At 40.4% G+C, this 288,358-nt stretch overlaps 1 protein-coding gene and 2 long non-coding RNA genes across 5 annotated transcripts; all 3 read left to right on the plus strand.

Annotated features, from left to right (window-relative positions):
• The first annotated feature begins 12,201 nt into the window (after positions 1-12,201).
• Positions 12,202-20,347, plus strand: LOC124502635 (uncharacterized). Of its 3 annotated transcripts, none has more exons than XR_006959956.1 (3): positions 12,202-13,719; positions 18,030-18,219; positions 19,399-20,347. It is a non-coding gene; the product is annotated as an uncharacterized LOC124502635 (long non-coding RNA). The 3 variants fall into 3 exon arrangements; XR_006959957.1 differs by lacking the exon at positions 12,202-13,719 and adding an exon at positions 14,209-14,234; XR_006959955.1 differs by lacking the exon at positions 12,202-13,719 and having other exon boundaries at positions 17,834-18,219.
• A 34,050-nt stretch (positions 20,348-54,397) lies between these two features.
• MSRB3 (methionine sulfoxide reductase B3) lies at positions 54,398-192,395 on the plus strand. The gene is made up of 6 exons (XM_047064855.1): positions 54,398-54,473; positions 72,314-72,422; positions 74,051-74,128; positions 106,271-106,299; positions 183,995-184,092; positions 192,228-192,395. The coding sequence occupies exons 1-6, from the start codon at positions 54,398-54,400 to the stop codon at positions 192,393-192,395; spliced, it is 558 nt and encodes a 185-aa protein (XP_046920811.1).
• Positions 192,396-277,293: 84,898 nt separating this feature from the next.
• On the plus strand, positions 277,294-284,189 carry LOC124501132 (uncharacterized). The gene is made up of 3 exons (XR_006959714.1): positions 277,294-277,405; positions 283,495-283,719; positions 284,118-284,189. It is a non-coding gene; the product is annotated as an uncharacterized LOC124501132 (long non-coding RNA).
• The last annotated feature ends 4,169 nt before the right edge of the window (positions 284,190-288,358 follow it).

A 288,358-nucleotide genomic window follows, 5' to 3' on the forward strand; every position in this document is an offset into this window, starting at 1 on the left:
ATATTTTGAAGCATAGCATCATTTTAAGATCTAGAATATTAACTTGGAAGCACATCTCTGCCTTTGCCTGATGCGTCTCTCTCCTTTCCGACACCCAGATAACCATTATTCTGAATTGTGTGTTAATAATTCTTTATTTTTCATTATAATTTTGCCACATATGTATGAATCTCTAAATACTATATTGTTTGTTACTGCTTTTGACCTCTCTATGAATAGAATCAAATGCATACTTACTTCACTGACTTTTTGTTCAACATCGTCATTGAGATTCATCTGTACAGATGCACGTAGCTCTCATTAATTGTTGTGGCTGTGTAGTATTCTGTTGTGAAATATGCCACAATTTATTCAAGTATCTCTGAGATTGTTTTCAGTTTTTTACTATTATAATTAAGGTAGCTGTGAACATTCATGCTTGAACATATTTCCTGCTGCACACATTCAAGTTTCTCTAGGTCAGTAATGCTCAAAAGGTGTAGTTCTCAAGTTAGCAGCATTGAATGGGAACTTGTTATTCCAAGCAAATTATTGGGCCCCACCTAGACTTGTTGAATCAGAAACTTTGGAGTTGGGGCCTAGTAATCTGTGTTTTCACAAATCCTTCAGGTGATCCTGATGGCACATTCAAGGTTGACAATCCTGGGTATAAAGGAGCCCTTTGTGAGGTTAATTTGCATTTCCTGATTAAGATTTTTCGCTTACATATTCTTGAAATAACTTTCTTTCTTTTTTACTGTGACATTTGAGAAATTCTGATGAGGAAATGGTTTATGCCTGGTCCCCCCCCACCCTTTGCTCATTTGTTTTGTTTCTTAAGTTCCGCATATGAATGAAATCATACGGGATTTGTCTTTCTCTAACTTATTTCACTTAGCATTATGCTTAGACTAATACTCTCTAGCTCCATCCATGTCATGGCAAGTGGAAAGATTTCATATTTTAAATGTTTGGTAGAATTCACCATTGATATCATTAGGCCTGGCCCTCATAGGTAGTTTTTTGATTACTAAGTCAATGTTTTCACTTAATATAGGTCTATTAGAAATTTCTCTTTCTTCTTAGGTTTTAGTGGCTTATGTCTTAGGAATTTTTACATTTCATCTATTCAATTTCTTGGTGTATATAGAGTTGTTCATAGCATTCCCTTATAATCTTTATTTCTGTAATGTTAGTAGTAATGCCCCCTCTTTACTGATTTTAATCATTTGAGTCTTTTCTCCTTTTTTCTTGGTCAGTCTAACTACAAGTTTGACGTGTTGATATTTTCAAAGAATCAACTTTTGGTTTTGTTGATGTTGTCTATTATTTTTCCATTCTCCATGTCTTTCCACCCTAGTCTTTTATTTCTTTCCTTCTGCTTGCTTTGGGTTTATTTTGCTCTTCTTTTTCCAGTGTAGTTTTGGTTATTGATTTGAAATCTTTTCTTTCTTTTTTTTTTAGCATGGGCATTTACAGCTGTCAATTTTCTTTTAAGTACTGTGTTAGCTGCATCTCATAAGTTTTGGTATATTGGGTGTTCATTTTGATTCATCTCAAAGTATTCTAATTTCCTTTTGGTTTCTTTTCGGACCCATTGGTTATTTAGAAGCTTATTTCACTTACACATATTTGTGAATTCCTCGTATTTCTTTCGGTTACTGATTCTAATCTCATTCCATGTGATTGGATAACATATTCTGTTTGATTTCAGTCCCTTTAAACTTTTTAAAGCTTATTTTATGACCTAGCATTTGGCCTATCCTGAGGAATGTTCTGTGTGAACTTGTGAAGAATGTATATCCTGCTGTTAAAAACTAGGTGACCAGACATCAACAGATATTCTTTGGGCCATAACTGCCTCCCATACTTGATCAAATCTTTGATTTTCTGCTTTTGTTTTGTTATGGGCCTCGAAGAATTTCCCTTACACTATTGCCAGATCAGTAATTGACTTAAAGGGATGTTTTTCATGTTTAATCCAGTATAAAAGATGTTTTATTCATTTATCTAAAAAAATTTTTTTTAATGTTTATTTATTTTTGAGAGAGACCGGCAGAGTGCGAGCAGGGGAGGGGCAGAGAGAGAGAGGGAGACACAGAATCCAAGCCAGGCTCCAGGCTCCGAGCCGTCAGCATAGAGCCCATCGTGGGGTTGGGACTCAAGAACTGCGAGATCATGACCTAGCGGAAGTTAGACGCTTAACCAACTGAGCCACCCAGGTGCCTCTAAAAGATATTTTATAATGAGAGGTTTATTCAGTCTGTCGTTCCATTCTATTGCTGGAAATAAGTTCTTACCTTATCCCTTCCTTATTGCCCCTGTCCTTGAAAATCACTTGTGTTCTTTAAAGAAAAGTAATCTCACTCTTGTGATTGGTGCCTTGGTTCAATAGAGATATTCTTTTTTCGATGGTGATTTAATAGATAGGTAAACTGATATCACCTGTGAATAAATTCAACAAGAAATATATAAGACCTATGTGAGGAAAACTTTCCTAAAAGAGATCAAGGAAAACAAATAAATGGAGATATGTATCATTCTTCCTTGATAGAAATGCTGAAAATAGCAAATACACTATCTAATTCTAACTAAATTAGTAAAGAGGTTTAATGAATTCCAATAAAGATTCCAATAGATTTAAATTAATTTCTAGGGCTTTTAAATGAATTTCTATGATATCAGCTAAAAGGATAAACAAAAAAGAGTAAGTTTTTAAAGTTAAAATATGATTGAAAAGCAGAGACTGGCCCTATCAGATATGAAAGCAAATTAAATCTGTGTTAACACTGTTACACAAATATAGGAGTAGACAATTAATACCTTGAAACAGATAATTATCGAGTATAACTGGTACCAGAAGGTCACTTACATTAAATCCACTTAAATCAGGGATCAAATTTTTATAATAACTAGTTTTACTAAAACTAACTTGAAATATTTTGCTAAAAATATAAAAATAAACTTGTTTTCTATATAAGGAAGTTAACTTCTAAATATTTTAACTTTTAGAAATAACTTTTGGCATTTTTCTTGACAAAATTATTTGAAACATGAAATGCTAATTTTCATTTCATGTTTGATTTCTCCTCCTTAATTGAATCGTTTTTCAAAAATATCCTAGACTTCATTTTTTTTTTTAAATTTTTTTTTTTTCAACGTTTATTTATTTTTGGGACAGAGAGAGACAGAGCATGAATGGGGGAGGGGCAGAGAGAGAGGGAGACACAGAATCGGAAACAGGCTCCAGGCTCTGAGCCATCAGCCCAGAGCCCGACGCGGGGCTCGAACTCACGGACCGCGAGATCGTGACCTGGCTGAAGTCGGACGCTTAACCGACTGCGCCACCCAGGCGCCCCTAGACTTCATTTTTGTAAGGGTTTCTTTTAATCAGACCATTCCTTTATACACTTCTTGTGTCGTTGCCCTTTTGGCCTTGGCTTCTGCCCTTTGATTGCAAGCTGCACTGACACATTCTTAGCTCTGCTCATGATTTGAACAGTTCTCCATCATCTTTATCAACTTCATGAAATCTGACATATTTTGTGAGATTTGCTAGCTCACTTTGTAATGAATTTTCATTGCACTTGCATTGTATTTTTGAATGACAGTCTGGAAGACACTGGCAAACACAGGCATTAACATAGATGATACTGTAAAGCAGAGAAAGATATGAAAAGAGGCCCTTACTTTTAAGAAAGAGTATTTTATGTTATGACTCAACATCAATAACAGATTGCATGGTCAATGAATACTTGAGTTATGAGGACACTTTGGTATATAAGAATTCAGTGTATGATAATGTTTTCACTCATATGTGGAACTTGAGAAACTTAACAGAAGACCATGGGGGGAAGGGAAGGGGAAAAAAATAGTTACAAATGGAGAGGGAAGGGGGCAAACCATAAGAGACTCTTAAATACAGAGAACAAACTGAGGGTTGATGGAGGAGTGAGAGAGGGGAAATGGGTGATGGGCACTGAGGGGGGCACTTGTTGGGACAAGCACTGGGTGTTGTATGTAAGTGATGAACCATGGGAATTCCAAAAACCAAGAGCACACTTTACACACTGTTAGCCAATTTGACAATAAATTATATATATTTTTAAAAAAGCATTGTATGATAAAGGTGACTATTTTTTTTTTCATTAAAAAGTTTTTTTAAGGTGATTTTAAAAATCAGGAAAAGTAGATCCTTCAATAAAATTAAGAGACTAAGAACCTTAATGTAACTAATGCCAGGGCCTTTGAGTCCTGCAAGTTTCATATGCCCCAATAACACAAAAAGTATTGTGTTGTCTTCTTCACGTATAATATCCTCTCCTTGCCATGGCAAGATCCAGAACAAAAGGGCAGGAGGATAGTTTCCTGATGCTTATTTTGTTCAGGGCTTTCTTTTTTACTTATTTTTATTTTTTTAACGTTTATTTATTTTTGAGACAGAGACAGAGCATGAACGGGGGAGGGGCAGAGAGAGGGAGACACAGAATCTGAAACAGGCTCCAGGCTCTGAGCCATCAGCCCAGAGCCCTACCCGTGGCTCGAACTCACGGACCGCGAGATCGTGACCTGAGTTAAAGTCGGACGCTTAACCGACTGAGCCACCCAGGCGCCCCAGGGCTTTCTTTTTTATTTGACAGTCATAGTTGGGCTTCTCTACATCACTACCAGCATCTATTTTACAGAAGCCTAGCAACATGTCAGCAGAGAAGGAAATCTTATCAGAGGAACCTGATAAGTAGCCGAGCCCTTCCGTAACAAACCTTCTCAAGTGTTATGCCACAGGTTACGGATGTGCTAACGTGCCCTTCGAGTGGTGGAGCTCAAGGCCTCCTTAACTCTGGCAGCTGTTATGTAGCCTCTCCCATTTAACTGTGCACTGTACAATGCTTTTCCTTTTCTTTCTATGCCATGAAGTAAAAAAAAAAAAAAAAAAAAAAATTCTGGGGAGCACTGTTATAAGCAATTAGCTGTAAACAATGGGAACATGAATAGTATCATTATGCAAACAGAGTCATCTGGTTTAGGGAAGAAAATAGATTGTAGCAGAAAATGGATTGAGGGGGCAGATTAGACTTTTTCCTGAATCTGAATTCACCCTCGTTCTATTTTCACATTAGATCATATCATCAATTTACATTAGTAAGAGCCTTGTGCAGTTTTCACTTGTTCCTGGTCCTTTACACATACCTAGATAATTTCCAGGAGGAATAAAGAGTTGAGCAATAGTCATAAAAGAAAAGTTAGAGGAAAACATTTGATGTAGGGTTTAGCACAGAAACAAAGAAAGAAATCGGAAAGAAAAATGCTACATATGGTTATATTGAAACAAAAATGATCAGTACATCTAAAAATTCTAAGAAATTTAAAAACAAGCAAATGGGAAGACACAGCAGCATATATGATTTGCAGTAACATTCTTTTTTTTAATGTTTTTTTAAAATATGAAATGTATTGTCAAATTGGTTTCCATACCACACCCAGTGCTCATCCCAACAGGTGCCCTCCTCAATACCCATCACCCACCCCCCCCTCCCTCCCACCCCCCATCAGCCCTCAGTTTATTCTCAGTTTTTAAGAGTCTCTTATACTTTGGCTCTCTCCCTCTCTAACCTCTTTTTTTTTTTTCTTCCCCTCCCCCATAGACTTCTGTTAAGTTTCTCAGGATCCAAATAAGCGTGAAAACATGGTATCTGTCTTTCTCTGTATGGCTTATTTCACTTAGCATCACACTCTCCAGTTCCATCCACGTTGCTACAAAGGGCCATATTTCGTTCTTTCTCATTGCCACGTAGTACTCCATTGTGTATATAAACCACAATTTCTTTATCCATTCATCAGTTGATGGACATTTAGGCTCTTTCCATAATTTGGCTATTGTTGAGAGTGCTGCTATAAACATTGGGGTACAAGTGCCCCTGTGCATCAGTACTCCTGTATCCCTTGGGTAAATTCCTAGCAGTGCTATTGCAGGGTCATAGGGTAGGTATATTTTTAATTGTTTGAGGAACCTCCACACTGTTTTCCAGAGCGGCTGCACCAGTTTGCATTCCCACCAACAGTGCAATAGCATTCTACAAATAAAAATCATTCTAACATAAAAGACTAACATCCTGATAGAAAAATAGCCAAATGACATTTGGAGATGATCCACAAATGAGGAGCTGTAAATGAGCAACTAATGTGAAACATCCAGCCACAGAAATAAATACGAATTAATGAACAATTGAGAAAGTTTTTTATTACATAAGAAATTTGACAGACATTATTTAAGTTTAGGGGAAATAGGCCCCTTATATAAATGCTGGTAGTTATGTAAAGTGATGAGCATTTTTATAGGTCAACTTGGCAATACATTAAAAAATGTCTTAATCTTCATACCTTAGACCTTATGCTTTAATTTAGGAGTTTGGTCTGAAGAAATGATCAGAAATGACCTGAAGATACATGAAATGATATTCATCACAGCCTTATACTGTGAAAAATGAGAAGCAATTGAATTCTACAAAAATGAGAATAATGGATTATGGATTATAATGTGGAATCCTGGGTAATCACTAAAATAATGTCTTTGGAGAATACATACGGTATGGAAAATATTGTCTGTAGGCTGCTTAAATTGATGTACGTTATTTCAAATATACTATATTTCATCTAAGATACTATTATTTGGAAGAGGCATCATTTTCTCTGGCACTAAGAAAGAAAACAATAAAAATAACACCCAAGATATGAAATCTGATAGAAGACCCTGGCACAAAGGTAGGCCGAGTCAGAATAAATGAGAAGTAGACTTGTCTCTGGAAAGGGACAGCAAAGAAACGAGTTGGTTCCCATTCAGAGCGTGATTCTAATTCCTACCACCACCATGATCCAAAAAACTTCAAGCAGAGAGAAAATGTCATGCTCACAATTGGTAAGTTCCCCCAGGTAAGCAAACATCGGTCCTCTGGCCGAAACTGGACTTCATGCAGATAGCAATCTTTTCTTTTGTAACTTTGTCAGTGATTTTTTTCTTTAGACACTTTTGCTTCTAAAATGAGTTTCTATATCAGAATTGTTAGAAATGAAAAACTGTCTAGCGTGAAAGGCATATACTAAATATATGCAATTGGAGGGAGATACTCCAAAATTTAGCAGTGAAGCCCAATGTGTTGGATTACATACGTATTTTACAAAACTTCTCCATGAACATTTATATTTAAAATGTTTACCTTAATTAGGATTCACATAATTGTTTATAGTCTATTTTCTTAATTTGATCTCCCCTATTAGTATATTTTGAATCGTTACCAACCTTTGGCAACAAAGCTCAGGCATTTTAGACTTTCTGTAATTTCAGCACTTTGGAAAAGAGCTGTGTTTATTTTGGCTGCAGACCTGTGGGTTATTACTGTCAGCAGGTGTGTGAAAAGTCTTCCAAAACCCTGGATCCCTGCATTGAGGGATCAAAAAGAAAAGAAAAAAGGAGGGGTGCTCAACAGGCTCTGGAGTGAGACCCATGCTCCAATTTCAGCTTTGACCCTTCAGTTGTATGACCCTAAGCAAGTTATTTAAGGGGTCGTAAGACTCAGTTTCCTCATTGTTACAACAATGATAATTGTGTAATGGAGAGAATGAAACGAAAAATGTCAAAGGCCCATCATGTAATATCCCTGTTGGGATTCTAAATCAAGGTCTATGAGAGCAACTACTTGAAAATGTGATTTATTTTTAATGTCCCTTTGCTCTTCTTCAACGTAGTCACTCAAACAGTGATCATGCGTAAGAGAGACCTTTCAAAATTTATCATCTCTTCAGTGCTTCCCTTTTTAAATTACATATTCTCGGGGCGCCTGGGTGGCGCAGTCGGTTAAGCGTCCGACTTCAGCCAGGTCACGATCTCGCGGTGCGTGAGTTCGAGCCCCGCGTCAGGCTCTGGGCTGATGGCTCAGAGCCTGGAGCCTGTTTCTGATTCTGTGTCTCCCTCTCTCTCTGCCCCTCCCCCGTTCATGCTCTGTCTCTCTCTGTCCCAAAAATAAATAAACGTTGAAAAAAAAATTTAAAAAAAAATAAATTACATATTCTCTATTCCAGCAAATAGAAAAAGGTCGGGGGTGGGGGAGGGAGATACTCATGATGAGCATAGCCTTGATGCAGAAAACAGAAAGGGAAAATTTCTAGGCCGATTTCACTGAACAAAGATGCAAAATCCCCAAACCAAAATGGCCAGCAAACCAAATTCTGCAATACACAAGTAAGTATACACCATGACCAAGTTGGATCTATCCAGGAGGAATGCGGGGCTGGTCTGACATTAGAAAAATCCATATAATTTGTCACATTAACAGAATACATGAAATAAATATGATCGTCTCATATAGATGCAGTAAACCATCTAATAAAATTCTACATCCATATATCTTTTTGTAAAAAAGTAACTTTTAACAAACCAGAAGGGAACTTCCTAAATCTGATAAAAATTATGTACCAAAACCCTAAAATAAACATTAATTGTAAGTTCTCTAGTGTGTCCCTATTGGGTGCAGTTTGGAAACCTGTTTTGACTTCTTCCTTCATTTTTTTTTTAATGTTTATTTATTTTTGAGAGACAGAGACAGAGACAGAGTGCAGGTGGAGGAGGGGCAGAGAGAGAGAGGGAGACACAGAATCGGAAGCAGGCTCCAGGCTCCGAGCTGTCATCACAGAGCCCGACGCGGGGCTCGAACTCACAAGCTGTGAGATCGTGACCTGAGCTGAAGTTGGACGCTTAACCGACTGAGCCACCCAGGTACCCCTCTTCCTTCATTTCTAAATGACTCTTTTTTTTTAATTTCTTAAAAATATATATGTTTTAAAATGCTTATTTTTGCGTGAGGGAGAGAGCAGGAAAGGGACAGGGAGAGGGAGACAGAGGATCCAAAGCAGGTTCCATGCTGACAGCAGAGAGCCCAATGTGGGGCTGAAACTCACGAACCTTGAGACCATGACCCGAGCCAAAGTCGGTCACTCAACTGAACCACCCAGTGGTTCCTTCCATTTCTGAAACAAGCTTTTGATGTTCTTCACTATTAACTGTTTTTGTTCTTTTGAGACTACTGTATTCTCCCATTTTATTTTACTTTGAAATGGTATACCTTTTTAGTCTTCTCATCTCTCTGAAATGCATTTTATTGTTATTTTTTTCTAACTATTTTGTCCCCAAATTCTTCCTTTTTATACTCAAGTGTTTCTGCTTCAAAAAGGTAGAAAGTCTAAGTGTGAATTTATTTTTCTCAATATGAATAACATTGAGGTTCAGATCTCAGCTATGATAGTGTTCAAGAATTATCACTGGAACTAGGGTAGTAGTGTAGGTCATTAGAGTGGTGTCAGCTCCTGACTGGGATGTGTTTCACCAATGGAAGCCAGTAAATCTTGAAAATGATTGTCCACAATCAGTCCTGTGTTATTAGAATGTTCCTTACTGTGACTCCAGACATAAAGGCTGGTATAATCTTTTAACTATAGAAGTCTTAGAAATTAATTTTATGCAATACACGTCCGGTAATAATGAGGCTCTGTTGTATGGTGTACCTCCCTGGAAGGTACCAGGAGCAACAGAGAAGAGTGAAAAGCAGACAGTGAGCAGGAGACATTGTTTCTGTGGGCAGTATTGTGGGCTGAATCGTCTTCTCACATTGGAAGAGCTAGCCACGAGTGTTGTGTGTCCACCCCTTCTGTTATTCGTCATTGTAAATTTTACATGGTTTCACATTTAAATAAAACCTCAGTTTCAAAAAGTATTGTATGTCATATCTCAATAAAACTCAGTCTAGGGGCCCCTGGGTGGCTCAGTAGGTTAAGCCTCTGACTTCAGCCTCCGACTTCAGGTCATGATCTCACGGTCCGTGGGTTTGAGCCCTGCGTCGGGCCATGTGATGACAGCTCAGAGCCTGGAGCCTGCTTGGGATTCTGTGTCTCCCTCTCTCTCTGCCCCTCCCCCACTCATGCTCTGTCTCTCTCACTCTCAAAAATGAATACATGTTAAAAATTTTTTTTTATTTTTTATTTTTATTATTATTATTTTTTTAACATGTATTTATTTTTGAGACAGAGAGAGAGCATGAACAGGGGAGGGTCAGAGAAAGAGGGAGACACAGAATCTGAAACAGTCTCCAGGCTCTGAGCTGTCAGCACAGAGCCAGATGCGGGGCTCGAACTCACGGACTGCGAGATCATGACCTGAGCCCAAGTCGGCCGCTTAACCGACTGAGCCACCCAGGCGCCCCCCCAAAAAATTTATTTTTTATTTTTTATTTTTATTTATTTTTTAATTTTTATTTTTTAATGTTTATTTATTTTTGACAGAGAGAGAGAGCATGAGCAGGGGAAGGGCAGAGAGAGAGAAAGGTAGACACAGAATCCAAAGCAGGCTCCAAGCTCTGAGCTGTCAGCACAGAGCCTGACGCAGGGCTCGAACTCACAGACCGCGAGATCATGACCTGAGCCGAAGTTGGACGCTTAACCGACTGAGCCACCCAGGCGCCCCCCAAATTTTTTTTTAAATAAAAAGTAAAAAAAATAAAACTCAGTCTAATTATATACAAAGTTACCATTTTGATTTTCCACTATGCTTTAATAACATGGAAAAATCAAAATTGCTTTTCCTGGTTTTCCTCAAGGGCAGCTGAATGTACTTCAAATACTATTTAGTTATAAGACAACCTTATCATATTTGGAGATCGGTAGAATAAATATTGCCTCACGTAGCTGAAATGTTTAGAGAAGTATGCCATTTTCATTATGTTCAGAAAAAATATGTACTTATAATTTGGTATATCATATTCTAGTAATAGAGAGATGGGTACAGAAAATTCCTACTTACCTGGAGTAATTTTTAAAGATATGTCTTTTTTTTTTTTAATTTTTTTCAACGTTTTTTATTTATTTTTGGGACAGAGAGAGACAGAGCATGAACGGGGGAGGGGCAGAGAGAGAGGGAGACACAGAATCGGAAGCAGGCTCCAGGCTCTGAGCCATCAGCCCAGAGCCCGACGCGGGGCTCGAACTCCCGGACCGGGAGATCGTGACCTGGCTGAAGTCGGACGCTCAACCGACTGCGCCACCCAGGCGCCCCAGCATATATGTTTTGTAAAGGTCATGAAAGCTGTGTTGTATGTGCCCTCATGTATTTTCCTATAATCCTGTCTACCTCTGTTATGGGCATTATAGAAAGGAGAGGTTGAAACTTACCCTCCTCGGTTGGAAGGTAGAAATGAAAATTACTCTGGTTAAACCAGAATTTCTCAAAGAACATGTGGACCACCTGTCTTAGAATCATCTAGGGTACTATTAGAAATGCAGATTCCTGTATCCTTCACCAAACCTGCTGAATCACTGTATCTGGGAAAGATCCCAGGATAGTGACAGGCTCTCCAGGTAATTCTCACAAAAGTTTGTGAATCATTGCCAGATGGCTTCTGGACCTGAGTGAGCAACCTAGGGTAGGCAGCACCAAAACAATTCTTCCCATGAATGCTGATACAGGAAACAAATGACGAAGATTGAAGTGGGTGTGCCACTTCCCACGGAGTATGGGAACAGGAAATAATATGTTCTACCATCAGACCGAAGGGATTTGAGAGGCAAAGTTGGAAATAGTTCAGAGCTATTTCATTCATATTTATAACATAGGCTTACTGAAGGTGTAGATTTCTTGTTGTATTTTTCTTTATTGATGTGAAGTAACATGAAATTAGCTGAGCATCATTTGATTCATTTGGAACATGTTTTTATTGTTTTAATGCTTTGCTTTTACTTCGAACACTATAGTAAATGTCTTTTGGGGTTTCTTTTCACTAAGTATCTTGAGTTTTCAGAGCTTTAGATGCCAAAGAATTACTTATTTTTGTTAATCAAGCCAATTTTACTTGTAGTTCTAGTTATAATTATGTTACCACTGGGACCAGAATATCATGGTATTTAGAAAGAACTTCTTTTTCCCTTTTTTTTTCCTTTTATGCCACTGTGGAAAGCTAAGTTGATGATAGTTCTGTTTGATAGTTTCCATTGGTTTTTCCCATGAGAGTTAGACATGCATAAACCTCCCTTAACCACCTCTCTCCTTCCCCCTTCAACAATCCCCTATCCACCTAACCCCATCTGAAGGGTCAGTCAACAGTATTTATTTATGAAGCACTTACTACACTATGGGAAGTCGCAAAAGAAGACTTTCCTTTTCAATATTCTATTACTGTTGAGAATTCAGTAGTAGAATTCAAATCTCGCTCCACAGCTCTATTATCCCAAAGTTCGCAATACTCACTTCTGCTCCGAGGCAGCCTTCGCTAAGCCACAGGTCGGTCATCAAGGCTGACCTTAGTATTTCCTCCACCTGTCTTCTCCAGAATGCTCCCCAGCCGTATGCACTGTGGGCCTTCTGGTTTTACCATGGGCTGTTCTTGGGTACGCGTGATCATCAGTTCCGAATCCTAGTCTGCCCCTCTGTTTACAAAAGGAGTGGGTTGAAACCAGGCTGCTTTCTCCTTGTCGTTTTGACCTTTCAGCCTCCATGGGTGAGACACTAGCACCTGGTGAAGGAGATTTCAGACAGCATCATTAAGTAGGAGAGATACAGGTTAAAGCTCTGCAGCACTATTTTGGGTTTTCACTTGCATCTCCCAGGGGATAAGATCTCAAGGGTTGGGACCTTTTAGGCAGAGAAAGTCACCCTCCCGAATGCTCCTGCCTGCCTTGCTTTCAGTTCTGTATTACCACCTCAAAAAGCCTTCCTTCTCTGAATCTTTCAACTCCCCCTATTCCTCCACTAAAAGGGACGTCCTTGTCTGAGCATATGTGTGTACATGTGTATGCATACATGTAGGTGGAGGATGATAGACAAACTGACTGCGGGTCCTCCAATTCATGTTTCTTATTCAGTAATTCTCTCCAGGCAGCTGTGAGCTGGTGGTTTCTTTGCTGATTAACCCACACGTTAAGCAGGCGTGCACACACACGTTCATATAGATTGTACTGGATGGTATAAAACCCAAATATCGAGAATAGAATAAAGCCACAATATTAGTAAAGTTCATGCCCTGGCTGGTAAATAAATAGGTCTGTAAAGAACTATTTGACATCTTTATGGATCTCTTCAGGAGCCACAAAATCGCTGGACTAGCTCTTGATGACTTTCTCTCCCTTTCACAGTGGTCACATTGCACACATTTTATTTCAGAATCTGCCTCGGAAAAATATGAGGATGAAAAATATAGGTTTCCCAATTAAACTGAGTTTCAGATAAACTATAAATAATGCTCCATGAAATACTTAGGATATACTAAAAATTATCTGGTGTTTATTTAGAATTCAGACTTATCTGGGTATCCTGCATTTTTTTCTGGCAACTCTTTTCCTACCATAACACCTTGTTTATCTCTAGTCTTACTGCTAATATCTTAGACTAGGGACTCTACCTCCAATCTGGGTATCTGCACCTGCCTGGGTGGCCTTCCCAGCGCTACTCTTCTGATTTCCCCTCATAGCCTGCTACACACTAAATTTTTTAAAACTGCTGTTTTCATTATGTTTCTCTTCCACACAAGAAAGTATGATGCTTCTGTTGCTTTCCAAAGCGATTTTCACTGTGCAATTTTATACTAGATTTTGTGTGTGTCTGTTATGCATTTCCTTGGTGAACCTTTCTCTTTTAACAGAATCTCAAAGAGGTATCTTTGAGCTATGTGAAGAACTGTGGCTTATACGAAGAAACAAAAGTGGGTGAGTTTAGAAACATGCACCTTGCCTCAATGATGACTTTTCCTTTAGACATCAGTAGGTTGAAAGCCCCCTCATATCATTTAACTCCTGCCAACATCTTGCAGGATAGGCAGCAGGTCAGCCATTATTACTTTCATTTCAAAGACAAGGTCACTAAATCCCAGAGATGTGAATTGTAAAACAATTACATGGCATAGCCAGAGTTTGAATAGGAATCTGCCAACTGAAGTTGATTTCTCTGTCTACTTTTATGGACCACCAGTGTTGAAAAATATAAAATCAACTTTGATACAATATATTAAACAATATTTAAAAAAATTTTTTTAATGTTTATTTTTGAGAGAGAGAAAGACAGAGCACAAGTGGGGGAGGAGCAGATAGAGAGGGAGACACAGAATCCAAAGCAGGCTCCAGGCTCTGAGCTGTCAGCAGCACAGAGCCCAACGTGGGGCTCGAACCCAGGAACCGAGAGATCATGACCTGAAGTTGGATCCTTAACCGACTGAGCCACCCAGGTGCCCCATAAGCTTTGTATATATTTAAGCCTCAGAAAGGTTTCTCTCCCAACCCTGAAGAGATGTTCTCATTCCCTTCTGTCTGGTGGACCTTGTCATTTAGCTGTCAGTTACATATCACAACGATTGGATGTTTGGCCATTTGACCTATAGGGATGGCTTTTTAATGTGGTCACAATGGTGGAATATACCTGTGTTCCATTGCTACTATTCCTCAAATATTTAGAGATTATCAGGGTGTTTCAGAGCTCATTTATAAGTCACAAAATCATTAATATTTTATGTTTACTCACTTAAAAGCATAAAAAGGGAATAACTTAATTTGGTTATTCATCGATTCTGCTTGGTTCTAAATTTTGTCTTTTTCCACAAATGTGTTCTCAAAAAAATAAAAATAAAACTTCATTTGCCTCCCAGTCCTCCATACTTTTCCTATCTCTTTAGCCTCACCTTTTAAAAAAAAATAATTTTTTTTATTTTTTTCATCATTATAAGTGCACTCTTTATCTCCAGCCCCTTTTTCCCCCATCCCACTCCCACCACCCCACCACTCTGATAACCATCTGTAGTTAAGAGTCTATGATTTGTCTCCCCCCCTTGCTCATTTGTTTCTTAAATTCCAGTGAAATCATATGGCATTTGTCTTTCTTTGACTTATTTTACTCAGCATTATACTCTCTAGCTCTATCTGTGTTGTTGCAAATGGCAAGAATTTATTCTTTTTTTTTTTTATGGCTGAAATATGTCACTTCTTCTTTTCCTGTTTATCAATCAATGGACATTTGGGCTGCTTTTATAGCTTGCCTACTGTATAATGTGTAATGTATATTATTGTATAATAAACGTAAGAGTGCAAGTAACCCTTTGAATTAATGTTTCTGTGTTTTTTGAGTAAATACCCAGTAGAGCAATTCCTGGGTCGTAGGGTAGTTCTATTTTTAATTTTTTGAGGAATCTCCATACTGTTTTCTACAATGGCCGCACCAATTTACATAGTCACCAACAGTTTAAAAAGAAAATCTATGGACTTCTCATGGCTTGAATATCATTTCTATATCTGCAGCCCAGCCACCCTCTATACATATAACTTTCATATTTAATCACCCAGATGAACATTATCTTGTGTGTCTAAAAGCCATTTCACATTTAACATGTATCTTATGAAATGTCAATTCTGTAATGCTCAGGGGGGGGGAAAAAAGTTTAGAGACATTCTTTTCTTTCTTTCAAACCTTACATTTGGTATATTAGCAAATCTTGTGGGCCCCACATTTCAAATATATCTTCAGTTTGATCCCTTTTTGCTACGTCCACTGCTTCCCTACCCAATCACCATTATCTCTCACCTGGTCTCCCCTTTTGTCTCTGCACGCCTTGACAGAAGAGCCAAAGTTCTCTGTTAAAATGTAAATCAGACTATGTCACTCCGGTGTGTAAAGCCTATCAGAGCTTCCCATCTCACTACGAAGAAGCCAAAGTCCTTATTTATAAATGGTCCATAAGACCTTACCTGATTGCCTCTGGGGCCACAACCTTTGATGCTCTCACCACAGTCCCCTTTCACCCTCTTCTCCCCATGCCAGCCTCCGGGATGGTCCTCCTACAGGGCAGGGTGCTTTGGGTGTGGACTTTTTGCTTGCTGTTCCTCCTCTCTCACACACCAGCATGACTTACTTCTTTCTTGTACGTCTTTAATGTTACTTCCCCAACACTTTTAGCAACCTTCCCTGCCTTATTTCTCTTATTTGCAGTTACCACTTTAACATACTAAATATTTTAGGGGTGCCTGGGTGGTTCAGTCGATTGAGCGTCTGTCTGACTTCGGCTCAGGTCATGATCTCTTGGTCCATGAGCTCAAGCCCTGAGTCAGGCTCTGTGCTGACAGCTCAGGGCCTGGAGCCTGCTTCTGATTCTGTATGTGTCTCTCTCTCTGCCCCTCCCCCACTCATTCTCTCTCTCCCTCCCTCTGTCTCTCAAAACTAAACCAAAAAAAAATTTTTTTTTGAACATTAAAAAAAGATACTAAATACTTTGCCAGCTTATCTTATTTTCTACCCAGCTCACAGTAAGCATAAGTAAATATTTGAATAAATGAATGTGAAGATGATTTTCCTGTGTTGGAGATATTTTAAAAATTTCATCATGTATTTTGATGCAAATCTAAAAGTGGTTTTCACAAAACAGTTTGAATAATCATTCATCAGTGTGTGCAGCCTTCTAATATGATTACTTTGAGGAAGTAAAGACTGAAAAACATATTTGATAACATATTTACTATTAGCAAACGTGGATGTAAATATAAAAAGTATTGGAAGAAAACACACATTGAATGTATTATTAAATCTGAACTGACTTCCTTAAGAGGTGATTATGAATACAAATGTAGGACTCTAAGCTGTGCAGAGAAACTATGAGTCATTTCAGACACAGGAAATCATGTCAGATAAAGCTTAAAGGCAAAGAGTGACTCTGGTGATTGAAAGTTGGTAAGTGATGATAAAGGTTAATAATATTAGTATTATATTGATATTTATTAAGGACATAGGTACATAGGTAGCATGGGATTGTGCTAAGTGTCATGCATGGTGGTATCTTTATTTTTTCATTCTACAGAAAGAAAAAAGAATGTCAAAGCTTAGGCAAAGTTAAGTAGCTTGCCTACTGTCCCATGGGCTTTAATGGTGGAGGCCATGCATGAATTTAGATCTATCTGATCCCGAAGCTCAGGTCCCTGACTACTGAGTGGAGCTGTATCTGATTATGAGATTAAGTTCTAATGGCAGCTCGCAGAGTGAAATTTAGGCAGAGGTTAAACTACTGCAGAAAATCCTGTAAGGAGACCATTTTGGAGAGCAACATGCCATTTCCCAGAAAGCCCAGCACAGCCGGGATTTCCTCTACTACTGGATCAGATTGCAGCTGCTTTGGCTGAACATATGAAGGAGGTAGTTTGCAGTTAGGGGCAAGTTGTGCGTGGTTCGAAAAATACCTGTAAACACTGGATGCACACACTGTGGGGTTAGGTGCTCTCGACAGAAGAAGCACTAAGAGACTGAATGAAAGTAGAATCAAGTCTCCCATCAGAATTTTCCTGTGCAGTTTCAACTGTTCATTCTTGCTCCTTCCCCTTCGCTCTCTTTTCTTCTGTATGTGTATATGGTTGATGTAGCATATATCACTTTATGTGATGCGATCTTGCTAACAGTCAAGCAGCTTTGCTGGTCTAGAGAGGATTATTTAATGGTCTACAATATTGAAAATCTTGTCAAAATAGTTATTGTTGTAGCGCAGCCACCTATCCAAAGCTGGGAGAATCAGGTAGCGCATCCATCATGGGAATACATCAACTATCTCCAGAATTAACAAAAGGGATGGCTTCCACTGTGTAAAAGAAGATTTCAAGTGTCTCCGTGAGCCAGTCAGCATTGACTCTGTGTCCCTCACGTTGTTGAGAATAGTTCTCCTCGACCCCACTCCCACCCCAGCACACTGAGGCAAGGGGCACGCTTCTACCAATATAGAAGTGTTCTCGGCAGAGCTGAGTCACACCGTTCTACTTCCCAGATTAGGAAAGCAGAATCTGTGGAATTTGGATTGAGTGTAGTCTGGAAACCCTTCTCCTGGATCGTCTATGACATCCTCCTATGAGATGATTTCCTTACTCTCCAATCATCACTATTGGTTTGAAACAACGGCACTTGATAAATGTTCACTGAACTTAATAGGGTTTCTCCCCCTAAATGAGGGGCTTTTGAATCCTATCCAGTCCTAACCTGTCCATTCTCCTGTTTGCAGTTGTTGGCACCTACCCAAGATGTTCCTTGGGGTACGTGGCAGAGAAGCTGTCCCAAAGCTCTGTGTAGTGGCCGAGAGGATCTCACTGAAGAGCTGAGAACAGTACGTCAGAGAGACCACCGCTTGAAAGCCTGTCGTGCTTACAGCCTCCTTTCGAAAGAGGCCGCCCCGACCACAACCCCCTAAGCAGGTAGCAACGCAGTCTGTTTCTTCAGCATGGGTGACCATGTTGTCTAGCACGTGAGCCGTCCATCCTAGCCACAGATGGAGTAGGAGAGGACACCTAGCTCAGAGGTAGCCAGCCTATGGGCTGCTCAGTGGCTTCGAGATAGCCTCCAAGGAGAGCTTTCCCCTAAAAGCACAATGGTGACAGATTCTCTCCTCGGGGACATTTGATAGTAGACAGAGAACTGGCAGCAAGTGGGAACAGGATGGAAAGAGCTGCGGTTGTTTGTGCACCTTGAATTATGGCCGCATTCTGAAGGCATCTGACAAAGAGCTGACGCAGAGGTGTGCCGGGGCTGGCCCTTACAGGCCTGAGAGCTGGTGCTCGAATCTCTTCCCAGCTCTGCCGTGGGTCGGTGGGAACACTGGCACCACATAAACTGATTTTTGTTACAGCTGAGATCTCCCGCCTTCAGATCTGGTTGTTCAACATTTATTTACCAGCACATCGCTGGGCAGGGGGAGGGATGGGAGCAGGGGAAGCAGTCACCTCTTCTTGTGGGTCCTTTGTCTGAAAAGCAAACAATGCTTAAGGTAGTATGTTGCCGCGGTTGGTATTAAGATCATAATAAAAAAGACATTAGAGAAAACGTGGTGAAATACGTGATTTAAGTCTCAGTCGTCCAGGTACAAAGCTCATAGGAATGTGGTCAGAATGTGGTAGTACTTTTCTGGTTCCTGATGCCTATCAAAGGCACAGGCCCCCACCTCCCAGGCCCACAAAGGACGACCTGACAAGCCGGTTAAGCCTCAGGTCTTATTTCCACATGTATCCTTTACCCCTGTGACTTGAGGCAACTTGAGGGCACATGTTACTTCAAACCGCAAGAGCCCAATGAATATAGTTTTTGAGTGCCTTTTTTTTTCTTTTAAATGTAGGGAGAATAGGACAGATCAGTACAGTCAAAAGACTAGATATGACTTTGGAATGAGGCTTGATCCCCCCATACTACTTCACCCCTTCCTAGTAGCGTAATTTATCATCTATGCCTCAGTCTCCTTAGCTGTAAAATAGGGATGAAAAACAATAGGCTCAGAGATGTTTGTAGGGATTACATAAAGTACCATGTGTAAAACACCAGCAGAGCTCCCGGCACTTGTCATGCATTCAAGTAACCTTAGCTCTTTCTCCTCTCTTCAACAGACTTCTCGAAGCCTTTACAACAGCTGCTGCTTTTCTGTCAAGTCGGCAGAATCGACACAATTACTTCACTCTCCACTCACACTAATATGAACTAGGTTGTATGACAATGCATTCTTTATGAGTTTAGGTGTTTGTATATAAGGCCAACTAAACTATTTTACATATGGCTTAATTATTACAGTCCTTTTAAACAAGTTTTTCCTTACACTCAGCTCAGCACTCCTGTAAGTCAGTCCACAAATTACTGTTCTCATTTCCTTTTCTTTTTAAACAACTCCTTAGACTCTGGGCAAAGAACTATGTTAGGTGTTGTAAGGGAATTAAGAAAAACAGATGCTTATGTAATACACAGTTAAAGATACAAAGAAGAGGAAAGGGAGGGAATACTCGACAGTCTTCCTGAGTATCCTCTTCCCACTGCCCAGCTTCTGGGGAGCTAAACTGAATGATAATACCATGTGTCTTTTAAATCCCTCATTTACTGTCTTGCAGTTTATTTACCCCTAGCTTACTTAGATCATCTGCCCTTAGTCCCATTATCACTGCTAGTACATGAAGGCTGAAATCCGCCCATTTGCCAGGAGTAATTCATGGGAGGTTGTGCTTGTCAGTACCAGATGATTTAAGGGGAGCCCCTTGCAAATGGACTGGCTTTTGACATGTGGGCCTTAATTCTTTGCCAGAATTACATTTGTTTCGAAGTTTCTGATTTTCAAACAAAGCGTTTTAAAACAAGCAGTGTGATGTACAAATTACCATCCTTCAGTTCATATTAGAATAATCCACTCTAAATCTGTTGGACATTTACCCCGTAAGAATTTTGCATCAATAAATCATTTCTGTAGCATCTTAAAATGCGCATAAGTAATCATATAACATCCTGCATCTCCAGGGCCTGTCCCGTTAGTGTGAATAAAAAAAATAATAAATTATAGTAATCAAGACATAATTATGTTGTCTTAAAAAGCTAAGGGTCATTTGGACTTGATTACTGAAGGAGTTATCAGTGCCAAAGAAAAGTCAGGGAACTACTTACTGGCTTGGGCCTGTAATTAAACATCTGGGACTGACATTTCGGTCATCAGAAGTAGCACCTTTGGAATAAATTTCAACACTGCCTTTTAGAGGAGCTACAGCAAATACAGAACCAGTGTAAGGGCTGGAGAGAGGTTGGTGGAGGAAAGGCCGACTGGCCTCAACATCAGCATTTAGCTATTAGGAAAACTGATGTCACAGTAGCTTGCCTAAAGTCCATATATAGTATTCAAATACTAGTTTGGGAAGAGTCGCTTTGTAATTTTGTCTAAGAACCTCCACCCCCCCTCCCACCCCCACCCTGCGGAACACACACACCTGGTGTCCAGGGACCGCTCACCTGGAATGCGGGTGGGTGGTTTTAAGAATTACAACGCCTGTTTGTTGCGTGCTGGATGGCTCACCTGAATGCACAGTGCCGCTCCAGCCTCACCCTCCCACACTTAGAGAAGTATTTGCCACATCTTTTCATCCCCTCGTTACCCAAAGCTCTCAACTGGTTAGGGGCAACACAACAGTCTCCTCAAACCCCTTAAACGTCCTCCGGCGGGTCCCTGGCTCGCTGTGCGGTCTCCTCGTGGTGGTTTCTCTCTTTTCTGCCCCTTCAGGGGTCTCAGGTGGGACCTGGGTGGGGTGCTCGGCTCCGCTCTTGGGCCTCAACCCTGGAGAGGGATGCGCCCTGGCAGACAGATTCTACCTCCCGCTCGCACTCGGCGGCCGGCGGCCTCGCGGCGGCGGTGAAGGAGGAGGATTCGGAGGAGGAGGGAGTTGGCGGCCGCCGAGGCCGGGCAGCGGGCCCCGTCCGCGGCGGGCGCGCTCCGCGGTCCTCCCTCGCTCGTCTCCCATGCTCATATTTGGACTCGGCTGCCCGTGCCCAGGAATTTCCCGTCATGCCTCCCGCCGCCCCGTCCGTCGCCCGGAGCCTGGGAGGGAGGGAGGGAGGGAGCGAGGCTCGGACGGCGGCGGCGGCGGCGGCGGCGGCTCCCCGGCCCTTCCATGCGCCCACGGCGGACCCTCCCGCGCCCCCTCTCGCTCTGCCTCTGCCTCTGGCTGGCCGCGACTGCGGCGCGGGGAGCCGCGCAGTCAGGTAAGTTCGGGCTCCTTCGCCGCCTCACCTCCCCCTTCCCACCCCAGCCCTGCCGAGTTGAGGTGTGACCCCGACCCCTGATCCCCTCCGAGCGCCGGGCTGCGCCCCCTTCAGACTCCTGAGGGGACGCCCCCTTTCCTGAGCTCAGGAGGGGCGCGGAAGAGGAGCGCCCCTCGCGGGCGGTGTGTGTGTGTGTGTGTGTGGGGTTGGGGGGGGTGGATGGAAGGAGGTCAAGCTGGCTTCGCCCCCGCCTACGGGAGGCGTCTGGCCGCCTCGCTGACACCTTATCTCGTCCCCGGCGCGAACCTGAGCCCGAGGGAAGCGCTCGCCCGGCGCGGGCCCCCGGGGAGGGGCTTGGCGGGGCAGCCCGCAGGGGGCAGGGGAGGGGCGCCGCGCAGGGGGCCTCCCGGAGCCCCCGCAGCCCCCGCTCGGCGCAGGACCGCCCCGCCAAAGTGCCCGCTCGGATAACGGGCCGGGGCGCGTGGGAATGCGCCGGTCAGGCCCGCGCCTCCCGCCGGGCGTCCAGGAGGGGCGTGGGGCGCCGACGCGCCGGGAGGAAGCGCCGGGAGCGGCGGGAGGCGAGGAGGGGACACCGGGGGCGCACTGCCGCCCCCCCCCCCCGCCCGCCGCGTCGCCCGCGCCTCGGGCTCAGGCTCAGGCTCAGGCTCAGACTCCCGCGGGCCCCGCTGGTATCTAATAGGCCAAAACCGAACAAAACCCCGAGTATGCCAGGTACCAGTCTTGTTGTTTTTAAGGGGAAAAAAGCATCCGAATCTGTTTTGTAAGTTTTACAGTGGACTGTTTTAAAGTGAACGAAAGTGTGAACGGAAGGTACCATTCCTGCATTCCTTGGTTTAGGACTATAATTGTGGTAATTCTGAGGTCTTAACACGATAATTTTTGAAGATCGTTTTCTTCAAATATTAGTGAGGGTTCTTTCTTTTACGTAAGGTTATTTATGAAAAGTAATGATCAGAGATTACAAGTGTAGGTTTAGGTAAATGTGAAATTGCACGAACGTTGCTATTTGTGATGAGTATCTAACTTACTAATCATCAGAGCTTCTCAGTTCTTAATTTTTTTTTTCTGGAATGATAGAACAAAAATTTTAGTTCCTCAGTTGAGATTAGAAAATTTTAGTTTGCTTTTGGTTTTGCCACCAGTAGACTAAACTGTCAACATTAGATATGGCTTACAATTAGGACTTATAAATTAGTTGAAAGCCGACTCTATTAAGCATACATTATGTTCAGAACCCTCTGGTCTGTTTCTTCATATTTCCATTTGTAACACTGGTGGCAAAATAGATTTTAAAAGTTGGTCTCGTCTATAACAAAAATCTTCAGGATTCAGGTAACTTATAAAATTGCCAATTTAGATTAATGGGAGCTTTTTAAATGTTTAATTTTATTAAATGTGCAGTTTATAAATACTAATTTAAGCAATGATATCAATTGCATGATTGAAAACAGTACTGATTAGTACTGTTTTTTTTTTTTTTAAAGATCTTTTATGAATTCGTATTTTACGAGTACCTTTAATAGTACTTCTTGGGAAATACAACAGGTTCTAACAGCACTTTTTATTAGTGGTCTTCTAGAAAATACTGTGCTGCACGATAAAGAGTGGATTGTACTGCCAGGGAATATGGTTTTTTTTTTTTCTTTTTCCTTCAGTGATATGTTGACTTACCTAATACTTGTGGTAAAGCAGCCCTTGAAGACCCAAATCCACCGTACTGTGGCCCCTTTCCAGCAATTTTGAACACCAAATTTATATTTGGACCATTTAAACATTCATTCTTTTAATTTTGGTCCCTGCTGACATATAAGTCTAATTTCTGGTGACTTTTATTAGGGCCCTATGTGAACGTCTGGAATTTTTTTATATTAAAATAAGTAGCTCTCTGCCATGGAGAATTTTGTCACAGTGCCTAAACTGCCTGTCTGCCGAGGTTGCAAACATACAACATAATTTAGATTTTGAATCAACTCACGGTTTTTTGGCTTTTAAAGGTGCTTGTTCTAATATCTTAGCTAAAGTGTTAACCCATTAGGTCAGAAATCTTTACTGTTTTGCTAAACCCAAGTAACAAGAATATGCAAAGAAGATCCCAACAATAGTTTCATAGGTTTTCTCTATTTGAATATGTTTATCTCTTTTAAGTTACAAATGAAATTTTAACCATTAAAGAGGAACTTTAGGAAATAATGCTTTTTGGTTCTGTTATCTGGTTGCAATTCTTTGATTTTATCTCAGCCGTGTTACTTTTTTTTTTTTTTTTTCAACGTTTATTTATTTTTGGGACAGAGAGAGACAGAGCATGAACAGGGGAGGGGCAGAGAGAGAGGGAGACACAGAATCGGAAACAGGCTCCAGGCTCTAAGCCATCAGCCCAGAGCCCGACGCGGGGCTCGAACTCACGGACCGCGAGATCGTGACCTGGCTGAAGTCGGACGCTTAACCGACTGCGCCACCCAGGCTCCCCAGCCGTGTTACTTATTATAGCTGGGGATTCGGTTCAGATGTTTAGCTCTCTTCTCTGTAAAGTGATGAAGTTGGACATAGTCTCCGTGTCCCTTCTAACTCCAGGGTCCTGAAATATTGTTTTTGTTTATAAAATGCTGCAGTTACCCAGACTACATTGATTCAAACTTCTGATTGTCAACTCTTACTTGCTATGCATGTTAAACTGGTCTACCTGTAGTTCAGAAATGATTGGTATGGATCCAGGTTTGGGAGCCTGAATCTGCCTCTGGAACATCTTGATATCTGGCATATGCACACAGTTGCACACACCTTGACAGAGTTCCATGATAGTAAGCTTCTGTTACTTTCTCTTTCCCTCTCTAATAGCAGAAGGTGCTGGTTATGTCATGGCGTAAATGTCTCACTGCTCTTTGGGGACAGCTAAGCCCAGGCCCTAAGATGGTCTGGTATTCAGTTTTGGAATTTGTGTTTGGGTTAGGGATACCACTGTAGGGCGCCCAAACTTTTCTGTAGTTGGAGGCCTGTGACTAGTTCTTTGGAGGCATTCCAGATGAAATGCCCTACATTCCTACAAAATGCCCTATTGATCGTACTTGGACCTACCCATCTGGTTTACTCAGAATTAAATTGAGTTTGGATAGGAGGGCAATCAGATAGCTATTTCATTTACTACTTGTTAGTTAGCATCTGTGATTGCTGTACAAATTGCTCAAGGCTTTACTTTGAGTATTTCTATATTTTCTCCTTCCTGGGCACAGTGAGATTTTCTTTTAAAATGCTCAACGTGATTCCTGATCCTTGTTCACATATTTTCTCTATAGCATACCAAAGTCATGTTTGTGGCTTTTAAGGAAATGCAAATAAAGAGAAAAGAAATTATAGAAAAAGTAGGTCAGTAATAAATCAACCAACTGACTTTATAGAGGATTTGGTTATTGCCTCATTTAAGCTTCTGTTGCAAGTAACAGAAACAAACATGAACTAGTTTTAAGAAAACGAAAGAAAGAAATTTGATGGGAGCCAAATGCAGACAGACCTTATTAGGGACCAGGGACTGGAAAACCTGGAACTTTCCTGCTCTCTACTGTTTGCCTTTCTTTGCTTCACTGTTCTTTCTTTGCTGACCATTTTTTTTCCGCTTTCCTGTGTTCATGGTTGAATGTGACTGTTCAGCAGCCCCTGAGTATTTACGTGTCCCTTGGTTCCAAGCACAAGGAAAGACTGATACGTTGAGACTTGATCCTAAATTCCCGAGAGAAAGAACGCAATAGACATAGTGTGGGTCACATTGTTGACACAGATTTCCCCTAAGGTCTCTTTTAATTCTAGAATTCTTTGTAGTAGAGACTGCAGACATTTACGTGGTTTGATTTTGCATTTTTACATTTTGTATTATGGGGTTATTAGTCCTTAAAAGGTATAATTTTCTCTTGATTGCGCTGTGTGTGGAAAAGCCACCTTCACTGGGATCCTAGGATGTTAGAGCAGTTCATTCATACTGAGGCAGGAATGCTGAAGAGGAGCCTTTGGGGAGTAAATGGGGTGGGGGGAGGGGGGGTTAGCACTACATTCAGGAGTTACAGCGCAGCTCAGGATCCACCTGACTTGAAAATCCTTTTTAATGACAACTGATCCATCCTACAATCGTCTGCATATTTTTAGGAATTCACTGCATTAGAATGCTGAGCTCAAATAGCTCTTCAGGGTGAATTCATTGAAACTATGTAAGTAATAATTAGAGACTTTCAAAATAGTAATAGTTGAGGGAGTTCCTTAGTTATTTTCCTGTTTCTCACATGTCTAGCATTTTCCATCTCTACTTTCCTTTAGACTGCTTCTGCTGTCTGGAATATTTTTCTCTTGGAACCTGTCCTTAAGGCTCCATCTCATGGTCTTTTGTGAAGCTTTCTTCACCTCTTAGAATTGTCATTTCCTTGTGTTTTCAAGACATTTTGTACCCTGATTGGAGCATGATTTTACCATCTTGCATTATCAAATCCATACGTATTCATCTTCTTCACTAGACTATAAGTTCTATTAGACAAATGGATCATGTAGAAGAATTCGGATGGGCTGTTAGCATCCGTCATCCCAGGTATAATGACCCCAGCTTTTTCAAATGTTCTGAAGCTTGTATGGCATCCTGCTTGTCACTGCCTTCTTCTTCAGACATTGGAGTTCAGCCACTGCTCTTCTTTCTCAGTCCTTCTGTTTCTTAGATATTGTAGGCTTTTCCATGAACATTGTAATTTCCTGTGTGATAATCACATATATAGAATGATAGAGTGTTTTCCTGCAAACCGAGATAGATGGGGAAAGAGAATATAGCAAACTGATGTGGAAGGAATCAACTTGTGTTGAGCACCCAGTATTTACCAGGTCAGATAGAGAGGGTGGGTGTAGAAAATCATTGGAGACTATTTGAAGGGAAATAGTGTGAAGATAAAAGATTGAAGATTAGGTGTGGCCTAGAATGTGGAGGACTTTTTTTAAATTTTATTTTATTTTTATTAAAAAATTTTTTAAAAAATGTTTTATTTATTTTTGAGACAGAGAGACAGAGCATGAGCAGGGGAGGGGCAGAGAGAGAGCAAGACACAGAATCCAAAGCAGGCTCCAGGCTCTGAGCTGTCAGCACAGAGCCTGATGCAGAGCCTGACGCAGGGCTCGAACTCACAAACTGTGAGATCATGACCTGAGCCGAAGTCGGACACTTAACTGACTGAGCCACCCAGGCGCCCCAACGTGGAGGGCTTTTAATCCTAGGCCAGAAAATTTGGACTGGGTTAGTAAGCTATGAGATAGAAGTCTTTTGTGTCCTCAAAATATTATAATCAAAGTTGGAGTATAAGATATATTATCTAATAATCCAAAGGATGAACTGAGTCAGGAAAGAAACCTTTGGACTAATAAAGAAGGGTTATAAGATATATATTTTTTTAATGTTTACTTTTGAGAGTGCACAAGCAGGGGAGGGGCAGAGAGAGAGGGAGATATAGGATCTGAAGCAGGCTCTGTGCTGACAGCAGTGATCCCTATGTGGGGCTCGAACTGACGAATTGTGAAATCATGTTCTGAGCTGAAGTTGGATGCTCAACTGACTGAACCATCCAGGTGCCCTGAGTTTTTCTTAGAGACTGAAGAGCTAGGTTAGTGACTGTGGGATTGGAGAAGTGTTGCTGATATAGATTGGACAGAAATAAACAATTAATTGGAGATGGTGAAAGAGAGGGATGAATAAAAGATGATGGAAAGACGTTAGGCCTGGGTGATTGCAAGAATGTGAACTCAGGAGGTTTGTGGGTGAGGATAAAAAATGAGTTTTATTTTAGATCTATTGCATTTGAGGTGCTGGTAGAATATTAATGTGGAGACAAGTAGCTGAATCAGAAATGGAAGGTTCGGGTCTGGAGATCAAACGTATGCGACACCTGGGTGGCTCAGTTCTGTTAAGCATCTGACTCTTGGTTTTGGTTCAGGTCATGGATTTCATGGTTCATGTGCTTGAGCCCTGCATCCCACTCTGCGCTGGTGGTGGGGAGCCTGTTTGGGATTCTCTCTTTCTCCCTCTGTCTCTGCCCCTCCCCTGCTGCTTCTCGCTTTCTCTCTAAAATAAACAAACTTAAAAAAAAAAGAATGAAGCAGTACAGTTTAAAAAAAATCATGAGTAAGGAAGATTAAAAATAAAGGGGAGAAGAAAACAAAACATTTTTGTTGACTGGAATAAGAGGGAGGGGACAGGAAAAACATCATCAAGAAGATGCAGTTTCATCTGGCTTTGAAAGATGCCCAGTTAGTATGTGGCATTTTGTCCATGAACTTTCCTTATTTAGGGGACATCACATTTACGCACTCCACAAATAGTACATGGGAAGCCTTGAACAAAGGATACTGCACCCAGAAAGACCTTCCCAAACTGCAAAATTGTTGCTCCTTCTTCCCTTTTTAACCTCTCCAGTGGCTTATGGTAAGATAAGGAACTAACTCCTTAAATGTCTTCCTCATCACCAAGCCCTGATTTGTCTGTACTCTAAGCTTCCCACAAGTGGTTCATTTGGCCTTGAACACACATTTTACACTGTCTCCTCCTCATTCCTCCCTTTACCTTCCCCAAGAACGTGAAGCCAATGTGATTGCCACCAGATGAAGTACTCTTTGGCTTTTTTTGGGTTGTTGTTCTCTGTGGGCACTTTTTATTGCCATGGTCAAGTTCTTATCCATAAAATAACTGTTGACAATTTCCTAAACTATAATAAAATAAAAAAGTATAATAAATCACATTCCTACCTCTTTCTTACAGAATGCCATGTTTTTCTTACCTTTTCAAATGTCACCTGCATGATTCTTGAACACTTGAGTTGGCCACCTGGGCCACCATACCCCGATCTCTGACATTTCGCCATGGTAGCCTGGAGTGGCATTGTTGCCTGGCATTTGTAAGAATGGGTTACCCAGCTGAGTGCTGACTTGGAAACCACGAGACAATTTCTTGATATCTGACTTTCTGAAGGAAAGCAGAGGGGATTTACTTCATTGAGAGGACTTCAGTTGCACAAACTGTAGAGGTTTGTAAGATATGAAGATGACTGCAAGTGAAATAGAGTAATAATGCTGGTATAGGACATGTGTTCTCAGGGCCTGGCTTCCTGACCAACGGTATAACCTGATTCTGTTTCTAAAAATAGTACACTGTTCATTACATTTGTCTAAAATGACATATTTATGTTCAGTCTAGAGTATTAAGAACAATTTCTACTTTAATTTAAAAAAAGGAACCATCTCATATGGTAGTATTTGTGTTTTTATGGCTTTTGACTGAGAAAATGCCTACTAGCAAAAAGCCACTATTGAGGTTTTAAATGAGTTTTTTTTTAATATTAAAAAAAAGCATTCTCATGTTTGGAAAGTACACATGTGTAGGAATTATGGTATATAGAGTCTAGGGACAGCTTGATTTCTTGCTTTGTGGATACTCTCAGAGAGGTTCTGGACTCAGCTTTCAGTGACTCATTGTCACCTCACTTTAGAATGGGGCGGAGAATCTGACCATGGTTGAAATTTTGGAATGACAAGAACCCTTCTCAACATGCTCCTGCAACAGCAGTTGACTATTTTATGCCAGACAATGTACTTTATGCTAAGACTGGGCTGTGAAGCAGTCTCAGGGATTAGTATATGAATACGTTTTATAATTATATTTTCAGGTATATGAGCATCATTCTTAGGGCTGTCCTCCTGTTTTTAAGATGAAATTTAATAGGTGATTTGCATACAAATACATCCCTACAGCAGTCTCTGTTATGGCATAACTGTCTTCTGTTACAGTAAATTACATGATGAATCTTTATGGTTTTTTAGGTCAGTTTATTTTGTTTAAAGTGGAAAAAACCTGCAAACAAAACCAACCACTCCCTCAGTACATATGTTAAATTTAAGACAACACTGAAGATAAGCCTATGCTGCATGTTAGAGTCTTTAAAAAATATCAGGACAGCTTTTGTGTAAATCAGAGAGCCGTGACTTTTATTTATTTATTTATTTGCTGTTTATTTATTTATTTATTTATTTAATTTCTCTTAATTTATATCGAGTGTGATTGTTAGAGAATCTGGGCGTGGTTGGGGTTGGGAGAGATCTACAGTGACTATTACAGGTGGATATGTCATTTTAGATTAGTGTGTATAAGGAAAGAAAGGCAGAGCCATATCTCCCTGTACACAGTCCAGAAGATTAGATAGGACAGCAATTGAGGGACCGAAGGTCCCTGGGAGCCCTGGCCTCACAGTAACTGAGAAAGAAAAAGTGCAGACACTACCATCTTTCCTATCTATATGCCCTCTAGTTAGGTCACTGTAGAGAGCCAGGATGAGCATAGTTGAGGTGGGGATGTTTACCAACTTGCAGAGCCAGTTGAAAAACTGCAGACTCATTAATATATTTGCATCCTTGTGCATATGTTCATGTTGCAAAAGAATCAGTGTAGTGTGATAAAAAGAACATTGGATAACAAATTGGAAGACTGGGTTTTCCTAGTCCTTTTCTTGTCTAAGGCATGTAAGCTCTCTGTGCCTCAGTCTTCACATCTGCAAAATGAATTGGTTGGACTGAGTAATACCTAATATATAAGATTCTGTAGTGTATGGATTCTGTAGTGAATGTGTGGGTTGTCTAAAAGTCTGCAAGTATCTTTCATAATTTTTAATGGAAATGACATAATTAATTATATGTAATTATGTCTTTTCTTGTTATGTTTGGTTCAAGTTGTCTGTTTTGTGGAACTAAGTATAAATATTGTTCTGTGACTAAGATCTTCTGTTTGAACTTTGTAGCCTAATGTGCTCAGTAATCTGAGCCATAAGCAAAGTTATATAACCCTTTTAAAGATTTAGTATTTATTTAGAGGATAGGTTACAGTGAATTAGAAGCATCATATTAGCTCTCCCATTTGAAGTAATGGCAGTAAGCACTAGGAATTATATTGGTTGTCCTAAATGTATAGCTAAGAATTGCTTATTTAGGCTTGGTGATATATCTCAGATGAGAACAGTCTTCTTTTAATTAGGGTACACTGCTAGTAGAATTTGCTTTTGACCATTCTAGAAATATATTTAATTCTTTTTTTTAATGAAAAAAAAATTTTTAACATTTATTCATTTGAAAGAGAGAGAGAGAGAGAGAGAGAGAGAGCATGAGTGGGGGAGAGGAAGAGAGAGAGAGGGAGACACAGAATCCAAAGCAGACTTCAGGCTCCCAGCCATCAGCACAGAGTCCGACCTGGGGCTCAAACTCAGGAACCGTGAAATCATGACCTGAGCCCAAAGTCAGACGCTCAAGTGACTGAGCCACCTAGGCGCCCTGAAATATATTTAATTCTTAAACTAGTTAATTTGCTCTTATCATTAAAGAAGAAAATCTCCATTGAGCTTTAAGGAAGAAAAGCAATTTTACTAGTTAGGTAAAAAAAAAAAACAAAAACAAAAAACAAACTTCTCTTGCCTTTAAAACATATTAGTAAACGTTTGCCCTTTTTTATTATAAAATATTTCACATGCACAAAGAATATATCATATCTCTATATAAGACATACAGAGTAATTTTTAAAAATCTAGGTGTCCCCACTCCGCTTCAAAAGTGGAATGGTAAAAGCTGCCTGTGTGACCTTCATTCACAGCTTCCCTCTCTGCTCAGAGTACCCACAGTCCTGCATTCCATGATGATCACTTCACACAAATGATAACTAATACACTCTTGCTTCTTTTTTTATAGTTATACCATAGATGTATCTAAATCTACATATTTTATTATTTACTTTTGCATGTTTGGAGGCCTGTCAATGGTGTCATCTGCTGTGTAACTTCTGTGACTTGCTTTTTCCCCCCATCACATTATATTCGTGTTATCCATATTGGTGTCTGTAACTCATTTGTAAAGATGAACATTTCTTTTGTTATCCATATGTTTTTCTACTTTTTTTTTTAATTTTTTTTTAACATTTATTTATTTATTTATTTTTTTTTATTTAAAAAAAAATTTTTTTTTTCAACGTTTATTTATTTTTGGGACAGAGAGAGACAGAGCATGAACGGGGGAGGGGCAGAGAGAGAGGGAGACACAGAATCGGAAACAGGCTCCAGGCTCCGAGCCATCAGCCCAGAGCCCGACGCGGGGCTCGAACTCACGGACCGCGAGATCGTGACCTGGCTGAAGTCGGACGCTTAACCGACTGCGCCACCCAGGCGCCCCAACATTTATTTATTTTTGAGACAGAGAGAGACATAGCATGAATGGGGGAGGGGCAGAGAGAGAGGGAGACACAGAATCGGAAGCAGGCTCCAGGCTCTGAGCCATCAGCCCAGAGCCCGACGTGGGGCTCGAACCCACGGACCGCGGGATCGTGACCTGAGCCGAAGTCGGACGCTCAACCGACTGAGCCACCCAGGCGCCCCTGTTTTTCTACTTTTTATTTATTTCTGCTCCTTTCACACTTATCTGGTAGGGTGCTTCTATTTTCCTGTGAAGTCAGATTGTTGTATTTTCTCCCACTGCTTCTATGCTTCACCATCCATATATCCCAAATAATGATAATAATGATAGTGATAATGATAATGGCAAATACTCACATATAGATGTTACTAGTGTAATTACTATTTGTTCCAGACACTGGTCTAAGTGTTTGCCCTTTACATATATTAACTTATTTACTGTCCATGGCAACTTTATCAAGGAGGTAGCATGTTACCATGAGAGCTCATATTTGAGAGGAGGCCCGTAGGAGCGAGGAACTCAATAATTTGCATGACTATGATTCGAATCGTGGCAGTCTGGCTGCAGAGTTTATGTTCCTACTAATTATACTATTGTGACTCCTATGTAGTCTTTTTTTTTTTTTTTTTAGTTATATTTTTTCCCATTTAACTTTTTAAGGTATTCAACCATTTTTGTGACTCTCAAAAAAGAATGACCCTAGTGTGAGCTTCAAGCTGGTTCTCCTGCACAACACCAGTTTTTAATGTCATGCTATAGTTTAATTTCCTTCATGGTTTGACCATGACTTTTTAATGTAAGTTTTAAAGAATTCTCTGGGATTTATTATTGCTTTTTCCCCTAATTAAAAAGTATACCTTCTTCATTATTCTTCTAAAATCTTTCAGTCATTTCCTTTAGTATGTGGCTTGGAATTGGTTCCATTGATTTCCTGCACTAATTTGGACCATTTTCTTCATTTTTAGACAACGGCATCCTCTTTTAAAAAATATTTCTGTGACCTTAAATGAATCAGTTAATCTTCCTGAGCCTTGGACTTGCCAACTAAGTTGCATTTGTTAAGTGTAATTATTTCATTAATCAGACATATGTAATTGCTAATCAGAACCTCCTTTCAGTGTGAAGTAACCATGGGCGATCATGAAGGAAAATAATTAAGTAAAGAGAAGTCCTTGGTAGTGGTTGGAAATTACTGATTTTCCTCAACCCCTCAAATTGCAGAACAAAAAACTTCAGCATAGGGAGTGAAATCCCTTTGTACTGTAACTTTCTTGTATAACTTTAATTTTTTCCTAAATTGATTAATTTCCTAACTGATTTTTTTTCTCTTACATTGTGAGTTTATGAGGTCTTCAGGTTTTCCCAAGGTCTTGGATAATTTCCTAATATCCTTTATTTAAACATGCTCATATTTCTCTCATATAGCCAAACAAAAAGCCTACTCCACTTGCCATCATCCTCTGTGACCAAGTTGTTTTACAAGTTGTCTATGTTCTTGCTGTCTATCTCCTATCCATCCAAAAATATATATTAAATCTGTGTTATGTATCAGGAACTAACTTCTCTAATCTCTGGGGATGCAGCATGAGCTAGAGAGACTAGTTACTTTCATTCTCAGTTTGGAACCAGCATAGCCTGTTGTAGAAGGAGTGAGAAGACCATTCTGTGGTAGGAGCAGGAGGGAAGATGGTTATAGTTGAGGGCAAAGAGGATGGTGAGATCATATGCGGCTTTTGGACCATAATGAGGAGCTTAGATATTATTCTGTGTGATGGAAGCCATTAGTGGGTTTTAAGCAGGCAGTGACAAGATCTGATTTGCATTTTAAAATAATCAGTCTGGCAGCTGTGTGGAGAATGGATTGTAGGGATCAAATGGAAGCAGGTAAACCATTAAAGTCTACTGTACTTAATAATGGTGCTGGTGGCAAAACTCATGGATTGCCGATGGATTGGCTATAGGATCTAAGAAAATGAGAGGAACCTTCCATGCTATTCCACTGAGATTTCTTTGATTGGAGCCATTAATCACGTCCATATCACTAAACCTAGTGGACTCAATTTGGGTACCTGTCTTCTTGACTTCAGGGCATTTGATACATTGACTGTTTACTTCCAGAAATAGTCTTTTCTACTGATTTGTAGCACTGTTATTGTTATATATGTGATCCTAGGCAAATTAATTAAAGTATCTGTGCCTTAGTTTTCCTCACTTGTAGAATGGTGATAGTGTTGTTCCTACCACATAGATGGTTATAATCGTTGAATTAGATAATAAATGTTGATTACTTAGTGCAGTGCTTTCCACAGAGTTCATTCACAGTAAATGTTAGCTAGCAACATCCTTATCATTGTCCTAACCATCATTATCATTGTTTTTCTGGAACAACACTTTCCTTGACCCCTTCCTTCTTTGGCCAGTGCTTGTTCTTGGTCTTCTTTGCTAACTCTTTCTCCTCCACCTCACCTATAAATGTTGAAGTTCCTCAGGGCTCTGACATTTTCTCTTCTCATTTTACACCTTTTCTGAGGCAATCTAATTTACTCCATTGCTTTAGTTCCATTTGTATAAAATTAACTCCCCCTAAATCTAGCCATAAACCAGATCTATTTCCCAAGCCACAGTCCTGTATATCACTTGCTTCTATATTATCTCTGCTTGGCTGGCTGTGTCTTAAGCCCCTTTAATATGTTAAAAAAAAAAAAAAAAAAAGAATGAGAGAGAGAGAGAGACCCACAGAGAGAGGGAGAAAGAGAATCCCAAGTAGGCTCAGTGCTCATCAAGACATGCGTCTTGATCTGACAAACCATGAGATCATGATGTGAGCCGAAATCAAGAGTCAGATGCTTAACTGACTGAACCACCCTTCAGGCGCCCCTGAAGTTCCATATTCTTATAATGGCTTCCAGGATTTGTTTCCGCCTACTTTGTGAGCCTTATCGTCTCCCCCCTGTACTTCTCACCTACACCATCCAGACATGCTCTTCTTTCATAACTGCCAACAGACTACACTCATTCTTATCTGCCACTGCTCATCATTTTCTTTGTCTGGGACACTTGTTTCTTCATTCTTTTTTTTTTTTTTTTTCAACGTTTATTTATTTTTGGGACAGAGAGAGACAGAGCATGAACGGGGGAGGGGCAGAGAGAGAGGGAGACACAGAATCGGAAACAGGCTCCAGGCTCTGAGCCATCAGCCCAGAGCCCGACGCGGGGCTCGAACTCACGGACCGCGAGATCGTGACCTGGCTGAAGTCGGACGCTTAACCGACTGCGCCACCCAGGCGCCCCTGTTTCTTCATTCTTAATATGGGCAACACAGTTTTATCTTTTGTTCTTAATTTAAATGTTACTACCTTCAGGAAGGCTTTCTTATGCCCTCCCCTCCCTCCCCCGACAATTAGATTACTTCCCTCTGTGATAAAGGGTATTTATGCCCCCTTTGTTTCTCTGTGATCCTTACTGCACTTGCTAATAGTATCTTTCTCACAATATGTTAGCTTCACAGAGGTGGGGACCATGGCATATTGTTTCTCACTTTGTCCCCAGCATCTGTTTGTTAAATAGAGTAAAGGGTGAATGCAGTGTGGGCTTGTCCAGTTTGGGAAGTGAGAGGCCTTGTAGCTGAGTTTGATGTGTGCTTTTCCTAATCTTTCAGGGTGGTAAAGAGAAGAAGAGAACAGTTTAGGTTTACTGTAGTTTAATTTTCTGACTCCAGTGGCCACAGTGTAGAGCGAGGGGAAGGAGCATCAGAACTGGAGGTGACTGGAACAAGAAGTGGTGCCTTAGGGTTCGGTGTCTTTTCTCTTATTGAAGCGCCCAGAATTTCCAGGGCAGTGCCCCTAGTTCCCTACATTTGCCTGTCTTTTTCAGAAGTCAGCCATGGCAGTGTTTCCCAAATCCGTGGTATGCCAGGCATGCGCATTACCTCAGAACCCCTGCTTAGTGTGGCCTCCATGCCAGAAGTGCTTGCCAGAGTTAACTGTTGGCTCTACATATACTCTGTGCCAGTTATTAAGCTCTTTATACTTGTGACCTACCTGCTCTCTGGCCCTGGCGCCTATTTACAATCCTGGCAGGAATCTGCTGGATTCTCGTTCACTAACTTGCAGGAACAATGTTTGCACATGAGAGGAGTTGGGATTGGCTTCTTCTCCAGTACGTTTGCTCTGCACTTTGTTTAGCAGAAGTATTTCAGAGTGGGTTTATCCTATTTCACTTTCCAGTGCGGATGCACATCTTCCTCTCTGTTCTCTTTAAAAGATATTTACTTGTATTGCCGCCTTTGTGTGTGTGGTGTGCACGTGTATGCAAGTGTGCAGGCTCTCTTTATCTCTGCTTTTTAAAAATTCCCTCCCTGTCATTTCTTTGTTTTGTAACTCTATATGAGAATCATTTTTTAGTAGGTGCATTTAAATCCTTTATATTTTATGTTGTCATGGACATCTATGATGGCATTCCTTGTCCTGTTGTTTTATACTCTTTTTATGATCTTTTCCTCTTAGTTTTCAGTATTTTGCCATATAGTTTCTGTGTTTTATTTGCTTTTATATTTCATAGGGATTTGAAAGTTTGACATATTTTAACTTCTATGACCTTGAAAAAGTGTTTAGAAACATCATTGAGCCTAAACTAATTTAAATACTAAATTTGAAAAAAAAACAGGATACAATAAATAGCATTTGTCTCTTCTCTGCAGGAGAAGTCTGGGATTCTTTTATTTTTTCTGCTCTGCCTTTGTTAACGAAAGTGGGGCTATAGATCCACATGGTTATTGTAGAAGTGTTATTTTTATATGTTCTCTCTTTTAAGGAGAGAACATATTTCACTTAATTATATAACATCTACTGCCTTTAGTGATTACCATCATACCTTTTCTACCTCAATTTTACCATTCTTAAGGATATTATGATCATTGTATCATTTGGCTAGAGTTCATCCTTGAGGCCTTTTTTTCCCCTGCATGCAGAATATATGCATGCATGTTTCCTGAGCTCTCTTGTTATCTGAAGGAATTACAGAGTGTTATATAACATGTAAGCCCTTTATTTGCAAAACAACATTTAATTGATAAGAGGAATCCAACAAAGCACAATTAGGAGGCTTTGAAATGCTTATAGAATAACCCGAATGTAAATAATAGTGTAATTATGAAATATAAAAAGTTGCTAGCATCTGTTTGGAAGAAGAGCCTAAGAATAATAGAATTTACTGGCATTCAAGTGACAAATTAGTATCAGTCACAAGGTTAGTACTGGAAATTCAGTACCTCTAATTCTGAGTCGTGATGCAAAATTCATTATAAGTTCTAGAACAGTTTTATCTTTGTGAGTGACATTGACAGTTTTTAGGTGCATTGCAACAGTATTTTCTAACTCTTACTGAAATGTTGAAATTAGAGTTGACCAAAAGTTTACTTTGTCAGATTTCTGTTTTATTAGTACATTGGTCTCACTCACGCATAAAGTTAGTCACTCTGTGTGAACGACTGAAACAGTTGATTGCAAAACTTGAAATTTTTTTGTCAAAGATATGATTTTTTTTTTGGCAGTCACTGAAACATATTGCTGTAATAGAAAAACTAATCTCAAATTAATCTTAGTTGTCTGTTAGACAAGCACCTCATTCTTTTTTTTTTTTTTTTTTTTTTTTTTTTCCCTTTCGGCGCTTGCCTTCCTAACAACTACAGTAGCGCAACGAGGCGACATAAAATTTAGGAAGTGGAGCAAGAATTGGAGGCACCAGCTGAGCTGTGCTTCTTTTTTTTTTTTTTTTTTTTTTTTTTTTATGAAGTTTATTGACAAATTGGTTTCCATACAACACCCAGTGCTCATCCCAAAAGGTGCCCTCCTCAATACCCATCACCCACCCGCCCCTCCCTCCCACCCCCCATCAACCCTCAGTTTGTTCTCAGTTTTTAACAGTCTCTTATGCTTTGGCTCTCTCCCACTCTAACGTCTTTTTTTTTTTTCTCCCTTCCCCTCCCCCATGGGTTCCTGTTGAGTTTCTCAGGATCCACATAAGAGTGAAACCATATGGTATCTGTCTTTCTCTGTATGGCTTATTTCACTTAGCATCACACTCTCCAGTTCCATCCACGTTGCTACAAAAGGCCATATTTCATTTTTTCTCATTGCCACGTAGTATTCCATTGTGTATATAAACCACAATTTCTTTATCCATTCATCAGTTGATGGACATTTAGGCTCTTTCCATAATTTGGCTATTGTTGAGAGTGCTGCTATGAACATTGGGGTACAAGTGCCCCTATGCATCAGTACTCCTGTATCCCTTGGGTAGATTCCTAGCAGTGCTATTGCTGGGTCATAGGGTAGGTCTATTTTTAATTTTCTGAGGAACCTCCACACTGCTTTCCAGAGCGGCTGCACCAATTTGCATTCCCACCAACAGTGCAAGAGGGTTCCCGTTTCTCCACATCCTCTCCAGCATCTATAGTCTCCTGATTTGTTCATTTTGGCCACTCTGACTGGCGTGAGGTGATACCTGAGTGTGGTTTTGATTTGTATTTCCCTGATAAGGAGCGACGCTGAACATCTTTTCATGAAGCACCTCATTCTTAACCTGGTCCAAAACTAAGCTAATTAAACGCTGCCATATATGCACATATATGCACATGCACACACATCACACATACATACACACTCTTTCATGTTCTATTTCTGTTTCTACATGATAGCTCTTACTTTTTTTCTTTTCAGTAAGGGGAGCAAAATTCATTGAGCAGTCTGCTAATTGCTTTCAAAAATATTATCTCATTTAATCCTTCCAAAACCTAATGAAGTGTTATGATCTACATTATGTAAGTAAGGAAACTGAGGATTAGAGAAAGTAACTAATTTGCTCAAGATTTATCATGTGGGCTAAGTGATGGAGTCAGAATTTGAACCTAGCTCTGCCTCTTTCCTGTATACCACATTGACTAGATAGAGCATAGGACTCTAGTCTTACGGGAACTGGGATGTTATGCACAGAGATGAGGGAAGACAGAGGAAGTGACATTTGAGTTTGGTTCCATGAAAACATTTATTGAGCCTTTATTTTACAGTGGCAAATACCACTGACTATTCTCAAAGAGGTTGTAGGAGAGGCATATATATAAACCTGAAACTCTAACGTGCAGAAGTAGTTATAATAATAGAGGCACTGAAGTAAGAACTACTATGAAGAAGAGTTGATTCCTTTCTAATGGAAGGGATAGGGAGAGGAGTGTGTGGAACCACCATAAGGGAAGGTTTCCTGGAGGAAATGATGTCTAAACTGGTCTTGAAGGATAAAAATGAAGAGTTCATTCCTTTTATGAGTCTGTGGGTGGTGTGGCGAGGGTAGGATAAATAGTTGGCCACCATCAGAACAGAGTATTTATTTACCAAAAAATACTTATTGAATGCCTACTAGGGGTTAGGCTTTGTGTAAGGTACTAGAGTCAAAGTAAAGGACAAGAGAGTTCATGGAGCCTATCATGTACCAGGGAGTGTTGCGGGCAGAAGTTATACAAGCAGGAAAAGAAGTGAAGCTGATAGGTCTTGAATGCCTGGCCAGATTGGCTGAATTTTCCCTTGTAGGTGCTAGTGAGCTTGGAAGCACTTGAAGCGGGGCTATTGACATGGTCAGAACTAGTACACAACACTTTTGCAGCAGTAGGGAGGGTAGATGTGAGGGGACTCAGGTTAGAGGCAGGAAGACCATAAGGGGCCATTACTGCATTCTAGATGAAAGATGAGAAGAAAAGGATGTATTTGAGCAGTATCTTGGAAATAAATTTGACAGCACTTAGTGTCAATTAGATATGAATGGTTAAAATGAAAAAAAAATGAGGATGACTCTCAGATTTGGAGTTTAGTGACTGGGTGGATGGAAGTAGTTTTTAACAGGATCAGGAATACAGAAAGAATAACAAATTAGTACAGAAAGAAACAAATTGAGTTTACCAATAATAAGTTGGTAAAGAAACAAACGAATAGTTTGAGATGCATATGGAAAACCCAAATTCTTTTTTTTTTAATTTTTTTTCAATGTTTATTTATTTTTGAGACAGAGAGAGACAGAGCGTGAACAGGGGAGGGGCAGAGACAGAGGGAGACACAGAATCTGAAACAGGCTGCAGGCTCTGAGCAGTCAGCACAGAGCCCGACACAGGGCTCGAACTCACGGACCGTGAGATCATGACCTGAGCCGAAGTCCCGAAGTCGGACGCTTAACCGACCAAGCCACCCAGGCGCCCCCCAAATTCTTTTATTTTATTATTTTTTTTTTTAATATGAAGTTTATTGACAAATTGGTTTCCATACAACACCCAGTGCTCATCCCAAAAGGTGCCCTCCTCAATACCCATCACCCACCCGCCCCTCCCTCCCACCCCCCATCAACCCTCAGTTTGTTCTCAGTTTTTAACAGTCTCTTATGCTTTGGCTCTCTCCCACTCTAACGTCCTTTTTTTTTTTTTTTTTTTTTCCTTCCCCTCCCCCATGGGTTCCTGTTAAGTTTCTCAGGACCCCAAATTCTTTTAAAAACATGATTTGACCACCTAAAATTAGTAAAGAAAACTACTGTGGGACAAAGTAGAAAGACATTTTGTAAAATATTATATATCTTTCGCTCTATGATTTCATTCATGTCTTCTCCTCTCTCCTAAGTCCAACTTGGGATCAAAGGGTAGTTGATAGAGGCCGTGAAGCTTTATCTTTCAGTGTGATAGGAGTCCATTTTCATAAAACTTCTCCTTTATCTGCGCTATCAGATTCAAGCCACAACACATACCGTCATGAGAATTTCATTGTATAATTTTCTTACGTTCTGCAGCAGAACATAAACTTGGAGGGGAGGAATGCTAAAATTCTGGTACAAGAGCAAATATTTATTTGCAGTTTCCGGTGCTAAAACTTTCTATTTTCCTGGAATGGTGGCAGAGTTCTAACTTAAAATATTTGAGACATGATTTAAGGACACATATGTTTAGGGCTTATAGTCAACTCATTAAAAATACTCTTTTAGTGATAGATGTAGATACTGTAGTTTATAGTCCCAGGCGTAGGATTTAGTCAGCCTACATTAGCAACTCTTTCTTTAGGTGAAATGGTCCGTTAAGGCATTCCATCTTTTTTGCACGTATAAGCTTTATTTTTATGAAAAACCTGCGCATGGTTCTTGGTACATGGGAACCATCTCCAACTCCACCCCCGTCTCCATCTCTGTGTCATTCTTCTGGAGTAATGTTTTTAAATCGTTCTGGTAGTTCCCTAATTTTAGTCAATATAGTTATAGCACTGCTTCTTGATTCATCTGTTTTGTGTGATATCCAGTCATGAAAAAGAAGGATCTATCTGCTCTCTCTTCTCCAATCTGTCTACCGCTGTTGACTTTGAAATTCCCTTACTATTCACTTTTGTAACAATAAATATTTGTTCATCAGCTGTTGGTAGGCTACATGCCAAGCAGTTGTGACAAAGATTCCAAGGAGAGTGACTTACGTGAGCAAAAGTTTCTTTTTTCTCCCACAGTAGCCCAGGGTAGGTAATAGCCCACAGGTGGCTTGCCTTCCCATTCAAGTAGCTTCCATGGCACGGTCCAGGCATGCTGCTACAGTCGTTGCCATTTCCCAAAGAAGAGGACGGCTGAAGTAAGTGACTTTGTAAAGGAGGTGACGCGATCTTTCAAATTATTTTCCATCAGCCAAAACTTAATATCATGGTCTCAGCAAGGGAGGCTGAGAAAGGTAGCAGTATGTTCAGCTAAAATCGCAGAGGGTTCTGGGGCGCCTGGGTGGCTCAGTCGGTTAAGCGTCTGACTTCAGCTCAGGTCACGATCTCTCAGTTTGTGAGTTCGAGCCCTGCGTCGGGCTCTGGGCTGATGGCTCAGAGCCTGGAGCCTGCTTCCGATTCTGTGTCTCCCTCTCTCTCTGCCCCTCCCCCGTTCATGCTCTGTCTCTCTCTGTCCCAAAAATAAATAAACGTTAAAAAAAAAATTAAAAAAAATTGCAGAGGGTTCTGTTACTAACACAAAGAAGGAAGAGTGGATTCTAAGAGTCAATTAGCATTTTCTGGTCTAGTTAGTATCTCTTGGTGTTACTTTATGAAGTCCTGATACTCTTACCCCTTCCTCTACCTTTCTTTCTGGCCTTCTGTACATTTTGTCCACAATATAAATGTTCTTTTTGTTTTAAAACGTGATGTTACTAATGTTTGCCTTCTCTTCTGAAACTGCAGCCAAATCTCTGTGTGTAGCTGGTCTCTAAATGCTCATATTGTTACTTCCATACTTATTTACTTTCAGGTAAAAAAAATGAGCTGTTGCCATAGTTCCTTCTTCTTAGGTTCAGGGTCATAATCTCTGGGCCACTGGAAAGGATATAAGTCATGGCAAATGGACTGTTTTTTCTTTTTCTTTTTTCATACATTGATTAAAATCAGGGCACTGTATTTCTAAGGTCTGCATCTAGGCACTGACTTGTTTATTCCGTAAGAGAAGCAGCACCGAAGGAATATGGTTAGTGCTCAGGGAGCTTTCTTTCAGTCACTTCAGGAATTAGGTTCATTGTATTCAGGAATTTTATTGTGACCAGGAACTACTCAGTTAGTTTTGCAGCTGAGTGAAAACTTTTGTCTTGAAGGACTGAGACTGGTTTGTTATCTCCAGGTGATCCAAGGTGAAGTAGGTCTCTCCTTTAATATCTGAGTATGAGAGGAGAGCTGTGTTTTCTGACCAAGGTAAGAATCTCTTTGGGGTATTTAGGAATAGAAGGGCTGACTAATGAGAGAGATTCTGGGCTTTTCAAGGTGGTCTCGTTGTCTTTCGTATTGGACTTCTAATCATTCCAGACCCAGTTATTTTCCCAAACAAGGACACAATCTGGAGCACAAGAGTCCCTGCCCTTGAAGAATTTTTCATGTGGTAGAAGAGATTAATAGAGACCACAGTTCAAATTCTGGCTGCATCATTTACTGGCCTTATGACCTCAAGCAAATTATTCTCTGAACCAGAGATTCTGCTGGAATGTATAATCCTCAAATCCCAGTGGCTTAAAACACTGAAGGTTTATTTCGTGCTTGTATTGCACATTCATTGTCAGTGGGGGGACTCTAGGATCATCGTTAATGGAGCAGCCACTATCTAATTAATAGAAATTACTGGTCACTTTTGGAAGGGAAAGAAAGTTCTGGAGAGTCTCATAGCAACAATTAAGTGCTGTGTCTCAGAGGTGACATACATTATCATTTATGTTCACAACTTATTGCCCAGAACTAATGACATGGTCTCACTCAATCACAGGGGGTCAGGAAGTACATTCTTAATTTGCCTGGAAAACGGAGAGTCAGAAATGCTCGGCAAATAGCACCAATGACCAGAAGATCTAGGAATGCCTGCCTGAGGGTTGATAAGAGGATTAAATGATACATACCTACCTACAAAATGACCTAGTGCAGGTGCTCAAAAATGATTATCATTAATAGTAATATCAAGTAAGATGTATGGGTGCAAAATATTTGAATGATATTATAAAGTGTGACTAAAGATTCTTTCTTGTAAGCTATATAAGACTATATCACCATTTATATGAAATTGTCTTGTAAATTAGAACACAGTGCACAGATGCAAGCTGGTGCTATTATCTAATAGATATTAGAGATGCAGCATTAGAGCTTGATTCAGTGTTGGAGCTACATCTTCACATGGTTGAAGTCGTAAGAGTAGGTGAGATGTGCAAGAAAGAGATTAAATAGAAATACACAGGGCACTGAACAGGTAGCTTTGAAGCATAACCACAGTTTGGAAATCAGAAGGAAATACAACAAGAGATAGAGAAGTCATTTCTGGAAAGGGAGGAAGAAAATGATAGTGTGTAGTGTCATAGAAAAGTCAAGCGAAGGGTCGCCTGGGTTAAGCATCTGACTTCAGCTCAGGCCATGATCTCATGGTTGGTGAGGTTGAGCCCTGCATTGGGCTCTGCACTGACAGTGCAGAGCCTGCCTGGGAATCTCTCTCTCTCTCTCTCTCTCTCTCTCTCTCTGTCTGCTCCTGCCCTCACATTCTCTCTCAAAATTAATAAACTTAGAAAAATTAAAAAAAGAAAGAACAAGTGAAGAATGTTTCAATAAGGAAAATCAACTACATAAGATGTCACGAAGAGGCATTGACATTCAGTTCTGCAAATTCAATGGGGGGGGGTGGTATTATTCAATCAATAGAGAATGTTACTTAAGGAAGGACTAGTAGTCTTAATTGAGAGGTGTCTCTGTGCCAGGTGCTCCTCTACTAGCAGTCTTGCAAGGAAGCTTTTATAAATTCCGTGTTTACAGATAAGATTCTCAAAGCTCAGAACGAAACTTGCCAAATGAAACCTAACTCGTCAGTGAGAAAGTTTGAATTTGAACTCTAGTAACAGAAAAGCAAAAGGAAACTGTACTATGTAAACACAACAAAATGAAACAGTCATAGTGAAAAATTCTGAAGGCATTTTTTGTAGTAATCAAAAATGATTGATACGGGTTTTGCTTTCTCATTGGCACTTTTTAAATATTAAGAAATACTTTTTAGATGAAACATATATAATGTAGATGCTATGAGCTATGAAATCAGTGTACATTTTAGAATAAAAAGATTTATGTTTTATATTGGAGATAGAAGTCATAAAATGTTACTGTGAGAATGAATAAATCCCTGTATTTGACTAGATGCTTTTCAAAACAGGAATCCTGAAAAAAATAGCATTCAGTAAAGTTATAATTGACATCAGAAGATGGGCTTTTGTCCATATTTCTGTTTTAATTATACCATTGATGTACCCTAATGGACACAGTGTAACCTTTGCATTGCCAATATTAGGTACACTTCTTTATGTCCTTTTCTTACTTTTTCAATGTTTTTTTTTTTTTTTTTTTTTATTTTTGGGACAGAGAGAGACAGAGCATGAACAGGGGAGGGGCAGAGAGAGAGGGAGACACAGAATCGGAAACAGGCTTCAGGCTCCGAGCCATCAGCCCAGAGCCTGACGCGGGGCTCGAACTCACGGACCGTGAGATCGTGACCTGGCTGAAGTCGGACGCTTAACCGACTGCGCCACCCAGGCGCCCCAGTCCTTTTCTTACTTTTTATGTGAACTGAATAATAAAATGTAGATGCTGCAGAATATAGACAAGAGGGATTTTAGCTTAACGTTGTCTCCAGCTGGCCGTCTGACCTTTGATAAGTCTCTTTATCTCTGTTTTGCTGTTTACAGAATAAGAGATTTGGATCAGTTCATTGTTTCTCCCATTTTTTTTTCCCACTGAGATACACATGATGGCTGATACTTTGTGAGCAGCATAGTCACACAGTCATACGGCAGATTGTGATTATAGACTCGAGGAACAGATGGTCTAGGCCGCACATTCCTGGTTCGAGTTCTAACTCCACTCTTCTCTCTCCCACTCAAGAAAACATGTCAGAAAACTAGTAAAACCAGGGTGACGTTGTTAAAGAGATAACTCTAAATACATCCTAGTTTTCTTAAAAATCTTATTCTCAAACTTTGACATCTAAAGTTAATTTTGAGGCGCCTGGGTGGCTTAGTTGGGTTAATTCATGATCTCATCGTTCATGAGTTTGAGCCCCATGTCCGGCTCTCTGCTGACAGCTCAGATCCTGGAGCCTGCTTTGGATTCTGTGTCTCCCTCTCTCTCTGCTCCTTCCCCCACTCATGCTCTGTCTCACATTAAACTTTTAAGTAAGTAAATTTTTAACAAATTACTTGTGAAACACTTCATAACTCATATTTTACCCGTGGTGGGTGGTGAGTTCATGTTCAAAAACTGATGTGTTAGGTGTTCTCTAAGATTTTTTTCTAGTTCTAAACCTATGTAATGATACATTTCTGTTATTGTCAAGCATTTCCAAAAGGTCTAATTCTTTGGTTATTCTACTTGCAGGTTTTTATTGGTAGGCATTACATGGATTTATAGTACCATGTGTATGATATAGGTTCAGAAATGTTGAGTGAATTTATCAACAAGTTAATTTCCCTTTTGTAGCTATAACACTAATTCAGAATTTGTTTTCTTCTGCTTTATCAGTACACATGATTTTGTGAATTTCAAAGATTGGTGCTGAGAAAATTGGGTTGTAACATTCTGATTGTTACTTTCAGAAACCTGTCATGACTACCCTCTTCATTTTGATAAAACAGTTTAACATTTTGCATTTGTCCACAGACTATATGAAATAGGAAATGTACTAGTTACCTCTAGAAGTAGTGAGAAGTCTAAATAGACTACTGATATTATTTTCTAACCACTTGTTGTTTCTTAAACATCATGGGATAAATTATACATGTATTTCTCTGTTCATTGTTCATTTATTCCACAAATATTTATTGAAGATTCATTGTGCTATGTGCCAAGCAATATGCCAGACTAGCAGTTCTTGAAATGTGGGCTGAGGACCCTTAGAGTCTCTTAGACCCTTTCAAGGGATTCATGAAGTGAAAACTATTTTCCTACTAGTACCAAGATATTATTTCCTGTTTTCATTGTGCTGACGTTTGCACTGATGTTGGAAAAGCCAAAGCGGATAACACTGCTGGTATCTTAGTATGAATCAAGGTTTTGTGGCAACAAACTTTATTAGTAATCATTTTATGCTTTATTAACATACCCGTGCGAGGAAAAAGCCATTTTCACATAAGAATGTCCTTGATGAGGTAGTAAAATTTATATTAATTTTATTAAATCTTGACCTTGATTACATATCTTTGTAATATTCTGTGTGAAGTAATGGGAAGTACATTTTATAAAGTGTTTCTGCACACCAAAGAACAATGGTTGTCTCCGGGCAAAGCACTTGTGCAATTGTTTGGAACACCATTTTCCTTGACAGAATGACCAACACACAAATTGCTTATTTCGACTTGGGTTTGTCATGCATTTTCTTAGTGAATGAAGTGCTGCTGCCACTTTAAGGAAAACAGCCGACAGCATTGTTGGTAATGATAAATTTGAGCTTTCAAGGTAAAAAATAAAAGTTTGGAAAACTTGTGCCTGCCACCATGAGCTTGTTTGACAGCTTCTCAGTGTTTAAAGACTTTTCTGACGAAATCAGCAGTGATATTAATGAATATAATTTTGATATTGATAATGAAATGTGTCAACTTAGGAAAGATCTGCATCACCCAAATGAACATTGCATGATGTTACAAAATCATGCAAAGTTAGACGATCCATTCAAAATGCAAGATAGACCATTGAGTTTAATGTAATTGTATGAAAAGTTTATTGATAATAGTTTCAGATGATCATTTCGTTGAGTTTTGGTATAATATCAAAGAAGAATACCTATAATTCTCTGAAAAAGTTATTAAAATATTCTTCCCTTTCCAAGAACTTACCTGAGGCAAGATATTCATATATGCATAGTTTAACCAAAACAACATATCACAACAGATTGAACACAGGACACATGAAAATCCAGTTTTTTTTTTTTTGTTAAGCCAGATAGAAAAGATTTGCAAAAATAAAAAACTCATGTTTTGGATAATGCAGTTATTTTTCACTAAAAATGTCATTTAAAATATTTATTTTTTTAATTGAATACGCAAATATTTTTGAAATTACTCATTTTAATTTTCAATATGCTAAGTATTGATAGGTATGACCATATAAACAAAAGACATCCTGAGTCCTTGATAGTTTTTAGGAGTGTAAAGAGATCCTGAGATCAAAAATTAAAAAATTACTAACCCCAGAGATATTTAAGGGGGAAAAAAAAAGCTCTTTATGTAGCTTTTCTTTGGTTCTCAACACCCCTGGTTCTTTGCCACTCCCTCCTTTGAAGTTAGAAGCAATATTCCTTTCTCTATAATTCCATGTACTTTATTTCCACCTCTACTAAGGAAGGCATTTAGTGCATGTCTTATGTTTCCATCTAGGTTAGTATATTTGTTGGTAGCACAGACTATATCTTACATCTTTGCATATTCATCAGCTCTTAGCACATTGTTTTCCCCAGGAATGTATATAGATGAACTGAGTAACTTTTTAAAATTCCTTATCATATTTGTTTTTTAAATTCCACATATGAGTGAAGTCATGATATTTGTCTTTCTCTGACTGACTTATTTCACAGATGAACATAGGGGAAGGGAAGGAAAAATAAGATAAAAACAGGGAGGCAAACCATAAGAAACTCTTAGAGAACAAACTGAAGGCTGCTGGAGGGGTGTTGGGTGAGGGGATGGATTAAATGGGTGATGGGTACTAAGGAGGGCACTTGTTGGGGGGTGCCTGGGTGGCTCAGTCAGTTAAGCGTCTAGCTTCAGCTCAGGTCATGGTCTCCTGGTTCATAAATTTGAGCCCTGCATCGGGCTCTCTGCCAGTCAGCACAGAGCCTGCTTCAGATCCTCTCTTCCACTCTCTCTCTCTCTGCCCCTCCCCCACTCATTCTCTCTCTCTCTCTCTCTCTCTCTCTCTCTCTCTGTCAAGAATAAACAAACATTAAAAAAAAAAGGAGGGCACTTGTTGGGATGAGCACTGGGTATTATACGTAAGTGATCAATCACTAAATCCTACTCCTGAAACCATTATTACACTATATGTTAACTAACTTGGATTTAAAAATAATGGTAATAAATAATTAAATAAATTAAAAAAAATTCCTTATCTTCAAAGTGTTATGTCTAAATGGTTTGGAAGATTGACTTAGGATTCTGAATAGCCAGGGTTCTGGCTGTTTCCTGTAACAAATGCAAACAGATCTTTGCTTAACAAAAGGGATGTCCAGTTCTAGCTAATGGCCTATTGACTGCAAGAAGTAAATGACGTAATTGAACACTTCATTCAACAAACATTAGCTGAACATAAACTGTGCTAGGCACTGTGCTAATAAGAACAACAATATTTTTATAGAACTTTATGGTAGACATTTAGATTAGTGGTTCTCAACTGGTGGCCCATGATGTTTCTTCTTTTCATAATGGAACAAAGGCAGCAACAATGAAAAAATTTTCCTACAAAACTAACTATATTCTATTCAGAATATTTCTTTTTCTAGTCTTGGTGTTAACAGTCTTTCTTTTCTGATAGTATGGTGAGATTAGGGTTTGGGCTTTTGTTTTTATTTTATTTTTATTTGACAAAATTCAAATTTGTCTGCTCTTTGTTGACCCCAGCAGTTTTCGGGGGATATTTTACCAGCCTGTGGAAAACCACTGACGTAGACATTCTTTTGGTATTTATTGGAAAGAGATTTGACCTTTAGGTTTGACATTTTAAATCCACTAGGACAATCAGCTCATTTATTCTGGGACTAATTATCAACTTCGTGAGTTCTCTGGATTCCGTTTATACCATCTCTCTTTGGCAGTTTATTGTTCAACTGCAAGGAAAAAAGTAAAAGGAAATAAAAATAAACCCAAACCAAAAAACCAACAAACTAATTTTAGTCAAATTTTTGGATGGCAGAGTTCTGGGGGGAAAAAAAGATGGGGAAGAAGTAAAAATTTTTGACCAAAGTAGGGCATTTGAATTATCTTTGGCTCTCAAGTCAGATTGTGTTTTCAACTTCTCACCTCTTTGTAGGAACTGCTGATTCCTGTGAAAGAACCAACTGGTTTTAATTCAAATTCTCACCTTTAAGCACTGTTAGCAGTTGAGACAGCAGAGATAAATAGCAAGGTGGGAAATGATGATCCATGGAGTCAGTCATTCATGGAGTCATTCTGTCACTCAGTACATGAGTGGCTATTGGGTGCCGGATACTGGGATACCAAGATAAGAAAGATACCATCACTATGCTTAGGAACTCTATAATCCAGAAGAGGGAGACAGAGACATAAGCAATTAGTGCCCTGAAAATTGTTTTAGGGGATGTGATAGCGTATTGGCCCCTCAGTGGAGGCCAGATGGGAGAGGTCAGGAATGGTGACGAGGAGAGTAAGGATATGGAATGAAGAAAGACGTGAAGGTAAAAGTGGGAAACAGTGAACTTACTTGGGGGAAATTCTGAGTATCCCGGTGTGGCAGGAGCATGGGGCAGGGTGGGATGCAGAGGTATGGTAAAAGAAAAGTCTCAAGAGTTAGGTGACAGATAGATGTGGAACTTCAGATGCTTTGTTTACGAATTTGGACTTCACCCAAAAGATTTACCAGAATGTGTTTTGTGGGGTGGTGATAGGAAAGAAAGGGTTTTGTATGGTCAAAATGATTTGAGAGGCACCAGTTGAGACAGTTAAGCAGGTATTTACTGTGAAACCTCTTGGATTCTTTATATTGGATAGCATTTCCACAACTATTTGACTACAGACTTGTTTGGAAGGGTATCTCCTGTTTCTCAGAACATGGTTTGGGAAACCCTGAAATACGCATTGGGGAATCAACAAAAAGTTTTAATCAGAAAGTTATGGACTGTCATGTAATCTGATTCTATTCTTTTTTTTTTTTTTTTTTTTTTTCAACGTTTATTTATTTTTGGGACAGAGAGAGACAGAGCATGAACGGGGGAGGGGCAGAGAGAGAGGGAGACACAGAATCGGAAACAGGCTGCAGGCTCTGAGCCATCAGCCCAGAGCCCGACGCGGGGCTCGAACTCACGGACCGCGAGATCGTGACCTGGCTGAAGTCGGACGCTTAACCGACTGCGCCACCCAGGCGCCCCATCTGATTCTATTCTTAATGCATGGTGTGATACTGCGTTAGATGTTGTTCAACCAGTGTTTTTAAACACCAGATATTTTCAAAATGATGTGCTAGATATTCTGGGAAATTAGAAAGATGCATAGGGAGTGTGTCTGGCATTAAAAACACAACATGTTGATTACTTATAAATGTTATTCTGCTAGGCAATTATTTGAATCAGAGGCAATACCAAAGTGAGGAAGTTGAGAATAAACTTGGAGAATTAGATTTTTGCTCAGTGCTAATTTCTTCAGGGTGTTTAATGTCAATTCTTTCCCCAAAGATTGTCACTCCTCAGATGCATGTGCTTCTTTTGCCTCTTTTTGGACTAGGGTTGTTTCTGGCTAGGGCCCTCACCCAGGCAGCTCAGGGAGTGTAAAGGAAAGAAAGCTGCCAAAGGGAAACTTGTTTTTTTTCCGGGCGTGTGGGGAGGTGTAGCTATTGAGTTTCTTGGCCCTCAAAAGTACTATATTATCAACATATTGAAGCTTTGGTAGATTCAAGGGGAGTCAATTCTAGACATCTTTAGGAGATATCCTGAAGGTGTATCCAAGGGGTTTGGAGAAAAAATAATTAAAGTGAAAGAGAAAGGGAAGTTGCGCCTGGTGGACAGAAAGAGCAAATCTAGAAATCTGAGAACGTCTTGGACTTTTTTTCTTCCGTAAGTCCTTACTTGTTTCACTCAGTGTCAAGGGAGAGAATCTTCAAATAATGTTCTTGAATTAATTGAATCCTTATTGAATGTTTATTGTCAGTCACATTATCTAGTAGGGAAACATGGAATCAAGTATTTAGAGTGGGTTGGTACAGCCTCAGGCTTTCATTGTCAATTGTATTGTGTGGTTAAGAGCACTGGCCCTGGAACTAGATGGCCTGTGTTCAAATCTATTAAATCATTTCAGTCCAATTACTTAAGTGCCCTAGTCCTTAGTGGATGTAGGATTTTAGCCAAATTACTTAACCTGTCTATGCCTCTACATCTAACAATGGGAAAATGATCGTATGTATCTCTTAAGGCCACGAGGGTTAAAAGAGCCAGTAAATTGAAGTGCTTAGAGCAGTGCCTGCCACACGCCAAGGGTTTCATCAACGGTTAGCCTTAGGATATCTTGATCCTACCATTTTTGTTAGGGTAATAATTTACTGTGGAAATGCATCAAAGAGTAGTAAGTTTTTCTGGCCTAAAAAAGATACTGTCTTTGGAGAATGGCCTGCTATATCTAAGTAGGATTGGGTGTAAATGGGCTGTTAGAAATATCTAATTCATGTAATTTTAAAATACAGTGAATATTTGTGCATGTAAACAACAATAATAATAACAGCTAACATTTGCCAAGCATATACTCTGTGCCAGAAGTTGTTCCAAGTGCTTTTTATCAGTTCATTTATTTTAGAGTTGAAACTGAGGCACCGAGGGGGTGAGCAATTTGTCCCAGATAACACAGCTAGTTAGGAGCAGGGTCAGGTTCAAACCCAGGTCATCTGACCCCATAGCTCACGCATCCGCTGTGCTAGCCCATCTTTTGTGCAAATGTGTTCTGTATTTTAGATCACTTTGTCAAAATATTTAATTCCATTTACTGCAAATGTAAGTGGAAAACATTAATTAAAACATAAATCAGTTCAGCCTGAAGATAGTTCTTTTTCTGTCCTAGAGTTGCTCTTGGCATCACGTTAGAGCCATATTGACTGTGATTCTTGTGTTCTGTTGATGTAGAAGATTGAGTTGGATTTCACCAAGGCATCTGGATGCACGTGTCCGTTCTTTAGAACTGTTTTTCACCTTATATCTTAGCTACATATTTTCAGAGTAGTGTGTAAGTAATGTCACTTTACATGCAGTTTGCAAAATTAGCTGGTTTTTCTGCTATAATTAGGGTTAGAGCTTTAAAAATATAAGGGTTCTATCAAATCCTCACCTATGAGATGTGTGCTTCATAGGATTTTAAAACGGAGAGCATTGTGATGAATATGCTTTTTGCATTCTTCAGTGCAAAAATACTAGACTGCTCTAAAAGTTGATCATTTTAGTTGTTCTACTTTCTTGGTGCGAATGTAACACTTCAGGGGTTTGCTTTTAAAGAAAACTGGGCAAAACTAATTTGCCACTAGATGGAGCCCTGGCTCTTTGGGTAGAAAGAAATGCACCAGTCTGGACGTTAAATCACACAGTCATATCACGCTGGAGGGCCCCCCGGTATTTGAGGCCCCCAGCTTTTAATTGTAGAATGCATCTTTGTTCTTTGCCTGACCTGCAGAGTGACATCACTCCCTTTCTTCCTGTGTGCTGGCTTTGACACAAGCCAGATGGCCGAGGCCATCGGTAGGCGCGCAGGCCGCCTGGTACCACAGTTGATGAAACAGGATAGGAAGACGTTTTATGGTCAGCTGTGGGAGCACAATGAGGCAGCAGCTTCGCTAAGTAATTACATTCATCGTGCACACTTTATTCCTCTCGGAGAAGGTCACATGGAAAAAAAAATATGTTTTTATTTATAGCGTTGTGAGGTATAGACCTTTGATCTTTTATTAGTCAGTAGTCTGCTCCAAAGGAATGCTCTTTTCCCTGTTCTGCAGTCACTCGTGAAAATGACATGTTTATTTATGTTTAATGGTTCTTTTCGGCTGTGCATTGTGATACTTACCTTCCCTCTTCCTCCCTTTTGTCTCTAGTTCATAACACAAAAATGTTTTAGGTTTGTAGCGAGTTTAGTTTGAAGAAGTCAGAGTTCAGGTATGTTAATACAAGCAGATTTCTGTCAGATATACTCCAGAGTGATTTGGTAAAATACATTACTGTTTATTATGTGTTTGTTCTTCAAGGATGTCAGAAGAGACCAGGAACAGACTTTTATTCTGGGGGGATGAGGGCCAGGAAATGAATAAGACTTTCATTTTATGTCCATTTTTGGACATTTAGTGGTTAAGGTCACTTGTGATGCCAACTTAAAATAAAATATTAGAAGTTAGTATTAATCTAGTATTTTCCAGGCTTCGTTTGAAGTTTATCAGTGGCAGGATCGTACAAAACTTGAAGGAAAATACCAGCTGAACTTTTCTCTAAAGTTTAACACTTACACAGTTTTGAGATTCTTCCACATAGATTCATTTCCAAAACTTTATAAAATAGTTTTAGCCTTTTTAAGGCTAGGTTGTGAATATTACTCACAGAATTGGCCTAGAAATTATAAATGATAAGGTCCGATGGAAATTCCTATTTGCTATGCTTTGTTCAAACTTAACACGTTCTAAAGTGAAGTCTCCTGGTTGTCTGTAGGGTATTTGGCTCTCTATTTAAAAAAAAAAAGATTAAGAAAGAAACTGTAACAACAGGATTCTCTTCATCTTGCAATATTTTACAGTCTTCTTCAGGGAGGGAGATTTACAAATAATTGCTGGAAGGAGGCAACATGGTGTAAAGGAAAGAGCGTGGCTTTGCAGTGAGATAAAACAGGGTTTTCTGATACCTTTTCCACTGGTTATTTGCTATGTGCCCTTGGACCTTTGAGCCTCGATTTCCTCACATATGTACTGGGGGATAAAACCTACCTCCTAGGTTTATTGTAAGAATTAAATGATACAATGTGTGTATTAGGCCCCAGACGGTTCCTCTCACATGGTATGGACTTAGTAAATGCTGATTCGTTTTAAACTTGGTCTCTTTTCTGACCTCTTGCAAAGTGTGTTCACAGATTACACTTTTATATCTTGTATTTTTTTTTCATAAGATGTAAATAAGCCTGGGTTGCAAGTAAGCTCACCATTTGAAAAATAGGCATTTGAAATTTATTACCACTGTGTGTATGTGTTCAGTTCCAGATAAAACCGTAACCATCAATTGTGCAATGAATGTGGTTAATTAACATTTGTGATGTTTTAATTTGTTTTTGTTTTCTTTTTTTCTCCTACTCAGCTCTTGCCCCTGTTCTTTGCCTCTCGTTTTGTTGGTGAAGATATCACAGTGATGTCTGCATTCAACCTGCTGCATTTGGTGACAAAGAGCCAGCCAGTAGCCCTGCGAGCCTGTGGGCTTCCCTCAGGTTGCTGATTCTTGTCCTGTACCTAGTGAGGGCACTGGTCTGGGTGGGTGTTTCTGCTGCAGGAAATGATACACCAGAACGTTTTGCTAAATTCCGTTTTCTTTCACTTGGGCCCTAATTTGAAGACGGAAATTGGTTATAAATCACCACTCTACTTGGAGTAACACTCATTTCCACAATCCTTATAACTCTTGGAAACATTGTCCAGTTTCCTTGTTCAGTCTATAATTGTCACTAATATTTCATGATATCTTCTTGTTCTTTAATGCACACTACACATCTGAAAATCATAATGTTCATGAGAGGCTGGCAGTCTTCATAAGAAACTGCCCCACATCACCCAAATAGGATATTCATCTCTTGTTAAAGGATAATGAAAATGGTTTTCGTTTCACATGTGGCCATTACTTTGGGAACGGAAAAATGAAAATGAACAACCGTAGTATAATACAGTTACTTATTTATTATAGTCAAAAAGAAATGATGTTGTACTTAACAATGACCAAATAAACAGAACATATATAGCATGCACGTGTCAACTGGTTCTTAATTTAGAACCACTCACTATACTTTTAAAAAATGTGATTTTCAGCTTGTTACACAAGTGAGGCATGAAAGTCCAAAATTGCCTTATGTGCCTATAGCATGAACTTAATATTTTACTTTTATTATGAAAGTCAGAATGGTCAGATATTTTGTGTGAACATTATTATCAACATTATTTCTATTTTCTATTAATATACATATCTCTATTGCTATATTGTCTAGAGAATTTAATTCCAGCTCATTAAACATTCACTGAATATTAACTGTGAGTGCCGGGCATTGTGTGGGGCAGTGAGGATATAATGATACAGAAGATCAAGCTGATTTCTCTAATGAGCACAGGGTGGAAATGGTGCTGTGTGAAGACCATTGAACTGTGTGGTGATAGGGCTGAATGACGTTAGGGGAATTCAGAGAAGGGTGGTCCTCGTTCTTTGGTGGGGGGGAAAACATTTGGAAAGGAGGGAAGGTCTCTGAAGTTTAAAGGAGGGCTTCGTGGAGGATATAGTTTCTAAGCTAAATCTCAATCTATAAGCATCAGTTAGCCAGGTGGCCAATGAGTGGGAAGGACAGCTCTCCGGTATGGACTAGCGTGGGCAAGACACGAAGGCCCGAAGGAGCAAGGTACGTCCAGTGAGAGGCAGGTTATTTAATATGGCCAGCTCGGGTGGGGAGCGCAAGCGCGAGGCGAGGAAGGAAGGTAGCCAGATCATGAAATGTCTTAGGTGATGTTTTAAAGAATTTAAATCCTGGAGAAGCGGAAGAAGGTGAAATAACATGACTCGGTTTGCATTTTATAAGGATTATTGATTTAGTATGATGGAAAGTCCATGCTGGTTCCAGATGTTTCTGAGAAGGCTGGGATGGCAACCTGATTTGAAGGGTGGCTAAGGCCTTTGTTTTGAAGCTGTATTTGAGTAGTAAACGGCTGTTGTTTTTGTTGTTGTTGTTAAATAGATTTTATGTCTATTTGTGGTGACTTGAGAGGCTAATGAAGCTTCATGCATTGAGGGCCCCAATCACTCTGTCAGTACTTTTTCCTCCTGAGCCAGCCATGCCCCTGCATCGCCACCACAGAAAACACTGGGGGAGTTTGAGTTTGAGGCTGGAGGGGACTCAGAAAGTGCAGAAAGTGCTGAGAGCCTCAGGTTTGGAAAGAAGGGGGGAGGGACTCGAGAGAGATTCAGGTTGTAGAACTGACAGGGTTTACCTGCTGAATTGTATATGAGCTTGAGGGAGAACAGCAATTAACGTGGTCCCTGTGCCATGTGGAACTTTTTCCTAACTATGCATTATATATGAGAGTTATTTAGTTTATATATAACCAGGTTTCCCACTGAATAACACCCCAAAGTGTGAAAAGCACCAATATTGTTCTTGTAACATGAATTTTCTATACACAGAGGAGGCTGAGTATTTACAGAAACACCTCATTAGTTAATAAATAATTAATAATATATTCCTTGAGATATTAGAATCATGGAATTAAAGGATTTCATTAAAGGATTTTGATTCCTTTAATCATGGAATTAAAGGAATTGTTTAATTGAGATATAAGTGTCTTTAAAATTTGGTATCAAAATGATTCAACAATAAATTCGACAAAACTGATAATTCTTGAGCAGTAACCATTACTGCACAGGGCTTAAACACACAGATTCTGGAGACTGAGTTTGAAGGCTGGCCGTGCCGCTTAACTGGCTGTATATTAGGTCTTCCTCATTTGTAATATGAGAGCTAATAATAGCATTAGGTTGCTGTAGGGGATGAAGTAGATGAGGATGTGAAAAGTGCATAGGATAATGGCTGGAATTCAGTAAGCACAATATATAAATGTTAACTAAGTTCACTGTAGGTCTCTGTGTCTGTCTATCTATCTATCTATCTATCTATCTATCTTATCTATTATCTATCGATCTATCATGAATTTTCCTAGTATAATAGACTTTTAAGAACATTTAAATATGTCCTTTCATTTAACTATTTTCACTTTAATACGAACCACAAATGCACTTAATGTTTGAGAAATAACCATCTCAACCTGTTTTTATAGCTTTATTTTACTTAATGCATCCTGCTGAACCGGAATTCAAGTCCCGTATACATGTTCCTTTTATTCTAACTATCCAGGACTGATGGAAGCTCAGTCTCTTGCTTTTCTGGCCTGCAAATCCATTTTAATTCACTAGATGAATTGGCTAGAATAGTATTCCATAATTCCTTAGCCATTCAAGCACCACTTACTTTTTACAGTGTTAATGAAAGTCAGTCTTCCAGCATTTACATATTTTATGACTTGAATATTAGTAAAACTTGTTACCATCCACTTCTCTAACAGAATTCTACTGTTAGAAATATAGAAATGTTGAAGAAATAAAGTTCAATAGCAATAAAACCAACTATTTATATTTTGAAAAGAGAAGTTGAAGTGGGCATTCTGGTCCTTATTACTTTGTGTAAGTACGGAGGGAAGAGGCCAATACTGGAGATATGGGAAATTAAGGTGAAAGTCTGGAGTCTTGCTTTAATTTACTGTTCCCTGGTCAAAACCCATTACAACAAAATTCTCTGTAAATCAAAAAGATTTCTGCTCCCTTAGCCAGTACCCTACTAATTTCAGGTATTATTCAGTACAAAATAATTCCAGAACTAAAAAATAATTGGAACAGGCTCTTAAAATTGATTATAACTGGATTGACCTGTAGGAAGGCCACATCCCAGAAGAGTGATCTATCATTTTTCAGCTTTGACTTCTTTTACTTCTTATTTTTAAATAAAGCATAATTTTAATTTAGAGCTCATTAAGTGCATCTGAGTTATGGTTCATTCATGTTTGTAATTAAAGGTAATTTCTTTCTCTCAGAATTTTGTCTTAATTTCCTATAACAGTTTCATTTTGTATTAAAAGCGCACTGGGATAGGAGTCAGAAAACTCTAACCACAGCCCTGTCGTTAACTTGTGTGACCTTGAACATGACTGTAAACCTCTTCAGATCTCAGTCTCTTTATCTTTAAAACGAAGAATTCGAATTAGATCATCTATTCAGTTCTGAGATTCTGTGATTTTATTAACTGTTACTTGTTTTTATTTTTGGCTTTGGCTTAATCAAATCTGGAAACTAATTAATGGCTAGGAATTTATAGAAAAATCTGCCACGTTGTGGTGGGAGAACAGAAATCTTTTCCACATTTGAACATTAGAATTCCTTACCACTAAATCAAGACTGAAGCATTATCTGAGGAGGGATTAGGGAGCACAGTTTTATACATAGTTTCAGTGCTTGATAAAAATTAAGTCTAATTGTAGCTTAGACTAGATAGCATGGTAGCTTCCAGCCAAGTGAAAGTATTTGTCTAAATAGTACTAATTACGGTGATAAATCATACTTTTCTTTAACATCATACACATAATATGTGGTTGTTACTTGACTTCATTGGTGTATTTTACAGTCACCATGGATTGAAGAGCCACATGGCTCTTGGGCAGCTCGTAAAGATACCATATCATAATATTCTAATGTAGAAATTACAAGCCTTAGAGATATTTTGCAAATGGTGTTTGCAAGTCATAGAATATCATCTGTATAACTAGAACTCTCTAGAGCTTAGCACAATGCCTGGCACTTAATAAATATTTGTTAAGTGAATGGATAAACATTTGGAAAGTTTACATGTAGGTGAAGTGATAGCTAAAACAGAGAATACAAATTTACTTGAGCCTCTTTTGCATGGGAAGATTAAAAGTAAAGTTTATAGTTTGGTTGGCTTTTGAATATATTATGGAAAACAATTTCCTTTCTCTTTTCTCACTTTATTGCATTTTATCCAATGCAGTTGATACCTGAGATATAAAACACATTGTAGCTTAACAGAGAGCAAAAAAGGGGTAACACAGATTCAATATATATTATCCAGACTTGTTTTTATTTTTTTTTCTCTCAAACAGTTGGGGTTTTGGTGGTAGATAAAATTTTGAGGAAGGGAATAAGTACGTACTATGCTTATTATGAGAATTAGGAATTCCGGCTCTTTTGATCACTTTTCTCTGGAGCAAATTAATGTTGTTTGCTGTGCTTTAAAATTTCCATTTGTAAAGAGGAACTACAACAGATACGCACCAAAGCACCATCCACAAGTAAGAATAATTACTGTCCAAGTTTGAGCTGGCAATAGTTCATTAATGGCATCTAATATTATATTTACTTACCTTGAAAAAAAATAATTGAAATCATCAGTGTGCTGTTCATCTACTGCATAGGCTGGCCTTCTATTCCAGTTTTATTTTTTAACCTTTTATGGTTAAGAAAAGATGAACTATCTTCATGATTCTTTGATAAAAGTTATGACTCTTCTCTCCCAGAAAGTACTTATGTGCACCTGCACACAATTTTGTATGTAATTCAAAGGTTTTTGTTAGATATTCTGAAACTCGTAAGGGAAGGGCTCTTTGACCACAGGTTCAGAACCTGTGTTCTAAAAGATACACATGAAACCAACATAAAAAACTCTGATTAGAACACAGTATTCCTGATTTCTTTATTCATATCACCAGTGGAATTCTCAGCCACGTATTTGGATGAATGCCCTCCATTCTTCAGTTTCACCATTGTCTTACATGTTCATCTTACCTAACTTCTTTGATTACATTAAAATGCTTTGAGGGAGATTTCTTTTTAGAGAACATAGTGTTTAAAAAATAGACATACAAATTTCAACTCACACAATTCACAAAATAATTCGCAATTAATTGATTGAATGGTACCTACTTTTCCAGTAGATGGCGCTAGGTTTACATTCTTTCACAGCATGAACGCGTACTGCTCTCATTAGCACATAGGTGCATTGTGAAAACTTAAACAAAAGTATGTCAAGAATATTACGTTAAGAACATGTGGATTTACAAACCACAAATTTTTCTGCTTATATAATGTTCAAACAATATTTGTAGAGTGCAAAACCTTTTTCCATTTTCATTAGGATCCAAGTCCCTTATGCTTGGACATCTCATCGAAATTGTCTTTCATGTGTGGACTTTCTATAAACTGAAACAAGTTTTCATAAATTAACTTATCTTAAATCCAAATAGTGATTTAACAGTAATTTATAGTATTATATGCAACTAAATTTTCTTCAGCAGACCACCCAAGAATGAAAGAAAATTTCACATTTTGTTTTGCCGTGTTTCAAATTTTTATATAATTTTGAAAATGTTATTAGTTTAACATGTTGATTGTTATGCATGAATAGTTTTTTACATGAATTAAAATATTTTTGGAAACTAAGAAAAATTATATTTAAAATGTTGACTAATGAGTGCTCTGATGCAGCTTTTTTTTTTCTAAAAAAATGTTTTAGTAGCTCTATGACATAATAAAGTTTTAATGTTAATGTTGAAAACTTGCTGTATGACATCCAATTCCCCCATGAGTTTTAAAAGTTATTTGTGCACAAGGCTAAATTATAGAACAATACATCTGTATGAATAAGGTGTTGGGCATATGGTTTGTTAAATGTGGATTTTGTTAATTTGTTGGTAAATATGGAATAAATTCTTCATATGTACATTAGTAATTACCAAATATGTAGCAACATCTAGTAGCAACAGAGATGAAAATGGGGACAAACAAAAGAACAAATTTTAGTTTGAGAAACTCACTGGTCAGCTAATTAACAATGACTGGAAAGAATATAAAACATATGAGTTCTGAAAACAAATGATAATTCTACAGGGTTAGATTATCTAGACAATATGGACTTTGGGGGAATCTTATAAGTGAAGTTATTAGGTGTTTGTCCATCTAAACATGTTCACAGTAATGTTACCTATCAGATCATAGAAGGATTTATTGAGATAAGCCTGAGCCACCTTTTGCTGTCATTAAACATATGTTTAATGAAGGAATGAGGACTGCATGGCAGTTCCCGGAGACTCTCTAAAATTGAGGTTACATACTTGATGGACTGTCATCGTCGGTCTCTTCCAGTTTATAGCTTCATCCTAAACATTTTAATTAGGAATTAAATTTCCATGACTGTTTTTGCCAGATACAGTTTAATTTAAAGTGCTTTGAAATAAAAAGATTTCACTGAGATGCAGTGGCAAATTATTTCTAATTACTTTTTGTGCCTTTGCATTTAAAATCAAGCATTTATTTAAAAGATGAAAATTTCCATTTGTTTATTTTCAACTCCCTAATATTTTTCTCTTTTCTTTTTTTACATTTAGTATGTTTGCACTTGTGTTAGTCACTTAAAAATGCATGTTATAAAAAATATACCATGAAATGATGAAGATATCAGTTATTTAAGTGATTTGTAAGACCTATACATTTATAGAATTTAAATTTACTCAACTGTTAGGATAAGCATTTCCTTCAACAATAGATACATTTATTATATTTAGCCACATAATTACAAACAGAATGGAGTGTTAATTTAAATCATTAGAGTATTTGAAGAAACAGATTAGAAGCTTAGTCTGTACTTACGAGTTTATTTCTACCACCAATTTGCTTTCTGGCCCCATGAATCTGTTTTGTGTCCTTTATTCTTTTCTTCATCTGTAAACTAAGCATGATAGAACTTTCTTGTCAAACCTTTCACAATTAGATATAACCCTCAGGTGTTAACATTATTTCACATTTCCCAGAATTTATTCTGTGTGACTTTAAACCCTGGCTGTAAGGGGAATAAGCTGGAAAAATTAAAAAAGGAGGGGGGTGGGACGTCAAAAAAGTCTGGGAAAGGTGATCGGCCAAAGTCTATTTCTAATGTAGGAAATCCTTGGTTCCTGCCAAGTGATCCCTGGAAAGGCAGAAATTTTTTGTCTCTTTAGTTCACAACTGCATCTCAGCAAGTAGAATTGTGTCTGTCACATAATAAGTGTTCAATAAATATTTGTGGAATGAATGAATGGGTGTAAATAAGTAGTATCAGCTTATGTATCAAAATAATGGCACATTGTAAGTAATGTGATCTCTGTTTTTAAGGAATGTACATTCTGGTGAGAAAGATGGCCATTTAAGTCCCAGTTTTGTTATCTATAGGATGAAAGAAGTTATATAGTTGATGGTTTTATGATTCTATATAAATATTTCCTCCTTTGTTTTGCTCTGGTGGGAGGGAGTAAAAGAAGTGAGAAGCGCCGTGCCTCTCTCTTTCTGCACAGAATGGCAGACTGGCTTCTTGGAATAGGATCTGAAGCAATGACAGTTCTTCTGAAGGATATTGAAGGAATGTGTAGATGTAATTAGCAGGAAGTGGTGGGGGTGGGGGGATGGCGGCATGGGGGTGGGAATGGACTGTGAGCACATGGGTGAGTAAAAAATGGGCATGTTAAAGCACAACAAAGCATGAGTTCAAGAAAGAAATGTAATGAATGACTAAATTAAAGCAGGAACACTGCAGACCAGAGAGCCTGGCTCTCATTAACCAGGTGTGTGACCACGTCCAGTAACTTTGTTAGGCCTTGGTCTCCTCATGAGAACTTTGGACTAGGAGTTTATCACTTTCCGAATTGTAACCGGAGGAACACTGGTTCTACTAAAGCCATGTAAACTGATCTCATTGTCAAATTGAGAAACTGCATACTACCATATTGTATCAATTCCATTCTCACATTTTATCATCTCGATAATCAGGATGCAGTTTAAACCATTGTGTGAGAAAATATTGTGTCATTGGCAACTTTTTAACTTTTCTAGTGGAGCATAAAATAATGGTGTGTCAGAATACCACATACTTAATAATGCACATCAGCATTAAGAAAATCTCTGAGATCTTCATTAAAAAGCCCACGTAATGTTGATTTTTCCAGTCTGGTTGGACTGTGGAAACTTATTCTTGCCAATCCCCCCCTGCTCCCCACAAGAACAACCTGTTAGTGTTTTTTTTAGAGCCAGTGTTTTACAGATTACATTTTGGGGAATGCTGGATTAGGTAATCTCATAGTCTTAAATCCAGAGATTTAATGGAGTATTAGCCATAATAATAGATTCAAATGTAGAACTCGAGAGAGGTGATAAAGGATTCACAGTAGTAATAAAGGCAAAAATATTTTAATCCGTCATCATTTTTTTTTCACTGATTTTAAATATTATTGTAGGGTTTTTTTTCTTTTTTTCTTTTCCTTCCTTCCTTCTTTCTTTCTTTCTTTCTTTCTTTCTTTCTTTCTTTCTTTCTTTCTTTCTTCTTTCTTTCTTCTTTCTTTCTTAAGTAATTTCTCCACTCAATGTGGGGCTTGAATCTATAACCCAGAGATCAAGAGTCACATGCTCCACTGACTGAACCAGCCAGGTACCCCTATTTATTGCAGTTTTTTTTTTTTAAAGTTTACTTATTTATTTTTGAGAGAGACAGAGACAGAGCGAGCGAGCAAGGGAGGGGCAGAGAGAGGGAGAGAGAGAATCCTAAGCAGGCTCTGTGCTGTCAGCGCAGAGCCTGACGTGGGGCTGTATCTCACGAACTGCGAGATCATGACCTGAGGCGAGATCGAGAGTCAGACGCTTAACCGACTGAGCCACCCAGGCGCCCCTGTTGTAGTTTTTAAACTAACTTCCAAGAAACATAGCCAAAGGCATCAGTTAGAACACATCTTTTAGGAAGAAAATTTAAATATAATTAATTAAAATGGAGAGTTGTATAAATCTTTAAATACAACATATACTTACTTAGTACTTACTCTTTCCCAGGCACGTTGCTAGGTGCTAGGAGTACAAAGATAACCAACATATATATGTACACTGTCTTTCAAGGAGATTGTATAGTTCAGAAGAAGCCTTATGGCTTTCCTTTACATGTCCGGGTGACAAAGAAAAATGTGAGATTTTTTGACTTTTTTCTCCAGACACTTTCACATTTTTTTCTGGAACATACGGACTCAAATTCAGCTGACCATTGAGTGGCAATTGTAGACTTGTTTTCTGCCCATTGTTTTAGAATTAATTTAGATTTTAAATTTGATTTGAGCAGTAATGTAATTTTGGAAATTTACAAAGCTGAGCTCTTAGACAATATACATTTTATTTTCTTTCTAATGAAGTATTCTTAATGTTACATTTAAACAAAATTCTGCATGATCATCTAAGCGAGGGATCCTATCCTTCCTTCTTGTGGATGGTTACCCCTCATCTTCCCTGCAGTCTGTGCTCCCAAGGGGGTGAGGGAGAATGGGGGAGTGAGCTATTTTTTGCAAGTCTTTTTTGATTGCATGTGAAATGCAGAATGGAAATGAGCCTGTCTGTTTTTAATTTTTTTTTTCTTTCCCTGTATGGGCTATGATGTTCTAGTGAAGACCCATACTAGAAAAAAAAAAAAAAAAGAATTAAAAACAGGGAACTCCAACTTTGTCAGACATTTCACATGCAATCAGATAGACTTGAAGTTAAGTGACTTTCTCTTCCACTCTTGTCACTTGATGATGGCAGTTCCTTTAAAAATTCTCTTTCTACTCATATGTTTTGCAAGCAAGAAAATGCTTTTGGATCAAGACATGTTTTAAATATTTTCCTAAACTCTAGGCTTTTGGTCCACATTAATATAAAAATCATTGCTGTTGATATTTGCATTACATTTAATTGATAAAGTACTGTTTAATTCTTTTAGTACTTAAAGAATGTTGATACAATTATTACCACGCCTGAATTCAACAATTAAAAATTTGTAACACACAAGTAAAAGAAATGCAAAATGTGGTTTCTATCTTATGGAGTGATTCAGGTGAATGTTTCATCAGAATGCACGTAATGGTAAAACTCTCCACGTCTCCTCTCAAGAAAGTCACACATCTCCACATAGGAGAACTTACTATTAGAGGCTAGAGTTTTTAAACCATATTAATAGGCTTTGGAAGCTGTGGGAAATAAACTTACTCCCGTTGACTTCCAGTGAGAAAATGCTTGCACACGTTCCCCTTAATATTAAAACTGCCTTATTTCTTAGCTCCCCAATTTCTCCTCTTCCAAATCTAAATCTACAACTTTATCCTGGCTGTTTTTACTTTGGTAAGTTGGCCGATACCACTTACAAGAAAGACCGTCTGCATTCCTTTCGTCAGGGCAGGGTAGTTACCATCTTGACATGGGCACATTTGATCACCCTACATCTCAGCTTGTGTAGATGGAGGGTCTCTATCCTATTTGAATCTTCCCTGGCCCTCTGATCCTTAGATGCTGTTTCTACAAATTATGAGCTTTCCATATCTCATTACAACTGGACCTAGCCAATCTAGATGGGCAAAGTTTAAGAGTATTGATGTCTTCTTTGTCAATTCTCCATGCACAGAAGTTTGCACATACTTTTCAACGTATGACTATACATTGTGTTGATTGCTTTTCTTATCTTTCGTGCTGGAATGGGTGCTCTCCTCGACTTGTTCATGTTTTGACTTTCCAGCATCTTAGTTCTTGATTCACTGTAGATGTTTAGTAAGTGGTTGTAGAAAGTATGAATTAATACGAGGCTCAACATATTGTCAAAGAATTTATAGTCTGGGAAAATAAAGCAGAAATGCCTGAAGGCATTTGAGAATAATTGTAAAATGCTATCTTAGCCTATGTAAACAGCACCTCGCAGAGTAAATGCACTGGTACTAAGGGTATCCAGAGGAATGGAGTTATCAGAGTAGGGATTAATTTATTAAGGTAGGTAGACTTGGAAGGAAAACTTGCTTGAAAGTATATTCTCTGTTTATCTATTCAAACCTTTAGTATGGAAACCAGAAGACTAATTTTATCATTCAACTATGCTCCACTAAAACATATGGTCTTGTTTAATTCAAGAAGTTTAAAATGGCATATTGCTTTGGCATGCTTATAATGTCCATTGATGTTAATTAGAACTCTGCGCATGCATCAGTAGAATATAACTGAAACTGATGTGTAGAACTGTCTTATGTGAAGTAATAGAAAAGCAGTGAGAAGGCATGAAATGCGATAACGTCTATGACAAAGACATGATTTTTCTCACATATAGAAAAGAAAAAAATCTTTAACTTAAGAAGAAAGTATTGTCTTGCTTTCTGACTCCTAAGACCTGGAATTTTATTTTCTCTGTATTATATTTAGGACTTGGAGGATAGATAAAATTAAACTGAACCTAAGTGTAGAAACTAAGTATCTTTTTTAAAGATGGAAACCAAGTTGAGGTACAAATTTTATACTCTTTTTAGTTATGGATATTCCCTGACATCACCTACAAGAACACTCTGAAGGGGAGAGTGACTGGGGTGTTCCAGGAGGGTAAAAGCATCATTGTTTGGCCATAGGATTTTGCTGTCTGGGTCCATCAAAAATTTATCACTGAAAAACATCTGAGTATCCTCTTACACATGACTCCAGGTTGGAATGACAATCTGTAGTCTGAAAGGGATGACATTAATTACACAGAGCAAATTAGCAGAGGCTGCAGTCCGATGCTGGGTTCAAAGTTCAGCCAGACAGATACTCTCTGAGAGCTATTTTGAGGATAGTACTTTGCTAAAAGGGACATTCACTAACATTTTTCTCTTGGGAGTAAGAAGTGATGCCAGACAACGCCTGGCCTGATACGTCAATTGTAAATCTCCTGGTTTTAAAAACATTTACTTCGCATGTTTAAATTGTTGGTTTCTGCTCCATTCACATTCAGGTTTTACCATGTATGTTGTCTCTACCGCGAGAGCATTAATTTAGCATATCCATCTTTTGCATTGGGCCTGTCCTGCATGTATTCAGATGGCCCTTCCCTCTGATGTCTGTACAACCAACTTCCTCCCTTCCTTCAGAACTTTGCTCAAATATCATCTTCTCAGTGAGGCCAACTTTGACCACTCTACTTAAGGTTATAGCCCTTAACTTCTAGCATTCCCAGTCTTTGCTGTGCTCAGTTTAGCTTTTTTCCTTCCTGTGTACTTAACCACCTTCTAAGAGGCTATCCAGTTTACTCACTTGTTTTCATTGTGTTTTTCTTTATCTTCCCCTACCCCTGCTGCTTTCGTGGGAGCTCCATGAGAACAGGATCTTTATTTTGTTCACTGGTATATCCTAAGTATTTAGAATAATGCCAGCATATAGTAGGTGCTTAATAGTTACTGAAGGAATTATTGAATATATTTTACTTAGCACAGTACCTGGCACTGTGTTAACAGTCAACACTTTTGATGACTTTGAAAAAATAGTAAGAAAAAAAACGCTGGATCAGTGTCCCTGTAAGTAAGCTCTGCCGCCCTAGTTTCATGGAAGCCACAGTTGTAGCAAAAGTGTCATGACTGCATGTTAATCCTGGGAATGTTCTTCTTGTGTAGGTCCACTTGGAGAGAAAAACCAGAACTGGGTATGCTTCTGCTAGCATGGAAGCTTTTCTTCCCTGTGCTTGACATTTCCTTTATTGGTTATTGGAATGCAAAACAGACAAACAAATATGAAAAAGTGGTTCATGGAATACATTTTGCATTCTCTTCTAAAAATGGGCCAGATTTGGCTTTTATAAATGCCCACTTAATTTAGAAATTTCTAACACTATCATATCCGGATAGTTTTCAGCTTTCCAATATGACAGACTCATAACCAACAGAAAATTGAACGTTGTAATGAAAATCAGAGTATACTACTTTGAAATATAGTAGCAAGCTATTTTAACATGAATTTTACTGTTTAAACCCGGTAAGGTCAAAGCAAAACAAGATGCTCTTGTCATCTTTTATTTATTTATCATCTTGGGGAAATATTTAATAGTTTCATTTTTTTTTTTCTGATCCTAGAACCAAAATTAAAGTTATGGGATCTTTAGGTCTTGTTTTGTTTTGATTTTTCACACTGAACGTAAGATTTATGACTTAAAAGTGTTCTAAGACTTAGGTAACAGATCTGATTTACTTCTTAACAGGAAGTTAAAAAGCCTTTCAACGTTTTATAGACTTTGTGAGAATCCCATTTGAACCTTGTCACTGACCCTATGTTGAAGGAATGAACACAGGGAAAACAGACATTGGCTAGCAGACAAAGGTATTTTTCTGGATGTACTGAGGCAGTTATTACTTTTCTCCTTTATTATCTTGTTAGTGGTAGTTTTGGAGCTAAAAGTTATTGCATAATTTAAGAAGAAAGAAGAATGTTGTAGCATAATTTTTCCTCACAGAATATTGACTATGGGCTTTGCAGTCAGAGAGCCCTGGTTTGAGTTGATAATTTTATTTACTGTTTGTCCCTATTAAGTTATGTTACAACCTCTCTGAGCCTCAGTTTTCGTATCTGCAGAATGAGCATGATATCTATATTTTAGAATTATTGAGAAGATTAAATGTGGTTATGTAAAAATGCTTAGAAATGTGCCTGGCACATAGTAAATACTCAAATTTTAGTTTTCTTTTAATTCTTATTTTAATCATTCTTAAAGACAATTTGTGAGAAAAATACTGTTCTAAGGGAATTATTATAGAAAAAATAATTACGAATAAGATACTGCAGCACGCGGAAATACTTGACCTGGCTACCTTTCAGAATACATTTTTGACTTCAGAATTTACTGTATTCAGAACGATAATGTGATATTGCATTTACTCGGACAGTGTTTGCTAAGCGATAATTGCCGTGATCCTTACAGCAGGCCTGTGAGGGTGTCAGTACATGGCTAAGAGACCGACTTGCCTAAGGTCACATGAGTGGGAAGCAGGCAGAGCCAGAACATGAGTTCTGCTGAAAGTCTGTTTCTACTTAGAGCAAGAGCTTTCCATTGGAGCTTCAAGATAATACTGGCTCTGAGGCAGCAAGCCTCAATGGAACAAGCGTTAATATAAAAGAGAATTTGGGCGTCTTTCAGTAAATAAATACCCTTGAAGGGTGTTCAAGATGGATCTTTATCTATACCAAAGTTGCTCTGTAGGGAATGGTGTGGTGATTAGATACCAAAGTGGCAGTGTCACCCTCTCCAATATACTTTGTGTTGCAGTTATATATATACACACAGCCTCACTTGTGCCTTCAAAGTACTCTATTAAACATTTAAATAAAGGAAAAATCTTTCCGTAACATACTTCTAAGCCAATTTAGAGGTCATTGAACAGATGTCATATAATACTAATGTTAAATTACCCTGTGTAATAAGAAAATTACAGTTCCTAAGTGAAGATAGTAAAGGGAAACCATCCAATGAATTATTGTAGAATTTCAAAATGAAATAATTTCTTCAAAATTAACAGTGGCACCATATGACTTCAGGGAAGTGAGTCTGAGAGGGAGAAGGGAGATCAGAGACAAAAGAGAAGCCTTTCTGTGTTTATACATGTCAGTTTTCAGTTATGATGCTGGAAGAGCTAATGTAATGGTAGAGCTTTCAATTGTCCAGGAAGTGTATTATTAAACTATGTGGCAAGAAATTGATTAAAATCTGACTAACTGCTCACCGGGTTGTTTAATATAAAATCACAATAGCTGTTCTAGTCTACATATCCTTCTTTTTGCTATTAGGTACACTTTAAAAGCCTAATTATTTTGAGCACGTGGTATGACCAAAGAATGAAAACGTACAAAGTTTGACAACTTTAAATAAGCACTAGCATTTCTTAAAGAAAAAAAAAAAAAAACAACACCTCACTTACAGTTAGGAAACAATATTTATATTTAAGGTTGAAAAGCCAGGATATAGGAAAATTTTGCTAATTTGGAAGATGACCTTTAAGTGCACCAAAACCAAATAATTTGTAGGCTATGACATAGGGCACATTCCTACAAAATTTGTGTGAATGCTGCTTTAGTGGTTCTTGAAAGACAAACAAAGAAAGCTGGAATGAAATCTTTATCCCCCTCCCAAATCAGATGGGGTCTGACAAAAGAGTACAGCAGCACCCTTTCAGAGCTTGCCATTAAAACGAGGTCTCTGTAGCACAGTTAATGAGATGGTTCATAGTGGAAAACAATCTGTTTTTAAGAATGTTTAGATCAAAAGTAATTTCTAATCTATGAAATAAGGTCTCCTCAATACCCTTCATTCACGACTAAAGCTTTTATGTTTGTATTATTTACTTCAATCAGATGTTTTCAATTTTACCTTTTCTCTCTGTACAAATGCTTGACATGGTTCGTCAATACTGACCAACAATTTTATTCTTTCTTCAGAAAAGGGAGATTTTTTGAGAGAGGGAGAATGAAAAAGAGAGAAACATCTTTGCCTAAACGATTTGCAAGCATCTGTGCTTTAAGCTACTTTTTATGAACACTCCTTAGTAAATGACTCAAGGTAAAAAAGCAGAAAAGCATCCAATGTTAGGAAATTGCAATCCAATACCATGTAATTTAAACCTGCAGTTTGCTTCTCTTGTACTAAATGACATACAGATGGGTAGCTTAGTTCTCTCAACTTTGGGAACACAATTGGTCTTTTTGTATGAATGAACATATATTAACAAAAATATTTTGGACAGCATTGTTTAATTCTAGTTGTATAGATTTTAATTACCATGCCACTGGACGGAATACTTTTAAGCAGTAGATTTTGTCACGTTAGACATGCAGTTAGTCTAACAAAATCCACAAAGGTACAACCCTTCCAACTGATAAAGAAATACAAAAAAAAAAATAATAATTTTTAAGAAGTCTAGAGTGAACGGAGCAGAAACTCAGCTATCCCAGTCAACTGATACGTAACAAAGAGCAGCTCAGCACTCAGGCTCTGGAGAGGCTTGTTCTGACAGGACAAACACTTCTCATCTACCCCTTGGAAATAGTACAAGTGTAAGGAGTAGGTGTTTGGATAAAGCCTAGTATAATATGGGTTCCACTGAGATGAGAGACCAGCACACCATTAGTGATATGCCAGCTGTTCCTGTGGATCTTTCCAGGCCAGAGCAGGGCCAGCGTGCTCTGTGGAAGGTCAGGAGAGGCGCTGTTTGACAACCCACAGGCCTGCTCCAAGGTGCGACTTTCTCTTTGGCTCTCCTTAGCTCTCTTCCCGCCTCTGTATTTTCTCATAGAGAATCAACCACTCTATCTTGGTGGCCCTGATCCTGGAAGCTGATCTGCTTCTTCAATCTCACAATCAGGGTAACTGGTTAGTCAGTTTTGTCCTGGTTTAATTTCAGTGATCTCACATACTATGACATTGGGGGACTGACAAGTAAAAGAAGTAGAAAACGTTTCTATTCTAAATCAGAATTCCTTTTTATTTCACAGAAGTTGAGTTTAGTATTCAGGGAACGAAGCAAGCTTTCTTTCAGTAACTTCAAAACGTGATAAGAGATTTTTGCACATGGGGCCAACTGCAAGCCTTTTTCCCACTGTGATGGATGACAAAAGGAAAAAAAAAAAAAAGCAATTTGACTGCAGTGAGTAAGGGTTGCCCTGTCTCAGAGTTATATTTCTTTTCCAATTCATTTGTGTAGGTAAAATAAAATACTACGTATAAACAGGTGTTGTCTGAACATTTTACTGCAGTCTGTATAGGTTGAAATAAAAGATGCCATTGTTATTAAAATCACATTAAAATCATTTCACCATTCAAATATACTCAGTGAAGTCTTCCTAGATACACTTTGCAAACAGAAGATGTAGGTCTGTAAGTAAAATCACATTCACTTTTCTTCTTCTCTTTGTCTTTCCCCCCTCCCTATTTTTCTCACCTTTTCTTTGGAACTTATTGAATCTACATTAGTGTCAATGCCTTCTGGAGTCTATTAAAATTTTCTTGCTGCCTGCTTAACCTGGTAAGATACAATCTTTAAAAGACATTCATTTTTAAGGGCTCCACAGAACCTAGTGCAGTATCTGACAATCACAGAGAACAGCAATTCCTTGTCACGGGAAAAAATGCATCTTCAGGGTTAAAAAAAAAAATAGGATGGTATTTAAATCACCCAGAATGGAAATTAAATGACAGTTTCCAGCTATTCTACTGAGTTGCAAAGTTTTTGAATGGGGAGTTATTATTTAACCGAATATGCCCATCATCTTATATATATACAGTGTAAATGCTTATAAATGGAGTTATGCTTTTGGAATTTATTTGAAAAAAGAAGGTCATGGTTTCAGGAGACGTAAAGGATGTACTACCATCTTTGTGAATGTTCAGTGAGTCATTACCATCACATGCTGGTATCCTTGGCTCTAGCACCTTGTCAGTGCTCCCATGGAATCACCTGAACCTTGAGAAGGATTCTCTGTAAACGGAGAGAAATAGTCAGCTGCGTTGAAGTAAGTTTGGTGCGTGAGGGGCTGGTCTGGTGGTTGACCAGTGACTGCTAAAGCTGGGCTGTGGCGGCCAGCCAAAGCAAGCATTCGGGATCCAAGCTAAAAAGCCTCCTTCTCCCATGTCCTCTCTTTTTCCAGGGTCATGTAGGGATAAAAAGAACTGTAAGGTGGTCTTTTCCCAGCAGGAACTAAGGAAGCGGCTGACACCCCTGCAGTACCATGTCACTCAGGAGAAAGGGACCGAAAGGTAAGATGAGCTGCGAGAAAAGGTCATTACATTAAGAGCTAGTTTTCTTCACCCCGCCCCCACCCCCCGCTTTGAATCCTGTTCCTTGCCATTTAATTTAAAGAATGCTACACCTCTTTGCTAACATCTACAAATTGGTATCCTTGAAAAGGTTGAAAATGGTACTGTTTAGGTGAAGACTAAGTTTTATTTATTCTTTCCCCCATTCAATGAACACTCTATCTTATGTAAAGTCACAAGGCTTTTATTAAGGGCCTGTTTTTAGTTTACTACAAAATGTGTGGAAGTAATAGCGAGTTAGGTACATTTTTGGGGAAGACATCACAGTAAGCAAAACCACGAGGGACATGGCGCTATGCCAGGACGCTGAAATTTTGAAGGTGGCCATTGTAAGTATAGACGTTTTGGCTGCAAAAAGAAGGTAGCATAATTTAGTTCCTTTCTACCCCACTCCAATTTCTTTTTGAAGCACATGTGGAGAAAGTATTTATTGGCTCATTTGTGGTTGGAATGTCAAAAATTTTCAATAACTGCCCTCACATGGCTTTGGTCCTTGGAAATTCGCCCTAAGTCCTGAAAAAAGAGTCTGTTCACTTCCAAGACGTTTTTAGTGAATAAAGTCTCTCTCAGCTGATTCCAGCTCAAAGGTAACTTGCCAAGGTCCAACCATTTTGTTGTTTAATTTATACCATGGAGGCTGGCATAAGGCCGTGACTTACCTCTGATCCAAATTTATTAATGATGTAACTTCTTGTTTTCATTCATGAACTGAAAGAGCTCTTTACCACACATGGGGTCCTTGTTAATAGGCAACACTCTCTTCCTGTCACAGTATATACTGTTTACTGAGTTTGCCAAATGTTGAATCTCTGACAGAGTCTACCCTCACCACACAACGAGCCGACGGTGGGCTTCAGTCTCAGCCCAGGAGGACCTCTGCCCGTCCTGTTGTGTACATGACGAGCAAAATGATTGAATGCACACAAACAACTAGAGATTAGGTCATTCTTAAAAATTCTGTTTATAAAAAAATTGGACCTCATAAAGAGGGTGAAAGGATAATAAAAACAAGCTGCAGAGCACATAGACTTTTTGTTGGGCTAGCACAGCTGATTTGCATTAGTGGAATGACCTCCTAGCCTTTAAGATTGTTAACTTAGAAAAATATTCCCTTAAAGCTGCAATATTCCTTTTCAAACCAAAAAATAAGTCTCCTTCCACTTGAAGTCTTGGACCCTTCTGCATTTTGGGGTATACACTCTTGGACACTGTAGAGTAGGCAGAAATCTTGTGTAGTAATGTTTTGTTCTGCGAATCTGAACTACAAGCTGTTTTTTTTTTTTAATAGCAAAAATTTTTTCTAAGCATTACATAACTAGATGGCTTGAGTTGTTTTTTTTTTTTTATTTAACTTGCACTAGTTTGGAGTAGTTATATGCACATTTTATTATATAGATTTGAAGTATATTAGTAATGTTCAGATTTCCATATGTTTGGTCTGTTCTCATTTTAGGACAAAAAGCCCTTGAAAGATTTATTAGAGAAATCTATTTTAAGCAAATACATTCTATAAGAAATAATGCGAACTTTGTTTAATTGTTTTAATGCCCTGTGTATTTGTTTATCAGTGCCTTCGAAGGAGAATATACACATCACAAAGATCCTGGAATATATAAATGTGTCGTTTGTGGAACTCCATTGTTCAAGTAAGTATGTTAAAAACCTATGGATATGGACAGTTCACAGATGGTAACAAGCTAGTTATTGCTCATTCACATTAAAATCTTTATAGTACTGCTAAAAAAAAAAAGAATCTTCATACTACTAAATTCTCTTATTTCTATTATTTCTGTTTTCTCCCCACAAGAGTAATTACTGACTTTCATAATAAATTACCAGCTTGCTGGGCTGGCTGACTTTGCACTGTTTGGACCTTTAAAATTCACAGTGTTAACTTGTTCATCGCAATTAACCATGGTGCTTACAAGGGCTATGAAAGAGATTTTGGTGGGCATAGAAACACTTATATAGTTGTTGATTTTTCTGTTATCAAGTGATGGCCCTGAATTTATTGATTGGGCCGTGGTGAAAGTTCTTCGTGTGCATCCTTCAGATTGAGTGATAGCCACCTAGTTGATTACTCCTACTTCTGCGAGGAAGTGCAGTACCTGTATCAAAAGTAACATGGGACTTCCAACAGATAGTTGTACATATGTAAACAGATTATGTAATGTGATTTTGACAGTTTTTGCACTGATCCACAATCTTTATTTTAAAGATTCCCTGTAGTTTCCTATGAAACAAGCAGTGCATAGGCTTTTTCACCCAAATCGTTAATTCAGACAGTGTATTCTGGAGATTATGGATCTTACTCAAGAGAGGAAAATCTTCACCAAAATTTATTTATCTAGGTGTAGAAAATCCTAGAAGCCCTGTACTTCCCACCGGGATGCTGATTTAGGGGAATGAAAAGACAGAAAGCTTAATTGAGGGTAAATGCCATTTATTTAAAGCAAAATTACAAATTTCTTAGGGGAATTGAACAAACAAGAATCTGATACGTGTAGCATGTAAAACATACTTAATATCTCTCCATAAATGTTTCCCTTTTAAAGCACTTGCATTTACAGATTTTCCAGAAATAACAGGAAACAGTAGTTTCCTTGAAATTTTTTTAAAAAGTTTAAAACCTTTCTTAACTTGCATAAACCTTATTGCACATTAGTGTTGGTTGAGAATCTGTTCTGAATTCTTATGTATTTATTCTTCATGTTAAAAAAAACCAGCCCTTCAAATTGTCACCCATTTCCTCTCAGAAAACACACATCTTTATATTTCAACACCTTTAGCTTGTGTCATAATAGTTGATATAACACTTAAGATAGTTGCTGAGCCATGTTAAACTTGTTAATATCCCAAATGGTAAAAATTGGCCACATCCCCTTTGCCTTTTGTTTAAGATTCCCCATCTCTTTCCGTATCATGTGATTCGGTAGAGTAGTGGATCTAAGGAGAGCTTACTGTTTTAAATAAGAAACAGAACCACTATAAATGAAGGATTTAACCCATGTGAGATTTTGAGTCACAAATACTGAAAACCTTTATTTAAACATAGGTACTGGTGAGATTCAAGGAGTTTCACATTTGATGTGACATTATTATTATTATTATTATTATTATATATTATTATTATTATTATTATTATTATTATTTGATGTGACATTATTATTTCCTTTAGCATTCTTGTAGGGAAACCTTTAATTTTTCTAAGTTTCTAAGGAATATGGGTTAATATTTTTATTCTATTTCTCCCTCACCCTATTTTTAAATTGTATGCTTCCTCTTATCTTGTCAATTTAAGGTGGGGGGAATGCTTTAGCCTTTATTATAGAATGCATTCATTCATTGGTCTAGTGCTGCCGTCTTCATACTGGAGACAGCACGGTGTCCACCAACACTTTCCAGGGGCCACAGGGCACAGACAGTTTTGAGGGAATCAATTTTCTGGTCCTCAGCCTCTGTATGTATGCGTCCCTGAAACTCATGTGCATGAGAGAGTCTGTGGTCAGCTGCCTCTTTCTTCCTATCTCCTTCATCATAATCCCCTTCTCCTGCTTTACAGAAGATATCATACCTTTCACCCATCCCAAATCTTACTATGATTTATTGTCCTGGGATAGCATCTCTAAGGCATCAAGCAAAATGACAGTTTTGGTAAGACTGCTATCTGCTTATCTTTCTCTCCATCTGTTATCTGGTGTCTGTCTATTCATTTTCTACCTGTCTCCTTAAGTGAGATGGTTGCCCTGAGAATACGTATCCACATATTTCTTTAAATTTTAAAAATGAAACTCTTTTTTTTGATAGTTTGATTTGATTGATTGATACAACAGAGAGGACTACCTTTGCCAATGAAGTTATATGGTGGACTTTTTCACTTCCTAGATGATCTAAATATGTAGCTTTTTAAGGTTTTGACAAAAATGTATTTTAAGCATGTAATCTATTTACAGACACCAGAAAAGTCACTTATTTTTTCACTTATTGAAATTTTGATAAGAAATGTTAGCGGTTACTTTAAAATATATAAGGGAGTATATGTCAGTAAACCACACAGTAATTTGAACAGGAAAAGTATAATTTAAAGAATTACTCCAACAGAGGATTGGGGTAATGAGGGATTGGCTGGCAGGGAGTAAATAGAAATTCTAGAGAATACAGAACTCACAAATAGAAGAAGGAATCATGACCACTAGGGCTGAGATAGAGCCCAGGGAAAAGCTCCCCGTGTGCCCCGCTCCCCACTTTCCTCTCCCAGGGGCTGAGATCTGGGTCTTATTGGAGAGGGCATGGCTGTACCTAAAATAGAGAAATCACTGCAGTGCCATGACTGTGCGACTTTCTGGAAATCTGCCCTCTGAAGTGCTGGGGAAAGCTGTGTATAGGGAGGTATCTCACTGTAGATACTCCACTGCAAAAGTACCTGGGTTGGGGGTGGGGGGGCGCCACGGGAAGCTGCTGGCTGCCAGGTGCTGCTGATTCCTGGCCCTGAAGGCAGCACCTGGCACCAGAGAGGCTGCTTGTGCTGTAGGAGGCTGTCACCAGAAGAGTGGTGTGTGGGGCAGAGGCCGGGTGCTGGGAGAGCAGTCTGTCAGGGGCCGGCTGCGGCAGGAGCCATTCACTCTGCAGCAGCCTGGCTTTGGAGAAGCTACCTACACAGTAAGGGCCCAGAAGAAGAGAAGCGACGTGCCCTGCAAAAGCCAGATGCTAGAGAAGCCACATGCTCTGCAGGAGCCTGCTGAGCAAACATCCTGAAACTAGGAGGGGAACACACCTTGCTCTTCCGCGGTCTTTGTCCTGTGCCCTCTGCTGACAAAGTTTACTATCATGTTAGCTGACAAAGAAAAAAATGTTTAAAGGTCCCAGCTCCCTTTTAGCAGAGTAGGGAAGGCTAGAGGACAGAGAGGCAATAAATTGATAAAAAGCACAGAATGTATATATACAAATACATATTTTCCCAGATTATACACACACACACACATATATATCCCAATATATGTGTTTTCCCAAAATTCTTTTATTGAGTTTCATGACTAAGTTTGAAGGCCACTCACTAGTTTAGTGAATTAATGGCATCACTAACAGACAACTTGTTGAATCTCAAGTTGGTTTCATACTTTGGACACAAGGTGCGAGGAACCAAAGGGGTGTGTGAGTGAGAAAGTGTATGGGGTTTTTGTTTGATTGTTAGGGAGCAGGGAGTAAGGGAAGAAGATGGGGCAGAAGAGACCAAATAAAGTAACAACATGAGAAATAATAGTGTGAGGGAAACAGATAAAAAATAAGGTAAAATAAAGAAAGAAGTGCTGAATTTGAAAATGCCCAAGCATTAGCAATGTGAAAAGATTGTTTTCCCAGTTGCCATTTCTGTTATCAGTATTCATAGTGTATGTGCATGTGCATTCACATGCGTATAATTCTCTTCTTTCATTTGACTAATATCTGTATACATAATATTTCCTTACAAAAAAGGCCATTCAATTATTCTCCTTTCATTTTCAAACTTGTGCTCTACCCTGAGTATGCTCCCTTTCAACAATATACTGCTTTCTTACTGCTTACCAAGTACAAGAACCTTATTCACGGACTGCGTATAAACCAAATGTGTAATTTATTCCATGGTTCACATTTTCTTCACATACACAAACTCTACCAACCTAGTTTATTTCTCATGTAGTATTCCTGGGTTTCAGTTAGTAAATTAGCCGACAGAAGTAAGAATGTTCTCCCCTCTGGTTATTTGAACTTCTAAAATTTCATAAAATGAATTTATTGCACATCAGATAAACCAGAGAAGGCATTGGTGAAATAATGTAATTCAGAATGTATTTTTGACCACTTATATTTGCTTTGGCTGACACTTTGCCAGGTGTTGTGGAACAAATAAAATAAATTTATGAACTATTTTTTCCTTAAGGTACTTACAGTTTTGTTGGAGTGATAGGAAAAACAGAATGAACAATGATAAAATATGGAAAAATAATGCCACTGTCTATCTGGATGTGTCTGTTAGAAATGCGTTCATGTGTAATAGGAGGGTTATGTGACTGCATCAAAGTTGGACCAGTTGTGGCAGAGTTGATGAGACCACACTTTACCAGGCAGAGAAGGGTTTCGTTTTTTCCAGGTGGAGGATGCCTGATAGAGAATGCCATGGAGAAGAAGAATTGGAGATAGGGTCAAAAGTGGATTTTGCAAGGAAACAGGAGACTGGTCCAGTAGGAGTGGGGAGGTGAGTTATGTTGGGAGTAGTGGGAGATTTGGCTGGAGGGTTAGAAGGGACCAATTAAGAAGGCCCTGAGATACCAGAGAGGACGTTTAAATTCCTACTAAAACCCTTTAAGCCCTGGGATCTCTTCCTCTAGGAAGCCCAGACTCAGCCTTCCAGGGTGAACTTTGGTGTCCTTTATCTCTGCTCCCACGACACCTTGTGTCCACCTCCATCCATGTACTTCCCATGTTGTTTTGCAGTTACCTGTCTATATGCCTGTCTGCCCACTAGTAAGGGAACTCCCACAGCAAGGCCAGGCCTTACTCATACTTCTATCTCTAGCCCTTAGCATGTAATAATCACTAAGTATTTGTTTCTTGGTCAGATTCATGTCTAAACTTTGTTAGATGGGTTATGGAGAAATTTCAGATAAGTCAGTAGCGTGATGAAAATGGGAAGTAAGCCACAACAGGGTAGAAGATAGATTTCTGGGGGTGAAAAGAGAAGGCAATAAAGGTATGACAGCCTCAGTGGAAACTTTTTTCCTTGGTAGCTAATAAACCTCAGCATTATCCATGTATAATCAACTCCTAATAATTTTGTTTAAGACTTGGAAGAAACATATAGGATACTTTTTATTCTGTATGCATTAACTTATCAGGCCTCTCACTGAATAAACAGCTCATTTTATACAGGGTCATGAATAATAATAATAATAATAATAATAATAATAATAAATAATACAAGAACTAACATTTACATAGCACTTAATATGGCAGGCATGGTTATAAGTGCTTTATGTAAATTCAGCTTTTTAATCTTCATCACAACAGCACATTTTACAGTTGAAGAAACTGAGAGAGGATAAATGCTTTGAGAAGATCACATACCAGTATACAAATAGATTTAGAATAGTAACACTCAAACTTTTAGGCAAGAAGAAAGGTAAAGAATTAAAGGAAGATAAAGTTTTAATAATTTATTTTGGTCACTCTAGTCTCGTTATTTTCCTGAATAGAAATGAATGGAATGAATGGAACACACACACGTGCGTGTGCCCACCCACGCGCCCACCTCAGTTCCTTGAAAAATCTGCTCTTCGTTGTAGTAGTTGAATTGACAGTTGAAGACCATTCCAATCCAGGGAGGGCTGAACCAAAGGTAGATAGACCCATCATGGCAGGCCATCAGTAAGGACTCAGCTTCACACTGGTTGTTTTTAGGGAAGTCCCTTGGAATCCTGGCAGGAAGATGTAGTAATGTCCAGGAAGCCATCAGGCCTTTCAGCATCTGTGAGGTAGAACAGCAGCAGGGTTCATGGGCAGGATTCTAGTTATTGAAACTTGAAGGTCATTTTATTTTCACATTGACCGCCCCCATTACATTTTCTCAAGTAACTGTATTCCAGATTTTCACCACTTTTTTTGAATTCTCTCTATACATTTCTGAGAAGCTGAGGCCAACTGACATGAGCTATCTTTTCTTTTTTTTAATGTTATTTATTTATTTTGAGAGCACTAGCAGAGGTGGAGCGGGGCGGGGGGAGGGGGGGAGGCGGGGAAGGGCAGAGGGAGAGAGAGAATTTTATGAAACTGTGACATCATGACCTGAACCAAAGTCAAGAGTCGATGCTTAACCAACTGAGCCACCCGGGCTCCCTGACATGAGCTATCTTAAATGTCTTTTCCTTCTATCTTGAAAATTTTTTTAATGTTTATTTATTTTTGAGAGAGGGTGAGAGAGAGCAGGGGAGGGGCAGAAAGAGAGAGAGAGAGAGAGAGACAGAATCTGAAGCAGGCTCCAGGCTCTGAGCTGTCAGCATAGACCAGATGAGGGGCTTGAACTCATGAACTGTGAGATCACGACCTGAGCCGAAATCAGTCGCTTAACTGCTTGAGCCACCCAGGTGCCCCTTCACCAAAAATTCAGAACAGGCAAGGGCTAAAAGCAACTGGTGGCACCAACTGAATATTAGCCCAGATGTGTGACCTCAGCCTTATCACCTATGAAAAGGGGCAAAATAAAACCGAACAGGTGTAAGAACTGAATACAGGAAAAGGCGTATGGCCGATATTCAACAAATGTTAAAGTCAAGTGGCCTGACAAAGTTTCGGGAACATATCCTACTATCACAACAGCCTAAGAAGCTCCTTACAATGTGAGAAAGTACAGGCTTTCTGAGAGGGGGTCTGTCTGCTAACAGTAGATATTAGTGTGATGAGTCACTGCTTCAGCTGTGTTGCTACATTTCAAATGGAACTCTGCTGCCAAAGTATTCACACATGCTACATTTCACATGAGCCTCCTGTGCAATTTTATTCTAGGCTACTAGAAAATTTAAGCAGTTTTTCAACTCTTTAAGAACATAAGCCCTTTCACTGAAGAAATTCCAGTTCGGTGCCACACACAATTTACTCAGCTATGCTATTCCACGGATGCTATTCCACTTAGCATTAAAGGAGATTTTCCACATAAACTTTTCCCCTTCTGCTACAATATTGTGTCTGTGGGTGTGCCTGTGTGCATATGGGCACATGTGTGTGTTGTGGTTGTGAGTGGAGGAGATGTAAAAGGGAGGGGCATTTTCCATTCTTACTGTCTATTCAAATCCTATTCTCTCGACCCTTTAAAATGCTATCCGTATAGTATTTATTCATAAACCATTCCGGTCACTATGGAATCCTACCAGGAAGAGTAATAGGAACTTAACTTCTAGCTTTCTTTTTATGAACTCTAGCTAGAAATTGCTCATGATTCCAGCAAATGTTTTCTAACCTTTAACAAAGTTCATTTAACTTGAATTTAGAAGATTCGAATTGCCCTTCACCTCATTCTAAATCCTTAATCCAAGTAAACTTTCCAGTACAATGAAACCGCTCTGAAATGAACTAGATTTCTGAATAGTGGCTTAAACTGGAGTTATATCTACATAACTCATATATTATTTTGAAGAGAATGTAAAATTGACTTCTCTCATCCCATTGACCCTTCCTGTCTTGTCCCCACATACAGTGATTTACAGGACAAGTATCTGTAACAGAGGGAGTTAACTTTTCTATCTACATTTCATCTGAAAGCTTAGGGCAAGACCACAGCTAGATTGAAAGAAATGTACTTCCTGGAGCTACTGGCAAAGATAGGGAGCAAAAAAACATTGCTAATGCCTGACTCATTAAACCGCTGGGGGTGGGGGTGGGGGTGGGGGAAGAAAGAAAGACAAGACAAGAAAGAAAAGCGTAAGTAGCATAAAAGCATACATAAAACAAAGAACAACTCCATTTGAGAAACCAGAAAACTATAGCAAGTCATGATTCAGAGTTTAACAATATTGAAAGGTAATTATGACTGCATTTCCTGACACAAAAAGGATTTGGAGCAATGCCTACACATAAAATCCCTGGATAGCTGGAAGTGAGTTTGGGTGCGTGTGTGTGTATCTGTGTTTTGCAAGAAGAAAAGTGGGGGCAGAGCAATCTTGCCCTTTATTACTTACATCACAATCCCAGTTCTTTCATTCATTTTCCAAATATGGACAGAAATAGCTTAGATTCTTCTTAATGAATTAGAATGGATAGTTAGATTAAACTGGGAAAAACAGTAGGCAAAGTTTTAACTATGATTCATGTAAATTATCTTGTTTGCATGAATATGAACCAGAATATTAATGAGTAATTATTATGACAGTTCACAGATTTTGAAACTATGGAAGGACATCTTCTGAAAAATAATGTGCAAGTTTTAGCGAGTGATTCCAAGGCCATCCACAAAGCTGCCTCTTCCTGTGAAAGAATAATTCTTTCAAAACGTGGTCACTGATTCAAGGAGACTGCATAAATTTTCATTCAGATTCATGTCCTCAGTGTGTCTTCTATGTGGATAAGTAACCCATCACATTATCAAACACAAGTGCAGAAGCCATCCAGAGTACCAGGTGGAAGGTGGTGGAGGTTCCCGTGTGGACTTGCTGTATAACCATACGCAGGTTACTTAAGTGTTCCATCTCATTTTTCTCATCTTAAAATGGTGAAAATAGTATCAACCCTTTCTAACTCATGGCACTGCTGTAGCAAATGTAATAATTACATAAGCATGCTGTAAAAGATATAAAGATACAAGTATAAAAAGTAAGGTTTGTAAAAAAACTGTGCAGCTTTAAGCAAATTTGCATGGTAAAGTATAAACAGCAGGCAAATCTAAAGTTCTCAAAATTAAGTCAGTATAGTTTGCTTTTGATTCCAACATTACCACGTTTTATAATATCGTTGGACCTAGTGATCCATACCCAAAATAGTTTTAGTTCCTGCTGAATAATTAAAAACAAATTTAGGGGCGCCTGGGTGGCGCAGTCGGTTAAGCGTCCGACTTCAGCCAGGTCACGATCTCGCGGTCTGGGAGTTCGAGCCCCGCGTCAGGCTCTGGGCTGATGGCTCAGAGCCTGGAGCCTGTTTCCGATTCTGTGTCTCCCTCTCTCTCTGCCCCTCCCCCGTTCATGCTCTGTCTCTCTCTGTCCCAAAAATAAATAAACGTTAAAAAAACAAACAAACAAAAAAAAACAAATTTAGTATAGATTCTAAATTCCCCAAATAATGTGACTTACATGAGTAGCTGAGAGTTTAAATACATTAGTTAGCTGAAAGTCTCTCCTTAACAAATCTATAAACTTTTGAGAGAGTAGGTCATGATTTAGGATTTTTGTAATCCACATCTCCACCCAGTGCAGGGGCACAGGACTTTGCTTATCCTTGGTACTCAACTATTTGTGAGATAAATGGTTTAATTCCAGTTAAGTCGAGAATAATTATAGAATTAAATGATTCAAGTTGATACTGGAATGGGGGAAGTATAAATAGATACTTGGTGATAGACTCCCCTAATTGTTATCTCCTACCACACTTTCTAAAGTGTTTTCTGTAGATCACTCATAGAACTTTCTTTGGATGCTTATTTCAACAACAGAATTGCTTGCAGCTGCAAAGGCATATTTGTCCCAACTAAGGAAGAGATGGAAATGTCTATGGCTGGAACCTTATACCAGGAAACATTAAAAGAGCAAAAAGTGACAAAAAAAATAAGAGTCAGCTACCCAAAGCTGTATCAAAAGAGAAGTTCGTAGTCAAATATTTTTTATTATTAAATATAAGAAAGATTAAAAATAACTGAACTAAATAGTCAACTCAAAATGCTAGAGAAATAACAATAACAATAAAATAAACTAGGGTAAAGTGCCCACCTTTCCTTCCAGGGAATTGCCAGACATTCAGAAGGAGAGATACCAGCAGACCTGGGTGTTTCAACCTCGGCACTATTGACATTTGGACTGGATAATTCTTTGTTACAGGGGGCTGCCTTATACATTGTAGGATGTGTAACAGCATCCCTGACCTGTACTCACTAGATGCCAGTAGCACTAGTCTCATTCCCCAGCCCTCCCACCCCATCCCCACAAGCTGACAAAGAAAAATTTCTCCAGATAATATCAAATACCCTCGGGGCAGGGGCGGGGGGGTGGGGAGGTGCAAAATCACCTCCATTTGAGAACAACTGATCTTAACAACCAAAAGAACAGTCAGTCAAGCTCTGATTTGTAGTGTTTGCTGATTTCTGTGTGCAGATACTTCTACCATGGGCCATATTTCAAGCTACAAATGTGACCTCACTGAATGTGGAGTTGGAAAGAGATGCGTAGTAACACCATTCATTATATAATTTTTCTGTATACACCTACAACAGATGTAAAGAACACAGATAACAGTTAAATTTAGTAAAAAAAAAAAAATTAGAAATGGTGAGTTTGGGAGTATTACTTTTGCTTTTAATATAATTTATTTAATTGTTAATTTATATAACTTATTTTTAATAATGCCTATACTTAGCAACTGACTCTTACATTCCTAGAATTTTAGCAATATGCTCTCTCAAGCTTCAGCACACCAAATTATGGGTGCAAAGCAAGGGAAACCAAATATATCAAAACCTTCAGCCCAGCCTCAAGTCCATGATTAGATTAAGGTAATCTTCCCTTTCCCCTTCCCACTCTAGCTACCTATCAGAAGATAGGATGAACCATCTATAAAAGAAGGTGACATTATCCAGCATCCAGTGTTTCATACACAATGTCTGGCATTCATCAAAAATTACCAGGTATACCAAAGTGAAGGACTAAGGGAAATAAACTAACAAAAGAAACAGGTCTACAGATGGCCCAGATATCCAGATATTTAAGTCATCAGACACAGACTTTAAAATAACTCTGATGAACATATTTAAAAAAAAAAATAGATGACAAAATGAATTTCACTGGAGAACTAGAATCTATTTTAAAGTATAAAGTAGTTTTAGGGCTGAAAAATGCCATACATGAAATATAAATACAAGAGAAAAAAGCAGGATTAGTGAACAGAAAAACAGGTAAGTAGAAAATATTCAGACTGAAGCTAAGGGAGCTAAAAAAAAATGAAAAGTTATTGAGAAGCTAATACAAGAATTACAGTTTCAGGAATAACATATTACAGCCGTAGAAAGGGAAGAAACAGGTAATGGGAAAGAAGCAATATTTGAAGAGATAATAGCCAAGAATTTTCCCAAATGGAGGAAAAAAAAAACCACCTCAAGTCAAGATTTAAAAAGTGCTATAAATCTGAAACAGGGTGAATACAAAAAACAAAACAAAACAAAAAACCCACATTTGGGTACATCACAGCAAATCTGATGAAAATCAAAGGCAAGGAGAAGGTCTTAAAAGCACTCAGATAAATTAACTTGAAAAATAAAAACAATTAGACCTATTAAATAAAACCAAGGGGTTGATCTTCGAAAAGACCAATAAAGTTGACCATTTCTTTCAGGCCCAATCAAGAAAGAGAGGGAGAAAGAAAAGAACATAGGTCCCAAACACTAGGAATGAAAATTGGATAAAACCAAAGACATGGAAAAAAAAAATTAATGTAATATGCTATGTATTCCTATTCTAATTAATAATCTCAGCATAACTTTTTTTTAATTAGGTAAGATACAAAATTTCACTATAGGAGAGTTATAATACTTTAGTTGACCAGTAACCATAGAAAAAATTGCGAATTATCTCAAACCAGCTTAGTCTTTTACAGAAAAAGGTAAAAACATTACTCCTATGCAATTACAAACTGTGTCAATCGCAGAAAATAGATGAAAGCTTACCAACTTCTTTGACCAATGTAAAATGCCTCAAAAACCAAGACCTGACAAAGATATTCCAAGGAAAATATATAGACCAAATGGAATTATAAAAACAGGTATAAGGATTTTATTTTATTTACTAATTTTATTTTATTTTTTTAGAGAGAGAGTGTGTGTGAGCAGGGGAGAGGGACTGAGGGGGAGAGAGAATCTTAAGCAGGCTACACGCTCAGTGTGGAGCCCGATGTGAGGCTCAATCCCATGACCCTGGGATCATGACCTGAGCTGAAATCAAGAGTCAGATGCTCAACTGACTGAGCCACCTTGGGGGAGGAGGGACCTAGATGTAAGGATTTTAAATAAGATACCAGTAAAAGAAATGTAGCCGTGTGTTGAATGAGTAATACGCCATGGCAAGGTAAGATTTACTTCAGGAATGTATGGATAGTTCAATACTGGAACATCTTAGGAAAAACTATGATCATTGTAATTATGCCCAGAAGAGGTTTTATAAAAATTTAAAGTACATTCCTTAATTAAAAAAAAAACTCTTAGTGAAATAGGGATACGATTAAATATTGTGTTTCATCAAATCTAAGAAGCCATTGATTGAAGGAATTATTATTCAATTATTATTCAACACCAAGGAAAAAAACCTGCCATATAAATTGTGAAATGCTACTTACTGATCATAGACACATCTAGGTTTCAGAGATGTGAACATGCTAAATATAAAAAGTACCCAATCAAATCAATGAAGTACCACAAGTGGTATTGGGGTAACCAGCTAAATATTTAAAAAATAAATTTAGATCCTACCCTCAATATCTTACAACCCAGTATCTTACACCCCAATAAAATTCTAGGTTAAATAAAAATTTTAAATATTAACAATAAGACCATACAAGTCCTAGGGGAAAATATAAAGGTAAATTTGTATAACATTGGGGTGAGGTAAGCCTTTCTAAACAAGATTCCCAAGGCAGAAATAAAAAAAAATATATGTTTGGATTACCTAAATATTTTACATTTCTATAGCTCAAAAACACTTTAAAAAAACTGGCAAACAAGCCACCTGGGAGGAATATATGCGACTCATGTGAGAAATGGAAGATTAATATTCAAACCAATTGAGAAAGACAAGCATTGGGAGATGAGTAGAAGATGAAAAATCTTCCAGCTCTTAGAATACAAAAAAAATGAAGGGGTGCCTGAGTGGCTCAGTCGTTTGAGCGTCCAACTCTTGATTTTGGCTCAAGTCATTATCCCAGGGTTGTGGGATTGAGCCCCGCGTGAGGCTCCATGGAGCCTGCCTAGGATTCTCTCTCTCTGTCTCTCTGTCTCTCTGTCTCTCTCTCTTTCCCCCTCTGCCCCCTCCCCTGCTCACGCTGTCTCTTTCTCTCTCTCTCTAAGAAAAAAAAGAAAAACAGTAAAAAATGAAGTAAAAGGAGAGATAGTTTTTACTTGTAATATCATCAAATTCAGTGTCGGTCAAGGTCTGGGAAACTAGCACTTTACTGCTAGGTGGAGTGTGGGTTGGTAGTAAGTTTCTGGACAATAACTTAATGATTTATGTCAGAAGTCTTAGAATTCTGAATGCCATTAATCTAGCAAATACGCTGCTAGCAATTTATGCTAAACATCATGTTAATGCATTAAAATAAGGCTACAAGAATGTGTTTAATGACTCTTTATGAGAGCAAAAATTAATTTGAATATCTAGCTAAATGAACTCCCTAGTGAAAACGTATGTGACATTTCAAATAATATTGCAAAAGAATGCTTAATGATCTGGAAAGAAATTTAAAACAAATTTAAAAGTTTACAAAGTAATAATTACATGTGACTCCATACTTATAAAATACAAATATCTATAAATACATGAACATAAAACAGCTTAGAATAAGGTTATGTACCAAATGTCAGTAGTAGTTATTTCCAGGTCATTAGATTATAGGTAATTTTTTTTATCTGACCTTTTTATTTGTTTTAAAGATGAACATGTATTTTAGGGGGTGATAAGAAAAAAATATTAAATATTTTGTCTTTGTGTGTTACAAACATTGAACTATTTATTTATTTATTTACAGTTTATTTTTGAGAGAGAGAGAGAGAGAGTACAAGCAGGGGAGTGGCAGTGAGATGGGGGTACAGAGGACTCAAAGTGGGCTCTGTGCTGACAGCAGACAGCCCGATGCGGGGCTCAAATTCATGAACCGCAAGATCATCAGACATTTAACCAACTGAGCCACTCAGGGACCCCTGAACAATTTATTTTAAAAACTTACCTTAGAAATGTCATTCTTCTATCCCCAAATTTATCTTTCCCCAGTGATAATTGGAAAGAATGAAATAGAATGTAATTCCAAATTTATTTTCTAGAGCCCAAATTCATCTTGTCCATTTAATAATTTACTCATAACCCAAGTAGATACGTTACCCACTGCCTTCTCTTTTATCCCTAAATGACTGGTAATAACGATACGATTCCAGGAAAGGTGACCACTGGGATCTTAAACTTTGCTAAGACCTATTTGCAAACCTTCTCTTGGCCTACACTTCAAACATTATTTCAGGTTTTCTCCCTTCTCATGACTGTCTTCCATCTGCCTCTAGTCCTCACCTGCTCTTGTTTCCAGACACCTGGAGGTAACTGATGAAGGATGGGACACCAATTTTAGAAGAGGTATTCCAGACTTATTTTCATAAACTGTCATGTTTGAATTGGGATTAAAAAAAAAAAAAAAAGCAGCCATTGATTGAGAGCTTACTATGTACCAGGCATTATGCTAAGCACTCTAAAGAAAATTGTCTCCTTTATTCTTCTTAACTGAAACAGAAAATCAAAGCTCACAAAAGGTGTGCAGTTTATTCAAGGGAACACTGGCAGTAAGAGGTGCAACTAGGACACAAATGCAGGTCTGGCTCTTCCTAGAGGCAGCACTCCTTCGCTCCTATATTATGTCGTAATGCCTCCTTGTATTCTGGCTGATTATTCTTTTTGCTGAGTAATTCACCATCTGGTAGCTGTCACGCTCTGGTGTTAATTGGTGCTAATTTTCTAATGATAGCCGAGTGACTATGCTTGCATTTTAAAGTGGAGCAAGCTATGATTAAGGTGTAAGACATGTGAGGTTAAAGTCACAATTTTCCCCATTTAATGTGTGCGACCTTAAATAAGCGACTTAACCTCTATGAGCCTTAATTTCCTCATTTGCAAGATGAAGATAATACCTGTGTCATGAAAACTTTTGAGAGGATTAAGTAAACTGTTGAAATGTTTTGTAAGTGTAAAAAACACTACACATGTGCAGCATTGATACCAAAGCATTTTAAGGACTGGCATACATTGCAGCTTTCACAATGAAAGTTCATTAGAGAACAGGAAGCATGCCACGTATTTAGAACAGAGACCAGAAGGTCAGTTAGTAAGTAATGCTTTAAGCTTCTGGCAAGTTTGTCTGCTTGGCGATCACTGCCTAGTGGTTATTGCAGACTGGTGTTGATGACAGTGAGTAGTGATTTGCTGCAGGGGTGGGATAAGGAGGAGACTGATTTTGCTTGTCCAGCATAAACCCAGGAGACAATAGATCATCGATAGCCCTACTTCTCTCACAAGTTGGCCAGCCTGTTTCTGGAGTGCTGTGCTCTGTGGTTCAGTGTAAGACCCTCGCCTTAAAAGGCTCATAGGCCGAATGGACCACGTGCAGGGAAGAGTGACTGATGGTTAGGAATCTCAAAACTGTGTTACTTGAACAGATGATGGAAGGGAACTGAAAATGCTCAGCTCAAGGGGAGGAGAGAAGGCATGAAGCCTTTGTGGTCTGTAGTTTGTAAATCTAGCTGCCCATTAGAACCACAAATTCCAAGCCTGTCCCCCCTCCAAATTCTGATTTTTAGCAAGATTGTGGTGGAGCCTGGAGTCTGTTTGTTTTTTAAAGCTTTCCTCTAATTCTTATGCTTGGTTGCGTGAATCTAGATGAGACTTAAGAAGGATTTGCCTTAGGGTGATGTCAATAGCCATGAGAAGGGAGGGAACAGCACTACAGACAACAAACACTACAGACAGTAAGAGCTGCAAAGATTTCTCAACCGTCTGTTGAGCAAAAGCTGTTACTAAAGATTAATTTGCTGTTTTAAATGTGGCTTGGGGAAAAAGATGATTACTTCAGCTTTGGAAGTCTGATAGATTTCAGGTTGTAACCTAAAATTTCAGGTGTATCAATATTCCCCACAGCATGTTTCTAGTGAATATTTGTTCGATCAGAATACTACTCCTGCAAAAGACTAGCTCTGTGACATGTTGATATGTGTTCCATGAAAAATAAAGAGGGTTCTGTGTACTCTAAATACACAGGATTGCTCTCTGGGAAACAGAATTACAATGAATTGCATGGTTGCTTCATCATAAAAATCAAGGAGTGCACAATTCACTCATGTTCACTGTAGAGCTCCGGAAGTGGATTGTTCTATGTAGCATTTTCAAAAATGATTCAAAAAATGATTCAAAAAAGATTCTGACCTCAGAATCTTAACCTAGGGATATACTGTGCAGCTGATATTACCGCTGAGACACATTGAGAAATGCCACAGTAGACAAAGAAGATATTTAAATTTAGTATGTAGAGCAAAGTATATAGAAATCACACAAGGGATGAACCTAGGCTATGAAATGCTGAGACTCAGAAGACTAAGAACCAGTCATTGGGGTTGGCAATTGTGAGAGAACAATTTCTTTAGAAGTAGTAGTGAGAGCAAAGATTGTGAAGACTTTCATGGTTTCAAACCACAAACCAAAGTGGAGATGATGTAAAATATTTGAAATTGGGATGATCCCAGAAAACATAGTCATCATAGTCACATCATTATAGTTAAGGTAGGAATGGTAAGGCTAACCCCTTGTAACTGGAGGGAAAGCAAACTCAAGGGAAAATTTTATCTTATGTTTTTTGATAAACTGAAGAAAGGCATAAAGAAGGATATATTTAAGGTATTAGAAATGAGGGAAAGAGACTAAAGACTAGACAGAGTAAACTTTAAAACAGAAGATTAATTTTTCCCCTTTTAAGAAATAGGTAAAAGGAATTCTTTTTTATTTTTTTTAAATTTTTATTCATTTTTGAGAGAGAGAGAGAGAAAGAGACACGGAGTACGAGTGAGGGAGGAACAGAGAGAGAGGGAGACACAGAATCCAAAGCAGGCTCCAGGCTCCAGGCTCCGAGTTGTCAGCACAGAACCCGACTCGGGGCTCGATCTAACCCATGAACCGCGAGTTCACGACCTGAGCTGAAGTTGGACGCTTAACCAACTGAGCCACCCAGGTACCCCAAAAGGAATTCTTTTAGATTAGTGATTGTCCATCTCTGAGATAAGTGTTTAATACTCAATTTTTTGGGTTGTCTAGATTTTTTTTGCCTGTGTATGTTAAAGTATGCTTGCCGTAGAGCAGGAGTTCAACAAGTGGCGACTCTTGTTCGTGTCGCTGTCGCTTCTACTATTTGAACACTTTACTGCCTTACACCACCACCAGTGAGTAGACAAAGGAAAGGAGAGTCAAAGTCAAAGCAGATAACTGTATTTGTTACCTTACGTCATTACTGTATTTCATAATCATGAATTAGCTGGATGTAACCCACGAATTCTTCTGCCATTTATATTTTCTCTCTTATTATCTTGCAACGTGCTTGGAACAAGCTACACTTGTTCATTAGCGCCTTGACAGATTTTTCAGTGCTCATCCTACTTGAAGTTTTTCTGCCCTGAGGGAAGTTGGCTTTATGCTGCTGGAGATTTGCACGTTTTACTTCTATGTACTCACTTAAGTATATAGTGTTAATGGCCGTTGCATGACTCATAGTCTGCATAAGCATAAATTAACTCCAGTACCTCTGTGGTGTGCCCTCTTTGAGATTGCTCTGGAAGACCACCCAGAAGTGGAATTTACACAAACTGCAAAGGTCCATTCAATTTAAGAAACTGAGTGGCACTGACCAAATTACACCTGCATCCTCCAGTATGAACGAGCTACCCATTTGCTTCTGACTGAGGTTCAAATTGTTGATCTTAAACTATAAAGGGCTTTATGGGCTGAATTATGGCTACTTTAAACAAGACTTCTTCCTTCAAATCAAGTGCTTTGCACATAGTGAGCACTCCATAAATGCTTTTGACTATGACTTTGTGAAAGTTCACATCTTCTGGTGAACTTCTTTTCATGGTCTCCAGCTTTGAGGGAAGGTTTTTTGATATTGAATGTTTGTCTTTCATATTATTTTTACTTGGGAGTGTAATGGAGCGTAAATTTACTGACTACACAAGACACATCACCTTAGTGATAATCTTTTTAGCTAATTTGCCAGCCCAGTCTGAGTGATTCATGGAATCTAAGGATTTATCATTTCATTCGTGTGGGCAGGGACAATAGCTGTAAAAGAAAATGTTTTTAGTAAGTTCACCAAGAAAGTAGCAAATGTATTGTTGTTGTTGTTGTTGTTGTTATTTTGCCTGGGAACTGAGTCTTTTCTGACAGATTTTTCACTAGTTTGGTGCTTAGTTCATTATTTCCCACAAAGATAACTTTATAACAGGGATGTGTTAACAATTTCTGAATATGGAATTCATACAAAAGCCCTGGGAAATTTTTTACTTCCTTATTGGGCAAAAAGTTACTTTGGAAATTACTAATATAAACAAATTAAAATTTGTTTATATATAAACGAATATATATATAAAAAGAAGAAAAGTGGGATGCCTTGTTATTTTAAATAGAAATTTTCTTTGCTTTAAAGGAATGCCATCCAGGTCAGTGGTTCTTAGGATCATCTGGAGAACTGAAAAGTATAGATTTCCAAACTCTTTGATCTGTGTTTTGTAAAAGCTTGATATAATTCAGAAAATCCTATATCTTCCAGATTCATTTATTTGGGTAACATAATGGTTTAGTACTGATTTTTATTTCAAAGTTAGGTCAAGAAACATCTTCTATCATCTCTTTTCAAGGCAGTTATGTACTTTTCTATTAGAAAGTAGACTTTTTGTGTCTTTGGTTAAAAAAATATAAATATATATATTACATATATAGTAATGTGAGATCCTGTGAGGGACCATACAGCTTGAAACTTTATCGACCCTACCAAGTCACAAGAGTAAATCAGGAATTAGCAACAAATAGAAGTGGCAAATGATTCAGAAGCAGCCTATTCTCTTGCCCCCCCCCATATACTAAATAAAGGTACTATTCATTATTTACCTAGTTACTTGAACAAAAATTCCAAGAGTCATCCTTAATTCTTCTTTCCTTCACCCTCCCTAATCTACCAACACATTTTGCACTGTGCACTTTCAAAACACATTTGGATTCTGAGTCCTCACCATATTCACTGCTTTACCATTATCTTTATCATCTGTTACCTGAACTTCTGTGATGGTTTTTCTGCTGTGGCTTTCTTAATATATTTTATTTTTTTGAACAGTTTTGGATTTGCAGGAAAATTGAAGAGATTGTACAGAGAGATCCCATATACTCTCTTATGCAGTTTCTCCTGTTATTAATATCTTACATTTGTATATTTGTTATAAGTTATAAACTAATATTGATACATGTTTATTAACTAGAATCCATACTTTATTCAGATTTCCTTAGGTTATACCTAATGTCCTTTTTCTCTTCCAGAATCTTATCCAGGGAACCACCTTACATTTACTCGTCATGTCTCCTCAGATTTCTCTTGACTGTGACAGTTTCTCAGACTTTCCTTATTTTTGATAACTTTGAAAGTTTTGAAGAATATCGGTCAGGTATTTTGTAGGATGCCCCTCTGTTGGAAGTTGTCTGATGTTTTTCTCATGATTGGACTGTGGTTATGGGTTTTGGCGAGGAAGATCACAGAGATAAAGTGCCATTTCAATCACATCATATCAATGGTACATACTATCAACATGATATCACATTTAATATTGACTTGGTCACATGGCTGAGGCAGTATTTGTTAGGTTTCCCCACTGTGAAGTTACTCTGTTTTCCACTTTCTGTACTGTTTGGAAGGAAGTCACTATGCACAGCCCACACTTAAGGAGTGGAGAGTTATGTTCCTCATCTTGAGGGCAGAGTAGCTACATAAATTATCTGGAATTCTTCTGCCAAGAGAAATGTGTGCCTTTTCTCTCATTTATTTGATTAATCATTTATTTATACAATGTGGACACATGGATATTTAGTTTATACTTTGGCTTATAATTCAATACTACTTTATTTTATTGTTCATATTGTTCCAGCTTTGGCTCCTGTGTCTGTTTGACATATCTCCATCAATGTAGGGTTTTTATTTGTTTATTTTTGAGCCCTTCTTTGCTTTATAGCACTACTTGATAATCCAGGTTTATCTTGTGTATTTCCTACCCCAGTTCTAGAATCAGTCATTTCTCCAAGGAGCTTTGGCTCCTTTTATTAGAGAATGGTATTAAAAACCAAGATCTCGGGGTACCTGGGTGGCTTAGTCAGTTAACGCATCCAGCTCTTGACCTCACTTCAGGTTCTGATCTTGGGCTTGTGAATTCAAGCCCCATGTTGGGCTTCACACTGGGCGTGAAGCCTACTTAAAAGAACACCACCACCACCAAGATCAGGTGCCAGGTGGCCTCTCTGTTTCGGTTGTTGTTCCATTGTGGTACATTTCTCACATAGTAGAGTGAAAATTTACATAATTGTGATTAGACTATAATTCGTTCTTTAAAAACTCTGATGATTTATGCTTAAAAATCACAACTTCTGGCAGTGGCTTTTAAAGTTGAGATCTGGCCCCTGTTTACTTTTCTGATTTCCATCTGTTGCCGTTCTCTCACTCACTTCTTTCCAGATACACTGGCCTTTATTTGCCCCTTCTTCTTCTCTCCTTCCTCCTTTCTGCCCCCCTCCTGCTCCTATTCTTTTTTCTCCATGCTAATCTTGGGTTCTTGCATTTGCCTTTTCCTTGGGAATCTGTACCAAAATTCTGTTTTGCACCCACATTGGATGTGGGCTCTTTCTCATTCTTTGGTGGCAACTGAAATGTCATATCCTCCTACAGCATCTCTCTGACAGTTTATTTAGAACAGGTCGCCTCCCCACTCCCCCCATCCCCACCTCAGGAACTTTCTATCCCAGTACCCTCTAGAGTTTATGATGGAAGGCATTCTATTTCAGCCTCTATATGAAATAATCTTACTTATGTGGTTGTTTGCCATCTGACTCTCTTCACCAGAGTGTGAGCTCCTTGAGAGCAGGAACCTTGCCTGACTTAGTCTCTGCTATATCCCAAGGCCTAAAGCAGTACCTGTATATAGTCAGTGCTCAATTCATATGTGTAATGGATGAATGGGGAAAGGAATCGATGACTTTCTCACCCATTTTGCCCTTGAAAGTTTGCCTTAGGCTGAGTTTTAATGGCTTCAACTAGAAATGCAAAATTTTTAAGTGAAATAATGAATGTCATGAAAATTAGTTCCTATATTCAGTTTAATTATTAAACTGTTTAATCCTAAAATTCTCAAGGAAAACTTATCCCTATAGCATTTTCCTGTGCTTCAGCCATTACTCATTTTGTTCTAAAAAAGAACTGTATAGAGTAGCAGATATTATTATCTTTACTCTGCAAATGGAAACACAACTGATTTTTAAAGATCTAAATGACTTTTTTAGTGCTTTGTAGAAACAGAAGTACCCTTAAGACTGGCAGTTAGATCTTTTTGCCCTGGTCTCTTTATTCTTAATTTGTGCTTTTCTATTCCTAATTTTGTGTTGCTTCTTCTGTTTGTGTATAGCAATATCTAGGAAATGAAGGGCTTTGTAAACATATTCTTTAGACAACTAAAACATCTATTTTAATCTTAAAAGTATTAACTAATGATTTTAAAAAGAAAATGCTGTCTAAGTAATATACTTCTTTTTTATTATTTTTTTTATGTTTATTTATTTTTGAGAGAGAAAGAGAGAGAGTGTGAGCAGGGGAGGGGCAGAGAAAGAGGGAGACACAGAATCCAAAGCAGGCTCCAGGCTCTGAGCTGTCAGCACACAGCCCGAAGCGGGGCTCAAACCCACGAACCGCAAGATCATGACCTGAGCCATGAGGATAAGAAGGACACTTAACCAACTGAGCCACCCAAGAGCCCCTAAGGAATGTACTTCCGTATCTTACTACATAGCATACTTAAAAGATTGCTTTCATGACTTGTAGCCATCATTATTAATATTAGTTGTTACACCAGTGAGACCCTAATGAGGTACATACGGCCCTGCTTATCCCTTTAAAGAATTCTTACAGAGTTCTGGAAAATGTAGAGGATGATATTCTTTTATCTTTTCATCTCCCATTGACAGCTCCCATCGGCCGCTGAGGTGTTTAAAGTCTTTGCCTCTACACTCATCAAGTTTGGATTGCCCTTGTTTGAGTTTCTTTTGTTGTCTCTCTCTAAAATGTTAGGATCTGCCAATTATTGTGTCTAGCATTAACCTGCTAGCCACAACTTCTGTTGTTCTACTTCTGATTACAACCTAGAGTAGAAATGAAAATCTCCAGGGAAAATAAGAACACAAATATGATGTGTAAAACTGATGTCGGGCAATAAATTTCACCACCTCCCAAGTCTGCCTCATCCCCCAGAGAGCACGTGCCAAATCTGTACACAACACCAGTGTTAAAGAACCAGGCAAAACCATTGGAAACATTCTCCCGCCACGATATGACGGGACAAAGAGCCCATTGATCAGGGTCTTATGTCTGCCTACTGGTGGCCTCTGGTAATTTGCAGGAGCAGCTGCCCCGTGTTCAAAATGCAGGTAAAGCACTTTGGCCGAAAGCGGTTAAAAATAGTGAGGGAGAATAGAGAGATCAAAATGACATCGTACCTAAAATGGGTTAAAGTGTATAAGAGCGGTGGACACTGTTATTTACGACTAACTTCTGGGTTTTGGGCTTGTGCTGGAGGTTTGAGGTTGCTGAACATCTGGCTGAAGAAGAAACGGAGGGCGGTGGTCCGCTAGGGCCGCCATAACAAAGTACCGCAGCCTGGGTGGTGTAAGCAACAGGCGTGTATTGTCTCGTGGCTCGGCAGGCTGCAAGTCCCCGATCAAGGTGTCAGCAGTGGTGCTTTCTCCTGAGGCTTCCCCGCTTAGCTTGTGGGTGGCTGTCTTCCCTCTGATTCCCTTTCTCATGAGGACACCAGTCATATTGGATTAGGGTCCACTTGAATGACTTCATTTTAACTTAATTACCTCTTTAAAAACCCTATTTTCAAATACAGTCACAGCACCAGGGGTTAGAACTTCAACGTAAGAATTTGGGGAGGACAGGTCAGTTCATAATACGAAGAAGGTGTATTCTGTTCTCTTTACCACTGTTTTTCTTTAGCGTTTTGAATTTATTTTCAGTAGCTAAGGGTGTCTTTAGTTTGAAACCTTTATTCTCCCTAGAGATATAAATATACAGAAGAAACAATTGAATTATTTTCAGGGAAACATACGATTAAAGTGCTGTAAATGATACAGACCGGAAATGATCCTGGAATTTGAAGAAGGCAGTTACCAGTATGGTCTGGGGAGCAATTGTGGAACTTGGGAGCCAAAAATGGCCTTAAGAATTATCTGTTTTTTCAGTCTTCCTTGTCCATAGGCTTGAGGTCTATAGATGCAAATTTTTGTCACCTCACACTCACTTTTCCTCTGTGCTCTCCTTTCCCCATCTCCTTTTCTTTATTCTTGGGAACTACAGAAAACTTCAGACAGCTACCTCTCCATGGAATAGTTTGTGTGGAACAACACTGATTTCTTTCAGATGCCTCATTTTACTAATGAGGAAAATGGAGCTCACAAGTTAAATGACTTGTTCTACTTTCTGAACTAGATTCGTGGGTCTCTTGATTCGTCCTGCAATATGTTGTCGAGTACATTGTGTAACTATTTTAGTTAGAGAATGTTTCATTTGTCTTTTAAGGACAAATAAGATTTCTTCTCTATGTTGTGTAAACAAATCATTTATATTATTTTGCATTAGTCTTCCTTCCCTCTTAAATATTTCCAGTTTCTTCAGTTATTTTTTTTTTAAGTTTATTTATTTATTTTGAGAGAGACAGAGATAGTATGAGTTGGGGAGGGACAGGGAGAGAGGAGAGTGAGAGAATCCCAAACAGGCTCTGTACTGTCAGCATAGAGCCCGATGTGGGGCATGAACCCACGAAGCTGTGAGATCACGTCCTGAGCCGAAACCAAGAGTTGTACGCTTAACCGACTGAGCCACCCAGGTATCCCCATATCTGTCATTTAAAAAAAAAAAATAAGTGTGCAGTTAATGGACACCTTTTATTTGTACATTTTTCTCAGTTTTTAGTTGTGGTAGCTAACGTGGCTTTAAATGCTTAAATCTATTCTTTTCCTTTCTGTGTATTAAACACAAAAGTAGATAGATCGTAACCTAGTACTGCTTTGGCAACAATATCAGAATATGTTGGGTTAAAAGTAACAGAAATACCCAAGTAAAAGTGGCCTAACAATGACAGACTTGACTAACTCAACAAGGACTCTAGAAGAGAAAGGCTCTTCTGGAACTGGAATGATATCAAAGTTCTGTGTTGGCATTTCTGTGATTCTCTTGGCCTTCCTCTCGTGGTTACAAGATTGTTATAACAATCTTATTCTAGGTGTCATACCCTTACACAGTAACTTCAAAGGCAGGAAACAGAGACAGAGAGAGAGAGAGAGAGAGAGAGAGAGAGAGAGTAGGAAAAGGGCCTTCTCCCTAAATCCCTCCTGTCCTTCTCATGGGGAAAAACCTTTCCAAGAAGTGTCCCAGCTGTCCTCCCTATGCCTCTCACTGCTGAGAACCAGGTCACATGCCTATCCCGGAACCAGCCACTGACAAAGGAGAGTAGGATTGCCACAGTTGGCAGAGCCTAATTATGATTTATTCCTGGGGTGGACACATCTTTAGCAGTCTTCAAAAATTAAAATTCTCTTTTCAGGGAAAAGGAAGACTGGCCGTTAGATGGGTAACGAATAGTGTCTGCCACAATTATTGAACTCTTTTAATATGGTCAAATAACCACACCGATGAATGTAGAATGACAACTCTGATGAGTGCAAAGAAGGAGCAGTTGGTGCTGTGCAAGTATAAACTAAAGGAACTTAACGTAGTCTGGCCACTCTTCTTCAAAGAATTGATAATTAAGCTAACATGTGGAGTGAGTTTTAGACGTTAAGTAGGCATAGGGGTTAAGGGATACTAGAATGGGGGTGGGGGGGGAAGGAGGGGACGTTCCAAGCAGAGGAAGCATATTATGTTTCTGTAGCTGAAAGAAGGGGCACAGATATTCACCGCTATTATTACTGCCACTGGTTTCATGAAGGCCTCTGAATTACTTTTAATTGTTTTTTTTTTTTTTTTAGTGTTTATTTTTGAGAGAGAGAGACAGCACGAGCCGAAGACGGCAGAGAGAGAGAGAGAGAGGGAGACCCAGAATATGAAGCAGGCTCCAGGCTCTGAGCTGTCAGCCCAGAGCCCGACGCGGGGCTCGAACTCACAGACCGCGAGATCATGACCTGAGCCGAAGTCGGGCGCTCAACCGACTGAGCCACCCAGGCACCCCTGAATTACTTTTAGAGTAAGAAGAAATTCTTAGGCTTATAAGTAGGATCCTGAAGTGTTAGAATTTCTGAAAATGTTCTGTGCTTTAAGGGGACAACAGGGGGGCCTGGGTGGCTCAGTCAGTGAAGCATCTGACTCTTTATTTTGGCTCAGGTCCTGATCTCGTGGTTTGTGAGATCAAGCCCTATGTTGCTTAGGATTCTCTCTCCCTCTCTCTTCCCCTCCCCCACTCACTTGTGTGCTTTGTCTCTCTCTCAAAATAAATAAATAAACTTAAAAAAAATTTAAGGGGAGAACAGGATAGGTTATTTGACCTGGATTGTCTTAGAAAATCCTGGGTATGGAGTTGACATGTATAATGACCTTATAGACAAAAATCAGTCTGTTACACCTTCTTCTTCCTTCTAAAAATTCTCTGCAGCTAGAATCTTATATTGACATCAATTAAAAACAATAAGAACAGGGGCCCCTGTGTGGCTCAGTTGGTTAGGCATTTAACTTTTGATTTGGGCTCCGGTCATGATCCCATGGTTTGTCAGTTCAAGCCCTGTGTCCAGCTCCACGTCTCTCTCTCTCTCTCTCTCTCTCTCTCTCTCTCTCTCTCTGCTTCACCCCTGCTCGTGCTCTCTGTCTCTCTCAAAATAAATAAATAAACAAATAAACTGAAAAAGAAAACCAATAAGAACATCATCCTCATTTTTCTACATGTTACCTGAAATCTTTTGGCATACCGCCTGCATTAACTTCATGTAGCTCATGCTTACGTGGTTTCATTAAAAAAAAAAATTTAATAGCATGGGACATTAAGCAAAAAGCAGTTTTTCTGAGACTTTGTGCATTCCTCATAAGAGAAAATAAAGTTTTGAAAAATAAGGTAAAAGCTTTTGACTTCAATACACAGAACTTTCATGGACACTGGGTTAATTTCCTATAAATAGAGATTAGTAGTTTTATAAATTTGTTCAGGACTATAGAACTGTAACCAAAGACTAAAACTGCCCCCTTCTGAAAATCTATAGTTCTGTTATCGAAAGAATGCATATATCATATGTTTTAATTATTTAAAACGTAGTAATGATACTGAAATTCTCCTAGCAACTACAAATTCATGAGAGCTATTCAGGTTTAAAAATTTGGGAGTTTTAGTGTAAGCCTCTTCTGTGGTAATATTGTTACAAGTGCTCTAAAGTAATAGTGGCTTAAACATGTAACAGGATTGATACGGGCTACTAGTGTGTGTGTGTACTTTCAGTACAAGGAGTGGTGAAAGGCCGATGCTCTGGTGTCAGCTTCTGTCTCATGATCTAAGAATGGCTGCTTCAGCCCCTGGAATCACATCGACATTCCAGCCAGGGGGAAGAAGAGAGGGATGCAGTTCTATTGAGGGGCATAATCAGGTGCTCGACACATCAGTTCTGCCTGCATCCTTTTGGCAAGAACTTAGTCACAGGGTCACAACTAGCTACAAGAGAGGTGGGATATAGTGTGGGAAAATTGTTTTACCTAGGAAGCCCGTGTACCCATCTAAAACTTAGTCTATTTCTAAAATTAAGAAGTGGGGTGCCTGGGTGGGCTCAGTCGGTTAAGCGTCCAACTTCGGCTCAGGTCACGATCTCGCGGTCCGTGGGTTCGAGCCCCGCGTCGGGCTCTGTGCTGACCGCTCAGAGCCTGGAGCCTGTTTCGGATTCTGTGTCTCCCTCTCTCTCTGACCCTCCCCCGTTCATGCTCTGTCTCTCCCAGTCTCAAAAATAAATAAAACTTTTAAAAAAATTAAAAATAAAATTAAGAAGTGGAGAACGGATGCTGAAAGACGTTTTGGCAGTTGCCAAAGGGGCTGGTTGAGTGGCTTGAAGCTTAGATGCGAGTGTGTAATCAAGGGGAAAAATGGGTGTCTGTGGAGACAATTCTACTTACGCATCTTATATCCCGTATAACCTTACTTTTTGCATTTTCATATCCCTTCCGTATAAGCTTAGTGAATTACTGAAAAAAAGCACATCATACATGGCTTGGAATGAATGAATGAACATCCTTTCTTTGCTTTTCTTGTATAATCTGTATTATGTGTGAATCCTTTTTTTCCCCACATTTGCCATTTGTTTGTTGCGATCTATATTTTGCTTACTTCCTTAAAGAGGATTTAGAAGGAGAGATGATCATAGTCCACAGTACATACTTTGTGTCTTGAATGTGTACGTGTGTATTGATTCCATGTGTGTATAGAAAATCTGAGAAATCTGATTTAACTTATACTATAGGACCAATTTTCCTTAACCCTCAAACTGATAGTATTAACTCTATTATTATGTCTTAATTATTAACAGAGTAGTTGTGAGTTTTTTGAAGGTTCAGTACTATGTTTGAGAATTCTAAAAATACTCTTGTTTTTAAACTGATACCCAACATCATTAATTAGTTTGTGAAGATGTTTACTCTGCACTTTATGGGTATATTTTACGTATTGGCCAGCTATCTCTGGAGAAGATAAGATGGTCTGAGGGATAAAAGTTTTTTGATATGATTTTTCATGTCTCAAAAGATGCATTTTATAGAGGTTTGGGCCACTGTACCTTATTTTTAGCTTTCTTTTAGTTTACAGATTCATTTGTTCATGTATTAATTCCTACTAATTAATTAATTAATTAATTACAGATTCATTTGTTCATGTACTAATTCATGTAATTAATTCCTATTAATTAATTTCTTTAAAGTTTACTTGTTTATTTTGAGAGAGAGAGAGAAAAAGAGAGAGTGCAAGCAGGGGAGAGCTGGGGGGGGAGGTGGGGGTGGAGAGAGAGAGAGAGTCGTAAGCAGACTCCGTGCCATGCCTGCTCCTGCCATGGCACAGAGCCTGACGCAGGGCTTGAACGCACAAACCGTGAGATCATGACCCGAGCCGAAACCAAGAGTCGGACGCTGAACTGACTGAGCCACCCAGGCGCCCCCTACTGTAAAATTTTAAAAACTTTTAAATGTCACATGCTTCAGTAAGTGTTGGGAATATGCAGATGGATGAAACCCAGTCTGCATCTTGCTGAGGTTAGTGTCTGGGAGGCAAGGGGGGCAGGCAGGGTGCTGATGGGATGGAGGGGAGTCTATAGTTGAGTAAGAGTTTGTCAGTGATGAGCTGGCGGGAGGGCATTCTAGCCTGAGAGTAGTGGATGCAGGCTCATAATGTGGTAACGGTTCTTTATTTGGTGAGAGTGAAGGATACGGTGTGGATTAGAGATGGGGTGGAGGAGCCTGGACTGAGTACCTTTTTACATGACGATTTATTACCAGGCCTGGTCCTACCACTTGCAGGACCTGGGCAAGAGGACAAATGGTGATACAAGATAGCTAGTCATTTAAGAAGTTATAAATCAAGGCAATAAACTGTTAGAAAAGGATATACCAATCTATCTTGACAAAAGCAGTGAAAACTGTAAAACCATTGATACCAAATAACTGAGAACAGTGCAAATAAAGTTAATTTAGACTTCCACCAAAAGACTATTAATTCATTATTCATCCTGGGGAAATGCAGAGACAATGGCAAGTGGGCCAAGAGTGGGAGAAGAGGAGGGGACGTCTCCCTCAGCCTTCTCTTCCAAAGGCTGTGGAATCCATAAGAGAACACCTCCTTTGTTTTCTTCTTTTCTGGGGGGAGGAGCTCTTTCGTTTCTGCCAGCCTCTGTCCTATCATCGGCCCTTCCCCATCTCCACCGGCCCTGCGCCTGAGTTCCAAGGCTGTGTAGACCTTGCCGGTCTGGTCCAAGGGGCAACCTCTGACCCCTAGGTGCTCCAATCCTCCACTCTCACGGAAGGGTTTGAATTAAGAATTCTCTGAGCAGAAATAACATTTTGCCCTGTCCTCTTTGTGTCCCCTTCCTTCTGCCCTTGGGTCCAAGCTCCCTCCTTCAGGCAGCAGCTTTTGGCCACCCCTCGGGCTTGAGGTACATACACTAGTAGAACAACCTGACTTGAAGAAAGGGCCCATCTAGGGTGAGGAAGCTGGCTCAGGCAGGGCCCTTTGGGTGAAGAATGCCACAAACCCTGGTACTTGGAGCTTCGGATACAAGAGGGGACACCCTGCGTGGTGGGGAGGAGGGCACAGCCAGAGGAAGACCAGAGCAGAGCCTTTAGCTCACTTGTAAGGCTAGTGCTGCATAGCACGCACGTGTGCCATCACACACAGACACAAATGCACGTATATATACCCAAAAGTTGTGCAAAATTGCCCAGACTCTCAATATGTGGAGTGCATTTGTCTTCTTTTCTATTCCAGTTCAGGTTTAAAAAAATACTAGTTGTATTAAATTAATTTTATAATCCACTAATGGGTCAATTTGTGACCCAAGTTTGGAGAGGCCTGCTCTAGTTTTTGAGGTGGTGGTAATGTGATCAGATTCGTGTTTTGGAAACATCTGGCAGCTGATGGGGTGACGGATTGGATGGGTGGGTGGGATTTCTGGGTGTGAGATTCTGAGTCAGAGATAAGCCCAAAGGTGGTAAGAGTAAGAACAGAGAGAAGGGGAAGGTAGTGAAATCAACAGGTCTTAGTGACAATTTGATACAGGGGGTGCAGAAGAAAACTAGGACAATATCATGATGCCCAATTTCAGTGATAGGGAATATAGCAGAGAATTATATTTGAAGGAAAATACATTGAATTGAGCTTAGTACATAGGTCATTTGAGGTCCCAGTGCAACATTCAGGTAGTATTGCTTGTTAGTCGGAGAGAGGTTTAGTAAAGTAGGGATGGTAAGAGGGCTTTTGGTTTAGCAACGGGAAGCCACTGATAAACCTTAGCAAGGACAGATCGTGGTGGCTCAAACAGCGAATGTGTTGGGAGGTCAGGAGAAGAAAACATACACCATACGGTATAGTTTATCCTTTCCCATAGGCTTGATTGTGAGCATAGGAAGAAAGCAGATAACAAGAATAGGGCACCTACTTGAAGGAGGACATTTATTTAATTCCTGAGCACTCTTCTTCAGAAGGGAGGAGAAACCTGCGGGAAACCTGGATATTGAAGATACGAGAGGGGCGCCTGGGTGGCTCAGTCGGTTTTAAGCGTCAGACTCTGGATCTCGGCTCAGGTCACGATCTCACGGTTCGTGAGTTAGAGCCCTGCGTCCGGCTCTGTGCTGACAGAACAGAGCCTGCTTGGGATTCTCTCTCTTCCCCTCTCTCTGCCCCTCCCTTGCTGTTGCTCTCTCTGTGTCTCTCTCAAAATAAACCAATAAACTTAAAAAAAAAAGAGAGCAGAGAGGAGTCATTCATCCAGCCCGGTTCCAGGGCAGATAAGAGAATGCATTTTAGCACGTAAGTGGAGAAAAGCCCAGACAGAAGGAAGAACACCTCCTATCCAGGTGAGAAGGATGTGTGTTTGTTGGTGGAAGTTCCCCTCAACAGACAGTTGTTGGGTACAAGCAGCAGGTGCTGTGCAACCGCTGTGGCTGCAGAGATGAGGAAGGTGTAGTGGGGAAGACAGGCAAGGAAACCAGCAGGATGTGGAGCCAACGCCATGTCGAGCTGTGCTCAGGGATGCTGGGAACAAAGAAGAGAGCACGAGGCAAGCCTTTCCAGAAGAGGAGAGAGGACAAAAAGCAAAAGTGTTTGCACCTGGAAGAGCAGTCGGGGCCGTCTAAGTGAAGGAGTGGGATGAGGAGTGCGGTCAGGCTAGGGCTTGGGAGAGCGGGCCTGCATCGCGCTGCTGGTTGTCGGCAACCGTGGCCGTGACAACACTTTTTTGTTTTTACCATTATTGACTCTAAGTATCAGGTGAAACCTCATTTAGGAATACTTGAGAAAATGGGTTTTTATGACAAAGAAAGCTGCCTCTTGCTTATCCTCTCCCCCTCTCCCCTTTGATGACTTCTCTTGAAACTAATTTAGGTAAAGAAAGCCACCGCTTCCAAAAGTGCTTTGGTACCCTGGCATAATTTCAAAGAAATCTCCTTTCCCACTCAGTTAACTACATTTCCCCAGGAAAAAAAAAAAAAATCTTCTCTGTCAATGTAACATCCCTTAACAGGACTCCTGCTGGTGGGTTCTTGTATCTTGCTGTGGCAGCTGTGAACATATATACTATTGATTGTTAATGTGTGATATAAATCCGACTGGAGCATGCCCACTAATTGGTTTGAGAGCTAGATATAGACAATGCTGTCTTATAGTAGCTTGTGTAGATAGGCCTAGTCATAGGGTTAATTCTGCCTGACAGCACATCAGCAGCATCTTGAGAGTAATTACCCAACAGAAGTTTTCCCACAGCCGAACTGAGAGCTTCAAAGGCTTCTGAATTTACAACCAGTATTAGCCTATATCTGAAACATAATGTTCCCACAAGGGCTCAGATTTTTTTTCTCCCTCTTGTTAAATGTATGGGGTTACCAGGTTCATTTACCCAGCGAACAACTTAGTGAAAAATTACCTGGTGTTGAATAATTGGAAATCTTTAATAATAAGTAAAGAGGATAAATTTAAATTTGAGTTTTTTATTGCTTTATTATATTACGGAAACAAGTTAATCTACCTCTTTTTTTTTTTTTAACGCAATTTATGCTCCTTCTCTCAAAACAAGTTAAAAAGTTAGTATCTTTTTCATGCTTGCTATCTCTGCAGATATGTGCATGTTCAGGGGACGTAGGATAATGCATATGTTTAAAATAGTTAAAAGAGATATGTATTTACATTTTAAAAAGCTGTTTTCCTTGTTGGCCATTGAACTGAAATCTGTAACCACTACATCCCCTCCCATAAAGTACCAGTTGTTCTTTAATATGCAATTTTTGTATTGTAAAACATTTCTTTCTCTTTGCAGGTCAGAAAGCAAATTTGACTCCGGCTCAGGTATGTTTACATTAGTGATGTTATTCTGAGTATATTTTATTGACATTATTCTCTGAGGAGCAACTCATCAGATCAAGAGCCATTTTGATTTTAAACAGACGAGGCAGCCTCTTTTCAAAATATGAACCCCACCTCAAAGCAGGGCGATTGGCTGCCTGGAATCAGAACTTGAGATGTTCACTTTGGGATTCTCGATAGTTCTGCAATAAGCATTAAATGCTCTCTATCTGCAGAGTTGCATTTTAAGAGCAGAAGTGGGGGTTGTACATTCTTGCCGCTCAAAATACAATATTATTCTCTCAGTAGGCAAAGCATCCTGAATAATTTGAAGATTATGTGCAAGGGACTTGTCAAATGTGGATAATAAATACATTTAATCCAGCAAACTGTAAGGAGTTTTAGCCAGTAGAAATGGAAATTTCTTTATGATTTATTAGTTTTTTAAAAAATTTGTTTTGTTGTGGGAGTGGATAATGCAAAACTAAGGTCACCTTAAGCCATTACTTTTGTATCTATCAAGACAAAATTCACATTCTCACAAACAGTGGCATATCAGCCTCATTAGATGTTTTCTTTTCATTAAGCATGAATGTAGCCATATAATCCTTAGGTTTGACTGAGGCTTTATGTCATTTTCTGAGATTTATGTGCTCCAGAATTTCTAATGGTGTTTATAATTAAAGCACAAAAATTTCCTCTTATTCAGTACAAAGGCCTTATGCCCTTTAGTGAACTGTTAGTAGATAAATAAACGTTGATTATTTTTTATTTTTCCAGGAGAAAATAATTTTCAGAGAAACATAGAATTTATTGAATTTAAAAGTAACATTCTGACTCTGGTTTGAGTTCCATTATGTTTTAACTTAAAAACATTTTTTTGTTTATTATGCTCCCAAGGGAACTAAAGACTATATATTCTTTTTGGTAATGGTGTTAAGGAGCCAACATGCTTTTTCGTTAAAAGCTTCATCTTTCTTTTATTGTATTCCTTTATGAATGTCTCCAATTTGGTAAGCCTCTTTAATATGAAGTTGGTACATTTGAGTTAACAATTTCACCAGAAATCTTTCCATTCTGTGTGTTCTTGGGCTTCTGAATCACATCTGACATTAATAGCATAAAACCAACATTTCTCGTTTACAATATTGACTACATGGAGACTGAAGTCATGGTGGCCTTATATCAGTGACTTGACTTTATTGATTCATAGGAGGTGACTCAAAATAAGGTGAAAAGTCTTTGTCGTTTTTTATTTTTTTTTTTTTTAAATTTTTTTTTCAACGTTTATTTATTTTTGGGACAGAGAGAGACAGAGCATGAACGGGGGAGGGGCAGAGAGAGAGGGAGACACAGAATCGGAAACAGGCTCCAGGCTCTGAGCTATCAGCACAGAGCCCGACGCGGGGCTCGAACTCACGGACCGCGAGATCGTGACCTGGCTGAAGTCGGACGCTTAACCGACTGCGCCACCCAGGCGCCCCGTGTCGTTTTTTAAACAGTAAAATATTTAAGTATGATAAAAAATAAATGAATAGATTTGATAGAGAATGAATTTTTCATAGAAGTGGGATGTCTTTTTATCATTTGCCAGTAAGTCACCAAGTGTCATATTAAGGGCCTACTTTGTTATGATCCGATTTAATTCCCTAAACATCAATCAGAAACTGATTTTAGGGTATAGTATCTGGAACATAGTTCTCAAAAATGAAAAAGTCCACCAGGTTCATTTTGAAGGTAAAACCTGGAAATAGTGTACAAAATTGAAATATTAGGCAGCTATTGTCAAAGTCAGAAAATTTACGTTGAATTTTGAAATCCAAATTAAAATATGCCGCTAAAGTCCTGTAGTGATAGTTATAACATCTGTACAGGCATACATCTTTCACTCTAGTGACCAAAGATTTTGTTCATGATCCTTATTTTTTCTAAGTCCTAATTTTTTTAAGCAGGTTTATCACGGACCACATCTGCATGTCTTTGAAAAGTACAAAGTTCTGTACCCTGAAAAATCTTATGGGGAATACTGATGAAAAGTTTATTTATTCTTTTAATTTAGAATTTAGATATGTTATGGAAAGAATTCAGATGGTTTCAAATTAAGAAACAGGTAATTATGTTTTCTTATAAGCTCTTTTAGCTTAGTATCGAATGAGGGAATCATGGCAGAGGAAGCTGGACCTGTATTCTTTGGCACGCTCTATCATGCAAATTTTGGTCAGAAATAAGATAGCATATTGGAACAATTAAATGTATGACTTTAATAGGTTCACATTCTCTATTGTTCATCAAATACAGAAAGTGAACTTGCTCTGCTTAATGTTGTATACAGCTGTAAGAGTGTTCCTGACAGAGTAAGCTTTGTAAATGAAGGAGGATGCCAATCTTACCAAGGCAAAACAAAACAAAACAAAAACACTTAAAAAATAAACAGTATGGTCAGTGACTAGCCATAAAGGAAAGGATTTCAAAGTAAAATGTGACATGTATATGTATGTACCTATAGCTCCCCTCCCAAGTGAGGAACCCAATTCATGCAGGGCTTATGCACATTTGTAGTGTGTGTAACCAAGTTTCTGACTGTGGAGTGAGATTCATGAGGAAGGAAGGGAGGTTTTCACTGTCATCACATGGGGAAAAATGTCGGTTGTTGAATGATCAGCCTAGAGAGAGATTTAAATTTTTTCTCATCAAAATTATATCAATTTTTTTTTCTATAAAAGCATCTGCAAACAAACTTGTGGTTTTTAAAGTTTCAAAAAATTTTATAATGAAAAATTTCAACTCTCTATAAAATTAGAGAGTGTGGTATAGTGGACATCCACATAATCCATCATCTAGATTTTACTATTGTTAATAATTTGCCATATTTATTTCACTTTCCTTTCTTTGCTTGAAATATTTTAAAGTAAAATACGTCCATTTCATGTCATTTTTGAAGCCTGAAGGTTATGGATTGTCTTGATTTACTGAAAGAGATCAACTATTTTTTTGAGTTTTTTTTGTCTGTCTCAGAAATGTGGGTCACATACAGATTCTTCTGGAAAGGGTTGTGGCATTACCATGTCCACATCAGTTAAAGGATCCTCAAAAGTTCTATTTGTGGTGAAGGTTAAGAAAACCTTTAACCAGAAGGTAGCGGCACTGAATTAATTCTGATCTGAGAACCCCAGGAATGTTCTGTCCTGGAGATTAATTTGATTAACACTTTAGCTGCCCTCTAGCTGTGTCCTCTATGTACTGAGTTATATACTGATTAAAGTTTGTTTCTGTTGGTTTATAACTCAGTCACGTCAAGCTTTTGGCTTCGCCGATGGAGAGCAATCAGGCCACCTTCTTTCTCACGCGGTTTTAGGGTTTCCATTTTAATGCTGTTTCCTAGTTGATGCACTGCTGTTGCTTGCCTGCATTCGTGTGTAGCTGGTGATTTTATTAATAGAGTGAAACAGACTTCCTTTTATGTTCAGGAGTAGCAAGAAGCCGTGCTCTTCTCCCCACCTCCCAAGAAGGGAAGTTAGTTGATGTGGAGGAAGCAGAGCATTGAGTCTAATGCAGTGATTAAACATGAAAGCTATATATCAAATCTCAGGAGAAACATGCTTTGGAAAGAGGCAGGGAACTGTGGAGCATATTGCATGATAGGCTATGTAAACAGAGCCCTGGAGGTCAGTGTGTGGATGCAAACCAATTAAATAAAGAAATTACTGGCTTTGCTTTCTGTCATCTGGATGGGGAGGATCACAAGTTAACATGCACAGGGCTGAAGTGTAAACTTTGCTTGAATAAGCAAGGCACCTTTGGAAACTTCGTTAACTCTTTCAGTTCTCTACTAAATTGTTTTGTTTTTTTTTTAATTTCACCGAAAGAAGTTAAAAACAAAAACCGAATATATGCTGTCTTTGCCCTCCTGTACATACCCATTAGCAAAGGTGTGAGTGATGAGTAGAACTGAAGAGAAAGCAGAGGATGAACTGCTGGAAAGAGCAGAGTTGAGTGTATAGTCAGATTTCAGGAACATGCACATGTCTTTAAAAAAAAAAAACATTTGGAAAAGCAGAGCTCTTGGAGAATAACTGAAAAAAGATGTTTTTCTCTTCTCCTGAATCCTGAATATAAGGCAAACATATAGTTGGAATTTACTAGTCACTATGTTAACATCAGGATATTGTTATTTCTGTTCTGTTAAAATAGGATAGTTTTCTGACCAAGAAGAACCTGAAGCCCGTAAGTTAATAACTATACGTCAAGGACTGCCCGGAGTCTAAATCTGTGGTGTTAACCTTCTCAGGCCATGTTCGAATGAGAAAATGAAATACCAAGTTAAAATGATGGTTTCATGGTCCATAAACATTCAAAACAAAGATTTTTTTTTTCTTTTCTGTAGAGTCATGTTGGCTGAGAAAGTGAATAAGCTTATGTTTGGTGCTTGTTGATTCTGGGCTGCTTGGAATAGCTATACTAAAGATACGGGCTCGCAGAACACAGCAACTCGAAGGTATAAGATTTCATGAAAGCAAATTATGGAGGATTAAGAAACCTAATGAGCATGGTTTAGTGTGGAGAGTAGAGGAGGGAGCTCACTATTAAATAAAGCCCAAGAGTGTACAAGGTTAGGAGATCCTAAAAGACACGATAATAAAAGGCACAACGGAATATAATTATCCTGAAGGGGGGAAAAAAAAACCCAAGGAACAAAAAGCAGCTAGTGTCGCTTTTAAGATCTGTAGTTAAAAGGACTCTACGCCAGGGTAAGGAAATCAAAGAATATAATCAGTTAAAGCTTGAGGCAAAAACATAAGGGCAGTGAAAAATACAGTGGGCTGCTAATGGTGGTCACTAGGTTGAAGGGAAATGAGGAATCTGAATGGTGTAGAACTTAGGGTGTTGAAAGCTTGCGACAAACGAGACAGTCTGCCCTAACATAGTGAGGCTTTCTTAAGAAATATTAATAAAGGAAACATTTTCAGATCTTATCTATGTGACAGTATATTGGTAATACTTTTCAGTTGCTTCAAATCAATGTTGTCATTTTCAGTTTCTTATTTTTGAATGGCTTGTGACAAACGAAGAGCAAGGAAATACAATGTAAATATCGTTGGGCATCGTTCATTAATAGAAATAGGAAAAATATTGTCTATTCATCTGTTCATTCGTTCAGTCTACATTTATCATGCATGCTGTATGCCATACCCAGATGCTGAGGTTATGGCTGTGAACAGGGTGGATACAATTCATTTTCCAGAATCTTACAGCTAGTTGGGCCGTTTTACAGATTCACATGGATTTCTCTGCATATTTAGCTAAAAAGGGCTAATAAGGTTAAATTTAGATCCAGATGGTGAATTAAAGAACTCTTGATGTTTAAAGATAAGCTAATCTATTTTAGGTTTTGACATATTTATCTTTCTTTAATTTATTCAAACGGTATCACTTTGGTTTCTACTTTGACTTGTAAGAAACCAGCCTAATAATACGACTGGTTAGTGTGTAATTTTTCTATAGCTTTTAATAAGGAGTGACTTTTCACATTTGATTGTCATTAAAAGAGAGTAATTTACAAGAGAACAATGACAAATGTTTGGGAATACTGTTCTCTTCTTCACTTTTATTGAACTTTTGATGTGTTCTTTTACTGCATCCTAATCAGGGTTGGCCTGAAAAATCAGGCCATCTTCTTTAGAACGGTCTCACTGGATTGTGTAGAAGCAAGTAGAGGGCACCTAGCCTTTCATCGCCTTTTATAAAGTGATTTACACACCAGGAAGCAGCAAGGCATAGCAGCTAAGTGCAGAGGTTTTGCATCAGATAGATCTAAATGAAGGCTCTCCTTATGTCTAATAATTTTCTGTTGGCTTTCTTGGATTTCATGTATACCATTATGTTACATACTTAATTTTTTTCTTTTCTTCTAATTTAGAACTAGAGCATTTAAAGCTACAAATTTCCTTCATTAAAGCTTTAGCCGGGTCCCAGATATTTTTTATATTGTATTGTAAATAGTTGCAGTTTTGACTTTCTTTTGGACACAATGATTATTTAGGAAAGTGTTTTACCTTTCCATATGTACTATTTTCTACTTTTGTTTGTAATTTTCAGTTTCATTGCTTGGTGGTCAGAGAATGTAGCCTTACTATTTTTTAGTAAGTCTATTATCCGGTACTTATTAAAGTTGTAGTTTTGGCCTAATATATATTTAATTTTTATAACTCTTCTGTGGGTGATACAAAAAGTGTATTCTCTGAAATACAAAGGATTCCATGTATATTTATTAGATCAGTCTGAGTCGTGATATATATCATTATTTATTTGGTTTCTCTTTTATCTGACAAGGACTTTGAGAAGAGAGATACTCTGTCAAAAAATATATATATATATATATTTTTTAACCTGAAAAAAAAATATTTTAACCTGAATTCTACCTCTTTAGATATCACCATCCCTATGTTTTCAGCTGCAGGTACTATGTGTTTTCCGGCATTAGCCACCTTGCTTGGGTCATGTATTGTACTTGCCTTCCTATAGAGAACGTTTTTCCAAAGCAGTGCCCAAAGAAATGAAGGCTCCTCCAAAAAGGAAACTGATGCTATCCCAAATTCACATATGAAGCAAGAAGTTGTTATGCTACCTGTAAACACTGATGCTTTCCCCTTCCTTTTTGCCCTCAATGTCATCCCATAGCTTTGTAAGGAAAGTGGCTCCAAGCCTTTAGGTTTTAAGGTTCAGCCCAAACATTGCCCCCTCAATTAAATCTAGCCATCTTTTACACCTCCCCAGCAGTTAATCATTCCTTCCTGTGGGCAAACACTGGATCTTATACTTGGATTTATTACAGCCTTTATGCTCTGCTATACTTATTTGTGTGAATCTTTTCTTTCTCTCTAAGTCTGTGAGTGTTTTGAAGAAAGAACCGTGTCTTATTCACCTTTATAGCCTTGGTATCTGGTATGAATAATTAGTTCATAAACAAAAATTCCGTGAGGTTGGGAGTTCTGTTCTTCACTTGCAATAGAAATGCTTAACTAACTACCAAAGATTTACTCTCCCCTTTCAGAGTCACGGGGAAGTGGCTACTCAGTGAGAGATGGCAGTTTCCCATCCCTCTCCACCAATGTGGGGGCATGTGACTAATTCTCCGGTGGAGTATGTGTCATTTCTGGGTTAGGGGATTAAGTATCCAGTATACTCCACCTCTCTCTTCTGAAGTTATGTCAGAGGTACATGTTGAACATGATGGCATCACAGTATGGAAGGAGTCTGTATCCCTGAGTCATGCTTGGAAGAGATTCACTCAGGAGAGCCCTTCACCTCAGAGCATCTTCAGTGGCCTTTATGCAGAAGGAAATAAACTTTTATTGTAATAAGCCACTGAGATTTTGCCATTGTTTATTATGGCAGCTAAAGTTACAAACCCTGATTAGCCCAGTGCCTAGAATACTTCCTGGCAGATAGTTGGTGCTCATTGATTATTGTTGGATAAATGATAAAATTAATGGCTAGGGATTATATTGTCTAACCCAAAGATGATCCTTTAAATGAGGGATCATAGAAATATAGTATACTGTGTTCTGTATAATCACCAAGCCTATCACTTGTCAATTGTCACAATCATACAGTATTGTGACTTTAAGAAGTCACTTTAAAAAGCAGTGACTTAAAACAACAATAATATATTCTTGCTCATATGTCTGTGGACTGGTTGGGAGTTGGCTGACATAGGTTGGTCACAGGTTGGGTCCAGGTCTGCTCCACGGGTATTGTCATTGATGATAAAAGAGAAGAGGGCAGACTTCACTATGCAAGCACATTTTAAGCCTTTGTTTGCATCAGATCTGCCAACATCCCATTGGCCAAGCAAGTCACATGTCCAAGCTGAAAGCGAAGGAAGGGGAAAGAATTCTGCCCTTCCTCCTCACTAATCATGCAGATGTAAATATTCTCTCTTCCTTCTGGTGGGAAGAACTGCTGAGTCACATGGTAAAAGGTGTAGCGATGGGAAAGGGAAAAGAATAGGAGCCTATAATGGAATCTACTACTTTAGCACATCCTGTACTTGGATCAATTCTTTGGTAAAATGTTTATAGAGTTGGAAATATTATATTTCTAAATTGAATTCAATTCCTTCTTTATAATCACATTACAGTAACCTAACTTTGGATGTAGTATTAATAGTATATGATAATGAAAATATTTGTATAATGCTTTGCCATTTAAACGGTACTTTGATAAATCGTACCAAGTTTGAGACTCAAAAGTTGGCAAGATACACAGGGATATTTTTTTTTATCAGTGAAGGAGTTGAAATACAGAAAGGTTAAATGACTTGTTTAAGGCCACATGGCCAGTAAATGGCCAATCTGGGATTGGACTTCAGATCTCCAACTTGCAAGGACTGTGTCCTTTTTATTAGATCATGGGTTAGTTATTTTTTTGTTTGTTTGTTTTTTAAGTTTATTTATTTTGAGAGAGAGAGCATGCATGTGTGTGTGTGAGCAGGGGAGGGGCAGAGAGAGAGAGGGAGAGAGAGAATCCCCAGCAGGCTCCATGCTGTCAGTGCAGAGCCCAATGCAGGACTCCAGCTCATGAAATGTGAGATCATGACCTGATTTGAAATCAAGAGTTGGATGCTTAACCAGTTGAGCCACCCAGGTGCCCCGATTTAGCAACTGTTATACATTATAAAATGTATTTTTCTCAAATTAAACATAATATGATTATAAACATGCCTTGAAAATATAAAGTGTAATACAGATTTATATATGGTTTCAATGTGGCTTTTAGTAGGCCATTGAAAGGTTGCTGGCAGTTTCCCAAGAGGCCTCAAAAGATAACATTAATTGCCTTGGTGAATTTTCTGTGTTCTAGTATCTAGTCTTAAACTTCCAGGCCCAGAAATTTAGATGTTTTAGTATCTTTTAGGGATGGACTCATATTGACAAACCCACAATACTAATGGATTAAGCTAGAATGCCAATGTATTTGTGTATGATGATAAATACAATTTTCCCATGCCTCAGAATACTTACATGTGCATGATCAGCGTCTTCTTTCTCTTAGTGAGGCTATGTGACTCACAAAAATCACAGTAAGAGCTCACTTTATCAATTGACCGAACTAAATCACTACATATTGGGACTGAAATTTCCTTACCATAGCATATTAGCACCCTAAAGGCAGGCACCTACATGGGGAGTCAGATCATAACCAAAAAGTTGCTCTGTTGAGCACAAAATAAGAAAAAAAGGGAAATAAACAGATTGAAATATTTAGCTTTGGTGAGTTTAAGTTAACATGAATTATCTATCTCAAAATAGGGGTCGTCCTGGCCAGTGAGGCTTGATATAACTTAACATTCATTGACTTCACTTTCATCCATCCATCTACCCATCCATCCTTGTGAAAGACAGCTTTGCCTTTGGGCTTGGAAAACATACTATGAGTCCATTACCTGAGACTTTGTTTCTAAGTTCTTAGAGCAGGAGACCATGTGTGGAAACTTTAGAACTTAAAATTCATAGTTTAAATTTTTCTTAGCTATTGAAGCATGTATTAAAATTTTCATGGTTTAACATACCACGTCAGCATACTAAAATTAAGATGCAGAACAAGGTCAATATATAGATCAAGATATAGAACATTTCTATTACCTGGAATATTCCCTCATATTTTCCTTCAGTCAACTCCCACTTCTCAGAGGCAACCATTGTTCTGACTTTAATCACCATTGATGAGATTAGTCTGTTCTTGAACTTCATATACAATAAAATCATACAGTGTGTACTCTCTTGTGCGTGGAATCTTTTACTCCATATAATGTTTTTGAGATTTAATCATGTTATTTGTAAGTACCAGCAGTTAACTGCTGTGTAGTATTAAGTTGGGATGCATATTTTATTCTAAGTCAGGCTACCCTTCATGCAGTTAGGTTTACTGAGCTATCTCTGTTTCTGAAATTCTCAGGCCCAGAATACTGTTGTTAATGCACTGAGGCAGTATGTAGACATTTTTACTTTGACGCTTCATGATCAGTCAGTGTAATGAATTGTGCATGTAGAACACTTACTCTAAGACGTGGTGGAGGATATAGGAGTGTGACACAGTTTCTGCCCTCATGGAGCTTGTCATGTAATTGAAGAGATGAGATACATGCATACACATATACACAAAAATATCTGGAGGTGCAGTTTCCAGTAATGGAGTCCTACTGGAATTTAGAAGGGAAATTACTGTAGGCTACAGTGACTGATTAGGCGGGTTCCTTGTTGGAGGTACAATTTAGATCTTCAGAGGTCAAATTTGGATAGAGATAAAAGAGATGGTTTTTAAATAGAGAGCCACTTAAAGTCAGGCACAGAGGCAAAGTGCAAAAAGTATTTGAGGAACAGTAAGTAGAGGACTTTTGTTGGGAAGTAATGGTACAGTTGGGCGTCTGTTAGAGACCACAGGTTAAAGAATTTGGACTTCACTCTACAGATAATGGTAACAATCGCTAACACTGATTTTATGCTTACTATGTGACAGGCACTGTACCAAGTGCTATATGTTTACTAATTCATTGAATTTGTACAAATCATGCACTATTACTCCCATTTTATAAATTGAGTAGAGTAAGGCACAGAGAGCTTGGGTATTTTGCCCAAAGTTACATAGCTAGTACATGACAGAACTGAGATTTGATCCTAAGTAGCCTAATCACAGAACCCACAGTCTTAACCATTATGCAGTAAAACCCCTAGAATATGGGTTGACGTGATTAAAAAATATTTATGAATTTTTACTGATATGCCTTCTTATTCATACACATGACCGTTCTTACTCATACACATGACATACTTGTCCATACAGTCACACATGATTGTAGAAATTTTCTCCCCCAAAAAGTTCATGCAGGAATCTGTTGAGAAACAGGTTTTAAAGGTGATGTTGAGTTTTAGTTTCTAAAAGCAGATTGTCCCCACAACATTAAATCACCTGTGGAAAAAGATACTCATACGGGATTTGTTGTAAAGAAATGATTGATGAAGAATTAACAGTCTCTAGAGAATTGATAATAATTTTGTTTTGGACAGCCCCTTATTTTTAATACAGTTCAAAATTAAGATAATTCAATTAATATAGTTGACTGTAGTTGCTGTAGGAAGTGAAATGCTTACCTTAGATTGGTAGATATCCATCAAGTGGAATGAATTGGTAGTCGTTGTTACCTTCTGGAGAGATAGCACATGGGTTATTTGTCCATTCATGTTAATTGACATATCTTGCTCATTCCTGGGCAGAAATAAGATCCATTTAACTACAAAGGGTAGAAATTTTGTTTTGAACACATTACTTGGTTGCAGGCGTAAGATTTTTAACATTTTGCTGCAGTATGAAAATATTTTGTTTAGAGAACAAGTACAAATGCAGTAAGCAAACTATCAAGTATTTGCTTATTATGTCAAAATGTTCTGATAAAAATAGTTTAAAATGCCAGTGACATTTTAGTTCTTTTTTTATGTCTCAGTAAGTTTTTGGTTCTATCTTTTGTATTCTAGAGCTAAGCTATAGGAAAGAACATTTTACAAGAGGTTCTTTTGATTTTTCATTAATTCCCTGGATATGAATCAAAGATAAATCAAAGATAATCAAAGATAAAAATTAAAGTAAATTTTTGCTTGATTATCATGGGTCTTTTAGTGATTTTCAATATATATGTTTTGGAGATTCCAGTACTGTTTCTTAATTAAGAACTTAAGTGGCCAGATGCCTTACGTGATATTCGATGTTGGAATTAGTAATCTTCTATTCTAGTTGTACTTTTTTTGTTTTTGTTGAAATTCAGGACATATTGATATATATTAAAGGCATATTTAGTCGACATCATATTTTCACACAATAACATGTGGTAATGTTCACTGAATAAGTGATGAGTGAATGATTGATAAATGGGATGATGTTGAGTTTTGCAAAGATGTATTTTTGCCATTTCCAAAATAATATAGAATACTTACTAAATTGCATTTTTCTTCAAAGAGTGTGTCTATAAATTACCTTGTCATCCAAATCATTTACATCATGGATAGAAGGCCATCATGTAGAAGGTGAGAGATGTGAAGGACAATAAAATTCAATAGCAATGGAGATATGTTATGGCAGAGCATAGCAGCACAAAACAGTAATGTGAAGACTGAAATTAGATAGCCTATCAGTATTTTTCCTATCAAAAATGATAAGCCTCAGGCTCCCCAGAGTTTGGGATATTATTCTAACATTTTAGATTTAAATGTATTTCTATGCTGTATTAAAATTAATTCAGTTTTTCCTTTGTGTTGCTGTATGCTAATAGTCAATAAACTCTACTTTTACCGTATGAATGAAAGTAGCATTGAAACTCAAATGTAATGCCTTAGAGCTATCCTTACAGGAATTTATTTAAATTTATTGTATTTTGTGGTTTGCTTTATATTAATCTTGTACATAATTTGCCTTTTAAGTCATACTTATACTTTTTATCATGACCTACTTTTTAATTATCAGTATTCCTTAAAATAATGCCTAGATATGTGGCTTTGCTGATTTATTTATTTGGAAATTTGTTGGTTTAAAATTCTAAGCAGTGCACCAATACATTTATTTTGGTAGCCTATCATATTTTAGATTTTTTGGGGGGATCGTTGAAGAATACTGCATAACTAGCGCTTAAAATTGCCTGTAGTTCCCAGTATATATGTTCACATGTGAAAAATAAAAAATATCCCCCCAAAATCTAGATTAAAAATTGTTAGATTCATTTATGACAAAATGTAATTTTTTTCCAAAAGTTTTTCTGTGTAAAACTAGAATGCATTTTTGTAAACTGGCAAATATAGCCATGTCAGATATGGACAAAACATTATGATGTTTTGCTAAAATGATACAAAATTTTATGAATGAACAGTAAATAAAAAGAAATATTAATGTCAAAAGGTTGCCATTTTATCAATTTGGAAGTTTAATGAAACCGTGTTCAGTTCCACAAATGTTTGTTGATTGCGCACTAAGGTAAAGCTTTGCCTTGAGCAAACTATTTGTAAATTATTGTAGAATAATTTAGTTTCTAACAGAGATAACTCTCAGCATAGAAATTTACTACTGTTAGGGTATTCACACATGATTGGGATTAGCATGAAAGACAGTCGCCTCTCTGCTGCTATTTATTTTGCAGTTAACAAGGTCAGAGGGGGCTTTTGATTATTTTGTGCTTGTGTGCCTAACACATACCTAAAGAAAAAATTATCACAGATCCCAGTGTCAGTTTAGTTATGCAGCTGATTTTTTAACTCTTGATTCAACAGCTGGTTATTGTTACATTATTTTAGTATTTGTAAACTTCTTGGTAGTACAGGTGACAATATTTTTTCCTAAAATGGAACATTATATAAATGAACAAAGATGCATTGTTAGTAAGATTATTTTAAATGTGAAGATATGCAGCTCAATTGTAACCAACTTTATTACTTAATAAACGTGACTCTTTAGATTTGAGGGGAATGTTTAAAGACGGCTTAATTAAATTCTTATGTGTAGTTAATTCTGATCTCTATTTTGTAACCAGTTTTTTTAAAAAAAGATCTTTTACACTTTTTCAAAATACTCTGATTCATTTTGTAGAAACTTGAAGTGTATCATGTTTTAGCAATTATTTTTTAAATTGCGTTTTAGAAATTCCCCAGTTTAAAAAGTAATTCGATTGTCATCTCTATCTTGTAACCAGTTCATAAGAAAGCAATCTTTTATATTCTTTGAAAGTACTTCAAATTTTTTTATTAGAAATCTAGGAGATACCATGTCTTACTTTTATAAAATGATTGGTAAGAACTTACTTTTCTACTTTATTCTCCTTACTGCTAGATTTAATAATCTTTCTCTTTTGGTATAATTTTTCAAAAAGCTTTCTTCCCAATTCATATGAATTTTGCTAGATATGATATATCACCACACAAGTCATTGGTCTATGTAATAGAAAGACGAATGCTTCTCTTGTTATCTGCATTTCTCACTAAGAGTCAATAAGTTGATTTTATATAGGATGAACAGAAATGGGAGAGCTGTGGTTTAGGAAATGTTTTAATCTGTGTGAAATAACTTAGCAGGGCAATGTGGTAAAAATGACGTGATTAATGACTGAAAAAGATTAAAATATTTTCACATTCTGTTTTTAATGACCGATATCTTTAAGTTTCTACTCTTAAAATTTATAACTAGTAAAATATTACAGGCAAAATATATCATTTATAAACCACTTGAAGTTGTGTTTCACCTTATCAGATTGTGCCTGCTTTTTAGCCAAAACAGCATAAATTAAAAACAAATTTTAACTGAAATATAGCTTGTGTGCTGTTCTTAAATACATTCATTGAAGTGTTAATATTTATTAGGTTCAGCATAAAAGAGCTAAGATTATTGTTTTCAATTAGGCAGTTCAGTCAGTACATAATTTTTAAAATTTATCTTTACAACTAGGCAGATCTTCATCATTTGGAAATAGGCCATTTTAGTAAATTTAACTATAAATGTTTTCTATGTATATACGTGGTGACAAGTACAACTATTAATGTTGGAGTTTTGCCCATTGATTCTAGTTGTTCTGTCTTTTTTTATCCAGAGATAATGATGTATATTCAGTCTCTGTCATATTTACCTAGAGGAAGTCTTTTTAATCCCTCATTTTTCTCCTTCACTGAGGTTATGTGTAAATACTACATGAAATGGCAAATGGAAGAAAGTCTGTTTTGTCTAAAGATACCATTCATCTTAAACAAACACAATCTGTCTTTGAAAGCATAGTGATATGAGTTTTGTTTGGTGGGAGGAGGACGATGGCTAAGACCAAAGCAAAAATATGTTGCAAATTATATCAACTGGTATTAAGCCCCTTTAAAAATTGGATAATTTTTTCTGATTGTATCTACTTGAGGGAATCACCCTCCCTGCTCGCGGCACCTCCCTCCCCCCCCCCCCCCCCCCGGCCGCACATGCAGTTGCATTGCTTCTGAATTTCCATCATCACTGGCATACCATTTTTATGAAGACTTGCATTGATTTCTGCCAGAAACCTATGCTAATCCTTAGATATCTTACAGAACAGTTTTCTAGAAATGCCATGTATATGAATTTAGGAAAAGGAATATGTTATTTTAATTATTTCCAATTTTGAAACCTCACAAAATGGAATAAAATAACTTTATTTAACTTTTATATTGTGAACTCTCTAGAGACAGCGCTCTGTTTAATTCCAGCACTAAGTCACAAGTGATGACTGAATAAATGTTTACTAAGCTCATGCCAAATGAATTAATCTTTTATTGCTTACATTTGCTTACATTTATTATGAAAACTAGCATCTTTGGTATTGTTCCTGCCATCTTGTTTTCTCTGTACTATGCTTGTCCTTTCTCTCCTTTTGTTTCCTGTTTTTCCTTTGGTTAGATTGAGTAAATTTTTATCATTTAAAAAAGAAAACTTCTGGTTATAATTAAACATACTATTTCTGTTTACGTCTACAATTTAATTTTAAGGAACATATTTGACCTTGTATTTTTCTGTTAATGTTGGGAATTAATTAAAATGTATAACTTCTTTCTGCTTCTCCTAGTATAAGAACTTTAGTACTTTTAATTTGTTTCTGATGCCTACGCCCATGGGCTGACTTCAATCTGGAATTTTTAGGACACTTCTCATTATGCCTCTATCTACTTCCTTAAAAATCATATCTCAAGAAGCCGTTGTGTTAAAGCTGCATTATTAATTACTACCTCGATTTAATTATGCAATTTTACATCTTTATCTACTCATCATTGTTTCTTGTGTCCTGATCTTAGGTCTATTTTTCATTTTGCTATAGTACTTTTTTAGGTTTTCTTTCAGAATTGGTTCAAGACAGCAAACTATTTGAGTTACTTTATATATAGATCATTTATTCACACTTTGAATGTCAAAAAGGATTCAAGGCAGAAGATGCACCATTGTAAATTTATTCTTCAGGCATGGCAGTTGGTAAATAGAACTTGTGTGATTCTAAGATCTTTGGGTGTGCTTTCGTTAATGGTGGACTTTTTTTTTCTCTTTTACATGCTAAACTTTTTTAGGTATGATTTTAGTTTATAACTCATTTGCTAAGAATTTCCTCTTAAGAGGCAAAAAAGGGAATTTGTTAGGTATCATTCAGTTAAAAATATGCACTTCAACAAATACTTGATAAGCATCCTTTCTATGCAACAAATATCCAGTATTGAGGAGGAGCATGGTAAATACAATACTTGGTTAAATGTGCTGAGATGGGTTTTTTTTTTCATGTTATAGTTGAAATTTTTCATGTGATGGCTTATAATTCTTGAGTTTTGCTTTAAGCGTACTTTAGAATTAAATGGATGCAAGGCAAAATTTAAAGATATATTACTATCTTTGATCAAATCGGGGTATAAGTGGCACCACTTTTTCAATGTCATTATCCATTTTCAGATACTTAGCTAAATTAACTACATGTTAGAGCAGTTCAAGGCATGAGAGGATTTCACTTTGTTTTTCTAGTTCACAAAGATTAATGTGACAAAGATCTTTCATGTCAGTTTTGTTGTAAGTAAAGGCATAGAATTATCTGTTATGCAGATATATATACTTTTTTTTTTTTAACTTTTATTTTTTGAGAAACCGAGAGTGAGCGGGGGAGGGGCAGGGAGAGTCACAGAATCCAAAGCAGACTCCAGGATCTGAGCTGTCAGCACAGAGCCAGATGCAGGGCTTGAACTCACGAACCATAAGGTCATGACCTAAGCTGAAGTAGGCTGCTTAACCGACTGGGCCACCAGGTGCCCCCAGATACATGTACTTTTTTTTTTTTTTTTTAATTTTTTTTTTTTCAACGTTTATTTATTTTTGGGACAGAGAGAGACAGAGCATGAACGGGGGAGGGGCAGAGAGAGGGAGACACAGAATCGGAAACAGGCTCCAGGCTCTGAGCCATCAGCCCAGAGCCTGACGCGGGGCTCGAACTCACAGACCGCGAGATCGTGACCTGGCTGAAGTCGGATGCTTAACCGACTGCGCCACCCAGGCGCCCCTACATGTACTTTTAATATAGACTATATTTTCTGATATTTCTCAGTCTTATTTCATTATTTCAACTTTTGGATTTATTTATGTAAGGCTATTGTAGAGCTAATGGATGACAGGATTACAATACAACATCAGTATCTCATTTTAAAAGCATTCAGCGATCGTTAGTTTGATGCAATAAAGAATATAGTTTGAAAATGGAGGGCAGTGAACAAAGGGAAATAAAGGAAAAATTTGGCAATGTGAATAAATAAAGATAAAATGAATGGAAGTAAAGACTGCTGCACATTTTTAAGACTTTTGAGGATTTTGTGTGTGTGTGTGAAATCGCCTTCCAGAAAAACTGTACCTATTTATACTCTCCTCAGTTGTATATAGTATTTTTTTTCCTGGACACTGACCTACTCTGAGTATTATTATTCTCTTATTTTCTTTACCAGTCTGATAGGTGAAAAGTAGTTTCTCATTGTTTTAATTTGCATTTTTAATAGCCAGAGATATTGAACATTTTTCTTCTGTGTTACTGATCATTTATACTTCCTTTGTTAATACTTATTTATTATTGTTATTGTTATTATTATTTTAAAGATTTTATTTTTAAGTGATCTCTACACCCAACATGGGGCTCAAACTCACAACCCCAAGATCAAGAGTCAGTCACATGCTCCACTGACAGAGCCAGCCATATGCCCCTGTCATTATTATTTTTTGAGGCTAGGAGTAAGAGCAGAGCTTACATGAGACAGACTGTCATTTGGATCTTGGCTATATCTCTTAAGCGCTGTGTGTTTTGGGGCAATCATGTAATCTCTCTGAGCTTTCATTTGTAGAACAAGAACACTTATTATACCTACCTTAATATTGTGAGAACTAAATAAAATAATATATAAAGTGCCTAGAAAAACACATCAGTGATGCTGCTGCTGATAAAAAGTCATAATGTGTCAAATATTTTTCTCAATTGATGTTTAAGACTTTTTTTCTTTACAGAAATTAAAAAAAAATTATTAGTATCATGTCAGTCTTTTTTATGATTTTTACTTTGAGATTTTGTTGAGAAAACTTTCTTCACATGCAATATTATAAAAATATGATGGGAATATTTTTGAATGTGACTGAGCTGTAAATGGAATTATTAATTTTAGTGACTCAGACCAAGTGAACCAATAATATGATTTTTTCATATCTTTGGGAAACTTTTAACATTTACTCTGGTCAAATTAACTCAGAAAACATTATTTAATAAGTTAACAAGTTATTATTTTTAAAAATGCCTTAAGAGGCACCTGGATGGCTCAGTTGGCTAAGCATCTGATTCTTTTTTTGTTGTTTAATTTTTTTTTTAACGTATATTTATTTCTGAGACTGAGAGAGACAGAGCATGAACAGGGGAGGGGCAGAGAGAGAGGGAGACACAGAATCTGAAACAGGCTCCAGCCTCTGAGCTGTCAGCCCAGAGCCCGACGCGGGGCTCGAACTCACCGACTGTGAGATCATGACCTGAGCCGAAGTCGGAAGCTTAACCGACTGAGCCACCCAGGCGCCCCAGCATCTGATTCTTGATCTCAGCTCAGGTCCTGATCTCAGGGTTATGAGTTCAGGCCCCACATTGCGTTCTGTGCTGGGCATGAGGCCTATTTAAAAAAAAAAAAAATGCCTGAAGACTTTGACAGTACATCTGAATTATTTGGAAGGGCCTCTACTATTTTATGCCATGCCTTTGTGTCCATTAGAAAATGGTGCCGTCCTTGGGGCAATGAATTAGAAAAATTCCCCTCCTTCTACCTTTCCCCCACAATGCAGCTGAATGACTTTTCTGAGTCAAAGCAAACACACAGGCCTGGAAGTGAGGAAAGTGTGAGCTAGAGTTTAGCTCCCGCTTGCCTATTCCACCAAGTTCTGTTAGTATTGCCCACGTTACACCATGTTATGAGGTGGCCCCATGTTTCAGCGTTATCGCAAATGGTCTTTGGAATCAGATTAAGAAATTAATGATTAATGGATCTAAATCTGCCTGCATAATTCAACTTAATTGAGCAATCTTTTATACATGTACTTTTTATAAAAGAAAAGCCTTTTTGTTTGAATATTGTGAACAGAAAAATAAGAGAGCACTGGCACCAATCATACAGCCTTCTATTTGTCTACCCTGGGTATTAATTCATGTGCTGGTAAGGGTTGATTTCTTCCTCCTAGTAAATAGAAATGTTAATGACCCATCTGAGACATATCTTTTTGAATGTTTTTCTTGTTATGGGAAAATTGATAGGTATTAGATTAAATTTTCAGCAAAGTGTGCTTTGCAGTAATCACCCCCTCTAATTGTGCTTAACCACCCTACGATGCTCCTCTCTCTTCCCCCTGGATTCCCTCTGTAACTTATTAGTTACGATTCTTTCTTACTAGGCAGCTCTCATTCCATTGTAAGTTGTGGGGTTTTCTCCCCTCCCCCATCCTCCAATCTCTTCACAAAATGTTTACTTCATTTCCTGGCTTTGAGATTTGTCTCTGTCCCAAGGTCTGTCCATGCAACTGCACTTTTTCCTCATACCTAGACACAGTGTCAGTATTAACTCTTCATTACCTTCTTCAGAGTCTTAGCTTTCTTTGCTCAGGTAAGAACTGCCCTTTTGAGGTTGCCATCTTATTCAGCCACTTACTGCCTTTCATCATTGCTGTGATCTATTAGCTCCTGGTAATGCCTTTCATTTACTGAGGATTTTAGTCTTCCACTCGAATTCTTGTCCTCCTCATGGGTGATTTTAGTGACCATGTGGCCAGCCCAGCCCACAACTGGTTTCTCCAACCTCCATGTCTTGGCCCCTTCCTTTTCTTCCCCGTCTATTATGCCTCTCATTGTTTTTCTTTCTTCCCCATCCATCCTGTACTCTTTGGTGATCATTTTGTCATTTTTGCCAGTATCCTCTGGGTTCTAGATTTGTTTTCCTTATGTTGAATTCCCCAGAAAATCCCCCAACCATCTGTTCTCAGTTGTAGCTCCTTCGCCCAGTTTATATAGCTCTGCTAAAGAAAAGAGAAGAGTATAATTATGGGTTAGTGGCCTCTAGAGATTTATGGTCTTTAATTTCAGATCACCTCTTGCCACTACTCTGCAGTCCTTATAAGTCTTCACCGCTTTTCTCAAATCCCCTTTCTACTACCCTTTTCTGTCTCAGCAACAATCTTGCCTCCTATTTCACAGAGAAATCTAAGGCTATGAAGCTTGAGTTCTTCCAGCTCTTCCCTCCTGTGACTGCAAGCAAGCATCTCTACCCACACTTACCTCCTTTCCTACATGACTGAAGCCAGGAAATAAAGGAAACATTTTGTGAAGAGATTGGAGGATGAAAAAGATAGGCTCTTTCTTCCAGTGATCGCATCAATTCTACTCTTATAGAATGTTACTCCGTCACTTATTTACTCTAATTCTTGAATTCCGAAGCTCTTTGATACTGCTTACTTCTTCCCCTCAACCTGGAGGTGAGCTCAAATCATCCCATTTAAAAAAAAATCAAACAAAACATAACTCCTTCAACATTGTTCTCTTCTTTCCATTGAAATCTTTACTCCTTTACCAGTTGGATCTTTCCACTGGAATCAAGGTTCTCAGTACACTACCATTCCTACTTTCTCCTCTTCAGAGGAGAGTAGAATTATTAAAGGCCAGGGGGTGCCTGGGTGGCTCAGTTGGTTAAGCATCCAGCGCTTGATTTCAGCTCAGGTCATGATCTCAGGGTTTGTGAGATTGAGCCCTGTGTGGGACTATGTGCTGACAGGGTGGAGCCTGGAGCCCTCTCTCTCTGCCCCTCCCCCACACTCTCTGTTCCTCTCTCTCTCTTTCTCTCTCTCTTTCTCTCACTCAAATTAAAAAAATAAAAAGAATTATTAAAGGCCCATAATGGGGCACCTGGGTGGCGCAGTCAGTTAAGCGTCCGACTTCAGCCAGGTCACGATCTCGCGGTCCGGGAGTTCGAGCCCCGCGTCAGGCTCTGGGCTGATGGCTCGGAGCCTGGAGCCTGTTTCCGATTCTGTGTCTCCCTCTCTCTCTGCCCCTCCCCCGTTCATGCTCTGTCTCTCTCTGTCCCAAAAATAAATAAACGTTGAAAAAAAAAAATTAAAAAAAAAAAAAAGGCCCATAAGCATTTGCAAAAATTTAACTTCATTATTAATCATATAAATATAAGTTATATCAGCCACAAAAATGTTTACTAAAAAAATTAGAGCTTCAAGAGTATGGAGATGTTTACTCTTGAATATCACTAGTGGAGGTATAAATTGATGCAATCTTCCAGAAAAACAATTTAATCCAATAATTCTACCTTAGGGAACATTGTAAAGAAAATATTAAAAGATTAATGTGAAAGAACATTAATGAAGCATTATTTATAGTAGCAAAAAAAAAAAGAGAGAGAGAGATACAGCCTAAATGTCCAATAATGGAGGCAAGTTACTACACTCTCTACATAGAGAAAAGTCCAAAAGTAAATATACCAAAATGATAATGGTAGTTGCTTCAGAGTGGTAATATTACAGGTGATTTTATTATCTTCCTTACACTTTCCTGTAAAATTCTAGTTTAATTTATAAGAACACTGATTGAATTTGTAACCAGAGAAAATGAAAGGTTAAAAAATATAACTACATATATTAACCCTTAACACCCCTCACCCCTGCTCCTTCTCTGTCTCTGGCCAAAGAACAGAGATTTTTGTAAACAGGTGTTTATATGTCTATAAGCTTTCAGGGTGTTCCAGTTATTCCTTAATTTGCTTTCATGAAATATTGGAGTACATTATGGAAAGGAGGGGGAACATGATTTTCCCATCAAGTGAACAATGATAGGAACATATTGACCAGTACAGAATGTTAGAGAAGGGAGAAGAGGAACTCACCAATGGAAGATGTGTGGAAGCAGTAAAGGGGAGGAAAAAGAACCAACTGGAAACAAAGGAACCACGTCATCTTAAGCTAATAGTTGGTGGGTGCTCATCAGTGTTGGGTAGGTTGTCCCGTAATTTCACTGAATGTTAAGACTGACAACCAAAACATTATTTAGTTGAAAATAGGGATGGTTTGTCTCCTTCTCCAGAACATGAGTAAAAGTGATGAGTGACAGTAGTATATTCTTCTTCAGAGGCTAGGAGCAGCTGTTGCTTACATAGAAATGTCCAGGATATATGCTTCTAGCTGGAGACTTTTAATTTGTGACATTACATATATAGGCTAAAACTAATTGTGTGCATCCTCAATCTCTGTCCTTTGCTCATAACTCATATTCATACACATGATGCTGTCATATCGGGCACAGAACAGAATATAATATGCAGATCATTCTCAAAGAGATGAATAGGTTGTTTGTTAGAAGTTCATTTGTACTTTGGTTGTTTTGAAAGGAGAATTCATTCTTCACTATAGAAAAATTAGATTTCAAGGCCAGTTTACCAAACACATTTAGCCTATAATGTACATGAGGATGCATAATAGTCTCAGTGAAAAATTCATCCAGAATTTCAGGTTGGGATGCCAAGAATAAAATTCCCTTTCCCCTATTTTATGGTAAGTTAAAAAGGAGTCCCTCAGCTGTAAGCTTGTGTAGGAGTTTTGAGCAGTTTTTAAAGGTGATTAGCTACAAGATGGCCCGAGCTGGTCAGTCACAATGGAGGAATGAAAAGGAATGTTTTTGGAGTTGCGGACATTGAGGAACATGAAGGCGGCTGCTGGAAGAATTCTCAGTGTGTTTTGGACGTTATACAAGATCATGAAAAGTTGGATTAGAGAGAAAATTTGAGCCAGGTGCTAAAAGAAAATGGAAGAGTATCCCAGGAATCTACATATGGAGGGGAGAAGAGGATAATTGAAGACTTCAAAAGTGGAGTTTCTTGAGTGATGAAGCTCTAAAGAGCCTGCCTGATTTTCTAGCGACAGTAGTCCCACTACCCACACCTGGAGTTATTTACACTCACTGTAAGCCCAACCCTAGATCTGGTTATCAGGTACAATTTCATTTAGAGCAGTTTTTCTCAATCGTAGCCATGCATGTGAGTTATCTGAGGAACTTTTAAAAAAATACAGGTGACTGGAGCGCCTGGGTGGCTCAGTAGGTGAAGCGTCCAACTCTTGATTTTGGCTCAGGTCACGATCTCACGGTTCGTGGGTTTGAGCCCCACGTCGTGCTCTGCACTGGCAGTGTGGAGCCTGCTTGGGATTCTCTCTCCATTTCTCTGCCCCTCCCCACTTGTGCTATCTCTCTCCCTCTCAAAAAAAAAAAAAACCTGAAAAAAAATATATAGGTGCCTAGGCCCATGTTAGACCAATTAACTCAAAATCTCTGCAGTTGGGGCCCAGGCACTGGTATTATAAAAGCTTCCCATATGATTCTAATGTGAAATTAGAGTGGAGAACTGCTGGTTAGCGTCAGGAGTCAATTACATGGGGTAGAAATAGTGGGTGTCTATTTTTTTTAAAGAACAATTATTTTTTATTCAAATATAGTTAACATACAATGTTATATTCGTTTCAGGTGTACAGTATAGTGATTCAACACTTCTATATATTTCTTAGTATAATTGTACTCTTAATCCCCTTCACCTGTTTGCCCCGTCCCCCACCCACCCACCTGCCCTCTGATAGCCACCAGTTTGTTCTCTACATTTAAGAGACTGTTTTTCTGATGGTCTCTCTCTCTCTCTTTTTTTTTTTTTTGCTTTTGTTTTATTTTGTTCCTTAAATTCCACATAGGAGTGAAATCATACGGCATTTGTCTTTCTCAGACTTATTTCACTTAGCGTTATGCCCTCTTGGTCCATCCATGTTGTTGCAAATGACAAGATCTCATTCTTGCTTATGGCTAAGTAGTATTCCATTGTGTATATATACCACATCTTCTTTATCCATCTATCCACTGATGGACATTTGGGCTGCTTCCAGAATTTGGCTATTGTAAATAATTCTGCAGTGAACAGAGGGCTGCATATATCTTTTCAAATTAGAGTTTTCATTTTCTTTGGTTAAATACCCAGTAGTGGAATTACTGGGTTGCATGGTAGTTCTATTTTTAATTTTTTTTTTAAAGTTTATTTATTTTTGAGACAGAGAGAGACAGAGCATGAACGGGGGAGGAGCAGAGAGAGAGGGAGACACAGAATCGGAAGCAGGCTCCAGGCTCTGGGCCATCCGCCCAGAGCCCGACGCGGGGCTCGAACTCACGGACCACGAGATGGTGACCTGAGCTGAAGTCGGACGCTTAACCGACTGAGCCACCCAGGCGCCCCTCTATTTTTAATTTTTTGAGGAACCTCCGTACCCACAGCGGCTGCACCAGTTTGCATTCCCACCACCAGTGCACAAGGGTTCCTTTTTCCCCACATCATCACCAACACTTATTTGTTGTGTTTTTGATTTTAGCCGTTCTTTTTGTTTAATTTTTTTACATTTATTTATTTTTAAGACACAGAGACAGAGCATGAGTAGGGGAGGGGCAGAGAGAGGGAGGTACAGAATCTGAAGCAGACTCCAGGCTCTGAGCTGTCGGCACAGAGTCCGACATGGGGCTCGAACTCACAAACCTTGAGATCATGACCTGAGCTGAAGTCAGAGGCTTAACTGACTGAGCCACGCGGACACCCCGATTTTAGCCATTCTGATGTAAAGTGTAAAGTGATAGCTCATTGTGGTTTTAATTTGCATTTCACTGATGATTAGTGATGTTGAGCATCTTTTCATATGTCTGTTAACCATCTGTATGTCTTCTTTGGGAAAATGTCTATTCAGGTCCACTGCCCAATTTTAATTGGATTAGTGTCTGTGTGTGTGTGTGTGTGTGTGTGTGTGTGTGTGTGTGCTGAGTTTTTTAATATATTTTGGATATTAACCCATTATCAGATATGTCACTTGTAGATGTCTTTTCTTATTCGGTAGGTTGCCTTTTTGTTTGGTTGATGGTTTCTTTCGCTGTGAAAATGCTTTTTATTTTGGTATAGTTCCAATGGTTTAATTTTGCTGTTGTTTCCTCTGTCAGAGAAGACATATCTAGAAAACTGTTTCTATGGCCTGTGTCAAAGAAATTACTCCTTATGTTTTCTTCTAGGAATATTATGGTTTCAGGTCTTACCTTTAGGTCTTTAATCCATTTTGAGTTTATTTTTGTGTATGGTTTAAGATGTTGGTCTAGCTTCATTCTTTTGCATGAAGCTGTCCAGTTTTCCCAACACCATTTGTTGAAGAGATCTTTTTCCCATCGGATATTTTTGCCTCCTTTGTCATAGATTAATTGGCCATAAAAATGTGAGTTTATTTCTGGACTCTATTCTATTCCATTGATCAATGTGACTGTTTTTGTGCTAGCACCATACTATTTTCATTACTACAAGCTTTATACTCTATCTTGAAATCTGGGATTGTGATACCTCCAGCTTTGTTCTTTGTCTAGATTGCTTTGGCTATTCAGGGTCTTTTGTGGTTCCATACAAATTTTAGGGATTATTTGTTCTAGTTCGCAAAAAATGCTATTGATATTTTGATAGGGATTGCATTAAATCTGTAGATTATTTTAGATAATATAGATATTTTAACAATATTTGTGGGTTTTTTTGTTTGTTTTTTTAAAGTAAGCTCTATGCTCAATGTGGGGCTTGAAATCATGACCCTGAGATCAAGTGTTGCATGCGTTACTGACTGAGCCAGCCAGGTGTCCCAATATTGGTTTTTCCAATCAGTGAGCATGGAGTATCTTTCCATTTGTTTGGGTCATCTTCAGTTTCTTTCATCAGTGTTATATAGTGTTTAGGGTACAGGTCTTTTACCTCCTTGGTTACGTTTATTTCTAGGTATTTTATTCTTTTTGGTGCAGTTGTAAATGGGAGTGCTTTCTTAATTTCTTTTTCTGCTACTTCATTATTAGTAAATAGAAATGCAACAGATTTCTGTATGTTAATTTTATATCCTGTGACTTTACCAAATTCATTGATCAGTTCTAGTAGTTTTTTGGTGGTGTCTTTAAGATTTCCTGTATATAGTATCATGTCATCTGCAAATAGTGAAAATTTTACTTCTTCCTTACCACTTTGGATGCCTGTTATTTCTTTTTGCTCTCTGCTATGGCTAGGACTTCCAGTACTATGTTTAATAAAAGTGGTGAGTGTGGACATCATTGTCTTGTTCCTGACTTCAGGGGAAAACTCTTAGTTTTTCCCCCATTAAGGATGATGTTAGCTGTGGATTTTTCATGTATCGCCTTTATTATGTTGATGTATGTTGCCTCTAAACCTACTTTTTTGAGAGTTTTTATCACGAATGGATGTTGTGCTTTGTCAAATGCTTTTTCTGCATCTGTTGAAATGATCATGTGGTTTGAATGCTTTCCCTTGTTAATATGATGTATCATGTTGATTGATTTGTGAATATTGAACCACCCTTGCACTCCTGAAATAAATCCCACTTAATTGTGGTGATTTTTGTTTTGTTTTGTTTTTGTTTGTTTGTTTTTGTGTGTGGTGAATGACTTTTTTTCAAAGTATTGTTGGATTTGATTTGCTAATACGTGGAGGATTTTTGCATCTATGTTCATTAGAGATATTGGCCTATCTTTTTTTTTTGTGGTGTCTTTACCTAGTTTTGGTTTCAGGGTAATGCTGGCTTTGTAGAATGAATTTAGAAGCTTTCCTTCATCTTTTATTTTTGGAATAGTTTGAGAAGAGTATGTATTAACTCATCTTTAAATGTTTGGTAGAATTCCCTTGTGAAGCCATCTGGTGTTGGATTTTTGTTTGTTGGTAGTTTTGTATTACTAATTCAATTTCATTGCTAGTAATCAGTTTGTTCAAATTTTCAATTTTTTCCTGATTCTGTTTTGGAAGGTTATGTGTTTCTAGGAATTTATCCATTTCTTCTAGGTTGTCCAATTTGATGTGTAATTTTTCATAGTATTCTCTTATAATCCTTTGTATTTGTGTGTGTCAGTTGTTATTTCCCTTCATTTCTGATTTTATCAACAAAATTGATAAACCTTTGGTTCTCTTTTTTTTTCTCTTCTTTTATGAGTCTGGCTAAAGGTTTATCAATTTTGTTGATCTTTTAAAAGAGCTAGCCGCTGGTTTCATTAACCCGTTCTATTATTTTTTAGTCTCTATTTATTTCTGTTCTGATCTTTATCATTACCTTCCTTCTACTGCTTTTGGGCCTTGTTTTTCTTTTTCTAGCTCCTTTAGGTGTAAGGTTAAGTTGTTTATTTGAGATTTGTCTTGCTTCTGGAATTAGACCATAATCTTCCTCTTAGAATAGATTTTGCTGTATCCAAAGATTTTTGAACGATTCCCTTCACAAGGGAAGTGTTTTTATTTTCATGTCTCCATGAAATGTGTCATATTGACTCACTCATTCATTGTTTAGTAACATGTTATTCAGCCTTCATGTATTCATCATATTTGTGTTCTCTCCAGAAGTTGTTTTTTGTTTTTTTTTTCTTAATTTGTAGTTTCATACTGTTGTGGTCAGAAAAGATGCATGATATGATTTAGGTCTTTTTGAATTTATTGAGATTTGTTTTGTGGCCTAACGTGATCTGTTCTGGATAATGTTCCATGTGCACTTGAAAGAATGTGTGTATTCCACTGTTTTGGGATGAAATGTTGAATACATGTTAGGTCCATCTGGTTTAATGTTTCATATAAAGCCACTGTTTCCTTGTTGACTTTCTGCCTAGATGATCTATTCACTGATGTAAGTGGGATGTTAAAGTCCCCTACTATTATTGTATTACTGTCAATTTCTTTCTTTATGTCTGTTAATAATTGCTTTATGTACTTAGGTGCTTTCATGTTGGGTGCATATATATTTACAATTGTTATGTCAAGTTATCCTCTTGATAACAATTACAAATATTTATGCACCCAACATGTTCCCTTTATCATTATGTCGAGTCCTTCTTTGCGTCTTGTTACAGTCTTTGTTTGTTTGTTTGTTTGTTTTTTCCAAGGTTTTTTATTTATTTTTGGGACAGAGAGAGACAGAGCATGAACGGGGGAGGGGCAGAGAGAGAGGGAGACACAGAATCGGAAACAGGCTCCAGGCTCTGAGCCATCAGCCCAGAGCCTGACGCGGGGCTCGAACTCACGGACCGCGAGATCGTGACCTGGCTGAAGTCGGACGCTTAACCGACTGCGCCACCCAGGCGCCCCACAGTCTTTGTTTTAAAGTCGGTTTTGTCCAACATAAGTATTGCTACCCTAGCTTTTTTTTTTTCACTTTCATTTGCATGGTCAGTATTTTTCCATCCTTTCACTTTCATATGTCTTTAGGTCTGAAGCTGGTCTCTCCTAGGCTGTGTACAGATGGGTCTTGCTTTTTTACCCATTTGGTTACACTGTGTCTTTTGATTGGAGAATTTAGTACATTTACATTCAAAGTAATTACTGATAGATATGTACTTATTGCCATTTTGTTACTTGTTTTATAGTTGTTTTTGTAAATCTTTGTTCCTGTCTTCTCTTGCTCTCTTCCATTGTGGTTTGATGGCTTTCTTCAGTGATATGCTTGGATTCCTTATTTATTTACTTACTTATTTATTTATTTATTTACTTACTTACTTACTTACTTACTTATTTTTTGCAGATCTGTTACAGGTTTTTGATTTGTAGTTACCATTAGGTTCATATATAACATCTTATGCATATAGCAGTCTATATTAGGTTGGTGGGTGCTTAAGTTTGAACCCATTCTACAAGCACCAAATGTTTATTCCCCTCTCTCTCCAACATGTTATGTATATGATGACATTCTTTCCTTTTTTTTTATTTTATGAATTCCTAGACTGATTTTTTTTTTATTTTTATTTTTTAACGTTTATTTATTTTTGAGACAGAGAGAGACAGAGCATGAACGGGGGAGGAGCAGAGAGAGAGGGAGACACAGAATCGGAACCAGGCTCCAGGCTCTGGGCCATCAGCCCAGAGCCCGACGCGGGGCTCGAACTCATAGACCGTGAGATCGTGACCTGAGCTGAAGTCGGACGCCTAACCGACTGAGCCACCCAGGCGCCCCTAGACTGATTTTCATAGATACAATTGATTTTACTGTTTTTGTGCTTTAACCTCTGCACTGGTTCAATAGTAGATTAATCTACTGCCTTTATCATGTTTGTATTTACTTGTGAAATCTACTACTTTTATTATGTTTATGTTTACCTGTGAAATTTTTTCCTTTAATAATTTTCTTACTCCTGATTGTGACCTTTTCCTTCCACTCAAAGAATTCCCTGTAACATTTCTTATAAGGCTGGTTTAGTGATGCTGAACTCCTTTAACTTTTGTTTGTCTGGGAAACTCTTTCTCTCTCCTTCTATTCTGAATGATTAGCCTTGCTGGGTGGAGTATTCTTAGTTGGAGGTTTTTTCCTTCCTACACTTGGAGTATATCATGCCACTCTCTTTGGCCTGCAAAGTTTCTGCTGAAAAATCAGCTGATAGCTTTACGGGGTTTTGATTTCTTGCTGGGTTTTCTCCTCTCTTGCTGCCTTTAAAATTCTCTTCTTTATCACTACTTTCTCCTACTTTAAATATTGTGTGTCTTGGTGTGTGCCTTTTTGGGTTGATTTGTTGAGGGCTTTCTGTGTCTCCTCGATCTGAATGTCTGTTTCCTTCCTCAGATTAGGGAAGCTTTCAGTTATTATTTCTTCAAGTAAATTTTCTGCCCCCTTTCTTCTCTCTTTTCCTTTTGGGATCCCTATAATATGGATGTTATTGTAGTTGATGATTTCACTGAGTTCCCTTAACCTATTCCTATTTTTCATTATTCTTTTTGCATTTTGCTCTTCAGCTTGGTTGCTTCCATTGCCCTGTCTCCCAGGTCACTGATCCATACTCTGCCTCCTCTAATCTGCTATTATTTCCTCTAATGTACTTGGAATTTAAGTTATTGAGTATTCATCTCTGGTTGGTTCTTTTTAATATTTTCTATCTCTTTGTTGAAGGTCTCACTGAGATCCTCCACTCTTTTCTCAAGGACACTAAGTATCTTAAACCATTACGTTGAATGATTTATCAGGCATATTGCTTCTTTCCATTTCATATTTAGCTCTTTTGCTGTGGTGTTGTCTTGTTCTTTCATTTGGGGCATATTCCTCTGTCTCCTCATTTTGTCTAACTCTCTGTGTTTGTTTTGTGTATTTGGAAAGTTGACTGTGTTACCTGATGGAAAGTAATGGCCTTATGAAGAGGAGATTTCTAGTGCTCTGCAGCACAATTCCCTTTGTTCTTTGGAACCAGGCATTTCAGGAGTGTCACCTATGTGTATTGTATGTGTCCTACTATTGTGGTTGAGATTCATTTGCCTTCAGTCCAGTCGTCTGCAGTGGTCCATTTTGCCTGTTGTGGGGAGGATTTTGTCCCTGTGCTGTTACAGGCCAGTCTGGGGCTGTCATGGGCTGGTAGATGTGGGTAGTGTCAGCAGTCGGACCAGATGCCTGCCCTCAGTTCATTTTCCAGGGCTGTGGTCGCACTGAACTACAGAAAGTTCTCCCTGTCTTGTCCCTGAGAGGTTTTCATTGGTGGGAGAGGCCTACAGGCAAACCTGAAGTCTGTCCTCAGTCTGTCCGTTGAAGCTGCTGTAGTACCGACCTGCAGGGTACTCTGCCTGCCTTGTCCCCTGAGAGACTTTTGTTGGTGGGCAGGGGCAGCAGTCAGGCCAGATGCCTGCTGGGGCTTCAGACACACTAACTGGCAGGGCACTCTCCACACTGCTAATAAAGTTCAGCTGCTGGGGCTGCAAGGGTACTGGTATGTGTGGTTATTTTCCCCTCTCCCCAGGGCAGGAGTCACTTTGGAGTGGCGCTGGTCCCTGCCAGGGCCGCTTGCAGGATGTGACATGGTAGCGAGGGACTCCTCCTGAGTGGGGTGGACTGGATGGGGGTGGATCTGCAGGAGGACAATGTAGGTGGGGTGTGTGGTGTTAGCAAGCAAGGTGGTGGGTGCTCATGCTGGTTCCCACAAGTGTCTGGCTATCCAGCTTGGGTAGTAGGAGTAATAAATGGCGCCTGCCAGCTTTTTTGTTCTTGGAGAAGTCTCCTGAAGATCCCTGCCCCTCCAGCACACATCCGGAGATTAATAAATAAATCTGTGGTTTTCAAACTGCTGTTTCTGCGATATATCTCAATGGGATGGTTTATTATGCTGGCCCTTTAAGGGTTAGGACTCCTTTTCCTTCACCCTCCGGCTCTCCCAGAGCTGAAGCCTGTGATTTTTAAAGTACCCAGAGTTAAGCCTCACTGGTTGTAAAACTCATGAAGTTTTCAAAACTTCACTGAAAACTGATTTTCAAAGCCAAATATTGTGGAGACTCATTTCCCAGTGCAGGTGCCCTATGTCTGGGGTCCCTGGTTGGGGCTCTGCTCCTCTTCCTTCTCTGTGCTTGTAGTGTCCCTCCCATTTGTGGTTAGACTGGCCAGGCGTTTGATTTCCAACTGGGTCTCCACCTGTCCTACCATTTCCAATGTGGCCTGCTTTGTATGGTTAACTGTGGAAAGTCTGTTCTGCCAGTCTTTGGGTTGTTCTCGTGGTCAGTTACACTGATGTGGGTGTTATCTAGGTGTATCCATAGGGCAAGGTGAGCTTGAGATCCTCCTACTCTATCATCTTTCAGAAGTTCCAGTGAGTGTCTATTTTATTCACCATTGTACCACTGCATCCAGCATAGTGCTTGACATTTAATAGGAACTCAGTGAATATTTGGTTGAATAAAAGAATTAATCAATGAATGAGGAATGAATGAATTTAATTAGTTCAAATTCCATATATTATAATTCAGCTTCAGGTCACATTTGTGGCCCACAATAGTCTCTTTCTGACTTTGCATCAATTCGGACAACTGATCCTCTGATTCCTAAGAGGTGCTTTTTGGTCCCTAATTCATGTCTTCTTCTTTGGTCCCTGTCTCTCAATCCTTGTTGTCAGGAACCTATCAAGAATTGTCACCCTCTCAAGTCAGACTCATTGTCTTAAGGCCCAGAATGTTGCCCCAGAATTTCAGCCAAACTGCTGAGGGCCTGTAAATTTGGCCAACACTTCAAATTCTTCAGTACCCGCTTTCCCCAGATTCTCCCTCGGTGTACTCATGTCCTGCCATTGTAAACTCCCTCTTGCTCTGGAATGAATTGTAGTTTGTAAATGCACAGAAACAGTTTTTTTTTTGTTCAGTAAGCCTCATCAATTATATTATTTGTATCATTTTCTTCTTCCATATTTTATTTTTTGTTTCGAAAGATGCACATTAATAGCTTACGCAATATTTGAGGGTTACCAAGTTTTTATGTATTTCTTTTTATTTTTATTTTTTTTTTTTAATTTTTTTTTTTTTTTAAATTTTTTTTTTTCAACGTTTATTTATTTTTGCGACAGAGAGAGACAGAGCATGAACGGGGGAGGGGCAGAGAGAGAGGGAGACACAGAATCAGAAACAGGCTCCAGGCTCTGAGCCATCAGCCCAGAGCCCGACGCGGGGCTCAAACTCACGGACCGCGAGATCGTGACCTGGCTGAAGTCGGACGCTTAACCGACTGCGCCACCCAGGCGCCCCTGTATTTCTTTTTAAAAATTTTTTAATGTTTATTTACTTTTGAGAGAGAGAGAGAGAGAGAGAGAGAAACAATGCGAGCAGGGAAGGGGCAGAGAGAGAGGGAGACACAGAATCCGAAGCAGGCTCCAGGATCCACGCTGTCAGCACAGAGCCTGATGTGGGGCTTGAACCCACAAACTGCGAGATCATGACCTGAGCCGAAGTCGGAAGCCTAACTGACTGAATCACCCAGGTGCCCCTGTGTATTTCTAATAGTTTTTGTTTTATATAGTTTAATGCTTTATAGTACATAAAAGTTCATGAGTTCTGTTTTTGAGAATCATTTCTTATTAAAATGTTCCTTTTTATCCTAGTTAACATTTTTAGAATGGATTTTTTTTGGTCTGAGTAACAGTATCATCCCTGCTTTCCTTATGTTGTGTTTGCCTTGTATATCTTTGCTATGTCTTTATATTTAAATTTCTTTTGTCATATTACCTTATGTGTGCATCTTACAACTGAATTTTTGCTTTTTTAAAATCTGAGGATATTTTTAAATTGAAGAATTTAAGCCTTTCCCTTTTTTTATTAGGGAGACACCTTTTAAAGTACCTACCATCTTATTTTATTGTTTGTTTGCTATTCTTGTCTTCTATGTATGTGTGTATACACTTGCTCATAAAGAAAAAACATACATACATAAATACAAATATATACAGATATTATAAAATGTGGAAATCACAAAGAGAGTAAAAATTTCTAGTAGTACTATTACTCAATCTTATTGTTTTTTTGTTTTTTTTGTATTCAGGTTAGTTAACATACAGTATAGTCTTGGCTTCAGGAGTAGAACCCAGTGATTTATCGCTTATATTTAACACCCAGTGCTTATCCTGAAAACTGCCCTCCAGAATACCTGTCACACATTTAACCCAATCCCTCCTCATTCCCCCCCCCATCAATGCTCATCAATCTTATTGTTGATGTGTATAGATATGTATAATTCCAGTGTCTTCCTTTAATTTTTTTAAATAAAAATGAGCATATCATGATTATGCTGCTTTGTAACCTCGTTTTTTCCCCACTGAACAGAGAGGTATTATGAACACTTTGCCACTAAATATTTATCTATAATATATTTTTATTATTTTAAAATACATTTTAATACAAAGTATTTATAAGTAAATAAGTAAATTATTCCATCCTCTGATTAAGTATGATTATGTAGGCTTGTGGAAAGGTTTTTAATTTACAGAAGTATATGTGGAATGTGATGCCATTTATATAAAATATATGCATATATACGTATATATAGATTGAATGCTTATATATGCTTAAATATGTTTATGTATTAAATATATCTGTATGATGGACAATTTTAAATAAAAATATATGCTTTATTTAAGTAATAAAAGGTAAAATTAACATATTTATTTTAAAATATTCCAGCAAATGCCAATAAATTAGGTAGCTGAGATGAAATGGACAAATTCCTAGAAAGACAAACCATTGACACTGACTCAAGAAGAAATATATGAATAAACAAGAATAAAAATAAATAAAAATAAGTGCATAGAAATAAATAAAAGAAGAAAAATCTGAATAAACAAGTAAAGGGATTAAATTATCACTCAGAAAACTACCCACAAAGGTAAGTCTAGGCCAAGATGGGTTCACTGTAAATTCTGTGAAATATTTAAAGAAAAATCAGTATCAGTTCTTCACAAACTCTTCCAAAAAATAGAAAAGGAAGGAACACTTCCCATCTCATTCTACAAGGCCAGTATTACCCTGATAGCAAAAATAGTCAAATATCACAAGAAAAGAAAACTACAGAACAGTATCTTTTATAAATACATACACAAAATTTTCCACAAAACCCTACTAAACTAAATACAGCAATATATGAAATATAATCAAGTTGGATTTATCTCAGGAATGCAAAGTTGGTTTAACATTTAAGAAGCAGTTAATATAAAATACTACATTAATAGAATAAAGGACAAAAACCACATAATCGTCTCAATAGACACAGAGAAGCCATTTGACAAAAGTCCAACAATTTTTCATGATGAATACACTCAGCATTCCTACACTCTAGGAATAGCAGGAAACTCCTTCAACCTGATAAATGGCCTTTATGAAAAAAACAAAGCTAACAACATACTTAATGGTCAAAAAGTTGAATGCTTTCCTACACGACAAGGATGTTCACTCTCACCTCTTGTATTTCACATTGTACTTGCAGTTTTAGCCAGGGCAGTTAGACAAAAGGAAGGAAGGAAGGAAGGTAGGAAGGAAGGAAGAAAAGAAAGAAAGAGAGAAAGAAAGAAAGAAAGAAAGAAAGAAAGAAAGAAAGGAGAAAAGAAAGAGGGAGGGAGGGCAGGCAGGTATCCAAATTGGAAAGGAGTGTGTAAAACCATCTGTGTTTGCAAATGGTATGATCTTGTATATCGAAAATCCTAAGGAATCCAGTAAACATAAAAAATAAACGAATAAAAAATTCATTAAAGTTGCAGGGTTCCAGATCAATATACAAAATCATTTGTATTTCTGGAAGAGATTTGAGGTCTCATTTCTTCCTTAAATATTTGGTAGAATGTACCTGTGAACCCTTTCTGTTTTGGAAAGTTATTAATTATTGATTCAACTTTTTAAATAGATATAGGCCTATTTGGATTATCTATTTCTCCTTGTGTGGATTTTGGTAGATTTTGTCTTTCAAGGAAGTGGTCTGTTTCAGCTAGGTTATCGAATTTGTGAGTACAGAATTGTTCATAATATTCCTCTATTATCCTATTAATGTCCATGAGATTAGCAGTGATGGTTTCTCTTTTATTTCCAATATTAGAAATTTGTTATTCTGTGTTCTTAGTTAACCTGACTAGAGGTATATGAATCATATTGGCATTTTCAAAGAATCAGCCATTGGTTTTATTGGGTTTTTTGTTTGTTTATTTCGTATCATCAATTTCATTGGCTTCTGCTCTAATTTTTATTATTTCTCTCTCTCTCTGTCTGTCTCTCTATCTCTCTCTCCCTTTTTTCCTTGTACTGGATTTAATTTTCTCTTCCTTTTCTAATACAATCTTAATTTTCCAAAGTGGAAGCTTAGATTATTGATTTTAGTTTCTTCTTCTTTTCTGTATGCATTTAATGCTATAAATTTCCCTCTACTGCTTTTGCTGTATCTCACAAATTTTGAAAACTTGGACTTTCACTCTCATTTAATTAGAAATATTTTAAAATTTCTCTTGACACTTCTTCTTTGACCCATGTGTTATTTAATAGTGTGTTGTTTAATCTCCAGGTATTTGGGGTTTCTAGCTCTCTTTCTGGTGTGGTTTCTAATTTAGTTCCATTGTGGTCTAAACGTGTACTTTGTGTGATTTACTTATTTTTTTTAATTTGTTAAGGTATACTCTGTGGCCCAGATCTTGGTGAATGTTCCATGTGAGCTTGAGAACATGTATTCTGCTATTGCTGGACAAATGATTCTGTAATTGTTAACTAGATCCAGCTGATTGATGGTACTATTTAGTTGAACTATGTCCTTACTGATTTTCTGCCTGCTGAACTTATCAATTACTGATGGAGGGGTATTGAAGTTTCCAGCTATAATAGTGGATTTGTCTATTTTTCTCTTTGAAGTTCTATCAGTTTTTCCCTCGTGTATTTTGTCTCAATGTTCTTAAAAGCATTAACCATTAAAGATTGCTGTGTCTTTTTGAAGAATCAACCCCTTTATCATTATATAATGATATCCCATCTTTATCCCTGTTAATTTTGTTTGCTCTGAAGTCTGTCTTGTCTGAAATGAATATAGCTATTCCAGATTTCTTTTGATTAGTGTTGTTATGGTATATCTTTCTCTCTTCCTTTGTTTTTAATGCATCTGTGTTTTTATATTTAAAGCGGATTTCTCAGAAAAACAGTAGAAAAAATCAGTTAACAAAACTAAGAGCTGGTTTTGAAAATATAAACAAAATTGATAAATGTTTAGCTAGACAAATTTAAAAAGGAGAGAAGATTCAAATAAATAAAATCAGAAATGAAAAATGAGACATTACAATCAGCACAGAAATACAAAAGATAGTAAGAGATTACTACAAATAATTACTTGCTAGAAATTAGATAAACTAGAAGAAATGGACAAATTCCCAGAAATTTACAGCCTACTATACTGAATCATGAAGAAATAGAAAATTTGAATAGACCAATACAAGACAGTGAAACTAATAAAAAATCTCTCAACATAACTATAGAGAACAAACAGATGGTTACCAAAGGCAAAGTGGGGGGCAGAGATGGGTGAAATGGGTGAAGGGAATTAAGAATACACTTATCTTGATGAGCACTGAGTCATTTATGGAATTTTGAGTCACTATATTGTACACCTGAAATTAATGTAACACTGGGTTAACTACATTGAAATTAAAAAATTTTAAAAAGATAGTAAGTAGGGTACTTAAGTAGTACAAAAATACCACTAGAACAAAACAGCAATTATTACAAATACTAAATAAAAAGAGACAGCAAGCAAACAGGCAAAACAGGCAGACCTTCTGACAAAAAAGCCCAAACCAGATGGATGGTTTCACTGATGAATTTTGCCAAATATTTAAAAGAGTTAATGCCTATTCTTCTCAAACTCTTCCAGAAAATTAAAGAGGAGAGAATGCTCTCAAACTCACTTTACAAGGCCAGCATTACCCTGTTACCAAAGCCAGATAAGGGCACTACAAAAAGGAAACTACAGGCCAATATCCTTGATGAGTACAGAGACAAAAATTCTCAACAAAATACTAGTAAACTAAATTCAAAAGGACATTAAGAGGATCACATACCATAATCAATTTACACTTGTTCCTGGCATGCAAGGATGTTTCAACATTGGCAAATCAATAAATACGACATACACATTAATAGAATGAAGGGTAGAAATTATATGATCATCCCAATAGATGCAGCAATGCCTTTGACAAAACGCAACATCCTTTCATGATAAAAACTCTCAATAAATTGAGTGAATGTACCTCAACATAAGGATGGTCACACATTACAAACTTACAGTTAACATCATACAGAATGGCGAAAGATTGAAAGCTTTCCCACTAAGATGAGGAATTAGACAAGGGAGCCCAATCTCACCAGTCTTATTCAGCATAATGTTGGAATTAATTTTCAAAACAATTAGGCAAGCAAAAGAAATAAAGTCATCCAAATAAGAAAGGAAGAAATAAAATGATATCTGTTCACAGACAACATGATCTTGTATATAGAAAACCCTAAAGACTCCACTAAAAAAATATTAGAACTAATAAATTCAGTAAAGTTGCAGGATACAAAATCAATATTCAACAATCAGTTGCTTTTCTATATACTAGCAATGAACTAACTATATGGAAAATAAATGAAATAATTCCACTTACAATTGCATCAAAATAATAAAATACTTAGGAATAAATTTAACCAGGAGGTGAAAGATCTGTACACTGAAAACTCTAAGACACTGCTAAAAGAAGTTGAAGAAGATACAAGTATATGGAAAGATATCCTATGCTCACAGATCAGAAGAATGTAATGTTAAAATGTCCCTACTACCCAAAGTGATCTGATTCAATGCAATACCTATGAAAATTCCAATGCCATTTTCACAGAAATAGAAAAAACATTCCCCAAATTCATGTGGAACCACAAAAAATCCAAATAGGTGCAGAAATCCCTAGAAAGAAGAATAAAGCTGAGGTATCTCACTTCTTGATCTCAAAATATATTACAGAGCTATAGTAATCAAATAAATGTGGTACTGGCATAAAAACAGGCATATAGACAAATGGAACAGAAGAGCCCAGGTATAAACTCACACATTATACAGTCAACTGATATTTGACAAGGATGTCAAGAATGCACAATAGGGAAGGGATAATCATTTCAATAGATGGTGCTAGGAAAACTAGATATTCACATGCAAAATGATGATACTGGGCGTCTATCTTACACCACTCGCAAAAATTAACTTGAACTAGATCTAAGTCTTAAATGTAAAACCTGAAACTATAAAAATGTAAGGCCTGACACTGTAAAATGACTAGAAGAAGAAATAGAGAATAAGCTTCTTGACATGGGTCTTGGCAGTTTTGGATAGGACACCACAATGGCATGCAACAAAAGCAAAAATAAACTGATAGAACTACATTAAACTAAAAATCTTCTGCACAGCAAAAGAAACAATCAGCAAAAACTAAAGGCAACCTACAGAATGGGGGAAAAATATTTGTAAACCATATGTCTGATCAGGGGTCAATATCCAAAATATATAAGGAACTCCTATAACTCAATAGCCAAATAACAAACAATTGAATTTAAAAATGGACAAAGAACCTGATAGATATTTTTCTAAAGAAGACATACTGATGGCCAAAGGTACGTGAAAAGATGCTCAACATCACTAATCATCAGGGAAATAAAAATCAAAACCACAATGAGATATTAACTCATTCTAACTCCATTAGAATGGCTGTGATTAAAAAAACAAGAGGCAAGTGTTGATGAGTATGTGGAGAAAATGGAATGCTAGTGCACTGTTGGTGGGAATGTAAGATGGTGCAGCTACTATGGAAAACACCATGGAGGTTCCTCAAAAAATTAAAAACAGAACTACCATATGTTCCAGCAATCCCACTTCTGGGTACATATCCAAAGGAGATGAGCTATCCACACTCCCATGTTCATTGGAGGACTATTCATAATAGTCCAGAATATGGAAGCAACCTAAGTGTCTGTTGATGTGTTGATGGATACATGGATAAAGAGGATTGTGGTGTGTGTGTGTGTGTGTACATATATATATATAAATTATTATTATTGTTTATCCATGAGAAAGAAGGAAATTCTGCTATTACTAACAACATGGATGAACCATGTTCATCATGGTTGAACATTATCCTAAATGAAATTAGCCAGAGGGAAGAAAAATACTGTGTGATTTCACTTAGATGTGGAATCTAAAAATAAAAGTTGAACTCATAGAAAGTAGAATGGTGGTTACCAAGGGCTAGGAGGTGGGGGAGATGGGGAGATGCTGGTCAAAAGGTATTAGCCTTCAGTTAAAGATGAGTAAGCTCTGGGGATCTATGTACAATATGGTGACTATTACACAGGTAATAATACTGTGTTTGTATTTGAGATTTCCTAAGAGAGTAGACCTTAAGTGCTCTTAACACACACACACACACACACACACACACACACACACACACACAGAGACAAGATAACTGCAAGGTGATGGATGTGTTAATTAACCTGCTGTGGTCATTTCACAAAGTATATGTATGTCAAATCATCACACTTACACTTTGAATAAATACAATTTTATTTGTCAAAAATAGATTTGTGTCTACTGGTGTTAATAGTGATAGCTCAGAAATTTCTTGTTAGTACTCGTTTATGATGTTACTGAACGTACTGGTTTAGTAAATCATTATTTTTAAAAAAGGATGATACAGAAAATGTATTTCAATGGGAATTTCTCTTAGCTCTTTTTTTTTTTTAATTTTTTTTTTTCAACGTTTATTTATTTTTGGGACAGAGAGAGACAGAGCATGAACGGGGGAGGGGCAAAGAGAGAGGGAGACACAGAATCGGAAGCAGGCTCCAGGCTCTGGGCCATCATCAGCCCAGAGCCCGACGCGGGGCTCGAACTCACGGACCGCGAGATCGTGACCTGGCTGAAGTCGGACGCTTAACTGACTGCGCCACCCAGGCGCCCCTCTCTTAGCTCTTTACTTGCATATAATTCTGCTTTAAAAATAATTTCGATTTAGACAAAACTTCAAGAATTATAAAAATTTAGTCTGATTTTCAGGAGTTTAGAAAAATAAACCTCATTTATTGACCAGGAGAAAAAATATGGGCAAAGGATCTGAATACACATTTCTTCAAAAAAGATATACAAATGGGCAATATGCATTTTTGAAAAAATGCAAAACATTAGCCATTTGGAAAATGCAAGTGAAACCACAATAAGAAACCACTTTCCACCGAATAGGATGGTTATAATAAAAAAGACAATAACAAATGTTGGCAAGGATGTAGAAAAATCGAAACCCTCATGCATTGCTGGAGGGAATGTAAAATGGTACAGCCTCTTTGGAAAATAGTTTGGCAGTTCTTCAAACATTCAACATAGAGCAAGCATATGACCCTGCTGGCTTTATCACTCCTAGGATAAAACTAAGAGAACTGAAAACATATGTTCACATAAAAATTTGTACACAAATATTCATAGTAGCATTGTTCATGATAGCCCAAAGATGGAAACAATCCAAATGTCCATCAACTAATAAGTAGATAAATAAAACATGATATATTTATTTAATGGAATATTACTTAGCCAGAAAAACAAATGAAATACTGAAGCATGCTACAATCTGATGAACCTTGGAAACATTATCTTATATAAGAAAGTCAGTAATAAAAGAGGACATATTACATGATTCCATTGATATGAAATGTCCAGAAGAGAAAAATCTATAGAGACAGAAAATAAAATACTGGTTTCTTAGGGCTGGACTCTCTGAGGGGAAATAGGAAGTGACTGCTAATGGAAATATATATATATATATGTGTGTGTGTGTGTATAATATATGTATGTGTGTTTTATATATATTATATATATATTTGCTTATATATATTATATATATATATTTGCTTATATATATATAAATATATATATATATATATATATATTTGCTTTTTTTCTCACTGGTACCTTTACAGATTCATTGAAATAATTGGGAATTTTGGGAATTTGTGTTTCAAATTATTAGTAATTTTTTTCTTATAAAATTCCTCATCCATTTATAAAATCCCTTTTATATGTTACATTATACTTCAAACCATATTATCAACAATTATGTGGATTTTACATTGAAATAACTTTTATAAGTTTTGTTTATTATAACTATTTATTAGATAGTAAGTCATCCCTTACCTTGAGCTTTCTTTTTCTTTTTTTTTTTTTAAAGAACAATGTTTAGAACATCCCAGAATAGAAATGGTATACTTTCTGAGTGTTTCCTGGTCTTATTATGAACATTTTAAAGGCTTTTGCTGTAATTGCCAAATTGCTTTCTAGAAAAGTTGTGCTTATGTAATTTCCACGTGGATTTGTGGGTGTTTCTATTTCCCTGCCCTATTTCTTCAATACTGAATATTTTCATCCTATTTAGTACCTGAGAATGTATGTCATATTTGAAACCTAATATCTCATTAATGTTTTAATTTACATTCCTTATTAATGAGTTTAAATTTTTAAATATAATTATTGAACATTTTTCCTTTTATGTATTGCCAGATTATGTAATTTATGTATTTTTCTATTGGTATATTTATATATATTTTGTTGCTTTGTAAATTCTCTTTGTATATGAAGGATGTCATCATCTATGTTACAAATAATTTACCCAGTTGATATTTTAATAGGTTTATTTATGCTGTTTTCTGGTTGGTACCAGAACAGTTGTTGGGAATTCATTAGGGAGATGGTTAAGAGCATGCACTCTGGATTCAAATCCCAGTTTAGCCACTTGTTCACTGTGTACAATCTTGGGAAATGGCTGAATTTCTCTTAACTGCTAAAACTGATACAAAACAATAGTGCCAACTTGAGAGGATTGTTGAGAGGATTCAGTGACTTAAAAGGCTTAGCATAATACCTGTCATAATTTAGTAACATTCAATTATTTCTGGCTGTTACTATTTGTGTTCTTTTTAACAGATTAGCTGAACAGAGATAAAGAGAATGGTGTGGAATGAATGAGTGTATGAGTTATATTTGTTGCTCTATCTGGCTTCTGACAATTAACCTTCCCCAAGGTCAAAGTTTGCTGAAGACCGTTTTACAATGTAGCATTTGGGTCCTGCTTATCAGAACTGCTGCCAGTGGTCATGTCCTGGGCATGTACCCTCCCTTTTATTAGGTAGCATATTTGATAGGCAATCTCATTCTTATTTTGTTTCAACAACTTGAGTATTTGTTGGGTACTCATTATGTAGGTTTTCAATTAAGTGTACTTTTCAAATAAATAAAGCTCAGCAAAAATAGAGTACTGTTTTCAGATACAGCATACTTCATTAAGTCTGTTTTTTCCTACTTCCATAATAATGGCAGTTGTACAGGTAAAAGATGTACCAAGTGAACAAAAGCGTGTTTCTACCTCTGAATATGCCATGGAGACTTTATAGTTCTTTTTTGATTGTGACATTTTTCTCTCCCAAATGCTAGGAGGAATAGGAATGTGAGCTTTCCATAGGGATATCTTCATTGTGTTGTTTCTTTTTATATCAGTTTTGTGTATCTGTATACTCTGCGTTTAAATAAAGTGTGTTCTCTCTATGGTCACTGGTGCAACCTTTGTACATACGCTACCCATTATATTCAAGTCTCCTTAAAACCCTGCGTGTACAAACAAATGCAAACTTTGTACTCTTTCACCTTTGAAAAATTTGTAACGATCATCATATTTACTTGATCATGAGAATGGAAGATGCTTAAATGCTCACAAACTTCCCTTTATAAGCTGCTTTTAGTTTAAAGATATTCAATCACACATGCCTTTTAGAAAGGCAAAAACAAAAGTGCTTATTTATGGAAGGGAAGAAAGAATCATTGTTGTATTGGTACTCTGTAATTTATTGATGAAACCTTTATAAACTAGATTATTTATAATGTATATATAAATATACATATAAATATATGTATATTGTATAATGTATATATAAATATATATATAAACATATATTTATATTTAGTATACTAAAAATATGTTATACACACACATATATAAAATGAAGGATGTGATTTGTCATGACTTGGTTTTATAAGAACAGAATGTTACCACTTAAAAAACAAACATTAAGGATCATGTGGTCTAATGCTCTTAGTTTACAAATAATACAAGCTCAGAAAGGCAGCACATGGATTACCCAAGGTTTCATGTGCAGGAACCTAGTCAAGTATTCAGGGCTATTTACTGATACCATTACTATAGTCATATTTTCATTCAACTCAATAAAAGTATTTAATTTTATCTTTTCCCTGAAGTATGTTATGTATATTCCTGTCTCAAAGCCTCAGTAGAGGGATAAGTGATTATTTTGCCTTTCATTGTGCCTGTTGTGAGCTTTGAAATTGTGTGCCATGTTCAAAGGTTTCCAAATAGCCAAGATCATCATAATTAACGGACAGGCTTAATAGTTAGGCCTGAAAATGATGTTTCCAATGGATGTGCCTTTTCATGAAACAACATATTAGAATTGTAGCTTGCTCTATCTTATTGGATTGATCATGGTAGCCCTGGATAATACTAATTTTCTTTCCCCACTCCTTGTGAGGTATTCAGTGCTATTTTTGGTAAGTAGCCCTTGATAGTTTTCCGTTTATTAACAATGCCTCTTTAAACTGCTAAAATGCTTTCTTTCGTATCCAATCAAGGCATCTTTGTTCAAATAGTAGATGGTTCGTTCTTTCCCTCCCTCCCTCCTTTTCTCTCTTTCTCTCTCTCTGTCTCTCTTTCTTCATTGAAACACTATTTCAACACTTGTTCTAATGGGTTGGATACTGAGTATATATGATGCAGCATAGATTCAGGCCCTGCCTTAATTGAGTGAATTTTTTTGGAGCATTTTTTTTTTTTTTTTGCAGATGTTTTTCAGCTTTATTGTGGTATGATTGACAAAATGCTAAAATATTTAAAGTATACATTGTTGTGATTTGACATATGTATATACATTGTGAAAATATTTCCCGTATTGAGTTAATTAGCATATTCACTCACCTCACATATTTACCTTTTTTTTTTTTTGGTGAGAATATTTATTTCTGCTGTTTTAGCAAATTCAATTATAAAATAAGTATTAACAACTGTGTTGATACAAACATGTTATATATTAGATCCTCAGACCTTATTCATCTTATAGCTTGAATGAGTTTTTAAAATAAGATTACACAGAAGAGGTATGAGGTTTTGGAACTGGCAAATCTGATCATGTCACCCCTTTGTCCAGAGTTTTTCAAGGGCTTCCCATTGGCTACAGGATGAAATTTCTCTCCCATGCATATAAGGGCATATAAGGGGTTTCACGGCCTGGACCCTTCATGTCCCGGGCAAACTCACTTAGTATAAGTGGTCAAGGAAGGCCTCTGGCTTTAAGCTGAAACCTGGAGGATGAGTAGGAGACAGCTGGACAGGCAGGGGATGTGGTGGGGTGAGAATAGTCTCAAGCACTGGAATGAGACTAAGTGCAAGTCTTGGAGCATGAGAGAACAGAGCAAAACCCCTGTTAGCTTTTTTACCCTGGATTTCTCACCTGAACCATAGGCCACAGAAAATGATTTGAGTATCCGTTGTCTCAGTTTTCCCAAGGATGATACATACCAAGTATTATTCTAGATGCTCAGGAGAAAAGTTAGTTACATCCACTGGATGCCTTAGGTTAGGTCTTACATCAGGACTTTCAAGCTTAATTCTCTGGGCACTCTGGTTGAGAAAGGCCGTGAGTGTGGAAGATCACCGCTGATGGGTCATGGATCCATAGGGCTCTCCTCCGAGTTGCAGATGACATCACGATCTCATTTCACCTCCAGAGTGCTTTGTCATCCCAGAAGTTCTGTGACAAGTGCCTGATGGTCGTAAGTGTTAATTATGTTTTTGCAAGCTCAAGTGCTTGAAGTGATAGCCATTCCCGCCCCCCACCCCCACCCTTCACTGGTTTTCCTGTGCTTGACCTGGTAGGACTAACAAGCCTCTTGCCACTACATTTCAGCCTTGCATACACAGGTTGCCTGAATACATTGTGTAGGTCACATTATTTCTACTGGCACTGGAGCTAGAGAATTTGGGTCTGAAGGATGAGAAATGTCCCTACACCCATGAAACAGAATTCCCTACTTATTGGCAGCAGTGTCCTTCCAAGTCCTGCCTGTATTCAGGGGGGAGAATGTCTGGGACTGTTAAATACCGAAGCATTGGCAAAAAAGCTCCCTATCCAGTGACCAATTCAGCCCCTGTAGATAACACTTCTTAGAATAGACACTGGTATCTAGACCCGCCTGTCCCGACGGCACCATGGACGAATGCCGCAGCGTATGGCCTAATAAAACCATCCAGAGGCGAGATGAGTGTTCAGCAAAATTTGTGTGAGCTCTGTCTGTATCGAGTCCCTTTTCCTCTCTGATACCTGTCTATATATTGTGTAGCTGTTGGCTGTCCCTCTGCTACCTACCTATAATTGATCTTCTGTATCACCTAAATCTGTTATCAGTTATTTTTCTACAATGTAAATCTGATCATGGTACTCCTCTGCCCAGAGCTTTTCAATGGCTTCCCACTGGCTATAGGATGAAATCCCTCCCCCTTTGTACGGCAAGGAGAGGCTGTCATGACCTAGATCCTGTTCTCTGTTTAATTCTTCCTCTCCCCACCTCCACCCCTAGCATTTTATAGTTTATAAGATCTAAACTAACTCCCCCACCACCCCCCCACCTCCCCAAACAGAATTGTGCTGTTATAGCTCTTTCTGTGCCTTTGCACACACAGTCCACACCCTTGGAATAGACTTTTTTTTTTTCTGTTAAGATATATGGAGGCTCTTTCTACTAGACTTATGCACCCCCTGCCAAACAATTATACTATGGTAACTTGCCAGTCTCCATTCTCTTTATAAGGTTTTGAGAGCAAGTCTGTATCTTTTCATTTTGTTTTAGCCTCAGCCTCTAGTAGAGTGTCACATCCACTCACTATTTACTGCCTTGTAAGGGAACAGTAGAAACAGTGGTGAACAGGCAGGGCTCCTGCTCTTAAGGAATTTATTTATATTCTAATGTGTGTGTGTGTGTGTCACTAAATAAGTAAGCAAACATGATGACCCCTCATAAGAGGTGAAGAGGAAATAGAAAGGATCAGATAGTAGGGGAGGGTGGTCGTGGTAGTAGAGGGAAGCACTAATTTAGAAAGAGGGTTTGGGGGGCAGTCTGACTGAGAAGGCGGTATCTGAGCTAAGGTCTGAAGTATGACCATCCTAACAGAGAGTTTGGGGCAGTGTTGAAAGCAGAGGAGAGAGCAAATGCAACGGACCCTGAGATGGCAAAGAACTTAACATGTTAGAGGAACAGAGAGAACACTAGTGTGGGTGGAGTGCAAAGGGAGAGTGTGGTTCGAGATGTGTTTAGGGCGATAGGTAGGAGGCTGACCATGGAGGCTCTTGTCTACTTCAGGTATTCTTGAGTTGAATGTGTCATCTATCTATGCATGTGTCGGTTGTCCTCATCCTCCAGCACGGCGTGAGGCTCTGCTTCTCCCCAGCTGTGTTCCCACTGAACCTCATAGCACAGCAATAAGAGCAAGAGGGTCATACATTTCTCCAGTTTTCTCGGTGGAATTGCACCAGATTTGGAAACATTAAGGGAATCAACTTGTTTTCAGTGTTTGGTCTTCTAAGCAGGCCTTTGACAGGAGCCATATCATAATGAATTCAGGATGATGTGAATGACGATGGCAAGAGGAACTAGACTAAGTACGCTTCGTGGAGCTCTCTAGGTAATAGCCAGGACGGAGCTCCTTTCTTTTGCCCCTGGCCTTCGTCTCCATCTGAAGCAGTGACCTAAAAAAGGAAAGAAAAGCTCCCAGGTCCAGTGATGAGTTCACTCCCTACACCAGCAGAAAGTTAGTGCAGAACCCAGTGCAAAGACCACAAGTGAACTCTAGAAATGTAACTGCCTTTTTTTCCAAGATGGTAATTGGAGATATATATATATCTCCAATATAGCACTGAAGGATGTAACTGCTGATTGAAGAATCTAAAAGGCTTCAAAATAACGGGGAAGTAGACTACACATTCTTCTTCCAGCTGCTGCTGTTCACAACACATTGACAGTTAAAATACATCACACATTCTCTTGTCCTTTCAATGTAAACATTTACTGTTTTAAGTGGACTATAGAATCAAACCGAAATAGAAGGATGAAGACTGATATCTCAGAGGTGAAACTAAACACTGGACTAAATTAAATAAAAGTAATTTGCAATCCAACTCATAGTTACATATCGTACGTTACTCCGTGTTTGTTCTGGGGAAAGATTAGACAGAGGCTCTCGTTGCTTGCTTTGTTTTTACAACCTGTTACCAGAAGGGAATTCCGTACAGAACAGACAAAATTTTGAATTAGGATTAAATTAGAAAAAAAAAAATGGAACATGTTGTGAAGTAAGGATAGCCTTCTTGATGTTGATTTCCTACCATGCCTCAGCATTGTTTGAAGTCAAGAAACAATACCATCTCCAGTTTGTGTTGTTGTTGATCTCCCCAGGAAAAATGTGACCTCCTTCCTTCTCTTTACATTGGCATCTGGCCCATGCCTCTACCTTCAACTCTTATAACTTCTTTCAAATTGTATAAACTTTGAAGTCTAAGAGCCTTCAAAATGACCCACGTTTGAATCCTGGGCCAACTCGATCTTTTTTTATTTTAATATGGATACGAAATGTTGCTTAAAACCCCAGTAGTGAAAAGTGTGGCATCCTATAGAATGTCACACCATATAAAAAAATTCTGGTGTCCTTCCTTGAGGTTAGTTTTACCCTGAAAGGGAAAAATTACGAATGAATATAGGTTCACATTGGTCCAATTTCCTGTTTTGCTTTAAATTTTCCTGTACAACACATAAATTTATCAAACTCCTTTCCTGGTGACAATACTTCATTAGATTACTTTAGTGAGTATTGAGGAGATTTTAATCTTATGAGTCATAAAATTCTTTTATTCCCCAGAGAATTTCCTGTGTCTGCCTGGAATTTCGTGTCTTTGTAGTTTTAGCTGGACTCCTTGAAGCAGTTACTCTCTAAATGACTGTGCTCTTGAGGTCTGTGTGTAATACCTGGGGAGCCGGGTCACAGATTGACTCCTGCTTTTCAAGAAAATTGAAAAATTAATCCCTTTCACTGCCTTAGTCTTAGTAACTGTATTCAGACATTTTCTTAAACTTTTTAACCTCTTCCTCTCGTGATGGAGATGTTTTTACTTGCTGCTCCTGCAGTTCCCAGCATTAATCTTTATGTGCCCACTTGGGCCTGCTTTTGTCTGTTTCTGTGAATACATCCCGGTGACTTGATGTTGTTGGGTTGCTCGCCTGTCCCATCAGGTTTTCATCACTCGCTTGGTGTAAAGGAAAAGGAGATAGAGTTACAAATATATTGGACCATTTAGTAATTGATGAGACATGCCTTTGGGTATTCTTTTTCTTTTTTTCTTTTCTTCTTTCTTTCTTTCTTTCTTTCTTTCTTTCTTTCTTTCTTTCTTTCTTTCTTTCTTCTTTTATAAGCTCTTTTTGAAGAAGGTGAAAGTCAGGTTATAGTGAGGCAGAACCCTGTGTGTTCTCATCTGAAGGGTCCAGGGAAGTAAAGATGATACTTTTTGACATTTGAGTTTCAGAAATTCTTGGTGATTATTGCGAACACACACTTCGCTAATGTGAGCAGCGTCATCTGCGTGTGCACGTCTCTGTGTGTTTTAAAAGATAATGCCGAGCAGTGTTCTGATAATAAATGGCAGCTGAGCATGCACAGAGACAACTGACGTCTAAGTCTGGATATGCTGTTTGGCAAGATTCATCTATCATGGGACAAACGAAAAATGTAAGGCTAGTAGAACATTGACACTAACAAATTATTCAGAAGTTGATTACTAGGAAATCTTTTACTAGACTTCAATATGTTTGGTGCCTTTAAGGACAAATCTAGAGTTTTATCCAAAAAGCTAGGTACTTGTATAATACTTCTTTCATGGCTACTTTCTCATTTTTCAGCACAAGGCTTTTTCAAAAATTTGAAGTCAGTAAAAGAAGGGATTCTATTTATAAAGCATAAAAGCATATATGTACCAGGTTAGTGTTTTACTTGGTTGATTAGTATATGATTTATTTTTAGAGTAGAGAAAAAATCAATGCAATAATTACTTGCTATTTATATATACATACAGAAGATATAAGTCCTTGGAATGTAGCACACATTATCATTGCATAATCTATATCCATATGCTGTTTATAACAAGCTGAAATGTTAGACCCATGAGAAAAGAACCAGATTCTGGCACAGGACTGTTTTGTGGTAAAGAAAGAGGAATGGATTCCAAAATTTTATATATATATATATATATATATATATATTTTTTTTTTTTTTTAATTTTTTTTTTTTTTTTTTTTTTAAAGCTTGATGGTTCCACAGTAAAACAAGAGAGCTGACATGGGGTTTGGAGATATATACGTTAGCATAAGCTGATACTGAAAACAGTTAATTCCCTTCTTCGTCTGTGTGCTCCTCCAGCTCTTCTGATCCTGACTTAGGTAAATGCACTGGCTCACCTACTTAGCAGGTGGAGATAGGAGAAAAGATGTCTGGCATTGTAACGTCTCCCCAGCCTCTTCCCTCATCCACTGATGCGGTCCTTCCTTAACAGTCGTTTTTCCTAACAGAAGCAGCTCTGTGTTAGCCACTGACACAGTGGTTAGAGTCTGTTGCCTTAGTGGCTGTAAGCATGTCGCTAATGATGCGAGGGCCACACGCTTGATTGCCAGTGTGAGTATTTCGATGCAGTCAGAAGGCCTTTATCCAGACATCTATTGTTCCCCACACCCTTTCTTATATAAATTTGAGATGAGGAAGTGTGTGAATATGGAAATGACCCACTAAAAATATGTTCTGAACTCATTAGAATGGCTACTATTAAGAAACAAAAAACAAAATAAGGAGTGTTGGAAAGGATGTGGAGAAATCGGCAACTACTAGTAAGAATGTAAAATGGTGCAGCTGGTAATGGAAAACTGTACAGCAATTCATAGCAACTCCACGTTTAGGTGTGAACTCAAACGAATTGAAAGGGACTTGAACAGGTATATTTGTACACCAGTGTTCACAGTAGCATTATTCACAGTAGCCAAAAGGTAGAAACGGCTGAAACACCCACTGAAAGATGAGTGGGTAAACAGACTAAGCTATATACCTAAAATGGAGTGTTATTCAGCCTTAAAAACAGGTGAAATCCTGATATATGCCACAACACTGATGAATCTTGAAAACATTATGCTAAGTGAAATAAGCCAGGCACAAAAGGACAAATATTATACGATTCCGTTTATATGAGGTACCTAGAGTAGTTGAATTCATAAAGACCTAGAGTCCTGGAGACAGAAAGTAGAACGGCAGTTACTAGGGACCAGGGCGGAGGGGGGTTTGCCGGGGGGAGGTACTGTTTAATTGGGTACAAAGTTTCAGTTTGGGAAGATAAAAAAATTCTGGGAGATGGTTAGTGGTGATGGTTGCCCGGCAGTATGAATGTACTTAATGCCACTGAACTGTATACCTACAAATGGTTAAAATGATAAATTTTATATTATGCATATTTTACTACTATATATACATATATATGAAAAACAAGAAAAAACATATGCCTGTGTGTCTATCTACTCTGTTCTTAATGCTCCCCGATACCACTTCACTTCTGATACCAAACATGTGGGTTTTCCACGTATGAAGCAATTCTGCACCCCCTGGGTATCTTACTATTTGACTCAATTCTAACATTGTCTACCTGGAGTTAATATCACATCCCGCATGTTGGTTAAGGGGTCAGTCCCACAAGACTCCCCCACTCCCCACCTCCCCTTCAGATGCCAATTACAAGGCCAAGTTGTTGTTACCTGTGCTTTTGATGGACCTATAGCTATAAGTTGAAGGTTCCTCTAACCTCCTCCTCAGGTTTAATTAATTTGTTAGAGCGGCTCACAGAACTCAGGAAGAAGTTTTCTTACTAGATGCCCATTTTGTCGTAAAGGAATGTAACTCATGAACAGCCAGGTGGAAGAGATGCGCAGGGCATTTATGTGGGAAGCTCGGGCAAAGCTTCTATGACCTCTCTGGGAGCGTGACTCTCCCAGCACTTCCTCATGTTGATCAACCTGGAAGACTTAACCCAATCTCCAGAGCCTTCCCCTCCCAGGAATTTTGGGAGTTTCAACTGTCTAATCACAAGGTTGGTTCTTGTGGCAACCAGCCCCCATCCTTAGTCACCCAGGGGCTTTCCAAAAGTCATCTCATTAACATAGACTCAAGTGTGGTTGACAGGGGCTTGTTATGAATAACAAAAGACACATTTGTCACTGTAATCACTTAGGAAATTCCAAGATTTTTAGGAGTCTGTGCCAAGAGGGGGCAAAGACCAAACACTGCATATATTTCTTATGACAAGTAGAATTACCAGTCTACCACCTAATCTTCAAACCTGGATCCCTTACAGCAAAACAATCATAAAAGTCAAAAGGTACTGACATATTACTAAGATCTCATTTAATCGTTAAGAATAATGTAGGTCAGGGACTCCTGGGTGGCTCAGTCGGTTAAGCATCATGATCTCGGGGTTCAGTTCTTGAGATGGAGCCCCATGCCCCATGTAAGCCCAGAGCCTGCTTGGGATTCTCTCTCCCTCTTTCTCTGCCCCTCCCCTGCTTGTGCTCTCTCTCTTTCTCAAAATAAATCAATAAATTAAAGAAAAAAGAATAAATGTGTGTCCCAGGGAGAGACCACTTAGGCTTGCATTGTTTCCAGCGGGATCGTGTCAGGAACAGGAGTGAAGACAAAATATGTATTGCTTATAAATCACAATATCACCGTATATAAATATATATTATCTAATGTTATTTATCTTCACTATTATTGAATAGTTTTTATTTTTAAAAGTACTCTCTAAGAGTTTTTTCAAACCATCATAATTAGAGATTAAAGATGAGGAAGTTAGACTGAGCTACAACCGGCAAGATGAAAAGATATGTGTTCCTTCCCTACCTTCCCAAATCCTAATTAAAATAACCAAAGTAATGTGAAAGGACTTCCTAAACTTTGAGAATTCCTGCCAGGTAAGGTAGATTAGGATGTGATTAATGGATGATACCAGGGGAAGATTTGTCATTCTCCCTTATGAGAAAGTGGTATGGTTGTAAGTTAGAGGCGATCCCGTCCGAACCTAAATAATACTTCTGAACTGGAGAGTTGTGAGAACTTAAAGTCCAGGGTAGTGCTCACGACAGGTGGGGAACCTTCCATTTTGGAAATCCTTCACTACTATGGAGCAATTAAATTCAAAAGCAGTTGAATGCGTTAGGTCTAAAGGCAACTGTCATTATACGATATAGGTAAGAATTAGAACCTATCCTTGCTGGACCAGGCAGTAACCAGCATTCAGATGGCCACCAGTCACAGTCCCTTCATATACTTGGGTAGGAGGACAGGCCACAGAGTAAATTCCATGTGGGAAAAATGGTCCCTGGCATAAAAGATTGGCCAAAGTCAGTGAAAAGTATAGAAAGATAGGTGTCCACAAGGAGGACAACCTGTAACACCTGCCCCCTCCTGTTTCCTCAATGTACTGGATCACTGACCTGGTAATACAAAGATGAATGAGGTCTTCAGCTCTCTGTGTAAGAGGAGACTCGTAACAGCACTTAGGTGGACACTGAAAGGATTGAAGAGGAATATATGTTCATGATGGTTTGGGGCCGACAGCAGGCCAAAGTGCACTTCTCTCATTTGGTGTGGGAAGCAGAAAATGAATAAGCGTGGAACTACAAAATATTTGGCAGTGTGAGCAAATGAAAATAACAAAGCTCTGGGGAAAAGCATACATGTTAAAAAATATTTTTATTGAAAAAATATTTGCGTTCTCAGTGAGAGATAAAAAAAATCTTTATAAAAGAGATGAAAGATGAAATGTCATCACAGACCGAGATGTAACACAGCTGGTAGAACGAAGAAAATCCTGCAAGGAAACTAACAATGTCGTAGCTGAATTGAAAACTTCATTAGAAGCAGTGAAGAAGCAAATTGAATCTCTTAAATATATGCATAGTAATCTGGAGAGCCACCTGACAAACTATTTTGTAATGCTGAGGAAAAAGAAAAAATAATTGAAGAGTTTCGGTCCTAAGATGACAGACATAGATGACAGAAAACAGTGATGCAACAGAGCCAATGGTTCTCCTCAGGAAGAGAGTGGAAAAGACAAAACAGCAAAGAAAAGAACGGTAAGAGGTATATTAAGAAAGATAGGAACTGCATGTTTCAAAGATCACATTTACTGTGTTCCTGCTAGAATTGGTGAAACAATACCAGCATCTAGACATCCAGCATTCAGGTAAAACAAAAAGGAGTACTCACGAAAATATATTCTAAGCATCTAAACAGAGAAAGGAAGTCTCTGAAGGAACAACAATCAGTTCTGTCCCAGACATCATCTCAGCCTTGTCCATCAAAAGACAGATGGGGACCCCTGGGTGGCTCAGTCGGTTTGAGCATCCACCTTCAGCTCGGGTCATGGTCTCCCAGTTTGTGAGTTCGAGCCCCACATCGGGCTCTGACAGCTCAGAACCTGGAGCCTGCTTTGGATTCTGTCTGTCTGTCTGTCTGTCTCTCTCTCTCTCTCTCTCCCCCTCCCCTGCTCATGCTCTGCTTCTCTCTATCTGTCAAAAATAAATAAATGTTAAAAAAAAAAAAGACAGATGGGCTGCCTGGGTGACCGAGTCAGTTGAGTGTCTGACTTTGGCTCAGGTCATGATCTCACATTTTGTCAGTTGAAACCCTGCATCAGGCTTGCTGCTGTCAGTGCAGAGCCTGCTTCAGGTCCTCTGTTCCCCCATCTCTCTGCACTTCCCCGACTCACACACACACATACACACACACACACACACACACACACCCCAACCCCCCCCCCCGCCCCCACCTCACAAAAAATAATAAACATTTTTCTTTTTAAAAAAGACAATGAAACCATTTGGCTTTAGAGCTGTGAGAAGACTGGGACTCAAATTCTATAGCCTGTCAACTGCCATTCTCTATGAAAGAAGCAGGAAGATCTTCTCAATGCATGATGATTTGGGAAGCATATTGTTCACATAGTTAATACTTAGTGAAGTATTCCAAGCTGCTGAGAAATGAACCAAAATAGAGAACTTGATTATGGGGAAAGTATAGTATATAAGGACTATTTGTGAGCATGAAACAATAAACATAGGATTAAGTTTAACATCACTGTTTCAAAGATGGTATCACCACAAAATGCAAAGTCAAAACGATTTTTGAAAGGACAGTTATTTCAAGTAAAAAATGGATAATTTCACCAATAGTAACTTGGGCCAAAAGTCCCAGTTTATGCCAACCGAACAAGTTAGAATTAGGAAATAAAGGTGCAAGGGTAGGTAAATTTGTGCTGATTTCTTCATCTTACACGTAAGACTTTCAACGGGTGCACTTTCATTGCATGTAATTAATACAGGCAAATTAAAAAGCATTTGAAAAATGGAAGGTTTAATCCATCTAAAACTAAAAATACTAGATAATCTACTGATCCGCTAGAGAAAAAGTCAAAGGAAACACCTACTTTAGGGGAAAGCTTTTATATAAATGTAAATGGGATAAACTTTCCTTTTAGGAGACAGAAGTCCTCAAGATTAGCTTAAAGAATTCAACTTTGTAAAAGGCATACTCTATCTAAAAGGGATGCTCAAAGCAAAATGACACAGAGAAGTTAAGTTAAAAATAGAAAGATGGAGGGGCGCCAGAGTGGCTCAGTCAGTTAAGCGGTTAAGTGTCTGACTTCAGCTCAGGTCATGATCTCTCTTCAACGTGTTTGAGCCCGCGTTGGGCTCTGTGCTGACAGCTCAGAGCCTGGGGCCTGCTTCAGATTCTGTGTGTCTCTCTCTCTCTCTCTCTCTCTCTCTCTCTCTCTCTGTCTCTCTGTCTCTTTCTCTGCCCCTCCCTCACTTATACTGTCTCTCTGTCTCAAAAGTAAATAAACATTAACAACACTTTTTTTAAAAATACAAGAATGGCAAGGATACAGCAAACTAAATGAAAAGAGGAGTCACACATTTTACTATCAAAATGAAATTAAAGGCAAAAAACCCCAAACGTTTCTAAAAGAGGTTTTTTTAAAAAATTGGCTAAGGCTACAATCCACAGTGAAGATATATCGATCTTGAAACTGTATATGCCAGGGCGCCTGGGTGGCTCAGTCGGTTAAGCATCCGACTTCAGCTCAGGTCACGATCTCACAGTCTGTGAGTTCGAGCCCCGCCTCGGGCTCTGGGCTGATGGCTCAGAGCCTGGAGCCTGCTTCCGATTCTGTGTCTCCCTCTCTCTCTGCCCCTTCCCCGTTCATGCTCTGTCTCAAAAATAAATAAATTTTAAAAAAAAGAAAAAACTGTAAATGCCAATAACACAGCTTCAAAGTACACATGTAAAAACTTTTAGAGATAGAAGAAATTGAAACACAAATGTCATGAGAGACTTCAATGTCTCTCAGTGTCTGACATACCATATTGGGAAAAAGAGAACATGGGGCTCTGACTACATAATCCACAACATTGCTGAAGTAAATACATCAATTTAGTGAGGGTAACTTGAGGATACAACCAACCTATTTGCAGGTAGCCAAAGAGTTAAGAAAATATGAAAGCCTTAGAGTATAAACCACTGATTATTCCAAACCATGGTACAAATCATAATCTGAGTAAAATATAGGAAAGTAGAAATTAATAATAATGGGGAAGCAAAAATTCCAACAACTTTTTAAAAATAGAACTTTTTGAATGGCCCTTGAATGAAATAAGCAAACAGAACTACAATTACACAACTCTTTTTTCTTGTGGGCAACTGATTTTTCTACCTAGAGGCTCATAGGAGTTTATATCTTGAGTGTTTAAGTAATTCTGTTTTGAGGGCCTGTATTAATTTTTCCTGAAACGTCTTGAAACCTTACGATCTATAGATTTAGTTATTCATTTTAAGAAACGTTCCTTCTGTTTTAAGTGTTTAACTGTTTTAAACCTTATGATCTATAGATTTAGTTATTCATTTTAGGAAACATTCCTTCTGTTTTAACTGGGAAAATGGCTTTTATTCATTTTGCTTTCTGTTTCAGGGTCTCCCTGGTTTGTTGTTTGCTCTCCAATTATATCCTACATATACTTGCATGATTACTTCCATTTGTCTGTTTTCTTCCATAGTCACTTTTCTCGAGCTATGTTTTCTTGCCAGAGATTCATTTTTTTTTCTGTGTCAGTTCTGCTCTTTGATATTTCTAATGCATTTCCTATTTCTGAAATAATAGGGACTTTTTCCTTGACTCTGCTAATGACTTTTCATTTCATTCTGTTGTCCACTTATCTGCTTTTAAAATATTTCATGGTGTTCATATTCTCTTTAACTTCCTTGAGAGTTACGAACCATTTGTGTTTTAATTTCTTTCTCTGTTTTGTGGGATAAAACTTCCAGGAAAAAAAACCCAAACATTATTTGCCGTTTGGATACTTAGACTTCTTCCATTGTTAAAAGTTTTCTTTTCTTTTTTAGCCTACCCATTTAAGAAAGGCAATTCTAAATTTTTTTGTCCAAAAATAGTGGTAGGTGTTTTGTCCTTCAGGCTCCTCCCTGTTTACTGGGGCTTTGTCTGTAGTCTCAGCAGGAGGAGCAAGGACTATTAACTCGTTAATGGTTTAGGAGCACTGGGGGAGGAGCAGGGGGAGGTCCCTTCTAACTGCGTGACTGGTTTGTTTGGTCTTCTGCATCTAGAAGCCCCTACATTCGGCACTTGCTGACTCTGGGGACACCTTCCAGGTTTAAACTGTGCTCCCACTTCAGAGTGGACCCTTGGGGCACTCTGACACAAAGGCCCCAAAGGCCTTCGATTATACATTTAATGTGGTCCACTGTTTTTTATGTTTGGGGAGAGTGATTCCCTCTTATTCATTCTCTCTCCAGCCCTGTTTGTCAGTGAGGACAATTATCGTCCTCCAAATCATTCTCCAAGTCCCACCTACCCTTACCAGAGATGTTGGATGTCCAATTTCAGTAGTTCCCCTCATGGCCATCTTTTCTTCAGGCGTCATGTGCAGAATGAGACTCGAAGGTCTGCTTCCACCCTCACACCGTGGCCCACACACCTGGGTACTGTCCCAGGGCTGCTTGGGGGTTTCTGAATTTCATCACCCTTCTGCTCCACTGATAACACTTCTCAAAGGTTGTTGTTTGATGTTGATAATTTTCCTACTTTTCAGGACTGAAAAAAATATTCTTGGCTGTTTCAAAAACTTACTTCATTTGGTTTCTGCTAAGGGAAATCTTCAAGTCTGCATCTATGCTGCTTCCTTTCCCAGAGTGTGCTTCTTGGCTTTTGCTTTTGCTTCTCTCTGATATTCTCTCAGATCCACATACTGTAGCCCCACGATAAATGACCCACTCCACTTGTATTGCCCTGGTGCCCAGCCAGAGACAGCATCACAGGCTTTCTGGGTTACCGTATCTGCTGGGAGAAACTTGATCATTTCCCCAGATTCTTAAAAAGGATGGGCATATCCTTTTGAAAGTCTTCAGTAATGGAGAATCTTTGCCTTTGAGGTGCTCACTTTTCTAAGTATGCTCAAATTATATTTGCAGCAGTTTTATGTAGAATCTTCCTTGGTTTAAAGGCTACTTATTTACAGCCTGTGTGGGTTCTACTCACTCTTTCTCCCTTCCCTGCCCTGCCCTGCCCTTCCCTTCCCTCCCCTCCCCTGGCCCTCCCCTCCCCTCCCCTTTCCTTCCTTCCTTCCTTCCTTCTTTTCTTTTCTTTCTTTCTTCCTTTCTTTCTTTCTTTATTTCTTTCTTTCTTCCTTTCTTTCTGAAAATGGATTTTTATTGCCTACTTTGTACCTACACCTGTGAGTTGGATCTACCCATTCATGTCAACATCTGACTTCAAGCTCTTGGCTCTATCCCTATACTTCAGTCCTGCTTCTTTGGAATTGGCATTCCTACTGTGATCTTTTTATCCGCTCCTCTGAGTCTGTTCTAGTATATCCTTTAGAGCATCCAGTATGCAGAGAGTTTAATATCTAGTTGGGAAGATAAGCTTAACATAATAAAATAACAAACAGTAGTTTAAAGTATCATTGAGTAAGCTTTAGGTTGTATAACAGAGTTGGTAGGTGTCATTGACAATCAGAAGTAGTGGGGAAAGTTATGAAAAGCTTCGGGGAACATATGGGACTTTTACAAGGTATTATTATTAAAATGTTCATTTATTCTTTTGAGAAGGAGAGAGAGTGAGCAGGGGAGGGGCAGAGAAAGGGAGAGAAAGGATACCAAGCAGGCCCCATTGTAAGCCTAGAGCCCGACTTGGGGCTGGATCCCACGAATGTGAGATCATGACCTGGACTAAAATCAAGAGTCAGGCATTTAACAGACTGAGCCACCCAGGTGCCCCTGCAAGATATTATTAATGAATGGCTGAGATTTGGAGATGGCAAAATTCCAGTCAAATGAAAGCACTTGAAAAAAAGAACGGGTAGTGAACTTGAGTATATTGATGCCACCATGAAGGTACTCCTCTGCATACTCCCATCTTCTTTCCATAAAGGAGAGAGCAAATACGGGGCTATGGAAGGTTTTTTCCCCCCTAAGTTTTTTTTTTCCTGTCTGTAGGCTTCTATGATATAAATTCCTTACATTTGTGTGGTGATTAAATATTTTTAAAGCACTCTTATATATCATTTGGCCCCTATAACAACCTTGTGAAGTAACAGATGAGGTAGTCAGATTCTAATTATCTTGCTAGAAGTTTTATATAGCTAACAAATGGTAGAACTGGGGGGTGATTTGGGCTGGAAGAGCCTCATGTCTGGGAGGCAAGTTAGATGTTATCAGATAAAAATAGTGAGGCCCCCAATTTTGATGGTAGCTGAGGAATGGACAAGGGATAGAAATTAGAGGTAGTAGTAATCACAGCAGTTTATGAATAAATGGATATGGGAGTATAACAGATGAGTCTTGAATATTGGTAACTAAACAATGCTGATGCCATTATCAGCAAAATATATGCAAGTCCAGTCTGATTCTTACTTTGAATCCACTCACTTTTTTTTTTGTAAGATGAGATAAAGAACTCTTTCTGACTTTTTGCACTTTCCGGTTTATTTTTTTAATTTTTTTTCAATATATGAAATTTATTGTCAAATTGGTTTCCATACAACACCCAGTGCTCATCCCAAAAGGTGCCCTCCTCAATACCCGTTGCACTTTCCTGTTTAAAATTTTGTTGTTGTTTCTCTATCTTTTGGCCAAGACCAAGTTTACATTTAAAAATGTTTTTATGTATTTCAAGACTATTTTGAGTTTACTCTTTACCTTTCTTATTGCCAGACTACATAATTTTAATTACTGGTTTATTTAACCATTTGTATAGGCTATTTCTTTTAACCCTTTTATTGTATTTGTGATTGTCTTCTGAATCTTTTCCAATTTTCCACATATCTCGCTGGGTGTTAAATTCAGATTTGGTAATAATCATCATAGTTATAGCTTGAACAGTATTGATTTTGAATAAAGAACGGCACATCAGGTTTCTTAAAATTTGTACACCTGCTTATTCACACTATCATAGTGTTACAGTACACTGATGACCCAGGCTCAGCGTATCATGTTTCCTGTTAAGCACTTTGAAACATTTTGGTAACATTTTGTGAAAGTTTCTAGCACAGTGTTGATGGACTTCTAGGCAACCTTCCTCCTTCTCTGGAAGGTAGAGGTCTTGACCTTCCTTTCTGGTAAGAAAGGAATTCATCAAGTTCACAGTAAAAGATAAGGCAAGGGGTAGTAAGCCCCGGTTTGTGAACTCCTGAAGTTTTAGTATATGTATTTGGATTAATATTTTTCTGGAAAGGGTCCAGATATTTCATCCATTTTTCAATAACCTCCAGTAATCTCAGGAAGTAGATTTTTTAAATTTCAAATTATAGAAGAAGAAACTGAGGTTCAGTGAGGTTGTATTACTTGTCAGAGATTTCACAGACAGCAAATTTCAGAGCTGGGATTTGAACCTAGTTGTATAGGCTTCCAAATTCACAATAGAAGTATCAGGTTAGTGTTAGATTTCTATTTGCAACCCTGGAAGCTGGAAGATGGCAGGATACATCGTATGTATAGATGGGGAAAGGAGGAGAATAAAAGTTTTCTACAGGCTTTGTTTCACATGGGTGGGAGAAAGGGGGAGCAATAGAAGGAGGATATAGGGTCTTGATTTGGAAAACAATGGGTCTTTGTGGAGGAAACTGTGTCTTGATGTAGTGTATTGTAGATAATTCAGTGTTTGTGAGCACAGAAAAAGGAAAAATGACATAATGGGGGAGGGGAATGGAATGAATATGAATTTGATCCAAACAGCAGAAACAAGGGGAAAAATACAGCAAAAAATGAATCATAAATACAAAGCAAGATGAGGGGAAGATAGGTATGTCAGTTGTTAAATATCAGTGGATTGAATTCCCCCAATAAAAGACAGAAGTGGTCAGAGACTGAGTTAAAATCTAGCATTTGCCACTTACAAAAACAAAGTATAAAGGAAGCTTGAAAATACAGGCATTGTCAAAAAGACATCAGACCAAAGTAAACAAAAAGAAAAGGAGAAATGGCCGTATTACCATCAGACAAAGTAGACTTTAAGCTAAAAACACAAAAGGATAAAATGGCAAATTTGTGGTCATAAAAGGGCATTATTCATGAAGAGTATAGAGCAGTCATAAACTTGTAGGTGTAAAGTAACATAACAACTAAACATATGAATCAAAATCTTTAAAGAAAACTTAATTTTAAAATACAGAGTTATCGGGGCGCCTGGGTGGCTCAGTCGGTTGGGCGGCCGACTTCGGCTCAGGTCATGATCTCGCGGTCCGTGAGTTCGAGCCCCGCGTCGGGCTCTGTGCTGACGGCTCAGAGCCTGGAGCCTGTTTTGGATTCTGTGTCTCCCTCTCTCTGATCCTCCCCTGTTCATGCTCTGTCTCTCCCTGTCTCAAAAATAAATAAAAACGTTAAAAAAAAATTAAAAAAAAAATAGAGTTATCATGGATAACTTCACTGTGTCTCTTTCAGATTCAGACATATGAGTAGTCAAAGCTAAGGAGGTTGAATAAGCAAATAATATAATCAATAAACTTGATTTAGTAGATATATAAAGTATCTTTCAAATTAAAAAAAATCCCTCAAATAAAAAAACATAATTCTATATTTTCATGGAACATTAAAAAATAGATCATTTACTTGGTCACAAAGAAAATATTAATAAGTATTATTAAATTTAATAAATTTTAGAAAGCAGAGGCCATATTTTTATAATAATCCAATGAAATTAGCAGTAAATAACTAACTCTATGGGAGACACTGAACATTATATTTAGAGGAAAATTTATAGCCATGCATACCTTTGTTATTAAAGGGAAAAAAAGATGAAAAATAAAGGAACTTTATAAAAGAAACAATAAAAACTCTAGGAAGATGGAATAAAGATAAAAGCTGAAGTTAATGAAATAGAAAACATTAAACAATTGTGGAAAGAAAAAGCGAATTAAAGATGATTTTTTTAAAGATCAAAAAAGAACCCCGATTAACTTACAATGAACCCATTTAAGGAAAACAAAACAAAACGAAAACAAACAGAAATGTTTATGAAAAAGAAAACCAGTAAGTAGATACTTGCTTTTCCTAATATAAGAACATGTTGTGAAGCCATAATAATAAAATTATATTTGTATAGCAATAGATAAATAGATTAGTGGAGTAAACTAGAGAATATGTAAATAAATATCAGTTAAACATAGTATTTCAATTCAGTCAAGGATGGACAGTTTAAATATTGTTGATGATCCCGTTGCTCTTGCATTTGGAAGGAGATAAAATTGCAATATTATTTCATATACAGAAAGAAATTGCAGATGAATTGAGATCTAAATGCAAAACAAAACAAAAATCCTGCACAAAATATAAGATACCATGTGTATAGTCCAGAGGCAGGGAGCTCTTAATTACTGAGCTAGGAGACCAGAAAGCATAAAAGAAAGGGATAGACATACTTGACTAAAAAGAGTCATAAAGTCAGTACAGAAACAACAGATATAAAAGGGTAGCTGTAATGCAGAGGCCACTAATTAACATCTGCAATATACAAAGAACGGTTACCAACTGCAAAGAAAAATAACAATAAATAACCCAGTAGGAAAAAGGGCAAAGAATATGAAGATGCAAGTCTCAGAAGAGCAAATAGCCAACAAGCATTAAAAGTTGGCTACCTTGGGGCATCTGGGTGGCTCAGTCGGTTGAGCATCCGACTCTTGATTTTGGCTTAGGTCGTGATCCCAGAGTCATGGGAGAGAGCCCTGTATCGTGCTTTGAGCTGAGCGTTGAGCCTACTTGGGATTCTCCCTCTCTCTCTCTCTCTCTCTCTCTCTCTCTCTCTCTCTCTGTGTCTCTCTCTCTCTGTCCCTCTCTCCCTCCGGCTCTCCCCCCCCCCCAATAAAAGTTAGCTATCTTACAGATAGTCACTGAAATATAAATTTTGCTTAAATGAGCTACTGGCAATAATTTCCTGGAAGTTTTTCAAAGCTGCAACACCTGCAGTGCCTGGGTGGTCCAGTTGGTTGAACGTCCAACTCTTGATCTTGGCTTAGGTCATGATCTCATGGTTTGTGGGTTGAAGCCCCATGTGGAACTCTGCTGCTGACAGCCTGGAGCCTGCTTGGGATTCTCTCTCTCCCTCCCTCTGCCCCTCCTCTGCTCCCTCTCCCTCTGTGTCTCTCTCTCAAAAATAAATATATAAACTTTAAATAAAAAGCTGCAACACCTATTTTTGATGGAGGGTATGGAGGAAAAGGTATTTAACTATATTTGTTTTGGAAAGCCATCTAGAAATATTTATTAAACATATTTATTAAACATATTTATTAAATTTTATTAAACATAAAAATGCATTTATCTTTTGACATAGCAATCCTATTCCTAAGAATCTATCCCATAGGAAGAAAAACTCTACCAGAGATAGGAGCATATATGCAAGGTTGTTATAGCAGTATGTTTCATAGAGGAAAATAATTGGACACAAAGTCATTCCTGTCATTTGGGGGATGGTTGCACAGTGGAATATTATGCAGCTACTAGAACATTTACATTTATGTGTGTGTGGATACCTATGATTTTGTGAGGCTAATAGAACATGGAAAAAATGTGGTAGAACCCTTATTAAGTTGTTACCATAAGCTTTCCTGAAGGATGCGGAAAGGAGCAAAGAAAATAGGGAGAAACAGTTGCACTTAAAGTACATATGATATATTCCCATTTATGCATTTATATATGGTTAATAAAATGTGTGTGTGACATTTTTCAAAAGCAATGGGAGCTAAGCAGCGAGGCATTGAAAGACTAATAGCATTAAGATATCTTGTAAGCCAGACACTCAGGGCAATACCTGGAACTGAACATAAAGTTCAGAGCAAGTGAGAGGTAAAAATTATTTGTATGGAAGATACATTACAAACATGCACAGAAAGAAAAACCGTTAAAGAGCAAACAGCTATTACGTTGGCTCTTGATTTACACCTTAAGTCCAAGTACATGCTTTTTAAAAGTCTTTTGTATAGCACTAGATTTTGGCAAAATTCCCCTTAAGGGATTTTTCTGAAGGGAGTTTCTAATATGGGAAATATAATTTAATTTTCACCTCGCTTTTAAGACCATGATTTTAATAATACATGATTGAGACTTAAAAAAATTTTTGTTATACTGAAAGGAGGCCAAGTATCTCAATAAAAGGAGACTATTTGCTGCTGCAACAGTGCCAGGGTGCTTTATGTTTATGGATGCTGACCATGCCTTCCACAATCTTATGCTATTCAAACTAGAAAAGATCAAAGAAATTGCATAGGTGTCCATGACATATTATCAAGAGATAGTAACCCATTGAGTGCTATACGCTGGTCTGTAGTAATGAAAGAACAATAAATGCTTGAGAGGTGATCTTTGTCAAAAATGTCTGCAATACAGACGTTGATGTAGTGTGATACCATTTTCATAGCTTCTGTTAATATTTTCTTCAGCCTCAATTTGGTTCACTTTTTCAGCTAACATTTATTTAGTGCCTACTCAGTACTAAGTAGCTAAGTCTTGTACCTGCACCTCGCTTCATTTACCAGTAGTCGAGGGTGCCTGGGTGGCTCAGCGGGTTCAGCATCGGACTATGGTTCAGGTCATGATCTCACGGTTCATGGGTTCGAACCCCACGTCCTGTTCTGTGCTGACAGCTCAGAGCCTGGAGCCTGCTTCAGATTCTGTGTCTCCCTCTCTCTCTCTGCCCCTCCCCGGCTCATGCCCCGGCTCATGCTCGCTCGCTCTCTCTCTCTCTCTCAAAAATAAGTAAATGTTAAAAAAATTTTTTTAAAACAACAAATGGTTTAGAGGAGCAAGACTTGAGTATTATTGCACGACTGACAGAATAATATGTCAACCTATAGGCCATGGAATATACTATGGATGTGCTTAGACCTTTATGGAATTTTTCTCATTTGTTTTTTGTTATGGTTGTCCAGGGCCAAATTAAAATATGTATGCAGTACGATACCACTTTAACCAATTTCATCCATCTGAAGGTCAACTTTCTTCACGTGATCACGTCTAATTTTTAATGCATTAAGCTTGCCTGTGGTCAGAAGCAAAGCCATTGAGACTTTCAAATTACAAAGACCACTTGTACCCATGGGTCTTGCTTGGTACAGGACCTTGGCTACATAGAATAGTTTAGTTTCACCTCTCTGAGGGGCTCAAAGAGCTGTTGCTATAAGGGGTATTAAGTGGGTTAGAATGTAGGTAGGAATTTTCTGTAGAGAGAAAACTGTCAGCCAGATGCCAAAATCATCATTAAATATTAGTAAGTGACCTAGAGATTCTATAAGTAATTCTGTAACAAAGACTTTTGTGACTGTGTCTTTTAAGACAAAACCAAGGATTAGTTTTAAATCCCAGATTTCCAGAGTAACTAGGCATCCTTCTGGGAGCTTCAAATGCATCAGGAACAAAAGAATTCTCTGCCCCCTTGAAGCTTTCATTCTGGTTGGGAGAATACAGACAATAAACAACAACAGGAAATGTAAACAGTAAGTTATAGTGTATTAGAATGTGATTAAATGTATGAAAAAGAAGAGCAGAATAATGAGGATTGAGTGTCGGCAAGTTTTCCCTAAAGGACTTTAAAAAGAACATATAGTTATCAGAGTATGCCTTGGTTTGATGTAGTTTGCTTCGTGCCTTTTTGATGTAATTTATTTAAAAACTTTAACATGCTAGAGAATATACAGTGTTTAATTTCTTAAACTTTGCCATGTGTGTGCTACAAGGGCAAAACATCTTTTGTTGTATAAACAATTATTTTGTTCTAAAATATATGTGTTTAAAAGCTTTCCTTAGTAATCTGTTCTGTTTCAAAATATTTTTTTCAGGATGGGTTGTCAGAAATTTAAATTGTAGTAGGTGAACTAAGTTTTGATGCATCATAAAAAGGTGATGTAGACCAGTGAAGGATCATACATTTATGAAAACAAGGAAGTATTTTATTCAGATTGTAGTACTTAGAAGTATATAATAGAATAACAATCTAAAGTCTATTCCAAAATTTAGAGAGGTTTCAGTTAGAGAAAAATATCAGGAGGAAAATTAGATAAGTAAAAAAATTTCAAGACAAGTCTCTCAGAGGAGTTAATCTAACATTTTTTTTATCAGGCACATGTATGTAAGAAAGAAATTATTTGAAAATCTTGATAGGTACTCAACTAAAGAATGTAAGTAATAGTTTTACAGTCCCAAATGATGCTATGTAGTGAATAGACCTAATTCAGGACTGCAGTTGAATGGAACATTATTTCACTTTTAGTCTGGCTTGCATGTCGCTGAGAATAGAATCTGTTATTTCTTTGAATTTCCCCGTCCTATATCCCTCCTGGCATTCTTAAGGTCAGTGAAGCACAGTAAATAATCTTCACTCAGCGAGCAACCCAAATCACCATCTTCCTGTTCGATGTAGCCAATAAATTCTGAGCAAACTCAACTCTCTGTGAAGCTTCCTAATGGATGCCTCACTGGACTGAAGAGCTTTTGGAAGCAAAATAAAATAATCATCTAAAGTTGAATGTTTTTAGATCAAGGTTACTAGGTCAACACTAAATTTAAAACCAGTTTGAGAGACATTTTTTAATGGCACTTAGAAATTATAGCCAAAGGCCAGGTCGTTACATGTGATGTTGCTCAGATCCTTTGATGCTAAAAGTCTACAACTGCCTTATGTGTAAGATACACTTTTTAAAACATTAACTATGATTTAAAGTAGCAAGAGACAGTGTTCAGGCCAGGGAAAATAAAGTCCCCTTCCTCAGCTTTTTGGTTGAAATGGTTTGAGTTCAGTAATTTTATTGAACCTGAAAAAAAATTATTAATAGCTGCCTCCTCAAAGGGAAACAGAGAAGCTTGCCCCTGTCAATTTCTGCTTAGGAGTTTCTGAGACATTTTGAGATTGCAAGAAAACTGCGGATGAAATCCGTACCAATTAGAGATCTTGTGTGTTTGGAACTATTTCAAAATGCTGTGCGGAGCTCAAAGGAATTAGTCAAGCCTGCTGCAGTACAGCTACATTATTAATCTCCAGAGACAATAGATACCAGATGTTCACACTGCCCAAAGGACACCTCAGTGTTCTTGACAGTCTTTGGTCATCTTGTCCTTTAAGAGATTCAAATGCCCAACATGATTATGATTGATAAGACTATGTGGTTTCTACAGAAGAAGTTACTGATAATCAGTTTGAAGAAAGACACTATTTTTGGTAGGAAAATAAACAAGATGTTAAATTTGATATTTGTAAAAAATTGCCTAAAGCAAAATAGTAGAAATTCTTTGCCTTTTTAAAAAAATTTCTTTGATTGGCCTAGAGATAGGTGTATCTATAAACTAAGTGATGATCTTTTAATAAAGTCCGGTTTTGTTGTTAAGTAATGAAATATGATACATTCTTTATTAATTCATTGAGCAAACATTTTTATGAGTGAAGTGTTGAAGATATAGTAGCAAACAAATAAGTGAACAAAAAACAGCAATCATGGTCTCACGGAGCTTGGGGAAAGAAGCAGGCTTTAATCAAAAGTTACCCATATTTATTTATTTATTTATTTATTTATTTATTTATTTATTTCCCATATTTATTTAAATAAGTAATTACAAACCGTAATACATGCTTTGAAGAGAAAATATTGGGTGCTGTGAACATGTTTGGCAGGAGAACTTGACCTAGCGTTAAAGTTCTGGATTCCTGTGTTTAATCACATTTGTTGAGCACCTACTGTGTGCCCAAAGGCAAAACAGATTATCATAGCCACTTAAAAGAGTACACTCATCACTCTCAGTTTGGTAGATTGAAAGATATTAGGAACAGCAGCAACAAACCACTTAAAAATAAACTAAAGATAAAAAAGATCCCGGAGGTGGAATTTTATTTTAGTCTTTCTTCAAATATGGCTTCTGTTCAATATCCTAAAGAGCATTTGAGTCATGCTTAAGATTTTTAGCATATTACTCATTTTATTGTGAAAATCCCATTAGAAAATACTGTGAAATTTTAAACACCTTAGAAAACACAGAAAGGTGGGAATCGAGCCCCAGTATCCAAGTATGTTAACGTATATATCATTATGCTCTCCTGCTAGTCGTTCACCTCCCATACCTTCCTTCCCTGCCAGGCTCTGTAAAGAGCAGCTTTGTTTAGGTGCCCCACTTCACATAAGATTTTCAGCCCAACAGAGTTGGGCTTCTGTCAGTGCGTTGAAATGGCTCTGCCTAAAGTCCCCCAGACTTCCTAATTGTTGAATTCAGCAGTCTCCTCCCTGATCTTATTTGACTTGTCCTTTCGGTAGATTATGTCATTGGCGACTGTCCTCCAACTTGAAACAGTTTTCCCTTATCTGACTCTGTCCTGGTTCCCTTGTCCTCCTCCTATTTCTTGAAATGCTCTCTTTCATTTTCCTTCACTGACTCTTATTCCTCAGTTCACCTTTCAAATACCTGTCTGGCTCTCCCTTATTGCCTCCTGCATATCCTCATCCATGACCTTACTGTCTTCTGTGCTCTGATGACTTTCACATCTGTATCTTTAGCCAGGGTCTCACTTCTGAGCCCACATCTCCCTAAGCCTCCTAGATAGTGCCACACTAAACTGATTTTCTTGTTTTCCCTGGAACATGTATGACTAGCATGACCCAGCTAGTCATACAAGCAGGAAACCTAGTAGTAATTCGACCCTACTCTTCTCCTTCACTCCCCAGCAGGTACCACCCAAATCAGTGAATTGTGGTCTCTTAATCTCTCCATAATTTGTCACCTGCTCTCCAGTCCCATTGCAAATGCTTTCATTTAGAGCTTCATCGCTTCTGTTCCCACACAGTCTTGCATTTGATGTACCTGTTTTCGCCTTCTTACCCCCACCCTCAGTCTGCTTCCAGAACCATTTTCCTAAAGTATTAGTCTGCTTGTGTTACTAGACTGTTTCAGGTGACCCAGTCATCATGCCATTTAACATGTTCCTGACATTCAAAATGCCACTGCCACTTAGAACTACATAACAGGGTTACTTGACAAGATGAAAAAGCAAGGCAATCTATAACCAAAATAAAATGAATGCTTGAAAATGCATTTGAGCATTTTGTATCTTCATGAATTTTTAGAGTCTGTAGATCTATGCTATTTTTTATATTCTAAACTTCCTGTTTTTCAAGAGAAGTGTTTTAAGTATTATTTTTATTTGAGGTACTGCTTAATAAAGCTGAATGAAGCATGGGAGAATGTTTGCCAAAACCGATGGTTTTCTTTTTGTCCTAATTGCTGTTGAACCATTTTCTTGACTAGAATAGTTTGCCTCTTGAGACTCACTGCTTGTTTGCAGTAATAAAATCATGTCATCAGCACATAGGGGGATACTTGTCTTTATATTTGCAGTGGCAAGAGGGCGGAAATAGAATACATCCTCACACCATAAGGAACGACCAAGTATAGAGTTGAATAGTGTTCTATAAAGTTTTTTCCACCGAACCAGCTCCAGGACGAGACGGTCCTGGCCTGCTGCAGTTCTAACTCAGAGGGCATTGCAGACGTCATCCTCTCATGCAGTGAGTCCAGAATCACTTTGTAGCCAGCGTCAAATCTGAGCCAGTTAAAGCTGCTAAACCTTACATTGATTTTGGGTTTTATCAGTAAGGCAAAAAATAATATAATGGTGGTTAGTAGAAAAATTATGATGCCTGAAATCTGTTGCTTCTCCCCATAAAATATTAGATCAAGAGACCAAAATCTGCAGTTTATTAAAAAGAAATCTCGGCTTCTTGTTCAAGATGATAGACTGAGCATACATGTTCGTTACCCTCTCTCCCAGGAGAACCCTATAAAATGAGCCTAAGGAAAAGACGAAGAAAGAGGAAGAGGAGGCATAAAAGAAGAAGAACCCCACTGCAAAGAGAATCGGAGTAGGGGTGGGGTGTTGAGCAGACAAAAAATTTTAACCAATTTTTTCCAAGAAAAAAATGGCTGGCAATGCATTATTGGGCATGACTGATTAAAGAAAGCAGCAGCCCAAAATACGTACAGGACTTACGGCCCAGGTGCCCAGCAGAATTACGGAGAGGCTCAGAGTCAAGAACAAATTGTCAAGAGCAAAATGGGGGGCTGACGACAAGTTGTTTACCTGAAAGTCTAAAGAACAGCTAGACCAGTTTTACAGCTTTCTCACTTTCATAGTTGGAATGGCAGATCATCAATTACCCACAGGGGGGAAAACAAACAAACAAACCTGGAAGACCGCTCTCTAAAGATATTAAACAGCCTGTCTGGAAGAGTTGGGACTGCTCGTGAGGTGTTGCGCTCCAGAGTGAGCCATTCCCCAGATAGGTATTCAGGGAACTCTGGGACATACCCTTGTCCCTCAGCAAGAGACAACAGTGTCCCCAGAGCTCCCCATCAGCTTTTCTGTTCAGGGCTAAGAGCTAGTCAGGAAACAAACCTGTACTGTACCTGATAGCAGAGGAAGCGTATGTCCGCTGCATGGGACAACTGACCCAGACCTCCATTCTTAAATAGAAACGGTCGAACGAAGAAAACCAACAGCAAGAAAGGCAAAAACCAAGAAAAAGAGAACAAATGCCCCCAGAGGAAGCAGAGATATTTTAGAGAATAATAGAAACACCAAAATTACAACAATTCTCTGATTCATATTCTCAGAGGTATTTGAAATCTTTCACTTATAAAATAAGAAGATGATGTTGTTTAAAAAAAAAAAAAAAGACCAAAAAACCAAAACTAGGAATAATGTGAAAAAAATATGTGGCCAAAAGATACCTATGATGCAGTGTCATTCATGTGGCTTTTTAAAAATTTAAAACATTGTATATTGCTTATGAATATAGACATATGTAGAAAATGAATCAAAGGAAGTGTGGGAATGGTACGTAAACAATTATCTCTGGGGCACCAGGAAGTGTGAGGGTAGAGGAGAAGGCTGGAGGCAGATCTGGCTGTAACTGTAACATTTTATTTTGTTAGAAAAAGAGAAAAAGCTGAAGCAAATACAGAAAAAAATATTATCTGTTAAATTTGGGTAGTTAATATCTGTTAAACATGGATGCCTATATATCCTAAATATTTTTGCATATGGTTGCATGGTTGAAATATTTCTAATTAAAATTTGAAAATTAAAATATTGAATTATAGAGCATATTTGTACAATTGTGTAGGAAAGTCATGGTCCAAACGAAAAAAAAAAAAAAAAAGAAAACGTGACATGCCTTTTAAGAGTGATGCACTATAAAAGAAGGGAAATCTGTCTGACTTTAGGCAGCCTGGGGTTATGCCAGTTGGATCGTTGGAGAAGGGGATTTAATCCCAGCACTCTTTAGTTGTGCAGTAAGCACCACGTATATAGCCATAATAATACTAACACTGTTTACTAGTTTTCAACTCTCAGAACCAATCTATAGAAAAGCATAGAAGACTTCACTATGGCTGAGCATTGGAATGGGGAGAAAAAGGTAGGAGGAGGGTCAGGGGGCTAAGGCCATCTTAGAGAGTGAAGAGTCAAACGATACTAAGCTATAGGATAGTCACGCATTCATTTGTTCATCTGTCAGATAGTTTTGGAACACCTTTTACGTCACGGGCACCGTTTTAGGTGATTGGCAATACATGGGTGGACAAAACTGACAAATTCTCTGCTCTTATTGAACTTACATTCAAGAGGAAGACATTAAGCAAAGTTTTAAAAGAATTAAAAATAATACAACTATCAAAAATTGCAAGGGGGAAGGGAGGGGAGATTGGTGGAAGTATGAATACTCTATCTTCATCATTGACAGGAGGGAATCAATTTATAATGTCAAAATAGCCCTGTCCAATGGTGGGAATTTCTATATCTGTGGAAATGAGGTTGGAAATGTTCTACGTCTATACCTGTGTTGTCCAGTATAGTAGCCATGTTAACGACATGTAACTGTTGAACACTTGAAATATGGCTAGCATGACTGAAGAACTGAAATTTTATTTAATCTTAATTGATTTAAATTTAAGTTGCAACATGTGGCTGGTAGCTTCTGTATTGGACAGCACGGATTGAAAATGAAGGCATTAAGGTAGCAGCATAAGCTTATTTTTTAGAATTAAACCTAACACCTGTTAAACATGGTTGTTTGCAGGGGTGGGGTGAATTGAAAGGGAATATTTCACTACGAGTCACCTTGCACTGTTTGATATTCTACTACATACATATATTTGGTTGACTACTACTTAAACTTTTGGGTCTTTGAGGGGGAATAGAGAACCAACATTTAAAGATGAGATAGAAGTTAACGTTTGATGTGTCAATTGAAGTGAATAGCTGGGCAAGAATCAGAACTCTAAACTTCAAACGATTCTCGTTAGCAGGGTGTCTTCCTAGAGAGTTGTATCATTTGGCTTGAGGTAGCTAATTAGGGAAATCGTGGTCAGTGAGGTTAACAGATTCTGGTTTCAGAGATACTAAAAGCTACAAATTCTGAAATATGGTCCTAGAATTATAGAGCTGTGGGAATCGGTACATACAGAAAAATACAGATCTGTAAGTGTCCGCTGTGTCTCACCAAAACCATGCTCAAATATTTATCATTTTTTTTAAAGAGGCATTTTTAAAAAAAATTTTTTTAACGTTTATTTATTTTTAAGACAGAGAGAGAGACAGAGCATGAACGGGGGAGGGTCGGAGAGAGGGAGACACAGAATCCGAAACAGGCTCCAGGCTCTGAGCTGTCAGCACAGAGCCTGACGCGGGGCTCGAACTCACAAACCTTGAGATCATGACCTGAGCTGAAGTCAGAGGCTTAACTGACTGAGCCACCCAGGCGCCCCTCAAATATTTATCATTATTAAAACATCATCTAAGCCCAGCTGAGATTTATTGTGTCCAAGCTGATTTTGCACTTGAAGATAATAAAATATTTGGAATTACATTTCAGTGTAATGAATTCTTGGTCATGGGTAGTTTCTGTTGTGTTCTGTTGCTGGGTCTTGCAGCTAACTTACTGAGGTTTCTCATTTTTATTTGAGGGTTGGGGGAAGATACGGGGAACACGGCAGCTGTATAGCAATCCTTGTTAAATTAAGAGTAGAGGTAGGAGGACCCCATTTTCTAGACGTGGTACAGATGGGGTTGGCTTCAACTTGTTTATAGTGTGTTGCTGGTTTTGACAACTCGTTTCAAAGATTTTTGAAAGGGAGGAGGAAAAGGTTGGCATGGAGCGATGAGAAAGCTTTTCTCAGGAGGCAGTTAGAACAAAACACTTACAACTCGTCAGTAGAACACCACTGTGGAAAGCTATGTCACTATTCAGGGATGGGTTCAAGTAGACTCTGAGCAGCTTCGGTGAGCCACATTCTGAGTCCGAAGGAAAACTTCTTTTTACTGCAGTCTCAAAAAAAAAAAAAAAATCCATTCTAATGTAGATGGTAGCAAGCCCCAAGGATCTTCCATTAAACTGAATCCCTTGCTCTTCTATTTGAGATGTAAATGAACATATCCTGGATTTGCTTCCTATTATGCCAGTACTGTGAAGTTATGTCTGCAGATTAATGTGGCCTGCTGGCTGGGTCACACTGAAGCAGGGCTGCCTACAGACCACCTTGGCTGATTTAGTTGTGGTACTTGTATCTGTATGCTGTCTGGAGGCGAGAAGTCTTTGAGGGGAGAATCTATTTATTGAATAGAGGACGTTCCTGGTGATAACAGGCTAATATCTAAAAAGTACAGTGTATACTTTTAGAAATAAAATGATAATACACCCGAATCCAACCTCATCAAATAGAAACAAAGGGATGTATTGGGGGTGGGGCGAACCAACTGTTTATACAGGTTTTCAAATGACTGTTCTTGTAAAAAGTGCATGGAATGCATCCAAAACAAATAATGTTTTGTTAGATGAGAAGACCAAAAGGGAAATCCTAGAGAAAGGAGAATGGATGATCTTTCTTTAATGTCAAAACTGACATAAACACACCCCCCTCCCCCTTTTGCTCAAGATAATTTTCTCAACAAGACCCAGATTGCTTCAGTCTTGCCTATCACCCTTTGAAGCACTTTCCTTATTATTAGGAGTGGGGGCAGGGTTTCCTTTGAGGATTTTTGCAGCAGTGAAGAGTTCCTCCTTTAAATACTTTCACATGATGAGGGAATTCCGCTTTCAAAGTGCTGTCATCTCTGTGGCTTCTCTGCCATGAGACAATTTATTCTTGGGTAAAGGTCCTTCTTAGTTTGATTGTCAATAAGGACTTACTTTTCTGATGGATTCTCCTTCCGTAGAGCTCCGCTTTTTCTGGGAGACCTAGCGAAAGAATTCAGTGTTCTCCTGTGTTGACCTTAATGAACTTGGCCATGATTCTCTTTTGAAATATGTTCCGCCACACTGGGTTATTTATAGTCTTCAACATAGTTGCCCTTGTCAGTCTCCACTAATGAAGATTTGAATGACGTATCAAACGTTCCATCTTGAAAACTGCATGTCTTCTACACCGCAAAGAGACACTGAATTTTGGGGAGTTTTGAAAAAAAATTTTTTTTGTTTGTTTTTTTTAATGTCTCTTCTGATGTTTAAACAATGCCATGAGAAATAATTAGTACACTATTCAGGTGTCAACAGTTTTCCCAGAAACACTGAAATCTTTTGAGAGCCTCTACTCTGTGTCGCTATACCTCATCCTTGTCTAATCTTGAATATGGTTTTCTGGAAAATTCTATAAATATTTAATTCATGGAGACAAAATGTATAGCTGTGTGGTTTAATAGCTCATTCATTCAAAAGCAGTTCCTTTCCCTCTCCAAAATTTTAATAGGCAATGATTCACAGTTGTTTGGAAAGAATTAGAATTAAGAAACCCCAAATAGGATCGACAGCTTTCTCAATATTATTACATAAAGTGAGCTTCTAAGTATTTGCAGTTGTTTTAGATAAATGAATAAAAAGTTACCCATGTCCCAAACTAGGTTACACATTTATGTCATTATTCTTGGACTTTCTCTTGGAACAGTTTGGTTGTTAGTGACAGAATCGGTGTTGTGTAGGGTGCATTCATTATCCACTTCAACCTAGAAGCTCCTGAGTGGCACAACGTAACTACCATCCAGTCTTAAAACCTGCAGCCTCCTTCCTGTTGGAGTATTGAAGTGAATGATTTCTTGGCCTTTTGTGGATGAAGAAAGTGGAACATGAGAAGAGAACCCTGGACCAGAGTCAGAATACACAGATTCTAGCTTTGGCCCCTGCCACTATCGGCAAGTCCCGTGTCCTTCTGCTCCCTCTCCCACCTCTCCCCACAAAAACTTCTGTTTAAGCCAGTGACCCAGATGATCTTCATGGATTTACCATCCTAAATAAATAATAAGCTCCCTCTACCTGTAAAGAGAGGCTTAATTATGATGTTTGAGCCAAGTTGTTTACTCCACTGAAAAAACAGCATTCTTATTTCTTAATCTAGCCTGTAAAAAAGGAATGTGATTATATTTTCTCTCTCCTGTGGGACTCTGTAATGTACCATAAATATTCACCCCATTTTCTTATTTGTACAGACTCTGCCTTCTAAGTGTTCACCACCTAGTCAGAGAGGAAAGCATGAAAACAAATACGGCAAAAATCCAGTATGATCAGTAGAAGAAGATAAGTGTATATAAGATGAAGAGGCGGGGCACCTGGATAGCTCAGTCAGTTAAGCGTCCAACTTCGGCTCAGGTCATGATCTCACAGTTTGTGAGTTCGAGCCCCACATCGGACTCTCTGCTGTCAGCACAGAGCCCGCTTCAGATCCTCTGTCTCCCCCTCTCTCTGCCCCTGCCCCACTGGTGTGCTCTCTCTCTCTCTCTCTCTCTCAAAATTGAATAAACATTTTAAAAACTGAAGAGGTAACTTGGGAGGGGGAAGTGTATATATTTTATGTACATTTCTCCAGACCTATTTTGAATTCTAGAAATAGGAAAATGCATGTGTGTTGGGGGTAGCTTTATGGTAAATTCACGACGACAACAACATTGCTAACTCTTTATCTGTTACCCACTGAATCAAACATGTCCCTTCACGATATTAGTTGCCATAAAACTGCGGTCGAATGAGTGGTATGTAGCCTGGGAGGTTAAAAAACATAGAATGTTGTCTTCTTTCTTTTCACAGCTAAGTTATTTCCCAATGTCTTCAAACACCGCCTTTAAACCTCTCGTTGCTAGCTATTGGCACCTCTGCCATTGAACAAGAAGAAGACTTAAAGGTGTCCAGTAGTCATTATAAACCAAAACCCATAGCCTGGAGTAAGTTGAGATTCTCTTTAGAATTTAGAGAGCAGGAAGAAAAAGTTGTCCTGAGAATACTGATGTGTCTTGGCATAATGGCTTTCTGAGGAGTGCTATCATATCTGGAAAGTTGAGGTTTTTCGGGTGATTTGCAGCAATCTTGAACTCAGATCACGGAATTGGAAAGTGATGGTGCTGTTAAACCCAGAACCAACTGTGAAAGCTGTACTGTTGCATGGTGGGGGATGGGGAGCTTCTTATAAAAACTTGGCCTGAGCTAATTTGTTTTGTTTGAAACTGGAAATCATATTGTTGAAGTCTGCATTCTGTTTTCGTTCAGTTGGTGTATTAACACAAAGCACCGTGTTTTTAAAGGGCCTCCTGCTTTCTGCAGGAATAAATTTGGCTTCTGAAAGAGAAAGAAAAAAATGTACCAGCAGTTCAGCAACATCGCACCTCTTCCATCATTTTGGGCTTCAGCTCAGTAACTGCAGACAAATTTTCTGGAAATATGTAAAAACAGGCCTATAGGTACTGAACATAAAAATCCTGACTGTACACTCATAAACATTTGTACAATCTTAAGGCCCTTATCACTGAGTTTCTTAAAGCAGTGTGCATATTTTAAAAATCATGAGAATAAATGAAAATTGGAACGAGATGCTGTTTGAGAGAAGATGCACCCTAGAGATGCCTGAAGAACACTGCTCTCTGACTTTTTTCTAGGAAGTGAGCAAGCCTCTTGCCCATAAAATAGGTAGAAGCTGTGACTTCCAGATACCTCTGTCCCAAGAAATTAGATAAAGATGGAAACTGTGGAATACCATTTTGTAAATATTTTAACCATACAAACTAAGTACTAAAAAAGCATGCTTCCTAAAAAGGCATGGAATAGTCCAAAAGTTAACAGCCAGAACAGTTGGATTGTGTTTTGGAAGACCCATCATGAGTGCCCAGTGACTCTGAAGAAGAGAGACAAGACAAAGTGGCAAGAGACAGCTTTATAAATTCAGGAATGCTCTAAAAAACTACTGGATGGGCTAAGAATGCTTCTTGAAACATAAAATCCCAATGCAACTGTAATCTGAATGTGAGGAAAAGGTTATTCTTAAAAAATAGTTGCACTCTTATGAAATACGTTATCCTTCAGCTTTTGACTTTTTTTTTTTTCAGGTTGAAAAAGTTCAGCATGATTCATATACTAAAGATTGTCCTTTTTTGCACAGTAATTCTTTAAAACTGTATTCTAACCCAAGGCTGTGTATCTCTCCTCTCTGTTTTGCTCTCATGCTGCTCTGCCCCAGGTTGGCCTTCCTTCCACGATGTGATCAGTTCTGACGCAATCACGTTCACGGATGACTTTTCCTACGGGATGCACAGGGTGGAAACAAGCTGCTCTCAGGTCAGTTAACCCCACCTGAAAAGCCAGTATGCTGTCCACTCTGCACTGAAAACACTTTCAGGACCCCTGGTTGTGCTAAATATAGCAACTGAGGCCAAGTGACCGATCACAACACCGACAGAGGAGCGCAATGAAGTCTCTACAACGTCTTAATAATATCTCGGTCTTCAGGTGTTTAGCAAGTCCAGTTAAATGCCAGTCATTGGCTTCAACACTATTTAAAAAAACCCCAAAACATTGGTAGGGAAAATTGTCTTCAGTTGACTCAGTGCACTGGGAAATGGGCTATTCTTAGGGCATATGAAGATTTCACTATGGGGCTTTATATAATCTGTTGTTAGGTAATAGCCCTCTCTCTGCAGTTCTGTGCACCCATTCAGTTGTAATACCTCTAATGGTAATGATCCAAACGTGGTCAGTAAAGACCCCAGAAACGGCTTTCCCTGTGTGGGTGAGAGGTGGGAGGTTGGGGAATGGCAGTGGGAAGAGGAAGTTCCGTGGTAGGCTGTAAGAAGCCAGAGCGAGGATACGTGATAAGGTCATGCCTTCTCTACTTCTCTTAGTAGATAGACCTCTCTTCGTTTCCCAAGGATGTTCTAATTAGTTCCTATCACTCTTCTCTACTCAGATTAGGACTGGCTCTAAGGGAGAAAATGAGCATGTGTTGAGGAGGCAAAAATAGTTAATCTCTCACAATCAAGGGACTTGAACTCATAGAGTATTTTGTATTTAAACCCAGAGACATAGCCAGGACCGTCTGTACACAGAATAGAAGAAACTGACCATTCTTCTCTAGAGTAGAAAGTACTGTTCTAGTCTGCTTTAAATAAGTGAAATGTAAAGTCTGAGTATTGTGGCACTGAAATTCATTGGTACTACCTAGTATTTTGTTGGGGGATGTCAGTTGTGCATGTCAGAGGTAAAGGGGGCACCATCAGGCAGCTGAAATAGCAAAGCGATTGCCACGTGGGCCTCCCTCGACATTCTTCTACCTGCCCTTTAACCCCCTTCATCAAGCACAAGGGTTTTAGGGAGTAGGTGGCATATTTACTACCAAGCAGGGAGGGGGACTGGTTAGAACCTAACCCATCTGATGAGTTTGTACTTTCTTTTTTTAAAAAAATAAAGCCGGCAAGTTTACTGTCTTCTAACTGTGAAGACCACTCTCTCCCTTGAAAAACAGACTTCATATTTTATCTAAGTCATATTTTCAGCTCACTCTTATTTCTAAGATATAAGTCTCTGAGGGCGATAGTGGAACTTTCTGATCCTGGGTCTCACCCCCAGAGATTCTAGTTTAGTTGGCTTGTGTGAGGCCTGCCTATCGGCGTTTTTAAAAGCTGCCCTGGTTAATGCTCACAATAACCTTGTGAAGTAGATACTCTTATTCTTTCTTACCTTTGAAGTTGAGAAAACTGAGGCACAAAGAGGGCAGTTATGCTGGTGTAAATCTACATAGATTTAAGTGGCAGAACTGAGACTCAGATTTGGGCATCTAGCTCCAGGGCTCTATGGTGCTTAGACAGGCAGGCAGGGAGGGAGGTATACAGGTAGATAGGCCAGACAGAAAGAGTCACATTAAAAAAAAAAATTCTGTGATCTCCAGCAGTTAGTTTAATTCAACTCAGTTTTGAATTCAATTGAATTTTAATTGATGTGTTTATAACGGCCACAAAAACTAACTATGATTATTTCTCCAGGATTCCGAAATATTCGACAAAAAGGAACTGGATAGGATGGTATATAGTAATGTATAACTTAGGTATATGTAGCACTTAATAAACCTCTTGTAAGACTCACACTTGTTGTTGTTGTTGTTGTTGTTTTAAGTTACCTTAAAGGCTGTTATGTGACTGCTACTCTCCTTTTTCCTCAGAACCCACTTTCAAACATTGAGTCCTATGAAAACCAAGTAAAAAAGGCACAGAAAAAGGGAGGCATAAGATAATAACTTTCCTTATGCCCTATTCTCTAATGTCTCTGTGACTAGTTCTTAAAATTCACAGTTAGAAAAACTTCCTCCTTTCTCTGTGCCAACCACAGAGATAATATTAGTACTGGTCAAGAAAAAAACATTATGAATCTGTTCTACAGTGACCAAAGACAGATGAAACCTACAAACAGCCCAAATCAGGCAACATTAATAAAAAATATTAAGCCCCTCCAGGCCCAGCTCCCAGCCCTTCGGTCAAAGGCATCGGTGACTGTCACTGTACCTTTGGGTCCTTTCCTAGCGGGTGAGGAACTGACACTGAGCTAGCTATTCCTTTTGGCTTCTTTACCCACTCCTTTTACTTCTCATATTTGGAAAATGCTTGATTCTTTCTTAAAGTCTTAAATTTAAAGGGAAGAGGGAGGGAAATTTGTTCTATTAAGGCATGTGTAAAACCACATGCTTTGGGAAGTAAGTTTCATGGAGAAAATAATCGGCTTCCAGCACTAAAGAATGATATGTTTGCCAGATTCTTCTCCATGTGGGCAGAGTGGGAGATGTCTGCCTCACGAGTGCAGTAATAGCTCACTGAATTCAAGTGTGCTGGGTGTCTTTCTTTCTTTTAATGTGTGTTTCATTCACACATTTATTTTCTTTTTGTTCTACCTTTCTATTTAGTATTTTTCTTTTCCATTTTCTCATTCATCCTTTTTATCTTGGCTTGGAAAAAAGTAACTGATTTAATGGTTTCCATACCAGAGTAACCACTTGTATTTTATTTCCTAGTTTCTCATTCTTACCACTAGTTTTCATTATCAGTTTATCTTTTCTTAAACTTTCTGTTCTTTCGGTTTACATAGCCTTTCCCCCTACTCACACTCTTCCCATCATTGTTGGGGGAGTGGTGTAGGAAACCTATCTGATTTGCTTCTCCTCTTTCTAAAATTCTTGTTACATTTTGAGTTCACGTGGCTGGTCCTTACTCTGAACTGAATTCACTGATGTGGTTCATAAGAAGACTGTCGTACTGCCATGTTATGCAAATGGACTGAGATTCCATGGGCAAAACCAGTATGCTTAACCTGCTTGCTGGGCAATATGGCTTTTTTTTTTTTTTTTTTTTTTGGTTTATTGGCCCCTAATTCTAACCTTAGTACTTAGGATTCTTCTTCCTTCTTTTGTTTTTTAAAATTGTGATATGGATCTTGCTATGCAGTGAATTAGGCCTTACATATATGGGTAGGAACTGTAAACATGCTGGGAGCCATAACTTTTTATACCACGCTATAGTTTTTCCGTGTGTCCCGTGACTTCTTTGGTAATAATATCTTAGTAAGATTTTACTGGGAAAGTTAAGATTGATTCGGTACTGTCATCACTTTTCAGAGAAACCTTGCAGTCAGGTCCTTCTAAAAGAATTGCTCCGTAAGAAACCTAGTACACTGCCTGATCTTTAAGTTAACAGAGCAGAAAACAAGCAAGGGTGCTAGAGATTCTTCAGTGCCTTCTGTTAGGATTCCTGCTTGCCTGGTTACATTCTGATTTTTGTTGCAACCATATTTGTTTTCTTTTACTGTTCTACCTACTGAATTGTATTCTAGTTGTCTCTTTCGAAGAGGGTCTTTATCTTAAATCTGCACATTTTAGTGGGCATGTGTCTCTTCTTCCTTGCTGTGGCAATTTTCAGAAAATTTTCAGTTCTAAAGAATTCTTAAAAATGTTACTGAATTTACATTTTTCAGCTAGTGATAAAATATGTTGTGTCTATCCCAGTTTCACTGACTACTATGAATAATTGTTTGACAGTTTCTCCCTAGTCCTCCACCCCCAGCCTGTTAAGCAGTGCTTTGTCAGGAGTTTAAATTCAGTGCAAAGAGGTAAGAGTTGCATGGTTTAAGCTGTAGTTCAGAGGAGTAAGTCCCTCCTGGTGGCACTTGGGGAATTCTCCCTTCTTTAGACCCAAATTCTACATCTGCAGCAAATGGGAGACCAGTAAATCACCGAACTTTTCGTAATCATCTTTAAGGAAGCCATCAGATTCCTGGAGTTTACCTACGTTGGAGTCCATTTATGACTGCTGCTGTTACTGCTGGAATCTATGGTAGAGTCCCTTAAGTTTGTTTTCGATCATCCTTAATTTGTTCTAAGGCAGCCAAAGCAACAGAAAGGTAAATATCCACCAATACAGAGTATTTTTCGAAAGTTAAACAGTTTTTGGTAAAACCCCAAGCCTTATTAATCTTTTGCAGATGACAACTCATATATTGCTGATGATTAAAGATACCCATGTGTTACAATAGGGTTTCAGACTCACAGCCCATCTCTCTTTTTCTTGATCTTTCAGTAAAATCATAATGCTAAACTGGTGACTTCACAATCATTTCCTTGGCAAAAGATTAATATCACAAGCACAGAGGAAAAGAGCCCTACTTACACACAAGTGTCTTCAATAACGGTGGGAGAAAACAGGATACTACTGGCAAAGTAAATTGCTTTTCTTCTTAAACTCTTTTCTCCTTCTCATCCTGCCCCATGTGCCCAAGTGTAAAAGCCCTGCTTTGAAACTGCTTCATCTTGTAGATCAAACACTTAAGAGAAAATGACAATAATAAAGCCCAAAACATCCTAGGAATAGCTAGGAGAAAACCCTCTAGGACAGTTGGAAATACATCAGTGCGCAAATATGTAACTGTGTTGAATGCACTATTTGTGTTTCTTATGCACACGATTGGGAGTTGGGATCAGATTTTAAGGAATTATGTTAAATTTGATGTTCCCTTTTTGTGTGTGTGTGTGTGTGTGTGTGTGCGTGTGTGTGCGCGTGTGTGTGTGGTGGGGTCCCCTTTGCCTCAGTTCTCCCCAGGTTCTTTAGTTGCCAGCTTTTCTGAGTGGGAGGCTTAGGTGATAAAGGATTTCTTTGGGAATTTGAAAGTTTTCTTTTGAACAATTATCTCCTGTGTTTTTCAGAACGCGAGCTAGAATATTCAGTTGTAGTTTGTATTTTACCTATAAAATAAATGCATAACCACTCTAAAACAACTTTCAAAATGCACACTAAAGATTTTACCCTGAAATAAATCATTAACAGCAGGTCTCACAGATTTCTTCATTGGGCAGCCAGTTTGTTTCAGTTACAACCAGGTGTGCTGAGATCCCAACACATTGCCAGTTGGCTGGGGCTGGGGAGGCAGAGCTCGAAGGCGGCTAAAGAAACAATGCATCACTGACAACTTCCATTCATCATCCCAGCCTTCGGCCAGGGGTAGAAGCTGGAAAGAATGGGCTCCATGTGCGCTCCCCTCAGGGAGGAACCTTCGGGCCTCAGGCACTTTTAAAAGAAGCCGGCTCATACCCTTCTATGGGAGACTGGGTGTACCTGGGAGAAAGCAGAAATGGCGCTGTGTGGTTAGGCTTCCTGCAGACAAATGGCGCTGCAGCCTTGCAGGCATCGGGGCGGGCAGGTACGTCGTGGCGCAGGTATAAACGACCACCTGGCCATGTTTGCAAATGCCGCTCCTCCCTCAGTTTTCTGGGCCCGGTGTGAATCTTCCAGAGCACCCTGTGGCAAGCATGATGAAGCTATCACTGTGGTGTTTAGGGGACTCCCACCTTTTCTGAGGATTTCCCTACCCCCTCCCCAACCCATAGAGTTGTCCGCAAACCATTTTTGTTGCCTTTTTCTTTTCTAACTGTAAGTTCTCTTCCTCACCCCCCTCCCTCTTCATGTTGGATTAAGGACATCTAGAATCTGTGTTTCTCTTTCTGTGTAACCAAAACACCGGTTCCAGATTTAGCAAAGGAAACTGCAGACCAATGGCCAACTCATTTCAGTAGATTCAATTACTCTAATTTGGAGTTTTTCAAGACGATTTGGGAAGTGAAGACCATAGAAACACTCCTGCAGAGCTTCAAGTCTATCCTTACGGTGCTTTATTTTTAGAGTAAGGTAAACAGAACCGTTTTCTAAATATGCCCAAGAGAAGATTAATAAAGGTAATAGCATTTATTTTGCCAGAGAGCTGTATTCTCTCATTAAGAAACAAAACCAGAAAACCCATTGGAGGCTTTTATGTGAAAAGTCCGCCTCTCGGATGCCAAGTGATCAAAGTGCCAGAGCTGCGTGTGAGATCAATAATTGTGCACACATACTGATCACCGAGAGCACCAGTTCCTACTCTTGGCCTGCACACTGACCGTTTTGGAAGGCCGAAATAGGTGTTTTCCTGCGCCCATTGGGTAAGCATATGGATTTTTACTGGTGCATCTTAGCTGCTGGTGCCTGAAAGTTTGGCCTCAATTGTTTATAGAAAGGAAAAGCAATCTGAGCTGTCAGCCTTGATATTACCTAAACCTGCCTAGAATGTGGTAAAATAGTGCAAGATTTGTTTTTTAGGCCTGTTTCATATTTTCCAGGCAATAGATCAAATCAGTTCAGGGTTCATTTTTAGTTCTTTAATAAGCTGACACAGTATGTTGGCAGTAAAATAAAAATGCACTTTTAACATGGAAGTGCCATATAGTCAAAGTTGCTGTTTGTGCTGTTTATTAATAACTAGAGAACCCCTGAGATTTGAGTGTAGCACTGTGAGTAGAGAAACTGAGATTCTAGTTCTTTCCATTGTAACGAGCACCGTCCTTCACTTCTCTCTCATCATCTCCATTTGGTCCATCAGCCCAACTCCCGTGTCAATTCCTACTTTCTCTCCCTATAATTGATAAGTACTGTGCACACCAAACAAGCACAGTGAGAGGAATTAATAGATCACCTTATAGGCCTTTTCTCTCCCGTTCTTCCCTAAATCTTGACTCTGCCATCTGCTTGAAATGCTCCTCGAGACACCCACTGCTTCACTTCCTTTGGCTTCTTATTCCAGAGTATTCCAGACTACCCCAGGAAAGCAGCCCCACCTCGTCGTGCCTGCAACATCAGCCCCCAACCGTGAACACTTCATATCACTGCCTCTTTTTTTCCCCTCTCCTTAGCATTTATTTCCACCCACCACACTTGACAGTGGCTTATTTCTTTGCCTATGACCTGTCTCTCCCACTAGAAAAAGTAAGCTCCGTGAGGCCAGGGACTGTTGCCCATATCTCCGGTGTCTGAGACAGCACCTGGCAGGTAGTAGGTGCTCCATAACTATTTGTTAAATGAATGAGTGGAAGTCATCTGCCCCGGGTTTTAGTTTCCTAGTTACATGACGGATGATGTGTTTTCATAGCCTGTTTGAATATGATGCACTGACGTCTCCATATCCCTCACTCCTGTCCCTGCTGAGAAAAAGGGTGTGGGATAGGTAAGTATGACATAACACTGTTGTCACCTGGAGCCATACCCAGCATCGGAGTGGTTAGCGCAGGGCTCTATTCACCGAGCCAGCCTTCCTGGAGAAGCTATCTCTGGGCTGGATTTCTGTTAAACACTGTGATAGCCAGTCGTCCCTCCTTCTCCTTCCATCTGGATTCTGGGCCTCTTCTCCTTCCCAGGTTTTTTGGATAGTCTGTAGCATGAATTTGAGCTTATTCCTTCTCCACGTAAGAGAGTTCACGTGGGTAAAGAAGCCAGCGGCACTCCACCTACTGGAAGCCAGAATAAAACGATTGTGTGGGCTAGCGACATTTCTATTTGCCATACTTGCAGTCCTGGTGACCATGACATAAATCTGTTGAGCCTTGCCATTGCTTTGCTGGGTTCCAAGAACATCCAGTGCTTGTCTGATGTTAAGTTTTACTGCCCATGAAAGCAAACATCACCTCCGTCATGGCCAGTTAAACAGTATCTTTTACAGTGGACTTCTGCATATCTGAAACCCACCCATCCAAAGCCAAAAGTAATGCCAGTTGCGGGGGGGGGGGGGATTTTCTTCTGCCATGTTTCTTACAAGGGGAGATCAAGGGTCAACTCAATTCATAAAATTACTGCAGTCCTTTTTCAGCTGGCTGAGAGACTTCATAGATCAAAAAATACAGTGGCTCCGAAATGATTTCTGATATGCACAGTTCTGGTGTTTTTTATTCTCAGCATGTGGTGCAAAGCCTGCCAGAAACCATCTTTGCAGCTATTGACAGGCGGATTAGAAATCATCCATGATGGTTTCCATCGTTTCTCTACAGGCTGGTCATCCATTTTAACTGCTGAACGTGAGCTCCTCTCAAAGCCCGCTTTGTGCGCGCTCTCCCTTAATGTTTTGCTCTTCTCTTTCAGTGTGGTGCTCACCTTGGGCACATTTTTGATGACGGACCTCGTCCAACCGGCAAAAGATACTGCATAAATTCGGCTTCCTTGTCGTTCACGCCTGCAGAAAGCGGCCGCGGCGCCGAGGGAGGCCGTGGGGCGGGCAGCCCAGCCCAGGCAGACAACGCGGAGCTGTAGGGGAGTGGGGAGCGATGGAAACAAGTGTACTTAATGCACAGCTTGTTAAAAAAAAAAAATACTCAGAATTGTCTTAGATATATTTTTTCAAAAAATAGAAGGGCAGTTTTGTGCTATCGATATTTTTCTTCTTTTGCTTAAACAGAGGCCCTGGCCATCGATGTATTTTGCTATTGACTAGATCCAGAACTGTTTATAACTTCAGCGAACGGAGATAGCTGTGGGGAACGTCTTCACAAGCCACTTGAGTACCATTTGGCATTATTTTCTTTGAGCACATAGCTTCTTTTGAGATTCCCTCCCCCACCCTTGCTTACGAGGTGGAAGGCGCTTGGCCTTCTAACGGTGAAGATCGAGATGCCCTGTGCAGCAGAGAGGGCGCAGCAGCGGGGGGCCGGGCACCCAGACCTCTAGACACATGGCCCTGCGGCATTTGTGCAGGCCCACCTGAGATAAGGGCGGACTGGTGCCTTGTGAGACTTCTCAGCTCTGTGGAAAGTTTGAGCTAAGGTCGTTTATTCTCACTAAAGGGGTGTGAAGGTCTAAAGTCTTTCCTTATGTTAAATTGTTGCCAGATCCGAGGGGGTGCGCCGAGTGTTGTGGCAGAGAGTAAACATTACCTCACGGTTAGGCCTTTATTTTATTTTATTTTCCATTGAAAACATTGGAATGTAAGACAACTGTAAAATGCTGAGACCCATTTTGTCCAAAGTCCGCAAAGAGGAACACCTGCCATTGCCTTTTAGAAGTCCGTGCCTCCGCACCTAATGCCAGCTGCAGCTGGAAAGGCATTTTGGTGAATTCCACTGTGTAAAAGAAAATACTGGGGACAATACACTTCATCAGGGCAGCGGAAGGAAGGGAGCAGGGAGGACCAAGGAGGAAGTCCTGGGCATTAAAATACCCAGAGCTGAGCAGAGAAGCTGATGAGATACTGCAAGTAACAGAGCCCAAAGTGGGGGGGCCTTGCACATAGAGGTTCACATGACCTCTGGAAGGAGGCTAGGGGTTAAAACGGGAAGAACCAGGAGCTCAAGTCCCACCCTTGACACTTCTCTGCTGTGTGACAAGGGACCAGCCGTTTAGCCTCTCCATGCCTACTCTTCATGTGTAAACTGGGACTTAACAATATTTATAAGATAACCGACACTCTCAGGGCAAAGTCACTATATTGCTGTACAGTTAAGATCAGTGTTGTAAAATTAAACTGATCTGGTTCTAATTGCTTCAAAGGCTGAAGCCCAAGCATTTGAAATGGAAAGAAGTGGAGAGAAGGTTGACTTAGCTGATTGGTATGGAAACAGTTGGGCCAAGAGCCAGAAAGTTTTCTTTGTAGCAATATGGCTGGTTTCACTCCGAGAAGCGCTGCTCAGTTGCTGTGTAGCAGTTAGCCTGGTGGAGTGGGGGGCGCTGTGCACAATTAGGTTTCCACAGGTATGAACGGTGGTGCTTTCAGATGACATTGCCGTAGCCAGGTGTGAAGGTACAGCTTATGACTGGTGTATATTGTGTTTGTAGCCTTGACCGCGAATCCTGAAATGCAGTCCCGAAAAAAATGTCCTTCTGTAAATCTTTGAAGGCTGATGAAAACTGACATCTTTCCTTGTAAGCACCAAGACAAAAATAAGAAAGAGGGACCCTTGACAGTTTTACAATGAGAAACGACGAGGAGTTAAAATGGGAAGTGACAAATCAAAATGGCAGTGGGGTCACGTCCACGTTCTTCCATGTGTCTACACCACGTCCTGGGGAGGCCCTGATACTCTGGTGACTGTGTCGTCACGTGGGCCACAACTCCACGTAGCCTACGCTCTTCCAGACAAGTCACGCTCTTCCTTTCTCAGCTCCTGGCTGATTCGCCTCGGGCCCTGGGATTTTTCTGGAAATGAGGTGTAAGATTCAAGACCACTGAAGCCTCAGCTCCCGGACCATCCTGGCAGCCTGCCCTGAGCTCACAGAGGGAGCCCCATCCTTTCCCAGAGACTGGAGGATCCCCTGGGGGGTCGGCTAAAGACGGGGGCCTCCTGAGACTTCCCTGCCCCAGGGCACACCCACCCTTTGGGTCACCCAGCCCCTCTCCCATCACTCCAGCTGTGCGTGGTAGCCTGCCCCAGGGTCTGCTGGACACGAGCCACCATATCTGGGTAGACAAGGAAGATAAGGAGCCTCTTCCCTTCCCCCCAGAGATTCTGAATTCTCATTGTCCTTTCATTTTTATTATGGGGCCTAACATTGCCCCCTCAACAACTCCTTCTTTTCTAACCCTTTGTCTTTGTTTCAAGGAAGGCCGGTTTTTCTTCTACCACATTTTCCAGCATCAACTTGAATAAAAATGCAGCATCCACTGGAAAAGAAAAAAAAAAAAAAAAGCGGGGTATATGCATGTGGTTTAATTCCAGATTGCTTTTGAGTTTAAGTGGTATAAAATTTCAGTGTATTTCTGTCTTATGTTAAAGAAATATATTACTAAAACGTCGGTGAGCAGTAATGTCAGCTGTCGAGCACTAGATTTATTTTTGCAGGATATGGAGTGCAATGAACTGAGTCAATATGGCAAGGTGTATGTGATCGGTGAGAGTTGTGCCATTTAACATAGGAAATGCACGGGACTTTCCCTCTCTGCACTCCAGCTCTTGCTCTACCATTAGGAGACGTGGGCTTCTGCTGGTGTGTAAAAAGTACATCCGTCCAGTCGTGCAGAATGGATCTGAAGAAAGCAGCAGCCTATCTTGTATTAGAGAACATTTCTACACGTTTAAACTTTTCACTTCTTAGATGCATTTAAATACTTCTTGCAAATGCCATAGCAACTCAAAAGCCTCTCCATGTTCATTGAAATCGAGATGCCCTGCTTCAAACGCGGACTATTATGAAAGGGATTCTCGTTTGTTCCGAAGGTCAGGTATTTTTGTCTTAGATAGCTTTGTAATGATTTTTCTCCAAACGGTTCAAAACTTTTGAAAAACGTTATGAAATTTTCATTAAAAAACCCTTTTCCTATGTTTATTGTATACAGAAATTATGCAATAAAATTTCTTTATAAAAATGTTTTCTTCTCTGACTCCTGAAGTCTCCTCTTATTGTAGCCCGGACACATGGACCATCCATTGGAGTTTGCCAGACCGCTCTGTCGACCTCCTACCGGCTGATACGTCTGTAGTTTGTAGAGAGGGCCTTTTATCTGATGTGGCCTCTGCTCGCAGGGGCTCTCATCACAGGGTCGAGTGCCACTGTCCATACCCCAGGCCCCAGGAAAGGCCTGCAGGGGTTGGAAAGATTGGAGGAAAGGGATATGTTTGCAGAATTACCCAACCTTCACCTCAGCCATCGTTAGCAGCCTGCGTGCTTAAGATACGGACTTTGGGGAGTTCCATCATGGTAACTCCGTGGATAAAAATGTAGGAATGATGCCATGCTGATGCCTTGGCTTCTGTTAAATACTTTGCCGGGAAACTTACACCGTTGTCAAGGATGGGTCTCTGGGGTAGCCCATTAGGAGTTCCCCGATGCTCACAGATGAAATCACCTTTCAAAGTCATCTGTACAGAAGCGTTTCGGTATAGTCGTATTTGTGGTGGAAATCTTTAAATTTGTTTGGTTTGTTTGGTTGATCTGTTGATTCTGCAGAGGTGGTGAGGTGGTGAAGACCTTGGTTTTCAGCCAATTCCCGGGACCCTAAAATTCACAGGCCGGCAGTTTCGCGGAGCGGACCTGAGAACTGTGCTTCTCGAAAAGTGCTTCCCAGACTGCAGCGCTGGCATGACCCGGGAGCTTGCTACGCAGATATTTAGGCCTTCCTTCCCCCCAGACTCACCACAACAGCAGTTCTGGAACGGAGCCTCCGCAGTTTGTGTCTTAGCAAGCCCTCCGTGTGATGAGGGTCCTTGTTCTAGTTTGACAGCCACTGCCCTGGGACTCTTCGTGAGAAAAAGGCAATCAGTATTCATTTCAAAAGCATTTCTTGATGACTCAAACACGCCTCGTATTATCATCACTGGTTGTCTTTCTATAGAGAGAGGTCAAATGGTTTTCCCAAAGCGTCATGGCGGTCAGCCGCTCTCGTCCTTCGCTGCCCACTCGTTCGTCTTGTTCTGGAGCCCCAGTGAGTCCTCGTCTGCAGCCAACACCTGAACCCCAGTTTGCATTTGCGGGTTGAAGCCGGGCTGCCCAGCGCTTCTCTAGAACTGCAGGGTGTCTGTGGCAGGGCTCGGCCCAGCAATTCCAGGAGCTAGAGAACAGACCTCAGTGCACAAATTGACACATGACCTTTCCCATCCCCTCCATTTCCTTGTCCCTGTACCTTTTATCATCACCGACACGGGTTTTATTTAAAACCATCAAGAGATTTTTTTATAAGGTGGCCATGTATTCGAATCGTGACTTTTTTTTTTTTTTTGTCAGAAAACTGCTGTCATTACCCGTAACTTAATCACGAAATGAATTCTAAGAGATGTTAGCATACAAGAAAAGTTGAATTAAAACTTGCCCTTGGGGAGGGGTGCCTGGGTGGCTCAGTCGGTTAAGTGTCCCAACTATGGCTCAGGTCAGCATCTCATGGTTCGTGAGTTCGAGCCCTGCGTCGGGCTGTGTGCTGACAGCTCAGAACCTGGAGCCTGCTTCGGATTCTGTGTCTCACTCTCTCTCTGACCCTTCTTCCCTGCTCCTGGTCTGTCTCTGTCTCTCAAAAATAAACATTAAAAAAAAACAAAAAAACAAAAAAAAAACCAAGAACATGTGTCCGGGGCACCTGGGCACCTGGGTGGCTCAGTTAGTTGAGGATCTGACTTTGGCTCAGGTCATGATCTCACAGTTCCTGAGCTCAAGCCCCGCGTTGGGCTCTGTGTTGACAGCTCAGAGCCTGGAGCCTGCTTCAGAGTGTGTGTCTCCCTCGCTCTCTGCCCCTCCCCTGCTCATGCTCGCTCTCTGTCCTCTCTCTCTCTAAATAAACATTAAAAAAAAAAACCAAAACACTTGGGGACAGATTTCCAAGCACCTGTACTGACTTCTAACTAAAGTTTATTATACACTACGTAACCGACAGATAGTGCACCATTTTGAAGTGGTGCACATGCCACAGCAGAACGTTCTAGCAAGAACTCTTCCCATGCACTTGCCCCCGGAGGCTAGCCTCATCCTGGACCAACCTGGCGAAGGATCAGCCAGACAACGACTGCAGGTTCTGGACCAAGAGCCTGCCGTGCCATCACGCAACCATCACACGTTAGGGGCCACAATGACCTGAGATCTGGGAACCAGATCAGATCCTCCGGCCCACATGAGACTTTTCCAAATGTTGGGCTGGCTGCAGAACCACACTAACTTGTGGGATTACGGGTGCCGGGGAGCCTCATTCTTATTTCAAGCTTTGCACTCCCCCCCCCCTCCCCCGCAGTGTCCACCACCGTTAGTCTCAGCAAATACACTCCCATGTTCTCATCCCGGCTGGGCAGGAGCCTGACACATTTGCAGGAATAAGCAGCAGGCAAGTCAGCTAGTAGCGACTGAGTGCTTACTTCAGCACTGTACTGGCAGGATGAGGGTGTAGAAAGCTGTAGCCATAACTAGAAAGCAAAGTGAGGCAGGGTGTCTGTATTAGCACAGGAGATAGTTGGTAAGAGTTCAGCTGTGGTTTCCCGAAGCTCTATCCCCAAGACCCTCAGCTTCACCATGGGATTTCTTTTTACCTTGATGACGTTGTGTATGAAGTCATCTCCAGAAGTCAGGCACTCGATCCGTTGTCTCTAGTAGGAGGTGGGTAGTCTTCTGCCCGTTTTACAGATGGTGGAGCTAAAGCTCAGAGCAGTTGAGGCACGTTACACAGCTAGCACGTGGCCAGATCGAAGCCCAAGTTTGTTCGAAGGCTTCCCCCTCAGCACTAAAGTGCCTCCAACGTAGGACACTGGCTGTTCGGATCGTGCTCCGTAGAAGGTTTTACACAAGTAGAAAAATGTGGGTATATCACTTTTTATTTCAAATTAATTGCAAGTTGTCCTTCCAAATTATAATCTGCCATGTGAATGCTTTATTTCAGACAGGGCTAATTAGTCATCGTACACCTTGATCTTTTTACACTTCAATGATGGAGAGTTTTCTTCCCCGCCCCCCAAGGGCTAACATTGATGTTCCTAGTGATTTCTGACTACCAAACGCACGCGCGCGCACACACACACACACGAAGCCACCTTTGAATCCAAATGGAAAAAAGGAAGAATAGAGACGATACTAAAGATGCACTTGATGAAAATCTTCCATTTCTGGCATAGCTGAGCCACTTAATGGCTCCTCATCTAGAAAGATGTAGAGCCCTGGGGGGTGGAGATGAGGTGTCCCGAGCAACGTCACCCAGTCAGTGAGACCCTGCAGAGACTGAAGAAGGGGGACAGATTCCCGAGGGCTCCAACCACACCCAGAGGAGGCCTGCAAGGCATATGAGGGACCTATCCCAGGAACTGACGGAATAAAGAGGTTTGTTTCTGTTTGATTACAATTTATGACCGATTGATAACTGCAGAGGCATTCAAATTTGGTGTTTCGTGCCCCCCTTCTCTTTAACACCACAGCTTGTAAGGCCGGTCAGGCATCTGGTGTTTGTTAGATGGCTGCGTTGCCTCATCCTTATGATTGCTGGGGAACATCTCCTAGCATTCGAGCGATTGGAGGGAGGACCACGGGGCACAAAATGGCCTCATCCGGTTTACATCTTCATTACTGGGCTTCTCACATACCTGCTTACATCTGGAAAAAATCTCCAGGTAAACCTCTTGGGCTCTTTTTCTAAAGAGTAACTGTAATTATTAGGGTTATACCCAAATTCAGCTTAGAATAGGTATGTGGCTGAACTTCAGCCAAGATCCTGTGCCTGTCTAAAAGAAATTTTCTTTTTTTTTTTTTGCATCCAATTACATAGGAGGGGCCTTTTCCCCACACATGGCCAGTGGGGTTCCTGGTTCTCTACACCCGAAACTTCTATTTATGCCCTTAGGGAAAAGGCAAAGAGATTTTGGGGGAAAAAATGTAAAGATCTCCTCAAATCTCTCCCGGAGTTTTTCCCTAGTACCAAGTCCCAGAATTCTAACACGTATTACAGGTCATGTCAGATTTTACAAATGCCAAGTCTTTTCCCTACTAGATTCGATCACAACGTTCACCTTGCCAAGTAAGAACATCAAAACAGTTTTCTACTTTTGCCGTGTCCTGCTTATCTCCCTTGGACAGGGTTCGTCCATTCAACACACATTTATTGAGCCCTTGATGGGAGAGGCACAGGAAACCGAAAGCTGAGTAAGACTCAGTACCTGCAGTTAGTTGGGGAAACAGACACGCAGCTAATTCCACATTATGCCGGCATGTTGTGTGGGGGTACACAGAAGTGTGAGCGCTGTGTTCACCTCCTCTCAGCTGGGAGAAGGGGATATAGCAGAGACAGGGGCACAGTCAGGGGAGACATTTGGAGACGAGACATAGTGTTTTGGGGAGTACGCGGTGGTTTCCCAGAGAAGAGAATAAAGAGTCCAGAGACACAAGAGAGAGGGAGGCAGTTAGTTTAGTAAGGGACTTGTATGGGCTGTGACTTTTTCCAAATATACTTCTGGTTACTTTGAAAAGTAGTGGTTTTCCAAAATCGTCCCATGATGCAATGCTTTTTCATATACCTCCTCTCTCTTGTTAAAAACATTTATCCTCGGGGCGCCTGGGTGGCGCAGTCGGTTAAGCGTCCGACTTCAGCCAGGTCACGATCTCGCGGTCTGTGAGTTCGAGCCCCGCGTCAGGCTCTGGGCTGATGGCTCGGAGCCTGGAGCCTGTTTCCGATTCTGTGTCTCCCTCTCTCTCTGCCCCTCACCTGTTCATGCTCTGTCTCTCTCTGTCCCAAAAATAAAAATAAAAAACGTTGAAAAAAAAAAATTTAAAAAAAACAAAAAAAAAAAACAAAAAACATTTATCCTCTGTGAGAATATATATATATATATATATATATATATATATATATGAGAGAACCAAGAGGAGGAGGGGGAGGAGGGAGAGAAAGACAGAGGGGAGGAAGGGGAAGGAGAGGGAGGAGGAGAAGGTGGGGAGGGACCACATTTTTTTCCACATTTTAATTTATTTATTTTGAGAGAGATAGAGAGTGTGTGAGCAGGGGAGGGTCAGAGAGAGAGAGGGACAGAGAGAGAATCCCAAGCAGGCTCTGCATTGTCAGCGCAGAGTCCGACGTCAGGGCTCGATCCCACGAACCGTGAGATCATGACCTGAGCCCAAATCAAGAGTTAGATGCTCAACCCACTGAGTCACCCAGGCGCCCTGAGGAGGTAGAGGTTCTTGGAAGGAGGTCTCAGTAATTATTTCTGCTTTCTCTGGGTCCAGCACATCTAAGAAGAAAGCAGCTTCTGCAAAGTCTTTCCTATCTGTTTCCACCTCTACTCTGCTTGCTCTGCTCAAGGGCAGGCCATCCTGAGCTCATCTGGACGATGCCAGTAGTTGCCAACTGGCTTTCTGTCTCTCAGGGTCTCTCCATTTCTTTCAGAGGCCATGAGGCCACCGATGATCTTTTGAAAACATAAAGCTAATCATTCGGAGGCATCCACCCTGGGATGTGGTCCAAGCACCAGGTAGCAGGGCCTACAGAGAGGCCCTTCACGATCCAGTTACAGCCCGCCCCTTCCAGCCTCACATCCGCTTCCTCACCCTACCCCCAGCCATTCAGATTTCTGCCACATTTTCAGGGCACATACTTTCTGCCTAAAATGGCCTTCCTGCCTTTTCTGAGTGGTAGACTTGAGTCATCCTTTAAATCCAGGCATAGAATTGCTTTCCTAAAGTACATTGCCAGTTTCCTTTCTTCCCCTAGCACAAACGGACCTCCATTATCACTATCTATGCCTTGGCTGTAGATTTGGAGTTCCTCTTGAGGACAGACGCTTGGAATAATTATCTTAGTAGATGGAACAAAGCTAGAATCAGGCCTAAACAAAAGAGATGGTGATATTCATTTCCACTCCTCTCCCATTTTCTCTGTCTTGCTCCATCATTTCTTCTAACATCCACCTAGATCTGTCATCCGGGCAATGCCCATGTCCCCAAGCCTCTTTCCCCTTCATGATCCTTCTAGAACCTTCACCTGATAGGTAACAACTACAGCCCACTTGCCCCCAGCACTTACTAAAGGCTAGAGTATTTATATTTATATTTTTTATTTTAGAGAGAGAGAGATCATGAGTTGGGAAGAGGGCAGAAGGAGGGAGAGAGAGAGAGAATCTTAAGCAGGCTCCATACTCAGCATGGAGCCCAATGCAGGGCTCAATCCCACGACCCTGGAATCTTGACCCAATCTGAAACCAAGAGTTGGACGTTCAACCAACTGAGCCACCCAGGGGCCTCTCAGAGGCTAGGCTCTTTATTTTTTATTTTTTTAACGTTTATTTATTTTTGAGACAGAGAGAGACAGAGCATGAACGGGGGAGGGTCAGAGAGAGGGAGACACAGAATCTGAAACAGGCTCCAGGCTCTGAGCTGTCAGCACAGAGCCCGACGTGGGCCTCGAACTCACAGACCACGAGATCATGACCTGAGCCGAAGTCTGACGCTTAACCGACTGAGCCACCCAGGCGCGCCGAGGCTAGACTCTTAAAATTCATTATCTCATTCGATCTGGGTGAGAGAGAAGTCACAGACTGGAGGCTGAGGGTGTGTTTTCTTCACCTACACCTTTTCAAAAAACCTATGAGCCAATATTTAAAAATTAGGAGACCTTACATAATAATCCACTTCCAGATTCTTTTGACAGAGGTGGAACCCGGCAGTTCTGGGTCGCTATCAGACTGTGCCGAGCGGTACCTCGTACTTGAGATGATGACATTCCTGGACTGTTGCAAGCCTCACTGCTTCCTATGGGCTCCCAATTATCTTCCTACCTGTGCTGCTTTATTGTTTCTTACAAAAGACAAATCTTTTTGTATCCTTGTCGTTACCAAAATGGGAACATCAAATACAGACTCTGGAAGCCATGTGACTCTTTTTTAACCTACTTGTTTCTTGTAGGCGTTTGGTTTGTGACCCCGAGGTAGGTAATATTGTTATCTTTATTTTACAGAGGAGAGAACCGGGGCACAGGCAGGTTAAATAACTTCACCATGATAATGTATCTAGAAAATATCATGGCAAAGACAGGGCCATTTGACTTCAAAGCTCTTGCTCTTACATGGGGAGACTTTTTGGTCCTGCAGCTCCAGAAATATAAAATTCTTACGTATGTACATCTAGTATCAACACTTACTTTTGTTTTATGTACATCCATCACTGTAGCGAGCTAGTGTCCACGTTCTAAACTATACATGAAGATGGGTCATTTTAAAAGAAGGGATAAAAATATAAAACATACATTTAAAACGCATTTAAATGTTAGCTTAATGGTACCCAAGCTTTTTTTTTTTTTTTTGCTTTTACTAGAATATTAAGATTTTAAGTAAAATTTTTAGTGAAACAGGTGTGATTGGAATCCATCATTAATTTTCTAAACTTTAGGTTTAACAGTTTGGTGAAGCAGTGTTTCAGGTCTGGATCTAAATTCAGTTTATTTTAAATACTTGCTTAAGTGAATGACATCCCTGAAAACTACATTCCACAATGACATCCCTATGGAAAGGTGCACTCTAGGCTCACTTATGGATCGTGATACTCATTTTTTAAATCCCAACTGCTGGTATACAAAGGTGTCTGTGAAATCTTGGTTAGTAGATCTTCGTATTCCCAGATGTCAATAAAGTATTATTGAAAATTATTCAGATATTTAGAAAAATATTTAGCAAATGGGAAAAAGCCATTGAACTGAGTCGTATTTAGCTTTTAAAATCTGAATCCTCAGGTTTTTAAAAAAAATTTTTTTTCAACGTTTATTTATTTTTGGGACAGAGAGAGACAGCGCATGAACCGGGGAGGTACAGAGAGAGAGAGGGAGACACAGAATCGGAAACAGGCTCTAGGCTCTGAGCCATCAGCCCAGAGCCCGACGCGGGGCTCGAACTCACGGACCGCGAGATCGTGACCTGGCTGAAGTCGGACGCTTAATCGACTGTGCCACCCAGGCGCCCCAACCTCGGGTTTTTTTTAAAAGCATTTGATTTTAAACTATTCTTTAAGGTAAGACACATACCTCTTTGGCAATAAACATCACACAAAGTGGGGTGCCTGGGTGGCTCAGTCTGTTAAGTGTCTGACTTTGGCTCAGATCATGATCTCATGGTTTGTGAGTTCGAGCCCTGTGTTGGGCTCCGTGTTGACAGCTCGGAGCCTGAAGCCCACTTTGGATTCTGTGTCTCCCTCTCTCTGTGTCCCTCCCCACTCACACTCTGTCTCCCTCTCCTTCAAAAATAAATAAACATTAAAAAAAAATAAACATCACACAAAAAGGGTACCAGTTCCAAATACCCATTTTCAAAATGCTCCCTCCAAGACCTGAATTTCTTTTAAAAGGCACTTACTCATTGTTGAGATGTCACTCTTACCTTGAAGGAATGGATTGAGTATATTTCTTCTAGATAATAGTTAGATTACATACTACTAACCAACACTTGTCCTCACAGAAATTGTTGGAAAATTTGGAACTTAAACCTCATCTTTAAGATTGATAACATTTTCATGAAGTCACTAGTAAGTATAAAATATTGTCGTAGCTATTAGCTATCTCCTTGCAAGGTATTATAAAGATTGACCATATTTCCATGTCTTATTTTTATAAAATTAACCACACCAATGACATGCTGTCGCACTTGTGGCTTCAGTCCCTTAGTGAGAGGGCTTGTCCATGCATAAAATAGTGCAGGGGATGACTTTCATGTGCAGAGGTCTTTCTGTAACCTTCTCGTGGAATCCATTCTTTCTCTAATACTCTAGTCAACGCAGCCATGGCATTGGTAGTTTGCCATGGAACACGTTTATTGAACGTGTTATTTCCACCTTCCCTTTATGGGCTCGCACACATACACACAAGTAGTTCTTCATCTAGCAAATACCATAAGCTGAGACGTGATAGAAACATACTTTTTTATGTATATGTTTAACATAATTTAAAAAATATTCATCTTTGAGAGAGAGAGAGAGAATGCGCGTGTGTGCGTGCGTGTGCACACACGCGCACATGAATGGGGTGGGGGCACACAGAGAGAGAGAGAGGCAGAGAACCCAAAGCAGGTCCCTTACTGTCAGTGCAAAGCCCCATTCGCGGCTCAAATTCATGAACCACAAGATCATGACCTGAGCCAAAGTCGGATGCTCAACTGACTGAGCCACCCAGGTGACCCTAGAAACATTTATACTTAAATGCGACTTTGAAGAGAATCTCCACACGGTGGAATTTGTTCTATCACTAGTTTCTTTCACATCTTCAGCATACTTTCTCTGTGTCTTCCAATGACATTTACTTTCTGTAAACACGTTTTAGTTTGTTACTATCTTCTTTTCATGTTACTTTAGATACGTTCATCAGGGCAGAAAAAACAATTGGTATGTGGTCTTTCGTAGTTTACTAAACATGAATCACGACGCTTATTGAAAGTTGATGAAGCAGTGTGTTGAGCATTATGCAATGCTAAACCTCACTGAAAAAAAAAATCTTAAAGTTGGTTTCCATGTCCTGAGCACTTGGTAACTAAATGCTGGGCTCGCTGTGATGGTCACCTTATTAGTTGCTAATAATACAAGGTACAAGATACACTCGGAGCAGGTGGTTTGTTAACAGCATGGGGACACATTGATATTTCATATACTCATCCTAATCACTTCACATTTTTGGCTGACTCTACGACGGATCTGATCATCGCTTCGTCCTCTTGAGTGGCTGACACTCTAATCAGAAGTGGCATCCGTGTTATCTACTTGCGGCTTGTTTAGACTTACATTTTTATTAGCTTCAGTCCACACTTCAGTTGTGAAAATCATCTTTTACTCACTTGTCAGTACTCTGAGGGCTCATTTCCCCAACTACAGATATCCATAAATCTTGAGCAGGCGCACATCACGTGCCTCTAGTCGACACTGGAGGTGAAGACCTCCCGCGTTCTCCCCGACACTGTGTGTGACATGTGACCACTGGACCCGTGGGTCCAGTGAGGGCACCAGCGACAATCTGTACATTAGACACAGGTAATTCTTTGCATGATAGTGTGAGACCATAAAAATAACCATGCAAGCTGAAACGATGCAAAGTGGCCTTCATAATCACCTGGGAAAATTCCAGCTGTTCTGTGATCCTTAAAAATTTTGGTTGAGACACTGAAAGCTCTCTTACAGTCTCTCTTACAGTCCCAATCACAAATGTATTGGGCAATGAAAAAAAAAGTGTAAAACAAACACTTATTTAGTATACTATAATTTAAAACATTACAAATATTGAGAGTGAAAGTGTTTTATTTCCCTGTAAAAAAGTAGTTTGGCTAGCACTTGCCTTCTCATTGTTTAAGACTCAGCATCTTTCCTATACAGTGGTGACACATGTCCTATGCCACAGGTCCACAGTCAGCTGGAGGGCTGGCTGGGGGCTGGCCACCGCTGAGACAACAGGGTTCTCCTCTATATCCCCACACATCCCTCCAACTAGCTGGCCTGCGCGTGTTCTCATCAGGGATTAGGAGATAAAGTGGGAGTGTGCAAATGCTATTCACACCTCTGGTTGTCTTATTTGTTACTGTCCCTCTGGCATAAGCGGGTTACATGACCACATCTGGAACGAGTGTAGGCAAGCCCTACCAAAGGGATGGACATCAAAAGATATGAAAATTTAGAGCCATTAATGGAATCAGTCAAATCAGCAGGGAACACTGTAAGTCCTGGCCATCCTATTTCCCGGCCACCATCTTAAGAATGTTCCTTAAATACCTCTGAACCTCAATTACTTTGTTGTGACTTAGCTTTCGATATATTTCTCAAAACATTTGTTAAACTAAAGAAATATATGTGCGGATTTAAAAAGCACAACAGTGCTAAAAGACATAACGAGAAAGAGATCTTGGCCCTTCTTCCCCTTCTGTCATATTCCCTAGGCATGGTCACTTTAATCCTTCTTACTGTCTCTGAGGACATCTTATTCATGCTCTGAAATGATATTACAGGTTGCCGTCTATTAATTCATTAATTTTAGACATCATTTATTGGCTTATTATTTTAACTCTTACATCCCTCTTTTCTCTCCCCTCATCCATCCAACAAAGTTCTATCACAATTTTTGGTTACATCCACATGTAGGGTCTCCATTATTATAACAATGAAAATAATTGTTTACTGTTGAGCCAAGTTAGGATAGTATTATCACATTTTTCTTCTGTACAACTTCTGATTTTCCTTGGATTTAATCACTGTCTTATGTTCTCACTTGTTCATTTATTCATTTATCTCATTGATTCTCTACTGAAGCCTTTCTACATCTTCCAACAGCTTCACAAAATAACTTTAAAACAATTCTCCACTTTCTCAAATACATCAGATAATATATTAGTTACACCTTTTTCTTAGAAATATCCATAATGAAGTCTAGTGCGCTTACGTGTGCCTACTCACACCTCTGAAATTCCCTGTTCCAGTTTGGATCACTTGCTCTCTAGACCTTCTGCACTCCTGATGCCCTAGATCCTAACTGGGTCATCATTCTGAGGATCCCCATCACATTTTTCCTGTGCTGGTTCCTTTGGTACTGGATCCCTTCATTTACATCTTCATTTCATTCAGGGAGATCTTTGGTTTCCTATGAAAAGGCATGCCCAGTGTTAAACTTTTGAGACTTGGTGTGTTTGAAAACAACTCTATTCTGCTCACACCTTATTAATATTTTGGCAGTCTAGAACTCCAAGGTGAAAGTCATTTTCCCTTCAAATTTGGAAGCACTGTTCTATTGACTTCTATTTTCTAGAGTTGCTGTTATGTTATCCAGTGGAGATTCTAATCCTTTGGTTATGAGCTCTTTCTCTGCCACTAGAGTTTGGAAAAGTTGCTATGCCACTGGGAGGGCCTTTTGCCACTTATTCTGATGGGCACTGGGCGAGTATTTCCTATGTGATTGCCATATGTGTTCCTTCTGCTGTGAAAAATGCTTATCCATGATGTTTGGCCATTTTCTCCCCAATTGTTTATGGCTATCTTTAAAAAAAATTATTTACAGGCATTCTTTCTCCATTTGGGATATTAAAATCCTTTCTTTTATATGTGTGGCAATCATTTTCCTAGTTTGTTGCTTATCTTTTCACTTTCTTTATGGTGACTTTTATACTTTGTCTCTGGTGAACAGTTATTCTTAATTTTAAGGTAGTAAATTTATCAATCTTTTCTTCCATGGTTACCACTTCCCCCCCTTTTTTACTATATTGGCAAGAATGCCCAATGCAAAGTTAAACATTACAGTGTTAGCAAAAATCTTTGTGCTGGTCCTGATTTTAAGGGAAATGATTCTTACTTTCACCTCTAAAAATACTATTGTTGGTTTGGGAGATGATCAACTTACAGATATTCCCCTCTGTTTGGTGACAATTTTTTTTGTCATGAATTGGTATTGGCTTTTATTCAATGCTTTTTCTGCATCTGTTAAAATTATAGTACCATTTGAAGGTTTTAAAATGTTATTTTGGCAACTTACGTGTATAGGTTTTCTACTGTTAAACCAGTGTTTTGTTTCTAAGATAAATTCAACTTGTAGAATCGGTTCCTTAGTCTTTTGGGTGAGATTTTGCCATCTGGGCTCATGAGTTAGAGTCCCTCATAGTTTTTCCTTTTCATTCATTCTGTCCTTACCTCATTCTCCCCTTACAGTATATAGATTTTATACAGTTAGCTAGGGTATGTTACCTTCTTTACAATTCTCCAGAAGAGTTTGCATTAGATTGGAATGATTTGTTCTTTGGTAGTTGGTAGAGTTCACCTGTAATAACATTTGGGCCTAATGCTTTCTTTGTGGGATTATTTTAACTACTGATTTTATTTCTTCAGTGGTTATAACACTCTTCAGACTTTCTACTTCTTGATTTCATTTTTATTAGGCTTAATTTTTCTAAGAATTTGTTTACTGTGACTTTGTTTTAAGATTTATAGACATCAAGTTCACACTAGTCACTAACTGTTTTTAATATTTGCCACGCCTACATTTATGGGCCCCTTTTCATTTTTATTACGTTTTAATTGTGACATGTTTTTTTCTTGACTAAGATAACCAAAGATTTGTCTATTTTATTTTAGTTTTTGGAACAACCAGTTTTGGTTTTGGCGAGCCTCTGTATTGTATCTTTGCTTCCTATTTAGTACATTCCTGCCCTTATTTTGTATTTTCCCTTTCATCTACTTTATTTGGGTTCTTTTTTCTAACTTCTTAAATTGGATGCTTAACTTACTAATTTCTTACTTCTTTTCTACTCTAAGAATTTAATATTAAAATAGTATTTTTTTGCATCCTACGAAATTTTGTTTCTACATGTTCATTATCATTCACTTCAATTTTAAAAAAATTCCATTATGATTGCCTCTTTGAGTTATGAATTATTTAGGAGTGTGATTTCTCATATATATTTTTATTACTGATTTTTATTTTAATTTAACTGTGGTCAGAAAACAAAGCCTGCATGATAATTATTCTTTAAGATTTGCTGGGGTGTATCTTACAGCCTATGATGTGACCAATCTTTATGAATATCCTGTGTACTTAAGAAAAAGATGTCTAGGGGCGCCTGGGTGGCGCAGTCGGTTAAGTGTCCGACTTCAGCCAGGTCACGATCTCGCGGTCCGGGAGTTCGAGCCCCGCGTCAGGCTCTGGGCTGATAGCTCAGAGCCTGGAGCCTGTTTCCGATTCTGTGTCTCCCTCTCTCTCTGCCCCTCCCCCGTTCATGCTCTGTCTCTCTCTGTCCCAAAAATAAATAAACGTTGAAAAAAAAAATTTTTTTAATAAAAAAATAAATAAATAAAAATAAAAAAAAAGAAAAAGATGTCTATTCTAATTACTAATTCTGTTACGTGACAGTTATTAATTGCATCATTCAATTCTTCTCTATCTTCACTAATTTTTTTTTTTTCTGCTTGACCTGCAATAACTGGCAGGAATAGTTTGAAATCTTCCCGTATAATTGCAGATTTTCAGGATCTCTCTGTAGTTCTATCTTCTTGAATTTTGTATATTTTGAGGCTAGTTTTTGGTGATACAAGTTTAGTATAATTATTTCTTCCAGGTGATTTAATATCATCAATATGTAATGATCCCCTTTATCCCAAATAATGGTTTTAGTTAGTATCTATTTTGATTCATAAAAAAGAAGATAACAATTCCAGATTTTATGGCTCAGCATATATATTTTTGAATGTACCTTTTATATTCAGCCTTGGCATAACCTTATATTTAGTGGGTCTCTTTTAAACATTATATAGTGGAATCTTTTTAATCCAACCTCACAATCTCTTTTAACTGGTGAGCTCATATATTAGAGTACTTGAACGTGTTGTTTTCTCTTTTTTAGCTGTCCTAATTCTTATTCTCTTGTAGGTGGCCTCTCTCCTCTCTATGAGTGCTTTTAAATTGCCTTTTTCCTTATAATTCTTCAATTGCACTGCATCGTTTTTTTCAAATCCTGCTTAGTATACATGATTTTTCTTACATGTGTGGATTTGTCTCCATCCATTCATGTTCATCTCTCTTATCTTCACATGAGGCCATGATTAGTCTATCAACCCCAACTCAAGTATTGACAATTTTGCTTTTCCTACCCCAGGGCAAGCAACTCAGGAATTTACTTACTGGAGTTTATTTGGTACTGTGGTTCTGTACTCAAGTTTCAGCTACCTCTTCTTTTTCCTCCTCAGAAGAAGGTGAGGGAAGGAAACTGAAGATTTCTCTTACTTTTTAGTAATCCCAAAATATATTAAAATACTTGTTGTAGTTTATCCAGGTTCTAATTGCATTTTGTCAGGAGGGAAATTTTTATTGTATCAAATCTGCCACACTGCTAGAAGCAAAAGTCTCCTCCTATTGGGCTTCTTAACCAATTCCCCTGTTGCCCCATTCCCATCTCTGAATAAGAATACCATCATTTGGAGTACCTAGAGCTTCCAGTTCTTGTGTCTTTTCTTTCAGGACAACTTTTGTCAATATCTCCTCTGAGAATCCTTAGATTTGACTTTCCTCCACTCTGCTATGTCATTTAACTTTTCTCCATCTACTTTCAGTTTTTATATAATGTAGTTTGTGTTTGCATATGTTTTCTAGTTTTATCAAAGATGGAATCTGTTTTTCCATTTCTTGTTCTTCTTTTTCTCCTAGGGTAATTTTTGAGAGGAGAAAGAGAAGGAAATAGTGCCATGTTCAAAATAGTGCTTTAACTTCAAAGTCCCTCAAAATTGATTGCTCACACAGCTTAAAAGATCTATTGTAGCCTCCATATAGCTCATATTCCCAAAGAGCACCTTCTTCAACTTTGAGGTCCTTTTCAGTGAGAGGTGGATAGCTGGTCAAGTAAGAGGACATGTTTTGGATTTCATTGATGAGATTTTTGAACTTCTGAATGGTGATCAACACTGGACACGTCTAAGTGACGCATTGAGACAGAGCCATCAAGAGAGAAGTGAGAGCAAACATCTTTTCTTCATGGAGCTTTTCTGTCATTACGGTCTTCTAGGTCTTTGGTTTTCTTATCTCTAAACAGACCTGTGAGTAAAGACTTTCATATTTTCATATTTCATATAAATATTGATGCCTTCCATAAGTTCCCACCTTTTTCTCCAGGATTGTGTGCCAGTTATTTTTACATCATCCTTGTACTTGACTGTGCCTTTTCATGTCAGTTCTCTCCCTTAGGCACAAAAGATTGGACCTTTGGTATTGTTTTATTTGGATATTTCTAAGTGCTGTGAATATCACAAATTATTTAAGAGATATTTTGAAGACTTAAAAGAAAAAAAAATCTTAACTTCCTTTGAACATGAAGTCCATCATTAAAAAATTAAATTTTAGGAGTACTCCTGCTTTCAGCTCCTTGCGTCTCCAGCCTAAGAAATGAGAAACTATACAAGCATCAGTATTTTTATACAAACATGGGAAACTTGAGCTCCCCATTAATAAAAGTATTTTCATGGATTTGATTTAATTTGAGTTCTTACAATTCTGAGGGAAAATTGCCAGCTTTGTTCAAGGTGGGATAGGGAGGGTTTTATGGTGAAATATTTCAAACTGGTGGTAGAAAAAACCCACCGATTTCAAAACAACAAAAACGTCAGCCATAAAGATGTACAACATTTTTCAGGAAGCCTTGTCCAACCTGAGCAAATGTTTTTATACCAAATAACAATCCTTTCATAATCACTGTTATTGAGAGACATCCCAAGGTTGCCAGATGGAAATATGTTAAATATGTTCTGAAATCCAATCCAACAGAATCCCAACATTCAAGCTCATTCATAGGAAGTCATTCAAAGGCAATGCAATTTTCATAAAATATGTCCGTCTAGGTAATCATGAATGCTAAATATTGTCAGGGTTTCTCAGGAATTTTCAGTCTTGTGGAAAACTTTTCCAACTGGACTTTTAACCACCAAGAAGAAATAACAATAATAACTCGAAATTTAAAATAAACAGTGCTGGAAAAATACTATAACCCCCACCCCAAAAAGGCAGCAGTAGGAATTTAGTGCTGTTTGTAATATGACACAGGGATTTGAAAGCGAACATAAATACCAGGCCTGGGACTGACTGCTGGGGTATGGCAGACAAGCATGGTGTGTGAAGGATGGCTTTCCAGAAATGACCCACCCGGGCCATCCCCACATTCTCCCAGTAATTTGCAGATGTGTGAATGGCCAGAATGTGTAAATGGCTCAGTACTGGGCTCATCACTGCATGTGCTGCTAATTATGATCCCAACTTAGTACAAGCTCTGGGTATCTACCTCCTTGAGACTGTAAGAAGAAAAGCAATGGGCCAGGAGAAGTCCATACCTACGGGCCAGCACAGGCTCTGTCTGCAGACCTCCCTGGCTTGGAGATCCCTGAAAGAGTGGACAGAAAAAGAGCATTGGATCTAGGGTCTAATGGTTTCATGCAACAGTTGCCTTTTTTACATTTTGCTTTCATACAAAATCTCCTATAACAGAGCAGGGACTATAGCCCAACATAGTTTTGTGGGTTTTTTTTGCCAAGTTGAATCTGTCAAAAAATGACTCAGTGTTGAGGAGAGTGGGGTTTTCTGGCTTTTCCTCATGCATCTGAGTTTTTTTATTCTGATATGTTAATCCTTCAAGTCATTTGATCTGCCCCAGGCAATATAAACAACATTTACAGCAAGTCTTGCACTCTATCCGTCATGTGCAAACGGCCTGCTTTTCCCATTGCCACATGAAAGTGAGAGATTCAAATGGGGTCATTCAGACTTTCTTGCTCAAAGACAATTAGACAGTGTCAGCTTCGCGCTTTGGCGTCACCAGTTCTCCAGGAGCCAGCATGGCTCAGATGGGGGAGGGATGGCTAGTTTGTTTCAACTTTCTCCACATGGCAACAAGGAGCAGATTTGGGGTCATGCCTGAGCTCAATGGGGGTGACAGTAATGGGAAAGCCCCTGGCATTGTATATTAACACAGAAATTTTAGCCGAGGGGAGACGGGGAGACTTTGGGCCAAAAATTCACTCTCCCTTGGCGAAGTGATTGTACCTGGTGTGAATTTGTCCTTCAAATGCCTTTGCTCAACAAATCTTTCTATTCGCTTTGCGCAAGGTCATTTCTACTCTGTGTGCATATATGTATGCCTTAATCATCATGGTCAATTTGGACCATCAGCTTGCACTGGCCACCGAAAAAGACCTTCAATTTGTGGAAAGTTGGAGAGGGCCCCATCGAATACACCCAGCAGTGGACTGTGCACCAGAGGGTGTGGGAAGGTTTGTAGTGAAGGTGGCATCACATTGCAAAGTGAACCAAAGTAGAACTCTGGAAGAAGAGAAGTTGTTTATAATTTCTCGCCAAAACCCGACACCACAAAAGAAGCCAAGCTATCCGGTCCTTTCTTTGGGAAGTATCTTACAATAGATGTTGGGACTTTCCGGTGGGGGTGCTGCTGTTGGAAGTGTAAATTACTATAGTCCTTTGGGGAACCTGCTTGGCAGTATCTATAACAGCTGAACACGTACATACCCTATGGCCCACCCGTTGCCCTCTTATGTACACCTTCAGCAGAAATGTTCACCAAAAGACATACACTAGAATGTTCCAAGCAGCAAGAGTGCAATGAGTAAGTAAACCGAGGCATGTTCACCCACTGAAATACTAGACAGCACTGAGGATGAACAAACTACATCTATATCCAGAAACACGGATGGACCTCACAAACACAATAATCAGAGAAAGAAGCCAGACACCAAAGAGTTCAAATTACATATTCCACTTATATAAAGTTCAAACATGGGCCAAGGACTCTTTGAGCTAGAAATCAGACAAGAGTTTCCCTTTGCCAGGGGGTGTGGCGGTGATTAGTCGGTGGGTGGGAGGTGTCATGGGGGAGCTTGTGTAGGTTCTCCTAGTGTTCTATTTCCTCATTACATGCTGGATGCATGAGTGTGCATGCTCTGAACGTTCTTTGAACCGTTAACTTTTCTCTGTGTATGTTACACTTCAATAAAGAGCTTACTCTCAGACATAGATGTTTCCCCCTATGAATTCCAGAGAAATTCATTTTCTCCAATTACCAAATCCAGTTCAGAAATCAGCAATTTCTTTTCTGGTTCCATGAATTCCAACCCATTCCCCCATCATCCCCACCCCAGAATCTACGCTATACATCTTGAATTTTTTCAATAAATGCACACATACAAGCACACACGTATGCATGTGTGTATACACAACGCATGTTCCCTCTTGCTTTCTCTTCCAAATGTGAGTTTAACTTTAGCTAATATCCATTTCTGTATGGAAGGTACTCTGTTGGGAACTTAATATGCATTAATTCATTTAATCCTGAATGTCCTCCTATAAGGCAGCTATAATTGTCTCCATATGAAGACATAAGACTTATATAGACATAACTATCTATATACATAATTGTTACAGGTGAAGAGACTGAGGTCCAGAGAGATTAAGTAACTTGTCCCAAATCACAGAGCCAACCAGGTTTTATTGACTCCAGAGCCTTTGTTCTTTCCCCATTACTAAAGCTTCCTTCTCCTTAAGCAAGAATAGAACTCGAGAACTATAGCATGTTAAATACAGATATTATACAGTCCATCCACTTCTGTTTACAGATGAGAAAACAGACAGACAATGATGGGCCCAAGGCCCCATGATGGTGGCCAACATTTCACGTATTAACTATTCACTGTAATAAATATGTAAGTAAAAATAGACAAGCAAGAACAAAGTTTCAATAACTGCAAAAGAATCAATTGGGCATGGTGTGTTTGTACTATTAATTACAGTTTTACAACCTAACATAAATTTCCTTTGTTTTGCCTTGAGGATGAAACACAACCGGCATCTTTCTCACCCCCCGGTGAAATGGTCCTGCTTTGGGTCTTTAGACGTTCCCCACATATCACAAATAGCACACTGACCTCTTGGAATCTGGCCCTGAGTGCTTATACAACCCAACACCCCAAACCGAGCTCTTTCTCACGCCTTGCAATGTTGAGGACCTGGAGAACCGATTCTCCATATTAGTTTGCCCTTAGCTGTGGACAAAGGCTGATAGCCCAAATGCCATGAAGGTCTGCGGTTCCTTGTACTTCTGAGATTGAGGCAGGCACTGTGTCTGAGTGCAGGAAGAATTGGGGCAGCAGAAGCCCCCAGTTAGAGAAAAGCACATTTTTTTATGAACGTGTCAAATCCTTCTTTTCTCTCACTGCGCAGATGCAACAGATTTTGCATTAAAAAAAAAAAAAATCAGGGGCTCCTGGGTGGCTCAGTCGGTTAAGCGTCCGACTTCGGCTCAGGTCACAATCTCGCGGTCCGTGAGTTCGAGCCCCACATTGGGCTCTGTGCTGACTGCTCAGAGCCTGGAGCCTGTTTCACATTCTGTGTCTCCCTCTGTCTCTGACCCTCCCCTGTTCATGCTCTGTCTCTCTCTGTCTCAAAAATAAATAAACGTTAAAAAAAAAATTTTTTTTTTAAAAAAATCACTGTTGTAGGGGCGCCTGGGTGGCTCAGTCGGTTAAGGGATGGACTCTTGGTTTCGGCTTAGGTCGTGATCTCATGGTTTGTGACTTCAGGCCCGGAGTCAGGCTCTGTGCTAATGGCATAGAGCCTGCTTGGGATTCTCTCTCTCCCCGCTCTCTGCGCCTCTCCCTCCCTTCCTCTCTCAAAATAAACTTTTAAAAATTAAAAAAAAAAAGCAAAAAGTCATTGTTATAGTCCCAAGAGTGCATTTAATTGCTTCATTTTGTATTCTAAAAATGTTCCAGAGGTACTCATGAATTATTGTGCATTCACAAGAGTTGTACATGGTGGCTAAGGAATATTTTGTGACATTAAGCAACTCATATTACTATTGAATTTGTGCACACACACACACATCTAGACTTGAAATGCACTTAACAAAGTACCGATTCTTTACAATGACAGGTAATGCACATTGGATTATCTAGAACTGGAAACAGTTTGATTTTATAGAAAAATGTCGAATAAGACTTAATGAAGGTTTTCAAAAAGTTAAATAAATATTTAGCTTTATTTAAGTAAGTATGATTTAATATTTTTGTATTTATTAATTATAATTTGTGAATTATATAATTATGTAATTATATAAATGTATATAATTATAAAATTTTAATTTTAAGAGCTAATTTTCGATATTTTAGGTGGAAAATAGCTTCTGAATTCCTAAATGAAAAATAATTTTATTTTATTTTTCACTTTTAGCCTAGTTTACATTTCAATAAGATATGTACAAGTGTTGTGCACATTGAATATAATTTTCTTTGTATTTTAATCCTTCATATCATTATTGTCAGTTGAACATAAATTTAACTTAAATGAAGGAAAAGACTATTTTATAGAATGAATATATAAGTCATGAATCATGTATGTTTTTATTTTATTACTCATCTGGACGTCACTGGACATCACTGACCACCAACCGAATGCCCTGACCAGAGCAATAATAAAGCAATTTAGTCTTTTGCTACTTTACTGATTTTCACTCATATAAAAACCATACACTTACATCTATTATTTAATTTTATTGTTATGAAAAAATATTTGTCCAATAGAATACATTTGTTAGATAGGAAAAAAATGTCTATTTAGGAGTCTGTGAGCTTGACCTAAGAGTTTAAAATCTTTATACATAATATAGAAGTGCCTGTATTTACACTCTTGCTTTGGGCCCTGCACAAGTTAAAGGCAGTTCTGAGCACAGTTTTCTCTCACTTACACACCATGTAAGTCCGTGAGGAGCTTTGGCTGGTCTCAGGGGCCTCCTTTCTCGTCACTGTGGCTTTGACTGGCTGTCCAGCAGCATTAATCAAGGATGGTTCCATTTTCCTTGGGTTGTAAGTCCATGCTCGTGTTTCTCTCTCTCTCTCTAAATCACAGGTCTCTAATTTGTAAGAGACTTCTTTCGTAGCAATGAGGAAGACTTCACAATGCCTTTCATCACATCGTTCTTCTTTTAAATCGGCAATGTGAAAAAAAATGCCCCTCTTCTGCCCCTCTTCCTCCATTTTTGTAAGAGAAAACTTCCCTTGGTAACCTATTACCATGTCATTCACTTTTCTCTACAACCCCTTCCCTCTTCATCGATATCTATTTTGCCCAAACCTACAGTGTCGAACATTTTTCAAATCTGATTTTTCTATCGGAATTCTTTAAATAGATCAACCCCTTTTATCCTCCAACACTTTAAAACTTATTTGTGCAAAAGAGGATTGGGAGGCTTTGAAGCGTAGTTGGACCCATGGTTTCCTTACGGTCAACAAAGAATGTTATTTCAGTTAACAGCATTTTAAGGCCAGTAATGACGGAAGTTCTCCCTCTCATATAAATACCATAGGGATAAATAAAGAATCTGGAAGCACTACCATTGCTATGTCTACTGGATTTTTAGATAAGAGTCTTATCTCAGTATTTTGTCCTTCATTAATTTTCTATCCGCTTGGCTTGTTGGGCAAGTGGAGAGGAAGTGGGTTTCCTACATCAAGCTCAGATAAGCTACTCCTCATTTTTTGCTGTCTTCTTGACCCCACATTTCTACAAATTACTCTGTGTTGGGTGAGATGGTTGCCAAGAGAGGCAGTCTAGACTTTAATTAAGACTGAGATTTTTCTTGACTCCATAAATTTAATAGTTTCTTTCTTGAAACTGCCCTGTTTCTCCTTAATATGGCTTTACAAAAATAAACCACAAGTGACACTTTTTTTCACTTTTTTTCCTCGGGCATTGCGACCATCCTACTTGGCATATTATGGTTTACAACGGTTCCAGATCCATGTTGGGTGATAGTGGCAGGTATCAGAAAGTCTCATGGCTGTAACCCCATTTACGTAAATTCATAAAATTTATTTGACAGCTTGTACGTCTTAGAAATTGTCAGGGCCAAATACCAAAGCCCTAGCATGTTCTTATTTATATAGTCAATGGAACACTCTAGAATCTCAAAAGCACCAGGTGCTTTCTCAATGTCTTAACTTTGCCATGAGTCAGAAGTAACCTAAGATGGGCTCCACAACAGACTTTAAAGTGTCCATAAGGAAGTGTGGAGTCAAGAAATGCAGAGTTGCAAAATCCTTCCAGAATGTTTTATTTATATTTTTGGGCACTTAGCACAAGAGGGATACTAGCAATGTAAAGCTTTGTTCCTCTCATTTGTTTGCAAACCCCTGTTGTTCACTGTTGCATCTTGATGCCAGGGTCCTTAGAAGCTGTTTGGGGAATAATCTACCCAGTTCTGCCTATACAATTGATTGCTCAGTAATCTTAGGTTCTAACTCATTTTTCTCTGTAAATGATCACCTTTCATTGTCTTGGGAGGTGTGGCAAAGATTCTGTCACGTGCTTATTTAACAGACTCTGAGGCTGAGTTTTGATTATGCGGAGCACATCTTGAAATTTTGACACTTGGCTTTCAGCGAGCCTGGGTGCTGTCTCCTCTCCTTTGGAAGAATAAAAATGGTAACAATGATGACCACAGTGAAAGTTAATGATGCTCGTGCTATGTGCCAGTCACTAGGTTAAATGCAGCTTATGCACTATCTTATTTATTCCCTCCAATAACACCGTGAGGTCCTTAATAATTCTTCGCTCCATTATACAGATGAGGATACTGAGGTGCAGAAAGGCTAAGGAGCTTATTTGAGCTCTCCCAGGTAGAGAGAAGTAGAAAAGAAAATAATACAACCAGTCTGCCTCCAGGGCCCACGTTCTTAGTCTTTTCATTCTGCTGGGGCAAATATGTTAGATCATGTATTATGAAGCAATTGCAAAAAGATCAAGAAATCCTCCAAGGCAGATTTTGTTGTCTTTTGAGTCCCTAGATCCCTAGACGTTCTTTCGAACCCTCCACTTGGCATGGCTCTCTGCTCATAAAAAGACGTTTCATTTACTGAAACGCGACTCCGGAAGCCATATGCAGGCAGCCAGCAAGCACATCTTGGGTAAGAAGGAGTTAAAGTGCTGACAGTCCTTCCTGGGCGGGTCCAGCCAGCAGCCGTTCATCACAAATACGTGGCTTTGATCCTGACAGCTTTCCTTTCACTCAGGAGGAGCAGGGAAGGTCTGCCATGGGGAAACAGGAAAGACTATAGAGAAAAGGGTCTTGTTTGTTTCCTGGGTGGATTGCCTCCTTCTTGGCATGCCTCCAGGAAGCCAGTCTTTTCCTGCCCTAAAACTTCAGGGAAATAAATCTCTCTCCTCAGAACAGACCGGAGAGAGGCCCCAGAATAGCCGCATGAGACCCACAAGGTCTAGCAATTTGGCCGTCATGGTGGCCAGTATGTGGCCTGGCAGGTTGCAGCCCCTGGCTGGGGTCGGAGGGTGGGGAGTGTCCACACGGCCCAGGGAAGAGGAGGGTGATGCCAGGGAGGTCTTTGATTTCCGAGCCTGCGAACAAGATGGGCACCTATGGAGAAATGGCTGTCTTGAGGCTGATGCTCCGGGAAAAGGCAATTTGGAGAGCACTCGGAGAAGCAAGCCCGAGGGAGGCCAAGGGCAGCGCTCCAGAGGCCAAAGCAAGACTCTCGAGTGTAGAACCCGAGAGAGGGGCAGGGTGTGTAATGGGCACAAGACCATGAGGAACAGCCCCAGTGCTAAAAGCAAGAACAGGAGGAGAGACAGCGGGGGGGGGGGGGGGGGGGGAGAGGTCCCCACAGCGGACAGATGAGGTTTCCTGCAGCCCAGGATCGTTTGACTCTCATTCTTAGAACTGTGCCCTGGTTTCTGTGTGTAGAATTTAACCCGTGCCACTTGAGTCAGGTGACCCACCTCCTAGCTCTAGTCCACATTTGGCACAGTAACTGGTGCAGGGACAGGTGGGAATGCACCAGGGCCAGTGAGAAACACCATGACTTCTGCTGGGATTTGAGGCAGGCACGCTTCTCCTTAGACGTGAGGTTGAGAAAAAGTGGATACTGAAGAGACTGTATCTGTGCTGGGACTATGACGGGGGAAGGATTCTGTTTTAGGTTTGATTATCCATTCAAACATTTACCCTCCCCGCCCCCCTCCCAGCCCCCTTACCTCCCTAAGAGGAATATGCTTCTTCACTGTGAAGACATGGGTTTGACCATGTGATTGGCCTGCGGGTGGGCAGCCCTTCAGTTTGGACTTGGCCATGTGACTTGCTTTGGCCGATGAGATGTTAGCAGATGGAACAAAAACAGAGGCATGGAGTGTGCTTGTGCAGTGGGCTTGCTTTGTGCTTTTACCACAGCCATAAGAAGAACCCCCCAGAGTAGTGGCTACCCCCGACAGCCCAACCCCAGGATGAATCCCCAGCCTGCGTTGAGAAGCCAAGTTCAAATGGACCCCCATGTGAAGTAGAGCCACCCAGAATCTAACTCAATTGACCCCCAAGGGGGTGAATAAGTCCAGTTGACATCAGCTGACCAGCAGGTGTCTGAGAAAGAAATGCTCCTTGTTGAACACCATCTGATACTTTGTGGCTGTTGGTTCAGCCACACATTATGATAACAGCTAACTGATACAGCCTCTTTCAGCATGAGGCCAACATGGCAGTCACAGGGCTAAGAGACTGAGGGAGGGAATAACATAGGTCGTGGTGACATCATTTCAACCCCTGATCAAGCTGTTCTTGGAGCCAGACTACTTCTTGAACTTTTCCATTCTGTGAGCCAGTAGATCCCAAGCCATCTCCAGAGCAGGGTTTTGTCCTTGGACGCAGGCCCTGGTGGAACGGAATACAGACTAAACGCGAATACAGACTATATGTCCCTGTATGACAAACACATCCAACATATACACATCCCATATATAGATAGAAATGTCTGTTTATATGAAGAAACAATTAGAAAGTAACCAACAGGGGGAGGAAGGGGCTTATGCTTAATTCCCTGTGACATAGATTCTGAGGTGGAGATTTATGGGCAGAATACTGAGGAGTGAATACTCAGGTAGGAGCAATACCCGAGAGAGGAAGACAATCAGAATGGGACCAAGGGACAAGTTGAACTGCAATGTGTCTTGCATGAGAGAACTCAGGGGATCCCCTGAAGCTGGGATGGCCCCTCTGACTTGTCCCATGGACATAAGGAAGCCAGACTAGGCATTGGATGTAGCCGGGCCTCAAAGAGGCATCATTTAACCGCGGGTGAGGCAGCTCCCGTTAGCTGAAGGGAATTGCTGAAGAGACTCAGCTAGGAGCCCAAACCCTTGGCAGCTGGGAAGTTGAGAGTCTTGATCCTGAAGGGACTGCATGGTAGTCTGGGTGGGGCAGCACAGTATCCAGGGATTGGGATGGATTCTGGCTGGAATTACGTAACGGGTGAGAAAGAGTATGTCCTCAGCAGTCATTACTGGCCTACTTTTGCTTTGTATTATCAACCAGGGAGGAATAATCAGTCAGTCAGCACGCATGTATTTAACATGGGGAGGGGACAAAAGGATCCCATATTTAAATAATAAGAGAGACATAAGAGTGACAATAGCAGTTCTGTTCCAGAAGAGACAGGAGAAATTTGTCATGAAAAGCCACGTCACCATCAATGCTTTACTTCTTACAAAAGCGATAGCAGACTAGAAGCACTGGTTGGTTCCCCAACGTACAGGTTCCTATGATGACAGCATATATGAATAAAACTTTTCACTGTACCAACTATCCCACAGGACCAGAAGAAGAGGCATTCGGTTCTTGTTAAGGGAATCAAGGCTGCCCCTACAAATTGGGAGGAGCTCTCTGCTCCCAGGGCTGGCCTGGCACTGACCATGATGGGAAATGACCCCAGATGAGTCAGTCTCCCTTGAGCATCCTTCTCCTCCCGTTCTCTCTACTCCGTCTTTCTCACTAGTGGACAGGGCCTCCTGGGTGCCAGCTTCGAAGGTGATGAGGTGGGGGAGGCCCTTTACCTACAGCTCCTCTCGCGAGAAATTCTGTTTCTTGACTTTTCAGCGCCTTTATGTGGAAATGTGTTACTTACAGTGCTGAAAATGTTTGGGGTGGAAGGGGTGGGAGCAGGGAAAGTAATAACACTGGCAACACATCATAAATCCACAGAGACAGGGATGCTGCAAGGGGCAGAGTCAAGGACTTAGGGAAGCACACAAGGTCAGCCACAAGGTCCTGGTGTGCAGCACGGTAGAGGCAACATTCAGGGGCCCCACCCCCAGGCCCCTGGTGTCACATGAGTTTGGTACTTCATGTTAATTGTGTTGACATTTCCAGACATCAGCTAATATCGGTCCCCATTCTAGAACACAGCCTAGTTCCCTCTCCTCCACACGAAAGGCAAAGCTGTGGAGCGTTCCATCCCTGTTGGGTCTGGATTTTTACCAGTTGTGTGTTTTAAGTGAAGTATGATTCCAAGGTGTGGAGAACTACGATCTTTATTCCTGCTGTTCCTTTGTTGAGACTGGGACTGAGAGACAAGATATATCGTGAAAGAAGGAAGTCTGTTAAGACCTAGAGTGAGGAAATTGATTAGATCTATAAAGGTAAGATTTGAGGTTTTCTTCTCTTCATCAGAGCATGAAATGACACCTGTAGCTTGGGGTTTGGTACTCACAATTTTGATCATTTTTAAAATAGTATTCTGTGGGCGCTTGGGTGGCTCAGTCGGTTAAGCATCCGACTCTTGGTTTCGGCTCAGATCACGATCTCACACTTCCATGGGTTCAAGCCCCGCATTGGGCTCTGAGCTGGCAACACGGAGCCTACTTGGGATTCTCTCTCCCTGTTTCTCTCTGCCCCTCTCCTATTTGTGCTATCTCTGTCTTTCTCAAAAAAACAAACAAACAAAAAACTTTAAAATAGTATTCTGTAATGCGGACTTTGTTTCAGAACAATGACTTACATTATACATTGTGTTCTGCTAACAGCTCTAAAAATGGGATCCCACCGTGATTTTTTAAAAATCCTGAGAAGGACATTTGCTTATAGATATTTGGCTATGATATTGATCAATTTGGAAAGGCTGTAAAAGCATAAGAGTTGTGGTAAGATAAGCTTATTCTGAATCATCAAAAATTGTTATGGAAATCTTATGCTTCATGAGATTTTGCATCTGATGAAATTCAACATCTTTCCTGGTAAGAAACCTTAGCAAACTTGGGATAAAAATTTTTCTCTTTTCTTAACTCTACCTGAAGAGTATCTGTAGCCTAAAATTGCAACAGACACTGTATTTACTGATGAAATACTAAAGCAGACCCCTAAGTGTAGAAATCAGACAATGATGCCAGCTATCACTGCTCATAGCATTGAAGGCCTTGGCCAATGCAACAAGAAAAAAAATGTACAAAGATTGGAAATAAAGAGAGCACGATCTACGTAGAAAATCCAAGACGCTGGAGTGAAAAACCATTAGAACTAACATAGTCCAGCAAGGTAGTCAGATATAAGAGATCTGGTCAATGGGGCGCCTGGGGGGCTCAGCTGGTTAAGCGCGAACACTTGATTTTGGCTCAGGTCATGATCTCACAGTTCATGAGGTCAAGCCCTGCTTCAGGCTCTGTGCTGACAGTGTGGAGCCTGCTTGGGATTCTTCCTCTCTCTCTGTCCCTACCCCCGCTTGTGTTCTCTCTGTATCTCAAAGTAAATAAATAAAAACTTTAAAAAAATTCTTAAAAAAAAAAAAGAGATCTGATCAGTAGTGATGCTCAATTAGAAAATTTAAAGGGAAGAAAGACCCTATTCGTAGTAGCAACAAAAACTCTCAAGTACATAGGAACAGATGTAGCAATAAATGGGCAAGACCTGCATGAAGAGAAGGATAATATGTTACTAGAAACCTTGAATAAACCAAGAGTCCGATGTTCTTCAACACTGGAAAGATGCCAATTCTTCCCAAATTAACCTGTTAATTCAGGGAAATTCTAGTCAAAGCAAGGAGCAGGTCTGGCTTTCCCTGGCAGAGGGGGAAGGGTTTCGGTTTATAAAAGCAGCACACGAGTCCCCCCTCCCAAGCTTTTGGGGGTAGTGGCAGAACTTCCATTTCAAAGGAGTACACCCCAGTTCTCATTGTACCCGAGGTGACAATTCGCGTCCTCAGTGCTCCTGGCAGCACTCTGGTGGACGTCCTCAGTAGTTCAAGACCCCAGATCGCCTCTGATGATGAAACCAAATTTTACTGGAGCAGTTAGGATCAGAACTGGCCCTCACATCTTTTTCATTTGTCACAAGAAGGCAAAGAATCTCAGGGATGGGAAAAAGGAAAGTTGCTCTCTAGAGATCAAGACAGGACATTCTATCTGGAAAACTTAACAAATGAATGACTTTGTTTCCCAAGCCGATAAAGTGGATGAAAGAAATTCTGTGATTCTGAACATGAGGGAAATTAATTTACTAACTTTCTTCTTTCCTCCAGACGTTATTCTCTATATTCAGAAACGACATATGAATCTGGACCTCTTCCTTGCCCTTCATTAGATCATGAGATCCTTGAGAATATGCACTCGTTTTCCTTGTTCTGGAAACACGGATGGGTGCCAAATGAATTTTAAAATCTAAAATGTCCAGAGACAGAAAGTCCAAAAGATGGTCCAGAAGTCTCGATGGAATCGGTTACTAAACGTATTCGCCCACTTGTAATTGTTTTCGAAAAGCCCAGGAGAACAGAGGAGATGCCAGGAAATTAGAAAAATGTAGCTATGATGCAAATCTTCAAAAGACTTACGTTGAGCAGTCCTTTCAAATTACTCTCCCTCACTGTCAGTTTTGAGGATTTGGGAATAATTGTATAAAGCTGAAATATAAAAAGAGAGAGACCCACAAAAAAAGTTTCACAAAGCAATTTGAACTGGAATATGTGCCTATAATAAACCGGGAGACTGGTCCACAGATGGTCACTGTACTTTGCTGAAACATGTTGCCTGCCAGGACCCCACACAACTTCATTTATCAAATTCCTTAAGCTTAAAAGAGCACTTGTGATGACTTCACTTTACCCTCGCCCTGAACACAGTGCAAAACATCAAGGGGGAAAAGCTGGGCCACATCTACCCGGAGGCAGCAATGACAGACAGTTTGGTGAGGCTTGATATCATTTTGAGTGATAAGGCGAGAGAAAGGCCAGAAGAGTCTGCAGTCTAGGAAAAGCTCCTGTACGTTCGGGAGTTTGGGAGACACCAAAAACACCGGCAAAGATCTGAGAAGGGAAGCCGACGGGAAGGAAGAAAATAACACCAGGGCCAAGAAAAAAAATTCATACTGACTCATCAGGGAAAATAGATTCGGGTGTTCAGAGTCGAGAGTAATCCGGAAAACCACAGGGACATATGTGATGTCGTGGGGACAGTGACAGCAAATTAGATATGTAATCAGTGTGTCTCTTCCTCGAGCTGCCTAATGTACGCCTTGAAGTTCCGTCACCCAGAGGGCAATCCCGGGCCGTGTTATTTCAGGGTCAGTGTGTGAGGACACCAGTGCATGACCTGTCCTCTTTACTGACCCTGCCACTCTTCCACCCTCTTCTGGCAACCAGATCCAGACTCGTGGGTTCTTTTTGGCCCAGACTGCAGCCCCCTCCTCCTCTTGAGAGATCTTTGAAGACAGGGCTCCCCCTCGTCCTGCTGCTAGGGCATAGTGGGGCTCTGGGCCGCGATGGGGGTGTTGGCAAATGTCCAGGAACTTTTCTCCCCGTTGCCCTTCTCCTGACCGCCGGAATAGAACTTTGAACAAGCAGAACCACCTTCCCAATCATCTCCTTTCAGAAATTACATTCACGGCTGGGTTTGCCATTCAGTTTTGTACCAAGAACTTTATGAAGTGGGAATGGCTGAACTCATCTGGCAGGACTGTCCTCTGTAGACGGCCAGCTCCCAAATCCCTGAGGCGTGAGGGCTGGGTCCTCCCCGGCACGTTCTTTTCAAGAAACATTCCCACACTTGGCCTTTTACGCTAGCCGCTCCGTCCCTGCCCTCCCAGCGCCTGGAGCTTTCCACCTTGGCTCTGGCTCCTCCGAGCCTGGGCTCAGCCTTCCAGTTCCAGGTTGACCTTGGCTGAGAGCCCCACATGGTCAGTCTTCTTGTAAATGTAGAAAATCTCAGGCACGGATTTCTGCACTTGGCCTCCCTGCAGAACTGTTTAGTACTCAAGCCATATGCAACCTCCAGCCGACACTGAGCAAAAGTGAGAGCACTTGCTTACCAGAAGTCTGTGTTTACGGAATTGGATTTAGCCTCTGTCGACCCCGCTGCTGAGTCCGCAGTGAGGAAAGCTCAGAGCTGGGCCAGGTCTCAGGTCTATCCTGGGCTTGTTTAGCACCTGTGGGCATGTCGGGCTCTCTCTCTCTCTCTCTCTCTCTCTCTGACATTCTCAGTACACCCTGGAGGACAAAAACCCTCACAGGATGTTCTTTACCATCATTGTATCCCCAGGCGTTTGACAGAAGACTCTCGTAAGCTTCGTTTTCCTCATCTGTGAAATGGACACGGTGATAGTACCTACCACCTAGGAAGGTGGTAAAGATTCAGTGAGATAACTATTTAGCTCAGTGTTTGGCCATTTGAAAATTATTGATTATCAGTGGATCCGGACAAATCAGATAACCCTGAGGAGGAACACGGTGTGAGAGCAAATTCGAGAAACAGTCAAGCAGCAGGTTCTGCCTCACCGTCAGAGACAAGAGGGCTGGGGAATTAGATACACCTCCAGTCTTTAGCATCTGACAAACCTGTGGTTGAAGCGAGCTCTGCCCTTTCTAGCTGTGGGACCCCAAAATCTTTAAGCCCCAGTTTCCTTGTTGGTAAAATAAGGACCACACTTCCTACCATATGAGGGAGTTGGGATGATTAAATGCCTCCAATGCTTGATAAACGCTTGACAATCCTTGTTTTGACTTCTGGTACCAGCATGCTCCTTGGTCCCGACCAAGATGTCCCCGGGCCCTGGCTTTTCATGACCTTCCAACAAATGGAGTGAATTATGTGATTTTGCTCTAGTCACACAGATCTAGTCACTGGAGATCACTGGATCTCCAGTCCAACGTATTTGGCTCCCCAGCTTTTCTTTCTTATCCGGTCCATCCTTTACTTGTGGCTACCCCTGGTTAAGTGTGACATGTTACGTATTTACAAGTTAAAGAGTCTAGGCCCATTTCATTAAGATTCTTCCTTGAAATTTTCTTGGACAAATTCACCGTTCTTTGATTCCTTGGGCACGCTCATCTCTCGTGTCAGGGATGACACATGTATATTGCGCATACTGCCTAGACATCACCAGATATCACTAATGGATCCCACCATGTTTTCCGTGAGCTGGGCCAGAGTCTCAGTCATTTGGCGGACGTCAGGCCATCTCTCTACACATTTTATGTGTTCCCTCTCTTGGACTCATGAGCATGTTAGTATGATCCTTGTTTGTAGTCATCTGTGCTTCTCCTGTCTACTCCATTAGACTGAATATACATATGTTACTTTTGAGGGTTCTCCTACTGGCCATTAGTCTAACTCCATCTAAAAGGATAAACACATGGCCGGTAGCCCTTGCCTTTCAGCTATAACTAGGGGCTGTCACTGTAGGTTATGCAATAAAACAAAACTATGTTTTACTATGCTTTTCCTTTTTCTAGTTAATCATAATAATTTCCTGTGACATTTAATAAGAATTCCTTAAAAATGAGATATTTAGTGACAGCGCATATAGTCTGTCAAATCGATACACTTCTGTTTATTTAACAGGTTCCCTGGTGTTGCACCCGATGCTCAGCAGCTATTGGTATCTGACTATGATAAATCACCCTGTGATGCGTCTCTTTGTATCTACATGTGTGTCTGCATCTCCAGTTAGCTTCCTAGGGTGGGATTTCTAGAAATCGGAATCATTGTGTCCAACGGAAGAACAACTTTAAAGTTCTTGCCGGGGCGCCTGGGTGGCTCAGTCGGTTAAGCGTCCCACTTCAGCTCAGGTCACGATCTCGCGGTCCGTGAGTTCGAGCCCCGCATCAGGCTCCGTGCTGACCGCTCAGAGCCTGGAGCCTGCTTCCGATTCTGTGTCTCCCTCTCTCTCTGCCCCTCCCCCGTTCATGCTCTGTCTCTTTCTGTCTCAAAAATAAATAAACGTTAAAATAAAATAAAATAAAATAAAATAAAATAAAATAAAATAAAGTTCTTGATACCGTTGCCGTGTTGTTTCCTGGTAATTATTTCTTATTTGCACCCCCCTCAGTAGTACAACATAATAATATTAATTGTCACCACTCCTTGTGGATTTCGTTTCTGCACCAGGCACAGTTCTAAGAACTTGACGTACATTAGCTCATTTCATCCTCCCCAGACCCTTCTTTTATTGCTGAGGAAACCAAAGCACACGGTGGGTAACTAAATTGACCAAAACCATGCCACAGACACTAGGCGAATCCTGGATCTGAATCCATTCACCTACCCTGCTCCCCTAAAATACTTTGCTGTGGCTTCAATAACTTGGAATACAATTGGAATTTTTGAGTTAAACAAGGTTCAAAGAAAATCTATTTCTGCTGGCATGACCTAAGTGCAGTCTTACCCAGAAGCAGAAGGCCCAGCTGAGGTTGTTCAGTCCTTTTAGCAAGACGAAGTCTTACCAAAAACTCAGGGTATTTGGTGCGGGTAACTGAAATATTTCTTATAACTTTACATATGGGAGGGGATAAAGCATCGTTATTAAAAACAACAGAAGTATTTCTCCAAAACAAGTTTCTCTCTTTCTCAAGAAAACCTATCTGTGGTCTGAGGTGGCTGCTGTTGGCCTGAGACAGAATCCATATGCCCAGGTTTTAGACTTCAGGAGTGCAGGTAAGCAAGAGTCGGTGTTTTCTAAACTCTGAACTGGGAAGCAGACCTAAGAACTGCTCCTAATAAAGGAGGAGTTAATTCAAAGCAGCCCCAAACGTGCCAGCTGGACCACAATACTACTTTCAGGTTAACAATGCAAACAATGATTCTAGCTCTTTCTCCTTAAATTCAAACTAATGTTAATGCTAGCTTAAACATGATCAGGAAGTGTCCATTTTAGAATTTATTTCTTCCTCTTCCTGAAGTCCAAAGTTTAAAATCCCAAGTCATAAGGGTTCCTGACCAGTAAAGGGATATTTTTTTTCTTCTCCTTCTTTTGTGTCTCAGGCAAATGGTTGGCTTCCTTTAATCTTTTTTTTCTTGTGATTTCTCAAAATAGGTATGACTGGGGGTGGGGGGGCAGGTTTCCAGATTTAGCAAGTAAAAATACAGGATACCCAGTTAAATTTCAGATGAACAATGAATAATTTTTTAGTGTAAGTATGTCCCATGCAATATTTAGGGTACGCTGATACTAAAAATTACTAGTTGTTTATCTGAAACTCACATTTAACTGGGATTTTATATTTTACTAGAATCACACTGGGGGAGATAGGTGAGGAAGGCTAAGAAAGTCCAGGGCAGAACGAAGAGGAAAGGACTTAAAAAAAAATTTTTTTTTTTGTTCCTTTCAGGTTGGAAAAAGAAACATGAGCAGTGTCTGCTATTGCTGTTCATTGCTGTGATCCCTCAGGGTTCTGGAATTGTCTGCTTCCTAAAGAGCCTGCTGCTCACTGGCTCAAGCTGTCCCGATGCCCAAGGGGATGTCCCAGGTTTGCAGATGTGCTCTTAGCATCTTCCCTGGAAATCACAGAACTTCAGGTAAACATTGACATTTGTATTATCTCAGTTTCCAAGTATCGTTTTGATTTGGAGGGTCCCTTTTGCAGAGAAAGGCTCCCAAAGCTGGCATTTCCCAGTAGGAACAGAAAGGCTTTTAAGTAATTTATGAAAAGACAGTGAAAATTGCAGCCACTTCAATTGTGGTGTATATGGCGGTGGGGTTGCGGTTGTGTGGTGGGGGTGTGGGGAGTGAATGAAAGGCAAGGTGGAAGAAGGGATAATTAAAAGCCATGTGAAAATGGTCACAACCTTCCACGCCCTGTCTACTTCCTCCCTTGCCCCACCTCTGCCTGTCTCCGTCTTCACCTGCCCTCTCTGGAGATGGGCCCATTCCGAGTTTCTGAGACTCACAAAGGTGCAATTCTGACATTGGACCTTGACCAAAAAAAAGTTTAAGCACCTCAGGGGACCCCGTGTAGACATCTCCTGGGACCTCTCCACAGCTCCTATGCTGAGGGCCTGCCTTTCTACAGTCTTCTCTGGGGGTAACGCACAGAGGACAGAGATGCCACGGTGCTTAGCTCAGTGGCCTGGCACTCGGGTTTTGCATCAAAGAATTGAGATGAAGAAGATTTAGAAATGACCTGGGTGCTAACTCTCCCTCTACGTAGAAAATCTTGGCTTTTCCTTATGGCAGCAGAATTCAAACACAGACCTCAAAAGTGATTAAGATACAAAATAGTTCCATAAAGACAATGCTGTTTATTTTTATCGAGGGGGTTAAGTGATTTGCCCCTATTTTTTTTTTGGCAGGTTAGCGGTTGAGGGAGGAAAGCAATCAAGCCCTGTTTGGTCATAAGAGGGAGGGCTTTTCTCTCTCTTTTTAAAAACTTTTATTTTCAAGTTATTCATTTAATTACAATTAAAATGCATTCGTAGCTGCAAAAAATAAATGTGCTATTTATAGGAAAAAATTTAAATGCAAAAGACTTAGAAAGGTGAAAAAGAGCTAGTACAAACCCATGCCCTACAGATAACCGCTATTAACATTTTTCTCTTTCCAGTCTTGTCTTTGTGTGCATCTATTTACATAATTGGGATCATACTAATTATATAGCTTTATATATTTTATTAACACCTTCTGGGCATTTCTCCATGCCATCAGATGTTTTTCCACGGTAGTGACTGAACAATACCCTGCTATTTGGGTATGTCAAGGCTCACTGGATCATGCCCCCATCGATAAACTCTTACATTGCTCCCGGGTTTTCTCTCTAACAAATAAAGCTTGCTTTCTTCTTCTTTTATATCAGTCTGTGCTTTTCTGATTATTACTAAGGAGGCATCCCTAGACATATGATGGCGGCCATGCCAGAGTCTTTCATAAAGCGGCATTCCTCCCTCTGGCCTTTTTGTTTTCCGAAAACTCTGTGGATTGGCCCTCTTTTCCGCGTGCTTAGTAGAATAGAAAACACGGCTTCTCGTGGATTTCTGGATTTTCTTTATTTTCAAGAGGACATGCTGTTTCAAGCATGCTTGGGTTTCCTGTATCTTGGGATCCTGGTAATCGAGCCCGATTACCATGACTCTCAACATCTCCCTGGCGCATAAGTTCTTGAGTTCAACCCAGGCAACAGGAACAAATGTTTTTTTGCCCCCATGGCCTCCCAACCTTGGCAGCCTCCCCACTTCCCCGTCCTGATGCGTCAAACTGGATGGTGAGAATGGGGACTCTATTAGCTCAGAGGTCATGAGTGGTGAATCTAAGGGCTGACGGTGGGAACTCCAATGGCAGCAGAGGCAGTGGGAGGTGAGGACGGAATGAGGAGAATTCTGTGGAAGTGAGTGCCCTGCTCAGCCCTTGTCTTCTGCTCCCCTTTCTCCTCTGGACCACAAGGAATGAATGGTCTGCTCCTCTTCATGCTGCCCCTACCTGTTGATTCAGACGGATCCTCACTCCACTCTGAGATGAGGAGAAACGGAAGCCAGCCTTAGGCTTTACTCTCCCCTCCCTGAGGAGACAGACTGTACTCATGTTGAGGTTGTATAAGGGTTTGTACCTCTAACAAAGACATGGAACAGACAAGCCATAAGAAGCCTTCGTCCTCAACCCCACTGACTCGTCTTTTCCGCTTAGACCCCCTCAGGAAGGAGAAAAGCTAGCTGAGGAATAATAGTGGGGTTTTGGAGACGTGAAGGCTTGAGGTTGCATGCAGTGCTGTTTAGGGAGCCTTTCCTCACAGAAGTGGAAAACCCAGACTTGATTGTCTCCCGGGCCTTTGCTCACCGGAGCGGAAGGGAATGAAGGGGTGAGGAGGGAGAGAAGCTGAGGCAGGGGTATGTTCATGGGCTGGTGTTAGGGATGACCCTTTCTTTTTTTTTTTTTTTTTTATATATGAAATTTATTGACAAATTGGTTTCCATACAACACCCAGTGCTCATCCCAAAAGGTGCCCTCCTCAATACCCATCACCCACCCTCCCCTCCCTCCCACCCCCCATCAACCCTCAGTTTGTTCTCAGTTTTTAACAGTCTCTTATGCTTTGGCTCTCTCCCACTCTAACCTCTTTTTTTTTTTTTTCCTTCCCCTCCCCCATGGGTTTCTGTTAAGTTTCTCAGGATCCACATAAGAGTGAAACCATATGGTATCTGTCTTTCTCTGTATGGCTTATTTCACTTAGCATCACACTCTCCAGTTCCATCCACGTTGCTACAAAAGGCCATATTTCATTTTTTCTCATTGCCACGTAGTATTCCATTGTGTATATATACCACAATTTCTTTATCCATTCATCAGTTGATGGACATTTAGGCTCTTTCCATAATTTGGCTATTGTTGACAGTGCTGCTATGAACAATGGGGTACAAGTGCCCCTATGCATCAGTACTCCTGTATCCCTTGGGTAAATTCCTAGCAGTGCTATTGCTGGGTCATAGGGTAGGTCTATTTTTAATTTTCTGAGGAACCTCCACACTGCTTTCCAGAGCGGCTGCACCAATTTGCATTCCCACCAACAGTGCAAGAGGGTTCCCGTTTCTCCACATCCTCTCCAGCATCTATAGTCTCCTGATTTGTTCATTTTGGCCACTCTGACTGGCGTGAGGTGATACCTGAGTGTGGTTTTGATTTGTATTTCCCTGATAAGGAGCGACGCTGAACATCTTTTCATGTGCCTGTTGGCCATCTGGATGTCTTCTTTAGAGAAGTGTCTATTCATGTTTTCTGCCCATTTCTTCACTGGGTTATTTGTTTTTCGGGTGTGGAGTTTGGTGAGCTCTTTATAGATTTTAGATACTAGCCCTTTGTCCGATATGTCATTTGCAAATATCTTTTCCCATTCCGTTGGTTGCCTTTTAGTTTTGTTGGTTGTTTCCTTTGCTGTGCAGAAGCTTTTTATCTTCATAAGGTCCCAGTAATTCACTTTTGCTTTTAATTCCCTTGCCTTTGGGGATGTGTCGAGTAAGAGATTGCTACGGCTGAGGTCAGAGAGGTCTTTTCCTGCTTTCTCCTCTAAGGTTCTGATGGTTTCCTGTCTCACATTTAGGTCCTTTATCCATTTTGAGTTTATTTTTGTAAATGGTGTGAGAAAGTGGTCTAGTTTCAACCTTCTGCATGTTGCTGTCCAGTTCTCCCAGCACCATTTGTTAAAGAGGCTGTCTTTTTTCCATTGGATGTTCTTTCCTGCTTTGTCAAAGATGAGTTGGCCAGGGATGACCCTTTCTAGCGCTTTCCCTCTTTCCCTTCCCCTTTGCTGCTAGTCCTGCCCCCTAGTGGGTGTAGGCTGAAGGGGCAGGGCTCCCAGACAAGGCACAGTGTGCCCCAGGGAGAGGGCCACACAAGGACAGGAGAAGCGATGGAAATTTCAGACGCTAGCAATCTGGGAGGAGAGAGAGAGTTCCTTTTAGAACTCAGCGGGGGAGACAGAGGAACTTGATGATCATTGCAGTTATTGCATAAGGGATAGGTGGAAGATTGGCCTGGCTGCCTCGGTGACTAGAAATATCGGTCACTGCCTGGACATGCATTGCTCACAGACTTGGGTGAGAACTAGAAGGGGAGGACGAGGATGGCTGCCTCCTTGAGTTTTCTGAGCGCCAGGCAGCCAGCCAGCTGGATCCACGAGAGGCTTCCCCTGCCAGCCTCTTCGCCGCTCTGGGTGGTGGACGTTGTTGTTGTTACTTTCCAGAAGAGACAGTTGAGGCTCAGGGATCCAAACGAGCTTGCCTAAGGCCATGGGCTAGTCAGTGCAAGGACAGACGCCACCTCCCCCAGACTGACTCGAAGACGCACGCAGTGTCCTGCTACCTCATTCAACAGCCCTCACGTTGCACCAACGGTAAGCCGGCTTCAGCAGGGGCGGACAAAAACGAGAATGCCACCACCGTTACTTTTCATAAGCTTATAGTCCAGAGACGCTCCCAGAAATCCTCACGTCTATTTCTTCGTTGCATGAAGCCCATACCATTTGGCACCAAAGCCCCTTCTGAGGATTGGAGAGACTTGTCATTTGTTTTTCCCAGCTGGGTCACTGTCTTCTCGAAGGAGGCACTGAGTCCTATCACCCGGCCAGTGGCCTTATCTCCTTCCCTGAGGGCAGGACGAAAACACAGGCAAGAACCCAGGGACCTGCCATGTGCACTGAAGTGCAAGTCTCCGTCTGGTTCTCTGCGAATGTAGAGCTTTGAATTCAATGTAAAATTCGATCAAAACTCGGTGAGTTTTGCCCTCCTGCTTCCCATTAGTACCAAGGGCAGGAGCGACATCAGGCTTGGCCTACGATTTCTATTCTTTGGATATCAACCCAAAGAATTTCACAGCCTCACTGCACTGCCTAACTCTCTCCTGGACACAGCGCATCTTTCTCCACCTGTTTTCCCTTCTCAAGCTTCTGCACCTGGATCATCTTGCAGATGGAGGGAGGTCGACACAGTTTACCATTTCTCTGTCTCAGCTGTCCTGCTGGTCACCTCCTGGCAGCCCTCACGGGGGGAGGATCGTGGCTGTCTCGCTTGCTTTCCGCGGCATTTCCAACTGCCTTTGAGGTTTTATCATTGACACTTTTGAATAGCACTGTCATTTTGTTGTCCCATTCTGGATGCCGTCATCTGTATTCTGATTTCATCTCACCTCGAGACCAGGTTGTCCAAGCCTTATTATTTTTTTTTTTTTCCTGTTTTGACTTGAGACAGCTTTTCGTTTACTCTTCACATCAGTGGGTATCTGGGATGCTGCGGCTTTAACTTTGAAACATGGTCACGTGCAGCCGGGGTGCTTTTACCGTGGGTCTCATAGGCTAGTGGAGTGGGGGCTGGGATCTGGAAGAAGAGCCCCAGGACAAAGATGGCCTTGTCATTGGTTATGAGCAAGTGCAAGTCTGTGCTTCGGAGCTGGGGAAGACAGGTTTGAGAAGACTTAGGGAAGGAGATTCCTCCCGTCAGTGTGGACTCTATCCCAGATGCCAGGGAAAGTCTCTGGGAATTCCCTAGGATCTGTGCTCAGCTTGAGAGGCTTCCAAGAGACATTATCTCAGTACATTCCATTTTAATAAAGAACATGGAAGAAGACGGCATCTGGGAAGCATGTGCAGCCTACAGAACTGATATAGGTAAAAAGAATTCTTTTTGCCTGTGGTAAATCCGCAACTGCTTGGTCAACATGGATTTCTTGCCACTAAATCTTCGGGGGAAGAGCCTCAAAGGGAAGAGCCTCAAAGGGAGAGGTAAGGATCCCGCCCCTATGCTGGTTCACAGGAGCAGGGCCGGTACGCTATTGGAAGGGTCCACCTCATAGAGGAATTCTTCCCCGTGCTCTGATCTCCCACTGGGTGTGGTGGTCCGGGGGCGTCATCCCGGTTGGTCCAAGGACGAATGTCCTCCGGGCGTCGGAAACGGCCATGCTGCGTCCGAGGCCCCCACACATCTTGTACTCTACAGTTTTTGTCACATGAGGACATGATTGCCTTCAAAGATCTCCTTAGAACTTTGGGACACACTTCAAGCCCTAAAAACAAGAACTTTATTACTAAACCTGTTACCTATCTGCGTCTCTATTTGGACAAGATATATTATTGTTCCCCTCCCCCGGCCCAGCTCCTTCCCAAAAGAAAGGTGATAACCATCTGCTTTGTTTGATGAAGCACATCATGTGTTATTCTAGCTGCAGAGAAAGTCCCTTTCTTACTGGGAAGCCCGCGTAGTGGTTTGAAAGGTCAGAGACTTAAATTTTTGTCTCTTTTTTTTTTTTTTTTTTTAACCGAGAAGATGTATATCCTGGCTGAGTCTCTGACTTCATCTGAGTTTTTTATTTGTCCTCACTACAAATCATTGGGATGGACCCAATGATTCCTTTACAAGATCTGTTTTCCATCCTGAATGCCAAAGCTGCTTCTCTGAATAGTATCTGCAAAGATATTCCCTGGCTTACTTAGAGTTCCTTTCCCCTTGGAGATACTGAATGTGCTTCCAACGGTGGTAAGACTTTAGTGTATGCACAGTCCCTTCTTTTTTTAACGTTTATTTATTTTTGGGACAGAGAGAGACAGAGCATGAACGGGGGAGGGGCAGAGAGAGAGGGAGACACAGAATCGGAAGCAGGCTCCAGGCTCTGAGCCATCAGCCCAGAGCCCGAGGCGGGGCTCGAACTCACGGACCGCGAGATCGTGACCTGGCTGAAGTCGGACGCTTAACCGACTGAGCCACCCAGGCGCCCCGGCACAGTCCCTTCTTTATGATGCTTCATCCAGGTGACAACCAGCTAATACCAGACCGGCCGACTTCTTAAACCATGTTATGTATGTCTAGGGTTTTTGTTTTTGTTTTTAATGTTTATTTATTTTTGAGACAGAGGGAGACAGAGCACGAGTGGGGGAGGGGCAGAGAGAGAGGGAGACACAGAATCCGAAGCAGGCTCCAGGCTCTGAGCTGTCAGCCCACGCGGGGCTCGAACTCACGGGTCCGTGAGATCGTGACCTGAGCTGAAGTCGGATGCTTAACTGACTGAGCCACCCAGGCGCTCCGTAGGGTTTTGTTTTTTAAATGAACTCCAACATCATAATAACTAATGTTACTGAGTATGTGCTATATTCTAGTTATTCTTCTAAGCCTTCAGATGTAAAATCACTTTTGATTTAATCCTTACAAATAGCCTAGGAGGTACATTCTATTATTTATGCCCGTTTTACAGGTGAGCAAGCCAACACACAAAGCTGATTAAACACTTTGCCCAAGGTCATGTCACAACACGGTAGAACCGGCTTCCACTGGGGCTAACACTTGAGTCTGTGCTCTTGCCCGCCAGCTGAATCTGGATTCACGCAAATGTTGTTTGATTTTGTTTTGTTTTCCCCACAGCCTCGATTATTTTAGGATCTGTTTTCAAGCACAATACGTTTCTCAAGTGCTAGAGGCTAGCACTTACACGTCTTCAGGATAGGATTTGACTCTAGGGATATGCAAATCTGTGTAACACCAAACTGTACATGCCAGAGCTTAGAATGAATAAATTGGACATTTGAGATTTCCGGAGAGAACCAGAGATAGAGATTATGGCCACTACCGTGGGTATTGATTTGAAAGCCTGACTCAGGTTGCAGAAGGCCCTGGTCTTTTCCCAGAGCCCCTGCCCTTAGCCTCCTGCTTCGGGCCTGAAAAAGACACTGAGCGTCGCTTGTCTTCCTGAATGAGAAATATTGCCTGTGGTTACTCTGAGGGAGACCAACTGGTACATGTCCTATGGCAATGACAGGACGCGGCTCCAGCTGGAGCCTCTCTTCCCACTGCTGTACTCAGCTCGTCCTGGTTGCGCCAAAGACAAAAACCTCCCTCCCAAAGGCTTGTCCTCGAGCTGGGGGACGACACCTCATGTTAAACACCGCCCGTGGCACCTAGCATTTTGCCTGGCACATGATAAGGGCTCCTAAATATTTGTTACTGCCTGCCAAAAGAGATCAATTCAGCCGTGATTTTTCACTTCTCCAAAAGATTCGCTGCAGGGTTCCTTTAAATGGCCAGCTCCCCTAGTGCATTTAAAATGTGACTTGATTTATAGGAATTCAACATACAAGGCCCTGCGAGGCCACATCAATCGTGTAAACTGAGATGCATGTGCTGCTGGGTTCCCACTGACCGAGCGTGTTGGCAGCTCCCTCCACCAGCCTGGAATGCACACAAACCCCGGGGCTGCGCTCCCTCCTTTTATCACAAAGGAGCTCATTTTGTGAATGAACAGCCGCCGCCAGCAGCACGTTGGTATTCCCAGTGACCTTTGCCCGGGGATTGGATTCCCGCCCAGCAGGGAGACCGGGGCCCTAGGAAAAGGTGAGTTCCTTGATTGCCACAGCCTGCTGGGCTGAGGTCTGCGGAGGAAGGGGCTCCGGGAGCCTTTCCCTTTCCGTGAATCGCCTCCGAGAAGCTTCCCCTCCCGCCCGCGTCGCTCCGTCTTCTTTGTACGGGCTTGTTGGATTCCGTTCAGCAGGGAAGGCTCACTGCTTCTGCCGCTCGGCTCCTGCGGTTCTTTCTTCTGCTTCTTCTTTTGTTTTTTTAAGCTGTGAATAATAACCAGTCTAGCTTTGCCTTGCCTTTCCCGACCGTGATTCTGGGATCCTTGCGAGCTTCCGCCCCTTCCCCTCCTCCCCGCCCACCCCCTCCCTTCCTCCTCCTCCTCCTCCTCCTCCTCACCACGGCTTTTTCAGTTTGATGTTTTTAGGTATCAAAGGAAGGTCTCCAGGAACCCTGCAACTAAAGACTTTAATGAGGACCATGCCCGAGAAATCCCGGCTGCCAAAGACATGATGATGATTTATGTCGCTCACTCACTCCCTAACAGCAAGAGGACTATTTGTAAAAATAAAAAAGCTGCTCATATGGAATTAAACAAGAGCATAGCTGCTTCCTTCCAGACCCTGGGAGCTTAACAAAGAGCATCCACACTCCGCGGCCAGCAGCACATGGCCCAGGGCCGGCCGTCTTCCTGTCACACAGCTCTCAGACAGCCGCGCACGCTCCCTGTCGGCGGACCCCAACAGGCACATGCCCAGGGAAGCACAAACTCGGGTCGGACACAAAAGGGTCTACACTGACCTCAGGCCTCAGCTGAGCCACCGAAGGGCTCTGAGCATCAAGAGGTGGGCAGAGGCGCAGGCCGCTGCCGTGGTCGCCCCCAGGGCCTGGCCGCAAGATGGTTAGGCCCCTCTTTGTTCTTGGCGTCGGACCGCTGAGCGACCCATGGGTGCCACCTGGGTTCTGGCCAGCTCGCCAAAGGGGGAAGAGATACATTCTAATGCCTCTCTTTCCTCATGTTAGCTGAGGCCACCTCAGAGTCTTGAGAGCCGTAAGGAGACGAAGCGTAGGACACGTGGAACGCAACGCTGACACCTGCTGATGATTATTATCGATCTGTATTGCGGCTGCCACCAATGGGGCCGCTCAGACCTCCTGCTGCAGTGACAGTACTTGACCGAGGGACTGGTCTATGTTCTTGCAGGTCACGATCGGTCAGGTGCGCCACAAAAGGGACCCCAGGGGAGACACAAGAAAACAGTGTGTTATACTCACGGGACCTAGACAGGGGGTTACCGTAGGGCATGCAAGGCCACGGTGGGGGGTGGGGGGTGGGGGAAGACCCCGGTTCCGGTCAAGTGACAGAAGACAGGAAAGCCTACACCATGACCTTCGTTGGGGTTTCTGCAAGCAAGGCAGGGCAGAGGAAACAGTTTAGGATTTTGACTAGTAAGAATAATTTCGGTGGATTCTGGGCCGTAGCGTGGGCTCTAATTGCCTCCGACCTGGTCCTGGCATAATTAAGGCAGGGGATTATTGCCTCCTGGGCCGTTCAGGCCAGAGAAAGAGCTTCGTGCTCTGGATTGGTTAGCTTGCACATCGGAGGCGTGCTCCTGGCTGAGGTCTTTGTTATCCCAGATCTGGCCAGCCCCTGCAGGAGCAGTCCCTCTCCAGCCAGAAAAGGTTTTTTTAAAATGTCAAAACGTTATAAAATACTCAAAATAAAAAAAAAAAAACTATGTACAGGGATTGGATTTGTGGCTACCAGAGGCAGGAGTTGGAGGGCAGAGGAATTGGAGGAAGGTGGTCCTAAAATAAATAAGTAATAAAGTAAGTAAATAAGTAAATAGCGTGTGTGCACAATACATGGCCCCAGCCGCTGTGCTCTAAATCCAAGTTTGCACCGTGCTCGCCCCAAGGCCACACTTCCTGCTGGCCGCTCTAAGTCGTTGATGCAGAAGAGGCAGGCATGCCCACGTGTGCTCATTCTCGAGAAGACCTGGGACTTCTCTGTTGGCAACTTCCGCTCAAGGACACCCCCAGGAGTTTAGCGTGGATCCGTTTCTGGGAACTGAACTGGTGCCCGAGACTCTCCTACCCCATCTCCTCGACGGGGGTCAGAACCACACTGGGTCTGAAGGCTCTCTCCCTGCCTTTTCTGCTTACCACCCCCTACCCCACAGCCCATTTTCTCCTACAGACAATTCCCCTCAAATAACAGCAATCATTCGCTATGTGTCTAAATCCCTGTTTTGGTGTCTGCTTTGGGGGACCTGACGTGACACATATACTAAGTAGGCTATTATTCTATGTTGTATAGTATCAGCAACTTTTCTGATGTACAGACGCGTGCTGGCTCTTTTACTTAGTCACTCAACCTTGAATAAAAACATTGACTAGGTATGCCGTGAGTGATGCTGAAGAGACAGAGATGTTATAGATTGAATGTTTGTTTATGCCCCATTCGCCCTCCCAAGTTTCTATGTTGAAATCTAACCCCTGATGTGATGGTGTTAGGGAAAAATCTGTTATTAGATGACCGACAGGACTGATGAGGGAATTCCAGTCCTTGCCAGAAGGCTCCCCTTCCGGGATTTCCTTCCTACCCACCTGCCGCAGGTGCCAAATTACTATTAATGAGGGAGGCGGAAGTAACAGACTATAAATTGTCCCCTCTGTTGACGCTCTGGGCTCAGATCTCTGGAGAATGATCTCCTCTGGGCCCACCGGTGTAAAATAAACCTCCTTCCTTCCAAGATCTCTGAGTGCCGCTTGGTTCTTCTGCGGGGTGATCCAGATGGGTTTTCCGTAACAATGGTATGTGGAGGGTGGAGCCCTCCTGACAGGAATTAATGCGCTTATAAAAGAGACCTTAGAAAGCTGCCTTGCTCCTTCTGCCATGTGAGGACACAGTCACAAGATGGCCGCCTGTGAACCAGGAAGTGGGTCCTTACCAGACCCTGAATCTGCTGACATCGTGATCTTGGACTTCTCAACCTCTAGAACTGCAAGAAATAAATTTCTGTCGTTTATAAGCCATCCGGTGTGCGGACTTTTGTTATAGCAGCCTGAATGGACTAGATACTCTCATTGATGGGCTGGCGAGTTGGGGTGCATTGATAGATATGTACACAAACAATCAGAATAATATGGTTAATATTCAAATTAAGGAATGTAAGCGGTCACAGGAGGAAGTGTTTCACTTTACCAGGGTTTGGGGGGGGGTGAAGATGGACAAGAAAGACTTCATGAAAGAAGGATACTGGAATTCTGGCAGAAGATATCCCACCCTCTCACGTCCTATCTTCAGTATGACCCAAGCGATAAATAAAAAGGAAGAACAGGAGCCCGTAAGAGATTTAACATCACATAATTTGATGGGCTTCCCCCCTCTTCACTGCCTTTTACATCAGCTGTAAAGTAGCAGTAATTATCCGCCACAGATTTGAGACATATTCCGCGTCGCCAAATTGAAAGAAGCACAAAGGTCATGAACTCGTCCCTGTTGGAAGACAACTGTCGTAGAAGCAAGTTAGTTCGAGAGGCCACCGTGGTGCAGCAGCAAGGACGCGAGATGCATACTATGGAGGCGTTCCTGGTACTCGGCTGGGCTCAGCCTGACCCTAGATCCAGCTTTCATAATCAAGTGGGATCTACTCTAGGCTGAATTGTGTCTCCTCCCCAAATTCATAGGTTGAATTCCTAACCCTCAAGTACCTCAGAATGTGACTGTATTTGGTCTTAATGGGGGTAATCAAGTTAGAGTGAAGTCAATAAGGTGGGCCCTCATCCAGTATGACCGGTCCCCTTATAAGAAGAGGAAATTCAGAGATAGAGATGCACAGAGAGAGAAGATCATGTGAACAGACACTGAGGGAAGATGTTCAGCTACAAGCCAGAGAGCGAGAGGCCTGGAGCGGATCCTTCCCTCATGGCTCTCAGAAGGAACTAACCTTGGCAACACCCTGGTCTTGGATGTCCGGCCCCCCAAATTATGAGACAATAAAATCTTTGTTGCTTAAGCCTCCCAGTCTGTGGTACTTTGTATTGTAGCCCAAGCAGACTACTATAAGACTTCTCTTTCTCCCCTTCCTTGGAGATAGGATCTGGCCCCATTCTGCTCTCAACCTTAACGGTGTGGTGAGCAGGTAAAGATGGTATTTTTCTTTCCCAGAGAGCTGGGGATTAACCTTTGACCATGGGAGAGAGAGCAGGGAAAGTGAGGCCTGAGGAAAAGCAGAAAGCCAGGCTTACCACAATGAGCACTTGGTCATGCAGAATGAGGAAGAGTTGACCGAAGAACACAGCTCTCAGAAGCTTCAAAGGCAGAAAATGGGAAAGACACACTCTTGGCCTTTGGATTTGAAGGCACCGATGCTATTGGGAAGCAAGATAAATTATTTCGCCGGACTAAAAATAGAGCAGGCCTGTCCGATCAGAGTCAGGGTAGATCGATCGCACTGCAGTCCAAAAGGAAGAAAAATGAGGCGAGAAGAAGGACATGCCTGGGGACTAGAACCTAAATAGCAACTCATATGAAGCCTTGCTTTGGCCCCTGAGAGACATGAAATGAGAATTCCTGAGAAAAGGCCGAGTGATACCTCAAACTCACAGCTGACATTGTTGGAAAGGAAGGCTTCATTGGCCCTGGGTCAGAACCAAGAAACGTGAGCAGTTTTAACTTGGAGGGTGTGATGTGACGATCCAGTCACTTTCCTGGGGACAAATGAAGTCAGTCTGTGACAGATACTACATTATAGCAAATTGTGTCCTTTGGGGAGCTCACCAATACCCTAGGCAGGGGCTGCAATATCTTAATGCCCAAATCATCTCCCTAACGTAAAACATTTCATGAAATTGCGTTATTTACCCTGGTGTTTTTTGACATACTGAGGGGCAGTTTCCTGCTAAAGGACTTTTTTTTTTTTCATTTTTATGTAAACAACAGAAATGTGTGGGGTTTCTAAGGATAAATCTCCCCACCCAAACATACACCCTTCATAGATGTACCTCTTTTTAATGTCTCCGAGGTGAGACATTAACAGTGTACCTAACATGACTTTAGGCCTCCCTCTTTCAACTTGACTTGTGGAGCTCCACCCACCCTCTCCCCACCCCCGCCCCCCACCCCTAGCTCACCCCCATCATATGCCCAGCACTTTACAGGGGTAGGACAAGTAGCAAACAATGAAAGATAAGAGAGAACTAGGGTTTAAATTATACAATAAGTATTTCCACCCTCACCCACAACAAGTCGCCTTGCCCCACGCTTAGGGAAACAACTCAGAGCCGATCCACATGAGTTGTGCCTCAGAGGAGGGCAAAGGGCACCCTGGGGTCTATAGGAGGGGCAATGGGAGAAGCTACAGCTAAGAAGAGAGGACACTGGGGGACAGTTGCAGCCACATAAGGGATAGTCACCACTCAGGGGAATTCACGGATTTATTGGGCACCTAATCCACACTAAGAGGATGAGGCTCTGGGAAGAAGAGCCGAAGCATCAGCCTTTAAATATTACTTGTCATCTGAGTATTTGAAGGACTGCCCTGCCCATGAGTACTAGCCAGGGGCAACCCCATTCTTTTTCTTCTCTCTCTTCTCCTAACCATGTCTTTCCCTCTCATCCTTAGGAATACCATTAGATAGCAAAAACCCTAATTTGTATTTCCATTCCTCTTTCTAGAGCACAGAAATGGACATCTCCATTTGGGTATCTCACTGGCGTTTTAGAATCATCATCTTCCTACAGCCATCTCTTCTCCCCTCTTCCCCATGAACAGACAAAACCCCAAAGCAGCTCCTTGACTCAGCATTATTCTTCACTTGTGGGGGTCAAAGATTCCCTCTCCTTTGACTCCTCTCTCTTCCTCCTAGTCCAGCATGGTAGTTTTCGACTACCTGTACCAAGTGTGTGGAAGATGCCCTTTCTCCCCCTGTCCAGTCACGGCCGGCACTGCCCCTTCCACCCCTCAGATGCTTCACTGCAGCCGCCCCTAACTGGTCTTCTTGCCCTCCTTCAGACTGTTCCTCTATTCTTTAAACTTTCCTCCATTATCCCCACTGGTGAAATTTTCTTTGAAAGGGCAGCCCAAATGCCACCATTTCCTCCATGAATCATCCAAAATATGCCCAGTGAGACATGGGCACTTCCTCTTCTGACATCACACAACCAAAATTTATCTTAACTTGTGTACATGAAGAAGATACATCCCAGATATTTATATTATGTCCTCTGTGCTCCGTAGAAATCTGTCCAATGTGATCAACTTCCCTATCCACTTGGATAACATAGCCACACCTCAAGTTAACGTGCCCAAAGAGAATTCTTGCTTTTTCCACTTAAAACCTGTTAATCCACCTGCCTTCCCCATTTTATAAATGGTTGCATGATTCTCTTTATGTGTCAAACTAACCATGGATTTATCATGGATTCCTCACCTTCGTTCTCATCCAATCCAGCGAATGCTTTTACTTCCAGAATATATCCTGACTTACCAACTTCCCGTTACCCCGTTATTATCTTAGCGTAAACTAACGTCTTGTCAGGATTATTGCAATAGACTCTTACAGAATCTCCTTGATAAAGTGTTTCATAGAAAATGTAAATGAGATCATGTCATTGACCTGCTGAATACCCTCCAAAGGCTTTTCATCAGGCTTTGAATAAAATTCAAATTCTTTACTCTGTCCTCCAAAGCTCTATGTATGGTCTAGCCCCTAAGTGGATCTCTGACTTCATATTCTACTACGTCCTCTTTGTTTTCCTTGCTCTTTTTATCCTTTCCTTGAATATATCAAACATGTTTCTGCCTCAGGATCTTTCCTCTTCTTCCTCTTATCTGAGACACTCTTTCCCAGATCCAGCCCCTTCTCTTCATCCATCTCTCAAGTCACACGTCAGCTTCTCAGAGAGGCCTTCCCTGACTGTCTACTAGAAAAAAAGACCCTTTCTCGCCTCACTTCATCTCACTTGGTTTTATATTCTTCACAACAATGAATGCTGAATGAAATCCCCAACTTATTTGTTCCTTTGTTTTTTTGTCTCCTTTCCTCTTGAGTATGAGCTCCATAAAAGGAGGAAACCTACCTGTGTAGCTAACAAACTTTCCACCTCATGGCTCTTGAAAAATCATACCACTTGTTGGTTGTTTCAATCTCCAAAATAGTCCATGATGATTCTCTTCTTCTAGTATTCACACTCAAGCACAGTCCGTTCCTGCAATAAATAGGAATGACCTATGTAACCAATAGGGATATTTCTGGGGCATCTGGGTGGCTCACTTGGTTAAGCTTCCGCCTCTTGGTTTTGGCTCAGGTCATGATCTCATGGTTTGTGACTTGAAGCCCCGTGTTGGGCTCTGTGCTGACAGCACATAGAGCCTGCTTGGAATTTTCTCTCTCCTCTATCTCTGGCTCCTCTCCTGCTTGTGCTCTCTCTCTCTCTCTCTCTCTGTGAAAATAAATAAACTTTGAACAATAGGATATTTCAAGAATGGTGAAGCATAAACTTCTGAGACTGGATCATAAAAGATATGACTTCTGCCCTGTTTTCATGGATGACTCATTCTGGGGAAAGCCAGCTGTCATGTAAGGACACTCAGCAGCCCTATGAAGACCATGTGGCAAGAAACTGAGACCCCCTGCTGATAGCCAGCACTAAGTTTGCAGCCCTGTGAGTACATCTGGTACATGGATCCTCCAGCCCCAGTCAAGCCTTCAGATGACTGGAGCCCCAAGCAACATCTTGACTGCAGCCTCTCACGGGACCTCAAGCTAGAACTATCCAGCTAAAATGCGCCTGAATTCCTGACCTATAGGAACTGTGTGAGATAACAAATATAATTTTAAAATATTTAAAAAAATCTTTTTAATGTTTATTTTTGAGAGACAGAGAGATGGAGCATGAGCAAGGGAGGAGCAGAGACAGAGAGAGAGAGAGAGAGAAAGAATCTGAAGCAGGCTCCAGGCTCTGAGCTGTCACCACAGAGCCCGACATGGGGCTCAAACCCACGAACTGTGAGGTCATAGCCTGAGCCAAAGTCAGACACTTAACTGACTGAGCCACCCAGGCACCCCAATTTTAAAAAGTTTATATGTAGTTTTAAGCCACTACATTTTGAGATAATTTGTTATGAGGCACTAAATATTATGCAACAACTGCTGGCTTATTGTTGTTGTCATTATAATGCTTTTTTTCCTTGTCCAAGAATACAATAAATACACCATAAGAAGTACTTTTCAATGTTCCAATTTCAGGCAGAGAAAAACACAACAACTTATTCAACCCAACAGTTCCTAGTTAGGGAATATTATGTGAACTAATTTGAATTGTATGCTGTGTTTGGATAAACCAAGGCGTTTTATTTGCTGTACTTAAGCGAGGCAGATGGGTGTCACCTATAGCTCTTTAGGCTGTTGTGAGCATGCCTTATTTCCAGACACTTTGAAGCACTTTTGGGTTTAGACATGTTAAAATTGTGCCCCTCAAATGTTTTTTCATGTAAAACTTTATTTATAAGTACAGTTGGAGCATAAGGAAATGATAAGCTCCCCTGAATTAAAAATGGCAACTATAATGATGCAGAATGTAGCATCCAAAGAATGAGTCCCTCCCACCACCTACTATAATGTAATCCTCACATTACATTGCATTTCTTTCCTTTCCAAGTGTATTGTCAATACCTCTTTTTGTTGTCCAATTGTGTATTTTTATACCTGTGAAAAATTGTTAGTTATCTCAGAAGTGGAGCACATCATACTTTTTCCCTTTAATTTAATATTAATATGAATACTTTTGCATTCAACAGTTTTCCATTTCATGGAAGGATTTTCAGGAATAAATTAAGGCTTTAAGTGAAGGGAAGAAGGATATACATGGTTTATAGAAGGCAGTCAATAAATAGTCAAGTGGACAAATCAAAGCTCCTTATTCCCTGAGCTTGGCCTAGAACCCAAATTTCATAAGCCAGTATGTTTTCTATATACCTTATTCTGACCTGACTAAATTGACAATTATTCACCCACAAATTTTATTTATTTTTTTGTTCTTGAGGGCAACCTCCTTAAGGTCAGGCCTCTTTTATTGTGGTTGTAATTAAACCGACCTTGTTGGTTTCTCCGTGTACCTGATTGGCAAATTGATCGTAGAACTACCCACCACGTTTATTCATTCAGCAAACATTGACTGAGTGCTCCCCACAGTGTCAGGCACTGTGCTAGGTACTGAGTACCTAGAGATGGATGCGATGTGGTCCCTGATATCAAGCTGCTCCAATTTAGTAAGAGAGAAAGAGGAAAAACAAAGAATTAAATATAGGGGGAAGAAAGATTCAAATACTTTAACAGAAGGGTGAAGGGAACATGGCCGGAATGACATGACTATCCCAAGGAAAGGATTAGAGGAAACTTCCACAAGGGATACTTGAGGTAGATCCTGAAGGACAAGTGTTAGTAATCAGTGAATGTTGGTTGATGTTGCCTCCAAGATTCTGTTGGCTTGGGCTATGGAATTGTTCTTGAGGTTGGATTACCTTTTTCCCTGGTGGCGTGTAGGAATTAATGAGAGAAAGGAGTGAATGAAGATTTGAGCGCTGACCCCCAAACTGGGAAACATTCATTCCTCATGCATCTTAGATTAATTCAAAGAAAATGGATAGAGAGGATTATCAATAGTACTTCCTTGTTGCGTTTTTTTCCTTTTCCTTTTAAACGTTGCTACAGCAACATTCTATTGAAGCCCCTCGAAGGTATAGGAGACTGTCAGTTGGTTGTTACAACTGACATGGAAGGGCTGGAAGCATTTTCAGAGGTATCCAAGTGCATAAGGTGCAACTATTAGGTAATGAGTTGGAATTTTAACAGTCCCGAACGCATACATCTTAATGAGCATGGTCCCCCAGGGAGGAGGTGAACTGCTTATTCCAATGATTTTGCCATTACTAGAAATATTCTGGGAATGCATGTCTCTCTGGAAATTGTCTTCAAACCTACAGCATATTCTTTTGAATTGCCTTGATGATGGGTAAATCTTAGTCCTTGGGGTCTGAATTTTTACTTATGTGTAACAGGTAATTTTCCAGGCCATACCAAGCTGGGGGAATAGTTTAATGAGAAGACAGTGACATAAGCCCATTACTCCACAGCTCAGCCCTACCAGCTGGTTTGCTAGAATTCTGAACTGCCTCATTCTGCCTCCAGGTGTATGTGTGGGGAGAAGGGAGCAACATTAGTGTGGACAGAGGAGGTGTGGAGATGGGTTGGTTGTGGGTTTTTTGTTGTAGTTGTTGTTTTTACAAATAGGTTTATTTAAATCTATTTATTTATGTACTTTCCCCCCTCCATAACTGTTCAATTGTCTTGCAATCAATTCCAGTTGATTTCCACTAAATAGTGGAAGGCCTTTTGCTTCTACTGGATCTAGAAGATACTTTCTAGAGATACTCCATATAGTAGATTGCCTTTAAAGATGATTGTCATTTCTTCCCTTTCTCTGCCTTCCATCTGCTAAAATATGGGCTAACTTGTAATTGTGTTGATCAATAGAATATAGCAGAAGTGACATTGTACCAATTCTGCGCCTAGCACAGATTTGAGAGAACTGGAAGCTTCTACTTCTTGCGTCTTGGATTACTCACTCTTGGGATGCTTCTCCTAGACACCTAGACACTAGGCCAAGATAGGTGTAAGCCATGTCGAAAGGCCAAAAAGAGTAATCCCCTTTTGGTTTCACCACACCAGAGTCAGAGTTGGGGTTCTTATTGCTCAGAGCTCCATTCTTCAATTTTTGTACCAAGTCGCCATCCTAGGTGGTCTCTTTGCTTCTGTTCTTGTCCACTTTCCACCAGTTGATTCTGCAGCCAGCAGTCAGAAGAGTTCCTTTATTTTATTTTATTTTATTTTATTTTATTTTATTTTATAGAGAGAACATGAGCAGGGTGGAGGGGCAGAGGGCCCACACTCAGAGCAGAGCCTGATTTGGGGCTCAATCCCATCACCCTGGGATCATGACCTGAGCCAGAATCAAGAGTTGAACGCTCAACTGACTGAGCCACCCAGGCACCCCATTTTTCTTTAAAATGAAATATCAAATCACATCTCTCTGCTCAGAACCCTCTAGTGGGTCCCCACTTCTCTCAGAATAAAAAGCCCAAGTCCACGAGGTGCCTCAGGGTCTGCCCTGGTGGCCAGCCAATTCTCTGACCTTATCTCTTAGCATTCTCATGGAGATGCTTCTCACTTTGGGCACATTGCTCCCGTGACCCTCCTTGAATAAACCTGTACACACACTGTTCCCTCTGCCTGGCACTGTCTCCCCTTAAATACGCATGTGATTTACTCCTCCACTATCTCTAGTCTCTGTTCCAATGTCATCTTCTCTGTGACGTTTTTGTTCTCCATCCTTTTTTTTTGTTTGTTTTTAGTTTCTTTTTTTTGAGAGAAAGTGTGAGTGCAGGAGGGGCAGAGAGAAAGGGAGAGAGAGATAATCCCAAGCAGGTTCCATGCCCAGTGCTGAGCCTGGTGTGGGGCTCGATCTCACGAATCATGACCTGAGCCAAAACCAAGTGTCTGATGCTTAATTGACAGAGCCACCCAGGCATTCCTTGTTCTCCATCCTTTTAAGAAGGGTGACTCTTACCCCTTCTTAGCACTTCTGATCCCCCTCACTTTGCTCTAATTTTCTCCCATAGCATTCAACAACACACACGTAATCTTTTTGTTCACTGTCTCCCCCAACTAGAATGTTAGCTCCAAGAGACAGGTAATTTTTTTTGTTGTTGTTCACTATTTATCTCCTATACCTAGAGCAGTACCCGACACTCACGTATTTGTTCAATGAACAAATCAGTTAGTTACACCTAATGGCAGAGAAGGGGGAATTCAAAGCCAGAGGAGTGGCGTCAGAAGCTGAATGGCTAACCTGAGCTATAATTTTGGGGGGAAGTCTCATATTTCATCTTTAAAATTTTAAAGACTGCTGTGCTCTATTCCCTTATAAAATCTGTGAGATAGGAAAGATAATCCTGGAGTAAAACTGATATTCTAAAAAGATGTATGATGTCATTCATTCATGAAGAAAGCATTTGTTGAGTGCCCGTGAGGTGCAGGGCACCGGGAGATGGAAGGGTATACCTCTCTTCTGCCTTTACCTCCCCATGCTACACCCTCTCTTCTGTCGCTTTGTGATCCTTCTAGGACCACCTGCCCCCAAGAAGAATGTGTCCTGTAGACTACAAAACTCAGAGTTTAAGGAGCAATTGTGACATTCTTCTCCAAATGCTGACGATACTGTTTTTATTAAGTAATAATCACCATTTTTTAGAGTTTCACTACGTGTTCTGATTTTCTGTTGTTGCATACAAAACCACCCCAAAACTTAGTGGTGTGAAATAGCACAATTTGGCAAGTCAGGAATTTGGGCAGTTGGAAATTGGGAACTTCTACGGCCCTTGTGTCGCCTTCACATTTGATGGGGCTTCAGCTGGGTGGCTCAAATGGCTGGAGAATATTTGCCTTGCCTAGGGCCATCTGCTGGGGACTTGGTTTTGAAAGTGGTCTGGTTCCTTGGTTCTTCTCCAAGTTATATCCTTCTGGATCTGAAATGAAGATTCTTCACTCACGCGACTGGTGCCTGGACACAGCTGGAAGGGCTAGGGCCGGCTTGGTATCTTTTTTTTTTTTGTCCACACAGATGCTTCTTGTGACTAGCTTGAGCTTCCTCACAGCATGGTGGTCTCAGAGCAGTTGGACTTCTTACATGCCAGCCATATCTCCCAGAATCAGCCTTCCAAGAGACTAGACAGAAGCCAGAAGTTTTCTTATGACCTGCACTTGGGAGTCTCGGAAAATCAATTGAACTGAATTCCATTCATCAAGCAAGTCACTAATACCCATATCCCAAGAGAGAGGAATTAGACTCTACCTCTCAGTAGAAGGGATAGCAAAAAAAAAAAAAAAAAAAAAAAAAATTGTGGCCATCTTTAATCTACCCCACTATAAGTAGGCTGTGTGATAAGTGCTGTACTTGCAGGATCTTTTTTTAATCCTCTGACAACCCTATGAACAGATGCAATTATTGGTTTCCATTTCACAGATCAAGAAATTAAAGTTTTGAGGAAAATTAACTTCCCCCGAACACAGAGCTTAGTGGTGGAGTCGGTAACAAATTAAAATTCAATTTCCTTAAGTTTGTAAAACAAGCAGATAACATGCTGCCTCCTTAGAAATGGCTTCCGGGCACACAGGGCAAAGTGAGTGGAGACAAGGAAGGTTGGGTCCTAGGGGAAGTCCTCACCACGGTGCCAAAGAAGGGCCTCGTGAAGGCACCGACTACACAGTTAAGTCCATTTTTGAGCATGGAGCAGAGAGAAGCCTTGGGGCTCCAGAAAAGAATGTCGGCAGCTATAAAATAAAGCAATTATGCCTCAGGATATATATGAACCACAGCTGGTAGCCCCAGACTGGGATATTGATTTCTTCAGGGCAAATGAAAGAGAACGTGGATGCCAAATTGTGTGTGTGTGTATGTGTGTGTGTGTGTGTGTGTGTTAACCTAAGAAAAATAATGGCTCGTCTCCGCACCACCCCTAACAATCCCACATTCATGAAGTGGCTCCAACCGGCGAGGCTGTGTTTGGAATGGAAAGACCCGGGGCTGAGGAAAAGGAAAGTGGAATTTCTCTTCGGAGTTTTGAAGTCCCTCCTGAGCTCACGGCTTCGAGCTGCTTGAAAAGCTTGCAGGGAATTTCCACACTTAGCACACTTCCCGTGGCTGGCCGCCGCCTGGCTCCAAAGCCCATTTTGTGGGGTTTAAGGGGGTTTCGTTCCGCAGCATTCTAATAGATGCTGTCAGTCGGGCTGGATCCTGGCAGTGGAAGACGGGTCACCCCGAAAGGTTTACCAAGGTCCTGTTTCCTGACTGAATGCTTGGTTGATGGTATCTTGTCTGATTCACATCCTATCGGAAACGGTGTGAAACAGGGTCCTGGAGTAGATCTGGTTTTAGTCACTCTGGCTTATGTGGCCATGTTTGACAGGCAGCAGGGGCTGGGCTGCGTGGTTTTAAAAGAGAAATCTTAGTTTTAGGGGAAGATTGTTTTTTTCTTTCGATAGGTTGAGAAACTTACCAGTTGCTTGTGGCAACACAGTGCTGAACGGCCACAAAGTACTTAAAAAAAAAAAAATCTGTTTGCTTGTTCCGTTTATGTATTCGGTAAATGTTCGCTTATTTATAAAGTTGTCTGCTTTGTGCCAGGTATTATACTTAGTATTCGGGAGACAATCATGTACAAACTAGATGCCCTCATGAAGGTTATGGTCAAGTTGGAAAATACAGCAATTGAACAAACTCAAAAACTAATATAAATAGTTGCTGTAAAGGAAAGATACAGGTGCCAGGAGGCAGTTTGACAGTGGGCTTGACTTAGATGGAAGGGCTCAGACAGGTGCCAAGGAAGAGACACTCAAACAGAGACCTGCAGGAGAGAAAGGAGAGATCTAGGCAGAGTGGAGAGAACAGTGTTCCAAACAGAGGGAACAGCAAAGAGGAGGGCAAGTGGCTCCGAGGGGGTTCAAGAGAAAGAGACAGCCCAGATAAGGCAGGACCTGAATGCCAAGAGAAGAATCTTATGTTTTCAATCCTCCTTCCAATCAGTTTTGTTTCAACCACTTTCTATCACTGTCAGTTTAATTAGAAGCGAGAACCTATTGAGCTAATTCGATCCTAAAACACACAAGGCCGCTGGCATCCTCCACTGGGGAGTAGTAAGATCGTCAATAATAAAGCACTAGTTCGGCAGAAAGATGGGATTCAAATGTGAATTTATTGTCCTGTTTATAGTTTTCACTACCAATGTCCATTTTTACTGCTTCTCGATCAAAAATTACCGAGTACATCCTATATGCAAAATGCCTTGAAGGATTCAAAGATATGGCCGACACGTCCCTTTTCTCTCACAGCATATAACTCAGAACAGGAGCTGGCTCTGTGAGTCACCCCACAAACCACAGAATCACGCAGAGAAGTGGACAGCGTCTTAAGGACCATCCGATCCAGTCTCGGGAGAGCTTGCACGGTAGTTGTCTTCTAATTTTTTCGTTTTCATTTTGATTACAATCTAAATAAATTTTACCAGTTAAAAAAAAATTAGGTCCTCTTGTTCACACTAATGATTTAAAATCGGAGGATATATCATGGAGTTAGTTTCTTTTTTTTTTTTTAGTTTTTTTTTTAACGTTTATTTATTTTTGAGACAGAGAGAGAGACAGAGCATGAACGGGGGAGGAGCAGAGAGAGAGGGAGACACAGAATCCGAAGTAGGCTCCAGGCTCTGAGCCATCAGCCCAGAGCCCGACGCAGGGCTCGAACTCATGGACCGTGAGATCGCAAGATCGTGACCTGAGCTGAAGTCGGACACTCAACCAACTGAGCCACCCAGGCGCCCCTGTCCTTTTGTATTCTTCATCCCATTGCTTTCCTGTAAATCTCCATCAACCATGAATGATTCAGTATTATTATCCTTTCCTCAGAGATGAAGAAATCAAGGTTTTTAGCTGTTACGTTACTTGCCCAAGTTCAGTGAACGGGCAGTGCAGATAGCAGAGTTGGAACAAACGTATTCGGATCCCCAGTCCAGTGCTCATGCCATTGTCCCAGCCTGCGAGGACTTACGGTGACGCGTATCATTCATTACAGTCTGAAGCCCCTGCTCTAAGCAACGTGTTTGGTCTCATTTTACCACTGATACAAAAAATGAGGTCATGGTCACCCCGTGACAGCTTACTGAGCTCCTCCGCTTAGCTGCGGTGGTCTAAAAACATCTACAAATTCTTCGAATGCTCCATCAAGCTGGGCTATGTGCCCTCCTCTTGAATCTGGTCAACCCGTAGCATGTAGTACAAGTGAGTCTACATGATTCTGAGGCTGAGTCATAAAAGTTAATACAGCTTCCACCTGGTTCTCCAGGGGTACTTCTTTTTGGAACCCAGCCACCAGTCTGTGCACGGCCCGGTCACACAGGAAAGCCACGTGTGGGTGCTCAGCTGATACCCACACCCCATCCAAGCCGCCACCCACGGCGTCCAGCGATCTCAGACTTCCCTGAGCAAGCCTTGAGACAGCTCCAGCCCTGCGGCTATCAAACTGCAGCCACATGAGAGAGTGTACGGGAGAACCCTTCAGCTGAGCCAGAGCCTTGGGAGATGATAATAAAACGACTTCTAAGCCACTAAGTTTCAGGGTGATTTGTTCAGCAGCCACAGCGGCTGGGATGCTAGTGGAGCACCTCGCATGGGGGGACCTCTGTGTGTGTTTCTCGGAGAGGAGTCAGCTCTGTCCTGGCCGCTTGGTCCAGGTTGACTCCCCGGGACCAGAAACTGTGCACGATTTTGGCCTGACTGCCCCTACCATTCCTGGTCCTCTGACTCATACATTCTCTTTTCCATTAGAAAATACTGGGCTTTTGGGGGCGCCTGGGTGGCTCAGTCAGTTGGGCATCTGACTTTGGCTCAGGTCAGATCTCATGGTTTGTGGGTTTGAGCCCCAGGTCAGGAATCTGTGCTGGAGCCTGGAGACTGCTTCGAGTTCTGTGTCTTCCTCTCTCTGTGCCCTGTCCTGCTCTCTCTCTCTCTCCCTCAAAAATGAATAAACATAAATTTTTTTTTTTAAAGAAAATACTGGGCTTTTGACCTCAGCTCAGTACTGCTTTTGCAGGCACGCCATTGGCTCAGTCTTGGATAAAGATGCCATGCTCTACAGAGTTTCTCCTGATGAGGTGTCTCCCTCCACTAGCGTGAAAGCTTTTCCCTCCCAGGTCTGGAATCTGGTGAGCCAGCTCCCTTGAAGGGATGGAAGGACTAACGGCAGCCAAAGGAAAGCCACGGGCAGTGAGCATCTTCAGGGCAAGGAGATGTCTGCCTGTCTGCCTCCTGCCCCCAGCACAGTCCCTGCCCAGATGAACCTGGGTCGAATGAATGCATGAATGAATGAACTTAAAGTAGCAATAGATTTGCCAGAGCTGATGGCATTCACTGGCTTGTGAATGAACCATCAATTACATATTCTTTTGTAACAGAAAAATTCTCCCCATCCCCTGGAAAAGTGGGGAGTGCAAGAGAACAACGTCATTTGTGGTCGGGGGTAAGTTGAAGACTTTTAAAGGCAACAATTATCAGGAGAAGAGAAGTTTAATTTGGCGGAGTCAATTTCTAGCTTCTGGTCCCTAAAATATAATCTCCTTTGAAAGTGAGAGGGCATCGTTCTGTACAGGCTGCATGTTGTTTGCAGAGAAGCTCTCTCTTACAGAAAGCAGAGATGCCTCCTGTGCGGTGCATTTGGAGGTCCCAGGAAGTTCCCTGTTCCCAGGAGCTTGCGCAAATGATCCCATAAGCTGGGCACCACACAGCTCCGGTGAGCGCTGTTCACAGAGACCAGGAGCTTCTCAACGGACAAAACCACATATAACAGGTGTGTGAAAGCCCAGAGAAGGAAGCAGTTGGTGCTGCTGAGGGAGATCAGAGAAGACTTCAGGAAGTGACGTTTCAGCTCTGCTCTGAAGGCTGGGAAGGGGACAAGGGGATTATGGGCAGTAGGGTTAAAAACTCCAGAGTGCTACAGATGCATGCGTGACCAGAGTGACCAGTGGCGAATGACGTGTGGGGAGGATAGAAACAAAGCGTGAAGCTGGGGCGCCTGGGTGGCTCAGTCAGTTAAGCGCCCGACTTCAGCTCAGGTCATGACCTCGCGGTCCGTGAGTTCAAGCCCCACGTCGGGCTCTGTGCTGACCGCTCAGAGCCTGGAGCCTGTTTCAGATTCTGTGTCTCCCTCTCTCTCTGACCCTCCCCCACTCATGCTCTGTCTCTCTCTGTCTCAAAAATAAATAAACGTTAAAAAAAAAAAATTAAAAAAAAAAAAAAAAAGAAACAAAGCGTGAAGCAAGACATGAGCAGCCCTGAACACCAAACTGTGGAGTTCAGGCTTTAATCTACAGACAATGCGTGGCCGCTGATAGTTTCTGTACACGGAAGTAACACAACTGGGTGGCAAGAACAGACCGGAAGCTGAGACACTGGTTAAACATATAATAATCCTGCCCATAAAGGAGGATCTGAATTCTGAATTACAAACAACTGTTTCAAAACAAGACAAAACAATGACAACAAGTTATTAACCCCTGGCCAACATCTATTATGTTCTTAGTAGGAATGGTGGGTTTTCAAAATAGTGTCAAGACGGGGTCTGATTGGGAGGACAGACATACAGATGAATAAGAAGTGTTACAGGGTGGGGCGCCTGGGTGGCTCGGTAGGTTAGGCATCCGACTTCGGCTCAGGTCATGATCTCACGGTCCGTGAGTTCAAGCCCCGCGTCGGGCTCTGTGCTGACAGCTCGGAGCCTGGAGCCTGTTTCAGATTCTGTGTCTCCCTCTCTCTCTGCCCCTCCCCTGTTCATGCTCTGCCTCTCTGTCTCAAAAATAAATAAACGTTAAAAAAATTAAAAAAAAAAAAGTGTTACGGGAGCAAAGCAGGTATCTAATTGTACCCCTAGGAGTTTAGGAAAGTACACCAGGGAATGCGGCTTTTGAATAGAGTTTGCCAGGAAGCGGTATAAGACACACCACGGGCAGAGCCTCAAGAGCAAGGCCCGTCTGTGGGGAGGATTGCTGGGGAGTTGGCTGGAATGATTAAGCAGGGCTCTCACTGCAAAGGATCTTGTAATACTAAGGATTGGCCCTGACCCTCGTAGTGCATTCTCTGTTAGCAGAGGAGAGCATGGCAGGCCGCAGAGAAAGCCGCTGTGAGCACCTAGCAAGGAGCCCGGGTTGTAAGCTCACGATTGACTGAAAGCCAGTCCCTCCCCTCTGTCTTTGCAAGATCAGAAAGGTGGGAGATGGTCTTACGTGCAGAAGCCTTCGGTCACGGTAATGTGGGCTGCCTCATAGAGACCAGTTTCCTAATTCCTTGTATCCCGAAGTTGGGCGGGTCCGGCGTGGCCACAAACCAGCGGCCTCCAGGGCCGCATCGATAAGCACGGTGGTGTTTGTGTGCGGTCGTCGTTGGTGACGTGCGTGTTGTCAGGGGTGGGGAGGAGCGTGCTGGGCCTTTTGGGGCTTGGAGAGATGTTTGAGTCCGGTCAAGGGTTTCCGACGGTTAATGGAAAACAGATCTTGGCCCCAAGGAAGGGGACCTGGAGACCACGTTCACCTACTTGACAGTGATACTGGACTCACCCAAACCAAGGTTTTTAACATACACTTTTGGACATTTTGGAAAGCCAGACGGTATACTCTTGTAAGAACAATACTAACCTTCACAGGAGAAACAATAGTAACCATTGTGAGCTTTCATGGAGTGTTTGTTACAGATGAGAGAGTCACTGTTACAAGCATTAGTCAGTTTCCAGTGCCTTATATTTATTAGCCCATTTAACCTTTAAAGTCGCTCCACGAGGTAGGTGTCACTGTCCTCACCCAAAGCCTAGTAACTTGCCAGAGATAATGCAGCTGCTCTTTGGTGGAGGCCGGGTCAAACCCAAAGGAGGAGCCGCAGGGACCGTCCCTGAGTTGGCAGGGAGTTATCTCTGTAATTGCTGGTCATGGAGATGTTCACTGGGAAGAGTTGCACGCTGAGTAGAGCTTCCATGAACAGGGACGCAGGACTTTGTCAGTGGCGCCTGTGATGCCCAGACCTGCCATAGATGTTGTTAGAGTCCCAGGGGCCATTCCTGCCATGTTCCCATAAAGGGCAAGCATTATTCAGACACCCCCGTCCTGCTTACACATTAAGGAGGTGGGGTCTGACGGTCATAAGGACGCTTTGGAGAACCACAGAAGTAATGCTTCTCTTATCAGTTTGGATCCATTTGCCCATTACCCAGTTGAGAGAACCTTGCAGAAAAGCAATTTCCTAATATGGCACTCTGGCTCTATAATGTAAACATTTGCGTTCATGGGACAGATAGGCTTGAGATGTTGTTAAACCCTCTAGGGACACATTATTCTTTCTATTTTCTCCTCCGTGATGGGATACGACATTATACGGCGGTGGGGAGGTGGAGCGTCTTGTGTACTTATGCATTTTCCCATTGATTCTCTCGTGGCATTTTGACTGTACATTATTTTCCCAGAAAAATCATCATAAACCGTTTGGAATGGTCATGCATTTCCTGAGCGCGGAAGACTTTTGTCTCTAGCTTTGCCGTCAGAAACGGAGACTCTGAGAGACCCTCTGTCCTGCAGTGGGACTAAGAATCACACCTATGCTCCTGCTTCCCCGCCTCCCCGGCACTCTCCCCAACCCAACAACCATTCTTTCTTTCTGGCCCTGGCTCAACCCTGTGCTTCCAAATGAAAAGATCTGGCAACAGCCTGACACTAAATAGCTTTGTCCCTTCGCCTTGTATTAAGTATTCCTCTGCTTGATGAAGTGCAGGTCTCCTTAAAGCGAAAAGCTTATCAGGTGCTCCAGAGGTCACCCAACTGAACTCCGCACCAGACCTCAGAGCAGTTTGGAAAGCGGAATCCTTCGACGCCTCTTCCACGCCGCCGGGGCAAGGAGCACTCACCTGGAACCCTCGGGGTCAATCTTACAGAACAGCTGTGTAGATGGTTTCTAAGATCGCTAACCCTTTAAATATGCTGTCCACTCAACGTCCCTTTGCGCACCTCCCCGCCCCCCACGTATTTCCAAGCCTCGTCTGCAATTTTTTTTTTTTTTTTTTTTTTTTTACTGCTTTTCTTCTATTATTTCCACCTCTTTTTCTTCCTAGCACTAGGTGGGGAACTTTCAGAAATATCCTCCCCTCTGCCTGCTCTGTGCCTTCTTTGTTTCCCTTTATGCCAAGCGACTGCCATCAGTCAGCTAGAAGCTTTAGGGAATGTCTCAGACTGTAATTCCTGGAAGCAGTGTCTGACAGAAATCCAGGCAGATCTGCTAAATAACTTTTAAGGAAAAGGATGGTCTTTTGAAGCCAGCGTCGTTTCTGCATCCTCTCACAAATGGGTTCTCTTCAGAGGAAACAAAACGAAAGGCAGCGTAGCGTATGTGTTAATGCTGATTCTAACGGAGGGTTTACTTGTGTTAACCCTTTTCTAGACATTATTTCACACACTTCACTAGATTTTGTCAACTCTCAATAACCCAGTGAGGGTTGTTGGCCCCCTTGTGGTGTAAATGGGCACCATTTACAAAGACCCAGTGAAACTGAGGACCTCTCCAAGGTCAGGGCTCTGGGCAGCTTGGACGGAGAAAGGACAGTAAGTGTCCGAGGATGTGAAGATTTTTCATTTCAATGATGCAGAGCAAAGGAGACAAAGGTTATGAGCCAAGAGGGCTTGAGTAGCTGAGTGGCAGAAGAGTTTGAAGGTAAAGCCAGCGAGGAAAGAATGAGGTACTCATGGGGAGGGGCTTAGCTGGGGCAGTCAGGAACATGCAGAACTGTACCTTGCGGCTTCGCCTCTCCCCGACCACCACATTGGGTCATCACTGGAGAATGGTGATAACTGGGAGGTGGGCCAGAGTGAGCTGACCGCCATATTGCCGCCGGGACATTCATGAATGGTGTGGAGGGAAAAACCACCGAATAAACATAATTTTCCTACAAGTGACTCCTAGTTTCTGCCGGGCCTCTGGTTTTTCTCCTTCCTCTGAGCTGCTGGCTCAGCCCCAGGCCCTCACCCCGGGCCCAGGCTTTCGGAAGCATCGGTAAGTGGTTTTCCACAAACACCCACCCCTGAGGAACCTTCTGGAGGGGCTGCGCTGACTTAGCTCCCATCTCAATTCGGGAAGCTGTCGGCAGCCTCCTCCAGGTTTCGTGGGTAGCTCTAGCCCCTTTCAGACCAGGCAGGCTTTGTGAGGTCATGAGGTAGGGTGAGGGCTTCCTGCAGAGACTGAGTTTGGAAGGCATGAGCAGCAAGAGAGCTCAGGTCTACAAGACAGTGAGAGAGCCTAACCGGAAAGCTTCTTGATTCTCCAGACAAATAGCCCCAGAGCTGGTGGGAGGGCTCCGGTCTCCCAGCTCCTACCCACGAACAGTTCCTCCGTGAGCCTCATCTGAAGATAAGATCCCCTCCCTTTGCATGCATACCAAAATAGGGGAGCAAACCCGCTTGCGTTCGAAAGATCAATGTAAGGGAACTCTTAAAGCGAAGAAATGAATCCCTATCAACAAAATTCAGTTTCTGTCTGTTGGCCTGTGATGGCATCGTGAGAAAATAGCTGCGTGGCTCGTCGCTATGTTCAGAGGCTATGTTTAGGATGCTCTGACTTACAGCTAGACTAGACCAAATTCTTTGGGGAGAGGTAGAAAGTCATCCTCTGGAGAATTTTCAGGCCTTGATTTGCAATCAAGCTGCTTTTCACAGCAGTAATTCCATGTAGCTGAGCTCCACGGTTAGTAGCCAGGGATTCCTGTATGTAGTTGCGTTAATAAATCCTAAGCAATCCTTAGGGAAGCCAGACACTCGCAGATGGTGGGATGTCAGCCCTGGGTGAGAAGGCTGGATCCGAGGACTTTCTAGTAACCTCCCGAACCACGGGAATTGAGCAACTTCCCAGCCCAATCTACCTCCCCGGACTCTTCGTATTTCTTCCATGTCCACTGGGCTTCAACGGGAAAACAAAACAGAGTTCGGATGCTTGCTAGCCACCCGGACTCGTGCCACTTTGGGGTGGGAGGACGGTAAAGGGGAGAGGACCGCAGGAAGTGGAGGTCAGATCCACTCGCAGCTGCTCCAGGGGGACACGGTATTCAGGGCCTCACAGGAAGAGCTGGAGCCCAGGGTGCCCTCATCCTGAATCCCTTTTCCTCAGGTGGTCTCACTTCCTTTCGGTAGGTCCGGAGGGGTAGCCTGGGGGGCTCACTGGTCTGTAGGGAGCTGAGTAGCCAGTGAAAGCCCTCCGCTCTCCCTCCCCGACCCGGGCTCCAGGTAAATCTGTGTATTTAACTACAACCACAACCACAAGGGCCCCAGCCCTTGGAATTTTCCTGGAAGCCAGTTAAAGCCAGGGGAGCCACAGTAGTAGATAAAAATTAACCGATGTACCAAATTCTCTTTGGCTTACAAGTCCCTGAATGGTTTTGTTTACACATTAAGAGCAAAAAGGGACTGCAGTCTTTCCTCTTAATTGCTGTAATTACGCTTGTGCCCCCCCCCCCCGCGCACTTCCCCCCCCCCCAGAGGCTGCCCATGTCGTTTTAAAGGGCAATTGCTGGCCCTCCGCCCTGAGTGTTTTTGAGGGTTTTTCTCATTTTCTGATGACCACTGACCTACTGAGCTAACAGTAGCAGTTTATTCTCCCTGGTGCACTGGTCTCGCCCCGCCTTTTTTTTTTCTTTCTCTTTCTCTCTCTCTTTTCTCCCCCCCCCCCCCCCACTCCTGGGTAGTGACCAGGAAGAGCTGACTTCCTCGGCATCAAAAGGGATTGCAATTTCTTCCAACAATTGTATGTGGCTCGGCATCGGCCACATCCCCTTAGGAAAAGGCTCGGGGAAACCTGGGTCAGAAAGCTTGCAAACTCCTGTCCGGCTCACGAGCTTTCATTGCTGAATTGGGTCGAGCGTTTCCTCTGGGTTACCCGATACAGAGAAATGTGAAGTATTGTACCTTCTACGCTTATGCCTGAAAGTCACGCGTGAATCCTATTTCCGCTTAATCGTGAAGGAATGCTGTTGCAAAGACTCGGGGTCAGAAGGCCGCAGTAAATCAAGCCAGATATACCCCTAATGAATGGCAAATGAAACAGCGTTTGTTTTTAAGTTCATAGGTCCTTCTGGAAGGTGTCTTTTTAGTGCAAGCGAAATTCCTGGGTTGCAGGTATGGAGCACAATGGAGGTGACTGGGGAAGGTTTAGAGTGTCTGGTTCTTTTAGCCACAGTCTTAAAAAGTACTAGAAGCATCCCCAAGGTTTGTTTGCCAGACCGGTTTCGAAAGTGCCATGCTTTCTGCAGCCCTTATGTTGGGACAGAATTTTCCGATTACTGTGGATTCTGGGGTAACCAGACTCTTGGTCCACTTTCCCCCTTAGCTCACTCAGCTGGTCCTGGGTCGCTGCATAGGTGTTTCGGAGAGCATGCCTTTCTCAGGAGGGCAAAGGCCGCGTGAAAACAAATCTGGCATTTACGCGCAATTCCAGCATAATCGTGGAGGCCCCTCCTGTGGGCACTGAGAGGGTTAGGTGAGTCCCTTCTCCCCCCAGCCAATGACGGGAGGAAACCTGTTAGCTCTGCATCAGAAGGAAGAGAAAAGCCTTCCGTCTTCCGCAGCTCTTAAGCATTTTGATAATAAAGAATCAAAAGTATTACATGTTACAGGGACACTGGAATTCAAATGCTGTTAACCATAACACCTTCTTCCTCAGATGTTAGAAAGAAAGAAAAACCTGGTAGGATTGAGTGAGGAGGGACGATAGTAGGAGCAGCTGTTTTAAAACCCAAGGAATGTGGTAAAGAGCGCCTTGTGTGTTTTTAATAGACACAGAATGGGGGAAGGAAGTGGGGACCCAACGTGGACAGGAAGTCGGGGGATTAGGGTCTCAGGCTGGTGTTGCCACTGTCTGGCTGTGTTACCTTGGACAAGAGGACAACCCTCTCTTGATCCTGGTGTCTCACTGATCACATAAAGAGCTTGAGAGTCTTTACAGTTTACCAGCTATTCATTTGGCTCTCTCATAAAACCACTGGGCCAGTCTTCCCTGAAATTCAGGAGCACACCCGCCTGAACGCTGCTTCCTTTCGCTCAGATGGGGGCCAGGCTCAGGGTGGACACTGGGCAATGGACATAACAGTCCGGTGTGTGTCTTGCTTCAGTTTACTGTGCTGTCAACTGGACAGTAAAGCCTTCCATGGAAAGTCTCTGGCAGTACAGGGTAGTGATTGAAAGCATAGGCTTTGGAGCCACGCCTTCAGTGTGGGTTCTAGACCTGGGTCCCCCGTAACCAACTGTGGGACTTTGGGCAAGTTCTTTAACTTCTCTGGAGCTCAGGATCTTTATCTGGAAAGTGGTGGGAGAAGTATCTCATAGGGATATTTTGAGTTGTAAGTCCGAAAATGAATGTAGGGGCCCCACGTGGTGCTTGACATGTAAGCTCTCAGTTAATGACAGCCAAAGAAATCAACAGTAACGAAAGTATGTTTCCTGGGCTTTGGTCTCTTTATAGCAGTAGCTGAAGGTAAATGGTGGCCGGGAGTGGAAGGGAAGGTGTCTAATCTGTATGCAGGAGTCTCTGCTAGGCATATATTAGCCACTCGGATGCTGGTGGGAAAGGTACCATAGCAAATAGCAGGATCTATGCCCGGATTCAAGGAAAGACGAAGGAGGCTGCAGGAAGCAGGGATGAGTGAACCATCTGTAACAGAATGTCGATTTTATATGGATTCATTCAGTACTAAGTACCTATTCCAATTATGGTTCTTGAGTGTTTGCCATGTGCCAGACCTGTGCTAGGTGTGCAGCGAGATCACAGAGACGAATGACGCCGTCCCTGACCTCAGGGAACTGAGAGTCTCCAGCACTACAAGTAAATGGGCAGACACAATGGAAGACCCTACATCTGGGGAAAGTGAGTGCGGGGAGCACGGGAGGTCAGGTGACTGCTCTGCTTTGCCTAGGACCATCTTGATTTTAGCACTAAAAGTCCCACATCCCAGGAAGCGCCTCAGGCCCAGGCAAACTGGAGTGGTTGGTCACCCTGATGGGTGGAAGGACTTCGAGGAACGGCGTCTCACCTAGTCTTGCCAAGTCCAGAGGAGGGCTTCTTGGCAGAAGGGATGACTCTGAACAAGGGGAAGTTGGAGTGAGCCAGGCATGGTTGGTGAAGGGTGGGGAGTGAAGAGGGTCCCAAGCCAAAGGAACCATGTGTGCAAAGACCCAGAGGCAGGAGAGATCATGAGGAAGTCGGGAGACTGGGGGACAGATGGTGGAGGGCCTTCTCCTGTCATGGGCCCATGTTGTCCTGCAAAGGTGTCCCCCTGCCCTTTGATCTCCCCTCAGATTCACGGTGCTTCACAACATAGATCTGGAACACCAGTAGGGATGCTATCTAGGCACCTCTCACATGAAGCAGGAGAGTAGAGAAGACTAGCTCTTCCCAAGGCCTCTTCCACCTTTTCTTTCTTTCTTTCTTTCTTTCTTTCTTTCTTTCTTTCTTTCTTTCTTTTTATTCTTGAGAGAGAGAGAGAGAGAGGCAGAGTGTGAGCAGGGGAAGGGCGGAGAGAGAGGAAGACAGAATCCAAAGCAGGCTCCAGGCTCTGAGCTGTCAGCACAGAGCCCGACATAGGGCTTGAACTCATGAACCGCGAGATCATGACCCGAGCTGAAGTCAGACGCTCAACCAACCGAGCCACCCAGGCGCCCCCAGCTTTTCTTTCTTAAACCAAGAATCCACACCATCAGCCCATCCACCAGGAAGAAATGGCGGATGTACCAGAGAAATGGCCTGCACCTTTCCTATCTATTTCAGCTGCCTTCATGAGCAATACAGGTTATCACACAACTGACTTGCCAGCAAAAGCCTTGTCCACTCTGAAGTGGACCAGGATGGAAATGCTGGACGAGCCGCCATAGAGATGCAAGTTTTATTTATTTTATTTTTCTAAATGAAAAAGCCCCTCTCCTTTGTGCATCACACTCTTCCTCATACTGTGAGGGTCTGGAGAACCATCTGGTCTTTTTCTTTTCTTTTTGCCTTTTGGTTATTCCCCAAATGCTTGCTCTATAGGAATGATCTTTGCCTCAACTTGTTTCTGTCCTTTGCAGAATCTATCCTGTAAATGTGAGCAGGATTAAGTCAAGAGGGTACTTGTTTAACTTTTCAGCACGTCTTTCCCAAAATGAATCACTTTGGGAAAGGTGATTTCGAGATTGCTAATCTTCCAGGTATGTGTTTCATCTTCCAATATTGGGCTGGAATAGACACATTGGGGAAAAACAACTTAGTGCCTTCTCTAAAGCCTTTCTCACAACAGAAACCAACGTTAAAAAAAAGAAGTCTTGATATCACTTAATAAAGCTTTATGAGTAACTCCTTTGCCGCTGCAGATAACGTTGCTAATGCCTATAGCTCAATGAGAGAAAATGTCCCAGGCTACTTTACGACAGGCAGAAAACTTTGGGTTGTCTTGCCAATGCTTTCTACTAAGTGCCAAATCCTTATTACTTTCTTAGGCATTTATTGTAAGAACATGAGTCATGATGCATCGCTCTGGTATTTGTGTGGCTGCTCAGTGTTAAGTCCCCAGGACCTCCACGGAGTTGACTTTATTTGGTTTTCCACTTCCGTTTCTAAGTGAGAGCCACATGAACTCAGACATGAAGGCTCACAGGAGCCCGAGTGGGCGGACTTTTTTGTTGCTGTTTTGGTTCGCCTGGACTCAATGGTTGCGGTATGTGCAGACCCGAACCCCTTCAGGGGACGGTCCCTGCCCCCACTCCCTGAAGTTTCCACGGAAACAAGAGGACTGGGACGATGCACAGGGTAGCCCGGCAGTTGCAAACCTCTGAGGCCATTGGGAGAAACGTAGCTAGAATTTTGAAGCCGTGACATGTGTATTTTCGAACTTTCCATATATAATCCTAATAGTTGAGCTGGATGCTCTCCTCTGGAGGTGGGAGGTTTCTGGAGGACAATTACTGTTCAGAAAACTCTCCAGGGTTTCAGTGCCAGGTTTTTGATTTGATTGATGGAGAGTTTGATGAGTGGCCTGTAGATACGAAGATTAACAGTGCCTGTCTCAATGCCTACATGAAATGTCGTGTTCTTCTTTTACTTTGTGAATGTGTCATTGGTACGCTCACTACACTCACCTTGAGAGTTTTAATTATGCCGGCAAATCACTGGGGCGGTTTTGAAAATGCTCAGCACCGGCAGCAATTAGCAATCAAAGGAATGATGGCCACGAACAACAGATGCAGCCTTAACTGTGTGTCTCAGCTGAGCATCAGTCTACTGGAGGACCAACCACTCACAATGGCTATGGTACAGACATTGAAACTGACAGTTCATTCATTCATTGGTTTGTTCAACAAATACTGCAAGCTCACATAGTGTCACTCATTTGCTGGTCACGGAGGGTACGATGCTAAACAAAATCAGACGTGTTCCTGTCCTCCAGAAGCTGATAATTTGTTATGAGAGACAGGTATTAATCAAGCGATCACCTAAAACTGTATAAAACGTCAGCCTTGACAAGGAATTGTACAAGGTACTGTGAGATGCCTTGACCTAGCTTGGGATATTAAGTAAGCTGAAACCTGAAAGGAAAGGAGTTAATTAGACGACTCCATGAGGAAAGCGCTCTTTAGGCAGAGGGAATAGCATGCACGGGGTTAATAACTGGTAAAGTCAGAGATGAGCATAGAGCTCCAGGAGTCCCAGCATGAGTCTATACTAGCCCTGTCCAATAGAACTTTCTATTATCTCGGATATACTCTGGCTATACTAAGATAGTAGCCAGTAGCCGTATATGGCTATCGAGGACTTGAACTGTGGCTAGTGTGCCTGAGGAACCGAAATGGTATTTAATTTTAATGAACTTAAATGTAAATAGCTACGTGTGGCTACCATATTGGAAAGTTGTGAGCCAAGTGTTGAACTAGCCCAGGTTACATGGGGCAGGGTGTCATTGGATAGGGGAGGAAGTGTTCTTCTGAGGTGATGTTAAGCACATTGACCTCAGGGACTTCATTTATTCATTTTCTCACTCACTGAAAACCAAAAATACATTGTGCACCCACTATATGCTAGACACAAGGCTAGACCGGGAGATTCCCTGATGAATAAGACCGAGCCAGCGCTCTTGAGGAATTTACGGTGTAACAGAGGGAACTGGCTCAAAGGACTAAGACACTGCACTGTGACTTGGGTGACCAGATCTTGTTCTTAAAAGGGTTGCTGTCAATAGGAAGAACTGAGGGATAATTCTCTTCTTACTCAATGCTGGGTATGCTAAACTTTATAGGCAGAGCTCCTGATTCTTAAATTCCTAAATTCTTTTTTTTTTTTTTTTTTTTTTTTAAATTTAGAAAGAGAGCATGAGCAGCAGAGAGGGGCAGAGGGAGAGATAGAGAGAATCTCAATCAGGCTCCATGTCCTACGCGGGGCTCGATCCCAGGACCCTGGGACCATGTCCTGAGCCAAATTCAAGAGTTGGATACTCAACCAACTGAGCCACCCAGGCACCCCAATGATTCCTAAATTCTAACTATTCCCATACCCCAAGGTTTTCAAACAAAAGGCGGAGGGCTCTAACATAACACACTACACATCTTTTTTTTTTTTTTTTAAATCCTGTAAATTCAGTAGAACAGGTGTTAGAAAAAGAGGCAAATTTGCATTTCCCTAGACTTTGGCTCTTTATACGTAGGGCATCCATTGCTGAGTTTGGGGAACTGGGCTCCACTGATAAATATTCTTCAAAAATAGATCATGGGACCTCAACACAAGGATCTGGTAAGTGATATCCCATTTTTATTACAGCCACACTGTATTTTCATGGGACTCTCAGATATTGACCTATACTTTTCACCCAGGCTAAAGAAGGAGCTGAGAGCTCTTACCTAGTTTTAAAAAGCGCTTTCTCACAAGCAGCACTGCTCATCCCTTCAAGCATTTAAACCTCTGGGCTATTGCATGCAGAATGCTGGCAGTTGTTACGTCATTGCAAAAATCACTTTCTGACTCGCACAGTCGTTGTGCCTAAATATTTAATCCTTGCCAATACACAATTTAAATCATCACTTCAAAATAGTTTGTTTTCAGTTATCAGGATCTACTAAATTACCTCCTCAAATCAATCACCTGGAAAAAACATTACATGCCAGAGAGAATAAAGAGGCTTTTCCCATTATAATCCCAGGACAGGGATTCTTTTATGGTGCAGGAGCTTCTTTTGTGGTGCATTGAGTTTCCAAAGGGTTCCACCCTTTGGAAAGGGTAAAACCCGTGCCCCCCCACCCCCCTTTGTCTCTCCATCTTGGAGACCCAAGGAGAAAAAACCTGTAGAGTAAGGCCTACTGGGCTAGTCAGTAATAGCTATTACTGCCCAGCAAGATTATCTGGGTAGCTTTTACAAAATACAGAAGCAGGGGTGCCTGGGTGGCTCAGTCATTTAGGCTTCGACTTCGGTTCAGGTCATGATCTCACAGGTTCGTGAGTTGGAGCCCCGCGTCCGGTTGTGCGCTGACAGTTCAGAGCCTGGAGCCTGCTTCAGATTCTGTGTCTCATTCTCTCTCTGCCCCGCCCCCTTATGCGCGCCTGTGCTCTCGCTCTCTCTCTCAAAAAAAAAAAAAAAAAAAAAAAAAAAAAAGGGGGCGCCTGGGTGGCTCAGTCGGTTGAGCGTCCGACTTCGGCCCAGGTCATGATCTCACGTCCGTGAGTTCGAGCCCCGCTTCGGGCTCTGTGCTGACAGCTCAGAGCCTGGAGCCTGTTTCAGATTCTGTGTCTCCCTCTCTCTCTCTGACCCTCCCCCATTCATGCTCTGTCTCAAAAATAAATAAACGTTAAAAAAAAAAAAAATTAAAGGGGCGCCTGGTGGCTCAGTCGGTTAAGTGCCCGACTTCAGCTCAGGTCACGATCTCGCGGTCCGTGAGTTCGAGCCCCGCTCAGGCTCTGGGCTGATGGCTCAGAGCCTGGAGCCTGCTTCCGATTCTGTGTCTCCCTCTCTCTCTGCCCCTCCCCCGTTCATGCTCTGTCTCTCTCTGTCCCAAAAATAAATAAACGTTAAAAAAAAATTTTAAAAAAAAGAGAGAAGTGTAAATAGTGTAAAAAAAATAGAAGTGTAAACTAAAAAACACAGAAGCAAAGGCTCCCTCTAGATACATTGAACCAGAATTATCAAAGGCAGGGGGCGGGGGCTGCAAATCTGTTTTTAAAAAGCATCTCAAGGGGCGCCTGGGTGGCGCAGTCGGTTAAGCATCCGACTTCAGCCAGGTCACGATCTCGCGGTCCGTGAGTTCGAGCCCCGCGTCAGGCTCTGGGCTGATGGCTCGGAGCCTGGAGCCTGCTTCCGATTCTGTGTCTCCCTCTCTCTCTGCCCCTCCCCCGTTCATGCTCTGTCTCTCTCTGTCCCAAAAATAAATAAACGTTGAAAAAAAAAAATGTAGATTCCCTGGCACCACCTTTGACTGTTCTGAGGCAGTAGTTCTGGGGTAGAACCAAGGACTCTGCATTTATAAAATAAATAAATAAATAAATAAAAATAAAAAGCATCTCAAGGGATTTAGGAATGACTGGTTAACAGACTAGAAAGTAGTAAATAGCACCCATTTGATTAGCGTATTTTATACTGTTATATTTATGACGTAGTTTTCAAAGTGCGAATTTTATCCGTGTCTGTGTTTCTCCTGAATTAGGCAAGTACACGAGAACTCCCTAATTCCACACAGTGTCACTGTCTCTTCTGGTTTTTACTGCTGGCCAGAGCACTGAATGTCCCAGGTCGATACTCATTTACATTTCCTTATGTATTTTGCTTATTTCTCTGTTCGTGCTTTCTCCTGCATCTCTTTCCTCTGCTTTACATTTTGTTCCCGCTGAAGTATATCCTTTGGTAATTCTTTCCATGAAGATCTGAGTAGAAAACTGCTTTAGTTTTTGGAAGTCTGAAAAGGTTTTTTTTTTTTTTTTTTTTGCTATCGTTTAAGAGTGGTCCCTTGAAAACCTAAATTGACAACTATGTCCCATTGGCCCTTAGAGATTATGCAGTTGTCTTCTGGAATCCATTACTGGTGATGAGAAGTCAGTCATCATTTTAATTTGACTATCATTCCTTTTAAGGTAATATGTCTTTTCTGTCTGGTGGCCTCTCTCTTTATTTTTTTATATAAAAGCAGTTTCAGCAATATGCATTTAGGTATGCATTTGTACTTGATTATGATATTTGGATTCCATGTTCTTTTTTTTTTAAACTTATTTATTTATTTTAAGAGAAAGAGAAAGAGGTTGAGTGCACGCCAGTGGGGGGAGGGGCAGAGAGGATTCCAAGCGGGTTCCTTACTGTCAGCACAGAGCCCAACGTGGGGCTCGATCTCACGACTGTGAGATCGTGACCTGAGCCGAAACCAAGAGTCAGACGCTCAACCAACTGAGCCACCCAGGTGCCCTTGGATTCCACGTTCTTTTTCAATGTGAGGATTCAGAGTTTTCTTTATGCCTTTATGTCTGAAAACATTTTTACCCCATGTCAGACCTCTCACTGTACCTCCGTATCTTTCCTCTTCCCTCTTGCGTGCCCCAGCTCTTTTTCCCTTTGAACTGCGCTCTGGATGGTCTCCTCACAATCTCCAATTTACTAATTTTCTCCTCAGCTCTAGTTTGCTGTTGGACGCATATGCTAAGGCTGTACACATTTTTTTTTTAACATTTATTTACTTTTGAGACAGAGAGAGACAGAGCATGAACAGGGAAGGGGCAGAGAGAGAGGGAGACACAGAATCGGAAACAGGCTCCAGGCTCCGAGCTGTCAGCACAGAGCCCGACGCGGGGCTCGAACTCACGGACCTTGAGATCATGACCTGAGCCGAAGTCGGGCACTTAACCGACTGAGCCACCCGGGCACCCCTGTACACATTTTTTAATGGCAGTATTTTTCCTAGCTAGAATTTATATTTGCTCTTTAAAAAAATTCCCATGATTTCTCCAAAGCGTTTCTTTTTTGCCCATTTCTCTCTTTTTGCCTTGAATATTTAGAAAACACTAATTAAAATCTCTTTCAGATTGCACAGGTATCGCTATTGTTGTGTATTTATTTGCTCACTGTCTGTCATGAGAGTTTGTTTCCTTTTGTGCTTTTGAGCTCATCCTCGGGAAGCCTTCCTTGCCACTGGAGGCATCTCTTTGGGGGAGGTCAAAAGTGCGCTTGTGGAATGGTTTTCACGTTAATGCCTCATCCCCGTGTTATGCAGTGGGAATTCAGAACCCGCTCCTGAATAGAGTGGTTTCAGGGTTTCTGTTGCGCACAAACGACTTTCCTCTCTTTGGTGCCATATCCTGTGGCCCTAACCTGTGGACAGAATTTTCCCAGGGCTACATCAAAACAGAATATCCCGGTGTCCCGTTTGGGGCAGAATTTGGGGTTCCGCTTTGCAGTACATATAGGGTATGTGCTTTTAATACCCATCCTACACAAATGATGCTCCTCCAGCTCCAACATGCCCATGGAGAATTCCGTCTTCACCTTGACCTCGAGCTCTGTTTTAGAGTTACGATCAAAAGCACAGAGTCTAGATTCCGACAGCTTGGAATTAAAGCGGCTCTGCCACTTACTAGCTGTATAACTTTGGGCAAGTTGCCCACCCTCTCTGCGCCTCTGTTTCCTCAACTGGGAAATGGCGATAACTGGATCCTCGTGGGGACGTTGTGGGAATCAAGCGAGATGACACATGTGAAATGCTGAGAACGGTGCCTGGCACACGACGAGCCTTAAGGACTGTCATTATTTCTTGCTTTCAAGATTGTGCCAGTATTAAAAGTTTCTGTAACACGTTATACATACAGGGACTTACGAACGCATGTTGTCATTACGCATTATTTTGCCAAGTACCTATTTTTGTTACATTACACACATATTTGTACATTTTCTCCGATAGCTTAAAAGTATATATACTATATAAGGCTAGCCCACGATTTTCATTCTGTTGGAAAAAGTTGGCCTCTCTAAAGTGAGGGCACAGTGGTAACAGGCAGGATATGGGAAGCTTACATTATGTTCAGTTGCTATATACAGGATTTGGGGCCCCCGACTTCTCAATGGTTGAATTCTTTTTTCCTCATTAAAAGCTCGGCTGGACTCTGCTATCTGTCTCTGCTTCCCATGGCTGTCACTGCTAATCTTCACAAATTCATCTGTATTTTGAAGGTCAGGGAACTCCGGAGATGTTCGGATGTACTTGAGCCGGCAGGAGAATTATTTCACTTCATTCATTCCCGCACACAAAAGGTTTTTTATTTTGCGTCTTACCATTTTATGTGACCACACCAGCAAGTCTGTTTAACCGAATGTGGTATTTTCACAAGGAATAATGATCTGAGGGAAGGGGGCCGGTTCCCGAAAGCGGGATTGTGGATGCTAGTTTTGGCGCGGTTTCTGGGGTTTATTAAAAGAGTGTTTATAAAACCACTCTATTTGTGTTTACCAAGAAGAGTAGTGGGGGGAAGGGGCAAAAAGATGGCCTGGGTTTCAAACCTCTCCGAGGATAAATCAGTCACGACGTAGATCGTATTTACACGAACAGCCTAGCATGCCGGGCTATTCAGCTCCTTGCCATGGGTCAGCAAGGATTTAAATGTACAATCAACCTTCTCTCATTCCTCAGAAATCAATGAAAAGCTAGTCAGCTAAACAGCAGGCTGCTCTGGGGTTTCTTGAGTCGGAGGGTCTGAAAGAATCGTTTCACCAAACTTGGCTATCCCGTGGCTTTCCAAGCCAACTGGAAATCCTCGTGGGGAGACTTGTTGTCTCCCTGTGGATGCAACAAAGAGCACCACTTTGGGGGAACTTCTGTGTCTCCTTCCTTCCTGGCTTCCTCCTGGAAGCCCAGCAGGAGGCAGGGACACGTAGTTTATCAGAGGCACTTACTATCCGTGACACATCTGTTTTGGCAAAAGGTTCTCCAAAGACAGTCTTGAACTTGGGTAGGGATTTTGACTGTGAGCTCCACAAAATGGTGCGCAAACGGCCTGTGGCAACACGTGAACGTTTTACAGGGCTGGGATGTGGGTGTGGGGGGCGGGGGGAAGCACCGCAAAGGGACATGGAGCTAAAGCAGGGTGGGAAACCCTTAGTCTGGGAATTCCTCTCTGCATGGCCGCATTCAGTCCACGATAAGCCAAATGGGTAGAGTCACTAAAACGTGATACAGCTTTGACATGTGTTACTTAGAATTTAGAATTAAAAAAAAAAAAGTTTATTTTTGAGAGAGAGAAAGAGTGCATGTGCCTGAAAGGGGAGGGGGGGGGGCGCAGAGAGAGAGAGAGAGACAGAGGATCCCAAGCAGGCTCTGTGCTGTCGGCACGGAGCCCGACGTGGGGCTCGAACCCATGAACTGTGAGACCATGACCTCAGCCGAGGTCAGATGCTTAACCGACTGAGCCACCCAGGCGCCCCTAGAATTCAGAATTTTAATTCCAGCCGTGTGAAGGTATCGCTAATTCATTTATTAATTAATTCCTCAAATACTTATCAAACACTTACTATGTGCCAGGCACTCTGTTAGGCTTCAGAGATATAATGGAGAACAATGCAGACACAGTCTGCATTGTTGGAACTTACAAGTCTCCATTGTTGGAACTTACAAGTCTCCATTGTTGGAACTTACAAGTCTCCATTGTTGGAACTTACAAGTTATATGCCAATACCTACATAACCTTACCTCTCTGAGACTCATCTCATCTGTAAAATGGGGTTGTAGTAAAAGACGATGTACGGGAAAGTGATTTATAAACGCTAATGTGTTATGTATTGGCGATTACACACACGCACATTGGGATAATTATTTTCTAGTCACGGCAAAGCATATTTAAAGAATCGATGAAGTCTCGTACAAGAGAATGTGACATAAATCTTCCTGTTTCTCAAAAGGGGAGGTTGTGTGGAGACTTTCTGAAGACTGAATTAGGATCCTGACAATGACTGAGGCTTCCCTCAAAGATTTTTAGGGGGAGGCACCTTATAAATTATAAAGCAATCTGATCTCCTTCTGCAGACATGTCCCTGGACATCTGGAGTGGCAGTTAATCGGTAATCTGCCAGACCTCGGGGTCAAGGATGGAGACGAGACAATGTAACACATCCCGGAAATGTGCCAACGCTGCTCATGCACAGAAATGCCTGTGAGTGTCTTCTACCCAGACCCCAGGAAGCAAGAAAGACTATGGGCGGAATGGCTTTTAATGAGTACTTTGTGTCTGGGAGGCGGGAGATTGGCTTCAGCTGCTCTTCTCCAGGAACAGTTCTCTAATTTCAGCCTGAGGTGGGCACCCTAGACAGGGCTGGGCAGGGAGATGGATGAGCAAAGAAGGCCGGGGAAGCTCCAAGAGTCTCTTGTGATGAGGGGTCATTGGGCTGGAGTCTCCACCTCAGCTCTCTGTGGCTCCTCCTTCTTTTCTAGACCAAGGACACTTATCACGTACTTGTTACAGTGAAAGGATAAAGGTAAATGGTGTAGTGTTCTTGGAGGAGCTTAAATTATGACACCCAAAAGAGACAAAGTACTGTGAGACAGGAAAGAGAACCAAAATGACAAACTAATACCACAAATCCATGCACCTCTCCCATATCTATTGTTACCACTGTTGGCTGAGTCACCATAAGCTCTTAGCGGGCTAGGGGGAATTTTTATTCTTATTCTTATTCTTATTCTTATTCTTATTCTTATTCTTATTCTTATTCTTTTTATTCTTGACTTCCTTCAATATATTCGTCACACAAAAGTCAGCAGTTTTTTCTCAGCTAAATTCAGATTATGTCTCTCTTCTGTTTAGAACAATGCTGTATCTTCTCCTTGTGCTTTAAAAAGACTCCAAACCCTTTGCTTTCATCTACAAAACCCTGCATGATCTAGCCCTTTAAGAAGTCATCAAAGGTATCTCCTACCTTTTTCTTCTCTCCTTACCCACCATCCATAGTGACTTTTTCTGATTCCCAAATTTTCCAAACCTCTGTCTGCCTCAGGACCTTTGCATGGGCTGTTTCTGCAGCTGGGAAGGCTCTTCTCTGGCTGATTATCCCCCCTCACCTCCAAGAGGCCTCCCTAGCATCCTGTCTAAGGCAAACCCTCCCTTGCTTTCTTTTTCTCTGTTATAAACTCTGATTACAGTAGTCGCCCCTAATCTGTAGGGGATATGTTCCCAAGCTCTCCACTGGATGCCTAAAACTGTGGATAGGACTGAACTTCATATAGACAATTTTTTCCTATGATAAAATTTAATTTATAAATTAGGCACAGTAAGAGACCAACAATAATAATGAAACAATTATAATAATACACTGTACTAAAAGTTATGTGAATGTGGTTTCTTTCAAAATACCTTAATGTTCTGTACTCATGCTTCTTCTTGGGATGATGTGAGATGATTAAATGCCTACGTGATGAGACAAAGTGAGGTGAATGGTGTAGGCGTTGTGACATAGCATTAGGCTGCTATTGACATGACGGTCTGTCGGAAGGAGGGTCGTCTGCTTCTAGATCACAGTTGACCTCGGGTAACCGAAAGCACAGAAAATGCAACTGTGGATAAGGGGGGACTACTGTACTTCCTTCAAAGCAGCTGCCCTGGTTTATAATTTATGTGCTTATTTATTTTCTTTTGTCCACCCATAAGCTCCAGGAAGTTCACATTCATTTGTGTTTCCCCACCATACCTTAGTGCTTGAAACATAAGATGGTGTCCAGGAAATATTTGCCAAAGCAGTAAATAAATTTTTTTTTCCAATAGATTTTTTTTTTGGTTTATTATTATTTTTTCTTTCGGTGAAAGAAAAACGTAGAAAATTCAGAAAGTCACAGAGAAGCAAGAAAAGAGAGAACAAAATAACAAAAACAAAACAAAAAGCCCAAAGTACCAGATTTATAGCCAATCAAGGTGTCACTTTGGCACATTGCTTTTAAATTTCTTTCTTTGCAATTTTCCTCGGTGGAGTTGTTTCTACCATTAAGACAATTGGGCATGATATAACGTTATGCATATTTTCCCACATCATTAAGGCTTTTTTTTTTCAAGCATCTTTTTTTAAGGCCTCATAATCTTCCTACAGGGGATGCTGAATTCCATAACCACTGCCCTATTGTTAGACTGTTTCCATTTCCCCAGTTGTAACAGGCTATGAGATACAGCTTTATACACAAATCTTTTCTTCCGCCATGTCTGCTGGTTACCTTAGGACCCATTCCCAGAAGGGAAATTACTGAGCAAAAGCAAATGAGCATTTTTCAAGCTACTGATTCTGGAACTGCTCTCCAGACACACTGCTTCAGTCTCCCAGGGTCTCCACCAACCCAGCCACCTTTGGCTCTGAGGACGTTCTGCAGTGAAATAACCATTTCTTTGAGCTCTCATAAAGGTGAGTATCTTTTTCCATTTGTTTCCTAGTCATTTGCTGACGGAGCCCCCCTAACCCAAGATGGGGGTCGTGCAGTCTGCGAACGGGACATGGTAGCCCCCAACTCTCCCTGACTGTGGGGGAATCAATTCCACCGCTCCCCAACCCTGCAAAAAACCCGGGCTGGCTGTCTGTGGTTTATCAGGGAGTTGGGAGTGAAGGGGACGAGAGGCCGGGAACGTAGCCAAATGCTCCAGCCCAAGCCATGGCAGTCGTAGTGTCTTAGAACCGATATGCTGCTTTCGCTAGCTCTGTGAAGAGGAAGGGGCCTGGGCTGGAGGGCTGCCTGAGGGAGGAGGTAAGATCTGTTCAGGCCCTGGCAGCCACAGGTTCTCCAGGTGGGAGTCCTGGGCCTCCAGCTAGGCATTCCCAGGCCTCCTGAGGAAAGCAGTAAATAAATTTTGAACTTCTTTCCCCTTCATTCTCACAGAAAAGTACAGGCAGTTGTATGGGCCGCAATTTCCCCCTTCCTCCGTGCCTTTGCACACACGGCTCCTTCTGTCTGGACTGCCTGTTCCCCTCACCCGATTTCCAAACTCCTACTCATTCTGCCTTAAGACCCATACCCCTGTTTCTTCTTCTGTGAGGCTTTCTCTTATCTCTCTTTTGTGTCTCCACACTACACACATAGATCCCTATTAGCATTTTTGACACCTTATTGTAATTCTGTGTTCATATTTCTGGACCCCTATGCTGTAATGGGGAGCTCTCTGAGGACAGGAGACATGGAGTATACCTTTACAAGGAGCCTACAGATTTTTACACACACCGCAGAGAGAGACAGGATGCAGGGCAAGCGGGCCACTCCTGGTGAATTCTGCCAAGCGGCAGGGTTGATGGTGGTGTCCCAAATCCTTCCCCCCACCCCCCACCGTCGAACAAAGAGCTGCCTATGAACAGGGAGGATGGCACCCTTCCCCCGCACCGGCCCCATTCAGAGGTGAAAGCAGCCTGTGTCCATGCCTTGATAGGGTTTTCCCTTCCTTTGAGAGGAGAACATTCTCAAGGCAGATTTTCAAGCTGAAGTCATCCAGAACAAAAGCTGCTTGCCAGCTGTGGCCCAGCAGCCCAGCACCCCTCCCTCCCCCTGCAGCCCCAGTGCCATTACCGCCTAATGGGAGAGGGGTGTGAAAACTTCCGGCGAAACATCTGGTCGGGGCCACTGTCAGCTGGCGAGACGGAGACCAGCGAGTTCCCCATCTGATTTCCTGAGACTGCTAGAGTGCCGAAGCCAAAGAGAAAGTGAGGAGGAGGAGGAGCGGCCCGCCCTGGGGTGAGGCTGTCAGGAAGGCCGAGGCCTGCGGCACAGCCACGCTCACTCTCTCCACTCTTTCTCTCCCCGGTGGCCACCAGTAGACTCCTGCTTGGCCTGTGCTTGTGAACTCAGGCCCGTGAGAATGAGGACTCACTCTCTGCTTAGTATATGGACGATCTGAAGGGCAGACTTCTAGCAACCTGGTGAGCAGAACTGAGTTTGTGTTCGTGCTAACTTAGGTCCCTGTTCTTGTGAGAATTTCCCACCTTCTCTTAACACTGTGTCTCCCACTCCTTCCCCAAGGATCCTCCTGCTCTCCCACTGATTTCCGCCTTCCCCGGAGTAGTAGAGCTGGGACACCAAGACTGTATTCCGGATCTTTCTTTTCGTGTCTTTGCATTCTGAAAGGTGGCTGTTCTGACAAAGATTTCTGAGGTACTTTGGAAAGAAATGGTAACACCTCAGTACGTTTGGGGATTTTTTTTTTTTTTAACAGTGACTTCTCTCGAAGACCCAAAAATACATACATAAGTACATACGTACACACTTACGTACCGATGTACGTGCATACATGCATGTAACAACTTTTTAAAAATCCTCAAAGGAATAAGTGGAAATTTCAGATTCTGTGGTAGGCCTTTGGAGGCAGATTTACATTTCAGTAATTCCTCAGGTCCTTTCCACCTAGACAGGGGAATCCGGGTCTGATTTTCCCTCTTGAGACCCTGGAATACATACCCAGATGAATATGAGTTTGAATTTGTAGAGGGTCTAGGCTGGCTAGTCAACTGTGTGTATACTCGCTGCCACCCAACAGAGCAGACATTATCTTAATGGCACTGATAGATCAGGAGTGTCACACATCATTAAAATAGCTGATTGATTAGAAGAAAATAATTAGCTTGCCCTGCCTTGCTGGAAAGCCTTTTGACATACCAGGAAGGAGATATGCAAGGGACAGGGGTCACCCATCTTTTGATCATTTGTTTTCCCTCCAAGGTGATGAAAAAGGCCCTGATAACCCGTAGGCAAGGGAAGGAATATAAACAAGTCGTGGTTCTTCTTTGCCATTTACTCCCAGAGAAGCTCTCTACAGACTTTCTGGAGTGTGGTGTGTTTATTTCAGTTACATAGATACACTTCTTTAAATCAAACACTCTGTTAGTGCCTCAGAGTTGTAAATCAGTGGTTCTTTTCAAGCGACTTGATAGAATGTGATATTCTGCTTTCCTTTGACAAGATATAAACACAGAAACCTAAATATTATAATCAAGGCCAGCCATTGGCAGGGCTGTGAAGAAGGGCATGTAGATCTCGTGGCTTTTCGGTGCCCTTCTTGCCTTCCATGTATGTGTCTTCCTTGGAGTTCATAGTCACCCTCTTGTCCACTTGGGAGAGAAGTTGGCAAACTTATTTGTTGCTAAGAGTGATAGGGTTTAAGGCATCTTTATGCTCAGAGAAAGAAATCTATTGGATAATTCAGTTTTACACCAGCCGAGTGCATTTTAGCCAAAGGCACAGAGATTCTTAAGCCAAAGGATGTCTCTGGAGACGTGTTTTGCTGATGGCCCTTCTCACTTGTCCTGGAAATCATGTTCGTGACTCAATGGGTCCCCTGAGACTTCCACATCTTTGGGGGGACAGAGGATAGAGTCAGAGCAAATCCAGATCACATGGGAGCCTTCAGCTAGTTCTGAGAGGTACCGCCTGCCTCACTCCCCATCCTTTCTCTCCATTGCTGCTTCCAAGAGCCATAGAGGAAAATAGTTACTATACTTGTGTTAGAAGATAAAATAGTGGAACACCATTGGTCTGGAGAACAGAATCTGAGTTTGGGAGTCAGTAGGAATTGGACATTCTGCCCCTTCTCAGGGAGTGACCTTGGGCACATTACTTAATGTCCCCACAGCTACAGAATACTGACTTTACAAAGCCTTACAAAGCCAGGGGCACCTGGGTGGCTCAGTCAGTTAAACGTCCAACTTCGGCTCAGGTCATGATCTCACACAACCTCACACGGTCGTGAGTTCATTTGAGCCCCACATCGGACTCTGTGCTGACAGCTCAGAGCCCGGAGCCTGCTTCAGATTCTGTGTCTTCCTCTCTCTCTGCCCTTCCCCCTCTCATGCTCTGTCTCTGTTTCTCTCTCTCAAAAATAAATAAACATGAAAAAAATTTAAAAAACAAACGAACAAACCTTCAAAAAAACAAAGGCTTACAAAGCTTGCCTAAGGTAATGTAAGAGAAAATGCTTAGCTACTAAATATTAGTTTTCTTCCCTTTTACAAAATAAGAACTCTGAATTTCACTTGAATATAATCTACTGACTCAACTGTTAATCGACTTGTAGAGCCTTTTTTTTTAAGATGACCTCATTGACCTCCATTTTGAGCTTAAAAATAATATGTGTTCTTTGTAGAAATTTGGGGATCTCAAAAAAAAAAGAGAAGAGAAAAGAAAAAAAAACAAAAAAAAGATAAAAGAAAAGAAAAAAAGAAAAATCCCCTATAACCTTTCCTTAGGCAGAATCACTAATTTTTCTATTTTTTTTTAATTCCAGTACTTTTGCAGTGCATATGGGTCCCCCCCGCCCCCCCTTTTTTAAACAATGTTTGCCATCATACCACACACACACATTCATTTAAGTGGTTCTCATTCTCCTCCATCATGAGCACTTCCCTGTTCTCAGACACGCATAGTGTGTGTGTGTGTGTGTGTGTGTGTGTGTGTGTGTTATAGTTTCTGCCATCACTAATGGGAGTAAGACAACACTTGTTCTCCTGGGACACATATCAGTTACTGAAGTGACTGCTCTCAGGGCAGACGTAGTAGGCACTTTTTGATTGCTATTTATAATACCTTCATTTCCAAGGCTGGCTATTGGCAAGATCTTGTGTTCTTCTTTGGATTTTTGTCTTTGGGATGACCAGATCTGGGAGGAAGGATGTAGGATGTAGGATGGAGGTGAATTTCAGTCTACTTCTTCCTTCCACTGGCCAGAAGTCCCCTCTGCATTTAATGAAAAAAGGTCATGCCTCAAATGTGTTATCAGGAAAGGTCCTTAAATCCACAGCTGGCCCCAGGGCAGCACAGAATCGCTTCAAAATTGCTTTTAGAGAATAAATGTATGCATGAGGCAAGGGGCCTTCCATTCATGCAGAAATAAGGATTTCAGGGTGGTTATTGTTATTCTCAGCATGATTTTGTGGGTAACTTTTAACTTTCTCTTTTATGTCATTTAACATCTCGGTGCCTCAGTTTCCTTACCTGCAAAATGGAGATAATAGCAGCACTAGTGGAGAATTAAATGAATGAATACATGTGAAATGCTTTCCACATTGCCTGGCAAAGAGCAAGTGCTCAATAAAACCATGGCTATCATCGTCATTATCATTGTCATTATTATGGGCCTTTCTATATTTTCCCTACTTTCTGCTGTAAGTTCAACTACCCATGCACACAACATTTTTAAAAAGGCATAACATATAGCCATGGGAATATTGCATCTTAGGCCAACAAAGTGAAACAGAATTGGGAGCGTTTGTTGGGTACCAGGAAAGGAGGTTGTGGATATAGACACAGAAGGACAGGAAAGAACCCAAGGGAGGGAGAAGGAAAACTGAGAAAGGAAGGGTCAAGTAATGGGTTGACCCAAATTCAGGGAGGGGGACAGGCCAGTCATGTGTTTTTAAAAATTACTCCATTGGACTTGGGCCCACTACTCTAGCACCTTGAGAAAGGAGCTCACGGAACTTTCTGCTGCTCCCCATCCTCTCCCCAGCCTGGAAAGGTGCAGGGGGCGGGCAGGGGAAAGTGAGAAAGGGGTACGAGTAGGAGTTGGAAGACGAGAAAATTGCAGCTTGGAAAGGTAAATCAGCTTCTGAAAGGCTCTCCGCTAACTTCTGGCAACACTGGGTCTGGAACTCAGCTTTCAGGATATCCAGCCTAGACCTCAATACCTCTTTATTCCCACCTGCTATTGTCTCTCTGTACCTGGAGACCTAAACAGCAGAACTGACCCAAGAATTCAGAATCTGCATTTTGGCCATTATGGTCGCCATATATTGAGTGTGGAATAAGGATGGCCTATCCAAGGCTCTATCAGTGGTCTGTGCAGGATTGGAAAACATCCATGTGCCACCGCCTGCCCTCCACTGCGCCTCTTCCCCAACTACCAAGCCTTCTTGTGGTGTTTTCTAGACCTGCATGTTCTTGCAGGGAACAACCAGGGCAGATGCCAAGCCAATTGCTTTATCAATTAATGGCTCATTGTATCCACTGTACAAGATGTCAGGGAAAGAATCCCTTGGATATTTTAGATTTATACAAGCTAATGAGTGTGTGTTTTCAAAGTGACTTGATTGAACAAGACTCAGGAATTTTCTCCACTTCTGGGCTAATGGCTTAGTTTCTGGAATTCTAAGTTTTTGCATGTAGGTTGGCCATAGACTCTATGAAAACACTGTTTTTACCATTTTCTTTTCTTTTCTTTTCTTTCTTTTCTTTTCTTTTCTTTTCTTTTCTTTTCAGCGTTGATAGTGTATTTTGGTGCTACAATTTTGCAAACAATGGTCAGACTTAAGTACATTTTTCTTTTTTTTTTTTTTTAATTTTTTTTTTTCAACGTTTATTTATTTTTGGGACAGAGAGAGACAGAGCATGAACGGGGGAGGGGCAGAGAGAGAGGCAGACACAGAATCGGAAACAGGCTCCAGGCTCCGAGCCATCAGCCCAGAGCCTGACGCGGGGCTCGAACTCACGGACCGCGAGATCGTGACCTGGCTGAAGTCGGACGCTTAACCGACTGCGCCACCCAGGCGCCCCTTAAGTACATTTTTCGTATGCAGGAATAAATGTGATTTTTCTGTCACTCATTTTGATGGATTATTGGATCAAATAGAAATGTGTGCCCCGTGAAAGAAACTTTTGTTTGTTTGTGTTTGGGTTTATAAAAGGTTGGCAGTAAACTTTGAAAGTAAACCTGTTGCTGCCTTAGCATGTCTTTCTAGGTACCCCATTGAGACGGCCAGCACTGCTTTACTCAAATAATTTAATTTTGATTAAAGGCAATTTATTTCTATTATTTTTGTAAATATGAAATTTACTGCCAAATTGGTTTCCATACAACACCCATGCTCATCCCTCCCTCCCACCCCCCCATCAACCCTCAGTTTGTTCTCAGAAAGGCAATTTAATACAAGGAACAGGGAGAAGAGTAGAATTGGCCTCCATTATTTAAGATTATTTAGTGATATTTTCTATTTAAGAAGGTGTGGGTTGCATGTATCTGCTATCTGGCAGCCACTGAAAAAGCCACAGCAGGAAACAAAGATTGAAACCCAAGGAAGATCATTCGGTAGGATGCAGTCTTACAACATTAGCCTGGTATAGACTCCGCGACACAATTCCTTAAAAGACGCCCTGTGTTTCAAAGAGGAGGGTTGGTGTAAAATACAGGGTGCTCTAACTTGTGTTTCTAGAAGTGAAATTTTATTCCCACCCCAAAACTCTACAACACCTGGGAAAATAAGTAGGAATGTCGTGGTAATGAACTTTAAGCGGATGATGACAATTTTGAGATAGGATAGCCCTCGTTTTCCTCATTCGTCTTAAGGTGGTGGTCTGGACGTGTTCATGTCTAAAACTTGTAGCAGAAGGCCTGTTGGAGTCTCCGCCTCTGAAGGAGGTGAGGGTTCCCTTTGTTCCCTCTCTGGAGTTACTCCGGAGCTATACAGATTAAGACCAGCAGATGGCATGCGGCGTCAGGATCCTGGACACTTGGAACCTGGGAAAGCCATCTTTTCTCTCCCATAAAATTCTGAACTTTAGTTAGGAAGAAAAGTGTGCTTCTTTCAGCTATTAGCTATTGTGCTTGATAATTTGGCTGTCTTTCTACGATGTCTAGGTTACCTGTGGTGGAAACAAAACTAAATATAACCCGGACAACATTTTGCTTGCGTCTTAAACTGGAAACAGGCTTGTGCAGAACACTCTTGGGAGCCTCACTGGGTGGCGTGGAATGGAATAGCAGGACAGGCAGAGGACAGATTCTTAGAAGAAGAGAATGAGAACTCCCTGTGTGTTGTGAGAGAAGAAGCAAATGATCAATACAACCCACTCCATCCCCCTTCCCCCAGCCCACAGCAAAGATGTCTGGAATTAGAGCGGAGTTTCCTAATATGCCTGCGTCAGGAATATAGCTGGAGATAGCCGAAAGTATCACTTCAGGGGTTGAAAATAGATCATTTCCACACTTACCAAGCAAGATTTAACTTCATCTCCTTGTTTTCAGTTTAGCACCTTGGCCTGGTCCTCCTCTCGGCCTGGCATCTCCGAGCATGGGACTTCAGCAGAGAACAAATGTCTAGTCTTCTAAGAAGAGAGAGAAGAGGACCGGAAGGGTGGAAATATAAATGCCTGGCTGCACAGAGGTGGATGAGGGAACCCAGAGATCTACCTTCTATAGACCTTCAACCAAACTGTGTTTTAGCCTCATGCTTCATCTTCACTCTCTGCGGTATGCAGTGGCTCTGAAGCCTGAATCTTTCTGGGGGTCTTGTGAAAAAATTGTTCATGAACAAAAAAACAAAAATTCTCAGCGTGCCTGGATGGCTCAGTCAGTTGGTTAAGCGTCTGACTCTTGATCTCTGCTCAGGTCATGATCTCATGGTTCGTGAGTTTGAGCCCCAAGCCCTGAGTCAGGCTCTATGCCAACAGCACAGGAGCCTGCTTGGGTTTCTCTCTCCTGCTCACTCTCTGCCCCTCCCCCACTTGTGCGCGCTCTCTCTCTCTCTCTCTCTCTCAAAATAAGTAAATAAACTTTAACAAGAAATTTTCCGTTAACAGATACCTGCCATTCTGTCATACCCCTGCTCTACATTTTCGTAGTTTCTTACACCAGTCTTACTTTCCCAGGTAAGAACTTCCCAGCATCCCTTGCAGCCAAAGAGCAGGCATGTGCCCTAAGATCCACCAATCAAACACCCACATGAAACTCTGACCCAGGGGCGCCTGGGTGGCGCAGTCGGTTAAGCGTCCGACTTCAGCCAGGTCACGATCTCGCGGTCTGTGAGTTCGAGCCCCGCGTCGGGCTCTGGGCTGATAGCTCAGAGCCTGGAGCCTGCTTCCGATTCTGTGTCTCCCTCTCTCTCTGCGCCTCCCCCGTTCATGCTCTGTCTCTCTCTGTCCCAAAAATAAATAAACGTTGAAAAAAAAAATTAAAAAAAAAAATCTCACATATTTAAAAAAAAAAAAAAAAAAAAAAAAAAAAAACAAAAAAAAAAAACAAAAAAAAAGAAACTCTGACCTGGAAGTCAGCAACATGAGGAAACAGATTGGATTCTGAGCACTGTGCCTTCATTTTGCAGGTGAAGGTGGTGGTGGCAGGAATATCCCTTCAGTATGAGGTTCTGAGCTGCATTCCTAGGGGTTTAGCCTTGAGCTTCTTCTTCTTCAGATCTCCCGATGCATCTTAATAAATAACTTTTAATGAATTCTGCTTAAAGCAGCATGGATTTTATAGTTTGCAATTAAAAGAAAGAAATAAAGAGAAAGAACGAAAAAAGAAAGACAAAGAAAGAAAGAGAAAGAAAGAAAGAGAAAGAAAGAAAGCAGGCAGGCAGGCAAAAGAAAAGAAAAACTAATAAACACATTTGGTCAGTGAAAGTAGGGTAAATCTAAAATGTGGAATTGGGTTTGGGGATGGGAGCCACAGTTGGGTAGAGGTGAGGTATCTTTTGTCATGCACCAAGTGCTAGGGTTAGCCATTACTGCTTTCCTAGAGGAGGTGCCCTCTGACTGTGGCCACAACCTGAGGTGGAGAAAATCCCCAAGATCTGGAGCTTTGAAAGGCTGACAAAGACAACCACTTCTTTATCCCCCCAAAAAGCACTTAGAAACAATGACATCAAGCTAGTAGCCTCAGCTGGAAATGCTGTGTGACTTTATCCCATCAATTAAGAGTTCTCTGGAAGAGGGGCACCTGGATGGCTCAGTCAGTTGAGTGTCTCTTGATTTTTGACTCAGGTCGTGATCCTGGGGTTGTGGCATCATGAGTTGGGCTCCATGTGGAGTATGGAGACTGCTTAGGATTCTCTCTCTCTCTCTCTCTCTCTTTTTCTCTCTCTCTCTCCTTCTGCCCTTCCCCCACTCGCACTCTTTCTCTGTCTCTCTAAAATAAAAATTAAAAAAAGAAAAGTTCTCAGCAAAAAACCTTGTTCAGACCCATTGGAAAATTTCAGGTTCAGGGGTGTCTCACCATGAAAAGTTATGATTTCAAATCGTCTCAAAGAAGCAGACATTGAAGAAGGAGTAAGGAAGAGACAGATCACTAATGTCACATGTAAAGAGAGGGAATCTTCCTATTTAAAGACGGTCCACACAGGATCTCTGGCTGTGTCTGTATGCACATGCAGTTGACAGGAAGTGGAAGAGAGGGCAACTAAGATTTTTAGGAAACCCATTGTCAAAGACACCTCAAGCCTGGCTGGCAACCACCTGTGATTTTATCCTTAAAACTAATCCTAGGCCACTAGTTCTGCACCAGCATGAAGAAGTGTATGGAAGGTGTGTATTTTCCAAGAAAGCTATGTTCTTTATTACTCACCAAGCATGAATTAACATGGGATAATTAGCAGGGAGTTCATCCCAGAGGGCAGCTTCTAGAATCACCAACCAAGTAAATACCTGAGCTGGAAGTCATCGCTATTCTTATTCAACAGGACTGATTATTTCCTTATTGCTTAATGACTGCCGAAGTTTCCCATTCTTCTATTTTTTAAACTGGAAATTTTACAAATCTTTGGTTGTCCTGGTTTTTTTTCTCCACTATTTTTTAATGGGTGTGTTGAGAGACAATTTGTCTTGGAACTTTGGGCTTTCAATAGATAATAGTTTGAAAAATTAGTGTTACTAGAAGTCCTTACTATTTAAATAGAAGATTCTTCAGAGGAAGAAAGACTATAATGAGAAGGAATATGTTCTGGACTCAAAATAGTAGTCAGATATCTTAGCAAGGACTGAGATCTTGAACAGTCTCCAGATACCAGTAAGAATCATTGTATTACCCTCTTTCTCATCTGTTGGATTTTTTTTTTCCCTTATTTTTACATGTGGTGAATGAACTGGAAGAGGAGAGGAGAAGTGGTCTAGAAAGGATTAAGGTGAGTGTGTAGATAGGATGTCCTTATAATGACTTCTTACTTGATCTCTATCCAAATGGTCCCACCCTTCTTCTCAACCCAAAGCTTATAGTATGGTACCAATGAAAGTAGCTCAAACCCCTTTGCAGGTATGTAGAAGCAGTTTGGAATAGACTGTGGATGGATGGGGTTGTGGAGTGGGAGGAGCTTGTGGCTTTTCCAAATCAGCCCTGATTTAGAGCTTATAATTCTGCCATCATTTCCTATCCAGAAGTGTTCTCTCATCTTTTTGGTTCCCTTTATTTCTACCCAACCTCATGAGATAGATTAGATAGATAGGTAGATAGATGATAGATAGATAGATAGATAGATAGATAAATAATAGAGTAAACAAAGCCAAGACCCTTGTGGATGTAGCAGAAGGTTGAAGGAGGTCTTTGTGTCACGGTAACGACAATAACTTAAAGACCTCCCCATTCTCAAGGTTAGGAAGACTCTTGGCCACTTCTACTCACAGAGATTCTAAGAGCAACACAACCCCTGGCACCACGCCCACTGTTTCTTGGGTCCCTTCCCTCTTCTCTTCCTGCTTGCCTCTCAGGTGTCATAATCTCCACCAAGCCCTACTAGTTGTGCCCGGATTTGAATGCAGAACAATTTGGTTTTCACTCTAGCCTTCTGTCTTCTTCCAGACTCTGGATCTGATTTGTCTTTTATACTCAATTACCCATGAAGGTATTATAACAGAGACTGTCTGTCCCCAAGAAGAATTCTGACGTAGCTGTTAATTATCCTTTAATCCTTTTACACACAACTGATAAAACTAGTTGCTTTGGGGTTTTCTGTTTGTTTTGTTTTGTGTCCGGCTTGTACTTATTAGAATGGCTATCCTTTTGGCGAAAAGCACTCATATAACAAGTTTCAGAAAACTCAGAAAGGCGCAAAGAAGTGAAAAGTCTGTAACATCTCAAACTCGGTATCTCTTAAGGAAAGTCCCCATTTCTCCCATGTCTCATTCACGTACTTCAATCTCCCCTCTCCAAACAAAGGATCAGTGGCTTGAGTTTTCAGGGCCGTCCCACTCAATTTTAGAGAAATATAGATCCGATTTGAGATCCAAGGAGGCATTTGTCAGCATTAAGCGCCTCCCTCACCTCCATCCATGCCCACAATATTTGGCAAAACCCCAAACAATATAGTTTGTGGTTTGGGATTGTAGCTGGTTCCTTGTTTCATTCATGTTGGGGAGATTTTCCCTCCTATTTTTGTTCCATTTATTGTTTTCATTGGATTTTTAGGAAGAGGAAGGGCATACATGTTTTTACTCACTTGCCTTTAACAAGAAGATCTACCTTTTAAAATAATTACATGTCTGCTTTTGATTTTTTACTTCAAGGAAGAGTTAAGGGAAGGATGTATGCGAAATGTAATGAATTTCCAGTTTGTTAGGTGACTGATAAAGAGGAGCTTGCCTGAACGGGGGTCAGTTCTGTTCTGATGACGGCCTTCCCATGGCACTGGTACCATGGTTAGAATTTTCCCAGGGAGAGATGGCCTTGCTCCCTGGGAGCTGTCACCACAGATGGCCCTCGCTGAGAGTAGACCACAAATTACACCAGCTGCAGACACTTACAAAGCACATGAAGGGAGGGCAGAGGCTGGTGCCCAAAGATGGAGAAGAGTCACAACTCAGCTGTAGAACAGCAGGAGTTGGCAGAGAAAGACAATCTGAGAAAGACCTGCCTCCTCCTGTTCCCTGAGGATCCTTAAATCCCCCCATTATCCAGTCACCATCTTGGGAAGAAGGGAGGAGGGAAGGTCCTTAGAAGGTGGAGAATTGGCTCTGATAGGGAATTTCACCATGGACATGAGCAAATTCAGCCCCCCTCCCCTTTTATTCACCCTGGAAGAGACTGTTCCTTAGCAAGTTTATTCCTGCCATCTGTAGGAACGAGAGCTTCAGAGCAAGATTAAATCAGTTATAGAAAACAAATAAGCTACTGTTTTTGTACAGCT

Source organism: Lynx rufus, unplaced genomic scaffold, assembly GCF_022079265.1.
Source record: "Lynx rufus isolate CCGP_SWC_20201006 ecotype Redwood Valley unplaced genomic scaffold, mLynRuf1.p SCAF_7, whole genome shotgun sequence".
NCBI lineage: Eukaryota > Metazoa > Chordata > Mammalia > Carnivora > Felidae > Lynx > Lynx rufus.

Coding starts and splice junctions, on each gene's coding strand:
- MSRB3 (XM_047064855.1), top strand. CDS start 54,398: ATGTCTGCATTCAACCTGCTGCATTTGGTGACAAAGAGCCAGCCAGTA. Junction 72,423..74,050: donor CAGGAGAAAGGGACCGAAAG/GTAAGATGAGCT, acceptor TTTGTTTATCAG/TGCCTTCGAAGGAGAATATA. Junction 184,093..192,227: donor TGGAAACAAGCTGCTCTCAG/GTCAGTTAACCC, acceptor CTTCTCTTTCAG/TGTGGTGCTCACCTTGGGCA.